General features: G+C 43.3%; 1 protein-coding gene across 4 annotated transcripts; it reads right to left on the reverse strand.

Moving 5' to 3' along the window:
• Nucleotides 1-360: 360 nt before the first annotated feature.
• On the reverse strand, nt 361-203,040 carry ORC5 (origin recognition complex subunit 5). 4 transcript variants are annotated; one of them, XM_054017942.1, is made up of 15 exons: nt 202,968-203,040; nt 151,958-152,150; nt 148,465-148,557; nt 136,969-137,166; nt 128,919-128,993; nt 126,084-126,195; nt 124,933-125,063; nt 115,457-115,505; nt 114,251-114,341; nt 107,986-108,038; nt 105,840-105,952; nt 101,553-101,600; nt 85,490-85,600; nt 16,633-16,745; nt 361-913 (listed from the first exon to the last, which is right to left on the reverse strand). In XM_054017942.1, exons 2-15 carry the CDS (start codon nt 152,066-152,068, stop codon nt 868-870), a joined length of 1,344 nt encoding a protein of 447 aa, XP_053873917.1. In that variant the 5' UTR covers nt 152,069-152,150; nt 202,968-203,040; the 3' UTR covers nt 361-867. The 4 variants fall into 4 exon arrangements, with proteins under 4 accessions (XP_053873917.1, XP_053873928.1, XP_053873900.1 ...); XM_054017953.1 differs by lacking the exon at nt 202,968-203,040 and adding an exon at nt 154,334-154,407 and having other exon boundaries at nt 124,933-124,964; XM_054017925.1 differs by lacking the exon at nt 202,968-203,040 and adding an exon at nt 154,334-154,407.
• Nucleotides 203,041-288,358: the final 85,318 nt, after the last annotated feature.

A 288,358-nucleotide genomic window follows, 5' to 3' on the forward strand; every position in this document is an offset into this window, starting at 1 on the left:
TAACATACTATGCTAAAATATTTCCACTGAGAACTGCACAAGAATTTGCACTCAAGAAACTCTGGCTGAGCTCAAAAGAACTATAGGAATATTTAAATAAAAAGCTCCTTGAAAGCTGGCAAGTGGAAAAGCCCTGCCAGTATTGGCATCTAGTATGTAAATGAGAGTTTTATCAGTCATACATTTTAAAATTTGATTTTTTTAAAAGCTTGATAAAGAGGAGGTTTTAAGGTTAACATTTACAAGTGGGTCTCAAGATTAATTCTGTGCTGATAAATTTGGGGTTTTCCTATCATAATCCCTATATATGTGAGTTGAACATCTAATCTATATATGATTCACAGATAAGCACACACCAGCTTGATTTTAAACATGCACTTATGTTTATTATATTTTGCTGCTCCACTCTCTTAAAATGGTGGCTTTAGGAAAAGCTGCTTTGGCAGGCAATTGCAAAGATTCCTGCGGAGAGGACGTGAAAAGACTGGGCATACAAACAAGGGCTGCTGCCATGTTCAAAGCACAGGGGATAGTTCATAGAGCAAAATGCAGTCCTAAGTAAATGGGTTTCAGGCAATTTCAGTGTTAAGATAACATCATTAAGAGTAGAACAGATTGTGCTCAAACCCTGCTGTTTATAATTAACACATTGCTTCCAAATACTCCAGGGTCCCTGGTAAATAGTCCTCTGCTCAGATCCACCCAGACCAATCAGAATATTTTCATCAGATTGCATGCTGGGCCAGCACCTGTTTGGACAAATCCAGTAGAGCCAAAACGCTCCTCTGCCTGGCCAGCTAAGTAGATAGAAGAACACAGCTTGCTTTAGTCATTGTCACAGTGTCCATATGGCTGTGAGGATTGTTTTCACAAGAAATCATACAAGTACTTTATTATGTCGAAGTTCACGGTCCTGTAAACAAAAACATACAGTATTTTAGAACAATAAACCCTAGAGTGCTCAGACGATAATCTGTTTGGTGACAATGCACACAAGACACTCTTTGCAACAGATAGCAACCAATTCCTCAGAGAGAGATAAAATAAGACATTCAATTACAGAATATAAATTATATAAAGACACCATTATTTATAGTATTAGTCTTTTGATTGTTTAAACTTTAGAAGAATTTAATACATCAATAAAGTAATCCCTTACCAAGGATTTAAAGATTGAAAGTAAGAATCTTTAGGCTGTAAAAACAAACTTAGATCTAAGTTGACAGCAATTTATTTCTTTAGCCTGGTAAACACGATACACTAGTTGGAGATGCAGAGCGGCAATCTTTTAAGCTATTAAACATTTTGTTCCTCTTCCAAACCACCTGTTTTAGCATTATGTACTGCATAACTCCTTCATCTGTACTCATTTGCAGTCTGCGTTCTTTCAGTCTTGACACTAGTTGACCCATGTTCATAGCTAAATTTGAAAAATCCAAGAATGCTACTCAATAGGATAGAAGATTTTAATGTATACTTTTGTACTTTGATGGCAGGCAGAATGAAATCGCAGTGGAATAAAACATGTAATTAATTTTTTTCTCCAAGCTCATTCTGCTGTACAATCTAACATTCAGATTTTGGGGGTTACTATTTGAATAAATGACCAAAATTACTGGATATAATGACAAGTATAAAATTAAAAAAGTATTCAGTGCTGCAAAAATAGCTGATCACAATGCAAAGTAAAGATTAGCTAATTGGATGTCTTATTTGTCAGGCCACTCATTTCATATTCTTGGCTCACACATCACTTTGCAATCCACATTTAAAAAAGTTTCTACAAAGTATTGTATTGGGCACAGAAAATCCAGAAATTCCTGAGATATATAATCATACATCTTCTGAAGTCTACTTATTAAAACCATTACAAAGCTAAATGAAGTGAACTATGGCAATATCATATTCTGTAATGTCACAGAGTTACAAGTAAGTACCTTACTTATAAGGCTTTCTACAGTAACACTCACTCACTCTGACAAATGTTAACCTTATCAGTTACTAAATGAAAAACTACTGTAATCATTGTGTCATCATGATTAGTACCAGTAGTGACCGTATGACAAGACCTGCCACATTCAACACACACAAACACACACAAAAGCTCCCTCTTACAGTTGCAAAGGAAGAGATGGATAAACCTACTTCTTAAATTTGGAGGTATCTGAACAATAGTTTAAAACTTCTAACAACATATGTGCCCCTTGCAGTCAAACTACAACAACTGAAAAAATGTAATAGAACGAGGCAAACAAAGGAGTTTGTCTGCAGAGGGTACGAAGACCCGCTGAAATATTTTAGAACAATGTGATAAATGGAACTCTGCGGTAGAGAAGAAAATGACTGCACACAAGTAGTGCTGACCAGGTAGGAATTCTACAGGGAGGAGAAGTGTGACTTTGTGCATCTCCCCAAAGGTAACTTTGCAAAGTTTAATTTTTGCTTCAAAAACAAAGGGAAATTAATTTGATTTTTCCTTGTAGAAGTCCAAACAGAAAAACTGAAGGGCTTGAATGAAAGAGAAGTTATTAGTCTCTATCCTTTCAATACATCAGGCTTGCATTAGAAAATATGCTGGGTAATGGAGATGAGAAACCAGATGACTCCCAAAACTGGGACTTTATTTACTAGCAATTTGTTTTAGCACTATCACATCAAGGCATGAGAAATCAGTAGCCTGCTTGCTTGAGACCCACGGTGGCTGAGATGGTGAATAAGCTCCTTTTCTTCTGCTGCTGATAGGATGACTTTTCCCACAAGAGGGAGAAGCAAGCAGCCAGAGGAGAAACTAAAGGCAGGTGCACCCTTTCACAGTAGCACGATCTGCTGCAGTTTGCAAATGAATCTTACTAGATCACAGAGATAAATTTCACCCTGCAGCTGGCACCATGGAGTATAGGTGGAAAAATCTCTTACGTGTAGGATTACAGCACCAACCAATTTCTTTTGTAACTACGGCCTGTCATTCTTAGAAAAACATGACGGACAGTGGGATGGAAAGGGGATAGAAATAATGGAAATGAGATAAAGAAGCAGACAAGGAAAGGAAATGAGAAACAGGTCAGAAGAAATAATAGAGATTTTCAGATTCCAAGGCCAGAAGGGGTCATTGTAATCATCTAAAACTTCATCAAAATAATTCCAAGAGCATATCATTAAGAAAAACATTCAAACTTGTTTTAAAAATTGTCAGTGATGGAGATTCCACCATGACTCTTGGTAAATTGTTCCAATGGTTAGTTACTCTCACTGTTAAAACTGTACACCTTATTTCCAGTCTGAATTTGTCTGGCTTCAACTTCCAGCCATTGGAATATGTTATATCTCGCTGCTAGATCGAAGATCCCATTAATAAATATTTGTTCTATATGTAGATACCTGTAGACGTTACTCAAGTCACCACTTAACATTCTCTTTTGGTAAGCTAACTAGACTGAATTCCTTTAGTCTATCACTATATTTTCTAATCCTTTAATAATTCTCATGGCTCTTCTTTGAACCCTCTCCAATTTATCAACATCTTTCTTGGACTGTGGGCACCAGAACTGGACACAGGATTCCAGCAGCGGTCACACTAGTGCCAAATATGGCACTAAATAAAATAACCTCTCCACTCCTACTTGAGATTCCTCTGTTTATGAATCCAAGGATCACATTAGCCCTTTTGGCCCCAGTGTTACACTGGGAGCTCCTGTTCAGCTGATTATCCACCCCCACCCCCAAATCTCTTTCAGAATCACTGCTTCCTAGGATAGAGTCTGCTATCCTGTAAGTAGGGCCTACATACTTTGTTCATAGATGTATATACTTAGTCATATTAAAATGCATATTGTTTGCTTGTGAGCAGCTTACCAAGTGATCCAGATCACCTGAATTGTGAACTGTCCTCTTCATTATTTACCACTCCCCCAATTTTTGTCATCTGCAAGCTATCATTGATGATTTTACATTTTCTTCCAGGTCATTAATAAAAATATTAATTAGTGTAGGGCCAAGAACCAATCCCTGCAGAGCCCCACTGGACACACCCACTCAACGATAATTCCCTGTTTAAAGTTACATTTTCAGACCTATCAATTATTATCTAGGTATGGCCCCATCACTGTAGTATCTCAGCATGTCTAACTATTTGGAAACAGACATAACAATCTCTCCTCTTCTTTCATCACAAAAATAGTTTGAATAGAGTTGTGTGTGCGTAGGTGCATGCAGGTCCTACTGAGAGACAGCTGAGCAAACAAGTTATATTTTGCGTTGAGTTCTGAAAGTGGTGAAGACTGTGACAACTGCTCTCTTCCAGGAGTGAGTTCCACAGTGTAGGTCCTGCTCCTGTGCTCTGAGCCTCCCTATGCTGCTGGGCAGTGTCATGGTTACAGTGGAACGTAGGTTTGGTGGGAGGTCATATTGCAAAGGGAGAGCTAATCTCTCAGGTGGCTTGGTTCAATCCAATGGAGCACTTCGAATATCAGGACAGAGTTCTTGAACTGGATTCTATTCATTGCAGATCCAGTACAAGCAGCAGAGCACCAGGGTGGATGTGTTCACAGCAAGCTGTGTTGCAGATGAGCTGCTGTATTTTTTTTTTTTTAAACTAGTGGGAGTTTTTTACAGACATCATTCATGTGGCTTAACTCCTGGGCACAGTGAGTTACAATAGTAAAGCCTGGAGGGCAGGACTGTGTGGATCACACTCTGGCCAGGCCCTGCATCAGATAGGAGGAGGCCCCGTTGCATATGGAACTAGGTGTTTTTTGCTGACAAGACTATTTGGGCATCCAATAACATGAAGGAGTCCAAATGAACCCAAGGCTATGGGTCACAATCTAAAGGCAGGTTCCCTCAACCACTGGATGTGTCAGAGGCGGACAGTTCTTTGAAGTGCTTCCTTTACTCCTGCCAGCATCCTATATCTTGCCTGGGTTCAGCTTTGGCTAGCTGCTCCTCATCCAAGAGCTGATTCTGTATTTCATTAGACATAGAGCAAAGGTGGAGGACAGAGGTATTTATATTTGATGCAAAGGAGATGTAGGGATGATCGTTATCTAAGTACTGCATAGACTTCTTCCTGGGCTGTTTCATCAACTCTAACTGCTTTGTATAGCTAGTGACTAGCATGGAGAGAGCTTGAAGCTTGTCAGAGACCACAAGTAAATGAGGGCTCCAGAGAAACATTTTTTTTTTCTGGCTTGATTTAGTTTATAAAAGCTGGAGATCACACAAGAGAGAATATATAAGAATTCTCATACTCTATGTTGGTTTTTATATATTGTTGGCAAAAAAATTTGTGTTAAGCTAGGGTTGGGCTACCATTGTGACGCTGCACCTCATATTCTTCATAAAATATTGTTATAATATGAATATGGCATAACTAAGATATATTTTATGCAAGATGGGTCATGTGAAGTATCACTGGAAAGGTTATGATTTGCTGAATGTTATTATCCAATTTGTACACATGTATCATTCCGGTATCTGAAGTTAGGAATATTGACTATGTAACAATTACAACTGTGTGTGTACTTGGGGAACGCCCACCAGACAGTAGGCAATGAGCCTGGATGGGACATTAGGAAAGACAATGAGTCTTTGAAGATGCTGATCTCTCATCTTCCTGAAGTTACTTCCTGTGACATTACAAATAAACCTTATCTCATGGTTGCTTTGACCCTGCAAGGTCATGTGATCATGTCACCTGGTACAGGACACCATCTTGAGCTGGTACTTTTCCACTGAAGGGCGTGGGGATCAAACAGGGAAACAAAAGGTTCCTGCCATATGTAAATCCTATTTAAGGCTGGGGAGTGAATTAATCAGATCTCTTCTCCACTGCCTCCCTGCCTACGAAGGAAGACTGCTGAATACACCTGAAGAAACAAAGGAACTAAGCTGGGGAAAGGCAAGGGCTGAGTCCAGGCTAAGACAGGGGTAGCCTGTGAAGAGAAGTAACTGGAACCCTGAGCTGCAGAAACTCTGCAACCTGCCTAAAACAACATTTAGGGTGAGAAATTACTATTTGTAACCTGTTTCTTTAGTGTATTAAGCTTAGTTTGTGAGTTTCGTTTTATTTGCTCAGTAATCTGCTTTGTTCTGTTTGCTATCCCTTATAATCACTTAAAATGTACCTTTGTAGTTAATAAGCTTATTTTTTGTTTATTTCAAAACCCAGTTTGTGCAATTCATAACTGGGAGGGCAAAGAGTGGTGCATATCTTCCTCCACACTGAGGGAGGGGGGGATTTTTAAGAGCTTACGATATGTAGATCTCTATACAGCGCAAGACAATATAATTTTGGGTTTACACTCCAGAGAGCGTGTGCACAGGAGTGCTGGGCACCCCCTAGCTGAGTCCTCCCACCCAGAGCTGATCACAGACTCTGATATTCTACAGCTGGGGGCGTCCCTGCCTGTGTGTGTGCTGGAAAGGGGCTTGAGAGCCTATCACAGCAGCACAGTGTAAGGGAAACCCAGGCTGGTAGGACAGGCAGGCTCAGTGGGACCCCAGCACATCCAATGGCACCCCAAAAGGGGGGGGGGTCCAACCCCTCACAACCATAATGTGCTTTTTGACAATGCTGTGGATCAACATTTTAGAGCAATATTTTCATGGAAAAAGCACTGATCTGGATTAGGGACAAAGAGTACATTACAGTATTCACAATTGGGGTTCTGACTCAAGTCTGATCTGAATGAGCTAAACTTATCCCTCTGTAATTCCACTAGCAATTAATACAATGCAGTTTCTATCCTGAAGGCTGGTATTTTGTTGAGGTTAAAATCCTCTTTGAAGCTAAAACCCAAGCAACAGGAAAATAACTGGACTTCTATGAAGCCAAAAGTTTGGACGATGGTGGCTTGCCCAATAATTTTTTTTTTTTTTGTTAATTTAAGTGATCAATATAACTTGATTATTCAGTATATATCATTGGATTTTTGTATCACTTTTTTCTTTGTATAATCTTTTTCTTTGCTTTCTTAACTTCTCATAAGACTTGTACTTTGTTGTATTCTGAATCTGATATAAGGTCTGTATTTGCATAGCTTTTTCTTTTGATGATCAATCATCTTGTGCTTCTGATTTGCTTGTTACAGTGAGTTCCTTCCCCATTGCAAAAACAGAAGAGAAAAAACCCAAAATGTATTTTAAGAACAATCCAAGGATATCTGTATTTAATAAGTAAGTCTTGATTTCAGAGAGATGCTATTTGGACACAATTACATGGTTAATTAGAATTTGTAACCAGAAATCTGTTAACAGATTGGTATTGAAAGCCTTTGCTGTTTTATTTTTCATTAGTTTTAAAACTAATAATTATAAAGTAAATTAAAAAGATAATATTCCAGTATTCTTATTAGATATTATGCAAATTTCTGCTCTATTATTTTTCTACAAAAGTCCAAGTCAATATTTAAAGATTCTCTTAAATTGCAAACTGAACCTCATATAATTCACAGGATATCTCCGCAGAATCCTAATCCGTTTTTAAGGTAATTTTGAAAAATGCTGGTAACTAAGCCCAGGAGGCTACAAATATCAAAAGGTCAGAGCAACTTGGCAAAGACAGCTCACTGGAAATTTCATAAGACCTCTCCATGTTGCAGGAGCAAAAACTAGAGCTACACACTTTGAGCCCCATCTGTCAAGCAAAAGCTTTCTGTCCCAACTGAAAGCAAGTATCAGGGGGTAGCCGTGTTAGTCTGTATCTACAAAAACAACAAGGAGTCTGGGCACCTTAAAGACTAACTGATTTATTTGGGCATAAGCTTTCGTGGGTAAAAACCTCACTTCTTCGGATGCATAGAGTGAAAGTTACAGATGCAGGCATTATATACTGACACATGGAGAGCAGGGAGTTACTTCGCAAGTGGAGAACCAGTGTTGACAGGGCCAATTCAATCAGGGTGGATGTAGTCCACTCCCAATAATGGATGAGGAGGTGTCAATTCCAGGAGAGGAAAAGCTGCTTCTGTAATGAGCCAGCCACTCCCAGTCCCTATTCAAACCCAGATTAATGGTGTTAAATTTGCAAATGAATTTTAGTTCTGCTGTTTCTCTTTGAAGTCTGTTTCTGAAGTTTTTTTGTTCAATGATAGTGACTTTTAAATCTGTAATAGAATGACCAGGGAGATTGAAGTGTTCACTTACTGGCTTATGTATGTTACCATTCCTGATGTCCGATTTGTGTCCATTTATTCTTTTGCGGAGGGACTGTCCGGTTTGGCCAATGTACATGGCAGAGGGGCATTGCTGGCACATGATGGCATATATAACATTAGTGGATGTGCAGGTGAATGAGCCCTTGATGGTGTGGCTGATGTGGTTGGGTCCTCTGATGGTGTCGCCACAGTAGATATGGGGACAGAGTAGGCAACGAGGTTTGCTACAGGGATTGGATCCTGGGTTAGTGTTTCTGTGGTATGGTGTGTAGTTGCTGGTGAGTATTGCTTCAGGTTGGAGGGTTGTCTGTAAGCGAGGACTGGCCTGCCTCCCAAGGTCTGTGAGAGTGAAGGATCGTTTTCCAGGATAGGTTGTAGATCGTGAATAATGCGCTGGAGAGGTTTTAGCTGGGGGCTGTATGTGATGGCCAGTGGTGTTCTGTTATTGTCCTTGTTGTGCCTGTCCTGTAGTAGGTGATTTCTGGGTACCCGTTTTGCTCTGTAATCTGTTTCCTCACTTCCCCAGGTGGGTATTGTAGTTTTACGAATGCTTGATAAAGATCTTGTAAGTGTTTGTCTCTGTCTGAGGGGTTGGAGCAAAGTCGGTTGTATCTTAGGGCTTGGCTGTAGACAATGGATCGTGTGATGTGTCTTGGATAGAAGCTGGAGGCATGTAGCGGTCAGTAGGTTTCCGGTATAGGGTGGTGTTTATGTGATCATCACTTATTTGCACTGTAGTGTCCAGGAAGTGGATCTCTTGTGTGGACTGGTCCAGGCTGAGGTTGATGGTGGGGTGGAAATTGTTGAAGTCCAAGTACTTTGTAAGTGAAAACAAAACCTCCAAAACAAAACAACATAATATAAGGAATATTTTTAAAGAAATTCAAGCCACTTCAATTAGGCTGATTTCCTTTATTGTATTTTGAACTAACATAGCACACTGTAATGGCCCAATGAATAGAAATGGCAGAATTATTTGATAACACTGACCATGTTTTGAAAATGAAACAGTAAAATATGAAAAAATTCTGTTTAGTCAAGATGCAGAGAGAATGTAAGGGAGGAAAACAAAGGGCTAATAGAAGAGCTCTTTTACCCATGTTTCAAATTCACAATCACCTTGGTATAGAGACAACTGTTATGGCACTACACGAATGTGCTTTATAGAAATTAGTGAAGCAATGCTGCTATGTTCTCATCATGCACCCTGTTTAAACCCTTTGGTTTAAATACCCTTGGTATTGATGTTATGGTAACTCCCCATACACCATTCAGTGTGTTGACATGTTTGGGGTTTTCTGTTGTGTTTTTACTAATTTCCACTATTATTAGCAAATGTGCCAGTAGCTTAATAAAGATGGGAAAAGGTTCAAAATATAAAGTAGGGAGATAAAACAGATGTATGAGTCAAATATATCAAAGGGCTTAAGTACACATCACACACATTTTAGCCATTCAGTAGCATCAGGAATAGACCAGCACGAGATGAGCAGCCTTTGGTAGGCGTGCAGCGTCCTCAACCGCACCGCAGCAATACACAGGGCTGTTCCTGAGTCACTAGGTGTGGTCATTTCCCACACATCTCACCACTCCACATCTGAAATGGTTGAATTTCTACGAGAGATTGCCTGGCTTCGAGCTGCCACACTGTCTCTCATAAGGCTGAGTGGTGATGAAGGAGTTTCTGACAGAGGGAGCAGCTCATTCCCATTCTGCTCACCATAATGTGACAGCATCCGCTGTAGAGATGGTCAGTAACATAGTCCAGATTGGTCATGTGCTGATGAGTCAGTGGCAATGCACCTCTCATGTATCTTTTAAAAAGTGGTAGTTGTGGCATCTCCTGTATTTTTGCTGCAATACAACACCTGATGTTAGGAGGCAGGATATTAAAAAGGATTGCTAGCCACTTGGTGTTTTTTGGTCTCATTGTTCCTGCTGTTCTCCAACTGAGTAGCAGAGTGTTTGCACTTTAACTCCCCAAGTTGAGCCTGCTAGCTTATTTAGAAGGCCATTTCAGTTCTTAATCTCCTCAACTACCTTGGTGAAGTGTCCTTTTAGGTACTTAAGTGTACAACCTAGAGTTCTTCTTTGAGTCATGTGGGAGCTCCACTTTCGGTGATTGTATGCTCTGAGCCTCTAGTCGGAGAACTTCGACAGCAGTATCTGGCCAGGCCACACATGTGCTCTCTCCAGCTCTCGCCTGTGGGGACAGTTGATTAGCACTGTGGGGCCACCCCCCTTCTCAATTCCTTCTCAACTGCCATGGTTCCTAGTCGGAGCTCTGGCAGTGCCTTCACTCACTTTACCTCAGAATTAGTTTAGTTAGATTAGTCAATTAGTATAGCGTAGTTAGGTTTTTTGGTTAAGATCCCTTTACTACTTTTCTCCCCATTAAAAAAAATTTTTTTTTTCATTTCATCCCCTTAAGGGTCGTTATTTTTCCTCAGAATGCCAGGGTCTCCTGGCTTTAAACGCCGCCTGTCGTGAGGCAATTCCAATCTCCAACGTACACTCGCGACGTGTCCGGTGCCTGGGGGAAACTCATGCACCTCAAAAGTGTATATAGTGCCACAATCTTAAGGCCCGGACAAGGAAAGCGAGGGACCTTAAACCGAAACTTATCCTGATGGAGAATTCCCTCCATCCCGCCTGAGACCTGGGATCATAAACTTCTCCTGTCGCCCCTATCACCACATGCGGTTTCCGACAGACCCCCCCCACTCTACCCCGCAAGGAAAGAAACTGTCTCCTAAAGGACGTGGACAGATGAGAGCTAACATTCCCCCTACCAAGACCGCGTCAAAGAAAAAGCGTTCCCCAATTCTATCCATCACATCGGTACCGACCACGCCGCAGCTTAGTACCTTTGAGTCGGCAGGGACCGCCGGTCCCGGTGCTTCCGTCAAAGCCATAGACCCTAAGTGGCAGGCTCTAAGAAGGAGGGCAGAGAAGACTGCCCCCTCTACCTCAGCACCAGTAGCACAGACAAAGCGCTCGGTACCGAGCAACTCTGCACGCTACAGACAACATCACCTCTTGGCTCTATGATGCACAGCACAGATACTACTGCACTACAGATTACCATGCCATCCTCTGCATGGTCTATGCCGGCTCTGTTCCCATTGGTACCGCATTGTCTCCCAGTACCACCACAATTCTCCGTACCGCATTCCACACAGATACCTTCATCGGTACTGCAACCTCAACAGTTTCTTGCACCGAAGGACCTGACGATTGCCCCAGTACCAGAATCATCTCTCCTCGGTACCAATACTTCTTTGGTACTTTCACTGCCACTCACTCCACCAACTAAATCTGCCCCTCCTTTCTCTAGTTAGGAGGACGAGGAAGGGGAAGCTTTCTCCTCCCAACACACTTCACCTATACAAGGCAGTGTTTGGTCTGCACATCAGCAGCGCCCTAAATATGTGCCGCAGCCTGATTTTCAGGGATGGTATGGTCACCTGGGGGCCTCCACCTAAGCCCTTCCCACCTCAGTGGGCATTCTGGGACCCGTGGGCAGCTCATAGACAGTATTGCCCCAAACCTGAATGGCACCATGTAGGTACACAGGCACTCTTCACCAAAATTCACAGTGCCAATAGATGCCCCTCCCGAACTAACCTTTGAGGAGACAGAATTAATCTTAGATCAGGAGGCAGCTCCTGCTACCACCACTTCATTCTCACCAGACGAGACTATCATGCCCCCTCTCTGCCTACTGCTGGAGACGATTTCAGAAATTTCCAAGAACTCTTCAAAAGAATAGCAGACACACACCAGATACCCCTAGAGGAGATCTTTGAGTCATGTCACGAGCTCTTGGACATACTCCACACGTCTGCCTCCTCCAAGATTGCCCTCCTGATTAACACAGCATTCATGGAACCCGCCACAAACATCTTGCAGACCCCCCGCTACCATCCCACCCACATGTAAGAGGGAGGACAAAAAACATTATATCCCTTCAAAAGGGTTTGAATTCCTATTCAGACACCCTCAGCCAAATTTATTGGTAATCGATGCCGTTAATGAACAGGGCAAACAGCATTACTCTAGAACCACTCCTTATGATAACCCAATTTGCTCATTCAATTATCAAGATTCCTCCAGGGAGTGTGCAGCCTCTACCCAGAACCCAGAGCCCCCAATGTCCCTGTGGGACCTGACCTTTGTGCTTCGATCTCTCACAACTGCCCCATTCGAACCTTTGGCCATATGTTCTCTTCTACATCTTTCCATGAAAGTAGCCTTCCTAGCTGCCATCATGTCCGCTAGGCATGTGGGAGAAATAGGGGGTCTTATGGCAGGTCACTCTCAGACCTCACCCTAAATATTTGCTTGAAGTTCCTTCTTCCTTCCACATTCATCAACCTATCCATCTTCCCACGTTCTTCCCTAAACCTCACAAGGATAGACAAGAGGCAATTTTCCACACCCTGGACATCAGAACAATGCTAGCCTTTTATCTTGAACAGACCAAGTCGTTCAGGAAGACTCCTAAATTGTTCCTCTCCATCACAGAATGTTCCAAAGGCAAACCCATTGCTAAGCAGAGACTTTCTAGAAGGATTTCAGATTGCATCTACCTCTATTACTGACAACATGACCTACACCCTCCCACTCCCACTCATGGGTCAGAACACACTTCACAAGATCTGTAGCCACATCCGCTGCCTTCCTGAACGAAATGCCTATTATCAACATATGCAAAACATCAACACTATATCTTTGATCAGGTCTAAGCACCTGACACACAGCTGGGACACATGATCCTCTCGTTTATTCAGAACTAACTCCGAATCCCTCCTCCCACCAAGGGGCACTGCTATACAGTCACTTAAAGTGGAGCACCACAGGGACATCACTTGAAGAAGAGAGGGTTACTCACCTTGTGCAGTAACTAAGGTTCTTCAAGATGTGTGTCCCTGTGGGTGCTCCACTACCCTCCCTCCTCCCCTCCACTTCGGAGTTCTCATCAATACTCTGCGGTAGAGAAGGAACTGAGAGGTGGGGCGGCCGCACAGTGCTAATCAACTGCCACCATAGGCGTGAGATGGGGCGAGCGAATGTGTGGCCTAGCTGGGTATTGCTGTTGAAATTCTCTGACTAGAGGCACAGGGTGCACAATGACCTAAAATGGAGCACTCACAGGGGGACATATCTCGAAGAACCTCAGTTACTGCACAAGGTGAGTAACTTTCTGTTACATCTAGATATATTGGCTTTGGGTCATGTGCTAGTCATTCTCCATTCAAGGTGCTGAGTCCTCATGAAACATTTCCATGATTGAGGTGAAAACATGAGGACACTGTCTTTGACACACTGGATTTAAGACTCCAATTACTGCAGTAGCCACTGATAGCTGCCATATTTTGGTTCAGATTGTCCTTGGTCTTTTTGAAGTCCCTGTCTCTTTAAGCTAGGAAGATGTTATCCATATACTTGAATGGCTTTGAGATTGTTGGAGGTAGATCTTTCTGTAAATATATTGAAAAAGGGTAGGGCAAAAACAGATCCCCGAGGGAATCTGTTCTTCTGAATCCTCCATGTGCTTAGTTTATTTTCTAGCACCACCTGGAATTGTCTGTTTCAAAAGACCATTTCCGTAACTATAACAACCCATTGAGGTAACATCTTTGACATCATGATCAACAGGCCAATGTGCCAGACAGTAGTCAAGAAACACAATCTCTTGTCTTTTTTCCTTCTGTTGAAAACCATTTTCTGTACAGGTGGTAAAAGCAAGAACTAGATCTGGAACCTTGCCCTGTTCATCACTTAGATCCTGTTCTACTGTGGGCATGATTCTTTGCGGAATTAGTTGCTCCAAAAGTTTGTAAGTACAGCTCAGAAGTGATTATCCTATGGTAGCTAGCTGGAACGGATTGGTGCTTTCCTGGTTTTGTATAGCTGTTGACAATCATTTTATGCTCTTCTTACAAAGATGGAACAGAATTTCTGGTGCAATCTTGTCAAGGCCACATGTTTTTCTTGCTTTCAGTAGTGCTCTCTTCACATCTTCAGTGGATAAAGGCTGAAAGATGTCGTATTCACATGAAGGTACAATCTTTATGGGTGCCATTCCCTCTTTACTGATTCCTCAAATGGCATGTCCCTGTTGGCTTTTGTCATATTGGTTAGGTGTGTGGTGATGCTGTTTGGGGACACTTTCCACTGGTGTGTGGTTAGTGGTTTCTGTGCTGCCGCCAAGCTTCCTTCTGAATGACTGTGCTTTCCTGCTAGATCTTGTCACATCCGTAGTTGATGTAACTTATTCCCAACATTCCCTGCAACAGGCATAGAGGTTGTCAGTAGTTTGCTGTCTCTAAGTTACCAGATTCTTCACACTGCTTCAGAAATGCTATGCATTCCACATCTAAGCAGGCTACGTAAGTCTTTTGTTGGCCACATGGGATGGATGTAGTGTCTGCTTCAAAGATTGCTTTTGAGAAGCAAGTGTAAGCATTTTCTTCAGAATATTATGGGGTATTCACACTATGTGCTCATTGATCAACTGACAATTTTTTCCAGTCTTCCCTTCTATAATTCCACCATAATCTAGGTATAGTGATTATTATGGAGATTGTCACTCCTATCAGAATAAGAATAGGGCAGAAGGGGACAGGTACTGGCTGTGTGGGAAGTTTCCAAGAACTCCAGAGGAGGCTGGTAACGGTTGGCCCCTGTAATGAGTCGGACCCCTCTTCTGGGATGCCACCTGATGTACTAGGATTTCACTGAGCCTCTCTTGCTTAACCAGCCTGGGTTCCCGCTCCCTGCTTTGCTGAATTAGGCTCTCTGGCCTCTTGCAGCACACACACACAGGTAGGCCACACCCCGCTGTAGTCACAGACTGAAGTCAGCTCTGTGTGAGAGGACTCCCCCAGCACTCACGTGCACACCTTTTGGGAGATAAACCCAAAATAAAGCTGTCTTGCACTGCATAGAAAAATCTGCACAGCACAAGCTCATAAAAATCCGCCCTTTTCCTCAATGTGAAAAGAGATGTGCAGGACTTCTTGCCCCCTCCTGTTAGAAATTGCATTAACTGGGTTTAATAATAAATAAAATACATTTTATTAACTATAAAAGAGAGATTTTAAGTGGTTCAAGGGATAGCAAACAGAACAAAGCAGATTACTAAGCAAATGAAACAAAACACGCAAACTGAGCTTAAGACACTAGATACGTAGGATACAAATTAGCAAATTCTCACTCTGAATGATAAACAGGCTGGCAGATTCTTAAGGCACAAGTTGCCTTGGCTTTCCCAGGTTTTCTTACACAGGCTAAAAATCCTTCCAGCCTGGGACCATCACTTCCCACAGTTCAGTCTTTGTTCCTCAGGTGTGTTGTAGGGTGAGTGAGGTCCTCTCCTGTTGTCATTGTCCCTCTTTTATATCTTCCCCCCACATGCTGGAAACCTTTTTTGCTGTGACCTGGGTCAAACAGTTCCCACTGTGTCAAGCTGTCTCTGAGAGGTGTCTACTGCACACAGTTCCTGCGGTAATCCTTGTGTGCTTATGTGCATTTCTTCAGTAAGCCACTAACATTGTCTGGCCTCATCCAACGTAGCACATTTGAAATACAGAGATATGGTCAATATTTCCAGCTTCAGATACAAAAATGATACATGCATACAAATTGGATAAGCACATTCAGTAAATCAAGACCTTTCTAATGATACCTCACATGGGCCATCTTGCATAAAGTATATCTTAGTTATACCATATCATATCATATCCATATTTCTATGAAGAATATGGAGTGTAATGTCACAGCCCCCTGTTGAGATGTCCCACTTGAGGTCAGTAGAACAGCAGTACTTCCATCATGCAGAGAAAAAGTGGCTGGCTGCTTAAGGAAATGAAAGAACTATAGATCATTTATAGAAGCCCAGTCTGTGAGATCTTGTCTATTCTTGTCAGACTCTCTTATAGCCCCAGGAGGTGTGGTGACTGTTGAAGCCCCTAACAGATAGATGGATGTTGAAGCGTTTGTCAAGATGGGGTGTTTCAGGCTACATCAGCAGGTTTATAAACATTTGCAACTTCAAACTGACTAACTCTTACAATATCACAGTGAGACAAAGTAGTTGGTAGGGCCTCCTCATAAATATCAGATTTCACATAAATGGCTCTGCCACATTTTCCATGAAGATTGTAGCTAACAATGTCATAGACTCTCACTGTCATCCCACTGGCAAGGAAGGAATCTGCGTGCTTTTCTAAGAGACCACTAACATTCACCCTGTGACAGGCCATGAGATTCTCTATTACTGAATGCTTTGCAGCTGACAGCCCCTCAGTATTGAGTTGAAGAATGGAGAGAAAAGGATCAACAAGTATTACTCCCGTATCACTGTGCACTGCAGGAAGCCAGTATAAATGGTTAAACAAAGAATTGGTTTTGAAATCTAAACCTTTTATACAGGTCTGTGCATGCAACATTAAATGCTATTTAACAATCTTACCTTGCAATAGCCCTGATGAAGTCCAGAGAGACAGTACATTTGTACTTCGGTCCATCAAGCTGGTCATCATGGCCAACCAAGGTTAAAAGCTGGAGTGTCACAAGAGAGGTGATCTAGAAACAAGAGACATCACTGAAACATTACTCACTTTTGCAAACAGGAATAACAATGACCAAATTTTCATTTGTCACCAACATAACTTTTGCAAGGTCACCAAATGTCTCTTATTTCATAAGGAAGTTTTACATTTGGCTATACTGTCCCACTGACTGTCACACTGTTCTGAAACCAGCTGACCCAGAAGGGTGTAAATTCACATGAGCAGGTCTGCAGCAGGAGCAGCCTTATGCATAGGTTGAAATCTAGGGCACTTCATATCAGAGGTTACCCTGAAATTCTTCTTAAATACCTCTACAGATCCGTTACCTCCATGAATTGGCACGTTCTAAGTCTTGACAGCCACCTAAGACATACATCAAGTTCACTTCCCTCACATGTGGAGACCACCTTTTCGAATTGTCATACTCAGAGTTTTATACCCCAGAGCCCCTTGTGCCAGATTAGACCACATTTCAAACAAACTCATTGAATCACCCTACCCTGCCATGAGACAGAAGCCCCAAGGTTGGAACGCAGGATGAAGGGTCCTGAAGATCATGCGCTAAGCCAAAACCCCATCCCTTGGGAAGTGGGCCTGGAAGGAAAGAGAGGTGTGTGTGTGTGCCCACTCATGTACAGACACACACACACTATATCTTGAGAGATCGATCACTCTTTTCCTTCTTCCAAAAGATGATCTCTTAGCAGAGTTGGATATGTATGTATCAATACATACATATATATGTACACACATGCACACTCAATGCCATTAAAGTCTTGATAGTTTCCACACTGTGGTATTGAAGGTATACACCATATTAAACATAAGGAATACATTTGCCACTTACTTTAAATGGTGCCCAAGCGCACACTAAAAATAAAGGAAAGGAAGAAGTATGGAGACTAGTGTGACCAGACAGAAAATGTGAAAAATCGGGACGGGATGGGGGGCAATAGGAGCCTATATAAGAAAAAGACCCAAAAATTGGGACTGTCTCTATAAAATCGGGACATTTAATCACCCTAATGGAGACCCTAGAAAAAGTGTGAATGGTGAGAGACAAATGAGAGAGAGAGAAAATGACAAATGCGGAAGTACAGATGTAAAGATATAGGAAAAGAATGAAGCTGGGAGATACAGAACTAGAAGGGAAAAAGACACAAAAAATACACTATGAATACACATTTAGTTTAATGGAGCTCCTGAAGGCTAATCTGTGTTAAGTGTGTGCCTCAAGGGTGATTTTTATTGTTATTATTATAATCATCATCATCAGCTGTAATAATAAATATTTATACTGTATTACACTAGCACACAAAGGCTGCAGTCAGGATTTAGGTCCAGTTGTGCTGGGCACTGTACAAATACAGAAAAGAGACAATCCCTCCCATAAAGGCTTCACAGGCTAAAGACAAACTTATGCACAGGGTTTATTTTTAAATTGTCCATATTGTTGGCTATTTTCTCCTTCTGACTCCAAGATTGAGGGTGGGATGCCAAAAAGTTCTTTGCCAAAGGCATCTGTGAACTTGGTGTGGTGTGCAGGTGAGTTCGCTGAGCAAGCTGGGTACTAGTCATAAGAGGAAAGCTTTTTGCTCAGAGCACAGTGGACTTTGTAGCAACTAGCCATCAGGACTCTGTTGGGGGAAGTGAGAGAAATGAAGGAACCATTATCCCCTACTCCATCATCTGGGATGACAAGAGGATGACAGACAAAGACAAAACGATGCCACCATCTTTAGCCTGCACCCGTACCCCCTTACTGGCTGCTCAAGCTTTGTCTTTCTTGTCTGGCTCCTTACTGTCACAGTGACTCCTGGGGGAATTCTGTGCCAAAAAATTAAAAATTCTGCATATTTTGTCAAAATAACACAATAGAATCACTCCAGTTTCAATTATTTTGGTAATTTATTTCAAAATACCTGCCAACAAGTATGTCAACAATACAGTCAACAGCAAAAAAGATTCCTCCAGGAATAGAGAGTTAAAGAAAGCCCTAACAAACCAGTTCCAGTTGGGAAGTGCTGGAGGGGGCTGTGTGGGGCCCCCCAGAGCCCAGATACCCACACTCCCATCCCCCCACAGCCCAGCTGCAGGGCACTCCCTGGCCCAGATACCTGTACCCCTTTTCCCCCAGAGCCAAGCCATGGGGAACCCCCTGGCCCAAACACCAGCCCTCCCTCCCAGGGGGCAGCTCCCAGCCCTCCTCCCCAGAGCCCAGCTACGGGGCAGCCACCAGCCCATACACCAGTCCTCCCCTCCCCACAGAGCCCAGACGTGGGGCAGACAAAGGTTGAAGGGAAAGGAGCACAGTGGTGAAAATACATACAGTAAGAGTATAGCAGTAGGAATATATTACTGATCACCTGACCAGGATGGTGATGGTGACTGTGAAATGCTCAGGGAGATTAAAGAGGCTACAATAACAGAAAACCGAATAATAATGGGGGATTTCAACTATCCCCATATTGACATATACCCATATGTCATCTCAGGAAGATGTCAAACTGTCTAGGTTGGTAAGAACCTGAGTACCAACTTCAGAGCAGACTATTAAGAAACAGGGCACAAACCTCTTACTGATTGTGAGTTCTATACTTAAATTTCACCAACCAAGTATCAGGTGTAAACTCCTCAGACACTATAACAGCTTAACAACAAAGTCACAGACAGTCCCCTTGGGTACTCCAGTCTATCTTGCCACCTACGCATGCTTGCCTCTGTGATAGATGGTCCCTTACACCAGAAACTCACAACAATATTCAGGTTACTTCCAATCCCAAAGGACCGGTCACTTACCACAAGTCAATTGCACTTTAGATTTTACACCAAAGACAATGCTTGTAGACAATCCTATAATATACACTAAAGATTTATTAACTAAGGAAAAGGTTATTTACAAGGTTAAAGCAGGTAAACATACATACATAAATGAGTTACAGTCTTAGGTTCCAAAAGGTGATAGAAGCTCCTGAAATATGCAAGATCTATATGTTCTTCAGAGCTAACCTAGGCTAAGCAGCTGGGGATCCTATCCTTATGCTTAGAAAACCTGTCAGGATTTTTATCTTCTTCCCCCCCAGAGTTCAAGCGGATGGGATGAGTTCACTCACATGTCTCCTCTTGAGGGAGTGCAGTGGAAGACAATTAAAGTCTTTGTTCTTTGATGTTTCACAATGTCTCATTTTGTTTCAATAGGCCTTCTTGGTGGGCAGGACCTAACACCCTCTGTAGGAAGCCAGCATTTTACAATAATTAATGCTCCTTTCCTGTTTGATGGCTTATAGGATCACAGAGGATTATAATGCAAACACTTAATATCACTTTATAATATGGGGTACAGATCTTATAAGTGAGATTAATTTTTGTAATCGTTTGACAGCCCTACTGCATATATTAATCATGATTAATTGCAGTTTTAATCACATTGTTAAATAATAATAGATACTATTTACTTAAATATTTTTGGATGTTTTCTACATTTTCAAATATATTGATTTCAATTACAACACAGTACAAAGTGTACAGTGCTCACTTTCTATTATTATTGATTACAAATATATGCACTGTAAAAAAGATAAACAAAATAAATTTTTCAATTCACCTCATAAGTACGGTAGTGCAATCTCTTTATCGTGAAAGTGCAACTTACAAATCTAAACATTTTTTTTAGGTAACTGCACTCAAAAATAAAATAATGTAAAACTTTAGAGCCTACAAGTCCACCAAGTCCTAACTTCTTGTTCAGCCAATCGCTAAGACAAACAAGTTTGTTTACATTTACAAGAGATAATGTTGCCCACTTCTTATTTACAATGTCACCTGAAAGTGAGAACAGGTGTTTGCATGGCACTGTTGTAGCTGGCGTTGCAAGGTATTTACATGCCAGATATGCTAAACATTTCAATGCCTCTTCATGCTTCAACCAGAATTCCAAAGAACATGCTTCCATGCTGATGATGGGTTCTGCTCGATAACAATCCAAAGCAGTGCGGACTGATGCACGTTCATTTTCATCATGTAAGTCAGATGCCACGAACAAAAGGTTGATTTTCTTTTTTGGTGGTTCATGTTTTGTAGTTTCTGCATCAGAATGTTGCTTTTTTAAGACTTCTGACTGCATGTTCCACATCTCGTCCCTCTCAGAATTTGGAAGGCACTTCAGATTCTTAAACCTTGGGTCGAGTGCTGTAGCTATTTTTGGAAATCTCACATTGGTATCTTCTCTGTGTTTTGTCAAATCTGCAAGGAAAGTGTTCTTAAATCAAACAACATGTGCTGGGTCGTCATCTGAGACTGCCATAACACAAAATATATGTCAGGATGCGGGTAAAACCACAGAGCAGGAGACATACAATTCTCCCCCAAGAAGTTCAGCGACAATTTTAAGTAATGCATTCATTTTTTAACAAGCGTCAGCAACGTGGAAGCATGTCCTCTGGAATGGTGGCCTAAGTGTGAGGAGGCATACGAATGTTTAGCACATCTGGCACGTAAATAAGTTGCAACGCCGGCTACAAAAAAAAATAAAAAAATAATGGAGATATCCCATCTCCTAGAACTGGAAGGGACCTTGAAAGGTCATCGAGTCCAGCCCCCTGCCTTCACTAGCAGGACCAAGTACTGATTTTGCCCCAGATCCCCAAGTGGCCCCCTCAAGGATTGAACTCACAACCCTGGGTTTAGCAGGCCAATGCTCAAACCACTGAGCTATCCCTCCCTCCATGTGCCATGACAACGCTGGTCTCACTTTCAGGTGACACTGTAAATAAGAATCGGGCAGCATTAATTCCGATAAATGTAAACAAACTTGTTTGTCTTAGTGATTGGCTGAACACGAAGTAGGACTGAATGGACTTGTAGGCTCCAAAGTTTTACATAGTTTTGTTTTTGAGTGCAGTTATGTAACAAAAAAAAAAATCTACATTTGGAAGTTGAACTCTCACAATAAAGAGATTTCACTACAGTACTTGTACGAGGTAAAATTAAAAATTCTATTTCTTTTGTACATCTTTTTACAGTGCAAATATTTGTAATAAAAAATAATATAAAGTGAGCACTGTACACTTTATATTCTGTGTTGTAACTGAAATCAATATATTTGAAAATATAGAAAAACATCCAAAATATTCATAATAAATTTCAATTGGTATTCTCTTATTGTTTAATGGCAATTATTTTTTTAATCTAGTTAATTTGTTTTGAGTTAATCGCTTGAGTTAACTATGATTAATTGACAGCCCTAATATGCAGCATCCTACAAGCATTTCATAAAGTCTAAACACATACTTATAAACTTAACATCTATTTTAACAATACTAACACACAGATGAGCCAGACTGGTTTCCAGCTATGTATTGGTTAGTGTTCAGCTGAGACCGAGGGCCCTTGGCATGAGGTGGCACCTGGTCTGCCAGGTGTCACTGAAGGGATGAAGGGAGAAAATTTCTAGACACCATTAATGATTGCTCCTTGGAGCACTAGTCCTGGAATCCACAAGGGGAGGGGCAATTCTTTATTTAGTCCTAAGTGCAGCACAGGATCTGGTCCAAGAGGTGAATATAGCTGAACCGTTCAGTAATAGTGACTGTACTGTAATTAAATTTAATAGCTTTGTAGGGAGAAACATACCCACCACAATAACATTTAACTTCAAAAATGAGAATTTTTTTTAACACAGAATCTAGTTAAATAGACATAAAAAAGTGAAATGCCTGCAAGCTGCATGGAAACTATTTTAAAAATATAACAGAGGCTCAAACTAAATGCATACCCCAAATAAAAACAAACAAACAATAAAAGGACCAAAAAACTCCACATCAGCACAACAGCACAGTAAAAGAGGCGGTTAGCAACAAAAAGGCATCCTTTAAAAACTGGAAGTCAAACTCTAGTGAGGAAGATAGAAAGGAGTGCTAACCCTGGCAAGTCAAGTATAAAAGTATAATTAGGCGGACTAAAAAAGAATTTAAAGAACAACTAGCAAAAATTAATAGCAAAAGTGTTTAAGTACATTAGACGCAGGAAGCCTGCCAAACAATCAGTGGGGTCACTGGACGATCAAGGTGCTAAAGGGGCACTCAAGGAACATAAAGCCATGAGGAAGATTTCCACACCCGAGCCATTCTTTTCAGATGACAAATCTGAGGAACTGCCCCAGATGGAGGAGTTGAGGAAGTTTTGGAACATACCAAAAAGTTAAACAGTAATAAGTCACTAGGACCAAATGGTCTTCACTCAAGAGTTCTGAAGGAACTCATATATGAAACTGCAGAACTACTAACTGTGCTATGTAACCTATTGTTGAAATCGGCCCCTGTAACAGGTGACTGGAGGATAGATAAGGTCATGCCGATTTTTAAAAAAGGTTCCAGAGGGAATCCTGGCAATTACGGGCCAGAAAGCCGAACTTCAGTACCAAGAAAATAGGTTGAAACTATAGTAAAGAACAAAATTATCGCACACAGATAAACACAATATGTTGGGGAAGAGTCAACAAGCCTATTGTAAAGGGCCCTCACTAATTTATTAGAATTCTTTGAGAAGTCAACAAGCATGTGGACAAAGGCGATCCAGTTGATATAGTGTACTTGGACTTTCAGAAAGCCTTTGACAAGGTCCCTCACCAAAGGCTCTTAAGCAAAGTAAACAGTCATGAGATAAGAGGGAAGGTCTTCTCATGGATCAGTAACTAGTTAAAAGATAGGAGGAAACAGTCAGTTTTCACAGGGGAGAGAGGTAAATAGCAGGGTCCCCCAAGGATTTATGCTGGGACCTGTGCTGTTCAATTTATTCAAAAATATTCTGGAAAAGGGGATAAACAGAGAAGTGGCAACGTTCGCAGACTGTACAAAATTACTCAAGATAGTTAAGTAGGAAGCAGACTGCAAAGAGTTACAAAGAATATCACAAAACTGGGTGAATGGGGAACAAAATGGCAGAGGAAATTCAATGTTGATAAATGCAAAGTAACACACACTGTTCTGTGATTCAGTCCATTAAACTGATAAGAACAGATACTACACTTGATAGTTGCCCTGTTCTGTTCATTCCCTGTGAAGCATCTGGCAGTGTTGGAAGACAGGATACTGGGCTAGATGGAGCACTGGTCTGACCCAGAATGGCCTTTTTTTATTCATGGGTGGTGTGGAAAATGAGAAAAGAGGATAACAAAATAAGTGAGGAGTTACACACCAGTAAGAAGCGGGGAGGAAGAAAGGAGAAAGTGTTTCAGATGAGCCATACACAGGAAATGCTGCCTCCAAAAAGCCACTTCTGGAAGAAGTGTTAGGATTGGCGAACCATTTGACAAGGCAGGAATGAAAAAACAAACAAAAACAAAACATGAGTACAGAAAGGAGAAATATATTGGTGCAATGCTGCCACAGCTCTCTAAAGGAGCAGGTGGGAGCTTCAGCCTGGGACACTATTTCTGCAAATGCACAGGGATGTTCTGAAAAATTCATCCTGAAGTGCAATAAACCAAAATGCAAATATTGAACTGTAGGACACAGATTTAAGAGAGTCTTTTATACCTGTGAATATAGTCCATTAGAATGCAGCCTCATTTGTCCTGCTTAGCTGACGTACATCACAGCAGAGTGAGGACATCAGAATATACTGATGTAACTACTTCGGCCTTATTTTTAAAAAATATCTTGATTGCTCATTTGCTCCCTCTCTCTGTGATGCTGTGTGTCAGGGAGAAGGAGAAAAGATGCTCCTAGTTACTTACCCTCAGCTGGTGACAATGCACCATAACACAGTGACATTTTGTCATTCAGGATCTGACCAGGCAGAGAAGATATAATGGAAATAGTCCCATATTTCAAAAGCAAAATATTAACAAGTCTGTAAGTGATTAAATATAATGTACTAAATATATTGTACTAAAGAGTTTCTTAAGTAAGAGTGAATGAATTAGGCAACTGAATGCAAATTCAAACCATCAAGAAAGCAAGTACTTAACCACAGTAAATGTATGTGTAAATAAGCAAAGGAAAGCTAAAGGAATAAGGAGCCTTCAAACTTTCCTTACTGGTTAAAGTTATGCCCCAAAATTGATTACTTTAAAATATTATTCTAATCTCCTTAGTATTTCTTCAGCCGCCAAGTCTGTGGTGAGCAAAAACTAGGTTTGCTAGGAATGAAACAATGTTTATAAATAAGTATAACTATTTAATTTTGGTTTATAGCATAGGACAATACAAGTCTGAAAACTATGATATGATTACTGCTTCATTTGTTCCCACAAACCTGAATATTGCAAAGATTACCTTAGGTCTATAAATTATGTTAAAGGCAGCTGATTCACAATTCCTTTTGTTAGTGTCTATAGCACTTTGGAAAAGTGAGACTAGGAAATTACTCAAATTCTAATCTGCAAATCTCTCTGGTTTCAATTTAATGGCACTCCTCTTACCCCTAAATTTGTTATTTTATCGAATCCTTTAAGTTTAAGTCAGAAGAGTACATTTTTCTACATTCTTCACTCAATCAGGTCTTTATTCAGTCAATGAAGAAGCCTAATGGAGTAATCTGTTATTACAACTGCTATTTTACACCCCAGTGCACCATTATTGGCTAATCATTTTTGCAGGATATGCTTGCAGCTGGGCTCTTACATTCAGAGACTACCAATGAAAGCAGGTCATATCCTACAGAAGGAATGGCATGAGGCTCATAAAAGCTTCCAATGAACACACCATAAGCCTTGATAGCTTGGAGCTGGACCCATCTAAATATTATGTAGGCTGCAGAAATCAAAAGTGACCTTGCTGCTGCATTACAAATGTTCCAGTGCTGCATTAATAACAAATTGTGACCAATTTCCCCTACTCTCATCAAATACTGTATATGGAACAGAAGGTCAGTACCGTATTGTAAAATTGCTTACTAAATCCTCTGCCTATAAATCAGAAATACTATCAGGCTGGATACCAAGTTTCTGATTAATGTTTTAAGCTTAACGTGCTACAAGACACAAAAGTTTTGATCATTATTTAGAGTAAAACAAGGTTATTTACCTGGTCAACTGCAGCCCTCCAACTATGCTTCTTCCATACATTTTCAGTAAGTTTAATGCAATGCACATGGGTCAAAAATCACTTTGTAGTGAATGTTTAAACAGAGAGTTATAAGCCTACAGGTTCAGGTACTGAGACTATGCTTAAAAAGCAAAGGTAGATAAGACTGCTATTTCCAGTTCATGCAGAGCAGCAAACACAGATTCCAAACTCTAAAGACATTGGAGAGAGAAAGAGTGTAGATCTAAGGGAGAAACAAGGTATGAGAATTGCAAATTACAGTTAAGCAACTTTTTTCCCTTCCCCAAATTGCTTCCACAGCTCTCAACCCTGAAGACTAGCAAGCAGCAACCATTAAGGAATTAAGAGGTGCAATAATTAAACAAACACTGCCCTACTAATCTGGGCATCTGACTGCCCTCCACCTCTAAACAATAAAGCTTCTAGAAAGTGTGCTTTGAGTTCCAAGTGGCAGCTTGGCCAATATCTGCACCAGACATAAGCAGACAGACCAGCCACTTTTACTACAGATGACTGAATTCTAATGCTCGCTCAGTGTGGGTCATATTCTAAACACTCAGCAATGCATGTGCGAGCCTGTTTGGATAAATGCTCCTTAAAGATTACTTGGGTGAAGAAAGCTGAGACTATTGAGGTAGTTGCTAGGTAGGAAAACACAGGAGAGAATACAGGAATACTGATGTCCTGACGTACTGTCATCCTGATTAATGTATAAACAGGTCTTTTATATCTATCTATCTACTGTATATATAAACCCACTTAGATAGATAGATGTGTACAGATGTCATTTCCCCTATAGTGATCCCCAAAAGACAATGTCTAAGTGATGTCCTACAATGTTTTAATCCTAAAAAAATAAAACCCTAAAGCTGTTTTGACATCTAAAAAGGTCTGGAGTCTAAATTTTCCTGGATCAAAATGAAGTGTGGTAAAAAATATTTGGACGATGATGGTCTGAACCAAGTGGAACTAAGACAACAATCTAGTTATAAATTTGCAAAGAGAACAAAGGACAACTTAGAGTGAATGGTGGATCAGTCATTAAAGACTGCATTTCACTCACTCTTCTCAAAGATTTGATTGGAATTAAAAATCAAAACAGTAAAAATAAATAATAATACTTAGCTCTTATCCAGTGCTTTTTATCCACAGATTTTACAATTTCTTTAGTGGCAGGCAAAATAAAAAGCACTCTGCTAAAGGCTCAGAAGGTGACTCCATGTGTTGTGAGCCCATAGAAATACATTCACCAGTTCTTAAAGGAATCTTATAAGATGACATGACTGAACACAGTGGAAGTGTCTGCTGCATGATGACATGGTCATGGGGCTAAAAGATGTGTGTTGTGGCTAGTCCAAGATAAATTATGTGGAAGCAGCCAGGCCTTGCATAAAACTTTCTGCCAGATTTGGGGAATGTCATAAGCACCAACTGTGTTTTGTCACCCAAGGCCATCACTTTCTCTCACTTTGTCTGCTGGCAGAAAACATTTTGTTGGGTTTTCTAGCAGCATGAGTTTCATTCATCATTATCCTCATCCCCCTCACCTTCCCCAGCCAAGCTCCATCTATCTACCAGTCCCCTCACTTGTGCAGACACAATCTAATTCACATTACTGCTGGACTGCAAAATATCAAATCTATTATGAGCATCTTCCCCAAATGAAGAAAGGTTTAACACCTCTGCTAGCTAGTAAAGGATTCCCTGAAATGCCGGGAGGTCATTAGGAGACAAGTTCTTCGCTGGATACAAGCCCTTCCTATAGGGACATATATGGAGGAATCTACACTAAGCCTGAGTTTGCTGTGGATTCAGATAGATTCAGAGGGCTCAGGAGGAGGAGAAGACTGATATACACCAAGCACAGAAGCCTCAAATGACAGAGATTAAAGAGGAACATAGGCAAAGGTTGAAAATAGGGCAAACTAGTCAGGATCAAGCTGGCTGATTTTTTGTGGCGGGATAATACCAAAAAGATATGGAAGACAGAGTCCAATTCCACAAATGTCTACGAAGTGAAGTCTAAGGTAGACCTTCTGCTACATAGGAGAAATAGGTGGTAGATGGTCTTGAAGCATCAAAACTACCACACTGGAATACCAAAGCATCAGAAATTGTATTGTAATGGGAAGCCAGATGTGTGACGGTAAACTGATGCAACAATATTTTGCTCCTGACACAGTCTTCTATTGTAGTTTTCTTGTGATTAAGGTATGAAAATTAAAAAAAAAAAGACTTTTCAAAATATCTGAAAAAAACTTGAGAGTAAAGAACAAGTTAAGGAAAGATGTCTAATGGACAGAAAGTAGGGAAACAAACCCTTGTCACTCCACAGCCCTTATAAAAGAGCTAACCAGTAAAAAGGTTTGACACAGTCTCTAGTGTGTTAGTTCCAAAGCAAGCAAGTCTAGCCACCAAAACTGTGACTCTCAAATAGTGTGTGGATACGTAAGTTAAGCAGGGGCTCAAGAAAAGTCCTTCATACGGGGGCCTAAATACACTTTCCAAAATCTTAGCAGACTGCTTACATTAGCTGATTCTTATGCCCTCCATTCACAAGCATTACTTTAGATTAATCTGATACAGAGACTGTACAGTTTCTGAGGTTCACTTGATGCACCAGGTGCACAGAAAAAAAAAGAACAGGGTGGCGAACCTTTAAGTGCTAGTAGCAACTGAAAGAGAACTGACATCAGTTTGTACATTTAGGGGTTCTGAAATCCATGAAGCAGTGGCAGAATGTACCATATGCTGAGAGGGGGGAAAAGAGATATATGTAACCCTTGAAACACCTTGGAAGTTCTGTCTGAGTCTTGTCCCCAAAGTTAAGACAAAAGAATGGGAATCCACTGCACCTCGTGTTTTCAAAAGAAACAATTTCAAATTACTGACATCTTTAAATATATTACTGCTCACACAATACAGAGCTATACTATTCTAGCACTTTGTGAAAAAGTACCAGGGCAGCAGGACTCTTCTGGTAACTCACCCTGTCAGCAAGTTTTAGAACCCTGCATAAAGCCACTGACATTCTGCTTTACTCACAGGGGCAAATGTGGCTCATGAACTTAAACTCTAGACATATGGGAGGTGGCAGTGACTTTCTAGACAGAGGGAATGGAGAGTTAGGACAGAGGTATTCCTGTGATACCTAGTCACAGAGGAAGCAGAGACTATGTTTTCTGTTGTATTATTGTTTTTGGGTTACTAATAAAGCCAACCCCAGGAAGGGAATGCGTTTGGATGTTAACTTGGGGTCTGTGCACTCCTTGGAGGATGGGGGACTTGATATATAATAAAAAGATTCCCATTAAAATTTCCATATTCTACTAAATCTTAATAAGGTGATAATGCTATTTTATAACTAGCTTTGAAAAATATCACTATTTCAAAAGTTCAGGCAGTGTAAACCCTGGAAAGTAATCTGTTTTCAAACAGAAACATATAAAAATTTATTCCACATTTGGAAAGATATAAATGAAAGTAATTGTGCCTCTTAGCAAAAAATTTCAGTTGTCAAAGCTTTTTCTTCATAGCACGTATTACAGTGGCTGTATTTCATTGTCACAAAAGCTTGGAAAAAACATCTGGTGAGAACAGACTTGAAAGTAGCCAGAAAAACTGTGTGGGTGATTTTAAAAAAGGACATTTATCAAGAATATTTTGAACAAAAGAAATTAGAAGAAATATTCTAAGACTGTTCTTTACAGAAAAGTAAAATTGGATGTAGTTATAATTTAGTCTGAGTAGAAAAGACCACAGTAAAAGTACAATGTTACATACCAGTGACTGAAATTTTCTGAAAGGGTAGTCAGGAAGTCCGGAGAAGAATTCTTGACCTTCAAGGCATGACGGAAAAGGTGTAATAGCTATGCTGAAATCCAACGACTAAATTTCCCCTGAAATGTAGTTGTGTGAGAATGATCCTTGAAAAGTGTGTGTTTGGGTAGGTGGATTATCAAGGGCTAGGGGTTAAGAATAGCAAGTGGCTGAGGGTGGTACCCTGAAGAGAACAGACCTTCTGAAGCTCTACTGATCAAACTTAGAGGCCTAACTCCCAGGTATAACAGAAGCCATACTTAAGGGCATTATCTTTTTCACCAACCAGCTAAAGTATTTGCATCATTCCTTAAAGGGTAACAAAGACCAGCTTTGTCAGGCCATTAGGGCTGTGTGGAGGAGAAAAGAATTCCAGAAGTGAAGGACATTCACTGAGAAGATCCTGCCTCTTACCGGGAAGATGATGACAAACTGGAGAATATTCACAGAAAAGAAATAATTGATTAGTGGCTGGATAGTCTGATTTACAAGGAAATATATGTATAGCCTGGCTAAGTGAAGATTGACTAATGGTAGGAAAAGTCCACCAATATAGATTATTACTGTATGACATAGAAGGGAGGGGAATTATTCAGCAGAGCTAAAGGGGGGGGGGCTATAAATAGAATCAATGGCATGAATCTAAAGGGGACAATTAGGCTGAGTATTAGGAAAACCTTCCTTATATAAGAGTTATTAGCCTATGAAACAGTTTCCCAGAGGGGTGATGGAAGCCCTACTGAGGGGTACTTGCAAAACCGGGCTACACAAACCACCAGTAAAAGCACAACAGAGAACAATTCTGCATTGGCAAAGAGATGTGCCACAAACAGAGGCAGATAAAAGGAGAGTTTTGGAGGGGTAGCTGCAGACTCAGTGATTGAAGATAGTGGGATTTGGTGAGTGGTACATATAGTCTGCCTATAGTTTGTTGGTTGACTGTTTGTTTGTTCATTCTCTGTGTACAGGCTGCATAGCTGGGCTGTGGGCCGTGAGTAAGAAGGGTGCCTTGCTAAAAGCCCTGAGGCTCTAACCCTTGGAGCTTGGACCAGCTGCCAGCTGTTTGAAGACAGAAGTTAATTGCTCCCAGGTGGTCAGGGGGGTGAGCTGAGCTCCTCTAAGCAGGAAAAAACTTGTTATAAAAAATTACTGGCAAGGAGATCTCATGAGCCAAGAACAGAAGCAGCTAACAGGAGAGTTTTGGAGGAAGTTGAGAGAAGGCATTTTAGAGACCTTCCCTCCAGATTCAGCAGTGTGTGTGATGTCAAGATTGCCAACGATAGAGACCTGAAATGGTTGTACCATTTTCTCTTTCCTGCCTGCAGCCAGAAGGGATGTCCTGTACACAAAGTGTAAGTTGGTGGCTGTCCTGGAGGATTCTTGGATTGCGGGGGCATCTTGAGAAGCTATTGAGAATCACAGTAGCTGAGGAGTACCTCGGCAGCTAGGTTTGGAAAACAGCAGGTCCCCAGGTTCAATGAAGAATGAAGGTGGCCACCAAGGAATCAGGAAGAAAGAAGAAGTTAGAAAGCAGGCCAGGAGATTTGTAAGCAACAGAGACAAGAATTCAAGGCAACATTCTACACAGCAGGAGACAGATGGGGATGGGCAGGCTGTGGTCACCAGAGAGAAGAAATGCAAGAGGAATTCCACACAGCTACAAATATAAATAGATAACAGGCCCTCAATGTGGAAATATCGAAGATACCTCTCAAGATCAGGCAAATCCAACAGATGAGAGAGCTGTACCGGGCACATGTGGATGGCAACTCGGCCCAACCCGTAAGAAAATTAAGCTTGCCCACAAAGAGTTGTCCAACCATCCAAAGAAGACAAATGATAGCTGTTGGAGATTCAGTTCTCTGAAGAACTGAAAGAACATTCTGCAAGGGACAAGTGGACAACAGGACAGTTTGTTGTCTTCCTGAGCCAAAAAATGAGACATCACTCTAAGACTGGATAGGCTTCTAATGTCAACGGGCAACATTCCGTTGGTGATGGTTCATATCGGCACTAATGACACTGTCTTGTGGGATAGTAGTAGTCCATCGCTGATGATAATGACAATATTGTTGCAATTCTCATCATGGCTATGCTATGCATATTTGAGGTTGATGCCAACCCACTGGAGACTGCTCTTCAAGTTATCTTTGAAGCACTTATATGGATGACCCTTTCTTTTTGTCCCACCTCAGCTCCCCATACAGGATCTGTTTTGGGAGGTAGTGGTCTTCCATTCTGATGATATGTTCAGTCCACCTACGTTGTGCTCTCAGTAGCATTTCCTCAAAGCTAGTTGTGTTTGCTCTCTCAAGTACCTTAATATTGGTCACTCTGTCCTACTGGCAAATGCTCATTATTGAGCAGAAGGAGTACATGTGAAATTGCCCAAACTGTTTAATGTGCTGTCTATAAAGAGTACATGTCTCAGAACCATCCAGAAGAGATGTTAGGACCACTGCACTATAGATCTTCAGTTTGGTGGAGAGATGAATGTTGTGTTGCTCAGGACTTTTGTTCGGAGTTAGCAAAAGGCCAGGCTGGCTTTACTGATTCTGGAAACTATTTCCTTATCAAGGCAACTGTCACTAGAGATGGTTATGCCCAAATACTTGAACTGATCCACATTTTTCAGCTGTGTGCTTTGGATGGAGATGGCTGGTGCTGGAGCACTGGAACAAGGTGGTGGTTGGAACAAGACCTCTGTCTTACCAAGACTGATAGTAAGGCCAAAGAGCTGGGATGCTCTTGCCTTGTGGGATATCTCACAGATAACAGATGACTTCAGGGAACTCAGAAGCGTGCTGAAGAATATCCAAGTCTTCTTCTTTGAGATCGTTCCTGTCTCGTGAGCAAAAGAAGACAGAAGATTCTAGAAGTGAACCGCTGGTAGGTAAGCGGTGTTGGGTTTTGATTTTGTGGAACATCCTTCTACGGTGAGATGGCTGTATAGTTTGGATGGCCTTCGCCTCAGTAGAAGGGGAACCAATCTTCTCGGGGGCAAACTGGCTAGAGTAGTCAGGAGAGCATTAAACTAATAGCAAAAGAGGAGGGTAAAAAGATGGAAGATAAGAACTCAGACCAAAATTGAAATTTTGAGAACAAAATTAATCAAGGAACCAGAAGACATGAAGAGAAAAAAATCTTGAATTGCCTGTACACTAATGCCAGGAGCCTGGGTAACAAAAAGGAGGAACTGGAATTGCTCGTTTATGAGCATAAGTTCGATCTAGTTGATATTATTGAAACCCGGTGGGATGATTGGCACTATTGATATATTAAAATCAATGCTTATAACCTACTTAGGAAGGACAATGTGGGAAAAAGGGGAGGGAAAGTGGCACTATGTCAAAAATGGTATTACCTGTTTCTAAGTTACTGATAACTTGGAAGAAAATGATCTTGGAAAAAAACTGTATGATCATTGTGAATTTTGATTTGAGTGACATATGCTGGACATCTGATGCTGCCAGCACTAAAACATCCTTGGAATTTCTAAACATTATAGATGACAATTTCCTAATGCAAGAAGTGTTGCAACCACATGGGGAAATTCGTCATTAGACCTTGTATTAACAGATAAAGAGGAACTGATTGCTTAGGAACAAGTGACCATGACCTGATCACATTTATAATGTTCAAGCAGAAAAAAGTCAGATCAGTATACACTTGGTGCTTTAATAGGGCCAATTTTAAAACCTGAAAACCATTAAGCCAAATCAGCTGGGAGGAAGAATTTAATCATAAAAATGTAAATGATAATTGGGAAACATTGAAGAGCATCTTAATAGATGCCCCAAAAGCCACAATACCATAAAAAATGATCTTATTTAGAGAAGTGAAGGCAACAATAAAAAAATTAAAAAATGATCTATAACAAATGGACAAAAGGGAAAGTTGATAGTAATTAATATAAATCAGAAGTTAGGAACTGCAGAAAATTGATAAGGGAAGCAAAGGGACACAAGAGAAACTCTAGGGCCAGCAGTGTTAGGAACAATAAAAAGGAGTTTTTTAAATACATAGGAAGAACATACACAAAGAATCCTGACAATAATACTGGACCATTACTAGATGGAAGTGGTAGAACTGTTAATAATAATGCAGAAAAGGCAGAAGTGTTCATTAAATATTTCTGTTCTGTATTTGGGGGGGAAATAGTTGATATAGTCCTATATTGTGATAACACTGTTTCCATTCCACTAGTATCTCTGGAGGACGTTAAACAGAAGTTACTAATGTTAGACATTTTTAAATCAGCAGGTCCGGATAATATTGTGCCAATTTTTAAAAAGGGTAAATGAGATGACCTGGGTAATTATAGGCCTGTCAGACAGACATTGATCCTGGACAAGATAATACAGATGCTGATATGGGACTCTATTAATACAGAACTAGAAGGTAATATAATTAATGCCAATTAATATGGGTTTATGGAAAAGAGATCTTGTCAAACTAACTTGATACATTTTTTGATGAGATTACAAGTTTGGTTGATAATAGTAATAGAATTGACGTAATATACTTAAACTTCTGTAAGGCGCTTGACTTGGTACCACACATTTTGGTTAAAAAACGACATAAAACAATATAAAATTAACATGGCACACATTAATGGATTAAAAATTGGTTTCAAAATGTAACTGTCAACAAGGAATTGTCATTGAGTGGGTATGTTTCCATTAGGGTCCCACAGAAACTAGTTCTTGGTCCTATGCTATTTAACATTTTTATTAATGACCAGGATGAAAACAAAATCATCAATGATAAAGTTTACATATGATACAAAAATTTGGAAAGGAGAGATCACTGATTCAGAGCGATCTGGATCGCTTGGTAAGCTGGTCTCAAGCAAACAATATCTGTTTTAATACAGCTAAATGTAAATGTACACATCTAGGAACTTAGAATGTAAGGCCATACTTACAAGATGGCAGACTATCCTGTGAAGCAGTGACTCTGAAAAAAATGTGGGGGTCATGGTGAATAATCAACTGAACACGAGCTCCCTGTGACACGCTGTGGCCAAAAAAGCTAATGCAATCCTGGGATGCATAAACAGGGAAATCTCAAGTAGAAGTAGAGGTTATTCTATTTCTATATTTGCAACTGGGGCAACTGCCACTGGAAAGCTGTGTCCAGTTCTGGTGCCCACAGTTCAAGAAGAATGTTGATAAATTGGAGGGTTCACAGAAGAGCCATGAGAATGATTAAAGAAGTAGAAAACATGCCTTATAGTGACAGATTCTAGGATTTCAATCTATTTAGCTTAACAGAGAGAAGGTTAAGGGGACACTTGATTACAGCCGATGGGTATCTACATGCAGAACAAATATTTAATTATGTGCTCTTCAATCTAGCAGAGAAAGATATAACATGATCCAATGGCTGGAAACTGAAGTTAGACAAATTCAGACAGGAAATGAGGACAATTGTTTATCATGAGAGTAATTAACTATTGTAATAATTTACGTGCAATCACGGTGGATTCTCCATCATGGACAATTTTAAAATCCAGATTGGATGTTTTTCCAACAGATATGTTCTAGAAATTGTGTGTTATACAGGAGATCAGATTAGACGATCACAAGGGTCCCTTCTGGCCTTGGAATCTATGCATCTAGATGATCTAATAGATATTTTCCATCTCTGGAACCTACAGTTCTCAATTACCCTGCCCAAAAAGAGAGTGCTAATAATAACTCTTTAGTTTGGCTTACTTTCAACCACAACTTTCATCTGTTTTATGGTTTTGAAACCAAAATCTATTGAAAAATGAAGGACTTTCATTCTCCAATTAGGGTATGACATACTTGGGTAAGTGCCTTCTTACTGTTCTCTTTCTGAATCATATTAAAATGTACATAAATCGTAACATTTTGCAGCCTAATGAAAATACATTGCTCTTTTAGAGCAAAAAAATTAACATTGTTGGCTGCACTTGCTGAAAACCCACTGCTGCTGGTAGTTAAATTCATACAGATGTTAAAGCCACTATTATGTAACGAAAGGCAGTTTGAAAACCAGATGTCATTTAGAAAACACATTTCAGGCAAAATGACTGTGCAGAACTAGTCTCATGGAGTTAAATTCAATGACCCCAGTACAAATTATGCTAGCATAAAAAGCTGTTCAAAATGATTCAGTCAGAAGCAGTCCCAGAGTATGTTCTAATGAATGTTCAGTATGTCAGCTTTTGTAAAACCAGAAGAAGCACTTCCTTCTAAAAATTATTTGAACAATGAGTAAGGTTAAGATTTTGTCAGGGTTATTTTTAGTAAAAGTCATGGAGAGGCCACAGGCAATAAACAAATATTCACGGAAGTCTGTGATCTGTCTGTGACTTTTACTAAAAATATTGGGGAGGGGGCTGACAGGGGATGACTGAAGTCCAAGGCGGAGGGGCTGAGAACCCTAGCCCTGCTGCAGAGAGAGGATGGGGCAGAACCAGCCGCCCATGGGGCTTGGGAGCTCTGGGGTCTCCCCACGGCCTGCAGTGGCTTGTCTGCACTGATTGTCAACCCGAGGTTAAAAATTTTCTAAGCCAGGCTTGAATCTGGAGGCTTTGGTGTCCATACTGCAGTACGCAGACCAGAGTCCAACTAACCATGTCCCAGACTTCCTAGTGCCCTCCTGAAATGTGGCCACTCTAGGCCTTTCATCACAGTGCAGCACAGTCTCCACCCTGCACATTACAGGAAGTTCTTCTGGGTTGTCGTTTTGGTCTGTGCACTCCCAGCACCCTGAGCCAGCAACATGGAGAAGGCATCATTTGAAGAACTTATCTCGCTTCTGCTTTTGCTCCGTTACAGGAAACCAGCTAAGCTTCCATGAGACGCTGGAGCACATTGTGGCAGTATTTTTTGAACCCACCAAAGGCAACTGACAGAGCTAATGCAGCAGGAGAAGGAGACAGACATGTCAGACTCAAACTGGCTGATACTCCTCACAACTCTCAGTATAGCTGCAGCTAGCAGTTCTGGAGCACAGCCACAAGCATAGACTGGTGGGACCACATCATCTTGCAAACCTGTGATGACCAGCAGTGAGTGCAGAACTTTTGCATGAAGAAAGCTACATTTCTGGAGCTTTGTGAGCAGCTTGCCCTGACTCTCCAGTGTAAAGACACACACGAGGCCAACCTTGCTGGTCAAAAAGTGGATTGCTACACTCTTTTGGAAGCTGGCTACCCCATACGACTACAGGTGCATTGCCAACCAGTTTGGTGCTGGAAATTGGACTGTAGGTAAAGTGGTGGTGGAGGTTTCTGGCTCAATCAGGCATGTGAGTTACCCAAGATGGCAGGCATAAAAGATATTCCTGAAGTAATTGCTGGATTTGAGAGAACAGGATTTACAAACTACACCGGGGCTGCTTATGGACTCGTACCATACTTTGCCCTCCTCACACAGCACATGAGAATATAAACCACAAAGAGTACTACTCCATTGTTATACAGGCCCTCGTGGACCAGAGGCCAATTTATGAATGTCAACGTGGGCTGCATTGGAAAAGTTCATAATGCTGATCAGGAGTCTATATTCATGGACAGGCTGGGACACTATTCCACCAAATGACATTGTCATGAAGGGAGTTTCTGTCCCCCACGGTTATTCTGGGGGACCCTGTGTACCCTCTTTTGCCTTGGCCTATGAAACTGTATCGATATCAGAGACCTGGAAAAAGAAGGTTTAATTATACTCAGCAAATTATACTCAGCAGGTTGTTGAAAGTGTGTTTGGCAGATTGAAATCTGGTTGGAGATATCTACAGACACATTTAGATTCCAGTGCCATCAATGTGGTGCACATTATTGTGGCTTGCTGTGTTCTTCACTATCTTTGTGAAGCCAAAGGTGAGCTATTAACCTTTGATTAGAACTATGACAGTAATGGATTGCTAAATCGGTACACTCAGCCAGAAAGTGCACCTATCACAGCTGGAACTGGATGCATCCAGGTAACAGAAATAAGGTGTGCTCCCACATTATGGACTTGCAAGGGCCAATGGAAAAGGGAAAATAGTACCTTTATGAATGTGCTGAGTGTGTGATTGTTTATGGGGATTGATTGCCATGCAACATACTTATGAATAACCTGACCGCTTACCATGTGCCATTACCACATCAAAACACCAGTAACAAGAAAACCTTTTAAAAAGTGCACAGTGAAACCATGTACAAGACAGAGGCCCCCCTCTTGTTGCTTGTTCTCTGGTCCCCCCCTTCTCCTTTCCTTCTTTCCATATTTGCTGTGCACTTGGTATCAGGGGAGGGGTGGAGGCATTCATGGGGGAGGGAATAAATATGGAGGACTGCATGGGGCACAGTTGCCCTGCACACTCACTCACATGGCCTGACTGCATGGATCATCCAGCCATGGAGTCGTTCAAGCTGTTCCTGGACTTCAACACAGATTACCACCGAGGGGAATCAAGCTGTGGTGTGGGTGGAACAGGAGCCAGTACTCTTGCAGCCATCAGTGACAGGAGCCACTCAAATAGTTCTTTGTGTGGAGCTCTGTCATCCTACCCTAGCTACCATGCCTATTCCAGGAACTGCAAAGCAAATACCTGCTCCCATGCTGCAGCCCTGTCCTCAAGCTGCATAGCCTTCCTACTGGCCTCTCAGTATGCCCTTCCGCTAGCTTTGTCTTTGGTACTAGGCCTGCTTGTTGGCCCTGTCCAAAACTTCAACCAGCAGTTCATCAGAGAAACAATTCCCCTTGGAAAGGTCCGCAAAGATGTGGTGACCTAGGCTTCTGCTGCATTGTGAGCGAGCCGTGAAGATATTGCAGCCAGTAAAGGTTGAGGGGCCTGGAACAGGACAAGACACAGAGGATTTATGACAGGTTGGATGCGTGGCCCCCCCTGGGATGCCACCTGATGTGCTGGGGTTTCACTGAGCCCACCTGCTCCACTAACCTGGGCTCCCTCTCCCTGTTTTGCTGAATCAGGTTCTCCGGCCTCTGGCAGCACACACACACAGGTATGGATACACCAGCTGTAGAATCACACAGAGTCTGCAAGCAGCTCTCTATTGGAAGATTCAGCTCGGAAATTGCCCAGCACTCAAGTGCACACCCCCTTTGGGGAGTAAACCAAAATAATATTGTCTTGCACTGCATAGAAAAGTCTGCACAGCGCAAGCTCATAAAAATTCACCCTCCCCCTCAATGTGGAGAGAGATATGCACAGCTTCTTGCCCCCTCCCCACCAATATAAATTGCATAAATTGGATTATATTATAACAAGAAATAAGTTTATTAACTATAAAAGGTAAATTTTAAGTGATTATAAGGGATAGCAAACACAACAAAACAGATTACTAAGCAAAAAACAAAACATGCATACTAAGCTTAAGATCTTAAAGAGACTGGTTTCAAGAAGTAATTTCTCACCCTAAATGTTGCTTTTGGGCCGGTTGCAGAAATTCTTGAAGGTTAGCTACCCTGCTTGCAGCTTAAATCATCAGACACCATATTCACAGACCAGATCCCTTTTCCAGCCTGGGTTCAGTACTCCTCCCCCTTTCCCTTTGTCCTTGTTCCTTAGGTGTTTCCAGCAGTCATCCTGGGTGGGGATTCAGTGAAGAGTGAACCAAGTTCAACTTACACCCCAGCCTTAAATAAGATTTACATAAGGTGGGAATCTTTTGTTTCCTAGTCGTGACCTCTCCGTCCTTTTAGTGGAAAACTACTAGAAGTCCAAGATGGTGTTTAGTACCAAGTGACATGACCACATGACCTAATAGTGTCATGACTTGTGACAATACTGGGTGGTTACAGAGCAACATACCTACAAGGAGGGTAATGTGAGGTTATTATTTCTAACAAACAGGAATGCCCTAGCAAAAATGTGCACTATGTACCTTTCCAGAGATTTGTATGTAGATGGCACAGGAGTTTGTTGCAGTATGTCTACACACAATGCCCCCATGTATGTTGCCATGTTGGCTATTTTGCTGCTGAACTGCATGGCCAATATCTAATCTGCTGACTATTGCTGCCCCTTTTGGGAACCTAACCTGCTTTGCAAGATTTTCTCTTCTCCTGAAGATTTGTATTTTTTAGTATTTCCCCCCATATGTATAATTTTGCATTTGTTCAGGTTAAACTTTTTTTTTTTTTTTTTTGCTATTTTAAGCTTGGTCCCTCTGTATCAATTCTTTATGCTAGTGATGGTTGCAATACCACACAATTTAAGGAGCATCTGTAAATATCAATATGTTATTAGCACCCTTTTCCAGATTATTCCTGTAAGTATTAAATAAGACTAGGCTTAGTGTCAATAACCGTCGTGCTGCACTGGCCAACACCAAATTCAATGAATAGCTTTTTGTTACTGCCTTTTTCAATCCTTGTAAGAATGCTCATATCCACGCCAATTTGAATTAACTTTTCAAGACAGACACACAAACAAATGCTTTCCCAAACTCCAGATATTTTGTACCATCCCCATCCCCACTAAGTGTTTATTTCTGCCATAAAAATCCACTGAGTATGTCTGACACCGTTGGTTCTTTATAAGCTGATGCTGTTTAGAATAATTTTCCTGTTATCCTCTAGACATTTATGGATTTTCAAATATATGTTCTATTATGTTGTTACTAGAGACTGAAGTTAAAATGTCTTTGAATAGTAATTGCCAGGATCTCACTCGGGAAAAAAAAAATCTGTACACTTTTGCTTTAACAATCCTCATGCAATGTCCCAGTTATTATAGCATGTCTTACTATATTAGTTAGCACATCTCTCTAAATCCACACTAAGCCACCCTACTTGTTTGAGTAATCAACCTGTTATGTCTTGTCTTTTAGCCTGTAAGCTATATGGGGCAGGGAATGTCATTTAATATCTTTGCACAGCATATTGTGACTCCACACTGGTTTAAGGCCTTTAGGCATTATGGCAATATAAATGCTAAATAAATATATAAATATTTGTATAACACCACAACTCTACATGATGCTTTACAGAGATTTTTTAAAGTGACACAGGCACTGCTGCAAAGAGCTTAAAATCTAAAGCTCTGATCCTGTAAACTCTGCCATATCTGCAAGCCCCTCTGCTTGTTTGGAGTCTCATTGGCTTCACTGGGGCTCCACAAAGGTGCAGGAGTCTGTGTGCGTGGGGCAGTCTGCAAGAGTGGATCCTAAATTAGAAGACCATCTTTATACTCTACAGAAGACATACTGGGGCTTTAAAAAATAAAAACCAGAGTCATTTTATAGGGAATGAATTATAAAATTTAATATTTTTAAGTAGAACTTAAGGCAGGGTAAGCGGGAGGAGCGGACAGCAATATAAGGGCAGAAGTCAGAAAAAAAGGGGGTTTGGAAGAAGGAGAGCAAGGATCTTTGGGATAGGTTTTCTGTGACTTACAAAAAAGTAACTGGTTCAGGAAGTTCATTAACTAATGAAACCCTAATACACTGGAATGTATGCCAATACTAACTGGGCTTACTGATTTATATACAACATATTTCTTTTTCCAGTATTCTCTTACTTACTTTTTATCTATAACTTTTCTGTCAAGCTCTTCATTACTTTCTAATTTTCCCTCCTACTTTTCCCTGTTTTTCTTATAAAATACCAGTATTAGGGAGGAAAATGCAGTTCAGTGGCTCAGTCATTTTAGAATTGTAATGAATTTAATCTCTCTCTTTTTTTTATTAATGGACCTACTTTCTCTTTAGCATTTCTTCTTCCTTTGATAAATTGGAAAAACCCTTTTAATTCCTTCAATAACTTTGGGAAACATTAACTGATTTGCTTTTCTGCTGCCTGTATCTTTACACTGCAAGACTTCGGTGATTGGATATAGGGTTTCACTCTACTTTGCTGTTTCCAGTGCAAGGTTTTCTACAGTCAAATCTCGGAGCAGGACCTCATGAAATCACATGGGTCACTTATTTTCCAGTGAAGCAGTAACCGGTTTCTTGGAATGGTTAGATATGGGTATTGGAGTCAAAGGAACTGAAATCTACCCCTGTTCTTCAATCAATCCTTTTGGCCTTGGGCAAATCACCACCTCTCTGTGCCTCCATTTATTCACCTGTAATATGGAAATAATACATAGCTACCTCACAGAGTGATGCAAGGATCAATTAATGCTTATAAGATACTTTGAGATCCACTAATGAAAGGCACTGTAGAGATACGAATTATTTGTTAAATCAAAGTGTCTTTTAGGAAGCAGCACTCTTTTCCACACTCAAGGATTTTAACTGCACCCTTCAAAGTAGGTTAAAGGTTGTAGATTTCTGAAACTGCTCTCGTGAGAGCCTTGGATGCAGAGGTGCAGCTTCCCATTGTGACCTTCTGAAATCTAGGAGAGTAGAGAACTGAGCCAGCTCACTCTGCTTCCCCGTGTTCGGGTACCCTCAACACCTGGAACTTGTTAGGTCTCAAAGGAGCTGGTCAAAAGTGTTTCACGATTGACTGTATGAGACATTTGCTGAGAGCACTAGGAGTATGGGATATGGAAGTATTTCCACTGTCCATGGCAAGGAGATCATTTACAACTACATCCCAATCATTACCCTCCCTGTGTCATAACTGGGTCTAAAACAAGACTGGGAATGGTCCAGGAAGGTGAAAATAACCAAAACTTTAGCCAGGAAGGGTAGACTGGTGATGGCTGGCTAGCTCAGCTATGTCAAATGAGGTTTTTCAAGGTATTAACTGCACTATTTTGTGTGGGAGAATGCTTTCTTCAAAGGATGCATTTATTATTTCTGTAGCCAAGGCCTCAAACATTCTTGGCTACCTGTCAGAAGCCTGTTAGCCAAGCCAGCCAGAAGATCAGAGTCATATGCGGATGCACAGATTTCCTTTAAGTATTTCAAGGATGTCTTAAGGCTTGTCTACATGGTGCATTACTCCACACTATAGGAGTATAAATTCTAGTGCACATTAGCAGTCATGCACTAACTGGCCTATGTGGATTCTGCTGGTGCACACTGAAAGTTTTCTAGTGCACATTAATATAGTACTTTTTGAAACAGGACCACATTAATGTGTACTAGGGAAATTTTAGTGCATGCCAGCAGGTCCAAATGGGCCATTTTGTGTGCAACACACTCATGTGCATTAGATTTTACATCCTTCTAGGGTGGACAAAGGCACTATATAGACAAACTCTTCACTTGCAAGTGGGCCAGAACCTGAGAAGGAATGTGTTGTGCCAGTGACCATGTGCACCACCCTCATATCCTAAGATTTGTAAAGGTCATTCTGGATTTGCATAATCTTTTCTTTGAAATATGTCTGCAATTCCTCCTGACAAGTGATGCTGGTGCCTAAGGGTGCATTGTGGGTCCTGAGTTGGTTGACACTACAAAATAGATCTCCAGGGTATGACTTAGAGACTGCTGTAATGGAGGAAATATGGATCTTCTGGCCTCCTCAGTGGCTAGGGATTACAATGGAAGGAAATCCTTGAGTTAGAATTGGTCCGACTTTGCCTATGTTTTTCTCCATCTGCTCTGAAGCGTCTTTCATTTGTACTTCCTCTGTATCAGGACAGTAAAAATTCTGTAACAAAACATCTTGATACTACCATTGGTGGATGCAATATAAAAATCTAGATAGATAAAAATGGTAACCTTAAATATAATGCTACTTCTAAGTATAAGAAGTATACAATCTACATTTGTGAAAGGTCTTAATACTCTCATTCCACTAAGTTACATTGAACACTATCTCAACAAAATTAAAAGTGCAATTAGAAATCTGCTCTACGTGGTGTTATTATCTTTTTACCCTTGCCCTGCTCTATAAGTACGTTTAAAAAAAAAATAGGTTACACCAAAGAGTAAGTCAAATGTGGGCCTTAGTTTTTAAAAGCTCCTCAACCTGGCCTCTGATGGTGTGAGTGTAATTTTGCATTCACAAAAAGTTGAATCCATTTAAACAGCTAATGACCTAATTTATGGACAAAACAATACATAGCTACATGCTCTGAATAACATCAAGAAAACCAGAGGCTGCTTCTCAAAATCAGGCCTTTGGGAACAAGATTTTAGACAAAATTACTCATGTGCAAGGTGTTATGAAAATCATATTCAACATACATTGCTCCCTTCAACAAAGAAGTTTTTAAAACTTGTGCTAATTGCAATCTATTTTTGGATGCTTATGATAATTAAATGTTGAAGGGTTATTGATTCAATCTGTCATAAGGAAACAAGATATTAAGATTTTTAAATTAAAATAAGCACCTCAGGAGTATTTGACCTAAATACTTTTGAAATATTGAAAAGACATTTTATCGACAAGGCTAGACAAACAATAAAGTATGTGGGAGTTTGACATGTGAGTCTTCTTTAAAAATGACTATTTAAAAACATTATAAGAGTTCCATATTTCTGATCTTTCAAGATTTCCAACTCAAATTATCAAATGTGCTCAATTTACAAGTAAAAATATGATTTTTCCCCCTCATTACCACTCCTGCAAAAGTCACCCTGAAATTCAAGTTGGATTCTTGCGAATCCAGAGCCCATCACCAGAAACAAAGAGTCACTGGCCACATTCTGACTTCAGTTCTACTGTACAACCTCAGTGTCTTCAAAGTTTGCCCTCAGTAACACCTGTGCAACCTCACTCTGCTGGAAAGGTGTAACAGAGGACAGAATTTGACCCTATATTTGTTTTGACTATACACAGGACAGCAAACACACACTGTTCTGATGGCTTGCAGTAATATTAAAATAAGTTAAAAAAATAGGAACTGGTGTCACTTAAGTAAGCAGGTATGACTTTGTATATATATATATGGATCAAACCTGTTAAAGAGGTGACATTTTTACATAGTGTTTATATAGCAGAATTAGACTTTAAAAGGTTATGTTAACTCATGGAAGGTGCCACATTATTCATCAATGAATGCAGATCATACTATGAATTACAAGAGAAACTTGTTATAAAGTTGAATATAAATACTAGAAAATTCAATAAAGCTTATTCCATAGCTCACAACTCACGACAAGATGTGCACACATGCTTTCATTTATATTATTTCAGCTTGTGTTTAACTTCAACAAACAAATGAGACTAATAAGAATTTCCCCAGATTTACCTATGCATTTCTACATAAAACACCAACTAGAATTAGTTTTGGTATGTGATGTTAGAGTAAGCAAATCCTGTTAGAAATTTTCATTTACAAAACCTGGACATTTAGGCCCACATTCCAATACCCTTATTCATACTGAGTAGTATTCTCAGACAGGGCTAGACTGTAGTCCCCTCTGCACAGTGACACACCATACCACCAATTCCTGGACATGGGGAGTAGCAGGTTCTGCAAAGCCACTACATCCCCACTTCACACAAGTGAGTAGAAAGGGGAAGAGCCTTGAACCACCCTCCCAACATGTCCAAGACCATATTGATGCTGGTGCATCACAGATAATAATCTGTGCCGGGTTTAAATGTCCATTTACTCCTTTCCTAGAGCAGTGGGAAGACAAGGAGGTGACTCTGGGAGTCACAATCTTCCTCCTGGACTGCTCCGAAGCTATGTCACAACATTGTCCCTTACTACAATCACATTGCAAACTCATTAGTCTATCCCTAAGTGATTAGTTTCATGATAATCAATAAGAACAGACGCTCTGGAATATGACTTTTATTAAAGGCATATATGTAAACTGCAAGTAGTTTAAATTTATAATATAATATAAATTAAGAATAAATAACCTTTATTCCATATGTACTAATAAGCCATGAAATAGTAACATTTTAACCTTCATCTTCCCTTAAATACATATGTTGCATGTAATTACAGAAATTATCCTTTAAAAATCCTTCTCAAATTAAAACATAGAAAAATAATCAAAGAACTATCAAACAGTTTTCCATCATTTTCTTTGTTTCCCCCCCCCCTTTAAAATGAGGCTTTATCATCAGATAAATAAGCATAAAACATCTGTCAGCACCTTATTTTAAAAAATTGTTCTTCAACACTTTCCTAATTCAGTTTCTGTGGTCATTTAATACAAAGATTAAATTTTGCTAGTCATATCACAGATAATTTTGGTTACTGAACTACTGTACTTTATCTAGGGAAAATGTGATTTCAAGCATTTAGTTCAAGTACTTTTGTTCCACAGAGAATTTAGCAGATGAACAAGATGAGTGATGACTTTGTGATGTTTAGTTACCCAATAAAGTTACCTGAATGTGCAATGCCCAGCGAATTTAGTTAGTTGCAGCATCCAGTTGCAGCCGGATCCACAAGATTTGAATGGGAAGAACGGAATTTTGTAATACATTTCACTGTCTGGCTAGGCTGAAAGGAGGACAGGAGACACTGGATGTGGTTTAATTAGGACACAATTTTATTCTTAAATATCTAGGAGTACCTAACAGATTCATAGATTCTAGGACTGGAAGGGACCTCGAGAGGTCATCGAGTCCAGTCCCCTGCCCGCAGGCAGGACCAAATACTGTCTAGACCATCCCTGATAGACATTTATCTAACCTACTCTTAAATATCTCCAGAGATGGAGATTCCACAACCTCCCTAGGCAATTTATTCCAGTGTTTAACCACCCTGACAGTTAGGAACTTTTTCCTAATGTCCAACCTAGACCTCCCTTGCTGCAGTTTAAACCCATTGCTTCTTGTTCTATCCTTAGAGGCTAAGGTGAACAAGTTTTCTCCCTCCTCCTTATGACACCCTTTTATATACCTGAAAACTGCTATCATGTCCCCTCTCAGTCTTCTCTTTTCCAAACTAAACAAACCCAATAAAAGTGTACAGTGCAGGTAATTCCATAATCATTTCAATATATAGATGGAGGGCTTCTGTCAGTCATCCCCCTTACCCATCCTGGTCCCCAGCCAACCTGCTGCTGGCACCTCACAATTCCCCCCTCAACTGAAGGTTAAGGGGAGCTATAAAGGAGGGGGCTGGCTCCCGGCATACCAGTTATAGGTGCCCCGAACCCACCCTGTTTCTCTTCCTTTAAAGAATAACTCCTCTAAGTCCTTTACCAATCCATTTGATCTTATCACTGTATCTCTTTTCTATAGAGTACCTGCACTAGACATCCACTCCATATTTACGTAACAAGTTGCAACATCATAGCCTAACTCCCCCTTCATGTTTGCACCAACTAAGCCCCCACCCCTGAACCCGTATGGGGAAGGCTGAAAAAAACCACTTTGCCTTGGTGGGGAAAAAACCCCAGCCCGCCAAGAAAGGCGTAACCAGCTCAATGACCACAGTGGATCCTGACAAAACCCAGTATTTCACAACTTCCATGGGTGGGAGGGTGAAAGCTGTTCCGCCTGGGCCAGGTAAAAGAGGGCTTTTCCTGCACCAGCATGGTCCTATGTATTCCCCCCTCTCTTCCGGTCACCTGAGGGTGGGGAATCGGTGAGCATCCCCATGTTGACGGGGTCTGCAGCTGCAGCTGAGTCACTCCCTGTCTCTCTAGCTCTTAAAGGGGCACAGGCCTTTTCCAAAAAACAAGACAATGCCCCCTACAGCTTAATTGGCAGGTCAATAGCAAGTCAAGAGGCACAGTATACAAAGGTCAAAAAAAAATTTTAAGTGGATACAAACAAAATAGTTGGGATACTCCAAATTAAAACCACTTTTGTAAAGTTATCTTGCTATACAAAAGCAATTTATAAAAACAGATTAGTTAATAATCATAGAATATACACATCTTCTGTATCATCACAAATGCTTCACAGCTGAACAGAGTCTAAAGTACAAGTAACATATGAAGATGCTACACTATGCAATATTCATAGATAATGTAGGATTGGGTTTAAATTGCATAGAAGGGCCAACACTCAGTGGTCCTGAGTGTTGGATAGATGTCCCTTTTTATTTCTATATGTAAAATCTATAAGTAAGTATTCCAGGCTCAAAAAAAAAAACCCACAACAACCCAAAAAACAAAAAGACCAGAGAAAGTGGATAGTTATAGGGAAAGATTTTAAAATGAGATGGGCGATTTTGGGTCTCAATTTTTGGATGCCCAACTTGAGACACCATAAAAAGACCTAATTTTCAGAAAGCACTGAGCTCCTGAAAATCTTAAAGATCTGAAGTTGGGGAGGTGAAGTGTGGGGACAGAGAGAATTACTGAAGGCTTCCACATACATAATTTTTTTTTTTTTACTTCCAGATATAACTAACGAGACAATGATTTGGTCAGATTTGAGTTTGTGGAATTTAGAAATTGTAAAGAAGGGTATTACTATAAATCAAAAGGAAATAAAAGCTTCAATTGGAGTTTGAGTAGTGGCGAGGTAAAGAATCAAATGCAACCAACTAAGAGTGATAATACAGTTTACATATTTGCCTGTTTGGGGCCAAGCAGAGGGATGGAGACAAGCCTGCATTCAGAATAAAGTCAAACATCAAAGTTGCTAACAGGGGAGGATGAAATAAATCCAGAGCACAGAGGAAAATAAAGTGAGTGAAGTTGTGTTCAAGAGTATTTGTTTTACCAATTAGCAGCACAACCTTTTTTGGAGTCGCTAGCATAAGAGAAAGTTCTGACAGAATCATGAGCTGATGGGTATGAAGCACACAGAGGGTGAGGTGTAAATAAAACTGTGATGGAAACATTGAAGATTTGGTTATTGTCTGCACTTAAGTGAAATCCGCATTCGGAAAACAAGTTGTTAAAAGTAATACAATAAAAGTGGTACAGGGCCCAAAGGATGGACTCCAGGATTGGGGCTGGGAGTAACCATGACGACACAACACAATGAAAAGACCTAGAGATAGAAAAGTGCCCTCTCTCAGTCATCTGAGCAATCTGAGTTGAAGATAGATCATAACAGAGTGACAATCTGAAGATTACAAAGGCATGGGTAACTGTGGCAAGGTCGACATTGGAGAGAAATGGTCACACAATCACCACACCAAACAAAGGTGAACATTTCAGGAGCAGCTGGGGTTTCACAGGAACAAAGAGAATTTCACTGAGAAAACACAGATAGACACCTTGATAACAGGGGAATACACTAACCCTTCCATGCTTTCTAGATTCTCTCTCAAAAATCTACATCACCTTTATGCTACCTGGATTAAGTCTCTAACAGTTTCTTTTCATCTAAGCCTCTCTCTCTGCCTGGCACTTGGCAAAAGACACTATCTTGGTCTGATGAAAAACTGCACATCACTGCAAGCTGATAACACCACATCCCAACACCTATTTCCTTTGTAGCCTTACATATGTGCTGAACGTAATGGATGAAGAATTCCACAACACTACCTTTTGAAATTTCTCTGATAGGAGGAAACAAAACCATTCAAGTGTTATTTCATCCATCCCTGCCAGGATCTGCATTACAGTTGTAAACTCTAGTCAGTGGTATTAATCAGCTGACTGATTCAAAAGAATCTGCCTGGATGCCTAACTTTTGTCCATTAGGAGGCGACCAATCACGAAACAGACAAAGCGCTCTCTGGATCACACACTAGGGGCTGGTCTACACTTAGTCCGGACTTCGGACTAAGGTACGCAAATTCAGCTACGTTAATAACGTAGCTGAATTCGAAGTACCTTACTCCGGACTTACTGTGGTCCAGACGCGGCCGGAAGTCTCCCCCCGTCGACGCCGCGTACTCCTCTCGGCGAGCTGGAGTACCGGCGTCGATTGTGAGCACTTCCGGGATCGATCCGGGATCGATTTATCGCGTCTTAACCAGACGCGATAAATCGATCCCAGAACATCGATGGCGTGCCTCCGGACCAGCCGGTAAGTGAAGACTAGGCCTAGTTGAAACCCAAAAACCAGAGGGAGTTTGATCTAGCAGTGCCTTACAATCACTTTCTCAACAGCACAACAGCGAGCTCATCAGTGTCAGGAGTTGGTTTCTTGAGTAAGGAGCTACACACTACTCCCTTTGGGGCATGCAGCAGCCTGCCATCTTTTAAAGAGGCATTAAAATATTTCTCCATTTGATTTTACTATTTAAGTGCAAAGCTACCTCAGCACAACTAGTGATCCAAATTAAACCGGGGTGGAGATGGTATTTGTCTTCATAGATCTGACCCCACAAAAGCAGCAAATATAGTCAGAATCTGATCAGTTTTATCTTTGGAGTAGATTGGCGCTAAAATTGACATATTTGCATCTCAAAAACAATTTTATAAAGAGACAAACCCTTGGTAATTGAAGCTATAAGACACTTTTCAGCATTAAAAAGATAAACAGCACAAACTTTGGCGCAGAGGAGACCTACCTCTCTTTCTAAGAAAATGTTCTGAACTTATTTTATAAACAGAGAAATTGTGTAATATGAGTGCTACCATGGTAACAATTCACTTATTGAACAACAAAGATAAAATAATTATACAAAACCTTCATAACAATCAAATACTTGTGGTAGATTCAGTGCTACCCTTCCTGTGTCCCCCTCAGTATTTTTTATTTTTCAGAAAAAAATCTGTCTACTCTTCACATTATAGCAGGTCAGGCATTTTACTTGTCTCCCTCCTTCCTCTTTGTGTATTGTACACCTTGTGGGTGCATGATATGGATGGACCCCTTATTTGCAAAGGAAAAAAAGGATTAGTGAATCAGAAAAGCTTTTCCCCCTCCTGAGTTAAGTACAGAAGACTCGTGTGTAAATGGTTCATGCATTTAAAAATCAATCAATCAATCAACCCTTAAGGCAAGAACAGCACATTTATTATTCATTCAGTATACTCAAAATACATATGGTAAGTCAAAAGTTGTTTATCTTCAAACAAATATAAACTAAAACTGATTTTTCTATTCTGATTTCCTTCTGTCTGCATATTATGCATATATTTATTTATATATAAAATATACATATACCTGGAACCATGATATTTTCAAAGAATTCCATAGGATTTAGCCATACAAATCCAATTAACAGAAATAGAAGTTGTGTGGCTAAATCTCTGCACCACTTTGAAATGTTAGGAACAGCAGAGAGGTAACAGAAAGAGTGTAAATGTTATACAAATCTCAGTTTTCCCATGGAGAGGTACAAATAGCATGAAGACATTAACAGGATGGCAATAAACAAGTCTATGTGCATCTCTTTCACGTACAGCAGCCCATTAGTTCAGCACACAAGAACTTCCACTGAGTTCTACTTCAACAAAAAGAACTCTGCTAAAGATTAGTTAGGAAAAACATTTCCATGTATCTATTGTGGAGACAAGCTAGTTAAAAATAAAACTGGGTTCCAACTGTAAGCCTAATTTTGACCCCCATTTAATTGCACTTGCACTAAATGTATCTGCCTGAAATTATACATACATTATACTTCCAGAAAAAAAAATATCCTAATGTTCAGTTTGAGGATAATTAGACAAGGCATTTGAGATAAGGGTTTAAAAAAAAAAAAAAAAAAAAAAAAAAAGAAAGAAAGGAGGTGATTTCACTTGGAAAAAAGATTTTCCCAACTTTTTTGGCTCACTTCAAAAAGGCTTGGCCTAAAAACAAACTTATTTTTATCCATTTTTGTCTTGGCAAAGAGGAGTTTGACTGGTTTGTGGAGGATTTCAGTGGAATTCTTTCATTATTAAGTACAGTTTATGCACATATTATGGGCTCTGTATGATTCTTAACTCTGCATGCAGTCTTTTATGGAGACTGAGTTCTCCAAACAGTGCATAAGTGTCCTGCTCTGACATACAGTTCTCTCTGAAGCACACTTTGCAATGGTATACATTAGGAACCCTGGAAGAGGAGGTTAGCTACTTGTAACTGGAGATTCTTCAAGATGTGTGATCCCTATCTGAGCGTTATGCGCATGCGCCAAAGCTTTTTAAAATAGTATTGCTCGGCAGTCTGCACATGTGCCCGTGGTTTTGCCTGAGGCAATAAAGGGCGTGTGCGCAGACCTCCGAGCCATACTACTTTGAAAACCTCTGGCTCTAGGTGCATGCACATAACCCTCAGTGGAATAAAGATAGGGACCACACATCTTGAAGAACCTCCAGTTACAGGTAAGTAACCCCATCTCCTCCTCCTCAAGTGATGGCCCATATTGTATTCTACTGAGGGTGATTGACAAACATTTCCTAGATAGCAGAAGGGTGGGAGGAAGATGGCAGAACTGTAGAACGGAGGACTGCTGTGCCAAATGAGGTATCTGTCGCAGAATCAATGTATTAGAGCACAGTGAGAGGAAAAGGTGTGTACCGAACTCAACGTGGCCGCCTCACATATGTCTGCAAGGCGCTCATTGTGGAGCGTGGCTGGGTTAATGCTTGCATTCTCGTGGAATAGGCTCATATCCCACCTGGTGGGGAGCGCCCTGACAATTGATAGCAGCGTGTAATGCACTCTGAGACTCACTGAGAGACTCTCTGGGTGGAAATAGCCTGTCCCTTAATTCTCTCCGCTATGGCGACAAATAGCCTGGGAGACTTCCGGAATGGCTTCACCTTGTGTAGGTAAAAGGCTAGGGCCCTACACACATTGAGAGAATGAAGCCGCTGTTCCTCATTAGAGGCATGTGATTTTGGTAAGGAGGTAGACAGATGTATGGGTTGGTGGAGGTGGACTTGGAAACCATCTTTAGCAGAAACCTGGGTTGCAGTTGCAGTGAGACCTTGTCTTTATGGAATGTGGTGAAAGGGCGTTTGCTATCATGGCTCCCAGCTCACCAACCCTCCTCGCTGAGATAATGGTAACAAGGTAAGCGACTTATACAGAGAGAGGACGGGTCATGAGGCCAGCGGTTCAAAGGAAGAGGTCATTAAAGAGGTATGGACTAGGTTGAAGTCCCATTGGGGAGCAACAGGCTGAATGGGTGGATATTTATGTAAAAGGCACTTCAATAATCCGGTGGTCAAGGGGTGGGTAAAATCAAATGCCCTTCCATTGGAGGGTGGAAAGCACTAATGGCAGGTGCATGAATTCTGTTACAGCTGAGAGAGAGAGTCTCGAGGTTTTCAGGTAGAGGAAATAGTCTACGAGCATGGGGATGCCCACAGCTTCGGGGGAAAGACCTTACTGTTGGGCCCAGGAGGTGAAGCATGTCCATTTGGCTTGACAGGATCGCCTCGTGGAATCCTTTCAGCTACTGGAGAGGACATCTTGTGCTGCCACTGAGCATTATCATGCTAATGGAGGTGTCCATCCAAAAACAAAGCTATCAGGTGTAGTGTCCATGGATCTGGATGCCTAAGTCTGCTGTTGTGTTATGTCAGCAGTTTCAGAAATGTCTGGAGTGGGAGTGGAGGTTGTTTCAACATGCAGAGAAGAGGGAACCAGAATTGGCGAGGCCAGAATGGAGCGATCAGAATTACTGTAGCTTTCTCCTGCCAGAGTTTGTGGAGGACGTGGGGCAGGAGTGGTACAGGGGGAAGGTATAGTTCGTCCGGTCTGACCAATTGATGACCGCGGGTTTGCCCAGTGACTGGGCACCGAGTTCTCCTCTGAAGCAATACTGACTTGGTGCTGATGTGTGATGCAGAGAGGTATCTGATTGGTGTACCCCAGCGACCAATTGCAGAGATCTTTATCATGTTGTACGACTTCCATTCATGGTCAGTTGAAAAGTTCCTAGAGAATCTGCAATGATATTCTGGATGCCAGGCAGATAGGCTCCTGACTAAAGGATATGATGTGCAATGTACCATTCCCAGAGGTGAACCACCTCCAAACACACCACTGGGGACCTCGTGCCCCCTTGTCTGTTTATGTACTATACTGTGCTGATGTTGTCTGACATGACAAGGACGTGGCGATAGCACATAGCTGGTAAGAACACCTGGCATGCTTTGCATACTGCCAGAAGTTCTAGTATGTTTATGTGCATCCTGGCTTCTTGCATGGTCCAGGTGCCGTGTGTCATGTGATCTCCAATTTGAGCACCCCATTTTGTGAGTGACACATCTGTTGAAACTGTCCTGGTCAGTGAGGATGGGAGGAAGGGCATTGCCTGGAGCAGACTTGTAGTGGGTCTGTCCACCACCAAAGAGAAGAGATGACCTCCAGTGGAATGTTGAGTATGGCGTCCATGGATTGGTGCCTGGAGAATAGATTCTTTGCAGCCTTAACTATATAGCGAAGGTGCAGGTGGGCAAAGGGCATGACATATGTGCACACCACCACATGCCCTAGAATGGAAAGGCAGGTCCTGTCCATGACTGAAGGGTTGGAGATTGCCAGGGCTATTTGGTCCAGTAGGTTCTGGAATCTGTTCTGTGGCAGATAAGCTCAGGTGGAGGTCACGTGAATGCAAGCTTCTACGAATTCCAGGGACCAAATAGGGTCCAGAGTTGACACGTTGATGCCCACTCCTAGGGTCACAACTGATGCCTGTGGAAGGGCAGGAATTTAACATGGATCTCCCAATGGTCCGGGCTAGCACCCTGACCACTGGACCTCCTTCCCTCTGAGGGGAGCAGTGAGACTTAGTTCAGTTCTTTGGAAAATGTAAAAATGCCCTTCTGTTGCTTCGGTGAGCAGAGAGTAGCCCTAAACAGGGGAGATCAAACATTCCTCTCTATAAACTCAGTTTAGCTGCCTTCACTAGAGCCCTTTGGCAGACAGGACATTGTCAGTGTACACAGGTTCAGAAGATATGGCATGATTTGGAGGGGAAGAATGTACTTGATTTGGCATGATTTGGAGTACTGTGTGCAGTTCTGGTCTCCAATGTTTAAAAAAGATGAACTCAAACTGGAACGGATGCAGAGAAGGGCAACTAAGATGATCAGAGGAATGGAAAACCTGTCGTATGAAAAGAGATTAGAGGAGCTTGGGTTGTTTAGTCTGACAAAGCGAAGGCTGAGGGGGGATATGATTGCTATCTTTAAATATATCAGAGGGGTTAATACAAGGGAGGGAGAGGAATTATTCCAGTTTAGTACTAATGTGGACACGAGAACGAATGGATACAAACTGGCCGGGGGGAAGTTTAGGCTTGAAATTAGACGAAGGTTTCTGACCATCAGAGGGGTGAAATATTGGAACGGCCTTCCGAGGGAAACGGTGGGGGCGACGGACCTGTCTGGTTTTAAGATTAAGTTGGATAAGTTTATGGAGGGAATGGTTTAATGATAAAACATAGTAGCCAAGGAAAACCAAGCAATGGTACATGAACAGCATAATGGCCAACAAGGGTCAGGCTAGAGACTCTTGCCTATATGCTCGGGGTATTACTGATCGCCATATTTGGGGTCGGGAAGGAATTTTCCTCCAGGGTAGATTGGCTGAGCCTCTGGAGGTTTTTCGCCTTCCTCCGCAGCATGGGGCAGGGATCACTAGCAGGAGGGTCCCAGCCGATTGAAGTCACTAAAACACAGGATTGGGGACTTCAACGGTAGAGTCCAGGGAAGGGTCTTGCGGCCTGCAGCATGCAGGGGGTCAGACCAGATGATCATAATGGTCCCTTCTGACCTTAATGTCTATGAGTCTATGAGTCTGTGTCAGAAGTATTTTACAAAGAAAAATAGATAAGGTTCATGGATTAGCACTGGAAATTTTACACTCCGTTGGGCAGGCATGGGCAAACTTTTTGGCCCGAGGGCCACATCTGGATATGGAAATTGTATGGCTGGCCATGAATGCTCATGAAATTGGGGTTGGGGTGCGGGAAGGGGCGAGGGCTCTACCTGGGGGTGCAGGCTCCAGGGTGGGGCGAGAAATGAGAAGTTCAGGGTGCGGGCTGGGGCAGGTGCGCAGGGGGATGATGGCTTCGGCTGGGGAGGAGGGATTTGGGGTGTAGGGACTCTAAGCTGGGAGGAGGATCAGGGCTGGGACAGGGGGTTGGGGAGCGGTGGCTCAGGGGTGCAGGCTCCAGGCAGTGCTTTCCTCAAGTGGCTCCCAGAAGCAGTGGCATGTTCCTGCTCGGGCTCCTACGCAGAGGCGCGGCCAGGCAGCTCTGCTGCATGCTGCCCCGTCCGCAGGCGCCGCCCTTGCAGCTTCCATTGGTCGCGGTTCCTGGCCAATGGGAGCTGCAGGGGCGGTGCTTGAGGTGGGGGCAGCGTGCGGAGCTGAGCTCCCTGGCTGCCCCTACATGTAGGAGCCAGAAGGAGAACATGCCGCTGCTTCTGGGGGCTGCGTGGAGCGGCCCCTGACCTTGCTCCCCAGCTGGAGCGCCAGAGCAAGGCAAGCCCCACATCCCACTCCCCAGCGGGAGCTCGAGGGCCGGATTAAAACGGCTGGTGGGCTGGATGCAGTTTGCCCACCCTGCATTAGGGTATAATCCCTCATGCAACTCTATAGGCTGGCTGACGTTACAAGGGGGATAAATTTGGTCTTAAATAGTTATCATCTTTAGAGCCACTGTTTTAAATCTAAGCAGAACTGGCTCAGCCTCTGTGTGGATTTTTTCAAAAACCTTAACACAAGAAGTCCTGGACAAATACATATATACACATAATTTATGCTTCTTTTGTACTTTTATATTTATACATATACACATATGTATATAGAAACCCTCTCTGTGCAGCACTGAGGGGAACAAAAGAAGCATACACTCCAGGAACTTATAGTCCATAACGAAGAGTTATGTAGACACCACAGTGATAGGTACATTAAAAATACATAACTAGATTGTCAGAGCTGGGTCACGGGCAGCCTGTGGGTACAAAGCGAGCTGTTCACCATGTAGGCTGAAGGTCAGAAAACATTCCAGGGTGAGGCCAGGTCAATACCACAAAGTCAGAGTTCGTTACCAAATTGAAAGCATGAGGTGAGAATCTGGGTTGGGCCAGACCAGGGTCTTTCACTAAGATTACCATTGGTCTTAAGCCAAAGAAAGTTAACCAGAAGTACAGTCAGAAGCCCAGCTTACACGGAGAGCTGGGAGTCTAGGGTCAAGGCAAGTTGCAGCGAGGAGCACTGAGGCAGGTCTAAGGCAGAAGCACACCATTGATCTGTGTTGCTCAGGCAACTCCCAAAAGATGGGAGATATGGCATGATTTGGAGAGGACTTCCTGGCTCCTATGTAACCTTTTGTAATCTTATGTTTTAATGTTCCCAATTAATATTAAGTTGTTAAAGATCAGGTTGCAATAAAACTAAACAATTTTCAGGTCTGAGCCTCTAGGTTGGGTACAGAAAATGTATTTAATAGAGGACCACAAAATGACACTTTGAATGATAAAACCAACCTTTCTTAAAAAGGAAAATGATTAGTTAAGCAAACAGACATGCAACTACCACTTACACAATATTACAATTATACTTAGACACAAAGATGAAATAGTGTATCAACGGGTGATCAGTCCACCGACAACAGGGTGAAGTACAACCTTATAATCCTGGAATTTGATGCTACCCTTTCGATGTTATTTGGAGATCTCTTGCAATTTATCAAGGCTACTCCTTTTATAATCTATAACAATACTAATTCACATTAAACTATCTTTCCCCATAATTATATTTCTGCTACCTCCATATTGGCTTTTTACATTACACATTTAAATTAACATCTGCACCAATGTCCTTCCCATACTATCAATATAGATAGCATTTTAATTAGGGCTGTTTATAGCAGTTAACTCACGTGACTAACAAAAAAATTAATTGCGATTCAAAAAATCGCGATTAATCACAGTTTTAATGTTAAGCAATAGAATGCCAGGTGAAATGTATTAGATATTTTTGGATGTTTTTCTACATTTTCAAATATATTGATTTCAATTACAACACAGAATACAAAGTGTATAGTGCTCACATATTTTTGATTACTAATATTTGCACTCTAAAATGATAAAATAAATAGTATTTTTCAATTCACCTCATATAAGTACTGTAGTGCAATCTCTTTATGGTGAAAAATAATCTACATGTGTAAACTGCACTGTTACATAACTGCACTCAAAACCAAAACAATGTAAAGCTTTAGTGCCTACAAGTCCACTCAGTCCTACTTCTTGTTCAGCCAATCGCTAAGACAAACAAGTTTGTTTACATTTACGGGACATGATGCCTGCTTATTTACAATGGCACCTGAAAGTGAGAACAGATATTCGCCTAGCACTTTTGTAGCCAGCATTACAAGGTATTTACGTGCTAGATATGAATATTTAGCATATGTCCCTTCATGCTTAGGCCATCATTCCAGAGGACATGCTTCCATGCTGATGACACTCATTAAAAAAATAATGCGTTAATTAAATTTGTGACTGAACTCTTTGGGGGAGAACTGTACATCTCCTGCTCTATTTTACCCACATTCTGCCATATATTTCGTGTTACAGCAGTCTCGGATTATGACCCAGCACGTTTGTTTTAAGAACACTTTCACAGCAGATCTGACAAAATGCAAAGAAGGTACCAACGTGAGATTTCTAAAAATAGCTACAGCACTCGACCCAAGGTTGAAGAATCTGAAGTGCCTTCCAAAATCTGATGGGGACTAGGTGTTGAACATGCTTTCAGAAGTCTTCAAAAAGCAATACAGAACCTGAACCACCAAAAAGAAAATCAACCTTCTGCTGGTGGCATCTGACTCAGATTATGAAAATGAATATGCGTTGGTCCGCACGGCTTTGGACTGTTATTGAACAGAACCTGTCATCAGCATGGACGCATGTCCTCTGGAATGGTGGTTGAAGCATAAAGTGAAGCTGGCTACAACAGTACCATGGGAATGCATGTTCTCACATTCAGGTGACTTTGTAAATAATAAGCAGGCAGCATTATCTCCTGCAAATGTAAACACACTTGTTTGTCTGAGTGATTCGCTGAATAAGAAGTAGGACTGAGTGGACTTGTAGGCTCTAAAGTTTTACATTGATTTATTTTTGAATACGGGGTGGGTTTTTTTTACATAATTCTACATTTTAAAATTCAACTTTCAATAAAGAGATTGCAGTATAGTACTTGAAATGGGGGGGATTAAAAAACACTTTTTTTTACAATGCAAATAATTTTAATAAAAAATAAATATAAACTGAGCACTGTACACTTTGTATTGTGTTGTAAGTGAAATCAATATATTTGAAAATGTAGAAAACATCCAAAAATATTTAAATACATGGTATTCTATTATTAACAGTGCAATTAATCGCTTGACAGCCCTAATTTTAATAAAACATTCACAATTCTTAAAACACACTCATTAAAAACCTTGTTCAAACCAGTTATATCCAAAACGTAATGGTAACATAACCCTGGGTCATATCCTGGCTAACTCTAACTTTCCCACAACACTGTATCTCCAACTTTCCCACACTACCAACTTCAATTTGTCATACTCTTCTACCCTTAAGCTAATTTTGGCTCAAAACCTAGCTTCTACTTATTTCTTAACCTAAATCATCCTACGGGCTACAGGAGTGCCAGCCAATCAGGGAATGATTGAGGACTATCGCTCATGTCCCCTTAGGGAAGGGCTTCCTGCAACACATAGCCTCTTGGGGGCAACCCTACCTAGGCCCCTGGTGGTGACGAGGAAGCAGTGCCTGTCTCGAACCCCGCAGACTCCAGCTGTAGACCCGTGGGTTCTTCCAGAGATAGCCATTCTCTCCCCTTTCAATACCTTCTAGTATTAGTAGCATATCCTAAAACTTTTTCTTTTTAAGTACAAACTCAAGACCTATCTAATGCTCACCTCCCTTTTCTAACATACTTCCCCCATACTTGGCCTTGGAAGTTCTAGATGTGCTAATGCTCGTGCTTTCTTGTGAACAGGTTATATGTATACTGTTGTGTAAACCAAAACGGATGTGGCTCATGAGGCCTGGAGCTAGAGGCAAAATGACAGAATAGCCATACTGATTCCTGGCTGGACTGGCAAGGTATTCAGAGTTTAAATGTGGCAACTAACTGTGATTCTGTGATGTATATACAATGTTTAATAAAGGACTCGAAAGAAATGTGTCCACATGTGCTGCATATTCCACATATTGCTCATCTTTTGAATGTAGCTATTAATCATTGCAACCAAATCAAATGAGTTCCATGATGTGACCAAATTGGTGGTATATTTTCCAGAAATATTTAAACTTGCCAAGGACAAGGTGAGTGTTTTTTAAAGACTGTGTGATCAACAATGTGAGCCCATCAGGTTTGTGTGCACGCTCTTACGCTGTATTTCCTGTTTTGAGGCAGCAAAATTCATTCATGCATATTGGGACAGTGTGACAGACTCTCCAACTGAAGAAGAGGATGCAGTCACCTCAAAGAAGGCAACGAAACTTTGCCAGATGGTTGAGAACGATGGAAACCAGAGAGAACTGTATTGCAAGCTATATTTTCTTCATGTATTTTTGGGACAAAATCTACAGGGTTTCATTTGCAAATGGACACAAATGCACCCCGATACACCGCATTGATACACTGTTTAATTGTGATGTTTACAAGTTATTGCTGATGCAGAAGAAGTCTAAAAAAGAAGTGGAACTCAAGTCAATGGGCTTCAAAAGGCAATTTCTTTAATCTGCAATGAATGCTTTTGCATCTGAATTTCAAAGTTAACTAAGTATCAGAGGGGTAGCCGTGTTAGTCTGGATCTGTAAAAGCAGCAAGGAGTCCTGTGGCACTTTATAGACTAACAGACGTAGTGGAGCATGACCTTTCGTAGGTGAATATCCACTTCAAACTAAAGGTACCCATATCTTGCAATGTACCCGAGAGACTCTATGGATCAGGATCACTTTTTGCCAACTGTAAAGCGTTTGATCCATTTGTCCAGGCTCAGATGTCACACAATTTTAGTGACTAGGAATATATTCTGTGCATTTTCCCTGGCACGGGGCATAAGAATTCAAGCCCAATTTTGACTTGTACATGGCATATGAAGTGCCCTGTCATGACACTGTAACAGCACTTGAATACTGCAGAAGTAAAATCCAGTCATTACCTGTCATGTTCACTATGGCATTACATATACTCAAAGAGCTAGTAACTAATGTTTGTGGAAAGATCATTCAGTCTGTTTAAAAAAGTTCAAGACAAACACTGCATGTGCCTCTCCGAGGACCGACTTGCGCAGCTCAACGTTCTGTACTATTATAAGGACATAAGTTCAAAATTTGGAGAGCTTTTGAAAACTGGAATAATCCGCTGGCTCTAGCAAAAGATTACACATTCCAGTACTTCTAAAAAAAGGCCGATATATTATATATTTTTATTTCTCAAACCTCCTAGCTGTGGGAACGGAAGACTTTATAGGCAAATTCTAGTGATATAGGCGGCTTTTGAATTCGGCTTGTTTTAAATTGACTAGTGAATGAATAGTAGAAACAGGTATGATTTGTTGATGTACGGATATTTAGGCATACAGTATGATGTTGACAATTTGTGCTTTAATGATTTATGAATCTTTAACTTTTTGAATCTCTAAGTGTAGGATCAGTATCTAGCCCCCAAAAAACTTCCCACAACAGTGAAAATTTAAATTGATAAAAATAAACACTGATATTTGAAGTTAAAAAAAAAGTCAAATGCTGCCAATCCTAAATATAGTTAACTGTACAAATAATGGTAATAGTAAATTATGTGTTTTTAAGGGTGACCGCTATAAGCAATCACAGCTGTAGCTCAATATTTAAATCTGACCAATGGATAAATGAGGTCAGGAGGTATTAACCACTCAGGTCCTGAAAGTGATCAGAAAAAATTCTTAAATAAATAAGAAATCTAGCTGCTAGTTGGAGGGAAGGCTAAAATCATTGATATTGGTTAGTCCAAACTCCTCAAATATCCAAAGGCTCCAGGGCTTTTACATGGAGTTCAAAAGGTCATCTATCAAATCAGTTACTTAATAAAGAGGCAAAATAAATCTCGTCCCAATCAAGGCATTAGATTTTATGACAACTTTATTTCTATAGAAACTGTTAATACTATCAACAGCTCTAGCGTGGAACTGAATCCTTTGAAATACCAGGCATACTTCCAATAGTTTGATTGTTTCCGTGACCTCTGTCAGGGTTACAACTAAGTTGTATAATCAAAAGTTCTTGTGTTTTTAAGTCCATATAGTCACTTCTAAATAGCAGATCCTTTCCCCTAAACCTTTCTTAGTGCACATATCTGCAGTGATCAATACTAAATATTTTTGTCACCCAGTTTGTTCACTCTCTCATTTGTATATCAATACAATACTTATTTAGATGTTGTTACGTATTAACTTTCCGTACCACATAATTGGAAAAATAAGATTTAAAAAGGTTTACAAATGATTCTGCCACATAATTTTGTATACTTAATTTCTGTATTACTTGTGAATTGCTTTTAGAAGCTTGAACAAAAAGTCTCTTCCCCAGTTGTCTTTGCCCCACTTGCCACGCGTTGAATTTCTGGGTTTTGAAATAATACAGATGTATTAGAGAGGAAGGGATAGCTCAGTGGTTTGAGCTTTGGCCTGCTAAACCCAGAGTTGAGAGTTCAATCCTTGAGGGGGCCACTTAGGGATCTGGGGCAAAATCAGTACTTGGTCCTGCTAGTGAAGACAGGGAGCTGGACTCGATGACCTTTCAGAGTCCCTTCCAGTTCTATGAGATAATATATATATGGAGATATATCTGTTTGTTTAGTAGTGACTTCAATTGCACAGTTCCTTATGTCAAGAAGATATCTTTATCTGTGCACAATTTTCACAACCAGTATCAATACTACTCAGAATAGTGCTAATTTATTAAAGACTAATGCTGGAGTTTTGAAACAAAAATAAAACCAAGGGAGGAAAAGACAGGAGCAAAGTGTAAACTCTTTGGCACTCATTTTCCTTCTTTCCAAATCCCTGACCTGCCATTCCATAAACTCCTTAAAAAAAGATAAAATTAAACTGAAAAAAGACCTTCCTCTCTCACTCTCAAGTGCATGCAATGGAAAGTAATACTAAATGGCACTTACTGTTTAAAAAACAACAACACATGATCATATGCTTGTGTCAACACTAGCAAAAAAAACCTTCCTGATCAATGTGGTACTTTCCACTGAAAGTACAAGGGCTACTAGTAGAACAAACATTTTCTCTCTGATTCAGTGAATACAAGAGGTCAAATTAAGGAAAAATATTTTTAATTTTAAACCTAAATCTTAAAAATTAAATTTTAAAGACAAGAGTTAGTTTTTCAGTTAAAAAAACCCGTTTTGATATTTTATTAATATACATCACCTTATGCAAACCTATAATTTGAAATTTGCAATACATATTTTCTATCGATGGCATTTTTATTTGTAATATAGAAGAGAGAGTATTGTTCCTGTGGTGAGAGGATGGAGTTAAATCATGAAATATTCACTTTTAATTAAGATTACTGTATCAAAGGCAAGACTTAATACAGAATTGAAGTAAGGATCAAGGTTAATGCCTATTCTGAAGAGAATTTACATAAATTATGCCTTCCTACTAAACTATGAGGCTTACTTTGTCAATTTATACCGTATCATCATAAAAATTAGAGATGGAAAGTATCTAACGTTTTAGTAAATTATATTTTTGTGTGCTTTGTCCAGTGTCATTTTAAACGATTCAAGAAGTGGAGTCTTCCACTAAACCTCATGGGAGACTACTAAATAGTTTAAGATACCACTGACTGAAGCTTGTTCATGGTATTAAAAGCTTTTTCCTCTAATTTTTCATTGAATTACTTCTAAATTATTCCTTTTCTGGTATTGACAGACTTCAAATACTTGCAGACAGTTATATTGCAGCTCTGAAGCTATTTTAGCAAAATTTGGAGGATGGGGAATCACCTCTCTTGGGCTGTACATCACCAAGCACCCAGTAATAAGTATACATATACATTTCCTTTCCTCTTTCTTCTGACCTGAGTCAGTCCCCTCTAGTCCCCAATTTTTGCTGCTTTTCATCCCTAGGTTTTTTTCATTATAACCACTTTCCGGTTATTTCTCACTAGTAGTTCTATTTCAGGTTATTTTCCTCTACAAAAAGTTGCTTGAATTTACCAGCTTTGGCCTTCACTAGTTTCACACTGATATGTGAGTTTGATAAGAAAACAGAAGCAAAACTATCCCTTTCCATTCACGCCAAAAAACACACGCACACACAAGGAAGGAACAGAATAATTTGTATTAAATAGTGTTTTATTATAATTTATGAAAAATCATACTAGTGTGAGTTCTCTATAAATCCATGCTGTTTATATATCTGATTGCTATTATTCTGTATGGCCACAAATTTCCAAAGTGACTAGTCATTTTGGATGCCTTGATTTTTGTTTGCTCAATTTGACACACATTAAAGGAATTTGGTTTCCAGAAGATGGGTGCTTAGCACTTGGTTTATATTTTTTAAAATGTTTCACCGTTTTACTAGGGAATGAAGACAAATTAATTGGCTATTAATTGCAATGATCACTTCTCATTTTGAAGCTCACATTTGGCTATTTTATTTTTTTAAATATTTTTTGCTGAAGTCCCAGTCATCCATGAATGTTTCAAAGTGACTGCTCATGTTCAGTACATTCTTAAGAGATCAGCTAAACTATCTTTGATACTATGGTGCTGAATACTATACAAAATCCTAATAGCTTCCTGTAAGCCATACTGATAGCTTTACTCATACTGGCTGAAATCCTAGCCCCAATGAAGTTAATATCAGCCACTAAGTAGTGCCCTACTCCAGAAGAGGTCCAACGGATTTAAAATGAGATACTTCTGGTGTAAAGCACTAGTTGACGTGAATAAGATCATAATCTGGCTCCAGGTATTAGCATGAATATTGTCCAGACCTTTTGGTTTGTATATGCTAACTTTTCCCAAGTATTTCCTGGTTTTCTATCAACCACTATATTATGGTATGACCATAGTCTCATAGCTAATGTACAACACAGTTCATTGCCAAATTGTAACTAACTGTTATGCTTTTGACATGTGGACCAAATAGCTCAGGGAACTGGTAGTGGTATACAGAACCTTACATTTATGTGTCACATTTATTTAGACAGATGAGTCTGGTATGACCAAAAGTTCCTATTTCTGATGGCAGCTTAATGTGTTTTATGAAATTACTTTGGTAGTTTCAAAAAGTAGTTTGTAGCATGTAAGTATCCAGATCACATTCAACAAATCCTCATTTGTCACTAACTGACAACCACATTATCGGTCTCAGGAGAAACCAAAAACTGAACGGGCATTCACCTGATGATTCTTCTAGATACTGGAAAAATGCAATGTAGAGGAGATTACTCTGTGATGCTGTATGCATTCCATAAATAAAAAGATTATGTCAATCTCCTGAGTTGTCAGTCTAGCATCTTTCACGAGCATTACATTCACACAAATTATTAAAAAGCTTCTCCCTTTACCGTCAGCATTATCCATCCGTTAGAAACCATGTCAGGCTAGAAAATAGCTGCTGCAAACAGTTTTCCAGAGCCAAGTGCTTGTGAATAAAGGAAAAAGGCTGAAAAAGATCATTTTGTAACCACAGTCTTTAGTTTTCTGCCCATGTCCTTTCAGGAATCCTTCAGACAATCTTTTTGTTTTCAATATCAGTTATAACTAGTAAAGTGTCACCATTATTCTTCAATTTATCCTTGGCCATTCTTTTTCATGCTTCTTGCTCTGATACCTAGGTAGCAGTATACCAACTTGTCCATTTTATCTAGGTCACAGGTACCCTGAGTTATACTCACCACTATCCAGTCACTAAACAAGATCAACTTGGCTTTTACATCTCTAGTGTATCAATTATAATCAATGCCCCTGCTACCATCACTCCATTAGAGCCAAATTCATCAGAATTTGAATTCACTGCCGCTTGAAGAAGCTGCCATTTTGTTTCACTGGCTACTCAGTCTGGTCATTAGATTATTAGAAAGAAATTTTTTAAGAATATGTATACTACCTAATCATGAATTTTATATATACATTCTATTTGCATTAATTGATTACAATAACTAAAATTACTTCTCTCTTCAGATATACAAATATCTTTTAATATTCAATTTACACTGTTGCAATACTCTACCACCACAACTTGCTAGAAATGTCTGCATATACAATAACATTCATACATACCATTTGTATTTAGAATTATATTGCAAGAACAAATACTAATATAGAAAACAAAAGTGGAATATCTAAAAATTAAATACTGAATTATTGCTATTAATCTATTTTATTTATTAATTGTTGCTATTAATTGCTATTATCTAAACTATTAGTGTTCTATATGTGGATAGCAGCAGGGCAACTGAGATTATCTTCATTCAAATATTCAAGGATGCCGCATCAGATACTAATGACAAACATCTCTAAATCAGACAGATTGCATTTGCATTCTGTCCTTATGATCAAAAGTTGTATTAAAACATTTCAGTTCTTATTTAAGCTAACTGTGCCTGAAAATCATTAGTTATGAATAAAGTGGTATCAAGGCTATATATTTTTTACTTTCTAAACTTTAAGCAATTGAGAAATACTTGGCCTTTTATTTATCTATGCACTTCTAGTGCACCGGTTATATGTATGTCCCATTTCCACAGGTAACATTTCAGACTAACTAAGGGACCCATCTCTCCACCTTTTCCTCATACTATGTTTTCCTGTAGTGGGATCACTCTCAGTATTGTCTTTCAAGAGTCACTACCAGGCTTTTCTGCTGCTACCATTATTGAGAGAAGGCCTACGCAAAGACATAAGGCTTGTCTTTGACCTAAAAGCAGCAAAACTATGGCTCATCTTTCTCCTAGGGATTCCCACAGAAGTATGGTCTTTGCAATCAACACATTCTTCTCATATGAACAGCCATACTGAGTCAGATCAAAGGTCCATCTAGCCCAGTATCCTGTCTACTGACAGTGGCCAATGCCAGGTACCCCAGAGGGAGTGAACTTAAAAGGTAATGATCAAGTGATCTCTCTCCTGCCATCCATCTCCACACTCTGGCAAACAGAGTCTAGGGACACCATTCCTTATCCATCGTGGCTAATAGCCATTAATGGACTTAACCTCCATGAATTTATCCAGTTCTCTTTTAAACGCTATTATAGTCCTAGCCTTTACAAGCTTCTCAGGTAAGGAGTTCCACAAGTTGACTGTGCGCCGTGTGAAGAACTACTTCCTTTTATTTGTTTTAAACCTGCTGCCTATTAATTTCATTTTGTAACCCCTAGTTCTTGTATTATGGGAATAAGTAAATAACTTTTCCTTATCTACTTTCTCCACATCACTGATGATTTTATATACCTCTATCATATCCCCCCTTAGTCTCCTCTTTTCCAAGCTGAAAAGTCCGAGCCTCTTTAATCTCTCCTCAAATGGAACCCGCTCCAAACCCCTAATCATATTAGTTGCCCTTCTCTAAACCTTTTCTAGTGCCAGTAGATCTTTTTTGAGATGAGGAGACCACATCTGTACGCAGTATTCAAGATGTGGGCGTACCATCGATTTATATAAGGGCAATAATATATTCGGTCTTATTCGCTATCCCCTTTTTAATGATTCCTAACATCCTGTTTTCTTTTTTGACCGCCTCTGCACACTGCATGGACATCATCAGAGAACTATCCACAATGACTCCTGATTAGTTGTAGCTAAATTAGCCCCCATCATACTGTATGTATAGTTTGGGTTATTTTTCCCCAATGTGCATTACTTGAAATTTAATGGTTTCAGAGTAGCAGCCGTGTTAGTCTGTATCCGCAAAAAGAACAGGAGTACTTGTGGCACCTTAGAGACTAACAAATTTATTAGAGCATAAGCTTTCGTGGACTACAGCCCATCCGAAGAAGTGGGCTGTAGTCCACGAAAGCTTATGCTCTAATAAATTTGTTAGTCTCTAAGGTGCCACAAGTACTCCTGTTCTTTTTGAAATTTAATGTGGATAAATGTAATTTGCCATTTTGTTGCCCAAACACTTAGTTTTGTGAGTTCTTTTTGAAGTTCTTCACAGTCTGCTTTGGTCTTAACTATCTTGAGAAGTTTAGTATCATCTGCAAGCTTTGACACCTCACTTTTTATCCCCCTTCTCCAGATCATTTATGAGTGAGTTGAATAGGATTGGTCCTACGACTGATCCTTGGGGAACACCACTAGTTACCCCTCTCCATTCTGAGAATTTACCATTTATTCCTACCCTTTGTTCCCTGTCTTTTAACCAGTTCTCAATCCACGAAAGGACCTTGCTTTTTATCCCATGACAAGTTAATTTACGTAAGAGCCTTTGGTGAGGGACCTTGTCAAAGGCTTTCTGGAAATCTAAGTATACTATGTCCACTAGATCCCCCTTGTCCACATGTTTGTTGACCCCTTCAAAGAACTCTAATAGATTAGTAAGACACGATTTCCCTTTACAGAAACCATGTTGACTTTTGCCCAACAATTTATGTTCTTCTATGTGTCTAACAATTCTATTCTTTACTATTGTTTCGACTAATTTGCCCGGTACCGACGTTAGACTTACTGGTCTGTAATTGCCGGGATCACCTCTAGAGCCCTTTTTAAATATTGGCGTTACATTAGCTATCTTCCAGTCGTTGGGTACAGAAGCCGATTTAAAGGACAGGTTACAAACCCTAGTTAATAGTTCCGCAATTTCACATTTGAGTTCTTTCAGAACTCTTGGGTGAATGTCATCTGTTCCTGGTGACTTGTTAATGTTAAGTTTATCAATTAATTCCAAAACCTCCTCTAGTGACACTTCAATCTGTGACAGTTCCTCAGATTTGTCACTTACAAAAGCCGGCTCAGGTTTGGGAATCTCCCTAACATCCTCAGCTGTGAAGACTGAAGCAAAGAAAGTCATTGCGGAGAAACTAAACGAATTATCATCTTTAAGCTCTCCTTTTGTATCTCGATCATTGAGGGGCCCCACTGGTCATTTAGCAGGCTTCCTGCTTCTGATGTACTTAAACATTTTGTTATTACCTTGTGAGTTTTTGGCTAGCCGTTCTTCAAACTCCTCTTTGGCTTTTCTTATTACATTTTTACACTTAATTTGGCAGTGTTTATGCTCCTTTCTATTTACCTCACTAGGATTTGACTTCCACTTTTCAAAGGAAGTCTTTTTATCTCTCACTGCTTCTTTTACAAGGTTGTTAAGCCACGGTGGCTCTTTTTTAGTTCTTTTACTGTGTTTCTTAATTTGGGGTATACATTTAAGTTGGGCCTCTATTATGGTGTCTTTAAAAAGCGCCCATGCAGCCTGCAGGGATTTCATTTTAGTCACTGTACCTTTTAATTTCTAACTAACCCCCTCATTTTTGCATCGTTCCCGTTTTTGAAATTAAATGCCACAGTGTTGGGCTGTTGAGGTGTTCTTCCCACCACAGGGATGTTAAATGTTATTATATTATGGTCACTATTTCCAAGTGGTCCTGTTATAGTTACCTCTTGGACCAGCTTCTGCGCTCCACTCAGGACTAAATCTAGAGTTGCCTCTCCCCTTGTGGGTTCCCGTACCAGCTGCTCCAAGAAGCAGTCATTTAAAGTATCAAGAAATTTCATCTCTGCATTTCGTCCTGAGGTGACATGTTCCCAGTCAATATGGGGATAATTGAAATCCCCCACTATTACGGACTTCTTAATTTTGATAGCTTCTCTAATTTCCCTTAGCATTTCATCATCACTATCACTGTCCTGGTCAGGTGGTCGATAATAGATCCCTAATGTTATATTCTTATTAGAGCATGAAATTACTATCCATAGAGATTCTATGGAACATGTGGATTCACTTAAGATTTTTACTTCATTTGATTCTACATTTTCTTTCACGTATAGTGCCACTCCCTCCCGCACGACCTGTTCTGTCCTTCCGATATATTTTGTACCCCGGAATGATTGTGTCCCATTGATTGTCCTCAGTCCACCAGGTTTCTGTGATACCTATTGTATCAATATCCTCTTTTATCACGAGGCACTCTAGTTCACCCATCTTATTATTTAGACTTCTAGCATTTGTGTACAAGCACTTTAAAAACTTGTCACTGTTTATTTGTCTGCCCTTTTCTGATGTGTCTGATTCTTTATGTGAATGTTTCTCGTCTGATCTGGCCCTTACATTATCCTCTTCCATCCTCTGCTCCTGACTAGAACCTAGAGAATCTCTATCAATAGACTCTCCTCTAAGAGAAATCTCTGTCTGATCCACATGCTCCTCTGCAGCAGTAGGCTTTCCACCATCTCCTAGTTTAAAAACTGCTCTGCAACCTTTTTAATGTTAAGTGCCAGCAGTCTGGTTCCACTTTGGTTTAGGTGGAGCCCATCCTTCCTGTATAGGCTCCCCATATCCCAAAAGTTTCCCCAATTCTTAATGAATCTAAACCCCTCCTCTCTACACCATTGTCTCATCCACACATTGTGAGACTGAAGCTCTGCCTGCCTACCTGGCCCAGCGCGTGGAACTGGAAGCATTTCTGAGAATGCCACCATAGAGGTCCTGGATTTCAGTCTCTTTCCTAGCAGCCTAAATTTGGCCTCCAGGACATCTCTACCCCCGGAGAGGTAACCTCAGTGCGAGAGGATACCCCAACACCATCTGGAAGGAGGGTCCCAACTATGGGAAGGTTTCCCTCTGCTCCCATTGACTGCTCTGCTTCCCTGGGCTTTCATCCTCCTCAACAGCACAGGGGCTGTCTGGCTGGAGGTGGGACAATTCTACAATGACCCGGAAAGCCTCGTCAACATACCTCTCTGCCTCCCTTAGGTCCTCCAATTCCGCCACCCTGGCCTCCAATGCCCATACGCGGTCTCTGAGGGCCAGAAGCTCCTTGCACCGAATGCACACATATGCCACCCGCCCACAGGGCAGGTAATCATACATGCTGCACTCGGCGCAATAAACTGGATAGCCCCCACTCTGCTGCTGGGCTTCTGCCTGCATGGTCTCCTAGTTAATGAAAGGGTTTGTTTAAATCAAGAAGTTTTGAATGTAGTTTAGTTTATAGTTTTAAAGAAAACAGCAAGGGGCCCTTACTCCCTTCCCACTCCCCTTCCAAACTCCCTCGCAAAACTCCCTGTTAGCAGCCCCTGTTCTCAACTGCCAGAGTTCCAGTGCTTGTTGCTGAGTTAACCAACAGCAGCCCTCCTAAACAGGAGGGCTGACACTGGCCAGCCAGCAGTACAACACCACCATTAGTGTCCCCCTTCCCAAAATACACTGTGCAGCACAACTGGCTAAGTCAGTCCACAGGATGAATTCACAAGTGGGGGATGGTCATTGATTTCTCTGGTCCTTCAATGGCTTTCACAGGAAACCTGAGGTTTGCGGAGGGAGGTTTTTAGATTACTGAGCTAAGCTATTCACATCCTTTTAAGTCACCATATAACCGTATTGCAGTGTCCTCTACATTTCTCCTCTCCATCTCTAGCCCAATGTTTTGTTGCCCCTTTGTTACATTATAAGTGAAATTAGACTACAAGATCTTAGATGAGCATCCTTGTACAGCATCTATGTACCGTGAGACATTCTGCACAATTTTCAACCCTGAAAATAATAATAATCAATCATCCTCTGGTCAGACATGCTGCCCAGCTAATGCAGGACTTTTAATGGAACATCAGCACCTTGTTGCGTTCAGGACAAGACAATTAAGCTTCACTTTTTTGGATCAAGTTTTAGGTTGTCATGGGAAATCAGAAAGTTGTTTTTTTTTCTTAGCCTCATATTCTGTCACAATGTTATATTTTTAAACAAGCTACAATAATTGTAATCTTTGACTTCTGTTTACCAAGTATATAAACTTTTCAGAGTGAAAATTTACTCTAATTTCCAGCTTCACATCTTCCTAAGTCCACTCCCCAAAATAATATATTTGTTAATTTCCCTAGAAGGACAGCTACATTATTCCAATTCTTACTATTCACCATCTATGGAGGGGCATTCTTTTGTCAATAGGCTTCATATTTTAAAATCCTGCCTTCCAAATTAACTGTACTGCAGCTGCTTCTTTTGTCCATAATGCTGTGTCAAGGCCCGCTGTTCCCAATTAAATGAATAGAAAGCAGCAGAGGGTATTTGGAGGAAGAAAGGGGGGTCAAGTAAAAAGTCAGTGACTAGAACTGTACTTGACATAAAGCAGAAATACAACCACTCTACAAATATTTAGTCAAAGTGATAAAATACATTCTTTAACGTTCCATTTTGTTACCTGTTTGTGCTAAAATAAGTTGTCCATATACGCATTGGTACTTCATTTTTGACAGCACCCAAAATTGTTATAGGGGCTTCCTAATACAGATAAACTACAAACTAATTTCAAATATGATGCAACAAAGGCACTCAAGTATCTCAGTGGTATATATGTACAGAATAGGAGTGGGAAGGAGTAACAAGACAGTAGGAAGGGGCACAGACAGGACAGGAAAAGAATCTATAACTATAGCTGAATCTTCCACCAGGCATACTGGATCATATTTTGTGTCTTTGCATCATGGCAGAGAGCAATAGTTACAAATCTATACAGCCTTATGGGGAATATAACATAACATAACAGAGAGGAATACAGATTTATAGCTACTAAACCCTTTGATTCTACCTAATCAAAGCACAAAAATGTCCACTACCTATCGTAACACTGCCCCCAAATTTATTTTTATGAAAAGAAGAGCATTTTGGAATAGAATTATGCACACAGATGCTAAATAGTTAAAATATATGTTAAATCTGTCACACATACAAGCTGGATTTAGATACAGAAGTTAAGAGGTTGTGCAGTATTTGCTTAATTAATCTTTGCTCTATTAACAGATAAACCAGATGTACTATTATGTTCTTTGTTCTCATCTGCAGCGGGGATGAGCAGATTATTTATCTCCAAACAATAGGAGTTCGTGTACTACAGTGTGGAGATTTTTTTTTTTTTAAATCTGGAAGGCAATCACTAACAAGCTTCAGCTGGAACTGCTTGATGTAAAAACAGTATGAACTTGTTCCTCAACTAATAAATGATGTTCCTTTCATTAAGAAAAATAAAGTAATTTCCAAATGGAGGGTTTTAGTTTTTTTAAAACACAATTCTATATTTAACACTGTTAGATACTATGTATTGTATATTGAACAGTATATTGAAATAAAAATAATTATATCTATGAAAAAATAGTTAAGCTTTTGCAAAATTAAGACTAAGTAATACCAGGAGAAAATAAAAAATAAGATAATCAGCAGTTAATCAGTATACGAAACCTCCTCCATGCTACACCTGATGCAGTCTCAGGTGATGCCACAGTATGAAAGAGTACTTAGTGTTATATTCAGAGGGCCACGATATGTGCTACATTTATGAATGCATATAATGAACATATTGCATGAAGCAGTTAAGTGCTATTGTCAAGATTGCTAGCCTAAACATTCATTTGCTTTGAAAGCTTTTTTTTTTTTTTTTTTTTAAATCTGACTGACGTATCTTTGAAAAGATCAATCATATACCATATTCTGGCATTACTATACCATAATACTTAATTAAAAATCCAATATATTGTGCGCCCCTCACAAAACTGTTACAAAAAACCAATCCTCTATCATAATGTTCATACATAGGCACAACATAAGTAAGCCAATGCAAAATTTGTTTAAAAAAAAATATTACTGGAGCCAAGAAACTAAAACTAAACAAGGGAAGACTTTCAAGGTAGGTCAACTTTTAGGATTAATAACCTTGACAGAATGTTTACCATTGAAACTGACTAATTCTCCGTGCTTCCATACAGACTGTACCAGTGTTAAAGTTCTGCCCCTTAGCATCCTTTCTTCCATTATATCATAAGCTTTTGTTCTGAAAATCTGTTTATATTAATTTACAATAATTTCAGTCTTTAGGAGAGGGCTGAAAAAAAATAGATCACATCCTTTTTCTAAACCACTGAATGTTTAGAAAAGTGCAACTGTACAATTGGACTCTTGTCAATGGAGATTCCTTGGGATAGGGATTGTCTTCATTTAAAGTGTACTGTACAGTACGCAGTGTATCATCAGTGTTTAACGTGTGATAATACAGATGTTTATTATCTCACTATTGCAAAGTCACATACAAGTCTTAGTGTAATGTAAAGTTAGAATGAATTCAGCTTTCCAGTTAACAAATGATATCATAAGCAGCAAATAAGAAAGGCTACTGAAGACTCCTTCAGTATATAATCACAAGCATCAAAATAATAAAAAGAAACAAGATATTATGGTTTACAACTACCTGGTAAGTCATACAGTATCTTTGTTCCAGGAATGGTTGGAGATCCCTAGCAATTTTCTACCTACTCACCAAACCAGGGGTTCAGAAATTTGCTGCTCTAAATTAGAAAGGAATTTTTCTTTTTAATTTAGCTTCTGAGTAAGACAATGCCTTTATATTTTAAGAAACTGACAGCAAAATATTATATCTAAAATTAATCATAATACTTTAAAATCTAATTTAGATCATTCAACAAAATACGACTCAGACCAATTTTTCCCCCAAGAAAAACTTTGTTTTTTAAACCTATTAATATTACAGAGCTTATAGTAGCTGCTTCTCCATAGCTTTAATTATAAAACATTATTTTGACTGAGATATGAGTCTAGGGTTTTATTTTATTCACAGCCATGCTGAGGCTTGAAGTTGTTTAATCAGTTATTTGGTTAAAAAGAAGTATTGCCTGCTCATTTTCTTTGGTTTAACAGCAGGCTCTCAAGCTGCCATACTCTGTTGAAGTGCTAACCCATGATACCACGCTGTGTTCCATACACAGTTCCCCATTTTTGCTTACACATTTCTGCTAGATTTGTCTAATAATCAAGAAAAGGCATAAGAAATTATGAGAAAATAAGAAGCAGGGAAGAGGGGACAGTTGATTTACTGCCTTCCTTTCTTTCTTATTTCCTAAAAGCCCTTACACTTATTAGGGATTTTCTTGATCTTTAGACAAATATGGCACAAACATGCACACATGTGCATACACACGTACAAGGAACGTAGATAGTGGTGACCAATTGCAATAGTACAGATATACATATTTAGTGGGGTATTGTTTCTTGTATACACCTGCCAACAGTAAAAAGAACTGTCCTCCTAATAACTCAACTCTGATGAGCATGGAGCAACCATGCAGCTTGTTCTCAACCACCAGGTTGCAGTCATAACCAGGGACTCTTAGTGACGTACATATGACAGATTCCCTGATTGTGTATGGCAGCCCATTAGCATGACATAGCCCTGTGAAGAAAAGCTACTGCCCTGGGATTAAAGTAGGATTGGGTGTGTTTGAATCTTGCTCTGGACTCCATGATAGTCACCTTGTTGGTGCTACAAAGGAATTTTTCCCTCACTATCAGATTGGTCTTGGTATTGTGGGTTTATTTGGTTTTTTTTTTTTTTTGCTTTCCTCACAGCAGTCCAGGGATCTGAACCGTAAAATTCATTTTGTCACAACTTGGCAGATATCTAGTGGGATCTCATTCCCTGAAACTGGAATTGGAAGCAAATTAGCAGAAGATCTCCTAAAAGGTGGGGAATATGGTTGGGACTCCTAATATCTGGTACAGCAAGGAAACATCACTCTCTTCACCCACCCCTTAACCCTTGGACCAAGGGAGGACAATGGGATCCAGCACCAGTGCTGGGACCAGTTTAACACAGTGTGGGGGAGTTAATGGCAGCCCTCTACCAGGTGGTACCAATTACAAAGAAGGTATGATCCTACACTGGATGAGTTATTGCAGGATGATTCACAGATGCATTACTTAATAAAGTTGTGGCCTACTTAAACCACATTCCTGGTATCTTGTGATTCTTCTTGCAGCTACCGAGACAAATATATTTTTGTCTAAACACATTAACCCTAAATACTGCACACAGATATAAATTCTGTTTTAGCACAGTTTAACTTTTACTTGGAAGACCTATGATCTGACCATGCTCAGAGTGAGTGTCATCTTTGTATTTAAATCTAGGGCTGGGAATTGAAAGATCACCTATTTATCTGTATCCCAGCATCTATAGCATGGTGGAAACCCTCAAGGCAAAATAAATTGTTATGAATTAAAACTGAGGGAGAGCATCCTTAACTATTATAATCACCTCACTTTTGAAAGCTTAATATTTCATCCTCAGTGTTGAATTAACACTTTTCTATATATTGGGGGAGGGGAATCCCCATGTGTCAAGTCCCTCCGACACACACGCCAACTAGAAATAGTGTATAATTTTGAGGGCAACCGCGGTAAAATATTTCCTGACTGGAAAAAAGTTAGTGATATTGTTATATAATGTCCAAATTTGGAGACATGAACTACATAATTCTTTCTGGGGTGGGTTTTAAATTTCTATGAGCTTACAAACTATTTCTGACATTCAGCAAGAAAACAAGAAACCTCATTTCTATACAAAGTAATCTCTATTGAAAACCAGAATCATCTCCAGGTTCTGAACACGCAAGTCAGTTGAGATCAAGATGCAGCAGGATAAAAATGTATTTCACCCCCACATCAACACATTTCCCAAGTTTACAATAAATATTTAAATAATCTCTGGTGAAGTTTTAGCACTGGCTCTGCCTTAAACTGCAGGAGGGAGGGGGATGAACAAGATCTTACTGTTCACTCATGGAAAAGAGCACTTCCAAACCAGTAACAAGAAAAAAAAAAAAAAGGAACATATTTAAAAAAATAAAATCAAGTTGGCACTGTCTTTTTAAACTAAATTTAAAAAAAACAGAAACTAATGGGGACTCTGTCTATAAACAAAAGGGTATATTTTGATTTTTGCTTTTAAACTCGTTTTCAAAAAAATTTTTTTTTCTGTTTTCTGGTAAGACCCTTTGAGGAAAAGCCACCACCACCACCACCACGTATGATTTAGCCAAATCCTCCTTGTCTGCGAGAATGTCTGCATGCTCCCTTTTCATTTTCAACTGCTCTTTTGCTGCTTCTGTTACACTCAAAGAAGGCCTGGAGTAAAACATGCACAGGAGCAATCCCCAGAGCAGTGCATGAAAGTGACGGCATCATGCTAGAACATGAGAAAGGAAGTGCAACTGATCAAACAGAAAAGATTGAAGCTGACTGTACACTAAGTGCTGTCAGTTGAATAAGAGAAAAACAAAGAAAAAAAGGAAATATTTGTTCTTTTTTTATTTACAAAATCAATAATTTGAGCTGTTAGAAACGTGATTTTTAAAAGCTGACTGTGTCCCTTTAAGATTGTATTGCATGACTGGCCTAGTAGTACAACACCACCACACCAAAATCAGGCGTAGGAAAAGATTTGGAAATCTAATTTACTATACCAGTGAGACTGAGCACTATATAGTGTTGCTACCTTTGGTCTCCTGGGGGAGCATATGCCACGGTAAAAAGAGCACTCCAGCTGACCTATTCATCAGAGGAATGGGTAACAAGCATGGTTCCTTCCAATCTGTATAGCAGGTGCCACACTTTGTCATCAAGAAAAAAAATGAAGGGATAACAGATAAACAAAAAACATCAGATATCCTTCAGAGAATAAAAAGATTTATTTAAATTACCCTTTTAAGCTGCTGGGGTCAGGGAATGAGTCTTTTAGTAAACTCTGCAAATTGCCACATAAACCTACAGTGCTATGTAAATAATTAATATATAAAAATGAGTTATTCCCAAATCCAATCCACTTGAGAAAATGGAGAAAATAGAACATATTTTTGATGCTTCTGTAGAGGACAGTTTGATTTTTAAGCTATGTCCCTTTGGCTCCGTCTTGCTGAAAGCATGTTAAATATGCTATTTTTTTTTTTGATGGAGTCACATTAAATTAGCATTTAGCATAACCGTCTTTAAGAGGGATAACTGTAAATATGAAATATATCCTTTTTCAAAGGCTCAAACTCCAGTGCCAGTTTCATTTGGAATTACATCCATTGCTTTGCCATATTAGAAAGTTCCTCCTCTACACTTGAATCCCGGACAGTGCCATATATATATTCATATCCATATATAGTTATATCTCTATCTATCTATATACATAATATATAAATATTACAGTTTGCGCTGATTTTATGAGTAATACCCATGACAGGCCTGTAGAAATTCGGTTGCTTTTGCTGGTGTTAAACACACCAGAAACATGGAACAAATGAACCACAAAACTTTTTATATTGCACGCTCACGACTTATGAAATGATTGACAACACAGAAACAAAAACAGAAAACATCTGGAAATGGCGGGAGGATACAGGGTTTTTGCAGAGCTCTAGTTTTCTAATACTACTCCACTCAGAAATAAATGCATATAATTCCTATTTTGAATTTAACCCAAGCGGGGGGGGACAGTAGACATCTTCATTTTTGGATCTAAATAAACATCAAACTCCTTTCAAATTACCCAGCATAGTTTGTTCTACTATAATACTATGAGATAGTATAAAGTGAAAACACAAATAAAACCCAATTCTATTCCAATCATTTTTCAACTATAAACACACTTTATAATTATTGTGCATAGAAGGGTATAAGATTCTCCATTTCTACACATTTCTTTATTCTAACTAATATTTGTTACAATTATTATTTATACAAGGTAGCGCTCACAGACCCAATTGTACTCTTTTACCATGATATACCCCATTTTGCTGATTGCCATAATTTACACAGTGAAAGTCAGCCCTCACACCAAAGCCTTTAGTCTAAGGACAGTGACTTCAATGGGCTTATTGATATGATTAAGTTATATGTGTGCATAAGTACTTGTAGAATCAGGACCTAAATTAAGGCGACACACTAAGTGGGTTCAACATACAATCAGAGGGGAGGGGAGAACAAGATTAGAAAGATGCCAAGAGTGATAGGACTGTGTAAACTAGCTACATGCAGATTTTGCAGGAAGTTTTCATTTAGTCAAAGAACAAAAATATGTTTTTATAATAATAGTATTCCCTGCTGGCCTTGTCAATTTTGTGACAATTTATTTTAGTGATCATGGTAGAAGCAAGTTTTAAGGAGGGATTTGGAGGACTACAGTATAATGGTTTAATAGATTAGTTCAGGGAAGGTGTTCCATATATAAAAGGTGGCATAGAAGAAACCATCTAGAAACTTGCGGGAGAAGAGAACTAACAAGAGATGGAAATTAGCATCATTTGCCATCTTTTAGAACTTAAATAGAATAGCAAATTGACTGTCCAGGTAATAATATTATCAGCACTATTTTGAATGGACCTAAGGGTGTGTGAGTCATGTGTATGCAGTAGGTGTCCAAGATTTGGGCAGTGGAGACTACAGTAGTCAACCCAGGAGATAAAGCCTGGATGAGAGTATTTAAATTTGTTTTGGTTTTGTATGGTGAGAGAGAACACTGAAAGAGAAATCATACATAAATTCACAATATGGTTTTTATTAATACCTATTGGGCTTTAAACAGGGAACAAGAAAAATATGATAATCTTCAATAGTTCTCTCCCTTAAATGCTGTACAACTAAAGCCAAATTCTCATCCCTCATGCAAAGGCAAAATTAAATGGACTCAAAGAATCTTCCTCCTAATGCACATAAAGCAACTAGGTAGCTTCTCCCATCAACCAAACTGTAGTAATAGTATCTGCCCTACATTGAGGTTTTAGCTAGTGGATCCACATATACACTTGGATCCAGGTATACACACTCACTACACCCCAGTTGTCCCATAGGGCTGTCACAGATGTGCTATAAAGCAGGGCTAAGTGGTGTGTAGAAGATGGAATCTTCTATGGCCTTTATTCAATTTGCACCAGCAAATCATGGTGGCTCCACTAGTTTTAGGGCCTTGTGTAATTGTAGGTTTTATTCCCATTTTTCATTATTAAAATAACATTTGTTCCCAAGGTTGATTGGCAAATGCCCAATCCAACAGGATCAACTGTATTTATATATGTTCACCCAGGTACAGAAAGTTGTATTAAGTGGTTATGAAAGGCAAATATAAAATCTTCAGCTTAGTAAATGATTAGACAAAAGTGTGTCTAAAGAAGTGTGTCTAAAATAGTATGTTTCCTCATTCTAGAGTTTCACAGTGGTTTAGGAGCCTACTTTCTATCTACCCTTTTTTCCTCTGAAGTTAAAGAAATGTTGATGCCTTGTCAAAAAATGAATTCAATGACACAAAAGCAACCTATTGGAAACATTTTAAAACTATATTTAATATATTAATCTTTCCATTTCCAGTAATGTCTTACCTCTGACCAATTAGAACAATCCAGGTGAAAAAATAAACATTTCAGATAAAAAAAAAGATCATTCAAAACTTTTCAAGTAAATAGAACGCCTACTCAGGCGTACACACACATTAATAATAGAAAGAGGAAAAATCACTAAAGTTTCCCTCAAATACATTAGATATTCTCCGCAGATGTGTGAAACTGTGTTTAAAAACACAGTACTAAGGCCAAAATGAGTTTCAACTTTTAAAGTGGCAATTAAGACAAATTTCTTTTGAGAGAAGTTTGATTTGCTGAAAGTCTATGCTAACAAGTGAGGAAATGAAAAGAAAATGAATGGGCCAAATTCATGCCCAGTATAACCTTCCTGATTCTAGTGGAGTTAAACCAGGAAAAATTTGGTCCCATACATTTCATCAACCAGAAAGTTCAGTCTTATACAAACAAGAACACATTAACTTTTTATGTGAGTAAAAGAAAGGCCCATTTACTAAGGCCTATGACTAATAACAAAAGGCAAAACCTAGCTGAATCTTCAAACACCTTGAAGGTCTATATGGTAAACAAACAAAATTAGATTTATTAAATCTTAGCATTAACAGAAAATTAAAAATCTATATGTCTATTCATTATTTATAGATGGAAAGACTTATTTTGAAAAGTTAATGAGTAGATTTTCTGCATGATAGAAATTTGGCACAGAAATGAGAGAAGCAAGACATTATCAACGACATTCTAGATCTTACAGCAGCCTTTATTAGTGATTAACATTTTCTGCTGAAAGTTACTAAAATTTAGAGAGGAGATGGGCTTGTGTTTTTGAAAATTCATGGTGACACTGTACCTAACTATAACAAGTGGCTCTAATATAGAGCTTTTCCTCTGTGGATCACAAAGTAGATAAAATAAAATACTGTTGAACAAACTAAAAGCCAACTATTACTTTGAAAAACATTTTTAAAACAGTGTACAGTACTGATTTTCATATAGCTTCTTGTCTGTGGATTCCACAAAGTTTCATATATACAGACTAGCAAAATAGCCAGATTTTGAAAGAATTATACAGTTCAAGACTTTATTTTAATTTGAATAAAACCTTTAATGAGAAAAGGCTTACAATGTGATTAGTGAAATATCAAAATAGTCTTATAAATGCTTAAAAACAATAAAAACTTGTTCAACCTATCTTAAATTCTGGTTTTAAAATTTAAATTTTATTCTGTTAAAACATATTTGATATTATTCCAGTTAGAAACTTGAAGAAAAATCTTCTTATTTAATTGAAAATCTAATGTAATAGAAGATATCACAATCAGTGAAAATCCATAAAATTCAAGCTCAAGATTGATTGACAATCCTCATCTTTAGGCTTCTCTTGGTTGTTGGATGTTTATTACAACCTTGTTATTTATTGCAGTTTTTTAAAGTTTAATCTACATATATTTAAGAGGAAAATGTTAACTATTAAATATATAATTTGACAACAGTGCCATCTAGTGTACATTTTAAATTAGCATGATGTGTTTGTTTTTTAAATGTTTATCCTGTAACATACCATAGATAGCTAGGGAGGGAAATACGCTATGTACAAATTGTATGTCTAATATTGAAGAAGGGTTACATGACAGCAGGGATAGCTTAAGTGTTCATTTTGGTGGGTTTTTTTTAAGAAGGATGTAAAAATCTAAATATAATTAAGCATATTAGAACTTTATTCCCCAAAAGATGCAGCCATGGCTCAATCAAACAAAAAAGGCACAGGGAAAACCAGTTTTTGAAAGCAAATGATAAGAGGCAACTTAGAGGAATAAAAGAGGAAAGCAGGAAAGTATTAGAGGTTTATAGATATCCTCAAAGGTTAAGGTCAGACTGTTGAGAATCAGGTTTATAATACAAATCTAGTTTCATATTTAACAATGAAGCAGCTATTGCTGCTTGATAAATCCAAATTGCTAATGAAAACTGTAGGTTTGTTTCTGTTCACCATATCCTGTAGTTATACTGCCATCTACTGAAATGTTATTTCATTAAGTATTTAGGATAGTTAAAAACAGGTATTTGAAGATAGTATTTGAAAAAGATAATCAATAAGGTTCCATCGAAAAGAAGCCTAGATAAAAAGAAGTGCATATCACAACAAACATCTTGTGTGATCTTTCACTGCTGGAACCCATACATTTCTCCATATCTTTTGTGGACCATTACCCATTGCTGGAATACAGTAAAGGATGCCTTAATTTAAGAACATAAGAACAGCCATACTGGGTCAGACCAAAGGTCCATCTAGCCCAGTATCCTGTCTTCCGACAGTGGCCAATGCCAGGTGCCCCAGAGGGAATTAACAGAACAGGTAATCATCAAGTGATCCATCCCCTGTCGCCCATTCCCAGCTTCTGGGAAACAAAGGCGAGTGACATCATCCCTGCTCATCCTGGCTAATTGCCATTGATGGACCTATCCTCCAGGAATTTACCTAGTTCTTTTTTGAACTCTGTTATAGTCTTGGCCTTCACAACATCCTCTGGCAAGGAGTTCCACAGGTTGACAGTGCATTGTGGAAATGCTTCCTTTTGTTGTTTTAAACCTGCTGCCTATTAATTTCATTTGGTGGCCCCTAGTTCTTGTGTTATGAGAAGGAGTAAATAACACGTCCTTATTTACTTTCTCCACACCCGTCATGATTTTATAGATCTCTATTATATCCCCCCTTAGTCGTCTCTTTTCCAAGCTGAAAAGTCACAGTCTTATCACTCTCTCCTCATACAGCAGCCGTTCCATACCCCTAATTATTTTTTTTCCTCTTTTCTGAACCTTTTCCAATTCCAATATATCTTTTTTTGAGATGGGGCCACCACATCTGCACACAGTATTCAAGATGTAGGTGTACCATGGATTTATACAGGGGCAATATGATATTTTCTGTGTTATTATTTATCCCTTTCTTAATGATTCTCAAGATTCTGTTTGCTTTTTTGACTGCTGCTGCACCTTGATTGGATGTTTTCAGAGAACTATCCACAATGACTCCAAGATCTCTTTCTTGAGTGGTAACAGCTAATTTAGACCCCATAATTTTATATGTATAATTGGCATTATGTTTTCCAATGTGCATTATTGTGCATTTATCAACACTGAATTTTATCTGCCATTTTGTTGCCCAGTCACCCATTTTTGAGAGATCCTTTTGTAGCTCTTCACAGTCTGCCTGGGACTTAACTATCTTGAGTAGTTTTGTATCATCTTCAGATTTTGCCACCTCACTGTTTACCCCTTTTTCCAGATCATTTATGAATATGTTGAATAGGACTTGGCCCACTACAGACCCCTAGGGGACACCACTATTTATCTCTCTCCATACAGAAAACTGACCATTTATTCCTTCCCTTTATTTCCTATCTTTTAACCAGTTACCAATCCATGAGAGAACCTTCCCTCTTATCCATTGACTGCTTACTTTACTTAATAGCCTTTGGTGAGGGACCTTGTCAAAGGCTTTCTGAAAATATAAATACACTACATCCACTGGATCCCCCTTGTCCACATGCTTGTTGACCCCCTCAAAGAATTCTAGTAGATTGGTGAGGCATGATTTCCCTTTACAAAAACCATGTTGACTATTCCCCAACAAATTATGTTCATTTATGTGTTTGACAATTTTGTTCTTTACTATAGTTTGCCAGGTACTGAAGTCAGGCTTACCGGCCTGTAATTGCCCGGGTCACCTCTGGAGCCCATTTTAAAAATCGGGGTCACATTAGCTATCCTCCAGTCATTTGGTACAGAAGCCGATTTAAATGATAGGTTACAGACGACAGTTAGTAGTCCTGCAATTTCACATTTGAGTTCCTTCAGAATTCTTGCGTGAATACCATCTGGTCCTTGTGACTTATTACTGTTTAGTTTATCAGTTTGTTCCAAAACCTCCTCTAATGACACCTCAATCTAGGACAATTCCTCAGATTTGTCACCTAAATAAAATGGCTCAGGTTTGGGAATCTCCCTCACATCCTAAACAGTGAAGACCGATGCAAAGAATTCATTGAGGCTAGGTCTACACTACCCGCCTGAATCGGGGACCTCTCGGGGATCGATTTATCGCGTCCCGTCGGGACGTGACAATCGATCCCCGAATCGACGCTATTACTCCACCAGCGGAGGTGGGAGTAAGCGCCGCTGACAGGAAGCCGCAGAGGTCGATTTTGCCGCCGTCCTCACAGCGGGGTAAGTCGGCTGCGATACGTCGAATTCAGCTACGCTATTCACGTAGCTGAATTTGCGTATCTTAAATCGACTCCCCCCTGTAGTGTAGATGTAGCCTTAGTTTCTCCGCAATGGCCTTATCCTTGAGTGCTCCTTTAGCCTCTCAATCGTCCAGTGGCCCCACTGGTTGTTTAGCAGGCTTCCTGCTTCTGATATACTTAAAAGTAATATCAAAAAATGTTTTTAGTCTTTAGCTAGCTGTTCTTCAAATTCTTTTTTGGCCTTCCTAATTATATTTTTACACTTCATTTGCCAGATTTTATGCTCCTTTCTATTTTCCTCATTAGGATTTAACTTCCCCTTTTTAAAGGATACCTTTTTGCCTCTTACAGCTTCTTTTACTTTGTTGTTTAGCCACGGTGGCTTTTTTGGTTCTCTTACTATGTTTTTTAATTTGGAATATATATTTAAGTTGAGCCTCTATTATGGTGTCTTTAAAAAGTTTCCATGCAGCTTGGAGGGATTTTACTTTTGGTGCTATACCTTTTAATTTCTGTTTAACTAACCTCCTCATTTCTGTGTAATTCCCCTTTCTAAAATTAAATGCCACAGTGTTGGGCCGCTGTGGTGTTTTCCCTGCCACAGGGACGTTAAATTTAATTATATTATGGTCACTATTACCAAGTGGTCCAGCTATATTCACCTCTTGGACCTGATACTGTGATCCAATTAGAATTGCCTCTCCGCTTGCGGGTTCCAGGACTAGCTGCTCCAAGAAGCAGTCATTTAAGGTGTCAAGAAACTATCTCTGCATCGCTTCCTGAGGTGACATGTACCCAGTCAATATGGGGATAGTTGAAATCCCCAATTATTATTGAGTTTTTTATTTTAATAACGTCTCGTCTCCCTGAGCATTTCACAGTTACTATCACCATCCTGGTCAGATGATCTGTAATATATCCCTACTGCTATATTCTTATTATTCAAGCATGGAATTACTATCCATAGAGATTCTATGGTACAGTTTGGTTCATTTTTACTTCATTTGATTCTAAGCTTTCTTTCACATATAGTGCCACTCCCCCACCAGCATGACCTGTTCTGTCCTTCCAATATATTTTGTACTCTGGTATTACTGTGTCCCATTGATTATCCTCATTCCACCAAGTTTCTGTGATGCCTATTCTATGGCACTCTAGTTTGCCCATCTTATTATTTAGACTTCTAGCATTGGTATATAAGCACTTTAAAAACTTGTCACTTTTTAGCTGTCTGCCATTACATGATGTAATTGAATGGGACTCTTTTTCTTTTGGACTGTCATGATCCTCCAAACACTTACATCTGTACTTAACTTTAAGCATGCGAGTAATCTAATTGACTTCAACTGGCTCTGTGCTGGCACAGAGACCCACCAGTGCAGATCACATTCCAGAATCCAGGAAGTTAGCAATTAAAATGTTTCAGAGCATTATAGAGATACAATTTTTAATTCATAATTGATAAAGAATTTTTTTCCCAGAATCTTAGGTTTAAACTGCTGACATATAGCTCAATTCTCATTAGATGACAGAAAGCACTTTTTACCAGAGGATTAACTATACTACAAAGTCAAAACATCCCAAGCTTATGATTACTTCTGAAAAGATTTACTGTGTTCTCTCAGAAGTTCCAGGCAATTTAAAAATACAAAAAAAACCCACAAATAAATCTGTACTCACCTGGGAAAATATATTTGCAGTTGGAGCAACTTTGTTGTCCACAATACTGTATAATATTGCTAACAATCTGTCCAGGGGGAATGGCTTTGGTCCAAGGAGGTGATTGCTGGTCTGTAAGAGAGAAGGCATCCAATTAAATGGATTTTTCTGGAGCACAGCACCATGGGATCTTATTTATTGTACCTGTTAGTCTTTAGGTGGCAATTTATTTACAGTATCCCTTCTTAAAGGCCCACAGCCACCTTATGGAAAACATTCAATAGATACACCGCTCTGAATTTACACAAGCAGAGCCCCATTTAACCTGGAAGGTGTCCAAAATGCTTTATTCATAATTAAGAACACCTTTAGGACATAAAACATTTTGTCAAATCTATATAGAATTAAAGATAAAGAATTATTTAGTCCAACCTAAGGACAGAAGTTGGCAGACTACATTTTATGTTGTAAACAGCTTTATTTTATTATTTATTAGTGTTAGTGTGCTAAGATCCTTAACAGTGAATGTTCTACAGTCCCTAGTTGTAGCTAATGTTGCAAAAGGGGGGAAAAAATCTATTTTCCCACAGGTCTTCAGTTTCCCATCAGTCATAAAGAGCCCAGCTCACTTAAGACTCAACTGTGCCATGCTTATTCAGATTCAACAGCATCATGGGACTACTCAGGGAGCAAGGTACAACCTCACTAAGGGTAACAGAATTGAGTGCTAAACAAGGTAAGCCAGTTTAATCCCAATTAAGAACTGTTTTAACAAGAGCTTCTGTACCTGATGCTTACTCTTCACTTATCATAAAAATCAGAATACCACTGTCACACAGAACACTGACTTCATGAGAGGAATATGACATCTAAAATAAAAAAAAAAAAACTGGTTTCCTGCACGATGTTTAAAAATAAACAAAAAAGGGGGAGGGGAAAAGAAAGATACAGAAAATAAGAGTTGTCTCCAGCAAAAATATTTTTTCCCTACATTTCCCATGTTAATGGGTCCTTCAGGAATTATAGAGTTTTTTTTTTTTTTTTTTTTTTTAAACGCACTAAACTGCTATATAGAATTGTCTAGGTACTTAGAGCACCTCACAAAAAATTATCTTCACAACACCTCTATAAGCACCTCTCTATTTTACAGATGGAGAGCGGATGCAGAGAGATCAATAGACTTCCTCTGTAATCTTGGTGAAGTCATGGCAAAGCTGGTCACTGAAAGTAGATTTTCAATCCCAGTTCAGTGCCTTAGCCACAAGACCATCTTTGCCTCTCCTGACACTATTAAATACAAAAGTGGGCAGTGTGATTAACTCTATGATTTAAAAAACAAAAACAAAAAACCCAGTAAACAAGTCACCCAGAGCACAAATACTGGATTTGATTTATTGTTGTTATTGTCATCACATAACCTATTATACAGCCCCACAGGTAGAAGCTATATTTGCCAAGCAAGTGGCTCTTAGAAGTCTACTAGCCTCAAATATGTTGTTACTTTAAACATATAAATACATAAAGGGAACATTTTGTATATTTTGCTTATTGAACACAAGTGCTTTATTGGCATTTTTATTTCCAAGAGGTCCATCCATTAGGGAGATTCTACTAGGAATTTTACTTTAGTCACTTTCTCAGAGTCAGTATCTTAACCTAAGCCCCTTTACTTAGAGCAGGGGTCCCCAACATGGTGCCCGCGAGCGCCATGGCACCCACCGGGGCATCCATGTGCGCCCGCCTACTGGCCGCAGGAAAAGCAGCCGCTGAAATGCTGCCGAGAAGCGGCAATGTCAAGAAGCGCTACCGCCGAATTTCGGTGGCATTTCGGCAGCGGCGCCTCTGGATGACGCCGCTTCACGGTGGCATTTCGGCGGCTGTTGTCTGGCAGCCACAGTCCTCGGCGGCTAGTCGTCTGGCGCCCGCCCCACGGAAAAGGTTGGGGACCACTGACTTAGACCAACCACATTAGTTTCTATACATTCTAATGGTAGTTGTGTTAAAACTAATTTCAATTTTCAACAATTTAAAAGTCTCAAAGTCATGTTATAAACTCAAATAATGCTGCAATGTATTAATTTGATGTCTATATCATAATAGCACACAGGTAGCACTTTGAGCAATCTTCCCAATACTTCCCCCAGGGCTGGCCTTAGCATGAGGCGAACTGAGGCAGCCATCTCAGGTGCCAGACTGGGGGGGGGGGGGGGGGGGGGCGCCACTAGGACCCAGAGTGTAGAAAATTATGTCTGCTGCTGGTGCATATGTATTCTTTCTGCTCTAGATGCACAGAGATGGTGGCGTGCTGTGCTGGAGGAAGGCAGGCACAAGAGACATAACAGGCAGGCAGGAGAAAAGGTGAGAGGGGATAACAGAAAGCAGCAGGAACTGCAGGGAGAGAGAGAAGGAGGAGCCTCTTATGTACCTCTCTAGCACTCCCAGGAGCCTGGATTGATTAACACCAGCTTCTCAGGGAGCTTCCTGTTTCCTGCTGCTTCCCTGAGCCCACTTGAGGAGAACAGGCAGTCAACTGAAGTAGCAGGAGCCAGTTAGGCCCTTAAGGCGCTGTTATCTTCCCTCACTCAGGCCCTGCTACCAGCCTGCTTATTTGTCCCCTTCAATTGAGTGTTGAGAGCCACTATAGCTGGCACAGAACAGCAGTCATGAGTGAAAGAAGAAAACGCCCCTCTGGGGCAGCATTCAGAAAAAGAAAAAGCAAAGGAAGCTTTTCTATCTAAGCAGGAAGGAGCTCTCCTGAGATACATAGACACAAATGTTCACGGTGAGCCTTCCGGGCCCAGTGAGGATGTGAGTGGTGAGGAGATGCCTGATCTTCCAGTCAGTCAGAGTGCAGGTGACCTGGCAGCTACTGCAGCATCCATATCTCCATCTCAAATGGATGTAACCATGCACATTCCTGAAGAAAAGTGTAAATCAGAGCAGAGTGTGTAGAGGCGCAAGAAATAGCTGCTGCTGAGTTTAGTTCCTTAAGTCTAGATGATCCAGGATTGTGGACCCACTTGAGCAGTAGCCTGAGGGACTTTCTTGTACTGCATGGGCCACAGCAAGTGAAAAACTTCATGTTCCCCAAAGACAATGAAAATAGAAGTTTCCATCCAACACATTACAGGCGTGAAATCCCCAATGGTGACAAAGTGGAGAGGCCATGGCTTATGTACTCAAAAACCCAGAATGCTGCATACTGTTTTGTTGCAAACTCTTCCAGTCTAATGTTCCAGCCACATTGGGGTTCTACAAGAACAAAGGACTAGAAAAAATCTGGCTAGAAATCTGGCATGCCATGAGAAGGCAGCAAATCACCAGAGAGCATTCCATAGTTGAAAAGAGCTTGAGATGAAACTAAGGTTAAAGGCCACCATAGATGATCAGCATCAAGAGAAGATTGCATCAGAGTCTCTTTACTGGCAAAATGTTCTGAAAAGGCTCATTCCCATTGTAAGAATGCTTGCTACCCAAAACCTAGCACTGCGTGGCACTTCAGATCAGCTGTATGTGCCAAACAATGGAAACTTCCTTAAAATTGTGAAGCTGATGGCTGAGTTTGATGCTGTACTCCAGGAGCATCTAAGAAGAGTCACCACACAAGGAATGTACACACACCACTACCTTGGAAAAACAATTCAAAAGGAGATCAGACAGTTACTGGCAACAAAAGTCAAACAGAAGATTGTGGCAGATCTGAAGTCAGCAAGATATTACTCTGTTATTCTGGACTGCACACCTAACATCAGCCATACGGAACAAATGACTTTAATGGTGCGTTTTGTAACAACAACAGAACCTAGTGAAAATGTCCCTGCAATGGTGACTGTCAGAGAGCATTTTCTAGAATTTATTGATATTGATGATACCAGCTCCTGTAGTATGACAAATGTGCTTCTTAAAAAGCTGGAAGAGACAGGAATTGCGATAGCTGACATGAGAGGTCAGGGCTACGATAATGGTGGCGACATGAAGAAAGAACAGAGAAGTGCAGACAGGATCCGAGAGTTAAACCCTCGAGCTGTTTTTTGTCCCATGCAGTTCTCATTCATTGAATTTAGTGGTCAGTGATGCAGCATCAGCTTCTAGTGAAGCTGCTGAATTTTTTAATGTAATTCAAAGCATCTATGTATTTTTCTCTGCATCAACTCATCAATGGCAAATTTTGAGGCAACATCTGGGAACATCCGCTCTGGCACTGAAACCACTGAGTGCCACGATGGGAAAGTCGAGTGGAGGTGATAAAGCCTATCAAAAACCAAATTGGGAAGATAGATGATGCCATAGTTGCCATTATGGAGGATAATGCTATGACAGGAACTTTTTGTGGGAGAACAGTGGCAGAAGGAAACGGAATCACCAGAAACATACATAACTTCACGTTTCTGTGTGGCTTAGTGTTGTGGCATGACATACTGTTTGAAATAAATGTTGTAAGCAAGAGACTCCAAGATGTTGACCTTGATATATCTGGAACAATGGAGCAACTGGACAAAGCAAAAAGTCATACCTACAGTCTAACTGGTCAGATGAGGGATTTCAAAACGTTCTGAAGAGTGCACAGAAGTTGGCAGAGGAACTTCATACTGAAGCTATTTTCCCACCCATTCAAGAATACAAGAGTCACCAAAGAAGACGACATTTTGATTCCGAGGCACGGGATAATCCCATAAGAGACCCCAAACAACAATTCAAAGTTGAATTCTTTAACCAGGTGCTAGATTGTGTAATACAGTCAGCTGAAGAACATTTCATGCAGCTCAAGGAATATACAGCAATATATTTAGGATGTTGTACGATATTCCAAAACTCCTCACTATACCTGAAGACCACCTACACCAGCAATACAGGGCACTAGAGACAGTGTTGACACATGATGACATGCGTGATATTAATGAGAGTGATTTAGGTGATGAACTGAAAGCCCTTTCAAGATACATTTCAGCAGGATCAACTCCAAAGGCTGTTCTGGAATATATGTGCACAAATAAGATGACCATCCTCTTTCCAAATGCTTTTGTTGCTCTGCGCATACTTCTAACACTTCTTGTAACAGTTGCCAGTGGAGAATGCAACTTCTCCAAGCTGAAGTTAATAAAAACACATCTACGCTCCACAATGACATAGGAGAGGCTGGTTGGTCTTGCAACCATCTCAACAGAGCATGAGCTGGCCCAGACTGTGGACCTTCAGGAAGCAGTTCAAATCTTTGCAACCAAGAACGCACGGAAAGCCCCATTTTGATTATTCAAACAGATAAAAATGCCAGTGTTTACTATGCAGACAAGAAAGGTTAAATTTGCTGTTCAGGTGTTTGAAAGTTAAGTGTTACTTAAAATGCCTTGTTCAAAAATTTTAAGTGGTTAGTTCTCCTTTATTGGGGTAGGTAGCAGAGCAGTACCAGGAGAGGAGAAGAACAGGAAGAAGGCAGAATTGAGACCTTTCAAAGTTTTGGCCCAAGTGAGGGAGAATGGGGGCGTCATTTGAGCTTCCTGCCTCAGGTGCCAAAATGTTGTGGGCAGGCCCTGACTCCCCCCAAAAGAGAACATTTTAAAGATGAGGAAAAATGGGGTAGATGGGATACGTGATTTGGCCCCAGAGCGAATCCGTGTCAAAGCCAGAATTAGAACTCAGGAGTTCCTGGCTACAACTCTCAAACTACTGTCATGACATCCTTTTAGTTTAGGATGTCATTAGAATAACTTGATGAAATCGTTTCTTTTTAATGTATTGCAGGTCACCTATCTCTCCTCTTCTAGGATTTGAATAGTCAGTAACATTACTTTAACGCCTTTCAATAAAGAAAATCATCATCTGTAGTCATAGGAGCTTTGTAATTGCTTGCCCTATGTTGCATCTAAAGCTTTCAAGTTCTCCTGGGGAGTAGGATTAACTGTGGAATCTGGAAACAAAGCAGCTTTCCTGAGTACAATACTGAAATTAGCTATAAAGTTCTGCTCGGAGACGAACGCCAAGAGACCATAATTATACAGGATTTTCTAAAATTAGGAATATACAGATTCTTGGGTAATACCCACTAGATTTCTGAATGAATGGAATAAGAATTAGGGTCAGGTCCAGTGGTGAGATTGGCAGCAACTATGTGCAGGCAGGTGGGAGAGAGGAAAAGTGAATGCTTGTTCCTACATTCTGGACAGGAATGACTGAGGTACATGCCATACAAAAACAAAATTAGCAAAAGAAGCCTTTGTTTGTTAAGATAGTCTGTATCAGGAATACAGGCAGATGGGGATGCACCAATGTCACAGAGTAGAATTTGGCTCAAAGAGCAACTTTCAATTTATTTTTTTAAGTGCTAAAAAACTAATAGTGATTGAGTAAATGTATATGGGGACAACTGCAGGGATAACGAAGAGTCCTAGCATCAATCACCATCTCACTGAATTCTGAAGAGACTCATTCTAAGCACTCAAGGTCTGTAAGTTTGCCTTGCCAAGACAGACAGAGAGACCAACCAATTTACCTCCCCCCAACCCAACAACCAACCACACACACTCACAACATGAAAAAGGGATTTTTATAAACTCTCTCTTTGACACTAGTCTTGCAAGACAGAATTGCATGTGTTACTCTAGCCCAATGCACATGTTCCACTGGCACTGTCCAGAGAAGAGCATAAAGCAATCCTTTGTCAATTCCCTCTGCTTTTCCTATTGGAACAATGGAGACACACACAATTCAGAGAAGTATGCAGATGAACTCCTAGTGTGATTGGGATGTGGAAGAAACAGCTAACATGTTAAGCCATAGGTGCGCAGTGGTAACAACATTTTCAGAAAAGATTATGGTAGCCCAGGCGCATACACAAAAAGGGAACATGTATGTGTGTTCACATGTGAGCACACAGTAACCACAACTGTGTGAAAATGGCCATTTAGACATCTAGCTTTTTGCATACCTAATTCAATTGTATTCATTCAGAGTATGTGTGAACCTAAATTTGCACACAATTACTAAACACTAATTACCCATTTACAGTATTGAGGAGTAGCTTTCATATATACAGTAAGAATGAGAAACTAGTGGATTTAAAATAAGATGTTAACCAGGTTTGTTTTGGGTATCTCTTTGGGTTTTGTTTTGTTTTTAAGAAAACTATGTTTATCAGATTCTTTGCCCACCTCCTATAAGTTTCCTAGAGTCTAACCAAAGTCCTAGTAGTCCACAGCTCCACCTACTCGCCTCTTCAATTTCTAATGACAAAGGATTCCATTCAGTAACCAACACCTCTCTGATCAACAGTTGTTCCACCCATTCCCTTTCTTCTGTCAGCTTCTAGACAATTCTAGATTTTCTTGTTTCCTTTTAGGCACAGCAAAAACCTTGAAATTTTTCACAAGCCTGTCAAAATGTCCCTCCAAAACGAGAATGTCTGAACCCCCAGATCTCTCATAAAAACCATAGAGGATTTGTGACTACTACTTCGGGTGATTTAAGCCTTGAATAGTCTTAATCTCTTACACTTCCTTCATGCTGGATAAATCACATTAAGAAGTATTACCACTCTGCTCTCAAACCTCCAAGGAACCACACCATTTTGTTAAGAAAGCTAGAAATGGGAACAGATCAGTTTATTATTTCACACAGGAAATATCTGAGACTATTTTCGCTTTCACATAGCAGATCAGTTTCCCAGGACCCTTTATGAGGAGTTAAAAGTAACTTCACAAACACTGTAAATTTACTCAATCTCATGTTTAGAAAGCATTCTTGTTGCTCATATCACAAGGCATTTTAATATCAAATTACAGGAAGTAAATACTTAAGTTGCACCAGACAAGTATGGCTTTACATTTTGATTGGCTTCAGTGTGGATGTTTCAGACATTACATACTATTTTAATAAGTCATACTGAATTCAACGTGAAGAGCTAACAAAAATATAAGTTTCTGATCAACATAAATAAAATAAAATGTCTAAAATAACCAACTTTACAAAAAAGAGAACACTTGTTCATAAGGCAAAACCAGCAACTAATTACAATAGTTAATGCTGTCAGTATTCCGATTAATAATTGCATAAACTATCAAAGTCTGTATTTCACTCTAAGCCAGAGATCCCCAAACTTTTCAGGGTTGCTCCCCCACTTACCCCTGCTGGGAATGGAGCTGCAGCCTGAGGCCGAGAGAGCGGAGCTGCAGCTGGGCTGTGGTGGGGGCCGGCAGCCAAGTGAGGCTCCACTCCTGGCCCCAACCCCCTGGGCCGGCAGCCAGGCCTGCAGCCAGATGCAGAGCCACGTCAAGGCTGGGGATGGGGACAGGGCCAGGCTTGGGGACGGGAGCCAGGGCCATGGCTGGAGGCGGGGTTGGAGCAGAGCTGGGAGTGGAGCGGGGAGGGGCTGGGTTGGGTGGCGCTCCCTCACCGCCCACCATGGTAGCTGGCCCAGGCCCAGAGCACTCACCTGAACATTCCTCTGCGCCCTACTAGGGGGCACACCCCACAGTTTGGGGACATCTGCTTTAAGTGTTGACATTCAACTTCACTTTTTGTAAAAAGAACAGGAGTACTTGTGGCACCTTAGGGCTTGTCTATACTTACCGCGCTGGTTCGGCGGCAATCGAACTTCTGGGTTCGATTTATCGCGTCTAGTCTGGACGCGATAAATCGAACTCAGAAGTGCTCCCCGTCGACTCCGGTAATCCTGCTCGCCGCGAGGAGTATGCGGAGTCGACGGGGGAGCCTGCCTGCCGGGTCTGGACGGCGGTAAGTTCGAACTAAGGTATGTCGACTTCAGCTACGTTATTCACGTAGCTGAAGTTGCGTACCTTAGTTCGATTTGGGGGTTTAGTGTAGACCAAGCCTTTGAGACTAACAAATTTATTTGAGCATAAGTTTTCGTGGGCTACAGCCCACTTCATCGGATGTATAGAATGGAACATATAGTAAGGAGATTGTATGTATATATATATATATATATATATATACATACACACACACAGAACATGAAAAGGTGGGAGTTGCCCTACCAACACTAAGAGGCTAATTAATTAAGAGAAAAAACTTTTGTAGTGATAATCAAGATAGCCCATTTCAGACAGTTTGACAAGAAGGTGTGAGGATACGAAGGTCTTATCGAAATTAGACTTGAAAATTTCCAAACTATGTGTATGGGAATTTTAATAGTTTCTGCTAAAGAATTCTATAAACTGCTTTTGAAATGTTACCTCTCTCAGCTGAACAATAATGTGAAAAATATATGGAAATAGACTACCAAAAGTATTAAAATCATATATATACAGTTTCTGACATACAGCCGTCTAGTCCCTCTTATCCTCCCAGTTAAAAAATTATGTTTGTTTTTCTGATTGCTTTTTCTGAGTGTCTTATATGTATAATCAGTATAATTTTTCAGTAAATATATGGTATGTCTGGATAGAGAGATAGAGATACTTTAATTAGCTAACAGCAATAATTAGAGTACAAAGATTTGCGTAACCACTGTACAGATACTTCTCAACTGTACTGGGAATTCACAAGTCTCTCTACAGTGACTGACTCCCATACTTAGAAGTTTCAGACTATTTACTAGACACAGTACCTTGTGGAAAAGCCCCATAATTTAATAGGGATGGAATTAAAGAAGATCCTTTCAAAAGAATTTCAAAAGCAGTTTACAGAATTCTTTAGCAGAAACTATTAAAATTCCCATACACACAGTTTAGAAATGTTCAAGTCTCATTTCTATAAGACTTTTGTATAAGGAGCTAAGCAGAAAAACTCCAATATATTATATATAAAATGTATAGAAGACACTTTCCCTTTCAGAATTTTTCATTCTTTCTTTGTGTTTTTTTAAAGCTCTTCTGATTCATTTTACTCTGTCCCAACTTTCTTCATTACAAATACTGTGTACTTTCTGCAAAGCTCCCTATACTTCAACTAAGGCTTTTCTCCCAGTTGCCATTACTTGTGTTTACATGCTTCTTTTAGCGTGGAAGATTCCCAGCCTCTCGGTTATTTATTTGACTTAACTCTCTGATCACACCGCAAGTTTACACCGCTTCACAAAACCCAATCAAGGTACCCAAGCTTTAAGATTTCTTAAAGGGGAGTTTCAGAGTAGCAGCCGTGTTAGTCTGTATCCGCAAAAAGAACAGGAGTACTTGTGGCACCTTAGAGACTAACAAATTTATTAGAGCATAAGCTTTCGTGGACTACAGCCCACTTCTTAAATTTGTTAGTCTCTAAGGTGCCACAAGTACTCCTGTTTTTTTAAAGGGGAGTGACAGCCTGAAGTATTCAAAAAGAGAACAGAATCTCAACCAGGACCCATCAGGTTTAGCTCTACCTCATTTCTGTATGGGGAAAAGGGAATGGGTTCTTAACCTCACCTGGCTGGGGATTTCATGCTCTCAGCATGCTACTATAGTTCTCTCTTTTCTGAGCCAGCCAACATGTTTGAACTCCCTCAGCTGAAAGAGGGAGCATTTTCAATTGGAAGATTGACACAACAGGAGTCTATCACACTGGAACTGGATGAGAGGTACAGCACCGAAAGTCAATAGAAAACTCAAGGTACGTCTACACTACCCACTATTCTTGTAGCTGAAGTTGCGTATCTTAGATTGATCCCCCTCCCCCAGTGTAGACCAGGCCTCAGTGTCAAAGACAATACCTGACATGCTTGAACATACGAAGTATGCTTAGGGAGATGCTGCAGTTGGAGCTCTATCTCACAGAACTCTCAGTAGGGCTTGCAGTGAACTGGGGCGGTATCACTCCATCAGTTATCTAGAAAGGGGTACGTCTTATATAAGCAGAAGTGGGAGGTTTGCTTGTTGTAGAAAAAAAAAATTATGGCCTAACAGACTGAATAATGAATTAGGAATCAAGATCTCCTAACTTTTTAGCCTGGTTCTGCCCCTGACTCCTAGTGCCCTTAGATAAGCCACTTACGGCAAAATTCTTTGCTGGTGTAAACTAGCAAAACAACTATCGTTAGTGAACCTCCATGAGTTTACATCAGAGATTTGGCCTTCGATCTTTGTGTCTCACTGTCAAGGTTCCTTCCCCACTCTGAACTTTAGGGTATAGATGTGGGGACCTGCATGAGAAGCTCTAAGCTCAATTAACAGCTTAGATCTGGTCTGGCTGCCACCATTCCCAAGCACTAATTCCCTTCCCTGGGTAGCCTTGAGAGCCTCTTCACCAATTCCCTGGTGAACACAGATCCAACCCCTTGGATCTTAAAACAAGGAGAAATTAACCATCCTCCTTCCTTTCTCCCACCAACTCCTGGTGGACCCAGATCCAACCCCCTTGGATCTTAAAACAAGGAAAAAATCAAGTATTAAGAAAAAGGCTTTTAATTAAAGAAAAGAAAGGTAAAAGAAAACCCTCTGGGAGAGATTAGCATACCTGCTACTCTCACAGACAACAGATTCCAAACACAGAGGATGCTCCCCTGGGCAAACCCTTAGTTACACACACAAAAAATACCCAAATATCCAATTTGACTATTCCTCTAATTGCACAAGACAGGTTACAAAGAAATAAACATAAACCTATTTATTTCCTTCACTAATACTCACTACTTAATAAGAGGCTGAATTCTGGAGCTTTCCCACTCTGGTCCAAAGTGAAACTCACAGACAAAGGGAACTTCCCTCCTTCCCTTTGAACCATCTTGTCCTCCCATTGGCTCCTCTGGTCAGGTGTCAGCTAGGCTAGGTGAACTTCTTAACCCTTTATAGGTAAAAGAGGCATTAACCCTTAACTATCTGTTTATGACACTCACTTTCCTCACCTGTAAAATGGAATACCTACCAGCCAATGTTTACACCTATGTAAGTGACTAGGTCACGGAACAGTAATAGTGAAATGTAATGTGAGAAACAGGATACCGCAATTGCTCCGGAGAGCCACTTAAAGTATTGCATAGATCAAATTAAATACAGATTAAACCCTAGGATGCACTTCTCAGTTTCTTATAAATGGAATTATGCAGAATACTTTTAGGGGCTCCAATCAGGGATTCTAATTAGAATCAATCTTACTTTGAAGCTGAATATTACAGGGAAGTAACTTGAATCCCAGGAATTAGATCATTCAAGTCTTAGGAGCAACTTCCTATACCAACAAAGCAAGGCTTGCAGTCTGACTCAAGGGTGGCTAGCCCCCCCCCCAAAAAAAACACTTTAAAAAATTGTTTTAGGTACACGTGACAATGTTCAATGTAAATAGTTATTCAAAAGGTTCATTTTAATTCGAGAGAAAGAATTCTTACTTTAAAAAAATATGTTTTGTGGTCATGACAAGTGCTAAATTAACCACACAAACTTCTAAGAGTCCTCTATTTATCTGAAAGTCATTTATCATGTTGTGGGCCGCAACGAAAGCTTCTTCAATCCACACTACTCATGTGCCTCAACCCTGCTGTAAGGTAACAAACACTTACGCTATGTCTACACTACGTGCTAGGGGTGTGATTCCCAGCTTGCATGGACAATCACTGAGCTAACAAGAACATTAACGACGGTGAAATCGCAATAGCATAGGCAGCAACAGCACATCTTAGCCATGCTGTGACCCAGGGACGTCTTGGTGTCAACTGGCAGAGGGGTGAATAAGGTTTAGAAGGTTCCACTGCATCGGACATCTCCAAAAGAGTGGCAAAGGGTGGCATGTGAGGTCTCAACACACTGGTCATTTTAGTCATTGTGAAATATATGAATGAGCAAAAATTCCATTCAGGCTGGGGATTGGAGACTCATCTCTTTTTGTTTGGTCAAGCGTGAATTGTCTCTCTCACAAGGTAAACCTATCAGCATGCGGAGCCAGATGCTAATTAAAAGATTGCAAGGTCAACAACAGGGAGACCACAGGGAAGAACAATCAGCAGGGGATGCCCTGATTATGAATAATGATCAAAAAGCTATTTTGATATATCTGGGATTGCAAAGAGGACAGTGTGACTCATCTCATGAATGGAAGATCACAGCCAAGCCTGGCCGTAATAGGTCAGAAGGATTTTGGATGAATTTTTATTCTATGTCTTGTTAGTTAAATATAGGCTCTAGAAAGTGTGTTATGATTTTATATGTAACCATTTGTTTCCATTAATTCTACTTGCTTCTTCATGAGTCTGTATTCCTTTGTTAATGTCTTGTTTTTCCTACAAACATATATAAGTACCGTGTGTTGAGCAGAGCAGTGATCCTGAGATATAACTGGTAAACTGGTCTGCACTATTCCTTTGGGAGCAGTGGATCTGTGAATTCAAAGAGTGTCCAGTGGAACAGGTGCAGATGCTCCAGGAGGACACTTGTAGTGCTCAGGGGTTGTAATATACCTTATCGTTAACCTGTAAAGAGAGAGCAGGGCTTGCAGAGGCCTGGAAGGCAGTGCTTGTATTGCCAGAGGCTGATGGTGTTGGGGAACTGACCTCCAGTAGGCACAGATAAGGCTTCCTCGTGATAAGGGAAGGTGCCTCACAACTCTGGGTGTCACATGCCAAGTACGTCCTGACCAGTTTCAGGCTTGTTTGTACTCAATGAGAGGTAGTGCAGGTATGTGTATGAGAGCTGGGAACCACACCTCTAGCTTGTGGTACAGATGCAGTCATAGAGAAGTTTAAATCTGCATGCTAATACTGCTAATAAGTGTGTGCCAGTTAGTGACAACTGAACAGACGGAGGCTAAAAAACCCAGGAAGTAAGCAGAGGTTTAAATAACTGAAAACAGAAACAGGCAGGGGCTTTATTTAAAAAAATTGGAAATAGGAAAAGAATTTGTAAAAAAAAACAAACAGAAAAAGGTAATTGACTCAGAATCAGCAATTTGTGCACTAACTAGTTTATGTCTCTGCATGATCTTATCACTGTTGCATTGATCTCCTTCCTCTTCTTATTCCATGTTAACTCACTTTTTGCATCTGGTTTTACATTAGATAGTAAGATGTGGTCCGTGCCCCCCCCCCCCCAAATTTACAATGTGTTTGCACAGCACTTGTGGGTGCTTAAATAAATAAATAAAAATAAAATAATATAATATAATAAATAAAAACAATCTTTTTTTAAATGTAAGTACATCTGTCTACGCGGGATTGGACAGAGACATCAATCTATCTCCAATAAACTACCAGGCTAATGGTGCTAACCCTTGGTCACAGTCAGTCAGTCTGAATCCAATTCAAAATAGAGACCATGAGCTGGAGGGCTCTATGTCCCAACATCAAATCTCTGGTTATCCAGTTGCTTTGTGTTCCTGTCTTCCCCATCTTGCCACCTTAAGTGAGATATTATTGCCTATAGGAAAGGGAGCAAGGCACCTCTTGCAGCTGGAGGGAAAGGAGGAAGATTTGGGCTGTGATGCAGTATTTATTCATTCCTGTTCCCCTTTCCCTCCCACAAGACCTATGATCACAACTTGAGATGTGGATGTTTTTCAGGGTAGAGAACAGTCCTGAAAATAATTAGAATCTTTGAAAATCCTCTGGAGTTCACATGCCAGAGGCAAGACACACAAGAGTTCTATAACTAAAGGATACTTGCTTTCTAAGAGTTAAGGATTTACAACACAAATGTTAATATAAATAAGTTTCTTAACATTTCACATCATTCTAGAGACCGGTGAAATTATGTGGCTTAAGAATTTCTTTTTTTAAATATACCAATTTACACATATGCTACTCAATCAAAGGATCAAAGTCTCTTCTGGCATACACTGGTGCAACTCCACTGAAATCCATACAGTTATAACTTATTTGGGTAAAGGGTTTGGCCACTATTCTTTAAATCCTTTGTCCTGATGGAATTATTACAAATTTCCTTAAGGAACATACATTTTCCTTATACACAACAGACAAGCAGTCAAACTTTAACCCTGGGTGACTAAAGTTAGGCTCCTAAATCCACATTTAGGCACCTAAAAGTGGTCTGATTTTCAAAGCTACTGTACATCTAACTGACCTTGGTGGGGTTTATGGGTACTATGACTAAGGCTAAGATTTTGTCCTGGTTATTTTTACTAAATGTCATGGGCAGGTCACGGGCAATAAACAAAAATTCACGGAAGCCGTGACCTGTCTGTGACTTTTGCTGCTGCAGCTCCATGGTTTCTACCACCACAGTAGTGGCTGAGAGCTGTGGGGTTCCCCCTCTGCCCATGGCAGCTGAGGCTTTGGGAAATATGGTCACCCTGGAGAGAAAACAGGGCACCCCAGCCACTCACCCGAGGCGTGCCCCTCCCTCCATGTGAGGCTGTCACCTGTCGCTGGAACCCTGGGGAGGCCCCTTCAGGAGTCTGTCACCTGTGGCTGGAACTTTGCAGGGGGCCCCCTGTCGCTTGTTGCTTCTGTTGCCGGAACCCTGCCAGGGCCCCACTGTGGGCTGTCAGCTCCAGAGTCCTGCAGCCCCTGGGGCTGAAGCAGAGAATGTCATGGAGGTCTCTAGAAGTCACAGATTCCATGACTTCCATGACCTCCATGACATAAACATAACCTTAACTATGACCTTCTAAATACCAAGTCCCATATTTGCTAACACATTAGTGCCTATTCAGTTAACTTTATACCTAAATATGGATTTGGGAGCAAAACTTGAGGCACTAGATTTGAAGATTTTGGCCTATTGTTCCTCTCACATTGTATGTGCACAGAATTTTGCCTATAAAGTTTAAACTTAGTTTCAGACATAAAAGAGGATGAAGCAAAAGGTCTCTGCTTTTCTAACATAATGAGCCACATCAGTATTTTTTTTTTTATAAGCAAAACCACTGCACATCTGAAGAAAATGCGGTATTGGTTTAAAAAAGTAGAAACATGAGAAACGTACAAATTGATGTTGTTATCTAATAAGACCAGAAGTGATCTGCACTACATGACTGTAATTAAATGTAGTGTGTGGCATCTTAAAATAAAAATATGTCCATTAATAATGACAACAATGCCTTGTATGAAAAGTAAATATCAAATAAACCAATGCACTAGAGATTATTGCATGCAATGCTCTTGTATGCTTTTTAAATCATACATTCAGGTGGGGAAGGAAAAATATATAGCCACTACTACATGAGAAAACAACATTTAGTTGTGAACAAGGATTGAAAGCTAAATAAATACCTTTTCATGTTTTTTCAGAAAGTTTGTCTTCTTGATTTTCCCATGATGCTGTAAACACAGAAGCAAAATATGAGCAAATATGACATAGCAAGAAGTTAAAATAATGTTATACAACTTGAATAGGGTGAAAAAAAAATCAACTAACATACAACTATTCATTACACATTTATAGTAATGTACTACTACCATGGTTCTGCCTACTTATCACATGCCAATTAGTTATCTTTGTCCTTAACAGCAATACTGCTTATTCAGTACCTAAATATCCTAACATACTCTAGGCATTACTTCTTGGCGCTCTCATATCTGAACTGTGTGAACACTGGGTGAAAACTTTCACCCTGCAGTGTTGCTGTTTGTAAAGTGGTTTGTTGAGGGAAATGTATAAATTTAAAAATCAGAAAATTAAATACTTAGCCATCAGAAAATAATTAACATGACACTAATCAGAAGAGGCAGAGAGCCATTTCTATGAGTCTTCTTCCACCACACCCCCTCCTCAAAAATCAGCTTTAGAAAACGCCGAAGTGTGTTTCATTGTTAGTTCCTTTGTCTTTCTAGAAATGGGAAAGCGGCTGCCACTTATTTTTAAATGCAACCAGTTTTCCTTGTATAGACTTCAAAAATGATGTAGGTGCACTCAGTTTTCTTTGTTTTATATCTAAGATGACAACAGGATACCCACAAAATAAAGCAATAAAGTGTAAAAAAGAAGCCAAGATACAGGATATGAAGGTCATGTCAGGGGTAGACAGGTAACAATGTAATTGGAATAAAGAAAGTAACTGATGCCCTGTGAGCAGATAAGATTCATCTAGAACAGGGGTCTCAAACAAACGGCCCGTGGGGCTATTTCCTGCGGTCTGTGTGCCCCCCAGCCTACATCCAGGCCAGGGGTGGGCAAACTACAGCCGGAGGATTGCCCCTCTCGAGCCCTGCGCCACCCCCTGAAGCAGCTGGCATCACGTCCCTGCGGCGGGGTGGGGGGGTGGGGGTGGGGGGAAGAGCAGAGGGCTCCGTGTGTTGCCCTGGTTTCCAGGCACGCCCCCCCACACACACACACAGCTCCCATTGGCCAGGAACTGGGAACCGCGACCAATGGGAGCTTCGGGGGAGATACCTGGAGGAACGGCAAGCAGCGCACCAAGCCCTGCGTGGTTCCTCCCCTGCCCCCGGGGCCGCAGGGATGTGGTTCCAGCTGCTGAGCAGAGCGGTACGGGGCCGGGGCCAGCAGGCACCTCCAACCCCCTGCCACACCCCACACTCCCTCCTGCACCCCGCACGCCAACTCCCTGCCCTGAGCCCCCACCACATCCCTTCTGCGCCCTCTGGGGGCAGGGAGGGGGCGGTGTTGGGGTGGGGACTTCGGGGAAGGGGTTGGAATGGGGGCAGGGAAGAGGTGGGAAGAGGTAGGGCAGGGCCTCATGGAAGGGGTGGAGTGGGGGCAGGGCCGGGGGCAGCGAGGGGGGGGATGTCAGTGATGCGGCCCTCGGACCAATGAACTAGTCCTCATGTGGCCGTCCTGGTCATTTGAGTTTGAGACCCCTGATCTAGAAGGATTGTGTTGTGGGAGAAAGGATTGGATCAAGGAAGGGCAAAGCACAGGGGCTGAGGAAGAAATAAGGAATTGTTGGAGGGGTAAGGGAAAGATAATTGGAGTTTTTAAATTACCTGGATTGTGGGTGATGGGTTACATGAATTATACTGCTGCAGTTTAATAGTTACATTAAAATCTTATTTGTAATGTATTTTTAAAATATGTCAAGGCTGCTCACAGTACATAGATAGGCATCCTTTTTAGCATTAGTATAAAGTATAAAATACACATGTACACACTTCTTAAAATAAATTCTAAGCAGATTTTCAATATGGTATGCAATAGAACAAGACTATTTTTTCTTTCAGTCCCACTTTGCACAAAACGGTGACTTCCCGTCAACTGTTATCCTTTTTCAAAAGGGCACTTAAAATGTTTTGCAATTTTTCACTTAGAATCTCTTATATTACATTGTACTGGAATTTCTTTCAACTCATGACATCACTGTAGATTTATTATTTTGTTGTTGTGATTGTTTGTCAACATTCTGCTCCTTTTAATTTGCAACATTACCTCAATTTGTCTACAGTGGTAACTATTTTAATAATAGTAGTATCACCTTTAGGTTAATGGTTCAACAAGATTCCTTTGGTTCACACCTATTTCACCGATTATGAGACTTTGGTTAATGACGCCAATATAAAGTTTTTTGCCCAAATCCCACCAGATCTCATTAGAACTCCAACAACAAGTTCTCCTTCTACAGCTCCCAGGAGACACAGACACAAGATTAGAAAGCTTCTCCCAAAGTGCTATTTGTTCTGGCTTTTGAGACATTGGTAATTTGTGAACTTGGCCTTAACACCTGATTAAGTGCTCTCAGCCAATACTTGTGGTAGAAATGGAGATTATTCATACTGTAGCGGGGTGGTTACTCCGCTCCTGCCCGGAAGGGCTTAAAACAGCCCTGGCAGAGGGCTGCAGTTCTAAAAGCTGGGCCGATTGGGGAAGTAGCCACAGCTGGGCCATGCCCCAATCAGGCCACAGCTGGCCTGTATAAAAAGGCTGGGAGCCAGGAGCTCAGCAGTTTCTCTCTGCACTCAGAGAGAGAAGGGCCTGGCTGCAGGGAGCTAAGACAGAGTACCTGGGTGGAGCAGGGCTGGGGAAAGGCTAAGGAGCTCCAGCCTGGATAGCCCCAGGCTGCAGCCTAGTAGGAGGCCAAGAGGTACTGGGGGTTGCAGAGGGCAGCCCATGGGTAGGCTAAGGCAGCAGGTCCAACCTTGCCGGTGATGAGTGGCCTATACTGCAGCCTGCCCCAGAGAGCGGGGGCTAGTTGGTGACTGGCAGTGGCTTTATTCTGAGGTGAGGTAGGGATAGTGGGTGGGGGTTCCCTGGGGAGGGGAGACCCTAGTACTGAGGGGTGTACTGCCACCCCAGATAAAAGGGCACTGGGGTCCAGGAGGGACATGGGAGCCAGAGTACAGGCGGATCACCGGCCTGCAGGGGGCGCTCCAGGACGCTGGAAGAGCTAATTCCCAGAAAAGACCAGCAGGAAGCGCTGCAGGGGTGAGTCCGCCCCTCTACACATACTTTATCAATGCTTAACAAGATATTTAACTTGCCTAATTAAAAAGCCATGAAATTTATTACATGGCCTCACACTTGAGGTGCATGTCCCACCTATGCATTTCACTGCACTGAAGAGGAACAGTAGTATGCCCATGCACAGGGACTGAAGGACTGGAGCCTGATTTCAGACATGCTACAATGAAGGGGATAAACAAAGCTATATCTTTTCACCATTCAATTTCCTTGCTTTTTTATGTATATATAAATAAAATAAATGCTTTTGTTGACTCATTTCCCACAGTTAAATTTAGATCCTGAGAGAGAGGTCAGCATGAAACCAGAAGTTAAAACACTGGAGTCATTATTCAGCAAATAAGTTCTTCCAGTGATATTTCTCTTGCCAAATGTTAGAAATGAAATATTTGGCTATATACACATATCTAAGTTATCATTACAAATAATTCTCTCCTCTTCTGAAGTACATACAAAACGATACAGACCAATGTGAAACATCTACAGTTTTCATTATAGGGACATATAACCACCATAAAAATGAACACCATGTCCAAGTTAATTACTTAATTAGGATATTATCATTAAGGACTCCAGTACATGTCCATATTTTAAGCTACAGTATATTTATAGGTTTTGAGACTGAGAATAAAAAAGAGATTTCTTAAAAAATTAGCAAGCTTCTATCCCTAAATGTCCTCAGTCTCTCCCATTTCTTATCCTTGCCTACAACACCTACACATTTTACAATATAAAAACCCTCACTGCTACTAATATAAATGGTAAGCATAACTGCTCACTTTGCTTTTTGTTGCAACCTTTTCCTCTCCTCCGCTGCCTTATTTTATCAAATTAAGGCCTCTATTCTCCAGACAGATATACTAGTGCAAACCCTTTAGACCCACATGGAATTCTGCTCTCTTCCATGGGATTCAAACTGTGAATAATAGTACACACCAGCTCATTGATTTGCAGGATCATATTAAACATCAGTAATGAGGTGACAATTGTCAACATACCACAATATGTGATCCAAAGTCACAGTTTTGTTCAAATCAAACAAATAAGATACAAAAGAGAGCTGAAAGTGAATGACCTAAAGGAGTTCTGACCTGAGTGAAGAAGTATGCATGACTCCAGCATACAGCAGTAAGCAAAAATATAGTTACCTTAAGGAAGAACCTCTTATCTGTCCTGGCAGGATTGTAGGAGGCAAGGTAAGCAGCTATTAGAAGGAATTTGGAGTAATAAGGAAGTTCTACGTGAGCATGTGCAGAAAGTCCTATAAAACAAACACAGTTTATGAGTCGCTGAGGGAGCATTCTAACCGCGAGAGGTTTAAAATTAGACTAGTAAGTTTTGTTCTGGTTCTCAAGGGCAAACACATTGCAGCATTCCTCTTCTCTGCCTGCTCCATTCCTGCAAGTAAGCAGAGATGGATATTTGCTACAATCCAGATATTCCAACAGTAAAGCAGGCAGTGTGTGGGACAATGTGGCATGCATGGGTCACCCCTGAAACAAAACAAAACCAGCACTGTTTGCTAGTGGACTGCCCTAGAGCTCCCAGGCATTATGGTAATACAAAGATTAAATATATACAGCAACAGATGACAATTTCCTGCAATATCCAGGGGAAACTTTATTGAATGTATGTATCATTGTAGGACAGGGTTTGTACGTAATTCCATGGAGGACAGGGACAACAGCCCTCCAGGGACAGTGGGTGATGATTAGGCAAATTTACTCAGGTTGTAACACTTCCAGAGAGTTACCACCACCTGGAGAAAGACTCACATATACTGGTTCAAACTGGATTCTCCAGGAACCAGCAGGCACAGAAAGGTTTTTTGGATAAACAGCCTGAGTTTAAACTGACTTAGAGCCGTCTTTCTGATTCAGCAAGAGGACAGGATCTCTGGTCCATGGTTGCGGGGATCCTTAGGGAAGGACTGGAAGGACTTTGGCCTACTGAGGCCCCATAAGAGTAAGTGTTCTTGTTCTGTGCAAAAGAAATAATGACCTGTAACAAGAGGAAAACCCCTGGGTCAGGTTTAAAGGACTGTTCACCAGCCAGAGCCCTTGTTGGAGTCAGGGGATGATCTCTGGTAAGCTTATTAGCATGCGTGTAGGTTTTTTTTAAATTGTTTTTAATGTTTTCTCTGTAATGCTTTCACCTTAAGAATAAATGTGCTTACTTAGAAAGAGCTGTGTGGTAGTTTAACAGTGGGCAATTACATTCTTTACTGTCTCTGAACAGAACAGCAAAGCAAAGCAGATTGACTTAGGCAGCCTGAATTTGTTGGGGAGGTGACAGTATAGGCAAGGAGCTGTGCAGTCTGGAAGTACCCTGGTCATGAGGAAGACAGTCACAGGTCTACACCCAAGACAGGTGATGGCTTAAGAGCCGGAAGTGTAGAGGAGGTGCCCTTGCTGGATCATGGTGGGGGAATACAGGTCCAGTTACCCTGAACTGTGACAAATACCACTACTAAGAAGAAGATCGTGGTTCCCAGATCATTGATGAAATCTGAACTGGGATCTTCATTTGCTGAACTGGTTTTAAAAAAACAACCCTCACATTTTTAAACATTTTCAGGCCAATCTGGTTTAAGACAGTTTGATAATTTTGCCATATCCACACTAGCTAACCAAACTGTCCGCTTACCAATTGAGATTTGACCTAAAGGCTGCTATAAACTGTTCAAGGGACCAGCTCCACAATGAGCCAGACTCCAACTAGGGAGTCGGATTGCATCTTTGAACACACATCAACGCCCAGGCTGTGGCTGGTTTCTCAGCTGCAGCTCAGCTTCTGGACATTTTGGTTTTTTAATTTTATTTATGATTGAAGGGTAAAGGTTTCCAAATCACTCAGCCCGATTCGTTTGGTCTAGTCTACTATACATGCATTTTGCAATTTTACATAACCAAGGGTATTTCATGATGTATCTTTCCTCCTTCCTTTCACCCTTCCATTTCTACACTTTTCTCTTTCTCCACTTTCCTCCAGTCACTGTAATTTTTTTTATTTAAAATGTGTATGACCAGCAGCTCAAGCTACCTTATCTTCTCTGTTGGCTGGAGAGGTCAGTTTCTTAGAGGGTCTATTTTGTGACTGCTCAGTTTTGTCTTTTCATCTAGACTGTTCCCTGCCCTATGTAGCTTGTCTTCTGTGCTTTGTACAACACTAAGCATATACCTGTCAATGCTCAAATAAACAAAAGTTGCAGGTTTAATCTTCATACTTCTAACAAATAAGGTTTGATCACATAGGAGTAGTGGTTTATTTAGAATTATTGCATCTATTTGATACCTTTCAAGTGCCCAGGTTCTCCATCATCCTGCTGTATTCTCTCCCACTGTGAGCTAAAAAAGAAAGACAGGTGTTTAAAGAAAGAATACCTGTCATATCCAAATGAAAAGAGAAGTTACTTACCTTGTAGAGTAACTGGCGTTCAAGATGTTTTGTCCCTATGGGTCCTCCACATCAGGATCCATGGACTCATGAACCAAAATTTTGTGAGCGGGTCCAGACCTGTGCCCTATGCATCCTTGTGCTCTGGTACAAGATGTATAGGGTGGGAGAGGGTTACCATCACTTTGGTTCCTTCTCAAACAAGTCTATACAGAATGGGAAAGGAGGAGTCTATACAGGAAGGATTGGCTCCACCTAAACCAAAATGGAACCAGATTGCTGACATGTAAAGTTAAGAAGGTTATAGAAGAGTTTTTAAAGTAAGGGCTGAGGGAAAGCCAACAGGTGCAAAGGAACACATAGTTCAGATGGAAACATCTCTTAGGGAAATATCTATTAATGGCAATTCTCTATATCCTAGTAAACAAGATAGGAATGAAGTTGATAGAGTACAGGTAGGAACTGAAGAGAAACAGTCAAATGAAAAAAAAAAAAAAAAAAAGAGTCCCATTCAATTACATCACATAATGGCAGACAGCTAAAAAGTGAAACATTTTATAAGTGTTTGTATATAAATGCTAGAAGTCTAAATACTAAGATGGGTAAACTTGAATGCCTGGTATTAAATGGACACCCACACCTTGAATACTGCGTGCAGTACTGATCACCCATCTCAAAAAAAGATACATTAGAATTGGAAAAGGTACAAAGAGGGGCAACAAAAATGATTAGGGGGATGGAACAACTTCCACATGAGTAGAGAGTAAAAAGACTAGGACTTTACAGCTTGGAAAAGAGACAACTAAGAGGGGATATGAGAGAGGTCTATAAAATCATGAATGGTGTGGAGAAAGTGAATAAGGAAGTGTATTTAATGCTTCACATAACTCAAGAACTAGGGGGGGGGGGGTCGTCACACAATGAAATTAACAGGCAGCAGGTTTGTTTTAAACAAAAGGAAATACTACTTCACATGCCACACAGTCAATCTGTGGATCTTGTTGCCAGGGGATGTTGTGAGGGCCAAAAGTATAACTGGGTTCAAAAAAGAATTAGATAAGTCCCTGGAAGATAGATCCACTAGTGGCTATTAGCCAAGATGGTCACAAATGCAACCCTATGCTCTGGGTTTCCTAAGCCTCTAACCGCCGGAGGCTGGGACAAAAATGGATGGATCACTTGATAATTGCCCTGTTCTGTTCATTCCCTCTGAAGCATCTGGCATTGTCCACTGTCAGAAAACAGGATACTGGGCTAGATGGACCATTTGTCTGATCCAATATGGCCCTTCTTGTGCTCTTAACGACTCTGAAGCTGAGGGGAAGGAGGGTGGATAGTAGAGCACCCATACGGACAAAACATCTCGAAGAACTCCAGTTACTGTACAAGGTAAGTAACCTCTCCTCCTTCAAGTTATTGCTCCTATGGGTGCTCCATGTCAGCAGATTCCCAAGGAGTACCCCAACTGAGGGGGAAGGGTGCTGAGGAGGTGGATTCAGTATGAGCCAAAGAAGAGCTTCGCCAAAGACCACTTCTAGAGCTGATGTACAGACAAGAGAACAGTGTTGAGAAAATGTACTGAAGACCAGGTGACAGCTTTGCAAATGTCCAAGATGAGTACGTTCTTCAGTAAGACCAGATAGGGAGACTGAGCCCTGGTGGAACAGGCAATCTTCCTAGGTGGAGGACGCACCTTTGAGGCTTTGTTACAGGTGAGGATGCATCCTGAAATCTGTTTTCAATCTTTGCCCTTTCATTCTTTCTGCTATGGAAATAAAAAAAAAATAATCTAGAGAAAGCCCAGGGGCTTAATCCTGCCAAGGTACATTTTTGTGTATCCAGCATATGGATACTCCCTTGTTCTCTCAAAGATCAAGGCTTGGGGTAATACACTGGTAGATGAATGCCCTGATTAATGTGGAATTCTGATGAAGCTTTAGGCAGAAGACAGTAATGGGGACAGAACATCACCTTACTGCCATAGAACAGTGTAAGGTGGGTCAGTCTTAAGTGCTCTGAGTTCCCCTACCTTTCTGATTGAGGTGATGGCTGTGAGGAATGAGGTCTTAAAAGGACAAATGAAGAAGGGTACAATTCCCTGTAGGTTCAAATGGGGGCGTTTCTCAGAGCGTTCAGGACTAAGCTGAAGTCCGTGTTCAGCAGGTTCTTCATAAATAGGTCAAAGTTAAACAGAGCCTTAATGAATCTTGCAATGGTTGGGTGAGAAAAGCTTGAAAACCTCTTGAGGGAGGAGTGAAAAGCTGTAATGGCAGACAGGTGAACCTGAACTGAGCTCAGTGATAAGCCTGGGGTTTTAAATTTAGGGGGAGGGATAGCTCAGTGGTTTGACCATTGGCCTGATAAACCCAGAGTTGAGAGTTCCATCCTTGAGGGGGGCCACTTAGGGATCTGGGGCAAAATCAGTACTTGGTCCTGCTAGTGAAGGCAGGGGACTAGACTCGATGACCTTTCGGGGTCCCTTCCAATTCTAGGAGATAGGATATCTCCATATATTATTATTATTTTATTATATTATAGGTAATTGAGAACATGCATGAGGAGAGACTCAAGAGGAAGTACAGATTGATGGGTACACCAGGCTTGAAAACATCTTCATATCTGCACATAGGGTTTCCACTATTGAGCCGTATCATTTGATCTTCTGAAGAACAGTCCTGTTGTATGCTAGAGAGCCATCTAGGAGCCAGGCACGGAGGTGGGTCACAGTGCCTGACTGCTGGGTGAGGAGATCTGCTGCCAGAGGAAGATGAAGAGGTGGTCACAGGGACAGGCCTTGGCCATGATGGCACTATGATGATGGCCACCACTTTCTCTTGTGTGGACTTATTTAGGACCTTGAGAAACAACGGTGCTGAGGGATAAACGTAGAGTGACATGTGAGGCCAAGGGGGTGAGGGCATCTCCCAACAAGTTGTGACTGTGCCTTCCCCTTGAACAGAAGTGTCGGTACTCTACATTGATGGTGTCACAAAGATCTCTCTCTGGGGAACCCCAGGTGGGACAGATCTTCTGAAATACTATGTCACTCAGTTCCCACTGCCTGCTCAGGAAGTCTACTACAGTGTTCTACGGTCCCAGCAGATAAATCACTAAAATCTCTATGGGGTGGGATATGTACCTCAATTCCATAGTTTTATTAATTCTGTGCCTAAGGACTGGGATATTGCTCTTCCTTGGTGATTTTTGAAATACATTGCAGACCTGCTGCCCAGCATTACTCTGAGTGGCCCTGATGTTGGATAGGAAGTGATGGCAAGTGTAATGGACTGCACTGAATTCTAAAATGTTGATCTGGAGAGAGGTCTCCATTGAGCTGTGAAGTCCTGGAAATGGGTGCTCCAGCCTATTAGGGAGGCATCTATAGAGATGACCTTTGTGGGGGGGAGGACATGAAAATGGAACTCCCAAAGCAGATCTTTTGAGGCTCCTTCCACCTATTGAAGAAGCTGATGACCCTCTGAGGTATGACACCCACTTGGACAATTTGTGCATCGCCAAACCTGAAGACAATAGGAGTGTAGTCTTGTAAGGGATGTTATGGATATACAGGCTGCTATATGGCCAGGAGTTGAAGGCAAACCCTCACTGTGGTTTGCGGGTCTGATGTATTGTGGAAATGAGGCTGGACATTATAGCAAATCTCTCCATGGGCAAATATGGTTTGGCTGTAATGGTGTCCAGAATGGCAGAGGCCCAAGGAGTGGGAAAGAGACAGGGTCCTGTTGGTTACTGACTGCACCTCGAGAAAGGAGTGCATCGTCCAAGTAGGGAGAGACTATTATTCCCATCTGACAAAGATGAGTTGCTACCGCCAAGGGCACTTTTAAAGACCCTTGGAGCAGTTGAAAGACCTAGGGTAGGATGCAGTATTGGTGGTAGGATGCAGTATTGGTAGTAGTCTTTGCCGAGAATGAACTGCAGGAAACATGTGAGAGAAGGGTGCACAGCTATACGAAAGTATTTATCTTGAAGGTTGAGAGAGAGAGAAAGACAGACCAACCCCCAGAGATCCAAAGAGAGAATGATCAATTCCAGGGTTACTAACCTGAATCACAAAGAGGATGAAGCTGTTCAAAGTCCTGAGATCTAAAATCAGTCTCCATCCTCCTCGTCTTGGGAACCCAAGTAGTACAGTACCTGGAGTAGAACCCTCCCCTGATAAAATCCAGTGGAACTGATTCAATCACCACAAAGACTGCAAGAGATTGTACTTCCTGTCTTAAGAGACCCTTGTGAGAATGGTCCCTGAAAAGGATTTAGCTTCCAGTTTTTAAAGGATTCCTTTTTGCCTCTAACCACTTCTTTTACTTTGTTGTTTAGCTATGGTGGCAATTTTTGGTCCTCTTACTATGTTTTTTAAATGTGGGGGTATACATTTAATTTGAGCCTCTATTATGATGCTTTTAAAAAGTTTCCATGAAGCCTGCAGGCATTTCACTCTTGTGACTGTACATAATAATTTCCATTTAACTACCTTCCTCATTTGTGTGTAGTTCCCCTTTCTAAAGTTTAATGCTACTGTGGTGCTATTCCTTGGTATTTTCCCTCCCACAAGGATGTTAAATTTAATTATATTCTGGTCGCTATTACCAAGTGGTTCAGCTATATTCACCTCTTGGACCAGATCCTGTGCTCCACTTAGGACTAAATCAAGAATTACCTCTCCCCTTGTGGGTTCCAGAAATAGCTGCTTCAAGAAGCAGTCATTAATGGGGTCTAAAAAACTTCATCTCAGAATCCTATACTGAGGGACTGCAGATATCCCCCATTATGATTGAGTTTTCTACCTCTATAGCCTCTCTAATCTCCTGGAGCATTTCACAATCACTATCACCATCCTGGTCAGTTGGTCGGTAATATTTTCCTATTGGTATACTCTTATCATTCAAGCATGGAATTTCTATCCATAGACATTCTAAGGTACAGTTTGATTCATTTAAGAGTTTCTCTATTTGACTCTATGCTTTCTTTCATATATAGTTCCACTCCCGCACCAGCACCACCTAACGTGTCATTCTCATGTATGTTGTACCCTGGTATTACCATGTCCCAAATAAAAAGTTGATCAAGAATTTAATTCACCACCACCCACCCACCTATACATTCTTAATGCTATTTAAAAATAAAATAATCCCATGAAGAAAAGAAGGTTTTTGTTCCATAAAAGCAGGAGGTGAAGGAAAGAAAGGAACTATGGGTCAATGATGGTGCAGTGGATTTATAAACCTTGCCCCAATAAGATGGTTTTGAGGAGCTTGTATGTTGTCTCTCATATTTATAGTACCTTAAAGAATTCTGAGGTTTGCATAGTAAGAGATGAATGATACAGTGTGGAACTTGAGGCAATTTTTAAAAGAGAAGACAATTTCAATTTCAGTTATCCTCATATATTATGGTGATGAATTTCCATGTTTAAGAGGTTATGAATTATTGAAAAGCACCCTATAATTTTTTCTCTATCTCCTATCAAATCAAATTATGGGATTTATTGGATTATAAGCATGTTTAAGAGAGGTTTTCATTTTTGTAAATTAAAATGTAAATCAATAATAAAACCCCAACACTGAAAAAACCTACCCATTAAGTATACCAAAAATTAAAGACTATAGAACAAGAGAGGACACTTGAGTCATACCTAACACATCCAATGATAGCAGAAACACCTGACCTTTGCTATAAAAGGGAGGAGCTGCTGACAGAACATTATCCATAAGGGGCCCTCTCCTTTAGGCTGCCCTCCCCCTACAGTCTGAATTGTTGTTGACTTTCCAGGCATGATGCAATGTCCACCTGTTTGCCTGGTCATTGGAGAAGGACCAATCACATCTCCATTGGTGGAGGACTGCTTCAGTGTCTAGTTAATAAATAATTGTATATGCTTTTTGCCTTAAAATCTACTTCACACATTAACTTAATAGTTTCATAAGGTCTCGTAAAAACACACTGTGAACACTTGTTTGTATTTTCCTATCTGAGACACACTAGTAAAAATAGTTGTAGTATTTTATGGCTGCAAAGAAACTGATGTTAAAAGAAAAAGGAAGAGTCAATCTGGCAGGAAGAAATACTACTCACCACATATATGACATTTTAAGTAAGGCTTTTGAGAGGCACATGGCTAAAAATAAAAAGGAACACTTACCTGGATATTTCCCGGAGATAAACAGTCTGCATTGCTTTCTTCAAATGAGATTCAATATTTTTCCAGAGTCGACGTGTGTCACGTTCATTTGCTGCATAGAGCCAAAATCAGTTTTGTTAGTGTAAATTCTGAAAAAGTGTTTAAACTATAGAAGAGTGGAATTCAGCTGAATAGAGTCAGGCATACAAAATAATCAGTGTGACATCCTGACATTCTGAAATATTTGCATTACCAGGATACAGAATTATCTTCTACTGATGTAAACACCACACTGCAAGGCAAGGATGTTGCACATTGGTTAGATAGTCATGGAGTATCACAAAGTAACAGAAGAGCTGTTTTCACTCTCCACTCCTAGGCCTCAGAGGGAAGGTAGTTTCTCCCTTCCCTTCTCAGCTGCTGAGGTATGGGGAGAAGTTGTATAGGAGGGAGCAGCTGTTAGAGGAGGGGAAAGTGCTTGGCAGCAGATTCCGTCTCATCTCCAATAAAACACTGACTAAAAGCTTGTTAGTCCGCTTCTGCTACAGTCCAAATATGTGCATTATAACATAGGAACAGTCATATTGGGTCAGACCAAAGGTCCATCTAGCACAGTATCCTGTCTTCTGACACAGGTGCCCCAGAGGGAACAAACGGAACAGGTATTCACCTAGTGATCCATCCTCTGTCGCCCATTCCCAGCTTCTGACAAACAGAGGCGAGCACACCATCCCTGCCCATCCTGGCTAACAGCCATTGATGGACCTATCCTACATGAATTTATCTAGCTCTTTTTTTAACCCTGTCCCAGTCTTCTTACTCTCTCCTCATATGGAAGCCCTATTAGACGGTAAAAGCAACACTGCTGTGATTGGCACAGTGAATGGAAAGTGGATCAAAACCAGGCACTCCAGAAGAAGCACAGGATGAGTCCCACTGTTTCAAATGCAGACTGCTACTCAGGCCGGTCTACACCTAGCTACATCACTCACTGGTGTAAAAAATGTACACCACGAGAGACATAGTTAAGCTGGCCTAAGCCCAACGGACACACTGCTACGCTGATGAAAGAATTCTTCTGTCTAGCTACAACCTCTCGAGGGAGTGGATTTACTACAAAGATGGGAAAAAACCTCTTCCATTGCTGTAGCAAGTGTCTACACTACAGCAGTGTTGCTGCCATGCTTGTAACATAGAGACAGCCTAATAGAAAAGAAAAGCACTTACCTTCTCCTCTGACCACTGGTTCACAATATTTAGTAAAATTTAGTGCAGCCTGCAGAAAAGGACAGAAAAATTGACAATGTATTAGACATGGTCAGTCTATACTGTACAGCATCTAACACACATCTGGGTGATGTAAAGTGAATAAAAATATGTTTCAACTACTAATTATGGCATTTTACTTCCAAGGTTTTCACTCTGACTTATGTCATAATGTTTCACAGTGTAATATCCACGTATACAAACATAAAGATGACATTCACAACAAAAGCAAAGACAAACTTCCACAAAATCTTTTCACTATAGTATATTGATGAAAGTTTTTTTTTTTTTTAATACAGCAACTATCTTTTTAAACCAGTAGTGCAGAAAGTAACTTACTGAGGACAACTTTATTTCCTTCACCCTTTTTTGTTAAAACTCACTGTTTCATCAGTGCTGCAAATATGTTCAATAATACCTTATATTTACATGCAAATACAGAGAAGAAATGATAAAAATCAATTTTCAGAAACCCTTCTTCCACTTTCAAATAAACTATTTTTGCTTAAGATGAAAATTATTTGTTCTACTCTCCATAGGCATCTAATAAATACTTTTTTGAATTTGGATAACCCTATGAAGTTGGATATTTACTAATTGTGATGGGATGGACTCCCCACACTAGCCCTGCAAGAGCTGAATTAAGCCAGGTAGGCCCAATCAGCTATTTAGGCTGGAGGCAGCTAATTAAGGGCAGGCTCACCTGCATAAAACCTGGTAGCTGGCTGCAGAAAGGGGAGCTGCTGCTGGGAAAGGCTGCAGTCACTCCCCAGGAGGGGGCAAGTGCCAGCCAGCCAGCCAGCTAGATATGCAGGAAGAAGCCTAGAAAAACAGCAAGAGGTAGGACTGTTGCTGATTGTTAAAGGGCTCTGGGGCTGGAACCCAGTGTAAAGTGTGGGCCTGGCTTCTCCTACCAGCCACCGGGGAGTGGCTAGGACAGAGGTGGGCAAACAATGGCCTGTGGGCCACATCCTGGCTAGCCCCCGGCCCCTCCCCTGCTGTTCCCCCTGCCCCGCAGCCTCAGCGCACCACGCCACCAGCGCAATGCTCTGGCCAGCTGGGCAGCACAGCTGCAGAACTGCTGCCTGACACGGTGCTCTGTGCTGCGCATTGGCGTAGCTGACTTCAGCTGGGCGGCGGGGCTGTAGTGCTGCCAGCCACCGGCGCTCTAGGCAGCGCAATAAGGGAATAGGGAGCAGGGGGGGTTGGATAGAAGGCAGGGGAGTTTGGGGTGGTGGTCAGGGTGTGCGGGTGTGGATAGAGGGCGGGGCAGTCAGAGGGCAAGGAACAGGGGGGTTTGAATGGGTGCAGGGGTCCCGGGGGCCAGTCAGGAAGGAGGGGGGGTTGGATGGGGCGGCAGGGGGCAATCAGGGGACAGGGAGCAGGGATATGTGGAGGGGCAGGGGTCTGGGGGGCTCATCAGGGAACAGGAAGGGTTGGATGGGGCGGGGGCCCCCGGGGGGGAGTTGTCAGGGGGCAAGAAGCAGGGGGGGGATAGCGGGTAGGCCATACCTGGCTGTTGGGGAGGCACAGCCTCCCCTAACCGGTCCTCTATACAATTTCCGAAACCCGATGTGGCCCTCAGGCCAAAAAGTTTGCCCCCCGGGGCTAGAGCATTGGAGACACCAGTCAGACAGCAGGTCTGGAAAGACTGTGAATTCCCCAGAAGGGGAGGACTTTAGTGGCCTGGCCAGAGGGCCAAGCCACACGGAGGAAGCTGCAGACCCAGGAGTGAGTAGGGCAGCAGAGCGAGACAAGGTGGGAGAAAACCATTCTGGAGGGAGAGTGCAAGCTGGCAGAGCTAATCCCCAGGATGGCCAGCAGGAGGCGCCATTTGTGGCGAGTGGACCCTGTGATGCTTACTTAGAATTTTGTAATACAGCAACCTTCCCAACTAATGACTTTGCCCCCATATCTTTAGAAAGCTCTGTGCAGCTATGCAGCATTTACAGTCATACCTAGACTGCCACATATTGATTTCATTACAGCTTCAAAACCATATTTAGTGATACATAAAATCATATACACATTTACAGCAGTAAAAAGTAGCATGCATTAATCTAAATTCTATTATATGTAGAGTAGTTCAAAAACTTATAAAATATTTATACTAGTCTACATCAACACATGCCATACAAAAGACCTTTCACATACAAAAGGCTGTAGGATTGGGTCCTGAAACCCTTACAGACAGCATCTTTATTCACATTGAGTAGACCAGTTGATGACTTTGGAACTACTCCCATTAGCAAAGTTACTCAAGACTCAACTTTTCTTGTCATGCACCCGGCTTACCAGTAATGGAATCAGCGCCGTATTATTGCCTAGGCCGACAAGGCTTAGGCCGGCAAATTTTCAGGGGCAGAAGCTCCCCTCCGCGCCCCGCCTCCCTGCTCCAGCTCACCACCTCCTCCTCTTCAAGCACACCACGGCGTCCTGTTTCTCTCCCTGCTCAGCGCTTGCGCAGGGAGGGAGGGGGGAATGCCACACGCTGGGGGAAGAGGCGGGGCCGGGATCCAATAGGGTGAGGGGGGAAGTTGGGGCGGGGACTTTGGGGAGGGGGTTGGAATGGGGGCGGAAAAGGGCGGGGCAATTATTTCCCAGCCTAGGGGCAGCAAAATTATTAATCTGCCACTGAATGGACTCTGTCTGTGCTCCCCCCCCATCCATTACTGCACAGCCAAGGCTTCCTCAGTACTGGAGCTTGGGCTGTTGGTGGAGCAGGGGGTGGAACTGAGGATGGGGGAGGAACTGGGGCTAGAGGCAGAGCTGGCCTGGGAGCAGAGAGGGAATGAGGGTTGAGCTGCAGCAGGGGGCCAAATGGGGCTGGGTGGTACTCCCTCCCCACCATCTGTGGGGGCTGGCCTGGGCCCTGCCATGCCATGCCCCCCTGAATGTTCCTCTGTGCCCCTCTGGGGGGGTGCCCCACAGTTTGGGGACCATTGCTCAAGAACATATGTCTGCAGGACTGGGCCCCTCAAACTTGAATGACCCAACTACTATAGCAAATCCTTTCAAGCATACTGCATCTACTTTTACACTTTTTACCTATAAAGTTTAGCTCTGATGCTGTTGCTGGGGATCCTGGCAGAGCAGGAAGTCTGCCCTATTGCCATGGGGCTATTTGAGTGCCACACAAGTGGAATGTTTCCCGGTCTCTCCATTTCCTCTCTTCTCCCTATCAACTATCCCTCTTTTTCCTATGGAGAAAAGGAGGTTGACTCAAGCCATACACTCCTTCTCTCAAGCCCTGGAGAGATATATCACACACGGAACTTAAGGTTTCAGAGAGCCAGCCAGCCTCAGGCTGTAATCTAAACAACACAAATCTAGGTGGATTTTATGGGGAAAAAAGGCTGCTACAAAAAGAATCCTGTATCCTGCAGTTTGTTGCACTAACAGGTAGAGAATTAGGAATAAAAACCTTCAGTAACAGCACAAGATCACAGGTCTAGCCTGTCTCCAAGTTCATAGGGAAGAAGAGGAAAAACACTGTACAGACTGCTGGACATACCTAGTCCTAGGGAAACTAGGTGGGTAGTATGTGAGGCAGTTCTACTTCTATTTTCATATGACTCTTCTTAGCCAGCCTTGTTTGTGCACTATTGGTCACTTTTACTTCCAAGTTATGGTAATTTTTACAGAATAATTAAACGACTGTACCTCAAGTGTTGCACTGCTTAATATTTATTTTCAGTATGCTGCACCTTTTAATAGGATGCAAGAGAACAAACATTAAAGATACCCTGGATTATTTTTCTCTGGTGCATTCAAAATTGCAGTGTACAGTTATCAAAACTAACAGAAAAATTATATTTTCAGCAAGATCCTGTGTATGCTGGTGTTGTATCTTGACTAATTTTGTTGCTCCCCCTGATTTCCTACTCCCACTCACCAAGAGTTACATACCTAGCTTGATGACCAGGAAAATAACTTATTAGGTGCCATCCATAAAGTGTCTAGGTGTCAATAAAAACCCACCAGTTAACATATTAAGTAATGTTTAAATACATGTGTGTTTAAATAAGAATATGAAACTTAATACATCAGAAAGTAAACAAATAAACACATTAAGTGGCTTCATACTCTAATATTACAGTGAAAAGCCACTCTTTGAACAGCCCATTTAACAGTCTTGTGAACAGAGTAGTAGGTTTTTGTTTTTTAAAGGGAACATACACATTTAATTTATCATCATTATATGTAACATGATGAGAACTGAAAAGAGCATAATGACAAATCCTTTATGCTAATTTTTACTTATGTATTCTTAAGAAAAAGACAGCTTCTAACTTGACTTTACGCTCTAGCATGAATCTTCTGCATTTTGTCTTGCTGAGTCTTCAATTTTTATCAGTGAAACATACATAGTACACAATAGTTTACTAAGACAGCTATATGTACAGATATGGGGGAAAAAAAGACAGGGTTATGATCTTGATCCTTTTAGCTACTATTGTCTATACTACTTTAGCTCATTTGAGTTTTGAGATCATTGCATGGTTAAAGATCAAGAGACCTGTATACAACAGAGCCCCATCATCTCTTATTTATTAATTCAAGTTATGCAATCAGAACCACTGAAATTGTATAAAGAGAAGTCATGCTCCTTGGCAGTAACCAAGAAGTAGTTTATTACTGAACAAGTACCCACTGATTTGATATTTCATAGGTTAGATTAAAGTCAAAATGTAGAGATTCAAAAATTAAATGATTAAGTGCATTTTGAAATAAACCCCTCATTTTATACTTTGTCTGAATTGGGCAGATCATGGACTTGAACCTGTCTCTCCCACATCCTAGGTGAGTGCCTACACCTTCCCTCTCTAAACTTGAAAGGTCTTGGTTTTGTCCTGATAGAGAACTGAAAACATATTTTTGTGGATAGGAAAAAAGGTTTCCCACCCAGCTCTACTTTAGTCAGCCAAAATCTCCGCTCTGCCTAGCTTAGCTATTAGCCAGTTCAGTTTTATGCAGAATAAAGATGGCCTCTCCTGCCTTTACTCAGTGATTTTTACAGTGAAACTGGTGTCGTGGGGAGGGGAAGGAAGAAGGCAATATAGGGGGGGGAGAGAAAAAACAAAAGCACTATCTCTTCCCCCTCCCACAACCCCGGTCAGAATTTGGGGGTGGGGAGAGGGGGAAAATTAACTGAAAGACCTGCATGGAAGACCTCTTGCTACTTTTACCAATTCAGAAATTAAGCTTGATTGTCAAGCATTAAAGATACAGCATACATCATTTATATTTAGATTTTTAATCTATAAAAATCTGAAAGCCAAGTAGAAGTGTAAAAATTCCGTATCCAAAGCAAATGAGCATGTGGGTATCTTGGGAACACTGAAGTAGACAGACAATTGAATGAAGCATACATTTCCTAAAAACCCAAGTCTGCCATGCAGATCATGATCTGATCTCACTCCTTGAACAATTAAATCCATTTTAATAGCGATACAGACAGAATTAAAGCTTTCTATATTTTAACATAGATTCATTATTCCATTAACTAGCTTAGAACACTATACTGTAAGCCATCGTTTACATCAGCTTTTGTGAAATTCAGTGGTTTTCCCATATTCTGTTCAAAATAAGTGTGTATGCACATATATGTAAGCTTATCTGAATATGAACTAATTCAATCAAATAATCCGTTTTGCTGAAGTCAAGAATTTCAACTTTTATTACCGAAGTCACTGTCAGATAAAATATTTCTTTACCTGTTTGCTTTTCACTTTCTCAGCTTGGACAATGGTAATAAAATCAGTTTTGTTTTTAAATTGTAGTAAATTTCACTTTCAGCTCCTCTGTGCACTGCTGCAATGTTTGGGTTCTCTCTTTCTATTAGAATTTTTAGTAGGAGTGTGGAAACGTTTACAGAACTGAGGACCAGTAGAAAAGCTTTTGGATCAAATTTAGAAACCATGTTTCTATAAAACTACGCACCAGATGTAGGCTGAAGTGTGTTAATTGCCTCCTATGTACTGCTTTTTCCCCCCCCCCCCCAAGTGAAAATTTACATTTTCATGTCTGTACAATACAGAAGTTTCACATTTAATTTCCAGTAGAAACAAAGGCAGTTTTCTTCATTGTAAGACTGCCTTTATGAAGTCAAGCTGCTTTCTCTCATCCACTGTTTTAATCAATGTTCATTTAAAACAAACATACAGTTATCAGAGTAGCAGCCATGTTAGTCTGTATCCGCAAAAAGAACAGGAGTACTTGTGGCACCTTAGAGACTAACAAATTTATTAGAGCATAAGCTTTCGTGGACTACAGCCCACTTCTTCGGATGCATACAGAGTGGAATAAATATTGAGGAGAGATATATATATATATATATACACATACAGAGAGCAAAAACAGGTGGGAGTTGTCTTTACTTAATTGGCCTCTCAGAGTTGGTAAGACAACTCCCACCTGTTTTTGCTCTGTGTGTGTGTGTGTGTGTGTGTGTATATCTCTCTCTCTCTCTCTCTCCTCAATATTTATTCCACTCTGTATTCATCCGAAGAAGTGGGCTGTACTCCACGAAAGCTTATGCTCTAATAAATTTGTTAGTCTCTAAGGTGCCACAAGTACTCCTGTTCTTTTTGAACATACAGTTAGCCTCTAACAATTGTAGTTTATCAGGCAGACTATCTGCCTGATATGCTTCCAAACTATGCAGTGTGTCTAGAAGTAAGAGGATAAGGCTGGACGTCAGGACTCATGGGGTCTGCTGCCTGCTCTCCTAATGACTCACATTGCCTGAGCAAGTCATTTGGGCCCAATTTTTCAAATTGGGATGCCTTCAGACATAGCTGCTTGACTTGAAAGTTACATTCAGAGGCATCGAGCACTCATGACTCTTAAAAATGTTTGGCTTTTACTTGCTATACTAGCTACGGTACTTAACCTGGATGTTATGAGATTTAATGTTTTAAGGTTCAGGTGCACCAGTTTATTGCAAGTGCAAGCAAGAAGTCTGGAACTTCCCTCAGTGACCCTCGGCTAAGGAAGCCCTCAAGACAGTTAAGTCAAAAGCAGACTGCAAAGAGTTACAAAGGGCTCTCTCAAAAATGGGTGACTGGGCAACAAAATGGCAGGTGAAATTCAAATCTGATAAATGCAAACTAGAAAACAATCTCAACTCTACATATACAGTAACTCCTCACTTTAAGTCGTCCCAGTTAAGGTTGTTTCGTTGTTACGTTGCTGATCAGGGAACATGCTCGTTTAAAGTTGTGCAATGCTCCACTCGTGTGTTGTTCGGCTGCCTGCTTTCTCCACAGCTGGCAGCCTCCCCACAGTGACACCTGCCCGATCAGTGCCTTCCCCTTTCTCCTCCCCGCCCCCCGCCTGAGGCAATCAGCTGGCAGCTGGCTTGCAGCATTTCGGGGGCAGGAGGGAGGGGGGGAAAGGAGTGAGAACTCAGAGTGCAGGCTCCCCCTCCCTCCCCAGTGCCACAAGCCAGCTGATTGCCCTGGGCAGGGGGGGAGGGAAGGGGAGCCTGTGTGCCAAGTCCTCGCTCCTCCCCCCTCCCTCCTGCCCCCTAAACATCACAAGCCAGCTGACTGCCCCAGGCAGGAGGGAGGAGCGAGGACTCAGCATGCAGGCTCCCTCTCCCTCCTGCCAGCAGCAATCAGCTGGCTTGCGATGTTTAAGGGGCAGGTCAAGGATGGGGGCTTGGGGGAAGGCGGGGAGTGGGCGGGCTGGGGGTTGAGCCTTCCCCCCCCCCCCCCAACCCCTGGTGCTTGCAGAGTAGGGGAAGCTGCCGTTGCTGCGCAATATGCTTCTCCTAGCCTACAGCACCTTTTGCCTCATTGCCTGCCTCATCTCCAGTGCCAGTGGGCTGTGCCTGTGTAGGATAAGGCAGGGGCACCTCCCAACTATAGTACTGTATGTACAGTATGTCTGTAAACACACAGCACGTACACACCACTCCCCCCCCCCCCCCCCCCGTAGTATTAAATTGCTTGTTTAAAATTTATATAATGCCTTTTGTCTGGCAAAAAAATTCCCTGGAACCTAACACACACAAACACACCCATTTACATTAATTCTTGTGGGGGAAATTGGATTCGCTTAACCTAGTTTCACTTAAAGTTACATTTTTCAGGAACATAACTACAGCATTAAGCGAGGAGTTACTGTAAAATGACAGGGTCTAAATTAGCTGTTACCACTCAAGAAAGAGATCTTGGTTGGAGTCATTGTAGATAGTTCTCTGAAAACATCCACTCAATCTGCAGCAGCAGTCAAAAAAGCTAACAATGTTGCGAATCCTTAGGAAAGGGATAGAGAAGACAGAAAATATATTGCTTTATATAAATTCATGGTACGCCCATATCTTGAATACTGAGTGCAGATGCAGTGACACCATCTCAAAAAAGGTATTAGAATTGGAAAAGGTACAGAAAAGGGCAACAAAAATTATTAGGAGTATGGAACCGCTTCCATATGAGGACAGATTAATGAAACTGGGACTTTTCAGCTTGGAAAGACGACGACTAAGGGGAGGGACATGATTGAGGTCTATAAAATCATGACTGGTGTGGAAAAAGTAAATAAGGACGTGTTATTTACTCCTTCTCATAACACAAGAACTAGGGGTCACAAAATGAAATTAATAGGCAGCAGGTTTAAAACAACAAAAGGAAGTATTTCTTCACACAACACTGTCAACCTGTGGAACTCCTTGCCAGAGGATGTTGTGAAGGCCAAGACTATAACAGGGTTAAAAAAAGAACTAGATTAAATTCATTAATAGATGAAATTCATTACTGATTATTCTGTTAAATAGTCATGGAGTATCACAAAGTAACCACCGTGCAATATCCTTGCTTTGCAGTGTGTGGTTTACATCACTAGAAGATAATTCTGTATCATGGTAATGCAAATATTTCACAATATCAGGATGTCACATTGATTATTTGGTGTGTGACTCTATTCAACTATTCAAAGTTGAATTCCACTCTTCTATAGGTTAAACCCTTTTTTAGAGTTTACACTAACAAAGCTATTTTTGCTGTATACAGCGAATGAACATGACACACATCGACTGGAAAAATAGTGAATCTCATTTGAAGAAAGCAATGCAGACTGTTTATCTCCAGGAAATATCCAGGTAATCATCCCTTTTCCATTTTAGTCATCTGCCTCTCAAAAGCCTTACTTAAAATGTCAAATAGGTGGTGAGTAATATTTCTTCCTGCCAGACTGACTTTTCTTTTTTCTTTTAACATCAGTTTCTTTACAGCTTTGGTGAGGTCTCCCTTGGAAACAAGGCTGGTGCAGGCCCCCAGGGATATGAGGACACCCATACCTCATTAACTGATTTAAACTAGCCCAGGACCTTTTGATGCAATATGCTTATGACATGCTCTCTATCCAAACTGAACAATAAATCTAGCCTTTGAGATTTTGGACAAGAAAAATAAATCTAGAGGATCCCTCACCAGATGTCGAAGCTCTTTCAAGTCCCTGCAGACTGTGTAGAAGACACCAAGAAGAATATTAATGTACGCAGCATAGAAATCAGCAGAATATTCTGGAGGATGATAATGGGACAGAATCTTTTGTAGGTTTCCTGTTCGGATATAAACAAGTTTGATTTTTTTTTTCCCCAAAAAGCTGGCGATTGCCTTATTGTACTAATCATATTTTAAAAATTAAGTGCAGCACAAGCCAAACAATGATATCAGCTGTACCACAGAACCCAAAACAACAGCAAAAAGAAAACCCTATCAGTAGGGGCACAGAACCAAAAATGGTCTGGTTGCCTCAACATAAAAAAAAATTAAAAAATAAAATAAAAAAAAAGCCAGCCCACACACCTAAACTTAAATACCATCACAACGCTAAATCACACTAACTTTACTGACAAGAAAAGCTTTAAACAATATGCTGCCAAAATGGCAAAGGATATAGAAATAGCCTCCACATCTACAGCTAACCACAGCTGAGGGGGAGAAATTCAGATCTCCAAAGAGACTCTTGTACTTCCATCAGCTGGCTGAGCTCTTCCTCTGAGGGCCATGTGCATCTCACTAATGGGGATCCCCAGAAACAATTCTTAAAGAAGTAAAATGGGATTTCTGGTCATAATGGATGAGGAAGATTGGGCTTTGCAGACTAAAGTGGCATAATAGTTAAGGGGTGGTATGTTCTCAGACTGCATGCAAAAGCAAAATGTGTGATGGGTGTTCCCTAGAGGAAAATGGAAGACAGGAGAAGGCTGGAGTCTCTGACCCTGCTGTGTAGTTCACTAGTTAGCATGCAGGGTGTGGCTTGAGACAGGGGATCTATATTGGAAATCTAGATGAATAAGAGGGAGGAAGTCTCTGAATCCTAAGTAGAGGGTGATTGGGAATATAGAGCTTGTAATTTTACCAAAGCCATGTATAGTTATTAAAAAAACAAACCACTGCCTTCTGGATTCTAGTAACCAGCATACACAACTGTCACATTTTCTAACTGGTTTAAAGCTGAAGCTTCAACCTACTCTCACTGCTTAACAAAAAACTAAGTGTTTGAAATGCTTAGTCCTTTATGCAAAGTACTAATATTATTCATTCAACAACAACAAAAGTAGAAACAATTAAATTACCTATGCTGTAGTCAGGAAAATACAAGGTGAATGGCTCCAAGCATCCAGTGTTTGGACGAAACAGTTCCCAAACAATTTCACTAAGGAAAATAACAGTGACATTTCTGTCTGTCTGTAAGAGAGAAAGAGGGAAAAGGTCACCTTGCATGTTAAAGTATTAATCAGAAGAATGACTGTTAGGATTTTTCATTTGAAGAATTTCATCAAATTTAGTGTTTAACAAATTATTAGCATATTAATAAGTCTTTTGGTGGCCTAATCAAGGAGCTCATACATTTGCAGATTTTCATAATTATCTGGGATTCCTGTATATCTCTTGCCATTTAATTGACATTTAAGCTACTAGAGACCTGGGATACCAGGCAATATGAAGTGGCTTCCCTTCCCAAAATTAAGCCAACATTTCACTTCAATAATTAAATCCAGAATTTCATTAGGAGATTGTACAGTAAGAGTTGAGGAGGTAAAGGAGGACCAATATTTTGTGAAGGGAACACACTTCAGGCTTAATTTATAAAGGTCATCTGACTCATGCCACTACAAAGTTAGCTCTGTACTTAATTGATTGCTTTGCAATCTTAAACGTGGTTATGACTGGTAAGTAACTATACCATCACTTCAGCAAAGACTGTGGCAATATGCAAGGTCCAACTTAATATTAAGTTGGGTCTATAGGTAACAAATTACTTATTTTTCATATGAAAAATATTCTTATTTTACACAGTTCCCACAATTTATTTAAGAATGAGAAAAATATTTCTGATGTCCCATTTATTTATTTTTTTAAATATCTGAGAGCTTACTTTAAAGAGAAAAACAGGCTAGCGTATTCACATTTTATAATATACAATTTTAATAGAATGTGCAATTCCATTATTCCACACGTCCTTGTGGGGGTCATCTTCATCTATCATTACTGTTAGGAAAGATTTTGCTCAATGAACAAAGACTACATGCGTCTGACGAAGTGGGTATTCACCCACAAAAGCTTATGCTCCAATACATTTGTTAGTCTTTAAAAAGCAACAGAGTCCTGTGGCATTTTTAAGACTACATGTTTAAGGTAAACCGATCAATCCTCAAAATATTCTGAGTTTATACCATACAAATATAATCCTACATTCTTTAATCTCTGCAGGTCTTTTTGCAACTGTACTATAAACTCAGCAGTAAAGAGCGATGCCTTCAAGTATGGTTCTTCCATGAAGAGATTTCAGAGTTTTGAAGCAGCCCATAAGTTTAAAAGTAAAAAAGCTTGTTTCCTTAGGTTACTTTCACAATATAAAAATCACCAGAAATTAAGAACCACTGATGTGAGTAAACAGAAAAGTAGTGTGGCACATGGATTCCAGAAAGTGCAACAGAATACTGGCACATAGATTATCAGGAAAAGCATAGAGCACACAGTTCTTCCTTACATACATTGCTGTTTCTTGGTAGCTTCAACAATAATAAAACAGATTTACAATAGGCTGATATGTAATGATTCAGGATACAGTTGCACAAAGATATATTCTTTAAGGAAAAGGTGGAACAACCTATTTATTTTCCACTGCTTATGAATCACCTAAATATTGCCCCACCACAGGCAAGAGGATTGATATGCTTCTCTAATCAACCTCTACTGCTGCAAATTAATCAGCAATTAAAAAAATATTAAAATGTAAATCACCACATTTTTCATTTATTTTACACAAGGTCTTTGAACAAGTTATTTGCTAAGAAAACATGAGGCAGAAAGTGAGTGACACTGACACGCACCCACAGAAGTGTCTTGCCACCAAGATCAACATATAGCTACAAACTGCCCCATCCACTAACTCAAGCACATCAAGATGCTACAGCTTTCCATCGCCAGTGGAAAAGTCACTTTCACAAAACAACACAGCCCAACAGACAACGGAAAGGCTCCCACTAACTTCAATGGGCTTTAACTCAAGTCCAGTCCTTTCCTAAATCAGAAGAGCAGCAGAAAAATATATTCTGTTCCGATCCCGAACAAAATCCCAAAAGAGTAACGCTTTTGCCATATTGCAACAGGGTAGACTCTTAAGAGGCTATCACACACACACCAAAAGTCAGAGAGGCCCTGCTGGTGACGAAACCAGGGCTAGCCATAATTGCATAACCAATGTTCCAAGAGTCCCTGCACCAGTCTCCAGGAGGCCCATCACAAAGGGTTCTCAGACACTGTTGGAGACACTGCAAGGAAACAAACACCTGGGAATGTGGTTCATCTGTCCAACCCCACACTCGCTACACTTCAGTTTAGCTCCCACTAAAGCAGCTGTTTCAGGAGGGTTTGCACCCCCCACACAGCCAGTTGCCAAGCTTTAAGAGTGTGCTACCGTTTAATCAAAGACAGTAGGAACTGAGCTATGCTAAGTTTTTTTTCAGTTAGAAGTTGCTCCTTATAGAGCTTACAGTCCTTCCAAGATTTTATACTTGCTTTGGCAATTATTAAAAAACCTTGATGAAGAGTGGTAGAATTTTGTAATAATCTCAAAAAGCAATACATATTTTAGAAGATGCAGTGTACAGTGGAAGCAGCTTCAAAAGATGCATAAAAGAGCTGATTTACAGGACAACATATTATTAAATGGAATAAAACAGAGCACAAGAAGAAATACCGTGATGTTTACATTCTGATTTGAGTTCTGCCGCTGACCAAAATTCTGCAAAAAAATTACAACTTTCAGAAGAAAAAAAAAAAGTTATACCCAAACTTCTCTAGGGAGTTCACTGGTAGTGAGACATGGTATTAGATCATCTAGACAGTATTTATCTTTAACTTCTATGAAATATACATTAAAAATACTTTACTCAGTTACTTACCATTTCTTGTAGTCTAAGAAACCCTGGCAACATATTTGCCTCCATTTCCCTCAGCTGCTCTGCTTTATCCAGCACCTTTTAACAAACAAGGATTTTATTATATAGTCAACTTTATTCTGCCCTTTTATGTAGAATTAAAAAAAAAAAAAAAAACTTTCTAGTCCAGCTGATGGAGCCACATTTCACCCATACCTCTGGACGTCAAAGAAAGCTACTTAAGCAATAAGACACAAACAGAGCAAGTCTGGGGGATTACTGTTTCAAGGGTGATGGGAGCAGCCTTAGCAGTTCAGCCACCCAAGAAAAGTGATAACCCCCTAGAAACCAACTTTGTCATGACTTACGGCATGAGTGACTTAGCTGAGTATTATTCATAAAGCCATGACATCGGTAACGGCCAATTAAAAGCTCCATTTTTATCCAGCATTATGTTACTTCAAAAGATTTAAATATCCCATACATTATTAGGATATTACATGAATATGTTTATTATAAAAGAATAATTTTTTCCAACCAAGATTACCTTTTACTAATAAATGTGTTTGAAAAAAATTAAGCAGTACCTCAATTTAGCTATCCTTCTGAGGTTCATAAAGAGATATTCCTGGGGAGATTCTGCATATCTGCGGATGCACAGAATTCCTCTGTCTCCCATAATTTTGTATTTTCCCACATAAAATCTGTTGCCTAAGATGTGCTGCAGTTCTGCCTTTTGCCCACCAGAGGCCACTGGGGCACCAGACCAGCCAGCTGCCTTCATGATGGCTGTTCTAGCGCCACAGCAGCCTCTGGTGGGCAAAAGGCAGAACTGAAGCACCTTGGCAAAATGAATTTTATGAGGGAAAATACAAAAATTCTATGCTCAGTGCTGCAGAATTCCCGCAGCAGGAGAAGTTCATCACAGCACCTGCCCACTGAGTGAGGTTAGGACAATGTGGGGCACACAGGGCTGCTGGGGGGGAGGGGTGGCAGACCGGGGTTCAGAAGGGCTAGTTGGGGGGGACAGTCTGGAGAATGGGCTCAGCAGCTAGTGGGGTGACAGCGTTGAGCCTGGGGATGGGGAAGGGAGGCTACAGAGACCCAGAGGGATGGGGAAGGGAGGCTATAGAGACCCAGAGGGATGAGGAATGCGGGGACGGGGCAGATGTGCCTAACAATGGAAGAGGCTTGGGGTCAGCCAGAGTCTGCCTGGGGGAGGCATCCCAACACCCTAACAATAATCCCTCCTCACCCCAAAGAAAAATCTCCTACTGACACCCAACACCCTCCAGGTTCACTCCAGGCTCCCCCAAGCCTTTGCACTGCTTCTGACAGAGGCAGGAAATGCAGTTCTGTATTGTAATTCAATTAATTACACAAAGTTCTGTATTAATATGCCTAGTAAGAAATCTATTTGTCAAGTTACCAAAATAATTGAAACACCGAGGAGTCCTTATGGTACCTTAGAGACTAACAAATCGAAAGCTTATGCCCAAATAAATTTGTTAGTTTCAAAGTGCCACAAGGACTCCACGTTGTTTTTGCCGATACAGACTAACAGGCTTCCACTCTGAAACCTGTTAAAAAAACTGGCACGATTATATTGTGTTATTTTGACAAATAAAAATGCAGAATTTTCAAATTTTTGGCGCAGAATTCCCTCAGGAGTAAAGAGTCTAATTTTCTTCTGTGAATGTATTTGGTCCTCAAAAATTATGTCCAGAGATTTACAAGATTCTTTGTATTATTATGTGGAAGCCCAATACTGCTCCAAGAAATAACTAAAAAAAAAATGTGGTAACTATTAGTAAATATCAACTTTTTAAATGGGGACAACTGCAGATAAACAATTACTATATTTTATATCCTCAAGAGAGAAATGGAGGCCTTACCCAGAGTGAAAATACTGCTGGTTATAATTCATTAAAGAATTCTTAAGCTTAACACAGTTACTACCTTGATTGAAGAATAAAAGAGGGAAAACATAGGTTTATTTTATGTTCCACTTACTATGCTGAATTTAACTATCAATATCCAAGTTGATTATTTGTTTTGGATTATTGTTGCTGTAATGATATTACAGATCTGTAGAGGATTGTATGAGTCTGTTCTCATTAATGGGTTTATTTTGTTCAAAAAGTTTTGTTTTTGATTTTTTTTCCAAACCATTGAAAGACATGAATCTTCAGGGTCACACAATAGTGGGATGGACATGATACAGCAGTACCCCAGTTACAAAGGCTCCTGTTATTGGAATCTGTTTTATTCAGGTAGTAAAGATTACATTATCCCAAGATTCCAGGCTGAAGTCTGTGATTGGACCAGAACTCCAGGTTTCCCAGAACAGATACCTTAACTGCTCGAGTTTAATCAGAATTCCTTACAAAGGGAGCGCATGCATTTTTAATCTCACCAGATATTCACTAGTGGTCCTTTAACAAATTCCCATGTAACTGTTAAAAGTTTAGCATCAAACTTCTAAAAACTTGAATTAAGCATGTATTAAGCAACTGTTTTCCATAGGCTGCTAGTGTAAAGAGACTATGGCATATCATGTTAACCAATACTGTCTCATTGTTTATTTGACAAGTTTCAGAGTAACAGCCGTGTTAGTCTGTATCCGCAAAAAGAAGAACAGGAGTACTTGTGGCACCTTAGAGACTAACAAATTTATTAGAGCATAAGCTTTCGTGGACTACAGCCCACTTCTTCGGATGCATATAGAATGGAACATATAATGAGGAGATATATATACACACATACAGAGAGCATAAACAGGTGGGAGTTGTCTTACCAACTCTGAGAGGCCAATTAATTAAGAAGAAAAAAAAAAAAAAACTTTTGAAGTGATAATCAAGCTAGCCGAGTACAGACAGTGTGATAAGAAGTGTGAGAGTACTTACAAGGGGAGATAGTCAACGTTTGTAATGGCTCAGCCATTCCCAGTCCTTATTCAAACCGGAGTTGATTGTGTCTAGTTTGCATATCAATTCTAGCTCTGTAGTCTCTCTTTGGAGTCTGTTTTTGAAGTTTTTCTGTTGTAATATAGCCACCCGCAGGTCTGTCACTGAATGACCAGACAGGTTAAAGTGTTCTCCCACTGGTTTTTGAGTATTTTGATTCCTGATGTCAGATTTGTGTCCATTAATTCTTTTGCGTAGAGACTGTCCGGTTTGGCCAATGTACATGGCAGAGGGGCATTGCTGGCACATGATGGCATAGATCACATTGGTAGATGTGCAGGTGAACGAGCCCCTGATGGTATGGCTGATGTGATTAGGTCCTATGATGATGTCACTTGAATAGATATGTGGACAGAGTTGGCATCGGGGTTTGTTACAAGGATAGGTTCCTGGGTTAGTGGTTTTGTTCAGTGATGTGTGGTTGCTGGTGAGTATTTGCTTTAGGTTGGGGGGTTGTCTGTAAGCGAGGACAGGTCTGTCTCCCAAGATCTGTGAGAGTAAAGGATCATCTTTCAGGATAGGTTGTAGATCTCTGATGATGCGCTGGAGAGGTTTTAGTTGGGGGCTGAAGGTGACAGCTAGTGGTGTTCTGTTATTTTCTTTGTTGGGCCTGTCTTGTAGGAGGTGACTTCTGGGTACTCGTCTGGCTCTGTCAATCTGTTTTTTCACTTCAGCAGGTGGGTATTGTAGTTTTAAGAATGCTTGATAGAGATCTTGTAGGTGCTTGTCTCTATCCGAGGGATTGGAGCAAATGCGGTTATATCTTAGAGCTTGGCTGTAGACAATGGATCGTGTGGTGTGTCCTGGATGGAAGCTGGAGGCATGTAGGTAAGTGTAGCGGTCAGTAGGTTTCCGGTATAGGGTGGTATTGATGTGACCATCGCTTATTAGCACAGTAGTGTCCAGGAAATGGACCGCTTGTGTGGATTGATCTAGGCTGAGGTTGATGGTGGGATGGAAATTATTGAAATCATGGTGAAATTCCTCAAGGGCTTCTTTTCCATGGGTCCAGATGATGAAGATGTCATCAATGTAGCGCAAGTAGAGTAGGGGCGTTAGGGGACGAGAGCTAAGGAAGCGTTGTTCTAAGTCAGCCATAAAAATGTTGGCATATTGTGGGGCCATGCGGGTACCCATAGCAGTGCCGCTGACTTGAAGGTATATATTGTCCCCAAATGTGAAATAGTTGTGGGTGAGGACAAAATCACAAAGTTCAGCCACCAGGTTAGCTGTGACATTATCAGGGATACTGTTCCTGATAGCTTGTAGTCCATCTTTGTGTGGAATATTGGTGTAGAGGGCTTCTACGTCCATAGTGGCCAGGATGGTGTTTTCTGGAAGATCACCGATGGATTGTAGTTTCCTCAGGAAGTCAGTGGTGTCTCGAAGATAGCTGGGAGTGCTGGTAGCGTAGGGTCTTAGGACAGAGTCTACATAACCAGACAAGCCTGATGTTAGGGTGCCAATGCCTGAGATGATGGGGCGTCCAGGATATCCAGGTTTATGGATCTTGGGTAGCAAATAGAATACCCCTGGTCGGGGTTCTAGGCATGTGTCTGTACGGATTTGTTCCTGTGCTTTGTCAGGGAGTTTTTTTAGCAGATGGTGTAGTTTCTTTAGGTAATCCTCAGTGGGATCAGAGGATAATGGCCTGTAGAATGTGGTGTTAGAGAGCTGTCTAGCAGCCTCCTGGTCATATTCCAATTTATTCATGATGACGACAGCACCTCCTTTGTCAGCCTTTTTGATTATGATGTCAGGGTTGTTTCTGAGGCTGTAGATGGCGTTGTGTTCAGCATGGCTGAGGTTATGTGGCAAGTGATGTTGCTTTTCCACAATTTCAGCCTTTGCACGTTGACGGAAGCAATCTATGTAGAAATCCAGTCTGTTGTTTCGACCGTCCGGAGGAGTCCATGCAGAATCCTTTTTTTTGTAGTGCTGGTAGGGAGGATTCTGTGGGTTAGTATGCTGTTCAGAGGTATGTTGGAAATATTCTTTGAGTCGGAGACGTCGAAAGTAGGATTCTAGGTCACCGCAGAACTGTATCATATTCATGGGTCTGGAGGGACAAAAGGAGAGGCCCCGAGATAGGACAGACTCTTCTGCTGGGCTAAGAGTATAGCTGGAAAGATTAACAATATTGCTGGGTGGGTTAAGGGAACTACTGTTGTGGCTGTAAGTACTCTCACACTTCTTATCACACTGTCTGTACTCGGCTAGCTTGATTATCACTTCAAAAGTTTTTTTTTTTTTTTTCCTCTTAATTAATTGGCCTCTCAGAGTTGGTAAGACAACTCCCACCTGTTTATGCTCTCTGTATGTGTGTATATATATCTCCTCATTATATGTTCCATTCTATATGCATCCGAAGAAGTGGGCTGTAGTCCACGAAAGCTTATGCTCTAATAAATTTGTTAGTCTCTAAGGTGCCACAAGTACTCCTGTTCTTCTTTTTATTGTTTATTTGTACTCCCCCAGCTGTCTATATCCATGTGTCTCTTGTCCTATACTTAGATTGTAAGCTCTTTTGAGCAGGGACCAGCTTTTTGTTCCATGTTTGTACAGTGCCTAGTGCAATAGGTTCCTGGTCTATGACCAGGGCTCCTAGGTCCCACTGTAATACAAAATAATAAAGTGGGAAGCAAACAAATTGGAATGCCTTTGTCCAAATCCACGTCCAAATTGGTTGGTTTGGCTTTTTCAGTTATGACTAAGCGATGTATAGCTTCTAACAACGCACAGCTAGGGTCCAGTCACTGAAAAGATATATAAATGAATCTCCAAGTCACTTTCTATATGGCCCCTTTGCACCATAATACATACCCAAAGGCTAACATCCCAAACTGACTTACTAAACTATTAAGCATTGTCTATTATACTGAAGAGATTCCCTCTTCGAACTTATTTTTTTCTGGCACAGCAGTACACAAAAAAAAAAAAAAAAAAAAAAAACAGAACACCACATCAGACTAGGTTTTTTTGTAGCAGATAATATATAGTGATGACATAGCCAGTTGTATGCTAGTACACCTCTACCCCAATATAAGGCAAACCGATAGAACATGAATTCTGATATAACGCAGTAAAGCAGTGCTCCAGGAGGGCGGGGCTGCGCACTCTGGCAGATCAAAGCAAGTTCGATATAATGCAGTTTCACCTATAACGCGGTAAGATTTTTTGGCTCCGTTATATCGAGGTAGAGGTGTAGTTGTTGGTGCACCTCTAGTGGCTCATCACCCACACACTCAAGTACCAATAGCCAGCCTATAAATACAGATGTTATGAAGCCAGCCAGTAAGCAATATAGAATAAACTTTTGCTAGATGTTTTAGCTTTTTTTTTTTAAATGTTTCTACAATTTCATTGTTAAAACACATTATAAAGAACAACACTAATTCTAAGTGTAAGAATAAATACAAGTCATATCAGCACCATCTTTCAAATAGGTAGAACAAATCATTTTGTCTTCATGCTCAGTACCTGTTCTTGGATTAAAAAACATTTAGAAGTCTTTGCCTGAGAGCAACCATTTATCTTAATTTTCTCTGACTTAATGAGGGCTGAAATATTTTAAATTATTTATCCCAGAAATGAAATAGAATAAAATTAGTTTTGCCAGTTTATGCTACCAGTATACAGTTCTTTCATCAATCTCAATTTAAACCATCCTTTAATAAATCCAGAGGAGACAGGTTAATTCCCATAAATTGATTTCTGCCCCAATTCCTGTCTGTTTCCATGAACAACAGAGTTGAAAAACGCTAATTTAACACTTAATTCTTCTCATCTAGCAACATTTTACCCAATACAATTGATCATTTCACAGTATTTAATACCCTGTCTTCCAACATCAATTTTCAAGTAACTTCTAATATTCTGAGGGACAGTAATGCTAAATAAAATGTAAAATGTTCCTACGGATATTTAAATCAAGCATTTTCCCCTCTCTAAGTCATATACCAATATGAAAGCAATGGTGTTTTGTAAAATTCCCTGGAACATTATTTCAATCTTACAAATCATATTTAAGAATATTTGTTTTACTTTTGTAACTACCTATTAAAAAAGTTCTAACCTTCCATGTTCTTTAAATATTCAAACTTTATTCAAAACACTCCTGTATAAAGTTACAAGATATTAATGCAGTCACTAAACAGAATATGAACTTCATCAACTCAATACTGTATGTATTTTGAAAAAAATATAAAACATTTAGCTGTGCCTGCAAAATTACCTGAAGATGTTTAAACATGCTTGTTTACTTCTTCCTTACTTGACTTCAAGTAAGGCAAAACACCACACTCAACTGGTTAGAGGGAATATTTAAAAAAAAGTCTTCCGGTGGCATCAAACTTGCCATCTGAACACCTTCAATTTTAGTCACATGGTCAATTCGGCCTCCTTCAACAAATCTTTAGTTCCTTTTCCCCCCAAAGAAAATACATTCTGGAGAGTGTGTCCACTATTTATATTATTTCAAGTTCTCTGCTACCACAACTATGCTTTATGCATTATTTTTCACTTGGAATATAACTATAGTATTTCTGCTGGACTTCTTCCTCCACCCACTGTTCACATGATCGACAAAATTTTGTCAAGTTAACTTTTCATTGCTCTACTTTTCTCCACACTGGCTGCCTTTACAGGTAAGAATTGAGTTTTAAATCTTGCTACTGGAGATTGAAGAGAGTTCAACAGCCCTTTTATAAGCGAACCAATCAGCATGACCTCTAGATTAAACCTGTGCTAGCCTAGCTACCCTCTCCACTTGGGTACTCCACATATAGCTTATCATATCAACTCAGTTTTCTCGACTGGCAACCTTTGTTAAAATGTTGCTTAGTTAACTATTTAGCACGATCTACTATTAGTATTTGCATGTGAATGGTTTTATAAAAATAGGCATATAGAGCCTGAGCAAACCCCAATGAAATCAACTGAAAGAATTTCATTAATTTCAATGATCTTTGAATCAGGCACATACAGTACAAGACAGAAATCCTATGTAAATTGATGAGCAACACCTATATTTTCATACATAAAGGAACTCTGATAAATACATTTAAACAAAATAAAAATAGGAGAAACATGCAAGTTAAATTACTTACAATATATACTGTTTGATTCTGTAGATCTTGAGTAATAATTTCTTGCTTAAACAGACGTACAAAGTCATTAAATGTGTCACAGGGCACATGAGAATCGTGTTTATTTTCAGATGAAAGGCTCTGCAACTGGGTCAAAATTTCCTCTAAAAGCAGCCTTGAAGTAAAGCATTCAACACAGTTCACAAACACATGAGGAAGCTAAAAAATGAGAAAAGACAGACAGACAATGTAATTTAGTTATATTGAAAGAAATACAAATGATAAAAAAATAATCCAAATGGTTAAAAATCAGAGCTCAATATTCTAATTTCTTTGCTCCCAAAAACAGACATAGGAATAAACTGCATCGCCATCAGCAGGATCCAGTATTTACAGAAATATGATCAATAATGGATCATCATATTTGTAGCAATTCAAAATTTTACATACCACAAAGGGCAAGTAAACAGATTTTTAACCATATTATCTTGTGACAGAGTTACTAATATGAAATATTCAGTGTAAATTATGTTTATGTTTAAAAACCCCTCTTCAGAATAACTCACAAAAAGAAAATCAAAGATATATTTTTGATCAAAAACTTTTTTTAAATCTATTACACATTACTGGGTCAAAAGCATCTGACTCAGGCTGGGCCTCAGACTTCCATTTGACAGTAAAGTTTCATGTAAAAAAAATAATAATTTAGGAATTAGTTTAAATAGGAAAAAAATATGCAACTTCCACATACACTCTTGAGACAAGATGTTGATATTTACTTCCAATGCACTGTCAGGAGCATGCACGGATAATTTATCTGTGAGAACGAGCTGATGATTGGAAGCGTTACATATAGCATGATGTGTATTCAAATACATTCCTGCCATGAGCTTTTACTGTGGCAAAAAACTGTGCTTCACTATTTCAGGTTCCCATCTCCTCACTTCATTTCTCAAATCAATTTCTGCAACACTTTTCATTAACAGAAGCCCTGAGATCACCTTACAGCATTATTTATATTGACATTTCAAGGCTGTTATGCTACAATTTAGATTTATCAGTTTGTTTTGGGTTGCAGGTCTGTGTGAACACAGTACACAACTCTTACTACTTCTGTGTGCTAATTCCTGTGTAGTCAAAGCATTGAAATACATAAGATTCTTATTTCCGTAAGGTTGTTTGCATATTTAACGCCTTTCAGAGTGGATTATAAAAAATGATAATTTAAACAACACAATAAAAAAACATAAGAAGTTCTTTTAAAAAATAAGCCTGTTTAAAATGAAATGTGAATTTAAAACAAAATATGTAAAGGCCTAGACTTATTATTTCTTAAAACATTTACATTAAAAAAAAAAATTAAAAAATAAAATATTCTGAATCCACGAGCCTTTATGAAAAACTGAGTTGAAGACTGCTTTTCTATATAAAGAAAGAATCAGGGGGAAAACATCTAACTTTTATAGCACAATACGTCAGCCTATTAGGTATATTATTTTTCTAGGCTGACCTGAAATAATCAGTTTAATTCACTGACTACCATTAATCCCTCTGTTTAATAAATCATTTAGTTGTAAATGTGAAATATATTTTGACTAGAGAAGTTTATGTATCCAAAACTTTTAAGGTTTTGTTTAATAAAAAATAAGTTTTATATGCTGTTGTGTGTTTAATTAAACTCCATTTACCATCCTAATGCAGCTTGACACAAATCATGAGCAAAAAGTTAATTATCTAGTAAATAAGCAATAAATCATTCACCATTTTCTAACATACTAAAATGTGCAATTAATAAGACTCTGAAAATATTAAGATATATAACTTGTTAAATAAATGTACAAAGTTACAGCATACCCTCCTAGGTAGCAAAAAGAAGTACCAAATGTAGTGTTAAGGTTCTATTTGGTTGTAAAACAACATGGTTATGTCAACCAATGAGAATGCACCTCTCTTTAGAAAATAACTGAAGTACAAATGGAAAAACTGATTAAAACAAATTTAAATTGAGGCTTTGCACTTGACAATTTAAATCAATCCACCTGGACTCCATGACTGGTCAGAGGAACGAAATTGACCAATTAGAGAGAGAGCACAATCTATGTACAAACTTCACTGGAACACATGCCCTATATTATATGAAAACCCAGAGCTCTCCTTATTTTGTTTACAGCAGAAGAGTTCAAGTTTTGTGACTTCTTCCACTGCTTCAGTCATTACTTGGGGGGGGGGGGGGGGGGAGGGGAGATCTCAGCACTAAAAACAGCTTTAAAAATAAGAAAAAAGAAAGGGGTGATTTTACTGCTACTTCTAAGTAAAATTTCAGGCCTGTCAATTTTGGCAGTATCTTTTTAATGTTCAAAAGCCAAGGTTATCTGCCTTAATGGAACAACAACATTGGTTCCATTTTTGTTATTCTGTCACTCACATGTATGGAAGGAAAGAAAGGTTACTTATGTAGCAATTGTAGCTCTTAAAATAGGTTCAAGAAACATATGTTGTTCTTCACTGAATATCAAAACCTTCTGGAAAGCAGTAGTCACTAGGACACACACATTCCTTGCAGAACCAAACCTCTCATGCAAGGTTATACATAGAAGCCCCCGTACTGAGCTCATTACAGTCATTCCACTTCATTAGAACCCACATCAAAGGCTCGGTGGATGTGGGAAAGTGTGGATACATGCTGACAATCTATTCAAACAATGTTTAGTAGGAAGCATCCTTATTTCCTTTTTAAAGTATTGTAAAGAAGAGCCTCACTCATGGGAGATTAAGTAGCGCCTCACTCATGGGAGATTAAGTAGCAGTAACCACTACTCAAAGGAGAATTTGTTTAAGACAATTTAAAGAACTGTTCTCGCAAGCTGCACAAAGATCTAGTTGTCACGTCAAGTGACTGATATATCTAAGTGTATGGTTTCAATTCAGCGTGGCCATCCTGAGTAACTTGGCAACACAGGCCTTGTCTACACTACGAGAGTAGTTCGATTTTACTTAAATCGAATTTTTGGAATCGATATTGCAAAGTCGAACGTGTGTGTCCACACTAAGGACAGTAATTCGACTTCGTGAGTCCACACTAACGGGGAAAGCGTCGACATTGGAAGTGGTGCACTGTGGTCAGCTATCCCACAGTTCCCGGAGTCCCCGCTGCCCACTGGAATTCTGGGTGGAGCCGCAAATGCCTTCTGGGTAAAAAAAATGTGTCCAGGGTGCTTTTGGGTAACTGTCGTCATCCGTCCATCACTCCCGCCCTCCCTCCCTGAAAGCGCCGGCGGGAAATCAGTTCGCGCACTTTTCTAGTCAGTGACAGCGCGGACGCCACAGCACTGCGAGCATGGAGCCTGCTGCAACCATCACTGCAGTTGTGGCCGCTCTCAACGCCTCGCAACTTATCATACACCTTTCCCTGAGGCAGATGCAGAAAAGTCAGGCGAGGAGGCTACGTCAACGCGGTGATGGCCTGAAGTCTGAGAGTAGCACAGACCTCTCAGAAAGCAGGGGACCCAGCGCCGAGAACATCACGGTGGCAATGGGTCATGTTGATGCCGTGGAAAGGAGATTCTGGGCACTGGAAACAAGCACTGAGTGGTGGGACCGCATAGTGCTGCAGGTCTGGGATGAATCCCAGTGGCTGCGAAACTTTCGCATGCGGAAGGGAACTTTCCTGGAACTTTGTGAGTTGCTGTCCCCTGCCCTGAAGCGCAAGGACACCCGGATGCGAGCAGCCCTGACTGTCCAGAAGCGAGTGGCCATAGCCCTGTGGAAGCTTGCAACGCCAGACAGCTACCGGTCAGTCGCGAACCAGTTTGGGGTGGGCAAATCTACCGTGGGGGTTGTTGTGATGCAAGTAGCCAAGGCAATCGTTGATGTACTGCTGCCAAAGGTAGTCACCCTGGGAAACGTGGAGGCGATCATAGATGGCTTCGCAGCGATGGGATTCCCAAACTGCGGTGGGGCCATAGATGGAACTCACATCCCTATCCTGGCACCGGAACACCAGGCCAGCCAGTACATTAACAGAAAGGGCTACTTTTCCATGGTGCTGCAAGCACTGGTGGACCACAGGGGACGTTTTACCAACATCTACGTGGGATGGCCGGGCAAGGTTCATGACGCTCGTGTTTTCAGGAACTCTGGTCTGTTTAGACGGCTGCAGCAAGGTATTTACTTCCCGGACCACAAAATAACTCTTGGGGATGTGGAGATGCCTATAGTCATCCTCGGGGACCCAGCCTACCCGCTAATGCCCTGGCTCATGAAGCCCTATACTGGCACCCTGGACACTGAAAAAGAACTCTTCAACTACCGGCTGAGCAAGTGCAGAATGGTGGTGGAGTGTGCTTTTGGCCGTCTCAAGGGGAGATGGAGAAGCTTACTGACTCGCTGTGATCTCAGCGAAACCAATATCCCCATTGTTATTGCAGCTTGCTGTGTGCTCCACAATCTCTGTGAGAGCAAGGGGGAGACCTTTATGGCGGGGTGGGAGGTTGAGGAAAATAGCCTGGCTGCTGATTACTCACAGCCAGACAGCCGGGCGATTAGAAGAGACCAGCGGGAAGCGCTGTGCATCCGGAAGGCTTTGAAAGCAAAGTTCCTGAGTGAGCAGGGTAACCTGTGACTTTAAAGTTTGTGTATTGAGAAGCTAAACCTGCCCCCGTTTCTTTACCCAGTTAATGTTGACTATCCTATCCAGTTACATACCCCCTTCACCCCACTTCCAACACACGTTTCAAAATAAAAATAGTTCTACTTTGTTAAAGCACACCGTTTTCTTTAATACTGTATTCGCGGAAATTTTTTAAAACTGGGACGTAGACTGTGGTGCGGAGCGGGTGTACTGTAGTGGCGCGAATGCAGCTTCTAAACTCAAGGATTGACAGGCTCCGCTGCGGTGGGATGGTTGTTTCAACGGAGCCTGTCACCCCTCCTGATAGGGACTGTGTGTATGGGGGGGGTCTATGTGACTTTGTGGCAGGGGGAGGACGGTTACAGATCCCCTGCTGTGTGGCTCTGTGATCCTGCCTAAGGACCGCCGCTTAAGATCTGTAACTGCCCTCCCCTGCCACAAAGTCACGGAGCAACCCACCCCCCACCACATAACATGAAAACAACCTCCCAGACTAACCAGGGTAACTAGTCACTGCATCACTGCACTATGTATGTGCCCTGCTGCTGTGCCTGCCCCCGACTATATACCCTGCCAAAGGTGACTGTCCTGTCGAATTACCAACCCCCTATCCCCCCCTCCTCCAAAAGAACATGATGGAAACAGTAGTTAACAGAAACGTATTTTTTATTATCAACCAAACATGGAACTGGGAAAGTGAAACTTGGACGGGGGCTTGTGTCAGGCGGGAAGGAAAGAACTTGTCAAATTTTGGGGAATGAGAGCCTTCTGCTGCTCGAGCTCTCTGCAGGGGTGGAGTGAGAGTTAGCAGGGACTCTGCCGCCTCTCCTTCTGTGCACTTTGGGTGAGGGGAGTATGGGACTTGGTGGCGGGGGAGGGCGGTTAGAGATGGACTGCAGCGGGGCTCTGTCCTCCTGCCTCCGTTCCTGCAGAACATCCACAAGGCGCCGGAGCATGTCCGTTTGCTCCCTCATTAGTCCAAGCAGGGTTTGAGTCGCCTGCTGGTCTTCCTGACGCCACCTCTCCTCCCGATCCATGTTGGCTTGGTGCATTCGGGTCAAGTTCTCCCGCCACTGGGTCTGCTGTGCTGCCTGGGCTCTGGAGCAGGCTATAAGCTCCGAGAACATGTCCTCCCGTGTCCTCTTCTTCTTCTGCCTAATCCGCGCTAGCCTCTGGGAGTGTGATGACAGGCTAGGTTGTGAGACAGTCGCAGATGGGGCTGTGGGAATGGGAAAAAGGGAGTGAATTCCTCAGAAAGATAAATGTAGTTGTGAACAAAGAACATAGTCTTTCTCTGTTAACAAGACCATGCACAGCACCTATCACATGCGCACTCAGCACAAGGTCGAATTCTCGGCCTTCGCATTCAGTGCCTGGGGTCTTCTACAGCACATTTGAGAAGCCTCTCAGGAGAACGGAATTTCTGTTGCAGGCAGACATGGTAAGCCGTAGACTTGTGGCAGCTTAAAACTGTAATATTAGCAATGGCCTCATTTCACATTGAAATCAATGTCGGTCCCTGCTGCCAGCAATTCGGCAAGCAGGAAGTCTGCTCCTGTCCCACACCCTCGCGGCTGTCCCCGGGAACGATCCCTTTTGGCTGCCCCTCTCCCGCCTCCACCGCGTGGCTGCAAACCAGCGGTTACAGTTCTGTAAAGGAACGGCAAAGCAGTCCCAACACTAACATTCCCCTACCTCATTCAAAGCAGGTCATCATGAGCGACATCACCCTCATGAGGATCTCTGACAGCGAGAAAGAGAGAATGCTCCGGGAAAGCCTGCAAAGACCAGGGCCGTATGCCGCCATGCTGTGCAGAGCAATGATTCCAGAGTACTTGATAGTCTCGTGGCGTGGCAACGTGTCCTACTACGGAGGACCCAATAAGGCCGCTCTCCCCAAGAACCTAATGCAGCGGATTTCCAATTACCTCCAGGAGAGCTTCCTCGAGATGTCACAGGAGGATTTCTGCTCCATCCCCGGACATATAGACCGCATTTTACTGTAGCTGCTGTAGCAGTGACTAACCAGTAGAGCGGCTTGGGCAGGACAATCATGCAAAACCGGACATTGCTAGATTTTTTTTCAATAGTTGCACTGCCCATGACTGAACCGTTAAGCTAATCAAACTAATCATGAGAAACCCATTTTTTAAATTGTTAATATTCCTGTTCTGTTACAAATAAATGTTTAGATTTTTACAACACTTACTGGCTGATCCTTCCCCAGATTCTGTGTCCGGGGTAACGGCTGGGGAGGGTTGGTAGGGGATCTCTGTAAGGGTGATGAAGAGATCCTGGCTGTCGGGGAAATCAGCGTTGTGAGCGCTGTCGACTGCCTCGTCCTCCTCATCTCCTTCCTCATCTTCCCCGTCCGCTAACATGTCCGAGGATCCAGCCGTGGACACTATCCCATCCTCAGAGTCCACGGTCACTGGTGGGGTAGTGGTGGCGGCCGCACCGAGGATGGAATGCAGTGCCTCGTAGAAACGGGATGTCTGGGGATGGGATCCGGAGCGTCCGTTTGCCTCTTTGGTCTTCTGGTAGCCTTGTCTCAGCTCCTTGATTTTCACGCGGCACTGCGTTACATCCCGGCTGTATCCTCTCTCTGCCATGTCTTTAGAGATCTTCTCGTAGATCTTTGCATTCCGTCTTTTGGATCGCAGCTCGGAAAGCACGGACTCATCGCCCCACACAGCGATGAGATCCAAGACTTCCTGATCAGTCCATGCTGGGGCCCTCTTTCTATTCTGAGATTGCACGGCCATCACTGCTGGAGAGCTCTGCATCGTTGCCAGTGCTGCTGAGCTCGCCACGATGTCCAGACAGGAAATGAGATTCAAACTGGCCAGACAGGAAAAGGAATTCAAATTCAAATTTTCCCGGGGCTTTTCCTGTGTGGCAGTTCAGAGCATCCGAGCTCGTACTGCTGTCCAGAGCGTCAACAGAGTGGTGCACTGTGGGATAGCTCCCGGAGCTATTAGCGTCGATTTCCATCCACACCTAGCCTAATTCGACATGGCCATGTCGAATTTAGCGCTACTCCCCTCGTCGGGGAGGAGTACAGAAGTCGAATTAAAGAGACCTCTATGTCGAACTAAATACCTTCGCGGTGTGGACGGGTGCAGGGTTAATTCGATGTAACGGCGCTAACTTCGACATAAACGCCTAGTGTAGACCAGGCCACAGATATTCTTCAGACAAGCTGTAGAGGCTACTTTGGACCTAATGGAACATGTTCTGAGTCCCTCACGTATGGAGGCACCCAAAAGGATGTAATGGTTACGTATATGAAAAACTTTGTCCACTTCAGCAATACCTAGACAGAGGCCTTCTCTTGGACTTATCCTAACTAGGGATGTAAATATAGTTTTAAAAAGATAGCTGTTTAAACTATTAAAATTATATCATTTAACCAGTTAACCAATTAAAGGGAGAGGGCTGCAGCTGCTCAGGCACCACCAACAATGCAACAAAAATTCACATGGTTAAGTGCGCAAACAGGATGCAATTTTTAGCCAAACAACAACAACAACAACAAAAACAAGTCATGTAAAGGAAGAGGGGAATCAATAAAAGAAGCCAACAGGGTGGACAAAGTTAGGCTGGCCTAGCTCCAAGATTCTCAAAGCTCATATTTTATATGACATCTTATTTACCTTATCACATTGTTCAAATCAAACCTTAAAACATGCTTATTAACTCACGACAGCAGGTTTGCAAACTGAGCTTTCAATTATGGCAGTCTATTGGGAAGTTAAATAAATACATCAAGGTCCAATATTTAAGCTTTATACATCTGCTATCTTGCAAGAGGTCTACATCTACCTTAAATTTTAACACCCAACTAATACTGAATTTCATATTCAAACAGGAAATAACATTTGAAACCCAAAAGTGAAGGTTTATAATGATACAATTAATCATAATTTAGATTACATTATTGAAGTCAATATTCTCCATATTTTGTATTGTCCCATAAATCCGTGAACAACATGGCCAATAGGGCTTCAAGACATTTAGTTAATTAAAAAAAAAAAATCATCTTGACTCACTCTGCTAGCTGTGCACATAGCTAACCAGTGTAACTGCACATCAGGGCACACTGATTTAAAATCTAAGGGATTAAAACCATCAATTTTAATTAGGACTGTCCATTAATCACAGTTAACTCACGCGATTAACTCAAAAAAAATTAATTGTGATTAATCCCAGTTTTATTAGCACTGTTAAACAGAATACCAATTGAAATTAAATATTTTGGATGTTTTTCTACATTTTCAAATATATTAATTTCAATTACCACACATAATACAAAGTATACAGTGATCTATTATTTTTATTACAAATATTTGCACTGTAAAAAGGATGAACAAGTAGTATTTTTCAGTTGACCTCATAATAAGTACTGTAGTGCAATCTCTATCGTGAATGCGCAACTTACAAATATAGATTTATTTGTTACATAACTGAACTTAAAAACAAAACAATGTAAAACTTTAGAGCCTACAAGTCCACTCAGTCCAACTTCTCGTTCAGCCATTCGCTAAGACAAACAAGTTTGTTTACATTGAAGAGAGATAATGCTGCCCGCTTCTTATTTAAAATGTCGCCTGAAAGGGAGAACAGACATTAACATGGCACTTTTGTAGTTATCACTGCAAGGTATTTACGTGCCAGATATGCTAACCATTTGTATGCCACTTCATACTTTGGCCACCATTCCAGAGGACATGCTTCCATGAATTGTATGTCTCCTGATCTGTGTTTTACTCACATTCTGCCATATATTTCATGTTATAGCAGTCTCAGATGATGACCCAGCATGTTGTTCATTGTATGAACACTTTCACTGCAGATGTGACAAAATGCAAAGACGGTACCAATGTGAGATTTCTAAAGATAGCAACAGCACTTGACCCAAGGTTTAAGAATCGGAAGTGCCTTCCAAAATCTTAGAGGGATGGGGTGTGTGGAGCATGCTTTCAGAAGTCTGAAAAGAGCAACACTCCGATGAGGAAACTTTAGAACCTGAACCACCAAAAAAGAAAATCAACCTTCTGCTGGTGGCATCTGACTCAGATGATGAACATGAACATGCATCAGTCTGCACTGCTTTGGATCGTTATCGAGCAGAACCTGTCATCAGCATGTCCTCTGGAATGATGGTTGAAGCATGAAGGAACATATGAATCTTTAGTGCATCTGGCACGTAAATATCTTGCAATGCCAGTTATAGCAGTGCCATGCAAACGCCTGTTCTCACTTTCAGGTGACATTGTAAACAAGAAGCGGGCAGCATTATCTCCTGCAAATGTAAACAAACTTGTTTGTCTTAGCAATTGGCTGAACAAGAAGTAGGGCTGAGTGGACTTGTAGGCTCTAAAGTTTAACATTGTTTTATTTTTGAATGCAGTTATTTTTTATACATAATTCTACAACTGTAAGTTCAACTTTCATGATATAGAGATTGCACTACAGTACTTGTACTAAGTGAATTGAAAAATACTATTTCTTTTGTTTTTACAGTTCAAATATATATAATAAAAAATATAAAGTGAGCACTGCACACTTTGTAGTCTGTGTTGTAATTGAAGTTAATATATTTGAAAATGAGGAAAACATCCAAAAATATTTATATAAATGGTATTCTATTGTTTAATTGTGTGATTAATTGTGATTAATTTTTTAATTTTTTTTAATTGCTTGACAGCCCTAATTTTAATAATGAATTAAATCAGTGAACAGGAAAACTTGATTTAAATTATTTATTTTAATCTTGTTTTGCATTTGTACTTTAGAAATTTTCCTAGAGAGAGAATCATTCACTTTAGTTGGTATATTTTGGTACTTCATTTTGCTAACCAGGAGGATATTACCCCCCCCCCATATTTATTTAAGCAATTATATGGCTTCACACGAGTTATTCAGATTCTTAATTTTTACTTTTGTAAATTATGTTAGAAAATGGTGAATGATGATGCATTTCTGATTACAAGATGATTAATTTGTTACTCAAATACTGTACAAGACCTAATGAAATGGTGCTTTGAACACGATCAGGACTTCTAGGCATCATTGTAATACAAATAGCCAACAACCAATAGCATTTTGGGATTAGTATTTGTAGAATGCATACAAATACAATTTTATATGCAAATAAAATGGATTGAAAGGTGAATTTCTCAGCTCAAAAAAAGTGAGCTGTAAATGATTGTCTCAGTTCAGTGAGTGATGTCTTTGTTGCAATTAGTCCAGACAGCCATCTTAGTTTACCACTCCCCACTTAAAAAAAAAAAAAAAAAAACACAAATCCAAGTACACCTCTACCCAGATATAACGCGACCCAATATAACACTAATTCAGATATAACACAGTAAAGCAGTGCTCTGGGGGGGCGGGGCTGCGCACTCCAGCAGATCAAAGCAAGTTCGATATAACGCGGTTTCACCTATAACGTAAGATTTTTTGGCTCCTGAGGACAGCATTATATCGGGGTAGAGGTGTATTTTTGTTTGCTTGTTTTTTTTAATTTCAAGTCAGGCTTATTATGTTCAACACTGGCCCTTTATTAATGACCATTCACCCATCTTTCTGTAGTGGACCCACCAACTCCAGAACATTTCCTTTTATCAATTTTGAATTTTATGAGTTTATTCTATTTTAATTTGCATTATGTTGTGCAGCATCCTTGATGAGAAAGAAGCTGTTTTATGTGGCAATCAAGCAATAAGTAGAAGAGATACTGTAAGAATAACAGGCAAGAAATAGGTGCAAAATAAATTGTTCTTGCAATTCTCCATCAAATTTAAAGTAGCTAGTTTGGGAACTTTTTTTAATTCCTCATTGGCTCAAAGTGTTTTATGAATTTCGTAAGAATTTATTCTTACCTCTAATGTTTCTAGAAGAGTTTGCATCACATAGGTCTTGCCACTAGAGGTATGTCCATAGATAAAGATGGATGGGAAGCTAAAATGTTGACGCTAGAAAAAAAAGTTTAAAAATTTTAATACCTAACATTCTCTTTTTTTCTGAGATTTAGAGAACTTTGGCTCATCTCGTTTGCTGCCAGAAGAAAAGCTTTGTTTTAAATTAAGAGACTCAAATACAGAACACTCCAATTAAGATGCAACATGGTATTTTCTCACTTTGATTCTATGATCCTCCAAACCTGAGAGCAGGGTTCAAAAAACGCCCTAATGCCACCACTGAAACTCCCAGATCATTAAGGCTGTCTCTTCATTAGGCAAAGGGTGTGTTCTTAACTCAAGTTAGCTAAACTGAGGTAAAATTCTAGTGAAGACAAGGTAGTTTGTTGGCTTTACTTCAATCTGTTAACTCATAAGAAAATGACAACTGGGATTTTAACTCAAGTTAGCTAACCTGAGTTAGATCAAATCTTCTCTAGGGACAAAAAAGTGTTCTGGATTCTGCCACCCTTACTCATGTTGAGTAGTAGCTTACTGGTCAAGATGTCCCACTGATAATGATGGCACTAATTGCAGAGTACTATTCAACATGTGTAAAGATGTCAGACTCTAGTCCTTTAAGGGTACATCTACAATGCAAAAAACAAGATCTACAGCCTCAGGCTCATACTACAGCACTAAAAAAAAATCATAGAATCATAGATGTGTACAACAGGAAGGGACCTCAGTAAGTCATCTAGTCCAGTCCCCTGCACTCAAGGCAGGACTAATTATTATCTAGACAAGGGGTCTCAAACACGCGGCCCGTGGACCACATGCGGCCCACGAGGTAATTTTCTGCGGCCCGCAAGCTCCTCGCGTCTCCTACTCCCCCTGCCCTCCCCCAGCGTTTACCTAGAGTGGCTCCGGCCCGACGCGCACCGGGGGCAGGGCAGGCTCCCTGCCTGCTTGCCCTGCCCCTGCGCCAAGAAGCAGCCGGAACGTGGGGAATGGGGGGCACATTGGTGTGTATGTTGATGTTGCTTCAGGCACTGCCCCCAGCAGCTCCCATTGGCTGTGGCTCCCCGTTCCCAGTCAATGGGAGATGCTGGGGGCAGTGCCTGAAGCAACAGCAATACACACATCCCTGAGCAGTGCGGGGGCAGGACAGACAGGCAGGCAGGGAGCCTGCCCTGCCCCCGGTGCGTGCCGGACCAGAGCCCGCCCCCCCTGAAACCCTTCTGCAGCCGAATCCCCTGCCCTGAGCGCCTTGCCACACCCTGCACCCCGACCCCCTGCCACACACCGACCCACTGCCCTGAACCCCCTGCCGAACTCCTCACCCCTCCTGCATCCCACACCTCAACCCACTGCCCTGAGCCCCCTCCTGCACCCCACACCCCAACTCCCTGCCCTGAGCCCCTGCCACACCCCTCCTGCACCCCCTGGGGGCTGGAATAGGGGCAGGGAAGGAGTGGGAAGAGGTGGGGCCCCATGGAAGGGTTGGAGTGGGGGCGGGGCCGAGGGTGGCGGGGGGGGGGAGGGGGAGGTGTCAGTAATGCGGCCCTCGGGCCAATGTACTAGTCCTCATGTGGTCCTCGTGATCATTTGAGTTTGAGACCCCTGATCTAGACCATCCCTGACAGGTGTTTGTCTAACCTGCTCTTAAAAATCTCCAATGATGGGGAATAGCAGTTTAGATGTTCCCGGTTGTGCCGGAGCTCAGGTCCTGAGACCTACCCCTTTCCCAGGTTGCAGAGCCCAAGCAGGAAAGTCTGCACCTTTATTTTTAGCACTGTAGCACGAGTCCAAGTCTGTAGACCCAGGCTCTGAGTATTACTATGCATTTTTGGTTTTTTTTGGCAGTGTAGATATACTCTCTTTTAGACTCAAAAAGCTAAATATCAACTTCCACCCTCCTGATATTTTCTATAATGGAAAGCAGTTAATTTAGGCTTAAAACTAAAAAAGTGTAATTTCTCAAATTCTGAAGTGATAAATACAAGTTACAGAAGGGCTAAGACAGAAGATATTGGAACATGGAAGGAGAGGAAGACAGAGAGGGGGCAAGCCTCCTCACCCATAATACCTAAAACCATAGTTGTTACCCAGTATTCATGCTATATTTCTCAAGGTAAACTTTATCAAATTATAAATCATTTTAAGGGCTAATAAAAATATCTGAAGCTCTTCTATTGTTTCCCAAAGCCTGAGTAGCCATTTTCGCAGCTGCTGATATTTAAAATTTTACCCAAACCATAAGTATCTTAGGAGCCTAAGTCACTTACGTGCTTTGAAAATTTTACCTTCCTGTTAAAACCTATGTCCCTATGATTAAAAAGGATAACCCAAAGCAGTTTAATTGAATGAAAAGGAGGAAGTGTGGAGAAACTAAAAAAATAAAATAAAAATGAGAGAATTGAGATTAGAGGGGAAAGATTGGAAGCAAATATATCTTCAGAATGAATTGTATTTGTTTTTTTGTCAAAATGTGCCCATTGTAGCTTTAAGGCAGCTGTACATATTTTTTTAAAATTAACTAAGACACCCAAACTGACAAAGTTAACAGAGAAAACATCTTCTGAATAACAAAAACTAAATGCACTCAGGTCATGACTTAAAAACAAGTGCCTGAGTAAAGGTAAGTCTTCAATATGTTCTGAAGGCAATGCTTGAAAAATTCACTCTCCAGTGGCAAGCAGGAAGTTTACCCTGGAAAGTATGGGGACAGCCTAAGCCATAAAGATTCTGCAGAATTTAAGCTTTTGTTTAAAAACCAAATTAAGCTTCCAGCCTTTATAGCTACAATAAATACATCAAAATCCAGTATTTAAGCTTTATAAATATACTACACCTTGTAAAAATCAAATGCAGTACCAGACAAACTATCAACATCAATTTACGTATTGTTAACTGAATGTAAATTGATACCATGCTGCCTTCCCAGAGTCTGCAGATAAACAGCTCCATTGCCTTTGCCACTGCAATAGCTTTGCCAAGCACCAGTAGAGTAAAAATTAACACGTCTCTGGTCAGTTTTATAGCAGCTATTCCAGAGCCTTATGGACAGCAATGAAATTATCAAGAATCATGTTTCATGTTGTTTCTGTTGGGAAAGCTACCGGCACAACAGCAGAGACAGGTACCAGAGTTACCCATATGGGAGGACCACCCAAGAAAAGATGAGTTGTGAGAGAGGCAAGGATCTTTCCCATCACACCTCACAGCAGCTAAGAATGACTGGTACTGGAAAGCCACTAACAGCAGCCAGGAGTGGAAAAATAGCTATAAAGCTCCCCCTTGCTTACAGCAGCTAGAGGATCTTGTGTTTTCAAGTTTATCAAACAAGATCTCAAATTACAATGTAAACAGCTAGCCTAGCTCAGAGTAATAATACATTTAAGTTTGTTTTCAGCCTGTCCGTAAAAACAAGCATCTATAAATCTACCCAAATACACAATATTGAAAGAGCTACCTCTCCAAATATTGACAACAGTGATGACACTTGGGATTCTCGACAGGGCACCATACTTTCCAGGTGAAGCAAGGTAGCTTCGGGATACTCTGGATGTTCGAAATTAGGCATTTTGATTCAAGTTTCTGTCATCAGTCATCCAACTGCATTTGCATGGCACCTTCCAAGAGGCAAGAAGGATCAAAGCGATGACCTGGAAAATAAAATATTATTTTTTCATATGTGGAGAAATAAAAGTAAACTAAATAAGAGGTGACAATCTCTTCTTACAATCAGACTTTGTAACCAATGGCAATGATGATTAGTTACTTATATGACAGTAGAACCCAAAGACCCCATTCAGGACTGAGGCCCAATAGTGCTGGGCATTATACAGAAATAGAAACAAAAAAGAGAATACCTGCCCTCGAAGGTTTACAACTTAAAGACACAAACAAAAGGGCAGGGGTGGATACAACAAATGAGCAATGAATATGCTGTCACAACTTTGCTAGTTACATGGATTGCAGTTGGTTTTTACTTTATTTTTTGAGGGTAAAGATAGGAAGTAAAGGAGTAGAGAAAGGAAAGAAAAGAAATTAGTCTCAGCTGGTCATCTGCTTAGCCATGATTAGCAAGATGAGATTAGTAAGCATCACAGCAGAGACCAGCCTTAAAGAAGGATATGAAGGATAAAATAGTGGCTCTTCAGATATTCATCAGGGAGTTTTCCTTAAGCATAAGGGGCAGCATGGCAGCAAGCATAGAGGTGTTTAAGCAAGCAGCTGATGGGTGGGTGATAAGGGATGGGAACACTTGCAGAGTAAAAGCAGGGGCTGACATCATAATAGGTTACTAAATCAGTTAGGAGATGGGGCTAAGTTATGAAGAGACTTAAAAGGTAACAATAAGAAACGTATATATTTGATGTGGAAGTCAATGGGGAGCAGGTGGACACCTCAAAGAGGGATTCAATGTGATCAGAACGATGAACCAGAAAAATGATCTTTAATCTGAATAGACTGGAGGAAAGCAAAAGTTACAGCAGTCAAGTCAGGATGAGGGTTTCATGAGTCTTCACTTACTAGGGGGTAGGGGGGCTAGATTTTAAAGATTTTTTTTTTTTGAAAGCAAGATAAAAAAAACACAATGGCCCAGTCAAAGAGGACACCTAAAAGCTACACTACCTGAGTGACAGGGAGAATAGCGGTGTTGTCTACTCTGATAAAGAAAATGGCCAGATGGGAGAACCTGAGAAAAAAGACAAAATGTAAAATGATGACTGGACATCAAGGAAGAGATGTCAGAAAAACAAGCTGAGATAGGACTAGATGAAGCAAGATACCGCATTAGCTGAGAGGTAGACCTGTGAGTTATCAGTGTAAAGATGGTACACCAAGTGCTTTACAAACATTAAAATACCCATGGGAGGGCAAACCTTTTTAGGCATATTGTACAATGAAAGAAAAAAGAACAGCATCCCTGTTCTTGGACTGGAAGGGGAGAACCAAATAGTCCTGATTCTCAAGGTTTGCTACCCATTTCTTCAGCATGAAAAAAACAATATCATTGTGTGAAAGTGCATCTTGACATCACACTATTTGTGCTGCCAGGTCATGACATCGCATTAGTGCATGAGGACAATACAATCACCTTATTTTGCCACCTCCCGAAGGCACTACGGTATACTCCACACAGGATTCAGAATAAGCCCAGGACTCACCAAACAACCGACCCTGCATAGCAAGACTTTGCTGCAAGCTTTGAGGTAGGCGGCTACTTTACCAATGCCACAGATACACTATCCCCCTCAATTTCAGGGGAAGGAATTCAACCGTGTACCTCTGCTCCAGCCAGCACCTTGTCATTGTCAGGGCAGGTGGAAATCGCAGGGGCACCTGGCTGTAGCCATTATCCCCCACACCTTTGCAGCAGGTAGCAACCCCGCCCGGACCCACACCCCCAGCACTAAGGGAGGGGGCGGAGTTTGCATGTAAACATCCCTCAGCTCTGCCAACACTTCAGCCCAACAGCCAGCGGAAAGCGCCTGGAACGGGCAATCCCGCCCGGGGCAACCCCACGCTCCGTGCCCCTGCGCGCCAGGACTTCGCCCCACAGCTCCCCCCTCACTCCGAGCCTGGCCGCAGCTGCGCCAGGACGTGGGGGCCCCTGGCCCCTCCGCCCCCAGGACACGGCTGCGTTCGGGAGGATCCTGCCCCTCCCCTTCTGGCTCCTTCGGTGTCGGGGCAGCCCTGACGCTCCCCTCCCGACCCAGGCCCGGCCCCCCTGATGCAGGCTCCCGGTCACCGCCCCGCTCGCTGAGCCGGGGCCCAGGCAGGATGCACGCGCACTCCCGGCCCCCGAACCGTCCACCAGCAGCCAGCGCCGGACACTCACCCCAACCCGACACGCTGCCTTGCCGGGCGCTGACTCCCAACCGAGCGCCTGCCGTTGCGCAGGCGCACCTTGCGCCTATGGTTCCCCTGAATGCGCACGTGCCTACTGTGTGCACATGCGCGTTGGGAAATTGAAGTCTCCCAGCATCGGCGCCCATATTGTGCCCATACCCGAGGTTAAGGGCGGGAGGGGGATTGTGCCTCCGAGGCCTTGGCGGCGCTGAAGGGGAGGAGGCGGAGCAGCCCGCGGGCTGGCAGATGCGGGGATGGGACGGGGAAGACGGGGCGGTGGAGGGAGAGAGTCGGGGGGCAGGTGGCAGCAGAGGGGGCTGGGCTGGGGGAAGATGCGGAGCAGCCGCAGGAGGCGCAGCCGGGGCGATGCGATGCGGATGCGGTGCGGGAAGTGGGGGAGCAGCTGGGGGTGGATGGGTTGGGGATGGGATGGGGGAAGATGGGGAGCAGCTGAGCGGGAGCAGCCGGGGGGGGTGGCAGAGGGGATGGGGGAAGATCATAGAATATCAGGGCTGGAAGGGACCTCAGGAGGTCATCTAGTCCAACCCCCTGCTCAAAGCAGGACCAATTCCCAACTAAATCATCCCAGATGGGGAGTAGAGGGGGAGCAACCCGGGAGTGGTGGATGAGGAAAGTCGGAGCAGCCGGATGATGGAGGGGAGCAGCCGGGGGATGAAAGCTCAGGATGGGATGGGGGATAGAGGGGAGCATCTGTCGGGGGGGTGACGGATGGGGGAAGACAGGGAGCAGCTGGGGGGTGATGGATGGGGAAAGACAGGGAGCAGCCGGAGAGTGGATGGGGAGCAGCCGGGGGATGGGACGAAATGGGGGAAGACAGGGAGCAGCCGGGGGATGGGACGAAATGGGGGAAGACAGGGAGCAGCCGGGGGATGGGGGGGTGGATGGGGAAAGATGGGGAGCAGCTAGGGAGTGGAGGGGGAGCAGCTGAGTGATGGCTGATGGGGATGAGATGTGGGAAGATGGGGAGCAGCCCAAAGGATGGTGCATGGGATGGGGAAAGATGGGGAGCAGCCTCTGGTTGGCAGATGGGGAAGACAGGGAGCAGCCTGGGAGCTAGCTGGGAGGCTTCTGAGCATTTTCACACAACCTCTCTGAGTGATTGATTAAATTTTCCTTATATCATCACCAGTCTGGAGGAGAGAGATTGAGATTTGAAGCCACCATTTGTAAAGGCTGGTGCTGGGCCCAGGGGATCAGACAGAGTCCGGGGCTTTGTCAGGACTCGGTCCCTTGCATGTGCTGGGCCCAGGGCAGCAGAAGTGGAGGCTGTCTTTCTCCAGCTTGTTTCAGAGATCAGCCTCGGCTGCATTTTAGACTTAAATCTGCATTTGAAACCCATGGTAATTTATAGATTACAAGGGCTACATTACTCTCACCACTGGAAGTCAAGAGTGTTTGGATGTCTGTGCTGAAAGCCACTTTACAATAATTCCTCCGTGAAGAGGAAGAAGCTATAGTTTATTTAAGAAGCCTTCCATCACCAAGATAGATATTTATGTTGCTGTGCCACACTCAGACCTGAATCTGAAGTTGTTTGATTGTGATTGCCAGCAACTGTGGAGCCTAAAAGGACTGAGATTAAAGATGGAAAAAATCATGGGTACAAATATTATAAATATTTAACTAATTCCTTGAGTTTTCAGTTTAACTCCTGTTAACTCCCTATCGAGTTTAAAGAGAAATATATGTTAAGTCTCCATTTATTAGTTCATTGTGTATAATTGGGAGTAACCTTTAAGTTGTTCCCTGTGGGAGGTGGGGAGGGATAGGGAGGGAGGAAGGACTATAACAGATTGAAAGAACTGTTGCACTAGCTAGTATACACTACTATATCAATGTCTCAGGGAGGCTCTAGAGACATTTGCATCTGTCTTGTTGCTAACACATTTTCTAAATGTTACTAACAGAATAAAATTAAAGAAAATTAGTATGCAGTATGCCCTAAACTATTATGTATACCAATGTGGAATATGATTTATCTGAAAAGAATGTTCATGCATTAATACAAATTAAGTTTTGTAAAGCTACCTTTTACAAAACACTTACAAAAATAGCATTTTTAAATTTCAATGAAAAATTTTATTACGTTTAAATATTCCACTACTGTGTTTAAAAACTCAAACACAATAGTGCAGTGCTAGTTCATGAGAACCAAGATGTAATACCCACTCTCCAGTTTAGTTTCACTGCCTAAAATGAGTGAAATGCAAAACAAGTGTTTACAAATTGTGATTTGTTATACTTAAGGTTCACACACAAAAACATATACAATCCTAGTAAACCAGCCAAAGGGGAGGGGGGACATAATACAGAGCTATAGGCATATATGGGTTAAAAAAAAAAATCCAGAATGAAGTTAGAAAGAGTGGAAAGGAAAAAAAAAAAAGGAGTGGGGCAATACTATCACTATCTGGAGTTCCTCTCCTTTAATTCCATTTTAGACCCTCTCTAGTCTGGCTTCTGTCCCTTGCATTCCACTGAAAAACACTCTTGCCAAAAGCTCTAATGACTTCTAACTAAAGCTAAGAACCTGTACTCCATCCTTGATTCTCTTGACCTGTCAGCTGCCTTTCACGCAATCAATCTTCTTGCAATCTTGTCCTCCCTTGGCTTCTCTGAGTCTATCTCACCTCTAATTGCTCCTTCAGTGTGTCTTTAAGACTACCCTTCTCATCTGCCCTCCAATTTTCTGTGGGGGTTCCACAGGACTCTGTTCTTGGTCCCCTTCTCGTCTCCCTTTACACCTTTGTTACGGAGTCCCCGGGCAACGCTTTGGAACTGCTCCCCACAAAGCCAGTCAGGACTTTGGGGAGCCTCCTCTCCCTTGGAGCAGACTGTCTTTAGGGCAAGAAGCTCACACGACTTCACCTTCCTGGAGCATTCAGCATATGCCCCTCCGTGCGTTTCCCCACAGCGTGTTCGCCCATGCGGGGTCCTGGGGAAGCCAGAGGGTCCTGCATGCACCCTAACTTCGTAGTCAGATATGACTTTTAGCCAGCCAGTAAAACAGAGATTTATTAGATGACAGGAACACGGTTTAAAACAGAGCTTGTAGGTACAGAGAACAGGCCCACTTAGTTGGGTCCATTCTGGGGCCCAGCGAGCCAGACAACCCCATCTGCCCTCACTTCCCGTCCCCAGCCAGCTCCAAACTGAAACCCCCACCAGCCCCTCCTTTTTGGCCTTTGTCTTTTTTCCAGGCCAGGAGGTCACTGATCTCTTTCAGAGTAACAGCCGTGTTAGTCTGTATCCGCAAAAAGAAGAACAGGAGTACTTGTGGCACCTTAGAGACTAACAAATTTATTAGAGCATAAGCTTTCGTGGACTACAGCCCACTTCTTCGGATGCATATAGAATGGAACATATAATGAGGAGATATATATACACACATACAGAGAGCATAAACAGGTGGGAGTTGTCTTACCAACTCTGAGAGGCCAATTAATTAAGAAGAAAAAAAAAAAAAAACTTTTGAAGTGATAATCAAGCTAGCCGAGTACAGACAGTGTGATAAGAAGTGTGAGAGTACTTACAAGGGGAGATAGTCAACGTTTGTAATGGCTCAGCAAAAGAATTAATGGACACAAATCTGACATCAGGAATCAAAATACTCAAAAACCAGTGGGAGAACACTTTAACCTGTCTGGTCATTCAGTGACAGACCTGCGGGTGGCTATATTACAACAGAAAAACTTCAAAAACAGACTCCAAAGAGAGACTGCAGAGCTAGAATTGATATGCAAACTAGACACAATCAACTCCGGTTTGAATAAGGACTGGGAATGGCTGAGCCATTACAAACGTTGACTATCTCCCCTTGTAAGTACTCTCACACTTCTTATCACACTGTCTGTACTCGGCTAGCTTGATTATCACTTCAAAAGTTTTTTTTTTTTTTTTTTTTTTTTTTAATTAATTGGCCTCTCAGAGTTGGTAAGACAACTCCCACCTGTTTATGCTCTCTGTATGTGTGTATATATATCTCCTCATTATATGTTCCATTCTATATGCATCCGAAGAAGTGGGCTGTAGTCCACGAAAGCTTATGCTCTAATAAATTTGTTAGTCTCTAAGGTGCCACAAGTACTCCTGTTCTTCTTTTTACTGATCTCTTTGTTTACCTTTAGCTATTCCCTTGCAGGGGGGAAGGGCCCCAGCCATTTGTTGCCAGGACACAGAGCGTTGGCCATTTATGCACACTGAAGACTTAAGAAATGCATAGGGGAAACTCAGGCACCCACACAGTATTTAGAGGAAACATTAAGAACAGTCCCACTTCGTCACAACCTTATCTCCAGGTGATCTCATCCACAAACACAAATTCAGCTACCATCTCTCTGTATGTAGACTATTCACAGATCTACCGCTCTGCTCCAACCCTCTCTTTGAATCCCTTCATGGACTCCTTGTCTATATTGCATCAAACATAAGCCACATGTCTTCACTTTCAAGGCCCTTCACAGTCAATCCCCACTCTACCTATCATCTCATTCACTACTGTGCTGCCAGTGTTCGCCCAGTCCAATTGGACCATGATGCCACTTCCATTGCCCACTTGTTAAATTTTCAAACATCTTCATGATTTCTCCCATGCTGTCCATATCCTTGGGAGTTGCTCCCCATGAACATTGCAAAGCTATCTCATCATCCACCTTCAAATCCCTCTTCAAAACTCTCCTTTGCCATGATGCCTGCAAAAACCTTGACAATAGCTGCTGGTGTGCCTAAACCATGGCCTGCAATGCTGACCAATATATTGCCTCATTGTTTCTTTCCAGCATACTTCCTCACTGTACTCACTCCATCTGTTATCTCTTGTCTTAGGGCTTGTTTACACTTAAAATGGTGCATCGGTGCCGCTGTGCCACTGTAGTGCTTCAGTGAAGACGTTTCTTATGCCGATGGGAGGGGTTCTCTCGTCAGTGTAGGTACTCCACCTCCCTGAGAGGTGGTAGCTATGTCGACGGGAGAATTCTCCCGTCGACATAGCGCTGTCTACGCGGGGGACTCGCTAGGTTTAACTGCATTGCTCAGGGATGTGGAAAAATCCACACCCCTGGGTGACATAGTTATAACAACCTAAAATTCCTAGTATAGACATAGGTGCCGACTCCATGGGTGCTCCAGGGCTGGAGCACCCATGGGGAAAAATTGGTGGGTGCTCTGCACCCACCAGCAGCCAAGGTCCTCTCTCCACCCCCCGCCTCATCTCCACCTCCTCCCCTGAGCATGCCGCATCCCCGCTTCTCCCCCTAGCTCCTAGCACTTCCCACTGTGAAACGGCTGTTTCGCGGCGTAACAAGCTCCGGGAGGGAGAGGGGAGGAGGCAAAGCTGGGGAGGGGATTTGGGGAAGAAGTCCAATAGGCGCAGGAAGGGGGCGGAGTTGGGGCAGGGACTTTGAGGAAGGGGTTGGAATGGGGGCAGGGCAGAGCCGTGAGGGGGCGGGGCAGGGTAGAGTCGGGGGCGGGGCCAGGGGCAGAGGCGGGCTGAGCACCCACCGGTGCCAGCAGAAGTTGGTGCCTATGAGTATAGACCAGGCCTTATACTTAGATTGTAAGCCCCTTGAGGCAAGGGCTGTCTTTTTCTATCTGTACAGCACCTAGCACAATGGGTTCTTGGTCCATTATTAGGGCTCCTAGGCACTGTAATACAAATAATAAATAAAAGGAGCCAGTAGTGGACAGCATAGAGCTGATTACAAGTCACCCAGGGATTCTCCTATAGGACTGCATTCTGGTTGCTTTGTACTGGAACAGGGTCTGAGGATCTGAGTCACGCTTTCTCATTACATTTGCTAAAGACAGTTATAAATTCCTCTTTTGTCTATCTACGTCTTAGTGTTTATAATCAAAAATGGCTGTCAAGCGATTAAAAAATTAATCACGATTAATCATGCGATTAATCGCACTGTTAATAAAAGAATAGCATTTATTTAAATATTTTTGGATGTTTTATACATTTTCAAATATATTGATTTCAATTACAACACAGAATACAAAGTGTACAATGCTCACTTTATTTTTGATTACAAGTATTTGCACTGTAAAAAAACAACAGAAATAGTATTTTTGAATTTACCTAATACAAATAATGTAGTGCAATCTCTTTTTCAAGAGAGTTGAACTTACAAATGTAGAATTATGTACAAAAGAAAACTGCATTGAAAAATAAAACAATGTAAAATTTTAGCGCCTGCAAGTCCACTCAGCCCTACTTCTTGTTAAGCCATTCACTCAGACAAACAAGTTTGTTTACATTTGCAGGAGATAATACTGCCTGGTTCTTGTTTACAATGTCACCTGACAGTAAGAACAGGCGTTCTCATCTTAGGGATTTGTAGTCAGAATCGCAAGATTTTTATGTGCCAGATGCACTAAAGATTCAAATATCCCTTCATGCTTCAACCACCATTCCAGGGGACATGCGTCCATGCTGATGACGGGTTTTGCTCAATAAGAATCCAAAGCAGTGCGGACCAACGCATGTTCATTTTCATTATTTGAGTCAGATGCCACCAGCACAGAGTTGATTTTCTTTTTTGGTGGTTCAGGTTCTGTAGTTTCTGCATTGGAGTGTTGCTCTTTTAAGGCTTCTGAAAGCATGCTCCTCACCTCGTACCTCTCAGATTTTGAAAGGCACTTCAGATTCTTAAACCTTGGGTTAAGAGCTGTAGCTATCTTTAGAAATCTCACATTGGTACCTTCTTTGCGTTTTGTCAAATCTGCAGTGAAAGTGTTCTTAAAACAAACAACATGCTGGGTCATCATCCGAGACTGCTATAACAGGAAATATATGGCAGAATGCGGGTAAAACAATGAGTTCAGTCACAAATTTCATTAACGCATAATATTTTTAATGAGCGTCATCAGCATGGAAGCATGTCCTCTGGAATGGTGGCTAAAGCATGAAGGGGCATACGAATGTTTAGCATATCTGGCACGTAAATACCTTGCAGTGATGACTACAAAAGTCCCATGCAAACATCTGTTCTTACTTTCAGGTGACACTGTAAATAAGAAGTGGGCAGCATTATCTCCCATAAATGTAAACAAACTTGTTTGTCTTAGCGATTGGTTGCACAAGAAGTAGGACTGAGTGGACTTGTAGGCTCTACAGTTTTATATTGTTTTGGTTTTGAGTGCAGTTATGTAACAAAAAAATCTACACTTGTAAGTTGCGCTTTCACGGTAAAGAGATTGCATTACAGTACTTGTATGAGGTGAATTGAAAAATACTATTTCTTTTATCATTTTTACAGTGCAAATATTTGTAATAAAAATAATATAAAGTGAGCACTGTACACTTTGTATTCTGTGTTGTAATTGAAATCAATATATTTGAAAATGTAGAAAAACATCTAAAATATTTAATAAATTTCAATTGGTATTCTATTGTTTAACAGTGCAATTAAAACTGCAATTAATCATGATTAATTTTTTTAATCATGATTATTATTTTTTAATTAATCACATGAGTTAACTGCGATTAATCGACACCTCTAGTCACTATGAATTACTTGAAAGAGAAAGGTTGGATCTTTAGTAATTGTTCGCAAGAGAACTTGGTTTTAATTTGCATGTTGAATGGGATAACTGCAATCTTTGCACCAAACTGACCTTACACTGTCCCATCCTCCAGGCAGAGCGAATCTTTATTTCTTCATGTCTTTGTTTATGATGGAATAGCCCCTAAAAGGGACTTGATTGGACTGACAGGGTGGACAATACCAACACTAGCTATATTTTTCCATCAGTAAAAGGTGGATTTAGAGGGAAAGTATTGAGCAAATGTTAGTCAATCTTAGCTGAGATGACTTTTCCTCTTTTTCTTGCAGTTAAGCTGTTGTTTGGCTCCATGGACTTCTCTCACCCATATCTGTACCAAAACTGCTGATCGAAATGAAATATCTAGAATTCAAGAGCATTGTATGAATTTTGAAGGATTTGAGTCATAAATCAGTGACTAGATTACAATGAGACAAAGATAGCATTTTCATCAGTAAAGGATCTTCATTGCTTCTGTTTCATTTTGTCTTGTATCAGACTTTCAAGAGAAAGAGTACCTCTAAGCATGAATAAGACACAAACTAGATGAGCATTTAATTTGGCATCATCATTTGAAAAATCTTGCTTTTGTAATTGCTTTACCAAACCACCATGTGTGAGTCTCTAACTCCACATTCTACAGGCCATTATCCTCTGATCCCACTGAGGATTACCAAAAGAAACTACACCATCTGCTCAAGAAACTCCCTGAAAAGCATAGGAACAGATCTGTACAGACACATGCCTAGAACCCCGACCAGGGGTATTCTATTTGCTACCCAAGATCCATAAACCTGGAAATCCTGGACGCCCCATCAGGACCGGCTCCAGAGTTTTGGCCGCCCCAAGCAGCCAAAACCAAAAAAAAAAAAAAGCCGCGATCGCAATCGGCGGCGGCAATTCAGCGGGAAGTCCTTCACTCCAAGATGGTGTGAGGGACCGTCCGCCAAATGCCGACGAATACCTGGACCTGCTGCCCCTCTCCCGAGCGGCTGCCCCAAGCACCTGCTTGAGAAGCTGGTGCCTGGAGCCGGCCCTGCGCCCCATCATCTCAAGCACTGGCACCCTAACAGCAGGATTGTCTGGCTATGTGGACTCTCTCCTCAGGCCCTACGCTACCAGCCATCTTCGAGACACCACTGACTTCCTGAGGAAACTACAATCCATCGATGATCTTTCAGAAAACACCATCCTGGCCACTATGGATGTAGAAGCCCTCTACACCAACATTCCACACAAAGATGGACTACAAGCTATCAGGAACAGTATCCCCAATAATGTCACGGCAAACCTGGTGGCTGAACTTTGTGACTTTGTCCTCACCCACACCTATTTCACATTTGGGGACAATATATACCTTCAAGTCAGCGGCACTGCTATGGGGAACCCGCATGTCCCCACAGTATGCCAACATCTTTATGGCTGACTTAGAACAACGCTTCCATAGCTCTCATCCCCCAATGCCCCTACTCTACTTGTGCTACATTGATGACATCTTCATCATCTGGACCCATGGAAAAGAAGCCCTTGAGGAATTCCACCATGATTTCAACAATTTCCATCCACCATCAACCTCAGCCTGGACCAATCCACACAAGCGGTCCATTTCCTGCACACTACTGTGCTAATAAGCGATGTTCACATAAACACCACCCCATACTGGAAACCTACTGACCACTATACTTACCTACATGCCTCCAGCTTCCATCCAGGACACACCACACGATCCATTGTCTACAGCCAAGCTCTAATATACAACCGCATTTGCTCCAATCCCTCAGACAGAGACAAACACCTACAAGATCTCTATCAAGCATTCTTAAAGCTGAAGTGAAAAAACAGATTGACAGAGCCAGAAGAGTACCCAGAAATCACCTACTACAGGACAGGCCCAACAAAGAAAATAACAGAACGCCACTAGCCGTCACCTTCAGCCCCCAACTAAAACCTCTCCAGCACATCATCAAAGGTCTACAACCTATCCTGAAAGATGATCCCTCACTCTCACAGATCTTGGGAGACAGACCCGTCCTTTAATTGCTTACAGACAGCCCCCCAACCTGAAGCAAATACTCACCAGCAACCACACACCACACAACAAAAACACTAACCCAGGAACCTATCCTTGCAACAAAGCCCAATGCCAACTCTGTCCACATATCTAGTCAAGTGACCATCATAGGACCTAATCACATCAGCCATGCCATCATGGGCTCATTCACCTGCACATCTACCAATTTGATATATGCCATCATGTGCCAGCAATGCCCCTCTGCCATGTACATTGGCCAAACTGGACAGTCTCTACGCAAAAGAATAAATGGATACAAATCTGACATCAGGAATCATAACATTCAAAAACCAGCAGGAGAACACTTCAACCTCTTTGGTCATGCAGTAACAGACTTAAAGGTGGCAACTTTGCAACAGAAAAACTTCAAAAACAGACTCCAATGAGAAACTGCTGAACTATAATTAAGTTGCAAACTAGATACCATTAACTTGGGCTTGAATAGAGACTGGGAGTGGCTGGGTCATTACACAAATTGAATCTATTTCCGCATGTTAAGTATCCTCACACCTTCTTGTCAACTGTCTGGAATGGGCCATCTTGATTATCACTACAAAAGTTATTTTTCTTTTGCTGATAATAGCTCATCTTAATTAATTAGCCTCTTAGAGTTGGTATGGCAACTTCCACCTTTTCATGTTCTCTGTATGTATATATATTTTCTTACTATATGTTCCATTCTATGCATCCGATGAAGTGGGCTGTAGCCCACAAAAGCTTATGCTCAAATAAATTAGTTAGTCTGTAAGGTGCCACAAGTACTTCTGTTCTTTTTACTGAAAGGAAATCACTTATCCAAAACCTGGTTTACAGTACCTGATGGCATGCATGTCAGTGAAATAGAAGGCATATCACACACATGCTTTAGCTGTAGTGTGTAGTGTAGTGTGTAGCTGTGCCTTACCACAGGCTTGTATTGTTTTTGTGGCACAGTTTAGGTGACTATAGCCAAAAAGCATGATTGGTGAATACTGTTCATTTCACTGGCACAAATTCCTCAATCTCTACTGCAGAATGCTGCAATGCATAACAAATTGAATTGCTGGTTTACAGGTACAACCTGTATAATTCAGTGTTTGGCAGCCTCTAAGTATCTGATGTTGGAAATATTGAAAGGGCAATAGACTACACTGAGGACAAAATATGTGCAATCTTCTTTTAGCCCTAGAGAACAGAGAACAATGGGCTTCCCCTAGTGGCAGACTGGCATAGGCAACCTACCTCCACTTGTCAAATATTTGTGATAACATTTCTCCCTAGGATAACCCAGATTATCAGAGCGGACACTGGTGTTTCTTCGTAAACAGGTGCCTTTCAAAAATGTTCTTCTCAGTTAGAAAAGGCAATCAGTGTGTTCTTAGTTTAAACTATTACTTAGGAAGCTTATTATATAAAACAAGGTACCTTGAATTAACAAAAACAAAAAAAAAACCAAAACACCAAATGTAGGCCAAGACTGGGAGTTAGCTATTGACTGACCTCGGACCATGTGAGTATTTGAAATGCTGATCTGCAGCCACTTGTCATAGGTAACTTATAGCCAGAAGCACAGAGCTTGGTTCTCAGTTACTTTGATCCTGTGCTTGAGTCAGGAAGTGGGGGACAGGGGCAAAGGTAGCTTTTAGCTACCATTGTGTTCCCTATATTCAGGGGCTGTGCAGGGGCCTGCAGAGTCCTTAGTGTAAATTAGAGCAGCCTTATGACTACTCTAATTTATGTACTACTTTCCATGGTTCAAGAGAATGTCCTGCCATGTCCAGCCATATCCTGAGCTGCCCCATCCCAGATGCTGGCAGCAAGGCTGGCATATACCACCCTTATACCAGTTGTACACTAGAAAAGGAGGTTGTCTGCCCAGGAGATATTCCCCAGAGGCCATCTCTGCCCACTTTAAGGTCCCTTTACATAGCCAGAGCAGCATAAAATGGCCTTAGTGTATTATAATAAGGCCCACAGAGTGGGATCAGCATTTGTGAAGTGCATAATCCAGTGGAAAAATTCTCCTGCCTTTATATTATGCACAGAACTGCTGAAATATTCATCTTAAGCAAATTTTCTTTCATGTGGCAGCATCTGACCTGAGAATTTGGGCTAAAACCTCTTGTGATTCCGTTGCTGTTACATAGTCACACTAATACTGTGTTTAACATCATTCCTATTTTTGTGAGTTTCCAAAAGAATATAAAAGACAAGTCCCAATGTGTTTTTGTCAATATACAGTTGACAAAGTTTTTAATCTGTAAGTAGAAAAGCAGCAAAGCATCTAAACTGCAATATGAAGCAAAACACAAGTCATCACATTTGAGGACAAACCCTTACTATCAGTTAGACTTCTCAATCTATAAAAAAGCAGATACATTTTCCCTTGGGTTGATAAACTGCTTACTGAGATTAATAGGAAATCCTATCTGCTATTCAGCTTGATCTGTTCCCTCAGCCTATTTTCTACAGACATGCAGCTGTCTCGGTCTTAAACCTATATCTCCGTAAAATAATCTTGCATTTAAGGGGGGTGGTTGCGGACAGAGAAAGATTCCATGCTAACATGATTTTTTGTAAATCTTGATTTTTGATAACAATAAGCAAAGAATTAACCTCCTGTTTGAGGTATAACTGAATTAATTTACTGGCAAAACCAGAGCAATTTACCAATGAGACTAATATTAATGCAGTAACCTCACATTTCTAATTTACTATAGCAATAAAAAGAGTCTATAGGGTGTGATGTTATTCATATAATCTGGGACCATATAGATCATTGTTGCAACCAAGGTCCGGTAGTGGCACCCAAATCTTGTATAAAGGGGGTCAAATAGGGTGTCTAAGACAAGGTTATGGTTTACTGGTTATGATTATGCTGTCTATATGTGTGTATCAATTTTGTAGTTGAAGTTATGAATATTGGCTCTATACTGTCTGTATTTCAAACTTATGCTATGCTTCTGGGTGACACCCCAGACAAGCTGGTGTTAGCTCTGCCTAGCCTGCTTGATGGCCCATTAAGGACCATCAGCTATACAATGGACCCATTGAGAGAAGGCAAATATGCCTTGAGACTCAGCAAAGTATGCAGGAACTGGACCATGTGACTCCAGACTCCATTTTGCTGTAATTTTCCACAGTAAGAACAAAGAGGTGTTCTTACACCTGGAAAAGACTATATAAGGCTGATGCCTCATCTCCATTTTGTCTTCAATCCTGCTTCTTACCTCTGGAGGGACTTTGCTACAAACAGAAGCTCTGCACAAAGGACTGATGACCCATCCCAGCTGGAGATGTATTCCAGAGACTTGATTTGAACCTGCAGTTTATTCTATCTCTGCTGCAAGCCTGAACCAAGAACTTTGCCATTACTGTATGTAATTGATTCCATTTAACCAATTCTAACTCTCATCTATATCTTTTTCCTTTTATGAATAAACCTTTAGTTTTTAGATTCTAAAGAATTGGCAACAGCGTGATTTGAGGGTAAGATCTGATTTGTATATTGACCTGGATCTGGGGCTTGGTCCTATGGGATCAGGAGAACCTTTCTTCTTTTATTGGGGTATTGGTTTTCATAACCATTTGTCCCCATAACGAGTGGCACTGGTGGTGATACTGGGAAACTGGAGTGTCTAAGGGAATTGCTTGTGTGACTTGTGGTTAGCCAGTGGGGTGAGACCGAAGTCCTCTTAGTCTGGCTGGTTTGGTTTGCCTTAGAGGCAGAAAAACCCCAGCCTTGGGCTGTGACTGCCCTGTTTTTAGCAATTTGTCCTGAATTGGCACTCTCAGTTGGGTCCCGCCAAAACCGCATCGTCACATAGGGTAAATGAAAATCAAATAGGGAAGTGTAGGATAAATTTAGGTAGCAGGCAGCTCACTGCATTAATTGTTAATGTAACCTAGATGGAGCTACTATAAGGTGGGTGCATAACTGGTTGGAAAACCGTTCCCAGAGAGTGGTTATCAGCTTAGTTCCCTGTAAGCTGCGCGGCCGCAAAGCAGCCTATTAAGTGCCACACAGGGGAGCCCAGTCCCCAGCCCCAACCCAGACCTGGATCTGCCATGGCCAGGGGAGGGGCACCTCTCCCCCCCAGCCCAGGGTCTGCAGCAGGGCGAGAGAGCTGGGGGGAGTCCTCTCTCTCTACCTTAACCCTGGGGCAACCTGCACCCCAAACCCCTCATCCCCAGCCCCACCCGACAGCCCGCACCCCCAGCCAGAGCCCTCACACCCCTGCACCCCAACCCTCTGCCCCAGCCCTGAGTGCCCTCCCACACGCCGAACCCCTCAGCCCCACCCCCACCAAATGAATTTTGTTATGTGCACCAATATGAAGGTGATGTGTCACAGTTATGAGAAAAGTTCTGTATGTGTTTAACTGTTTGCAGGTGTAGGGCCTAAAAGGGAAGTTATAAGGGGAAATATTTGGGGCTTTTGTTTTTAATTGTTAGCACACACCAACTAATGAACAACCTTTTCCCCTTACAACCTGCATTTCCTACATCTGGCTCCTTTGAGCAAAATTGTGTGTGTGTGTGTGTGTGCATATGATATACAATTATTAGACAACACCATTTGCTTAAAATATTGGACTGAGGGAGATTGAAAATATGTCACATCAGCTTTCTCTGAAACGACTGCAAGCAAGCAGTATTGAAGCTAATAGATGTGGAAAAGATTATGTAATATCACTTTGAATAGAACAGTGTCTTTGAAAGAGAAATGATTCAAATACCTTGATTTCGGAAAGAAACAATGAGGCAGGTGCTTTTTAAATGAAAAGTATATACTAGAAAGGAAAGAAAAACAATCAAGAAATCTCAGGAAGTGACTGTTCTAGTAAAACAGAAACATTTAATTCCATCAATGCAAGACTGAAAAACAGTTTGGTAAACCTTTACACAGCAGCAATGACCCAAGGATTATTTTCACTTTGCTGCCTTGAGTTGATGCTTTTATAAAGTTTTCAAATTGTAATTCTGGAGGAAAATCAAATGCAAGTATTTTCAAATATATTTTAAGGCACTACAGACTTTGCAGCAACAATGAAAAAGCCAGACCTTTTGCCTCCTGCGAAAGGGACTAGATTTCTTACGTACTCTGAAGAATTTCACTCTTGATTTGACCCCAGAAGATCCTGCTGTTACATCAGTGGTAAACTCCACTTTGTTCTGAAATATGCCCAGACTTCTAGGGTTGCCAGGTGTCCGGTTTTCGACCAGAATACCGGTTAAAAATGGGACCCTGGTGGGCGGCTCCAGTCAGTACTGCTGACTGAGCCCTTAAAAATCCAGTTGCCGTGCAGCAGGGCTGGCAGGCTCCCCTGCCTGGGTCTGCACAGCTCCCGGAAAGGTGACATGTCCAGCTCCTAGGGGAAGGGAGGCCATGGGGGCTCCATGCTCTGCCTCTGAGCACAAGCTCTGCAGCTCCCATTGGCCAGGAACTGTGGCCAATGGGAGCTGTGGGGGCAGCACCTGTGGGTCGGGGCAGCAAGCAGAGCCTCCCTGGCTGTGCCTCCACCTAGAAGCCGGACATGTCGCCACTTCCAGGAGTCGCCTGAGGTAAATGCTGCCCAGAGCCTGCACCCCTCATCCCCTCCCACACCCAAATTCCCTCCTGGAGCCTGCACCCCCTCCCCCCTGCACCCCAACCCCCTACCCCATCCCAGAGTCCCATCCTGCACCCTGAACCCCTCATTTCTGGCCCCACCCTAGAGCCCATATCCCCCAGGCCAGAGCCCATACCCCCTCCTGCACCCTAACCCCTTGCCCCAGCCTGGAGCCCCCTCCCACACCCTGAACCCTTCATTACTGGCCCCACCCTGAAGCCCACGCCTCCAACCCAGAACCCGTACCCCCTTCTACACCCCAACCCCTTGCCCCAGCCCAGAGCCCCCTCCCACATTCCAACCCCCTCAGCCCCAGCCTAGAGCCTCCTCCTGCACCACAAACCCCTCATTCCCGGCCCCACCCCAGAGCCTGCACCCCCAGCCGGAGCCCTCACCCCTTCCTGCACCCCAACCCCTCCACCCCAGCCTGGTGAAAATGAGCGAGTGAGTGAGGATGGGGGACAGCGCGTGATGGAGGGAGGGGGGATGGAGTTAGCAGGGGGCAGAGCCTTGGAGAAGGGCTGGAGCGAGGCCCCAGGGAAGGGGGGGGCAAGGGTGTTCGGTTTTCTGCAATTAGAAAGTTGGCAGCCCTACAGCCTGCATGAACACACTGGACATGAGGTTCATGTGAAATCCTTGGTGCTCAAATCTATATGTACATCCAGTTAATCTAGAGACTCCCCAAAATGGGAATGTTTTCTAGAGGAACTGAGTTAGATGCTGTCTGAGAAGGTGATGAAGTTCAAGACTTTTACTGCTGCAAGAGATTTTAGCATCTGTGTTGGCTGCATCTCTCAAGTAATGGCTCAAAACAATCTAACCACACTTTCCATTCTCAGTTTCTCACCACAGGTACCTGGGTCAAGAATTAGAGAGCTGTCTCTAGCCCAAACAAGAGCACTTTGTACTAAAAGTGGTTATTGGCAAATTGGATTCTGAGTGACTTTCTGTTTGATTGCTTTGAAATATGAAATCTAAGATGTTGAAATCTAAGAGCTTGAGGATACTGAAGGAGGAAGGGAAATACTGTGCTCTGTTTCTGTGGATCATTTTGAACCAGACATTTTATTAAAGTTATCTACAATAAGATAAAGACCTGCTTTTTTCTATAGAGTAAAAAATGGAGGCACAGAGTTCTCCGGTGCTGTTAAGCAACAGAAACAACAAGGAAGGCGTCTACACAACCCTTTGCAAGACTCTGGGACTTGTTCTATTGTTCCCAACAGCAACAGGAAGAAAACATCTTCCCTCAACAAATTCACTGCTTACCGTGTCCCTCCTCCTGGTAAGCAGCAGGCGGGAATTAGGGGTACCTGAAGGCAGCAAATGCTCCCCCACAAGTTTTTATACTTGTTGAAGTCAGGCGGGGAGAGTGTTCAGCTCAGGGGAGGGGCAGAGAGTGCAAACGGCAAGGGCCTTGGGGAAAGGGGTGTGTGGAGGAGAGGTGCGACTCGACCAGCAGCAGGGGTCTCGCAGGGGAGGAGGTGGAGGAGAGGAGGGACTCAACCAGCCGTGGGCAGAGAGTCTAGAGGAGGGAGTGGAGCAGGGTTGGAGCATGGGGGGGGGGGGGCCTCGGGCGAGGAGGCTGAGGGGAGGTGGGGCAGGGCCGCCGAGAGCGGGTTCGGGCCCCAGTGAAAAAAAATTTCCGGGCCCCCCAGCAAGGGGCTCCGGTAATTTGTACTGGCTTCCCCCCCATCTTGTCGGCCCTGGGGTGGGGCCTCAGGGCGGCGCCAGGGTCCGGGTGATGGGGGAGCTTCCGGTGCTTGGGCCAGCCTCCTCAAATATGGGAGTCACATGCTGCTAATGCTCACATAGCTTTACCGGAAAGGAATAGGGCGCTGCCACAGGAAGGAAGTGAAGAGCATAGCCTTTTAAAATAATTTATAGAACTCAGTGGTCCAAAGTAATGACACATTCTGCTGGACAGAAAAATATTCATTGATTTTTAAGACTGGAAGGGACCATTCTGATCATCCAGTCTGACCTCCTGTATAACATAAGCCACAGAACCTCACCCAGGAATTTCTGCATCAAGCCCATAACATCTGTTTAAGCTGCAGCATACCATTTGGAAAGCTCTCCAGTCTTGATTTAAAGATTGCAAATGCTGGCAAACCCACCACATTCCTAGGACTCTTGCACCAAAGTTTAATTACCATCACTGTTAAATTTGCACTTTGTCTGAATATGTCTAGCTGTAATTTCCAGCCACTGGATCTCATCAAGTCTTCTTCTTTGAGTCTAAAAAGTCATCTATTACAAAAAAATCTCTTTCCCATTGTGGCGGGTTGCACTTGCCACTTGAGCACCCCCTTGCCATTCAGGCATGGTGTTGCCATTGTTTTCAGCTCCCAGTGCCCACTACAGGCTGTCAGCCTATCTCTGCAGGTCTTCTGTGGCTCAGTCCTCCAGTCAGGTCACAAAGTTGAATTTGGGCCAATTAGCTGCAAGTTGCTTAACCCTTTCTGGCCACGTGTCACACTTTGTATAAGTTTCGTTGCAATTATATAACGTGGTAGCAACAATGATTTGCATGGTCATATTTTAATCAGATAACATCACAGGGGTGCAGGTGCAGCAAAGCTGTGGGGCCTCCAGCAGGGGGTCATAAAGACCTGGTACACCCCATCACACCCATCTTGGTACTTTAGACCATGATCAAGTCACCTAAAACTTTCTCTTGGATAAACTAGATAGACTGAGTTTCTTAAGTCCCTCAATATAAGGCATTTTTCCAACACCTTGAATCATTTTTGTAGCTCTTTGCTAAACTCTTTCCAATTTGTCAACATCCTATTGGAATAATGTGTCCAGACACCAGTACTGGACACATTATTCCAATAGTGGCCTCATAATGCCATATACATAGGTAATACCATCTCCCCTGTCCTATTTAATGTTCCTCTACTTATACAGCCTAGGATTGCATCTGCCCTCTTACCTACAGCATGACACTATAAGCTCATGGTCAATCAGGTATCTACCATGATGCACAAGCGCTTTTTACTGTCACTTCATTCAGGATACAGTCTCCCATCTTATGTGACCTACATATTTTATTCTTAGATAGATGTATGTATGTCCTTGCATTTGGCTGTATTAAAATGCAGTTTTCAAGTGTGCCTATCTTACCCATCTCCATCATCATTTACCAGTTCACCAATTTTTGTGTCATCTGAAAACTGTACATATATTTTTCCAGATCATTGATAAAAATATTGAATAGCATTGGACTAAGAACAAATCTCTATAGGACCCCACTGGAAACACTCCCATTGGATGATGATTCCCATTTACAATTACTTTTTGCAATGTATAAAAAGATGTTTTTCAGGATTCTACTGTTCCTGGGACCACATCAGAACTGCTGTTTAACTTCAGAGGCTGATGACAAAATAGGATTCAAAGATACTAGGCACTGAGAGCTTTTGTAATAGTGAGCTCTGACTGAATTGCTTTCTGCTGAGAATGAACCGCAGACTGATAGCTAGACTAAGATTGTTGATAACTGTCTGGGTGCTTATGTGGTCCCCTCCCATCACCAGAGTCTTTGAGGATTATAAATTTGATTCCCCATGAATCACCATATTATTATATGAGGGAAGAATTATCACAATTTTACAGATGGAGAATGGAGGCACAAAGTAGTCTTCAGCTGTCAAGAGACAAACAAAAAAAGAAGTCTTCCATTAAAACTGGGGATTATAGTGGGCTGCCTCTTGCCCCCTTAACTAACACAATTAGACTTGCTCCAGCCCTAAGGGGCTCAGCAGAAACCATTCAAATTATGTCTTTTACCACACAAGTGTCCACACGTCATTTTCTTCTGATATTTTGTCGCTACTTGGGGGTTTAAAGAAATGTGCTTGTTGCTATTTATCAAGAAGGTTTCACTCAGCTGTAAATACAAAAAAATCAGTTTTCAATATAGGGCATTTGTTCAGGGATGATTTTCTATTTTAAGAATACCGTACTTGATTTTTCTGTGAAACTATGAACTCTACCAAAATCTGAGTACATGCATTATCCTTATACCTCTGTTTTATTTATTTATTTGGCGCAGACTGCATGCCTTGAATCACTCTGAAAAGATCAAAGACAAAATTGTGTAACATCCATGTAACTTATTTATTAATCAAGTCATGATATTGAATAAAGCTTGATCAAAATATTATCATTCAAAAGGGAACTACTGACTGGAAAGCTGCTGTACACCAGTATAATTCAGATGCCAATATGCCAAAGCTGTTCATATTTTTTAAGCTGTCAGCTTTTACCAAGATTTTTATAACAAACAAACCCACAGCTTCCATGAGCTGGGATTTTTGAGATTCAAACAAGGAATAAATGCCAAACATTACAGACTCCATGTGTGTGCACGATCGTATGTACGTCACATGGTCATGTAGGAGTACAAAAGACCCATTGTGACAATCAGGTTCCAGACACTCCACGAGGAGAACTGAGAAGGAAAATGCCCTTTTAAAAAGCAAGTTTGAAACTGAGGTCACCATCCAGAATTTGAGGGCATGTCTACACTACAAACGTAAGTCCACCTATGTTAGGTCAACTTACAGCCTCCACAGTAATTACTGCAGGTTTTCATGTCCACACTACCCTCCTTCTGTTGGTGGTGTATCCCTGTCTGTACCCCTCTCACCAGGAGTGCTTCCACCAACTTAAGAGGGGCAGTGTGGGGGACTGAGAGCCAGGGCTCTCAGCTCTCCACAGCTCTGCACCGGGAGCATGGCTGCCACTCTTGCTCTCGGCTCCCCACTGGGAGTATGGCAGCTGCCCAGGCTCTCAGCTCCACACTCCCTGACAGGGACATGGCTTCCCCATGGACTCTTGGCTCTCCGCTGGGAGTACAGCAGCCGCCCAGGCTCTCAGCTCCACACTCCCTGACAGGAAAATGGCTGCCCCCAGCGCTGCCAGCTCCCTACTCCTTGCTGGGAATACGCCAGCTGCCTTGGCTCTCTGCTCCGCTCTCCCCATTGGTAGCACGGCTTACCCTCCAGGCTCTCGGTTTCCCACCAGCAGCATGGCAGCCCCCCGGGCTCTCGGCTCCACACTCCCCAGCGGGAAAACGACAAGAATGACAGCCAACAGCCAATGTAAGTAATGTTCAGGGTCTACATGGACGTTGCATCACCCTAACTACACCGACATCAGCCCTACACTTCTCGTGGAGCTGGAGTTATTATGTTGGTGTAGTAGGGAACTCAGGCCTGGTCTACACTATGATGTTAGGTTGAATTTAGCAGCGTTACCTCGATTTAAGCCTGGACCCGTCCACACGACGAAGCCCTTTTTTTCGACTTAAAGGGCTCTTTAAATCTATTTCTTTAATCCACCTCCGACGAGGGGATTAGCGCTAAAACCGGCCTTTCCGGGTCAGATTTGGAGTAGTGGGGATGCAATTCAACAGTATTGGCCTCCGGGAGCTATCCCCGAGTGCTCCATTGTGACCGCTCTGGACAGCACTCTCAACTCAGATGCACTGGCCAGGTAGACAGGAAAAGGCCCGCGAAATTTTGAATTTCCTGTTTGCCCAGCGTGGTGGAGAGCCCAGGTGAACATGCAGAGTTCATCAGTACAGGTAACCATGATGGAGTCCCAGGATCGCAAAAGAGCTCCAGCATGGACCAAACAGGAGGTACGTGATCTGCTCGCCATATGGGGAGACGAATCGGTGCTAGCTGAACTTCGTAGCAGTAAACGAAATGCCAAAACGTTAGAAAAAGTCTCAAAGGGCGTGAAGGACAGAGGCCATAACAGGGACGCACAGCAGTGCCGCGTGAAAATTAAGGAGCTAAGGCAAGCCTACCACAAAACCAGAGAGGCAAACGGAAGGTCCGGGGCAGAGCCACAGACATGCCGCTTCTACACTGAACTGCATGCCATGCTAGGGGGTGCAGCCACCACTACCCCAATCCTGTGCTTTCACTCCGTCAATGGAGAATCACGAAACTCGGAAGCAGGTTTTGGGGACAAGGAAGATGATGATGAAGACACTGAAGATAGCTCACAGCAAGGAAGCGGAGAAACCTGTTTCCTGGCCAGGATATGTTTTTCACCCTGGACCTGAAACCAGTAACCCCCGAACCCACCCAAGGCGTGCTCCCAGACCCTGAGGGCACACAAGGCACCTCTGGTGAGTGTACCTTTGTAAATATTACACATGGTTTAAAAGCAAGCGTGTTTAATGATTAATTTGCCCTGGCATTCGCGGCCAGTACAGCTACTGGAAAAGTCTGTTAATGTGTATGGGGATGGAGCGGAAATCCTCCAGGGAGATCTCCAGGAAGCTCTCCTTGATGTACTTCCAAAGCCTTTGCAAAAGGTTTCTGGGGAGGGCTGCCTTATTCCGTCCTCCATGGTAGGACACTTTACCATGCCAGGTCAGTAGCACGTAGTCTGGAATAATTGCATAACAAAGCATGGCAGCGTATGGTCCCGGTGTTTGCTGGCATGCAGACAACATCCATTCCTTATCTCTCTTTGTTATCCTTAGGAGAGTGATATCATTCACAGTCACCTGGTTGAAATAGGGTGATTTTATTAAGGGGACGTTCAGAGGTGCCTGTTCCTGCTCTGCTGAACAGAAATGTTCCCCGCTGTGGGTGTGGGGGGGACAGGAGGGGAGGGGGGGTTAGTTGGGTTTGTGCTGCACGTTAACCCAGAAACTGCAGCCCCTCCTTTTAAATTGCAAACCCATTTTAAATGACCAACCCAATGGGTGCTTGGTATGGGAAATGAAGGCGCTGCTGTTTGAAACCATTCCCACATGTTATGAAGGTTAAAAAAGCCAAACGACTGTGGCTTACCATGGCTGCCTGCAAGCCAAATTCAGTTGCCTGGCACTGTGTGAGTGATTTCTCACACCAAACCGGCAGGCCCTCAATATAAGAGGAAAAATGCGACCTTGTAACGAAAGTACATGTGCTGTGTAATGTAAACAGCAAGATTTAACGTGAAAGAGTGTACCCATTGTTCTCTAAAATGTGTCTTTTTAACTACCATCTCTTCCTTCTCCTCCACCAGCTGCAAATGTTTCTCCTTCGCAGAAGCTAGTGAAGATTAGAAGGCGTAAAAGGCGCACTCTGGATGACATGTTCTCGGAGCGCCAGATGTCCTCCCACGCTGACAGAGCACAGCAGAATGCGTGGAGGCAGACAATGTCAGAGTGCAGGAAAGCACAATATGAATGCGAGGAGAGGTGGCGGGCTGAATCGGGGGCTGAAGAGGATAGGTGGCGTCAGCTTGCTGACAGAAGGCAAGAGTCGATGCTCCAGCTGCTGGAGCATCAAACTGATATGCTCCGGTGTATGGTTGAGGTTCAGGAAAGGCAGCAGGAGCACAGACCGCCACTACAGCCCCTGTGTAACCAACAGCCCTCCTCCCCAAGTCCCATTGCCTCCTCACCCAGACGCCCAAGAACGCGGTGGGGGGGCCTCTGGCCACCCAGCCACTCCACCCCAAAGGATTATCTAAACAACATAAGGCTGGCCTTCAATAAGTTTTAAAGTGTAGTGTGTCCTTGTCCTTATCTCCTCCCCCACCCCACCCAGCGCTTCCCTCCTCCTCCACCCCTCCCAGGCTAGCTTGGCAGTTATCCCCCCTATTTGTGTGATGAATTAATTAAAAAATGCATGAATGTGAAGTAACAATGACTTTATTGCCTCTGCAAGCGGTGATCAAAGGGGGGAGGGGAGGGTGATAAGCTTACAGGGAAGTAGAGTGAACCGGCGGGGTGGGGGTCATCAAGGAGAAACAAACAGAACTTTCACACCATAGCCTGGCCAGTCACAAAACTGGTTTTCAAAGCTTCTCTGATGCGCACCGCGCCCTGCTGTGCTCTTCTAACCGCCCTGGTGTCTGGCTGCACGTAATCAGTGGCCAGACGATTTGCCTCAACCTTTCACCCCACCATAAATGTCTTCCCCTTACTCTCACACATATTGTGGAGCACGCAGCAAGCAGTAATAACAATGGGAATATTGGTTTCGCTGAGGTCTATCCGAGTCAGTAAATTGCGCCAGTGCGCTTTTAAACGTCCAAATGCACATTCTACTACCATTCTGCACTTGCTCAGCCTATAGTTGAACAGCTCCTGACTACTGTCCAGGCTGCCTGTGTATGGCTTCATGAGCCATGGCATTAAGGGGTAGGCTGGGTCCCCAAGGATAACTATAGGCATTTCAACATTCCCAACAGTTATTTTCTGGTCTGGGAAGAAAGTTCCTTCCTGCAGCTTTTGAAACAGACCAGAGTTCCTGAAGACGCGAGCATCATGTACCTTTCCCGGCCATCCCACATTGATGTTAGTGAAACATCCCTTGTGATCCACCAGTGCTTGCAGCAGCATTGAAAAGTACTCCTTGCGGTTTATGTACTCGCTGGCTTGGTGCTCTGGTGCCAAGAAAGGGATATGGGTTCCGTCTATCGCCCCACCACAGTTAGGGAATCCCATTGCAGCAAAGCCATCCACTATGACCTGCACGTTTCCCAGAGTCACTACCCTTGATACCAGCAGCTCTTTGATTGCGTTGGCTACTTGGATCACAGCAGCCCCCACTGTAGATTTACCCACTCCAAATTGATGCCCGACTGACCGGTAGCTGTCTGGTGTTGCAAGCTTCCACAGGGCTATCGCCACTCGCTTCTCAACTGTGAGGGTTGCTCTCATCTTGGTATTCTGGCACTTCAGGACAGGGGAAAGCAACTCACAAAGTTCCATGAAAGTGCCCTTACGCATGCGAAAGTTTCGCAGCCACTGGGAATCATCCCACACCTGCAACACTATGCGGTCCCACCAGTCTGTGCTTGTTTCCCTGGCCCAGAATTGGCATTCCACGGCATGAACCTGCCCCATTAACACCATGATTTGCACATTGCTGGGGCCCGTACTTTGTGAGAGGTCTATGTCCATGTCTATTTCCTCATCACTCTCGTGGCCGCACTGCCGTCACCTCCTTGCCTGCTTTTGCCTTGGCAGGTTCTGGTCCTGCATATACTCCAGGATAATGCGCGTGGTGTTTAAAGTGCTCATAATTGCCACGGTGATCTGAGCGGGCTCCATGATCCCAGTGCTATGGCATCTGGACTGAAAAAAGGCGCAAAACGATTGTCTGCGGTTGCTTTCACGGCAGGGAGGGAGGATCCTGACGACATGTACCCAGAATCACCCGTGACACTGTTTTTGCCCCATCAGGCATTGGGATCTCAACCCAGAATTCCAATGGGCGGCAGAGACTGTGGGAACTGTGGGATAGCTACCCACAGTGCAACGCTCTGGAAGTCGACACTAGCCTCGGTACTGTGGACGCAGTCCGCTGACTTAATGCACTTAGAGCATTTTGTGTGGGGACACACACGATCGACCTTATAAAAACGATTTCTAAACAACCAACTTCTATAAATTCGACCTAATTTCGTAGTGTAGACATTCCCTTACGTGAGCAGGAGCAATGGGCAGCTAGGCTCCGGGTGGGGAGCTGCATGCTGAGCTGATAGCCTGGGCTCTCAACCCTCCACACTGCCCCTCTTAAGTCAGTGGAAGCGCTCTTGTGGTGAGGACATGCACAACCAACAGAAGGACAGTAGTGTGGACACAAACCACTGCAGTAAAGTCAACCTAACATAAGTTGACTTAAGTTTGTCATGTAGACATTCCCTATATGGCCAAGAGGAGCTAATGAACAGGGGGCTGCAAACAGAGGTGTTTGCAGGAGGGAGAAAGAATAAAATCAGCATGGTTCAGAAAGGCCTTGTTGCCATTGGCAATACCAATATTACTCCTGTCTCCTCCACCTACACCTGTGTCCAGACAGAAAACTCGACCATGGCTGCCCAGGTCCTAGTGTGGATTTGCAGACAGTGGCCTGCACTTCCCTGTCATACAAAGCAAGCCTGGAGGGACCATCTAGTGTGAGAGGTGCCTACTGGTAGAATATCTCAGGGGGCAAGTGGGAGACTGTAGCGGGGTGGTCACCCGCTCCTGCCTAGGAAGGGTTAAAGCCAGCCCTGCAGAGGGCTGGGGCTATGGAAAAAGCTACCTAGGCTGATTGGGGAAGTAGCCACAGCTGGGCCACGCCCCAATAAGGCCCCAGCTGGCCCTATAAAGGCCTGAGCCAGGAGCAAGACGCAGTCTCTCTCTCTGCACTCAGAGAGAGAAGGCCCTGGGTGCAGGGAGCTTGAGACAGGGTATCTGAGTGGAGCAGGGCTGGGGAAAGGCTGAGGAGCTGGGGAGCTCCAGCCTGGCAAGTCCCAGGCTGCGGCCTAGCATTGGGCCAAAGGTACTGGGGGTTGCATAGGGCAGCCCAGAGGTAGGCCAAGGCAGCAGGTCCAAACCCTCCTTGCCAGTGATGAATAGACTGATACAGCAGTCTGCCCCAGGCGTGGGGCTAGACGATGACTGGCAGTCGCCTGATACTGAGGCGAGGTGGGGTTAGTGGGTGGGGGTTCCCCTGGGAGGGGAGACCCAGCGTGTGTGGGTACTGCCAGGGGGCAGCACCCAGAGCAAGGGGTACCGGGGTCCTGGGAGGGACACAGGGACCAGTGCGAACGACAAGGCGGATCACCAGCCTGCAGAGGGTGCTCCAGCCTGGATTGAGCTGATTCCCCAGATGACCAGCAGGAGGCGCCGCAGGGGTGAGTCCGACCCCTTACAGAGACTTACAGGAGGAGCTGGCAAGACTGGGGATTCGGGGAGCATCTGTACACAGGAGAAATTCATTGAAAACATTTATCTGGAGACCTCCAAGGGTTGAGGAAGCAATCCAGCTGGGAGGACTGCAGTAGCACCAGGGAAACAGGAAACTTCTCCTTTACAGGAAGGAACCTGGCTGCTGGTTACTTCTGGCAGCACGCAGTGTTCCATTCTTGTTCACAACCCACCATCCATAGACATAAAAAAAAAAAATGTATGCTGCATGGGCAATTAGGGATGAGGAATCTCCCTCAAAGGTGAAGGAGGAGAAGCCATGTATCCGCAAGGCTGGGTGGATAGTAGCCACCACTCCCAAAAGGAAATGAAGGGTGGTACTAGTTAGTGACTCCCTTCTAAGGGAGATGGAAGCATCAATCAGCAAGCCTGACCTGACATCCTAGGAGGTGGGCTGACTGCCAGGGGCCTGTATCGGAGACATTTCGGAAGGACTGCTGAAGATTATCCTGCCCTCTAACTACTATCCCATGCTGCTCATCCATGTGGACCCTGAATAGCTCAGAAGTGATTACAGGGCTCTGAGAGTGAGGATGAAGGAGTTTGAGGCACAGATGATGTTCTCATTGATCCTTCCAGTCAAGGATAGGGGTCTGGGGAGAGATAGACATAACCTGGAGGTAAATACCTGGCTGTGCAGATGGTGTTGCTCGGAGGACTTTGGCTTCCTCAACCAGGGGATCCTTTTCCAAGAAGGACTGCTGAGCAAAGGTGGGGTCTCCTTATCAAGGAAGAGGAAGAATACAGACTGGTTAGCCTAGTGAGGCAGGCTTTAAACTAGGTTCAATGGGGGCAGGAGTCAAAAGCCCACAGGTAAGTCCAAAACATGGAGACCTGGGAGAAGGACTGGAATCTGGGGAAAACATGGGAAATTGCAGATTGGGCAAAGGAGAGACGAGAGGGAATGTAGAGGGGAAAACTACTGACCATCTTAGATATCTGTATACTAATGCAAGAAGTGTGGGGAATAAATCGGAAGAACTAGAAATACTAGTGAATGATCATAAATAAGACATAACTGGTGTCACAGAAACTTGAGATAATTCACGTGACTAGAATATTGGTTATAAAAGGGTGCAGTTTGTTCAGGAAGGTCAGCAGGGAAAAAAGAGAGGAGGTGTTGCCTTGTTTATCAACAATGTATACACTTGCATGAAAGTTGAGATAGAAGTGGGAGGCAGACCTGTTTGAAAGTCTCTGGGTAAGGGTAAAAGGGATAAAAACAAGGGTGATGTCATGTAGGGGTCTACTATGCACCACATAACCGGGAAGAAGAGCTGGATGAGACTTTTTTAAACAACTAACAAAATAATCCAACACAGGACTTGGCAGAGATAGGGACTTCAACTACTCAGACATCTGTTGGAAAAATAATACAGCAGAGCACAGCAAGTTCTTGGAATGCACTGCAGACAATTTTTATTACACAAGGTGGAGAAAGTGACTAGGGGAGAGATTATTCTGGATTTGATTCTGACAAATAGTGAGGAATTAATTGAGAATCTGAAGGTGGAGGGCAGCTTGGTGAAAGTGATCATGAAATGATCGAGTTCATGATTCTAAGGAATGGTAGGAGAATAAACAGAATAAAAGCAATGGATTTGAAGAAGACAGACTTCAGCAAACTCAGAAAATTGGTAGGTAAGATCCCATGGGAAGCAAATCTAAGGGAAAGAAGAGTTCAGGAGAGTTGGCAGGTTTTTTATGAGACCTTATTAAGAGCAAACTATACCAATGTGTAGGAAAGATGGAAAGTATGGTAAGAGACTATGCTGGCTTAACCAAGAGATCTTCATTTATCTGAAACTCAAAAAAAGAGTTGTATGAGAAGTAGAAACTAGGTCAAATTACAAAGGATTAATGTTAAAAAAAACACAACACAACCATGTAGGGACAAAATTAGAAAGGCCAAGACACAGGTTGAGATCAAACTTGCTAAGGATATAAAGAGTAACAAGAAAGCATTTTACAAATACATGGGAAGCAAGAGTAAGACCAGGGACAGGATAGGTCCATTACTCAATGAGAAGAGAAAAACAATAACAGAAAATGCAGCAATGCGAGAAATGTTAAATGCCTTTTTTGTTTCAGTTTTAACCAAAAAAGTTAACAGTGATCAGACAACTATCATAAAGAACATCAGTGTAAATGGGGTAGGATCTGAGGATAAAATAGGAAAAGAACAAGTTAGATGTCTTTTAATTAGCAGAGCCTGATGAAATACACCCTAGCCTAGAATACTCAAGGAACTGGCTTGAAAGACCTGAGCCATTAGTGTTTATCTTTGAGAACTAGTGGAGGATGGAAGAGACCCCCAGGGGACTAGAAAAGGGCAAATATAGTACATATCTATATAACGAGGGATCAGGACAACCTCGGGAATTATAGACCAGTCAGCTTTACTTCAGTAGCCGGAAAGATAATGGAGCAAATAATCAATCAATCTGTAAGCACCTAGAAGAAAATAAAGTAATAAGTAACAGTCAACATACATTTGTGAAGAACAAATCATGTCAAACCAACCTAATATCCTTCTTTGACAGGATAGCAAGCCTTGTGGATAGAGGGGAAGCAGTAAATGTCATATATCTCAACTTTAGTAAGGCTTTTGAGACTGTTTCACGTGACCTAATAAAAAACTAGAGAAATATAGCCTGCCCTAGACTAACATACTGTAAGGGAGGTGCTCAACTACCTGGAAAACCATACCCAGAGAGTAGCCCACAATTGAGCTGGAAGGCTTTATCAAGTGGGGTCCCACAGGGATCTGTCCTGTGTCCAGTTCTATTCAATATCTTCGTAAATTATTTGGATAATGGCATAGAAAGTACACTTATAAAGTTTGTGGATGATACCAAGCACTTTGGAGGGCAGGATTAAAATGAAAAATGTCGACAAACTGGAGAAATGGTCTGAATTAAATAGGATGAAATGCAAAATGCTACACGTAGGAAGGAAATATCAATTGCACAAATACAAAACAGGAAATAACTGCCTAGGAAGGAGTACGGCAGAAAAGGATCTGGGGTTATAGTGGATCGCAAATTAAATATGGGTCCACAATGTAATACTATTGCAAAAATAGCAAACATTCTGGGATATATTAGTGGGAATGTTGTAAGCAAGACACAAGAAATAATTCTTCCACTCTGTTCAACAATGATAAGGCCTCAACTGGAGTATTGTGTCCCGTTCTAGGCACCACACTTCAGGAAAAATATGGACAAATTGGAGAAAGTCCAAAGAAAAGCAACAAAAATGGTTAAAGGTCTAGAAAACATGACTCTTGAAGAAAGATTGAAAAAAATGGGTTTGTTTAGTCTGGAGAAGAGAACACTGATGGAGGACAAGGTAACAGTCTTCAAGTACATAAAAGGTTGTTATAAAGAGGAAGGTGATAGATTGTTTTCCTTTGCCACTGAGGACAGGACAAGTAGTAATGGGCGTAAATTGCAGCAAGAGGGGGGGGGGGGGGTTTACGTTGAACATTAGGTAAAACTTCCTAACTGTCAGGGTAGTTAAGCACTGGAAAAAATTACGGTTGTGGAATCTTCACCATTGGAGGTTTTTAAGAACATTGAGTCAGAAACAGTCCCCTTGGGGCTCCGGTCTATCTTGCCACTTAGTCAAGCTTGCCTTTGTGATAGATGGTTCCTTACACCAAAAATCACAACAATATTCAGGTTATTCGCAGTTCCAAAGGACTGGTCACTAACTACAGGTCAATTGTACCTTAGATCTCTCACCAAAGACAATGCTTGTAGCCAATCCAGTAATAAACTAACAAAAGATTTATTAACTAGGAAAAAGAAATGAGAGCTATTTACAAGGTTAAAGCAGGTAAACAAATGAGACAGTCTTAAGTTTCAAAAAATAATAGAAGCTGCTGTAATGTGCAAACTCTATATGTCCTTTAGGCCAAACCAAGCTAAGCAGCTTGGGGATCCCTTGCTTATGCTTAGAAATATTGCCCTCTACAAATTCCAACCAGCACAGTGATCCAGTTCCTTCTGGTCAAGCATTTTTATTTCCTTCCCCCAGAGTTCAAACTGATGGAGCAAGTGTTGGCACCTGTCTCCTCTTCACAGGTGTGGAGTAGAGGGCATTCAACAAAGTCTTTGTCTTTTGATATTTCACTATAACTTATTTGGTTTCAGTGTGCCTTCTGGTGTACTGGACCAGCACTTTACACTAATTACTGCTTCTTTCCTGTTTGGTGAATTACACAATTATCGGTGTTTACAATGCAAACATTCAATAAAACTTTATACCATGGGCTACAGATGGTATGAAATCAAAACATACAGCATCCTACAAGCATTTAATTAAGTTTAAACACTAAACACATTCTTATTAACCTAACATCTATTTTAACAAGGCTAACAGATAGGTGAGCCAGACTGATTTCCAGCTATGCATTTATCAGTAGTCAATGAGGTTAGGGGCCTACGCATGAGCTGGCACCTGGTCTGCCAGCGTCACAGCCAAGACATTGCAGAAGAGAAGGAAGACGTATGTGAAAGTGCTGCTTGCGGAGGAACAGGCCAGGATGAAGTACAATGGATCAGTTATTTGTGATATCTGTCTTATCAGAGAAGTACAAAGAACATAACGAAACCTGTTACAACAACTGTATAGATTTCAAACAGGCTTTTGATAGCTTGTGGCACAAAAAGTTACGGAAAGTTATCAGAATGAATGGCATCCCTGAAAAATTGATCAAGCTGATAGAAAACATCTACAGCAAGTTGATGAGTATGGCGAGAATGAACAAGAAGCTGATAGAGTGATTCAGGAGGACCATAGGAGTAAGACAAAGATTCATGCTATCACCAGACTTTTTCAGGTTGGTACTGAAAGCAGTAATGGTGATAGCATGAGAGATGAAATTAGAGGAGTCATGGTATGTGATGGGACAATCCATAACCTTAGATTTCCAGATGATACTGACCTCACAGCATTGACCAAGGAGGATTTACAGAGAATAAATGACAAGGTAGACTGGGAAAGCAGAAACTCAGGTTGAAGATCAGTATGGAGAACACAAAAATTATGGCACTTAGAAGACAAGAGAAAGACATAAAGATCAAACTTGAAGACAAAGAATAAGACAACTAGAACAAGTGGGGAAATTTGTGTACCTTGGAAGCCTACCATTGAAAAATTGGAATTTTGAAGATGACATAAAAAGAAGAATCAGACCAGTTGCTACTGTATTTGGAAAACTCTACAAGCTCTGGAAGGCTAAAGAAATTTCAATGAAACTAAAAATTGTCATATATAACACAACTGACATGCCAATACTACTATACAGATTGAAATGTTGGAGTATGAAGAAAGCCTTTGAACAAAAGATGTTGACTGCAGAAATGTACTGGCTAAAAGGAGTACTGAGAGTTTCAAGACAGCAGAAAATAAAAAATTAAGAAATAAGAAAATGGCTAGGGAAAAAAAATACTATTACAGAAGATTCAAGAAAGATGACTGTAATCGTTAGGATATGTGTCACAAATGGACCCAAAAAGGACACCATATATGGTAATACATACCAGAGTGTAAGGAACTAGGAATAGAGGATGACCGAGAATGTGTTGGATAGACATGGTGAATGATGCCATAGAACAATAAGGTTTAAAGATGAACAAAGTAATGAAGCTGGTACAAGATAGGAAGTGGTAGAAACATTTCATTTGGTTCCACCACTGCTGTTGTGTTCCTAGTCTTGTAGGCTAGGAGTTCCAACTCTCTCTAGTGAAACATAAGATACAGTCTGAGCTGAAGGGTGGTATGAAATGCAAATATGTGTTCTGTCATGTTTTGGCACCATATAATGTGTTTGCTTGTGCGAGCATAACTTTAGGCTGCTGCTACATCTAGCTGCTACATCAGCCAGCGAGACTCTTAGGCAGAACAGACTTTACTGGCAATGTGCTCACCATGTAAGATAAGTGCATCACAGCTGCCTATAAGCATTTACTTCCAGAGCTTACTGCTTCTACTTCCAGAACTTGTATTATTCTTTGTAATAGTACCATCTGGTAACACCCATTAATGTTGGGACCCTTCAACTGGGCTTGGTAGTGGTGGGTCACCCAGGAAAGAATCAGCCATCTCATATGAAGCCTGAGTTATGAAGGATAGATTTTAGGGGCAAATTAAGAACGTGTTAGGGTAGATTAAATCTTGACAGTGTCTCAATGAGTTCTGGGTGTATGACGAAAAGGTAAGATATTCAACATGATTCTGTAACTGAAAAATAAACGAGAAAATATCTCATCTGCATGACAGCTCAAATGCTAACACTGCAGCAGCCATCACCTGGAAAAGGTTAATAAAGTCAGAACTGTCAAATAAAAGTACCGAAGCTGTAGCATTTATTCCAATAGACTTGAGGAGACCAAGCTCTGTCAGCCTCACAGAAGCAAACTTTGATATGCTTCAGTCTGGAAGATGATCTAGGTGATACAGTACTAGACATTACTGAGAGATGCTGAGTACCTGTAACTCCTGCTGAAGTCCATGAAAGTTGTAAGGGCTCAATGCATCAAAAGATCAACCCTTCAGTAGGAAGTATTAAAATGCAAAATGAGCTGAGTCTTTGTACATCAGATAGTTATGCAAAACTAATGACTATTTCAGTTTGCTAAAACAGATACTTCGCTTTATCAAGCCTTGAGGCCAAAAGGGCATGGAACATATTAGGACCATTTTTGCAGAATCTTTAGTTTTTCAGATTCAGATTAGAGTAAAAATCCATTTTCTGCTTATGAATAAAGCTAGCTTATCTATCTAAGCAACAAGTTAAGAATCTATAGCTTAATAAACACACAGTCACAATGTTTTATTACCTCAGAATTTGTAAACTCAAAAGGCATCCTCCTATAAAATGTTACTTTAAATCCATAAAGAAACTTGACCACATTGTCAATCATTGGATTTTTTTAACCTTAAAAATTTCCTTTTCATGCATCTCATTACATTTTATTTATACAACACCTTTTATCTCCACCATTCTCTCATATTCTCACAACAGCAACAAATGAAAATATGAAAAAATCCCATGCAGTAGAATGTTTATCCTTTGGGTGTCAAGATCATTAGTAACAAATAACAATGAATATATGTTTTCCAATCCAATTTTATGATTATTATTAGCAACATGCCCCAATAACTAGGATAAGAAATGTCTTTGGTATATAACTGATGTGAAATTTTACTTTCCCCCACTCTGTTCCAGGGCCCTCAATGCAAGATCTCAGTCCTTTGATGTTACAGCCATTATGAAACGCTACTGGAGAATGTGGCCCACCAATACATGGTCAGCTAAGTCTTGGTTTTGTACTATAGGGTGTGGTTTTACTACGTATTTTCATAACAAAAATATGTAACACAATAAAATGAAATGTTGCTCTAGTTTGCTAAGTAATCTGGCTGCATGCTCCAGCAGTATTACACAGTTTAAGGGAGAAAAGAAATAAATTAAATTATACGGAATTACTGTCTTATCCTGTACAGTTTGAGATTGTTGGAGGACAAGTACAACAGCCAAGATTTTTCCAAAAAATGATTGATTTGCAGTGCCCAATTGGAGATGCCTTACAGGAGCCTGATTTTCAGAAGATACTGAGCATCAAAGACCATAAGCCAACAACTCTTTAATATTTGAAAGTACCTTGTAAAATATTTTACATATAAATTAAAGGAGTTCTATCTCCTAGAACTGGAAAGGACCTTGAAAGGTCATTGAGTCCAGCTCCCTGCCTCCACTAGCAGGACCAAGTTGAGAAGCAAGGAGAGGCAGATGCCTGTTTATTAATATACTGCCAGTAATTGGTTTTTCTATTGATCCTGATTCACTTGTTTTTATCTAACCTTCAAATAAAGTACAAGCAAAAAAAAAAAAAAGACACATTTTGTTAAGAAATCAGTACATTAAATGTCATGTTTTCAGATTTGATGTAGCCATGTGGGTCCCAGGATATGAGAGAGACGAGGTGGGTGAGGAAATATCTTTTATTTGAGCAACTTCTGTTGATAAAAGAGACAAGCTTTCAAGCTCCACTGAGCTCTTCTTCAGATATTACCTCACCCACCTTGTCTCTATTATTAAACACCATGATCATATAGGTATTTTATTTTAATGTCAACATATTTGAAACCCAGCATAAAGAGTTAGACTGATTGTAGCTACACAGCAGTGGATAGGTAAATCCTCTTCTTCCTCCTACCCCCCCAGTTACGTGGCACAAGGGTGACACAAAAGAGCAGCCTCTAAGCACAGGGACTGCTCATTCCTATCCTATCTGCCTAGTAGCAGCATGACAAAAAGGGGGTGGGAAAAGGCAAAGCGAAGGCCCCACTTCTCTCCTCACCACCAGCTCATGGATCTAGGGTGACCAGATAGTAAGCGTTAAAAATCGGAACAGGGGGTAATAGGCACCTATATAAGACAAAGCCCCAAATATCAGGACTGTCCCTATAAAATGGGGATATCTGGTCACCCTACATGGAAGTGGGCTGGTAAATCAATGTGGGCTTGTGCAGAGGGCATCACACACATGCCATGCTCAAGGAGCAGTACTGGAGAGAGTGTGCCTCCTGAGGTGGTGCTTTTCACCACCACTGCATGGCAGGCAGGGGCTTGAAAGCCACAGTCTAGCCCATGGCACAGACAAGATAACTAGTCTAATCAAAATAAAGCTTGGATGTTTTCCCTTAGTACAGACTGCAGGACTGATCCCACATTCTGTATTCAAACTTACTGATTACAAGTAAACACATGGTGCAACAAAGCCTCATAAGGATTAAAAAATAGCTGCAACATGCTCACAGTGCAGAAGAAGGTAGAAAAAGCCTGTATTCCACATGCTGTGGCTACTCAGGGTATGTCTACATTGCAATTAGACACCTGCATCTGGCCCAGGCCAGCTGACTTGGGCTCACAGGGTTCGGGCTAAGGAGCTGTTTAATTGTGGTGTAGACATTCAGGCTTGGGCTGAAGCCTGGGCTCTGTGGGGGGGGGGGAGGGGGGGGGGGGAATCCCAGAGCTCAGACCTCAGACTACAACCTGAGCCAGAATGTCTATACTGCAATTAAACAGACCCTTAGCCCAAACCATGCAAGCCCGAGTCAGCTGGCCTGGGCCAGCCACCAGTCTAATTGCAATGTAGACATACCCTCAGAGTACACAATGGTATAGCTCAAGCACTGGCAGTAAGAAGTATAAGCCAGAGGCTGGCCCAAAAGAAGTCAGTTTCTGAGATACTTTACATTCAAAAGTGGATACATTTCAAAAACACCTGGACTGAGGAAATAGTTGAGACTGGTCAAAAATAACTAGGAATTCTGGCTATTCAACTGGTGTAAGGGAAAATTTCTGTACTAGTGGCTAATCACCCCCTACGTAGAGCTATGACCCATATATTCTGGGGTTTGGAACATGTGTTAATAACATCATACCAGAGAATCCTATAACTTCTCATACAATGTTGCCACACATATTTTATCAGGACAATACTGACCAGCACATAGTGAGTTTTCAAATGATAACCTTACAAGGCATACCTTGTACACAGATGATTACAATAGTGTAGGGTGTGAATACAGGGGTGTATTCTGTCACAACCACTGAGCGACATTTTCATCATAATAAAATCAAATTGTACTAGTAAATATATTTGCAAATCAATTTTTAATAAAATAATATTATCCTTGACTTATATATATGTAGGGAGAACATCAAATAATCTCTCCATTTTTGTGTGGTATTTTCTCATTATACCATTTTCACTCAGATTGTTGACAGCCCAGTTTACAAGCCTTGGAGTACGAAAAAATTGCTATGTAGTTCCTGTTAACATAGAGGTGAGCAAACTACAGCCTGCAGGCCGGATCCGGCTCAGGGCTTTGGATCCAGCCCGTGGGATTGCCATCCTCGTGGCACCGCAGGCCCTGCGCTGCTCCCACGTCCCTGCGGCTCCTGGGGGAGAGGAGGGCAGAGGGCTCCGCACATTGCCCTTGCCTGTGGGTACCTCCCCCAAAGCTCCCATTGGCCGGGACCGGGGAACTGCGGCCAATGGGAGCTTCGGGTGTGGAACCCACAGGCAAGTGTAGCGCGCAGAGGTCTCTGCCCCACCCCTCCCCCAGGGGCCGCAGGGATGTGGTGCTGGCCACTTCCCGGAGCAGAGTAACACGGGGCTGAGGCCAGGGCAGGCAGGGCCCCGATGCGCGCCGCTGCCATCCCAGAGCCGCTCCAGGTAAGCAGCACCGGGCAGGAGCCCAAACCCCACCTGCACCCCGCACTCCAACCCCCTGCCACACCCTGCACCCCTCCTGCACCCCAACTCCCTGCCCTGAGCCCCCTGCTTGCACCGGAGCCCCCTGCCTGCACCCCAACCCCCTCCTGCACCCCAACCCCCTGCCCTGAGCCCCCTCCTGCACTCCGTACCCCTCCCTGCACCACTGCCCTAAGCCCCCTCCTGCACTGTGCACTCCCTCCTGCACCCCAACCCCCTCCCTGAGCCCCTTGGACACCCCACCCCTTGCCCTGAGCCCCTTCCTGCACACCGCACCCACTCCCACATCCCACACTCCCTCCCACACCCCAACCCCCTTCCCCAGCCCTACATTCATGGCCTTGCAAGCAATTTCCCCACGCAGATGTGGCCCTCGGGCCAAAATGTTTGCCCACCCCTGTGTTAACAGGTCTAGGTGTGACTGCAGATAACATGACACAGAATTTAGTGGTGGCCAAAGCATTAACCATACTCAGCTCTAGATCAACTGTCTCGTTGAAAAATAATTCACAACAACTGAGCTAAATACAATACAAAGAACATATGATTCAGCCAGAATTCCTCCAGAGACTCTGAGGCAGTTTATAGGAGTTTTCCTTTCCTTCCCTTGCACGGGATGCAACATGAATTCCCTCTTGCACTGGGCCAGCTCTGCTGGTTGGTTTCACAAGGCAGTGTCCTCACCACCACCTTTGGGAAGTCTAATGCTTGCAGTGGTGCTAGACTGATATGGATAAGGATACCCACCCCAAATGGGGCTACTGCTCATTTCTGCCCAAGGGAAGGGAAAGCACCCACTCCCCAGGATCCTACACTCTGGCCCTGATCCAGCAAAGCACTTAAAGCAAACCCACATTGAAATGAGTGGGAATACTCACATTCTTTTATTAAGTACATGAATAAGTGCATAACTGGATCAGGAATTGAATGCTCTGCACTTTGCAGGACTGAGCGTCTATACAGAAACAGCCACAACCTGACTCCTTATTATCATCCTGCTTGGAATATTTGTCATCCTGTGCTGGATCCACAGCCTCTTACATAGGGTTACCATATTTAGTGCCTCCGAAAGGAGGACACTCCACGGGGCCCTGGCCCCGCCCCCAGCCCCGCCCACGCCCCCCACCCCAACTCCGCCCCCTCCCCAAAGTCTCCGCCCCCTCCCCTGCTTTCCGCGAACATTTGATTCGCAGGAAGCCTGAAGCAGGTAAAGGGGGTGTGGGGGGAGGAGGCGCGGCCCAGGCTGGCTCCCCCGGCGTTTCCAGCCTGGGTCGGCTCGGGCCCCGGGCCTGGCCGAGCACCCTCGGCCCGCCCAGCACTGCCGGTCCCCGGCCCGGCCCCCGGCACCGCACTGCCGGTCCCCACCCCGGCCCTCGGCACCGCACCGGTGTCCCGGCCCCCGGCACCGCCGGCCCGTCCCCCGAGCCCCCGGCCCGGCCTGGCACCGCCGGCCCGTCCCCCGAGCCCCCGGCCCGGCCTGGCACCGCCGGCCCGTCCCCCGAGCCCCCGGCCCGGCCTGGCACCGCCGGCCCGGCCCCTGAGCCCCCGGCCCGGCACCGCCGACCCGGCCCCCGAGCCCCCGGCCCGGCACCGCCGACCCGGCCCCGGAACCCCCGTCCCGTCCCGGCACCGCTCCGCCGTCCCGTCCCGGCCCCCGAGTCCCCGGCCTGGCCCGGCCCTGCTCCGCCGGCCCGGCCCCCGACCCGGCCCGGCACCACTCCGCCGGCCCGGCACCGCTCCACCGGCCTGGCCCCCGAGCCCCCGGCCGGCACCGCTCCACCAGCCCGGCCCCCGGCCCAGCACCGCACCGCCGGCCCGGCCCCCCGAGCACCTGCACGGCCGGCCCCGCATGTCCCAATTTTCCCGGACATGCCCGTCCCCCGAGCCCCCGGCCCGGCCCGGCCTGGCACCGCCAGCCCATTCCCCGAGCCCCCGGCCCGGCACTGCCGGTCCGGTCCCGGAGCCCCCGGCCCGGCCCGGCACCACTCCGCCGGCCCATCCCGGCCCCCGAGTCCCTGGCCCGGCCCGGCTCCGCTCCGCCGGCCCGGCCCCCGACCTGGCCCGGCACCACTCCGCCGGCCCGGCACCGCTCCACCGGCCCGGCCCCCGAGCCCCCGGCCGGCACCGCTCCGCCGGCCCGGCCCCCGGCCCCCGAGCCCCCGGCCCGGCACCGCACCGCCGGCCTGGCCCTCGAGCACCCGCACGGCCGGCCCCGCATGTCCCGATTTTCCCGGACATGTCCGGCTTTTGGGGATTTCCCTCCGGACGGGGATTTGGAGCCCAAAAAGCCGGACATGTCCGGGAAAATCCGGACGTACGGTAACCCTATCTTACAGAGCATTGCCAAACAACTGTGCAATTCCAAATGTGTGACAGGGCGGATTGGCCCTGCACTGGTACGGAGGGGGTTAATCCTTCCCTCCTAGCAGAGAAAGCTCAACCTCTGAGGCTCTACTGGGCATGCACCACCTGGAAGTCAGGTATAAAAACCTGCAGAGCTGCTCAGTCAGGGCAGACTGCTGAGGAGGAAGGACACTTGGCAGAGGTGCCAGCCCAGGAGCTGTTACAGCCCTTACCTACAAGAGCTGAAGGGCTAGAAACCTGGACTAGAGACCTGCTGCAGCTGCTATTGGAACCCCAGGGAGTGTCTGGTGTTGAGGAACCTGGAGACCCCGATACCATATGGCCCACAGCTGCAGGAGAACTGATAGGAAGTGACCCAGGGAGGGTGAGGGAGTGGTACCTCCCACCCTTATGAGATCAGTGTGTTTTGGTTGGATTCCCTGCTGACCCTGTGGTGGACTGCTCTGCTGCTGGCAGGGCCCTGGGTTGGGGCCAGATGGAGTTGGGTGGGCCTTGGCCACCAGCCACTAGGCCACCTGTTTTGACTCTGGCTGCTAGGCTGTGCCACCCCACTAGCGGAGGAGAATTAAGTGGGCTCTGACCATTGGGCTGCACTGCCTGGGGACACATTGAATGGACTCTGGCCAGTAGGCTGCATTACCCCACTTGGGAAGAGGCAGTAGATGGACCCTGGCCATTGGTCCACATTGTGCTGACTATGGGTGGAGGGGGGGGGGAATTAGAAAATGGATGTAGGCATAGAGAGGTGGGGTTGCCTCCTGCCCCCCGATTTAAGAAGCTGATGAGGCACAAAGCCTGCCACACAATGCCATTACATGTGTTTGATCTAATTAAACTAGGTGAAATCCTTAGAAAACCATCTTTTTTTATGGAATGTACTCTATTAGCTGCTAAATCCCATGTACAGAAAACAAGCCTAAAGCACATGTGGCATGAGAAACCATCCATGCCTTCTGTCACATCAATTAGACTGCAGCTGGTGTCAAACACTCTTAGAGCATAATGATTCCTTCTGACAGAAGTTGATAAAAGCTTCAATATTCTCTTGCCAACGGGTGAGTTAACACCAAAGGTAGCCTTAAATCTGGGAAATGACCAGCTTTCTTTACATATGTGGGTTTGTACAAGAATGTAAATATTATATTATTGTAGGATTTGTACTTGCCTTTTGATACGTAGAGGCAATGATTTACTTGGGACACTTAGCAGAATGCTTGTATTAGCCTTTAATGCTCAATGAAGGGAATGTATTTTTTAAAAAAATACATTTTCTGGTATGTTTTATAGGGAAAATACACTATAGCAAATAACTTAGAACATTTTAGAATGTTATTAGCATCTCCTCTTGCTCCATTTACTCAGTACCTTGCAATGCATTCCCCATCTGCTTGTTTGTTTAGGTTGTAAGCTCCTCAGGGCAGAAGTCTTGGGCCTGATTCTGCTTTCATGTATAATGCTATAAAACAGAAATAACTGCACTGACAAAGGTGGTGTTCACTAGTGCAAAATCAGAGTAAATAAAATCAGAATCAAAACCCTTAGGTTTTCTTTTGTCTGTAAAAATACTTGCACATTCTGGGTGTTGGACAAATCATTAAGAAAAGTAATGTATACACAAATATGTATCTGTATTTAGCCATATCCACATTAAGCATGCACAGTCTAAGGCGCATGTCCAAGAAACTAGTGATTAATGATGCAAAGCATCATTGTTTGTTCACTAGCACTATGACAGAATTCTTGTAATTTCTCCAGTACCTTTAGAATTTCTCTGCAACATACACATTCCATCAATTTCCATGGCCACACAATTTTGCAAATACATTTTAAATTTTCATTGTGTATTTACTTTGTTAGTTCTACAGTTCATTAAAGTATGCCCATTCCTATCTCTTGGTGAATATGCAAAATACACAGTTGCAAACAAAACTAAAATGAACTGACTAGAACCATGCAACCATTAGCCAAAACTGGTCATTCCCACTTACAGACTAATGTTTATTACATTGCGAGTCTCTCTCAGCAGCATGTAAGTATGTTTTCCACATGCATAGTGAAACTGATCTGTATCTCCTTTTTATACTGTCCTTTAAGATGACTCAATATAAATTTAAAACCAATGAAAGGATATACTTGTTCAAACAGCACACAGTCAGCTGGTCAAAATTCACTGGCATAGAAGATCATAGGATTAAATACATTTTCTGCATCATCTTATGACACTTAGCAGCACTTATTAGTTCCACTATGCCTGATAATATGCCTGGTAATCAAATCTCATTCTTCAGGGTGGATTATTTTAGAGATCAGGAATCCACTTGCTGCCCATACAGCATTTGGCTGGGTGCATCATGGGACACAGAGGAGAGTCACTTTCTTCTGGAGTGTCTGGTATAGATTACTGCAAGAGGCAGGATACATGATTTGATGAACCACTGGTCAGATCTAGTATAGGAAATTGTTATTTCTATGTGAAGGTGAGCAATCAGCTGTTGTAACTTGCACAGCTGGTGCCATGTTTGTCTTTCTTCCACAGGACAGAAGCGACTTCGTCTGTACAAAGTGCAAGCTGGTCTCCATATTAGAAGAGAAGGTTCGAGGTCTGGAGAAACAAGTATCGACTCTGCGCTGCATAAGGGAAAATGAAGATTTCCTGGACAGACGTCAGAAGATGCTTCTATGGCCACAACTTTCTGAAGATTCAGAGCTGGCGCAGCAGGGACAGAAGGATGGTGAAGAAGTTTGGCAGCATGTGACCTCCAGAAGGAGAAAGAGGAGTGTCCATGTACCAGCAATGGAGATACAGGTGAGCAATCGTTTCCATGTTCTCTCTACAGGTACTAATGCGGAGAGTGGACTAGATGACACATCTGAGGGAAGGGAGAAGAAGGAGGCAAAAGATGCACTGTCCTAGGGATGAGGGTTCCACAACCACCACTCCCAAGAGGAGGAGGAGGGTGGTGGTGGTCGGGGACTCCTTCCTCAGGGGGACTGAGTCATCTATCTGCCGCCCTGATCGGGAAAACAGAGAGGTCTGCTGCTTGCCAGGAGCTAGGATACACGATGTGACGGAGAGACTGACGAGACTCAACAAGCCCTCGGATTGCTACCCCTTCCTGCTTCTCCAGGTGGGAACCAATAATACTGCCAAGAATGACCTTGAGTGGATCACTGCAGACTACGTGGCTCTGGGAGGAAGAATAAAGAAGTTTGAGGCGCAAGTGGTGTTCTCATCCATCCTCCCTGTGGAAGGAAAAGGCCTGGGTAGAGACTGTCAAATCGTGGAAGTCAACGAATGGCTACGCAGGTGGTGTCGGAGAGAAGGCTTTGGATTCTTCGACCAGGGGATGGTGTTCCAAGAAGGAGGAGTGCTAGGCAGAGACGGGCTCCACCTAACAAAGAGAGGGAAGAGCATCTTCGCAAGCAGGCTGGCTAACCTAGTGAGGAGGGCTTTAAACTAGGTTCACCGGGGGAAGGAGACCAAAGCCCTGAGGTAAGTGGGGAAATGGGATCCTGGGAGGAAGGACAGCAGGAGAGCATAAGAGGGGAGGACTCCTGTCTCATACTGAGAAAGAGGGACGGTCAATGAGTTATCTTAAGTGCCTATACACAAATGCAAGAAGCCTGGGAAACAAGCAGGGAGAACTGGAAGTCCTGGCACAGTCAGGAAACTATGATGCGATTGGAATAACAGAGACTTGGTGGGATAACTCAAATGACTGGAGTACTGTCATGGATGGATATAAACTGTTCAGGAAGGACAGGCAGGGCAGAAAAGGTGGGGGGAGTTGCGTTGTATGTAAGAGAGGAATATGACTGCTCAGAGCTCTGGTATGAAACTGCAGAAAAACCTGAGAGTCTCTGGATAAAGTTGAGAAGTGTGAGCAACAAGGGCGATGTCGTGGTCGGAGTCTGCTATAGACCACCAGTCCAGGGGGATGAGGTGGACTTGGCTTTCTTCCGGCAACTAACAGAAGTTGCTAGATCGCAGGCCCTGGTTCTCATGGGAGACTTTAATCACCCTGATATCTGCTGGGAGAGCAATATAGCAGTGCACAGACAATCCAGGAAGTTTTTGGAAAGTGTAGGGGACAATTTCCTGGTGCAAGTACTGGAGGAACCAACTAGGGGCAGAGCTTTTCTTGACCTGCTGCTCACAAACAGGGAAGAATTAGTAGGGGAAGCAAAAGTGGATGGGAACCTGTGAGGCAGTGACCATGAGATGGTAGAGTTCAGGATCCTGACACAAGGAAGAAAGGAGAGCAGCAGAATACAGACCCTGGACTTCAGAAAAGCAGACTTTGACTCCCTCAGGGAAAAGATGGGCAAGATCCCCTGGGAGAATAACATGAAGGGCAAAGGGGTCCAGGAGAGCTGGCTGTATTTCAAAGAATCCTTATTGCGGTTGCAGGAACAAACCATCCCCATGTGTAGAAAGAATAGTAAATATGGCAGGCAAGCAGCTTGGCTTAACAGTGAAATCCTTCCTGACCTTAAACGCAAAAAAGAAGCTTACAAGAGGTGGAAGATTGGACAAATGACCAGGGAGGAGTATAAAAATATCGCTCAGGCATGCAAGAGTGAAATCAGGAAGGCCATATCGCACTTGGAGTTGCAGCTAGCAAGAGATGTTAAGAGTAACAAGAAGGGTTTCTTCAAGTATGTTAGCAACAAGAAGAAAGTCAAGGAAAGTGTGGGCCCCTTACTGAATGAGGGAGGTAACCTAGTGACAGAGGATGTGGAAAAAGCTAATGTACTCAATGCTTTTTTTGCCTCTGTCTTCATGAACAAGGTCAGCTTCCAGACTGCTGGACTGGGCAGTACAGTATGGGGAGGAGGTGACCAGCCCTCCGTGGAGAAAGAAGTGGTTTGGGACTATTTAGAAACACTGGATGAGCACAAATTCATGGGGCCGGATGCGCTGCATCCAAGGGTGCTAAAGGAGTTGGCGGATGTGATTGCAGAGCCATTGGCCATCATCTTTGAAAACTCATGGCGATCGGGGGAGGTCCCGGATGACTGGAAAAAGGCTAATGTAGTGCCCATCTTTAAAAAAGGGAAGAAGGAGGATCCGGGGAACTACAGGCCAGTCAGCCTCACCTCAGTCCCTGGAAAAATCATGGAGCAGGACCTCAAGGAATCAATTATGAAATACTTAGAGGAGAGGAAAGTGATCAGGAACAGTCAGCATGGATTCACCAAGGGAAAGTCGTGCCTGACTAATCTAATTACCTTCTATAATGAGATAACTGGCTCTGTAGATGAGGGGAAAGCAGTGGATGTGTTATTCCTTGACTTTAGCAAAGCTTTTGATACAGTCTCCCACAGTATTCTTGCCGCCAAGTTAAAGAACTATGGGCTGGATGAATGGACTGTAAGGTGGATAGAAAGCTGGCTAGATCGTCGGGCTCAACGGGTAGTGATCAATGGCTCCATGTCTAGTTGGCAGCCGGTTTCAAGCGGAGTGCCCCAAGGGTCGGTCCTGGGGCCGGTTTTGTTTAATATCTTTATTAATGATCTGGAGGATGGTGTGGACTGCACTCTCAGCAAGTTTGCAGATGACACTAAACTGGGAGGTGTGGTAGATATGCTGGAGGGTAGGGATCAGATACAGAGGGACCTAGACAAATTAGAGGATTGAGCCAAAAAAAACCTGATGAGGTTCAACAAGGACAAGTGCAGAGTCCTGCACTTAGGACGGAAGAATCCTATGCACTGCTACAGACTAGGGACTGAATGGCTAGGTAGCAGTTCTGCAGAAAAGGACCTAGGGGTCACAGTGGACAAGAAGCTGGATATGAGTCAGCAGTGTGCTCTTGTTGCCAAGAAGGCTAACGGCATTTTGGGCTGTATAAATAGGGGCATTGCCAGCAGATCGAGGAACGTGATCGTTCCCCTTTATTCGACATTGGTGAGGCCTCAACTGGAGTACTGTGTCCAGTTTTGGGCCCCACACTACAAGAAGGATGTGGAAAAATTGGAAAGAGTCCAGCGGAGGGCAACAAAAATAATTAGGGGGCTGGAGCACATGACTTATGAGGAGAGGCTGAGGGAACTGGGATTGTTTAGTCTCCAGAAGAGAAGAATGAGGGGGGGGATTTGATAGCTGCTTTCAACTACCTGAAGGGGGGTTCCAAAGAGGATGGAGCTCGGCTGTTCTCAGTGGTGGCAGATGACAGAACAAGGAGCAATGGTCTCAAGTTGCAGTGCGGGAGGTCTAGGTTGGATATTAGGAAACACTATTTCACTAGGAGGGTGGTGAAGCACTGGAATGCGTTTCCTAGGGAGGTGGTGGAATCTCCTTCCTTGGAGGTTTTTAAGGCCCGGCTTGACAAAGCCCTGGCTGGGATGATTTAGTTGGGAATTGGTCCTGCTTTGAGCAGGGGGTTGGACTAGATGACCTCCTGAGGTCCCTTCCAACCCTGCTATTCTATGATTCTATGATCAGTTTACAGCATTAGGAAGTAAACAATTATAGCATACAAAACAGTCATAGCAATTAATAGCCAAGTCATGGTCTTTCATAAAACTATGCTGAATTTTCAAGATACCTAAATGAACAGCCTAGGACAATAATTCGGACACATCTGAAGGATACAAAAATGGTAATATTTTACCTGTCTATAGCATCTTCTTTCCAAGGAACTCAAAGTACAGTGAATTAATCCTCCCCACACTCCTGTGGCATAGTTAGTGATCTTTATTTTACAGATCTAGATATTGAGGCACAAAGACATTATGTGACTTGCACAAGTCACAAAGTTGGTCTCCAATAAAGTCAGGAATAGAGCCCAGATTTCCTAGCTGTCAGCCTCTGCCTTACCCAGAAGTCCATCTTTTCCTTCTTTATCAATAAAGGGGTTAACTGTGAAATATTCAAAATGCACACTGGGCTGGAAGGCCAAAACTAAAATAATGGCAAGACACAACCTGCTTTCACCCCACCCCAGCTGTAGAATCCCTATGGCAACCCACCCAAAGTGAAACCATCCGCACCCACACATCCCATTGTAACTCAGCGGGTGCCCAAAAAAAACAATTGAACATGCCAACAGGTGTTCTTTTACCTGTCACCACTCGGATCAGGTACATCTCTGTAGTCATTTTTCAGAGACCATATTTTCTGGATCATCACTATAATAAACACTGACTACTTTCATGTTCATTCTCGCATGAAGAATCTTTGCAAAAAATAATGATCAGCAGTATCTAATTCACCAGCCTCTGCAACAGCCACCAAACAGCAATAAATGGATGCACTTAATAGGTCTTCTGCATTGCAGGGGGGGAGCAAAAAGCATAAGCATAGTGCAGAACAAGAACAAAACAAAAAATAGTAATGGAGGTATTTCATTGCTCATTTTGCTAGACTTTTAGTTCCCCTAATCCTCAACTCTGTGTTTTAGTTTGGAAATGCCCTCCTGCTGTAGGTTTTCCCCTCTAACATCCTGTTAAGACAGGTCTCTTCCCTTTATCCCCAGACTCAGCATCAAACACATCCCCTGCATCAAACCCATTTGAATAGCTGGCGATCTCTGAATACTTTTATATATATATATTTTTAAAAGCCTTCACAAAAAGTGGAAAGAAAGCTGCAGAAATTTCAAATGCTGCTTAAGTAATTCAAACGCCCCTCTAATAGTACAGAGTGTCTTGAAATCTATGGGAGGATTTATTAACCTTAGCTTACCACCCTTAATCAGACTTTTAGGTGTTCTAACTTTCTGTTTAGTTGTAAAACATCTGTAAATGAAGTTTCAGTTCGAACCTAGAAAATTAGTCTTGGAATCTGCCTGTATCTTTTTCTAACTCCTGATACTATTTCTTTTTCTGTAACAGATTGTGAACAACATTTCACGTTTGCTCCATTCTGTTGAGAAATAAACATAGCAACTCTAATAAGGAGTCTCTAGATTTAATTTTAGAATCAAGAGAATCTCCAAATTTTCCCATATCCGCATTAACTCCAGCCATACATCTTTCAGCTTTCTTCCTGCACTGCAAGTAATTATCAATCAGAATTGAGGGAGGGTCAACTACTTTTCATGTGCTTCTGCCAAGAGCCCTACAGGTATCAATACTTTCCTCAGTGGGGATTTGCAGACAGTTAATAATCCTGACTGAGTCATAAGACTCTAAAAGAAAATGTTTGTGTTGCCTTTCTGCATCAGAGTGTCAGTCAGGAATGCAGCATGATCTGGCAGATGGGGTATTGGCTAAGCAGTCAAGAGGAGACCTTAGTTCTCCTCTTAGCTCTGCTGTGTTTCTTTGGGAAAAAAACTGTGCCTCAGTTTTCCCCATCTGTATAATGGGGATAATGATACCTACTTCATGAGGTGCTGTGAGGCTTAGTGTTGGGAAAGGGCTACAGAGGTTATATAAGCACTAAATAGTAGTAGTGTATCATGGTATTTTGTCCATTCTCCAGATGTTTTCGAACATGCATATTGTTAGGATATGTTTTGTCTGCATCTGTTACATATGATACCATTATTCCAACTACAACACATACCTCCAACACATCTGCAGTTTTCTGTTAATGCCTTTGCCAGAAAGTGAGACAATGGATGAAATGATCAATTTTGCACACTGGAACTTCAAACCATATAGTTGGTTGGAAAATGTCTCCAGCTGATTATTTCCACAACTGTCAAACTTGTTCTTTTGGGCAAGAACAGTCTTTTTGTTCTGTGTTCATACAACATCTAGGACAATGGGGCCTTGATCTATGACTGGGGTTTCTGAAAACTGCTTCTATGCATACAACAGATAAACAAGAAATTATAATTAATACTAAATTGAATGATAAATACATAAAAACGGTAGGTTTTTTGTTCAATACAGTTTAAGAACTATAAATATATGTATGTCCCTCAATTCTCCCAATGGGATATCATCCTCAATAAAAATACACATAAGAACAGCTGTGTCCATAAGTGAAATATTTTTGAAAATGAGCAAGAAACTCATTTTCAACACATTGAGGATGAAGATCATTTTCTGCCAAAAGAGGTGTCCACAGAAGCCTGAACATTTACTATTAAGTATGAACATGCGTGTTATGTCCTGGAATGTTGTGAGATTGAGATGCCTATTGGTTGAGAGTTAGCCAATCCTTTCTCAAGTTGGAGACTGCAATGTAGAACATTCAAAATAAAAGAAGAACAGGAGTACTTGTGGCACCTTAGAGACTAACAAATTTATTAGAGCATAAGCTTTCGTGGACTACAGCCCACTTCTTCGGAAGTGGGCTGTAGTCCATGAAAGCTTATGCTCTAATAAATTTGTTAGTCTCTAAGGTGCCACAAGTACTCCTGTTCTTCTTTTTGCGGATACAGACTAACACGGCTGTTACTCTGAAACTATTCAAAATAAAAAGTTTTTGTCTAGTTGGGAAAGAACATCCTTCCCTCCCTGCTTAGGTATGCCAGTGCTATGATGTTGCAAATATGTGTTTTCTCCCAAGAATCTCTTCCCACTGTTTCAGGGCCAGTCTGATTGCTAACTAAATTATCCTCTGAACCAATAGGAGACTATAGTAGGCATCCCGAGTGTGGAGGCTTGTATCATGTACTATAGCTCTCCAAGATGCTGAGATCTGATGTCCAAGAGACAATTGTACCTTACCTTCCAACAGTTCAACAATAAGAGTATTTTGGGGTAGCTGAATTGGGTTGTTCAGAGTGGAAAGAATAAAAAGCTAGTTTGAGAGGCAGTGTGTCTTAATAGATAAGGGCCTGGTCTAGGCAGTAGGACCACAGGGTTCTATTCCTGGCGCCACTACTGAGTTGGTCTGTTTCCTTTCTCGCCTTTTGTCAGTCTTGTCAATTTCAAATGTAAACTTTTCAGTACAAGAATTGCCTCTTAGTATATTTTTCCACAGCACATCCCACAATGGGACCCTGATCTTGGTTGGGGCCTCTAATGCTACTGTAACACAAATTAATTAATACAACTGTTCTTGTTATGTTTTTATCTCTTTCATAGTCAAACCTGTGTTAAGATCTTACAGCAGGATATGAGCATGTCCAGGAGGTTCATCAGCATTCTCTGTCAGATAAATTTGGATACATCACAACTTGCTGAATGGTGAAGAGATTTTCAGGTGCCTTGCTATGATTACTCCGAGATTCTGCATAATCTGGGATGGTGATGATGGTCTCTTCTCCTGAATGATTAGAAATCTTTGCTGTCAGAAAATATTTACAGGGGAGTTGGCTCTCTTTTCAAAGCACTCATCTCAGTAAGTCATTAAGAAATAGGTACTGTGACAAAGTTCCTCCTCTATCTTGGTGGGTCCTGCGCTTATTGGCAGATTTTCTTGCCTCAGAGATTCACCATGTGGGTTGGGGAACAGCCCAGAAACCTTCCCCTCTGGAAGAACCCGCAGTCCAGGTCAATTGGGAGGTTTGGGGGGAACCTGGGCACGCCCTCTACTCCAGGTTCCAGCCCAGGGCCCTGTGGACTGCAGCTGTCTATAGTGCCTCCTGTAACGGCTGCATGACAGCTACAACTCCCTGGGCTACTTCCCCATGGCCTCCTCCAAACACCTTCCTTAGTCTCACCACAGGACCTTCCTCCTGGTGTCTGATAACGCTTGTGCTCCTCAGTCCTCCAGCAGCACACCCTCTCACTCTCCGCTCCTTGCGCCTCTTGCTCCCAGCTCCTCATACTCGCACCACAAACTGAAGTGAGCCCCTTTTTAAAACCCAGGTGCTCTGATTAGCCCTGCCTTAATTGATTCTAGCAGCTTCTTCTTAATTGACTCCAGGTGTCCTAATTAGCCTGCTTGCCTTAACTGGTTCTAGCAGATTCCTGATTACTCTAGTGCAGCCCCTGCTCTGGTCACTCAGGGAACAGAAAACTACTCATCCAGTGACCAGTATATTTGCCATCTACCAGACTCCTGTACCCCACTGGTCTGGGTCTGTCACAGTACATATGAGGAATTGCTGTCTGTCAGCACTGCAATCAACACTAAAATATGAAACCTTTGGTACTGATCCTTGTGAACACAGTTAGGCTAGGTCTACACTAAGGAGGGGGTCGATTTAAGATACGCAAATTCAGCTACGTGAATAGCGTAGCTGAATTCGGCGTATCCTATTGGACTTACCCCGCTGTGAGGACGGCGGCAAATCGACCGCCGCGGCTCCCCTGTTGACGGCGCTTACTCCTCCTGACGAGGTGGGAGTAAGCGTGTTGATTCGGGGATCGATTTATCTGTCTAGATGAGATGCGATAAATCGATCCCTGAGAGATCGATTTCTACCCGCCGATCCAGGCGGGTAGTGTAGACTAGCCCTTAGACTAAAGGAAGTAATTTATATTGAAAGTCATTATTGGCATATACAGATTTGAGGAATCTGCTGTGGCATTTTCTCATGGGAGTATCTAAATATGCCTTTTTGAAGATGACCTATGTCATCAGAGGTGACAGTTTATCGTTCCATCTGGAACTCTGACACATTTGTTCAGACATTTGAGATCTAGGATGGCACAGACCCACTATCATTCCAACAATTCCTCAACTATGCATCATATTGAATATACACCCAGAATTTCTCTTAGGGACTGACTCTTTAGCTTCCCACCCCCATTGGGGTGCAACTGTAAAAGATATGTCATTGGTAATGATACATGCTATGGTTTCTGGGGCTACCCTGATTTCTGAGATTTGACCAAGTCTATGGAGTAACCATGTTTTTAAAATAGTCAGAGAAAGGTACCCAGAGTTCAGAGATATTAACAACTCTTCCCACATAATGTATACGAGAGTTACAGAAGTTTAAGTTTGCTATACACATTCCAGGAAAGGGGAAGGACCAATCTTTTTTTCCACTTTGTGCAGATGATTGTTCTTGCTGCTGCTACTAATGGTAGTGTCATGGTCTCTTACACAGGTGACCTAATAATAATGCCTATTTCTCATGGAGTGCTTTTCATCAGTAGATCTCAGAGCACTTCATAATCTTCAAGCTGCTTATCCTTACAACACCCCTGGGAGGTAAGGAAGAATTATCCCCTGGAGCGAGGCAGAATGGCCTCATTCTGAGCCTGAGGGGGAGGAACCACTCTCAAACCCTGAGGGTTGGAGCCAGGCTGGGCCTGCCCCTCCTGCTGGAAGCAGAGAGGCAGAACAGGAAATATAGGAGGTGGGCCTCCAGATCAGTTGTGGGAGAGCCAGGGATGGAGTTAGATGCTTCTGGCCCCTGGACCCAGGGCCGGATTAATGCAGGGGCTTTAGGGGCTGCAGCCCAGGGCCTCATACTCTCCACCAAAAATGACATTTTTTGTTACCAATCTGCCTGAGGAGTCAGGTAATCAGGCTGAGGCCGCAGGATCATTAGGGGAGGAGATGGAGGAGCACACCAAGTGACTAGATTTTAAAGCTTTATTAATAAAATAACAGCGGTGAGTGCTGGGTGCTCCCTATGTCACTCAGGGAAAGAAAGAAAACGTTAGTGCCCGCGTTCTAACCCACTTTCATACTCACACACGCACAACCTGAGGCTGGCCAAGCCTGGGTGTAACGTCAGAAGAGGGAGAAGGGTGGACAAGGGTTCTGTCCTGTGCACAGGACATCCAGGGTCCGCTGTTGATCTCTGACTTGCTTTAACTCTCAGGAGGGCTTTAAGCCCTGTGTTCTTCTGGAGCGTTTCATCCAAGGACCTCTGTCTCCCATGCTCTTTGTACCAGTCCAAACCGGCTTTCTGTGGCTTCCTTAGCTTTTCCAAAACACACGGGCTTCAGGGGCGCGAAACTGTTGTTTTTCCGCCCCCTTCATTGTCTCCCTAGTTTTTGCAATCCCCTGCAGTCTTGTTCAGCTTACTTCTCTTTTCTCACGGTTGGCTGGGGGTTGGGTAAGATACAAATATGGCTGCAGGCTTCTTGGCTGCATAGTCTGTTCGAGCGCCGTGACCTTGAACTGGAGCCTGCGTCTTATTTTCAGACTGAGCTGAGGTGTTGAGTTAACCTGTTCTTTTCTCTCTTCCTCCCCCTTTGGCCTCTCACAACCTGCAAAGGAATTTTTCACTCCACACTCACACCTTCAACACCCCCCAAAATCCTTTCCAGTGCATCATAAAGCATTAGCAATATACAATGCTGGTTCTTACCCAGGGGACCCCCAGGGGGGGAGCAATTTTATTGTGACAGGGGGCCCCCGCAGACCAGATACAGTCTGCTGCTTCTTTTCATCCAGCCTGCAGCAAGTCTGTGCCACGGGCCGGACACTGGCTCCCAAGCCTTGGCGCTACTGCCCCCTCCCTGGGCTGGAGCCGTAAGCGCCAGCTCGCCAATATGCCCCGGCAGCCCTTAGGCAAGGGGCGTTCAGGGAATCTCTGCGCACTGACCCCAGCGCCAGCTCCACAGCTCCCAATGGGAGCTGCAGGGGTGGCGCCTGCAGGCATGGGCAGCATGCACCACACAGAGCGGCCTGCCCTTCTGCCTAGGGGATGGACATACCGGCCTCCTCAGGAAGCAGAGCAGCATGGAGCCAGGGCAGGCAGGGATCCTGCCTTAGCCCTGCTGCACCACTGACCAGGAGCTGCCCGAGGTAAGTGCCTCTCACCCAGAGCCTGCACCCCCAACCCCCTGTCCCATTCCTGGCCCCACCCCAGAGCCCACCCTCCCAGCTGGAGGTGCACCCCCTCCCACACTCCAATCCTCTGCTCCAGCCCTGAGCCCACTCCCCCACTCCAAACCTCCAGGGCCCCCACAAAATCTAATAGCCCTGGACCCACAGGAGAGTTTATCCAGCCATGCCTGGACCAGGAGCTGAGCTGCACCAACTCCTGCCCCCAGAGGAGGACCCTGAGGAGCTGCCAGGACTGCCATCTGACAAGTACCCCGAGGAGCTGCTGGGACTGCTGTCTGAGTACCCTGAGGAGATGGAGGACCCCTGCACTATGGAGCCCGATTCCCAAACTGTGGTAGGAAGTAGCTCAGAGAAACCAGAGTTTAGTCTGGTTTTGCTGCCATAGTGCGAATCAGTGTGTTTTGGTGGGATTCCCTCTGTCAACAGTGACAGATACTTCCTCCACTGTTAGGGCCCTGGGCTGGGACCCGGTGGAGTAGAGTGGGCTTGAGTCCCTCTACCCCCTGCTGCCAACCCCCTACCCACCTTAGTATGAACTACCTGTGTTTGTCTGCTGACTGCCCAGCCAGGGAAGTGGGCTATCGACTGTTGCTGCTCTGCCCCATCCAAAGGACTGAGCCGGACTGCATTTGCTGTCTGCCCCAGCAAGAGAGTGTTGTGTATTTGGTTGTTGTGGTAATAGAATCTTGTGTTGCTATGGCAACTGAGTTAGATTATTAGGGGATAGCCCAGCCAGTTTTGGCTGGCTGTTGGTTAGTTCTGTGTGTGGCAATAAATGGCTGCTTCAAGGTTTACAGCTCTCTGTGTCTCCAGTGATTTCTTCCTAAAACTGTTGCCCCCAAGGATATAACAGAGAGCTGGGCTAAAGATAGCCTATTGCTCTGGCCCGCCCATAGGGCTGAGCCTGACTATGTTTGCTGTCTGCGCTAGCCACAAGGCTGGGTTAAAAACTGCTCCTTGCTCTGTCCTGCCCAGAGCACCAGACTGTGTGGGCTGTCTGTCCTGGCCAGGAGGCTAAGCTAAAGAAAGATTTGTTGCTAAGCTTCACCCAAGGGGCTATAGAGAGGTAACTTGCTAATTGACTTTTAAGCCATAGTGGCCTCTCTCTGAGCCTGAGGGATGACCGCTAATCCACTACATTTCCATTTTACAGATGCAAAACTGACACACAGACAGTTTAAGCAGCTTGTCCAAGGTCACACAGGAAGTCCATGGCAGAACAGAGAATTCAACCACGTTCTGCCATCGCCTAAGCCAGTACCCTAACCACTGGACCATCCTTCCCCTGCAATAGGTTACTAGAAAAATCTAGAATGTTTCCACTGTAGCTAGAATATGGAGTTGAATGACCTTTTTAATATAATAAATAATCAATAGCCAGTAGTGAATCAGCTTGGGCAACTTCAGAGAATTGGAATCGGTGAATAACTGCACAAGAGCAGGAGATTTTTGCTAATTTCATAGTAGTTGAGAAGCACTATGTAACAATTTTGAGGCATATTCAAAAATACAGAACAGTTAAGCTAATACATGATATTCAGCTATTTATCTCTCCCACATAAATTACTGATATCTTTTTTCCTCAATTAGGTACAAAGTCTTTTATTCTGTGACAATTTGTTAGAGCTCCCTGTATAATCAGCCTGAGAAGGAACCAAATTCCCCTTGAGTAAAAGAGAATATCTTCAAAGGGAAGTGACTTTCTAATAAGTATTTCTAATAGCTGGCTGGGCAGCAAAACTATGTACCTGTATTTGTAGATACAAGCTCTGTGTATGCTGAGTGGTTCAATTTCCTTTTGTTGAACCACTACTCAGCCAACTCCAGATCATCAGTTCCTGACACTTTTGGAGTGAGGATGATTGGCTGCAAACAAAGTTACTTTCTAATATTTTGTTTTTTTTAAAAATGGAAAAAATTATTAATAGAAATGGTACAGTTTCTGCTCGGTCACTGAGTTATGTTATATTGAAGGTAGGAGAACAATTTCTGTGAAACTAGTATGTAATTTTCTATTAGCTTTAGTATATTTAATATTTTCTGGGTTTGGGGAAGAGAGAGGGAAGGAATTATCTATTTTGCTGCCATGCACAAAAATATCTGTTTTAAGATGGAGCAAAATTCTGCCTTTGCACTAAACAAGTTATTCAGTGCCTTTAGTAGCATTTTGGCCTTTCCCTTTTGTATAAGTTCTTTTGAAATGCCTTTTGGTTATTCTCAGTAGCAAATCTTGGACACGTGAGAATATATTCCAGAATTTTTATAATGACAAAAAAGTGACTGAGGAAAAGCAAAGGGAGAATGGGGAAAGGTGTAGAGAGCTGGAGCTGTGTGGAAAAACCCATGGTATTTTGAAACCACAATGGATAAACCAAATATAATGGTCATGGGCTCCCCTGACAGAGTGAACTCACATTAGTTACAGAAAATAAATTAACACTTTACTCAGAATGGCCACCTGGGCATTAAAGGCTGTACTCTGTAATATAAAACAATAGCCCTTCACTGATCCAAGTAAAATATTGTCAGTCAGGCCCCTGGCCTGGCCAGGTTTCTTGACAGAACAGCCTGTCTCCCTTCCCTCTCTCAACTTCACCCAGAACTGGCCCATGAAAAAAGCAGCTAGCTTTTTTTATGTTGCCTGATGGGCCCTGATTGGCCTCTGCGTGCTCCTGGCCCTTCTAGCCACTGGAGTTTCCCAACTTTATAACAGGGACAAACTAAATTTCCTGCCCATTGCAACCTTGTTGAGCAACAAGAGAGAAACTGCAAGATGGCAAAACAGTCGAATATACCAGTAAGTGTGTCATAAGTGAGTAGCAGGACTATAAAGTTGACATGGAATTTTACAGAGATTTTAAAATGGGAATATTATGTTGAAATAACCAACTGCCTGAAAGAATACGAGCTGCTGCATTCTGTATAAGCTGCATTCTGCAGATAACACGGTCGGTAACTCCTGCAAACAAAGAATTGCAATAATCCAGCCTTTAAAAGGCAAAGCATTTATCATCAATTCTAAATCCCTCTTCACCAGCAAGCGTCTCAGCCTGGTGATATTTCAGAGATGGTACAAAGATAGTGTCTCAAGTCTGTCACCAAGCTATCTATTGATCAGTCCCATGACAATATAACAGCCAAGCTCTTAAGCCTCGAAGATGGATGTCAGAGCGCAATTTCAGGTGTGATCACCAGGATAGAAGCCTCACTCAGCAAATGCTTCCCAACCTCTCTCTGCTAGAGCCCTTCTCCCCTACTTGTGATTTATATTTTGGAGGATGGGCTCTCTGTCCATGTCTCTTTTCACTATGTTCCAGCACAGCTGCTACAGTCTCCCTCTCCCTGCCTTCTCTTTCCTATTCTTTTCTGCCTCTGTTCTTGTTTCCTTTTCTGTTGGAGTGGGGTGGGGTGGGGTGTGGGGGTTGCTTGTTATTTGGCTCCTCCCTCATCAGCAGGGTGCATGCTGCTTTGGGCTGATGGCATCCATTGATGGCTTCATGAATGTCGCTAAGGCAGAGAAGTTAAATAGATATGAGCAATATCAGCACAGCAATGAAAACCAATTACAATTCCTTTTGATGGCCCCTAATTGCAGCTTATAAATGCAAAGAAGGAGTAGTCCAAGCAAAGAATTCTTATACATGCCACATTGGAAAAAACCCTGGATATGACGGCAATTGTCCCACAGGAACCATCACCAGCCTTGGTGATGAATATAATTCGAAACAGATAATTCAGCTACTGACTGCAATCATGCTAAAAAGACAAGCCTAAACAGTAGCATCAAATGCTGCCACCTGTCTAAAAAAACTTAAGAATCTGCATCACCACTGCCTTACTCCAGTTTTACATCAGTGAAATTACAACAGGGCACAATGGGAGTAAGGCAGCAGGGACTCGGGCCCAGGAACTCGAGGAAAGCTTGAATCAGCTGCAATCTTGGAAAAGGTTTAGAAAAGGGCAACATGTGAGGAGAGCTTAATAAGAGTGGGGCTTTTCAGCTGGAAAAGAGACAACTCAGGGGGATATGATAGAGATCTATAAAATCTATAGGGGTCCCAAAGGAAATTAATAGGAAACAGGATTAAAACAAACAAAAGGAAGTATTTCTTCACACAACACACAGTCAACCTGTGGAACTCTTTGCCAGAGGATGTTGTGAAGGCCAATACTATAACAGGTTTAAAAAAGAACTAGATAAATTCATGGAGGATAGGTCTATCAATGGCTATTAGCCAGGGTGGGCAGGGATGGTGTCCCTCGCCTCTGTTTGCCAGAAGTTGAGAATGGGTGACAGGAGCTGGATCACTTGGTGATTATCTGTTCTGTTCATGCCCTCTGAAGCACCTGGCTTTGGCCACTGTCAGAAGACAGGATACTGGGCTAGATGGACCTTTGGTCTGACCCAGTATGGCCATTCTTATGTTCTAACCTGCAAGCCATCATACATCTTAAGAAAGGAGCTGTCTGTGCCACCTTGTGCTCTGATCAATGTTTTCAAATACACCACATGTTTTTGGGGGCCCAGAGCAAAATCTGAAACTGAGCTCTTCTCCCCTCCCCCTCCCCCCCCCCCCCCCGCTTCCAAAAAACCCAGGATGAAAAAACACTGAAGGGAAGCCCTGGGGGAATGAGGGAGGTGGTGTTCAAAGAGTGAGCCTGCCCAGCACTCACCCCACAGCAGTGGCTCCCCTCCTACAGAGCTGCTTCTGTCTCCCCACTCTCCACTCTGAGCATTGTGACCTGGCACACAGGATCACAGCAGCAAACCTGAATGGTGCCATGACCCCATGCACCAGGTGTCAATGCTAATCAATCAAATTTGGCCTGGTTGCGCCTCCATCATGTTGGAGGAGTGGCCAGGCCCAACCTGACTGGCCCTACAACCCTGTGTACCACGTTGCAATGGCACTCTGTTTCAGGGCCCTTTCAAATGGGGTCTTACCCCTGCTCCTGGGAGACCCTGTGACCAAGATGAGTTTGCAACTGAATATATCTTTTTTCAAGCACTTTTGATACAAAAACATAAATGGAAATTAGACACATCTTTGGCTGATGAGAAAATTTTCTAGACCCAAAGAGTTATTATTGCCAGTTTAAAATTTGATGTAATAAATTAATTTCACTAAACTCTTAATTGTTGTTGTCAAAATTGATAAATATTTTCTCCACAATTGTCAAGTACTGCCGGGATCACAATCATATGTTGTGAATCCTAAATACTGTCACATCAGCAAAATCAGACTCCGACACCTGAGTAAAGATGCTCAATATCCCTAAGCCATTGATGAAGGGAGCAGTCATAGAATCATGGTAATTTGCAATCAGCCTTCAAAAGTTTGTGTTTATGTACAAACAGCTAAGCACTAAGAAATGATGAATGCCTACAATTCTCAGTGAAGTAAAGTGCTCAGTTCAGGTGCTTAGTGTTACAACCTGGCCCAGTAACCTTAGGACACACTCCCAGGCTCAGATCTCTTGGCTGATGCCCCACCTTGGCACGTGGGGTGCTGTGCTAATCCCCCAAATCAGTGTCTGAAACCTCTTAAGTCCCCCCACTCACTTACATACACTTCCTTAGAACTCCAGCTAGGCTTTCGGCTCTCTCTCTTAGCCTGGGGGGAAAATATGGCAGAAGCAAGGAACACAGTCTCAGCAAAGGAATTTCTTAACCATAGTCAGTTTTCTCTTCAGAGCACTAAAGAATTACAGATCTTTGAAAAACAACAATAGTCCTGAGATGCCCCTTTCACGCCTGAGATGCCCCCGTGATGTCTAATGGGGATGGGTCAATAGTTGAGAGACAGTCAATATCCCTCGATTGCCTTCTTGATGGTTTCTCAGTGATAGTCCTTCAACGATGTGTCAAACACCTTTCCTGGGCGGGGCCACTGTCTGGAATGCAATGCAATAAGCTGCCTTGGGCAACTTTAGACATGTGGTTAGCACATAACACAAAATGGAGTTCACCATTTGCAGACATATCCCAATCTGCCATCCTCAACACCACATAGGTTGTATTCTGAAGTAATTACAAAACTGGTATAGACACTGTCCAGAGGCCAATAAATTAATGAGGGATTTGAGGGGAGGGAGGTTAGGAACCTGACTATGAAATTATAAAGGGTTGTTGGTAGTTAGGTATATCTCCATATATTTATCTCATAGAGCTAGAAGGGACCCTGAAAGGTCATTGAGTCCAGCCCCCTGCCTTCACTAGCAGGACCAAGTCCTGATTTTTGCCCCGGATCCCTAAGTGGCCCCCCTCAAGGATTGAACTCTGGGTTTATAAGGGGAATGCTCAAACCACCGAGCTATCCCTTCCCCTAGGTATAATATTCTGAAAATAGATTGCCTTAGCACTAACATGAGTATACTAGTGCTCAATCATATGCAATTTCCATTCAAAAAAGACATGCACTCTCATTAAGCCCCATTAACTTTGAGGTATCTTCCTTTCACATTCAATATTCTTAATATCAGAGTGTACCAATGGGGAGAGCAAGGAATATAGTCCACTATAGGCAACAGTGGAGCTGTTTCCTCTAAAACGATACAGCTATATCTGTCAAGTATTCTTGAAACAACTTCAACAGATCTTGAATTTTTAATCAGGTTCCTAAGTTCAGAGACAGAAATCAATGTGCTCAAACAGTTGGTATCCCAACATATCTAGGATGTCAGGTTACAGAGACTGCTGTAAAATGAAACAAAAAAGGCAACTACATTTTAAAAAGAGTGATCAAAAAATGGTACGAAAACGAACAACAGCTGCTGAAAAGTAGATAAAGGCAGGTCAGCAGAAATAGCCAGAAAGAGCAAGAAGTAACCAGTGCTAGAGCCTGCTTCTTCATTCCACCCCATGTTCTGCCAGCATAAAGGGGGCAGAAATGCCCACAGAGATACCCCTGCTGTAAAGTAGCTTCCCAGCTGGAGCTAATGAATGTCACTACAACAACCCTCTTGGCCCCAGCACAGAGGGCATACCTGCAGCAGTGGGGAACATAGCTGAGTGCACAGCACTTTGGCTATTCTCAGCTGCTACTGAACCTGAGTGGCTATTGGAGCTGACTAAAAGTTACAGCATACAGCTTCAAAACCACTGTCAGGTGATGAGTTACATGCAGGAAAACATGGACCTAGCCCACGTTAAAGAAAACACATGCTATATAGATTCTGTACTATATGCTACACACATAGAGACTTGTCAAGAGGAGGCCATCTACACTGTGTGCAAATACACTGACAATCCAGGACTTCCTGCACATCTCACTTGTCTGCACACAAATCAGTCCTCACACTTTTCCTACAAACAGTTCACATCCACCACAGTAATGACACAGTACCCGTGGCATCAGCAGCACATAGGAAACAGAGGCACCCGGAGTATCCCATTCAGCTGGACAAAGGAAAAATTAGGTGACGTGGTATATGGAATCCATTAGCAGTGCTAAGACATATGACAGTTACAATTTTGTTTCGTTTTTGGAGGTAACGGAGGTAGCTGTTTATGCAAATAGAACATTAATATACAAAACATGCAGTACTAAGCAAATGGTACATCGCTCCCACATGCCCACAAAAATCAAGGGATTCTATTAAAATAACAAGCTCTCAATAGGGAGCAGAGGATTCTAAACTTAGGGCTGGCATTGTTAAGGCTGACAGCCACCTGTGACTACTCTGACCATTGAGGCTACTAAATTGCAAACAGCTTTACCTTGGCCCCCACTAAATCCATGTGTATCTGTTGCATCTTGTCCTAATGCTAAGTTGTGTGCTACTGGAGCAGGGACTGTCTTTGTTGTATTGGTTTCTACAGTGCCTATCACAGTGGTGTGCTGTTCCCTGACTGGGGCCTCTTGGCAATACACCTCTACCCCGATATAACGCTGTCCTCGGGAGCCAAAAAACTTACCGCGTTATATATGAAACTGCGTTATATCGAACTTGCTTTGATCTGCCAGAGTGCGCAGCCCCCACCCCACCCCTGGAGCGCTGCTTTACCGCGTTATATCCGAATTTGTGTTATATCGGGTCACATTATATCGGGGTAGAGGTGTACTGCAACAAATAAGCATAGGTGACTTGTAACAGCAACAGCCCACTAAGCATAAACGTACCCTGCATATATCTCCCAAACCAGCATATTATTTTGCCTTCATGTATATGAGCTTAAGGTGAAGTATGTATAATAACCCTGGCCTCAGCACTAGCACCTGCTGTAGTTTTGAATTATTGAGATGCTGTTAGGGCCTGCAGTTTTGATGGAGCAGCATGGAATGCTGTCCTGGGAAGGGAATAGTCAGTGGGAAGTTGCTCGAGCCAAGGGAGGGGGTCGAGTGACATTGGAAGCAGGGCCGGCTCCAGGCACCAGCGTAGCAAGCAGGTGCCTGGGGCGGCCAATGAAGAGGAAGGTGGCACATCCGGCCATTTGGCAGCAATTCGGCGGCGGGGCCATCACTCCCTCTGGGAGCGAAGGACCTGCCGCCGAATTGCCGCCGATCGCAATCGCTGCTTCTTTTTTTTTGTGCTTGGGGCAGCAAAAGCGCTAGAGCCGGCCCTGATCGGAAGAAGCAGCAATTCGGAAAAAAAACTGTTGGAGAAGATAGAGGGAAAGAGAAGGATCTAGATGCTGAGTTCGTGACTCAACTGGAGCTGGGGTATGCGGTGGGCAGATAAAATGAAAGAAGAATGGGGAAATTTAAGTAGGGGACTGGGAAGTGAAAGGGAGGAAAAAGAAGGAAAATAGGACATGTTTCCAGTCAGAAGCAGAATAACATAGAACTGGGAATGCGAGAAGACACTGTTAGAGAAGGGAAGTAGAGGGAAATAAAATGTACACATGTACTAGAGAGTATTAAGGGGAAAAACCTGAAAGGAAATATAATTGGTGAAAAGGAAATTGACTGAAAAGCTACTTTGGAGGAAAACAGATCCTGATACAATAAATGAGAAGCCCAACCACAAAGGACCTAAAGTATATGAACAGAGAAAATGACTGTTTGAATATCTATTGCAGGAATACAGTTCAAAGGCATCTAATGGACAAGTCAGGGCCACTAAGTGAAGAAACCCTGCTTGAAAAGAGATACAACCATAGGGTTACCATACGTCCGTTTTTTCCCGGACATGTCCTGCTTTTCGGCAATCAAACCCCCGTCCGGGGGGAATTGCCGAAAAGCCAAACATGTCCGGGAAAATGCTGGCCGGGCACTTCCCCTCCCGCGGCTGCTCTGCTCCGCTCCTCCCCTCTCAGACTTTAAGAGCCGAGCTGCCCAAGCCAGCACTACCGGCTTCGGGCAGCCCCCCCTGCCTCCGGACCCCGAGCCGCCGGCCAGGCACTTCTCCTCCCCAGCTCCAGCTGCTCTGCTCCGGCAGCTCAGGGTCCGGAGGCAAGGGGGGCTGCCCGAAGCCGGTAGCGCTGGCTCGGGCAGCTCGGCTTTTAAAGTCTGAGAGGGGAGGAGCGGAGCAGCTCAGCTGGAGCCCGGGAAGGGAAGTGCCTGGCCGGCGGCTCGGGGTCCGGAAGCAGGGGGGGCTGCCCGAAGCCGGTAGCGCTAGGGCAGCTTGGCTCTGTTTAAGAGCCGGGCTGCCCGAGCGCTACCGGCTTCGGGCAGCCCACGTGCCTCTGGACCCTGCGCCGCCGGAGCCCGGGAGGGGAAGTGCCCGGCTGGGGGCGCAGGGTCCGGAGGCATAGGGGCTGCCCGAAGCCCAAGCGCTACCGGCTTCACGGTTTGCCGGGCAGCCTCCAGACCCTGCGCCCCCGGCTGGGCGCTTCCCCTCCCGGGCTCCAGCTGCGCTGGGGAAGTGCCGGCCGGGGGCACAGGGTCTGGGGGCTGCCCGGCAAACCGTGAAGCCAGTAGCGCTGGGTCAGCCCTTTCCCCGTGGCTGGGAGTGGGAGGGAGGAGGGGGCGGAGTTAGGGTGGGGGAAGGGGCGGAGTTGGGGCGGGGCTAGGGGTGGGGAAATGGGCGGGGCCAGGGCCCGTGGAGGGTCCTCTTTTTTTATTTATTAGATATGGTAACCCTGTACAACCATCAAATCTAAGGAGCATGACATGCCAAAAAGCAGCAAAGGATGTCAGCAAGAGTGGAACTGGACTTACAAGCAAGGAGAGGAAATGTTGATTCTTCTCTGAAGTAGCACAGTATATAGTTGAGGAATTTTTTTGTTTGTTTGTTAATAGTGATGCATTTGATATTAACGGCACAAAGTAAGAAAGAGCAGAGTGTACAAGCTTGCAAAGGTCAATGTGCTGGTAACTTACAGTTTACTATTATAAGGAGTAAATACTTGGTAATAGTCTATATTATTTTTATGCTTCTGCTACAACTTTGGGTTTTCCCTTATTAAACTGTAAAAATTCAAAATTATGCCTTTTGTCTTGGTTTGCTGCTGCCTCTCCTCACAGTTAGCCTAGCTTAGCCTAGTCTGGGTCAGCACACATGCAAATAGTGATAACTTTCAAACCCACTCATTTGCAAGTCATGTAGCAAGCCCATGGGTCATCATGACCCACCACACTCTGTTAATGCCACCAGCTTTTGAACACCATGAAGCATTTGCAATATCCTGCCAACAATTACACAGCACCTGTTTTTAGACTAAAGCACTAAAAGTGAAAGAATTATAAAAATTCAGAGTAATAGATGAACATGTTTTTTGCATTGGAAACTGTCTGCACCCTTCCAGCTATGAAAATGCTTTCAGTTCATAAACATCTACTGACATCCACTGGGGGACTAGAGGCCACATTAGTATAATCTACAATGGTCTCTGTTTAGATATTGTGCTATTCTGTAAAAATCCTTCTTCACTTTCTGTTCTTGACATGCAGTGATTGGGAATTTAATCAGTTTTTCCCTGTACAGGAGCAGTTCTTTCATAATATTAGTTGGACCTGGGAAGATAATTAAGGATTGTGCAATTAATCAGCTAAGCAGGCAACTACCACTCCCAGGAACCTCCTCCTCACCGATCTGTGACCCTTCGAGTTGGCCAAGTATGCACATCCTCTTCCCCTGGCTAGTAGCAAGCCAGGAGCAACAGGGAAGGTGGGTGCAGTGGAAACTGCCAGTGAACTGTATGCAGAGCATGCTTCAGTGGGAATTGGGGAAATGCATATGGAACAGGGCATGACTGTCAGACATTGTGTTGTATCCACCAAGCAAAGTATTAACAACTTCAACAGAACTTTATTTACAGTGGAAGTCTCTTTTCCAAGCTGTAGCTGGACACTCTGTAACTCTCCCAGCCTCCTGAACTCCTCCCCACTCCTTCTTGTTTCCTGTCCTTTCAGACTCACAACAGCCAGTGCTCCCAGTTCTAATAATCACATGCAGCATCTAAACACATTCCCTCCTCTCTTAAGAAACTTTCCAAATTAAAATAAACATTGTTGTTCTAACCACAGGAACAAATATGAAACAAGACACTATACTGTTGGCAGGAATATTACACTGAAAACACTGTAGATACTACGTAACATAGTCTTTAGTCCAGGCAGGTGGTCGTCTGACAGGCTGTCTCTCAAGCCCAGGTTCCAGTGCAATGTCTTGTTGTGTTGGTTCTACAGTGAAGTCATCCAATGCAGACTGGGTGTTGGCATAATCTCCTCTTGGTGCATAGGCAGGTGCAAGATAAGAAGCATTCCATACCCACCCATCAGAGAGTCGACAGGTGTAAGGTCCCTTCTTCTCTATGATTTTAAGAGGAGCTGTGAATTTATGGTCCCCTTTGCGTAAGAGTCCAGGTTTTCGTATTCTAACAAAGGACCCACGCTCAAACTTTGGTTCTGTAGCACCCCACCGTTTGTCTGTGAAAGCCTTAGACTTTGCTTGGTTCTGTTCAACTGTCTTTCTCTCAGCATTACTTAGAGTCCTTGAAGCAAATGCAACAGTCCTCTCAGTGTTGTCCTCATGAAGTTGTGTGAGGACAGCCCCAAGTCCATAATCAGAAGCATCAGTAGTTACAATTGTGGGCAATGCGGGACTGAATAATGCAAGTACTGGACTATGTACAATCAAGTCTTTCACCCTTTCGAAACTAACTTGTGCATCCGTTGTCCACACTAAGGTTGAACTTCTCTGTAGTAATTCTCGTAATGGTTCAATGACAGAAGCATAATTGGGAATGAATTTTGCATACCAGGAGGTAAGACCCAAGAAGGAACGTAAGGTTTGCAAATCTGTTGGAGGAGGAGCATTTGAAATTGCAAGGATATGATCTGGATCAGGTTTTAGTCCAGCCTGTGAAATTATATGCCCCAGAAAGGAGAGTTCAGTTTGTCTAAATTTGCACTTGGACCTATTGAGCTTGAGGCCTGCTTTGCTGATGCAGTTTAGTACAGATTGCAGGTTATTGTCATGCTCCTCAGTAGTATTTCCAAACACAATAATATCATCCAAATAGCACTGAACTCCAGGTTGATTCTTCAGAATCAATTACATCATTTTTTGAAAGGCACTTGGGGTTGATGCGAGACCGTATGGAACACGTTTAAAATGAAATAGTCCCTCATGTGTAATAAATGCTGTGAGGTCTCTGCTATCTTCATGCAACATAACCTGGTGGTATGCGCTCTGCAAATCAAGAGTAGAAAACATATTTGCTCCACAGAGTTCTGCAAATACTTCCTCTATGTGAGGAAGAGGATGGCTGTCAATCCCAATAGGTTTATTTGGCTCCCTTAAGTCCACACAAAGGCAAATGTCTCCACCCTTCTTCTGTGTCACTAGTATAGGTGAAACCCATTCCGAGGAGTTAATCTCTTCAATAATGTCCTTTTGAACAAGTTTTCTAAGTTCCTCTGAAACAGCTTCCCTGACTGAAAATGGTAAGCGCCATAATTTCTGTCGTACAGGCACATTATTCCGCATTTTAACTTTATGCAGAAAGTTTGGTTCTTTAAGCACGGCTGAGTTTCTCCTCAACCTGGAGTTGGGTCCCAGCTGAAACTGGTGTGTGTACTGCCAGAGTGCTTTGCAGAGGAAGATCAATTCGTCTATTAACTACCCTGAGATTTAAAGCAGCTAATAAATCTCTGCCAAGGATAGGAGTGCCTTTGTGAACAATGTAGAATTCCGCAATTACACAGCGATCACCAAAAGTAACTATTGCTGGCAAGCAGCCATGTAGTGGAATATGGTTTTTCAAATAGCATACCAAATGAAGTTTGGGTTCAGTAAGAGGCACATCTTTAAAGTAATGCAAATAGATGGAATCAGGTAGTATAGATACTGCTGAGCCAGTGTCCAACATTAGCTGAATAGAGTGTGATTTGCCTGAGGGTATGGCAGAAACATTTACAGTGCACTTTATCTGTTCTGGAATATGTGCAGTAGTGATTTTGTCTACACTCAGCACAGTAACATCTGGTATTGTAACTGCATGCACCTGTTGATTGAACTGGCTACTGCGACATACCTTAGCAAAATGCCCAATCTTTTTGCAATGATTGCACTGAGCTACTTTTGCTGGACATCCTGTGTAGCTTGCAAGATGTTGGGAGATCCACAGCGAAAGCATGCTTTTACTGTATTTTGCATTCGCTGATTCAGTGGCTTTTCATTAGTTTTCCTTTTGCAAATGTTTGTCTGCAGTGATAGTGAACTTTTCTGCAAAGGAGTCACAGCCTGGACTGGGCCTCCTGTACCCTGGCTCATTATTTTGGCTTCAGCTGTAGCTGACTCAATCTGAGTAGCAATGGTTATTGCTTTTTCTAGTGTAAGTTGTGGTTCTAGAAGTAAGCGTTCTCTTACATGAAGCATTGTTGTTTTCTCAATGAGCTGGTCTCTAATCATCTCATCTGCCATATTCCCAAAGTCACAAGTTACAATCAGACTCCTCAGGGAAGCCATATACTGCATTATAGTCTCCCCTGGTTTCTGCTCACGCTGGCGAAATCTGTAGCGATTAGCTACTACATTCACTTTTGCCACAAAAAAGTTCTTTAATGCAATGAGTGCAGTCTCATATTTATCATCTGCAAGGGGAAAAATGTAAAATATACACTGCCCTTCTGCTCCAAGGCAGTGGATTAGCAGAGCACGCTTTCTTACTTCAGAAATCTCCGTAGCACTGATTGCGAGCAGATAAGTCTCAAACATACGGATCCAGGCAGTAAAAGCAATTGGAGGCTCACCTGGGCTTTGCAGAAAGGGTGCAGGTGGGTTCAGAGGCAGAAGATCCATCCTCGTTGCCAAAATGTTGTATCCACCAAGCAAAATATTAACAACTTCAACAGAACTTTATTTACAGTGGAAGTCTCTTTTCCAAGCTGTAGCTGCACACACTGTAACTCTCCCAGCCTCCTCAACTTCTCCCCCCTCCTTCCTATTTCCTGTCCTTTCAGACTCCCAACAGCCAGTGTTCCCAGTTCTAATAATCACATGCAGCATCTAAACACCACACATTGCAGCCAGGTTCAGGTCTGTGTGGAACTTGTGTGGAAGCTGCAGAGGGACCTACCATAAGAGACACCACTAGCTGATCCTAGTCTGGAAACCTGCAAATTCCTATTTGCTGTTAATAGTCTGGAGTTAGCACCCCAGTCTAAGGGTACGTCTATACTTACCTCCGGGTTCGGCGGTAAGCAATCGATCCCGGAAGTGTTCGCCATCGACGCCGGTACTCCTGCTCCGCGAGCAGGGCCGGCTCTAACTTTTTTGGCCGCCCCAAGCAGCAAAAAAAAGCGCCGCCCCTCCATAACATCCTCTCCCACCGAGTGCCATGCCGCCGAAACTCCCGCTGCTGAGCGCCGCCGAACAACTGCCGCCCCCCCGCCGCGCTGCCGAACACCCCCACACCCCCCGCCACGCTGCCAAACAACCGCCGCCGAACACCACGCCGCCGAACAGCCCCCGCCCCCCTGCCGAACACCCCCCGCGCCGCGCTGCTGAACGCCCCCCGGCGTGGAGCACCGCTGAACAGCCCCCACCCCCCGCCGCACTGCCGAACACCCCTCGCCCCCCGCCGAGCGCCGCGCTGCCGAACACCCCCGCCCCCCGCGGAGTGCCACGCCGCCGAAACCCCTGCCGAGCGCTGCTGAACAGCCCCCACCTCCCCGCCGCACTGCCAAACACCCCCCGCCCTGCTGCCGAACACTCCCGCCCCCCGTGGAGCGCCGCGCCACCGAACACCTCCACCCCCCGCGCAGTGCTGCACTCCTGAAGCCCTCCCAGCGCAGAGCATCACCAAACACCCCCCGCTGAACGCCGCCGAACACGCCACGCCCCCCGCAGAGTGCCGCGCCGCCAAACACCCCCCGCCGAGTGCTGCGCTGCCGGAACCCCCCCCGCCGCCGCCGAGCCGCGTTGCCCCCCGCCACCCCAAGATTGGCCGCCCCTTACCAGGTGCTGCCCCAAGCACGTGCTTGGTTGCCTGGTGCCTGGAACCGGCCCTGTCCGCGAGAGGAGTACGCGGAGTCAACGGGGGAGCCTGCCTGCCGCGTGTGGACCCGTGGTAAGTACCTTGTAGTTCGAACTAAGGTACTTCGATTTCAGCAAGTTGCGTATCTTAGTTCGAATTGGGGGGTTAGTGTGGACCAGCCCTAAGAGGCTAACCCTTGGTTGGACTGCCCCAAGGGGCCTAAACAAGAGCTCCTACTGTTTCACTTTGAAGTTGCAGTTCAACCTGACCAGGCTGGAGCCTCAGAGGGTCGAGTCATTTTCTGACTTGACCCCAACCCTTTCCCCCCCAAATATGAGTCAGTACCACTGCCACCACCTACCGGAAATAGGCTTGGCTCTCCTCCTGCTGCCTGTGAGGTTGGTGTGGTGGAGGCTGCATGCAGCAGCAACTATGTGCCCTGCTCCTGCCCTCTGCTGCCCTGTGCGTGTGTGCTGCAGAGCGAGAGGCACTGTGACTCAGTGGCACACACACTCCACACCACACACAGCACAGCAAGGTGGCAGTGTGCAGCAGGAGTGGGGAGCACACCTGCCACCATGCTGACCCCAAGGGCAGGAGGAGCAGAGCCAACCTGACCCTGCCTGAACCCAAAAGGGTCTGGTTGTTTCCTCACCCAGACCCAACACTTGTAGTTGGGTCCCATCGGGTTTGGGTCAGGCTGCAGGACTCTAAGCCACACTTCCTTTCACCCACTAAAATGATGTTGTGCCAATATTTGATAAAGCAGCTACTACTTTTTGATTGCACAATAACCCCAAGGGCCCGATCATCCTGCCAGAACTTCTATGCTTGAAAATAAATGTTCCTTGGTACTGATTTGTTGAGTGCCAACAGTGTGCTCAGCACTGAACAAATGAAAGCTGCACAAGAGTTTTCATTTGCTTATTGTCCTTCGTTCATCTGACAAAGAGTGACTGTACTCTTTTTCTGATGGAACAGAAATTAATTCAGATACCTTTTGTCTGAATGGCTGTCCATTGTCATCAGCAGGAACATTAGGGTTACCATATTTCCTCATTAAAAAAAGAGGACACTCCACGGGGCCCTGGCCCCGCCCCCTTCCCCGCCCCAACTCTGTTGACCGAAACAGGAGACTTAAAGTAAAAGTGGCCCAGATATTTCGGTCCTAGGTTCGTCCCCTACCCGTATCTATCACCGGAGGTTTGTGTAAAAGACTTCACAAATCAAGGTACAACGAGGTTTTATTTAAGGGAAGAATATGGCAAGGACCCCAAAGGTAAAATAAACAGGGCAAAATAACCAACAAGACAGGCTGTAACAATAGGGAACAGTACAAGTAGACTCACAAGATCACATTACCATTTCTAGCAGCCTTTTCCCTCTTAGTCTGGCGCAGCACAGCAGGTCACTGGATCCCCTGGATGGAAGTAGAGACCCGAAGCAGGGATGATCGAGCTTCTTCAGGTGAACTGATGAGTCCTACCCTCCCTCTACCCTTTTCCTGCTTCGTCGTGGGTGTAGTATGCGGATCTCCTAGATGATGTAGTGAGTGTGTGCAAGTGAGAAATTCCCTAATCAGAATAACCCATGTGGGGTGAATGGCCTACCCTTGATTGTCTGCTCTGCACTCTGCCACTCAGACGGGCAACCCCGATCTGATCAGAACACCACCTTATATAGACTTCCAGTCACTGGGCAGATTATATGATTGACAGCTCTCTTATTCCCGCTGAAACCAGGAAAAGGGCACCAAACTAGGATGGGGAAGGAGCAAGAAGGCTCACAAAGATGGACGCCTAGTTGTCCTTAAGAAGATCCAAGATGGCCACCAGATTATTTTGCCTCTACAATTCTGCCCCTTCCCCAAAGTCCCCGCCCCAACTCCGCTCCCTCCCCTGAGCGCCCTGCATTCCCCCTCCTCCCTCCCAGCCGCGAAACAGCTGCCCGAGCGCCACCGGCTTCACGGTTTGCCAGGCAGCCTCCAGACCCTGCCTCCAGCCGGGCGCTTCCCCCACGCAGTCGGAGCCCGAGAGGGGAAGCGCCTGGCCAGGGGCGCAGGGTCTGGGGGCCTGGGGGCTGCCTGGCAAACCGTGAAGCCGGTAGCGCTCGGGCAGCTCGGCTCTTCAGCTACACAGAGCAGGGGACTGAGGCAGGGATGCCGGCAAAACTATTTTCCCAGACATGTTCGGCTTTTTGGCAATTCCCCCCAGATGGGGATTTGAGGACCAAAAAGCTGGACATGTCCGGGGAAAAGCCAGGACGTATGGTAACCCTACCTAACTGCCCCCCAGGACTCCACCCCCTACCTAAGCCTCCCTGCTCCTTGTCCCCTGACTGCCCCCTCCTGAGACCTTCCCCCCATCCTAACTGGCCCCCTAGGACCCTATCCCCTACCTGTCCCCTGACTGCCCCCTCCTGAGACCCTCCCCCCATCCTAACTGGCCCCCTAGGACCCTACCCCCTACCTGTCCCCTGACTGCCCCAACCCTTATCCACACCCCCACACCCCGACAGACACCAGGGACTCCCACGCCCCATCCAACCACTCCCCACCCCCTGACAGCCCCCCCCCAGAACTCCTGACCCATCTATACCCCTCTGCTCCCTGTCCTCTGACTGCACCCTCCTAGGACCCCTGCTCCTAACTGCCCTCCAGAACCCCACCCCCAACCTAAGCCTCCCTGTTCCTTGTCCCCTAACTGCCCCCTCCTGAGACCCCCCCCACCCTAACTGACCCCCTAGGACCCTACCCCCTACCTGTACCCTGACTGCCCAAAACCTTACACCCCCAACCCCCAGACAGCCCCACCCCGAACTCCCGACCCATCCAACCCTCCCCCTGCTCCCTGTCTCTTGACTGCCCCCTCCAGAACCTCCCTGCCCCTTCTCCGACCCCGTGGCCCCCTTACCGTGCCGCTCAGAACAGCGTGTCGGGCTCCACGCGCAGCCTGACACGCTGCCGCGCTCCCCCACAGAGCGCATAGCCCGGTTCCCGCCCTCGCAGAGTGCTGCGGAGTGGCGCGCTGGGCAGGGGGAGGAGCTCCAGACTGCCGGAGGCCCGTTGCGAACGGCCGGCCGGCTGCGAATGCAGGGAGGGGGAGGGAGGAAGAGAGAGGAGGGGAGTGATCTCAGCTGCAGGGGAGAGGAGGGGGAAGTGGAGGAGGGACTCTCTCTGGCTGCCGGAGCCCCATGCAAGTGGCACCATCCAGCTGGCTGCCCTGTCAGCCACGCGCACTCTGCATGGGGGGGAAGTCCGGACATTTACAAATTCCCCCCAAACGCTATTTTTAACTGAGAAAAGCCGGACATGTCCGGGGGAATCCGGACGAATGGTAACCCTAAGGAACATGCACATCGCTGGAAACACTGTTAGCATGACAGTCTTTGTTTTTTTTGGTAGGCCTCATAAAAACTATGCTGCCTTTAAGAATTTTCTGGTAGATTTTCCTTTTTAAATACGTAGAGGTTTTATATCTACAACTATTCCTAATTAGAAAACTTTCAGGTAAAATATTAGGCCTTTGTAGACTTATCTCGACAGTGACCTGGTAAAGGGTGCCAAAAAACTAGAATTGTCATTACTGATAGCAACAACAAACAACCAAATTGGAAAACTGACATATTTTTCCTTTTAAGACCATTTGTATCAGGCAGCTAAACTGACTTGTTTTTCTCTCAGTGAAAACACTAAGCATTTCTCCTACAGACATGAAAGGAAGAAAGAAAAGGATTGTTATATTTTTTTCTATTTTTTTATACTTGAGGGGATGGGGTGGTGCTCAGATACTATGGTGACATGGGTCCTATAAACAGACAGACAGATTACTCCATTGGCAGTTGCATGCAGTGCGTGCAACTCCAAAAAATGAAACACTTACATGACTGTCCAAAATTAGTTCCCCCCAACTATCAGACATCCTTTATTTACACTGCTGTACCCTGTGAGTAATGTCATTGGACTATGTGGGTCACTACTCGCTCTCCTAACCTACTGCCAGTGTTCTTTTAATACTAAAATGGCTTCCATGGCCACATTTGGTTTCAAAAGCTTCCCTATTTACTATATAATTTGCCAGATTTCACACTTAAACTTATGGTCCTGAGTTATCTCATGTAATGAAGAAGTATGTGGCTTTCAGTTGTTCCTCCAGATAGACACAGAAATGCACAGATTCTTGTGCTAGGTTTATGAAATTGTCTTTTCTTCTCAATATCAAGCATAACATCTGTTTGTTCACAGATTCCTCTTCCTGACATCGTTCATTATCCTATCTTCTCTTTGCCAGAGTGCATAGGCACAGAACCTCTGTGTGTGACTGTACACGTTAATGGTTCTAGTTTAATCATTTCAGTAACATCACCCTGTAGGAAAACCTTTCCCAAATCCATATGGGCCTCTTCCCACTCAGCTGGGTAGCTTTGACAAGATGGCAACATTTCTGTTATATTGGCCTTCTTTATGTCTGATCTAAACATTTCAACTAAACAAGGTCATCACCCAACATCCTTATATCTCTTGCAGATTTATATCTAAATGTAAACTGGTTACAATCAGTATATCCTTTGACTGTACTTGAAAATAATCTTGAAATTTCTCTGTTATGTCTCATTTAAGTATTAAGAGTTCTAATATTAAAGCATTATAAATACTGTGAATGCCTTTTTACTATCTTAATAGCTTATTTTATTATCATATCACTCCTGGTACAATAGTTATTATTGTATGCAGTACTAAGGCTTGTCATGGTATATAGGTACTATTTCATACATTTAAAAAATACAGCTGCCTCCTTCCCCATACTTTGAAGCCACTATATGAGTAGTTGGAGGAGGGTGGAATGGAAGGAAGAGGGGGAAACTATTAGGAGAAATAGATGGGAGAAGGAAAACTATGGAGGAAAAGACATGAAAGGGCAAGTTGCCAGTTTTGGAGAGGAACAAATACAGGAGGAAGGAAGCATTAAGGAAAAAACAGAAGTCCTTGAAGCGAAAAGACAGGGAATATCCATGGCGGCAGTACCACTGGAATACTTTTTAGAGTGGGGTGCTGCACCCCCCTTGCTGCTGTCTGCATCCCTCAGTGCCCCCTAGAGCTGAGGCCAGGAGCAGGGCTATGGGGCCAGGAGGGGGGATGTGGCCAGAGGTAAGGGGGCCAAGGCTGGGGCCACATCTGGGGGTGGGGGTGTGCAGCCCCAGGGCCAGGAGCAGAGCCCCAGGCGCGGGGCAAGCAGCCGGGAGCCCTGCGTAAAACCTGGGGGTGCTGCCTCACGCCCCCGCACTCCTAGTTCCCACACCTATGCATGGCAGCAGTTGGAGGGAAAGAGTCTGGGGAGAATAAGAGAGAATTTAGGGACCCCTGACACATTTTCCTTTGTGTGACAGTGACAGAAATGTCCCAAAAAGGAGACAGGTCAATCACAGATTTACAGGAGGTGCTGTATGAGATGAAATCTGGAGAAAAGTGTTCAGGACAAGAAATACAAAATAAAAGAGAGAGGGATACAGATACAAAATTCAAGGGAGATCACTGAGACTCACAGGGACAATCTATAATAGAAATGAGATGAGAATGGTGAAATAATGGAAAAATCAAGAGCAATTTAAAAGTTTTTAGAAACAGTACAGAGAAAAAAGGGAGACAAAAATAGGAGACACAGGCCTGTTTATGTTACTGTAAGTAATAAATCATTAGATTAAGTATGGTTGTAAAAAGAGTGTTCCTGCACCTTGAAAAAAGCAGTATCAGATATTCTGGACATCAGGCTCTTACTAGAGTTTCTGCACATTGCTCCTGAACAACATCGTCTATGCTATGGTTTGTGCACAGTCCCAGCCCTCAGTCCCATCTGGTTCTTGGTGCTCCATATCTTCTCTGTGCCCCTCTATAGTTCCCACTCACCCACAGTAGTCTGGCAGATTGACAGTATCTCACTGCTTAGCTCTGGATGTCTATAGAAAGGTAAATTGGCAGCCTGGTATGAAGGTGAGGGAAGCATTTTAGGACATGTATTTGGGTCATCTAATAGCATGTGTTGGTTATTGAAATAAGCAGATCTGCAGACAGTTCATCTAATCCAATTGTATTACTGACGTCAGCAATGTAATCCAGCTGGAGTTTGGAGTCACACTCATCTGAATATCAATTGTAGCAGTCTGGACTACAGGGAATCCTCAGGGAGGAATAAGTGTGCCTTTTAAATTCTATACTAGCGTCACTCAATTGGGTTAGAGCTTGTGTGCCTCCTAATTCAAACTAAACACATGAATTTTAAATGATCATGTCTCACTAAATTAATAATCCAAACCCCTTAACAAAAATACACTCATTGTGTAGTGCACACTCAAAATAAAAATCAAGGTCAGCAGCAGTGCAAGTGGTTTCCTAAACTGAGCTAAAATGACCAACCAAACCTCTCTTATTCTACATTGGGTACTAATACTACAGCATTGCTGCTAGTTAACAAAAATATTGGTGACTTGGAGTTAGGAAAAATGAGTCTCCACACCACAACCACAGCTGCAGCCTGTGGTCAGTGAGCCTGACCGGCTCTTCTGTGAGGCCTGTGGATCCAGCAAAGACATGGTTTGTGGTCATTTCCCTGAGACAAGTGGAGAGGTTTTCCAGTTTGTTGGTCACGGCATTCTCCTAAGTGCTGAGCTGCACCTCTGCTTCCCTGATGTGAATGATGGGATGAAATCACCAAAGACACGTGGCAAGACATTTAGAATAACTGGGGATATAAATGCCAGAGCTCACCTGAACAGCTCAGCCAGATGAGTAAGTTACTATAATTTTTTTGGCTCCATGGGGTCCTCTGCCAGAGGAGCAGCTGCTATCTGCTGATGGGAGAATCACAAACCAGAGCAAGCACTTCGTTTGCATAAACACATCCACATTTATTCAAATGCGCTCCTTATTTACACACCTGCATTTTCTCCACTTTCTCCAGAGTAGCAAGGGAATAATGGCTAATGTGCCCGTCTCTACGTGGTCACAGTCAGCTGCATCACAGAAACAGAGAGGAGCATGCCTTACTACTGACTTGTGAGCAAAATACTCTGGCAAGACAAGCAAACGGGCACATTATCTAACTCTTAGCAACTGCTTCGTCATACCTAACTCACCTTTGCACAGCAAAGTAACGGAGAAAGTCCTCCTCTCGCATCACTCATGACACTTACCACAATCCCTAATCCATTCCAGTCTGGGTACAAGCTCCTCCACAGTATTCAGACTCCTTTCCTGAGGGTGGCCAGTAGTCTCCTCCACTCCATTAACAGGCTTTCCTCATACTGTGTATTTTTCTTGGCCTAAGACAGGTGGGCAAACTACGGCTTGCGAGCCACATACAGCCCATGGGACTTTCCTGCCTGGCTCCTGAGCTCCTGGCCCGGGAAGCAATCCCCAGCCCCTCCCCTACAGTCCCCCCTCTCCCACAGCCTCAGCTCGCTCCGCCACCAGTGCAATGCTCTGGGCGGCCGGGCTGCGAGCTCCTGGGGCAGCGCAGCTGCAGACATGCGGCCTGACCCAGTGCTCTGTGCTGCATGATGGCGTGGCTGGCTCCAGCCGGGCGGCACGGCTGTATAGCCGCCAGCCACTGGTGCTCCAGCCAGCGTGGTAAGGGGGCAGGGAGCAAGGGGGGTTGGATAGAGGGCAGGGGAGTTCAGGGGGATGGTCAGGGGGCGGGGGTGTGGATGGGGACAGGGTGGTCAGAAGGCGGGGAACATGGGGGCAGAGGTTCGGGGGGCAGTCAGGAAGGAGGGGGGGGTTGGATGGGGCGGCAGGGGGCAGTCGGGGGCAGAGGTTCCGGGTAGGGTGACCAGATGTCCCGATTTTATAGGGACAGTCCCGATTTTGGAGTCTTTTTCTTATATAGGCTCCTATTACCCCCCACCTCCGGTCCCGATTTTTCACATTTGCTGTCTGGTCATCCTATGGGGCGGTCAGGGAGAAGGGGTGGTTGGATGGGGCAGAGGTCCCGGGGGGAAGTCAGGAATGAAAGAAAAGGTTGGACGGGGCGGCGGGGGGCGGTCAAGGGCGGACGGGGGCGGTCAGGGGACAGGGAGGGTTGGATGGGGCAGGAGTCCCGGGGGGCCCATCAGGGGGTGAGAAGCAGGGGTGGGGGGTCAGATAGGGGCATTGGCCGGGCCACGCTGGGCTGTTTGGGGAGGCATAGCCTCCCCTAACCAGCCCTCCATACAATTTTGGAAACCTGATGTGGCCCTCCGGCCAAAAAAGTTTGCCCGCCCCTGGCCTAAGAGAAGCATCATACACTGTTTACCACAGCACACAGCTATTACTCTGAACACTACCTTCCTGTCTCTAGTTCCCGCCTCACCTGCTTTTGCTTCTGTCTCCATATTTTCTTAATCTCTAAGGGTGATTGTTTTCCGTTTATTAGAGGTTTGATTCTCTACTCCACTGAGCTCACAAAGTGCAAAGTGGCCTAGCAGACCAGAGAATCCAGCCATAAACCTATGGGGTGACTAAAATGCTCTGTTTCCAGACCCCCTTTTTTCTCTCTTCCTCCTCCCACTTGAGCAAATCATATAACAACTCCACTACTCTTTCCATGCTGATACTAACCGGCTCTAGCTTTTGGTATCTAAACAACACCAAGGCTTGTCTATACTTCCAGCACTGCAGTGGCACAGCTGCATCGGAGAAGCTGTTTGGCTGTTGCACTTAATGAAGACGCTACCTATGCTCATGGGAAAGATTCTCCCATCGGCATAGATACTCCTCTTCTCTGGTACTTAGGTTGATGGCAGAAGCCCTCCCATTGACATAGTGCTGTCTACACTGGGGTTTAGGTCGGAATAACTGAGTCGCTCAGAGGTGTGGATTTTCCACACCTGTGAGCAAAAGTAGTTATACTGCTGTAAGTTGGTAGTGTAGGCCAAGCCCAAGAAGAACCCCCTTATACTTAGCAGGAGAAATCCTCTCAATCACACCATTAGCTCATCCCTCTAATTTCTAACCTATGACTTCCCATTCCCTCTATCAGGTCTGTAATTTTGGAGCCACTCTCATCCTGAGGCTCACTTTTGCACTTTGTACTACATTCTGCATGGCTCCCTAAAACTTCCCTTAATATAAACAACCGTAAACAACCGCTACCACTTCCTACCAACTCTACTGAACTCATTCATGCATGATTTCACTTCATACTCGGATTATTGAACTCCCTCTTGAACGGTCTCATACCTACATTTCTCAATTGCCTCTCCCTAGACAGACGTGCTCTGGCTTTCCATCAGCTCCAAAAATCACTCTGCTCATCCTGAAGTCCCTTAATGGGTATGGCTCTTATCTCTTCATATAACTACATTTACTCACTCTGCCCTAGAGATTCTGGCCTCCTCTTAGTCCCTCACTACTTCCATTCCCATTTTAGGGGTCAATGCTGCAATCACATCAGCTGTGAGGAATATTCTATATTCTTATATTCTTATTGACTCACCATCCCTTTAGAAAATGCAACTCAAATTGCACCTCTTCTATACTGGCTACAACCACGCGGGCTGTGCTCCACATTATTGCTTATTGTTACCAAATCTTCACACTGCTTTCTAGTTTATAGTCCTTCATCTCATCTAATTCTTAAGATAATTGTAGGAGGAAGAGGGCCTGAAACATAAGCCCTTGTATCAGAGGCCTGATATGAGGCTTGGGCTAAAGTAACGGTCAAAACTTTGCTGATACAAAGCAAAATCAGGCTGTAAGCTAGAGGCACGTCCTGCTCACAGAATCTGGCAAGAACAGGGCTGATATTGCAAAAACACACATTCCTAAGTAGTGTTAGGTACAAGAATATACACGCAAACACATTCTAAAAGGATGGTACCAGAACACTCTGATACCAGCACATTCCCCAAAGATAATGGGAACATACTGACCCATTTTAAAGACAAGATCAGGATGACAGCATGATGGATAGAGATATTTTGATCAAACCAACTGGTACAAGGTAATGGGTGGTGATTAGCTATGTCAGAGGGAACAGTAACTAACCACATCAGAGGGTGGCACCTAACTTTGTCAGAGGGGTAGTATGTAACTTGTTTGTATTGGGGCATAAAGATGTATCTCAGAGGAAATATCTTTGGTCAGCCTACGGGGCAGTGGAAAGTCCCACCACTGACTGAGCTGTGTACATTGTCACAGACATACATGTGCTAGTGTAACTGTAGACATTGATCCAGGAAGCTAGGACCATGCTTCGTCGGCAATAAACTTGTCTGGGTGCTTTCGTACCTTAACTAATCTTGTGGTCATTGGGCAGTTCGCTCAAGATCTGCTGTGCCAGCTGTCTGCGCAAAGCTAGAACAGAACATAGGAAAAACACACACACTCAGCCAAACATCAATCAACACTGGTGACCCCGACTACTGATATGGTAAGTAAGCGAGCTGTCCTTTGTAGTAATTGTGATCTAACATGACAAAAAACCACAAGCCATCTCAGTTATAAATATTTGTAGTCAAGAATGGGGACACAAATAAAAAAAGTGGCCTTAGCAAAATTAAAAGATGAAACTGGATCCACTGCATTGCAACCCCACCATATAATAAAAGCCAGGTTCAGGTAACACCTAAACCAGGACCTAGACTGGTGCCTGTCAGAATGGGACAAGTGCACACAAGGAAAAAGTAGCAAACAATACTTTCACTAAATTGGTACATCAGATGAAGGAAAAAATGGAACAGTTCACAAAGCACATTAGAAGACAGGAGCTGCGACTCAATAGCAGGAAAGTAAGTAAATAAAACTTCAAAGTAAAAAGCTAAAATTAAGCATGTTAACACTTAAAATTCATGCATTAACATATGGAGTTGCCCAAAACAGTTAGCTGCACATGTAAGGGCACTCCTGAAATCCATCTGGTATGCACACAAAAGCAACATACATTGGGGAAACAAATTCAGGTTTTACAAAAGCAGGTAACTACCCCCAGTCTCCTCTCAGAGCCAGGATAAAAAACAGGGTGTGGGTCCCAACTGCTTTAACCCACAGACCCACACTCCGCGCTCATAGCTAAAAATATAACCTTTTTTCTCAAATATTTTTACATGCCAGTTAAGTTTTCTTTTATATCCTTTCTCAGTTTAAAATACATCGATAAAGTTAATCTCTCTTGACTCAGGTCTCCCTACCTTTCTAGATTGTTCTTCCCTCATCTACCTCTTACCCCCGCCCCCACTTCTGCTCTCTCTCTGTTTTAAAAGTTAAAAGTTATTGTTTTTACAAAAACTTCCAAAAGATAAAGCAATTACAAACAGAACAAAACAAACAAAAAACAGGGTTAAAAACTTTACTTTAAATAAATTCAGTAAATTAATTATTTTAAACAAAACATGCAGCCAAACATCTATCAACAGTAACATTTGACATTATCCATTGCTGCAATTGTTGGACATTGTGAGGTTTTCTATGATTGATGCTTTATAAAAATAAATTGAACCTGTATTGTATTTACTGCTTTCTAACCACAGGGAAGAATCATAATTCATTTGTTCAAGGAACTGGGTGTGGAGAAGAGCGCCAACATCAGGCCAGGACAATTCAAGCACAAATTGTACCTTGCCAGAAGGCAGACAGATCAAAATGAATTAGCTTTTCCAAACACTTTTTTAGACATATAAAGATTTACGTTAGAAAGAAAATTATTTTTATATATTTTTTCCTTTAACCAGTCATGTTATCAAAAGCAGTCACCTCACAAAAATGTCATTGCCTAATAAATAAAAAATAAAAATTTGGAAAGAGCCAATAAATCTGCACTTATTTTTCCAGAGATAGTCTTACCTAATAATGTAGCATGGATATGCATGAACTTTTTTGATATGATATTTATTATTGTTTCACCTGCCTTGAAATGGGAATTAAAAGTGCTTTGATAAATTGATTGAAATGTCAGCAACTTTCACTACAACTCCACTAATAAGTGATTTTTCAGTCTCCACTTAAAAGATAGTTTTGAAACTTCCCAGAGCAATTACTCCTGAGTGAATCACCACAAAGAGCTTGGAGTTCTTACAGAAAAAGTGCTTGAAGGGCACTATTTTCCCTCTGTCTCTTGAAGCAGATCACCTGTAGCACACAAGTCTGTGCTGTGTCAGAACTCCAGTACCCTGCATTGTGCATACTGGTATGAAGAAACGCTGCATTTAAAGTGCAGACCTCAAAACCTGATAAAGAAACATTTCTAGGGACATTTCTGTGCAAGTGCATGTAAAGTTTGTTAACAATGAAAACTGCATAAAATTTTAGTCTGAATTTTAAAGCGTTATACTCCTTGAAGAATACATTATTTAAAGTGGATTTTTTTCCACTCCTTTTCCTCATAATCTAATCTAATGCTTTAGGTAGGCATGGCTTTATTATTGATCTCCATCCTCACATTGGGACTAACAAGAGCATTGCTTGCAGTTTATATCTAATACAGCAGATGGCAGCAGTAAAAGTAATTATAAAGTATGGATTACCTGCCATTTACTTCCAATATAATCAAGGTCTCGTGTACTCTGTGGCACACTGAAGCTAAATCATGCACCAAGGTCTTAACTTTTCTATGGCAGAGAGATACTAACTTCCATGGCATATTGGGGTTTCTATGGCAGTTTCAGGTGAATTCCAAAAATAGAGGTTTTGACTGAATTAACCATGGAAAGGAAGAATCCCGTAATCATATAATTTCTCATATTATTTATGCGGCTATTAAATTCAATAGAAATTTCAGTTCTCGAATATTTTCAGTTTACTCCAGTCCCAAATTTTCAGCATGCTGCAGGATTTTGTATTTACTATACATTATTTTGGAAGTTGATTAGGGGGCAGCTGGGGCTCTTGACAACCTGAAAGGAGTGGAGGACAGTCAAGGTTTCTGGATCCACTTTCATTTGAGGATTTTGATCCTGGAGAGGTAATATACCTCCTCTTTCCCTCACTTTTCTGGGCAGGGGTAGAGAGAACATGAAATTTGGAAGCAGGCTTGGATGCCTTCTACCCAGCACCAGCATCCTTTAATAACTATCTGCTTCACTGTGCCTCCAATATCTGCCTCCATATCCAACAATGATGGACAGGCAGTTGAACTGTAAAATGGTTATGTATCAACTTTTAAATGGTCATCGTTCTGATTCAAAGTAAGCATTCCACATGGGAGGAATGGCATTCATCACTAGTTCATGCCCCTTGTGGTGGGGCGATTGCCCACACTCAGAGAGGGTGGGCTGCAGCAGGTCTAGGCGCCTGCGCAGCCGCCCAACCAATCAGGGAAAGGCTTACAGAGGGCCAATCAGAAGACAGATTGGGGCCAGCCAATCAGGGCCCACCTCAGCCATATAAGAGACTGCCCAGAGCAGGAGCAGTCAGTCTGTCCCAGGCCTTCAGAGGGGAAGGTCTGTCTCCAGAGCTGGGAGGCCAGCACCTCGGACAGCGCAGTGCAGGCCAGCCTGAGAGTGGGAGAAGGCCCTACTCCATAGCCTGCTAGGCGGCAGGCCTGGAAGGAGGAGGCCTAGCGTAGCGAAGGGCCGTTGGGGAAGCGGTCCAGAGGGATAGTCAGAGGAGTAAGGAGAAGGAAGACAGTGAGACTGTCACTCGAGGGCCTCTGGACCGGGACTCAGAGTAGTGGGCGGGCCTGAGTCCCCCCCCCCTTTTTCCCCCTTTGTTTGCTGTGCTACCCTGCGCACAGCCACAGACCGCAGGGAGCGGCCGGTCAGAACCACACCAGGTCCTGGATTGTGAGGATCGGACTTGAGGGTGTGGGACTGTTGTTTAACACACCTCCCCCGGAAGGGGGTGTGAGTGGACAAGGGGCACTGTCGGAGGACAGTGCTCCGAAAGAGGACTCCGTACCTGGAGGGCGACGCAAGTCCGCGGCCCCAACGCAGGTGGAACGACAGGCTAGATGCCACCCGAAGGGGCGCCCTACTGGTTCGAGCCAATTCCCCAAGACGACCAGGAGGAGGCGCCACAGCGGTGAGCTACAACCCTGTCACACGTGGTGGAGAATGCGGGCATAGCGGTCCGCCCCTGATACGAGGGGCCAGCGCCAAGACTGCGGACTATTGCCCAGAGCAGTGCCGTGCGCTGACAGACGGTCGACCTGGATTGTGGGTGCAGACCAGGACCCACCAAAGGGGTCCAGAGTGTGGGGGTTGAATCGGGAATAACCCGCTGAACCCCAACATGGAGGCGGAGAAGCTATTAAAATGGCTGCTAGAGAAGCAGCAGGAGCAGTCGGCCCAGCAGCACCAGCAGCAGGTACAAATGCTGCAGCAAATGACCACTCAGCAGCAGCTGCTGATGACTCAGCACCAAGAGAATCAGCAGCAGCTCCTCCGAGAGTTGGCCACCCAGCAGCGGGTGCAACAGGAACATTTGGTGCAACAGATGGCCGCACTATTACGGCCGGCAGGAGGCACCCCTGCCGCCCCCATGGGAACCGGTCTGGGGGATACCCCAGGAGCACTACCGATACGTCTCACCAAGATGGGGCCCGAGGATGACCCAGAGGCCTATCTGGTGACATTTGAACGGGTGGCGACTGCTGCCCGGTGGCCCTCAGAACATTAGGCCACATTACTAGCCCCTTATTTGACGGGGCAGGCTCAGGCCGCATATCGGAGCCTCGACCCCCGGGAAGCGCTCGAGTACGCCCGAGTCAAGGCGGCCATCCTAGACCACACCGGCATTAGCCCAGAGACCTACCGACAACGTCTCCGTAAGGAACAATATCCTCCGGGGGCCCGACCCCGCGCCGTAGCCCAACGCATCCGGGACCACTGCTGGAGGTGGTTGAACCCAGAGGGCCTGACGGGACCCCAGGTGGCGGAGCTCGTGGCCTTAGAGCAGTTCACCCAGATCCTACCTCCGGGAGGGAGGGCCTGGGTGCGACGGCACCGACCGGCCACCCTCTCCGCAGCAGTGGCCTTAATGGAGGACTACTTATCAGCCGAGGGGGCAGGGGCGCCACCCCGAGCAGCCGGGAGCCTTGGTCGCAAGGGCGGCGCAGAGAAGGGGAACTCCCGTGGGGCGGGAGCCTCTGGACCACTGGCAGGCAACAGCCATCGGCACCAGATACCCCCCAACCCTGAACCCCGACCCAAGTTATTACCGATGGCGACTCGGAGGGAGCGACAGCCCCCGGAGCGAACAGGCCCCCCCGGAGGAGGCCCAAGCCCGGCCGAAACCCGAGAGAGGTGCTGGGGCTGCGGTCAAGAGGGACATTTCCGGCGAGATTGCCCTTTTATGGGCTGCAGCTACGGGCAGGCTTGGATGGCCGGACAACGGGCATGGAAGAACGGGGTAAGAAAGTTGATAGTCCCCGTCCAGGTTGAAGGGAACCCCACCAATGCCCTCGTAGATTCGGGGTGTAGTCAGACCCTCTTACGAGAGGGGCTGGTCCCGAATCTCACTCTTTCGGGGCCCCCGATCTACCTGCAGTGTGTGCACGGAGACATCCGCCAGTATCCCACAGCCTGGGTCAAGATGGGAGTAGGCGGCCGAGAGGAGGGTCTCCGGGTAGGAGTGGCCCCTAGGCTGGCCTACCCGGTGGTGTTGGGACGAGATTGGCCCGGCTTCGGAGAAGTCCTCCTGAGATACCAGCCACCCAAGCCCCGACCAGACAGGACTATAGCACCGGGGACGGGGCTGCTTGGGAGCAGGCTAAGGGATGACCCCGGCGAGGGGCCCTCCTCGGCGGCGGAGACCCCTGCGAATTGTCCAGGAGACAGACCCCGTTCGGTGGAGGACGCCCAGGCAGAGTTAGAGCGTGACGGGGACTTCTTACGGGAGCAACGGGAAGACCCAACCCTAAGCCGAGCCTGGGAACAAGCTACCAACCCTGTCATTGAGGGGGACGGGACGCAACGGAGTCCGCAGGGCCCCCGCTTTGAGGTATGGCAGGATCGCCTGTACCGAATAGCGCAGGAACCCCAGACCCGGGAGACGTTCCGTCAGCTGTTGGTCCCCCGGAGACTGCGAGCCGGCCTCCTCCACTTAGCCCATGTGAACCCTTGGGCTGGACACCTGGGACGCGAGAAGACCCTACAGAGGGTGGCCCGCCGGTTTTTCTGGCCAGGCATCCACCGGGAAGTGGCAGACTTTTGCGCCTCATGCCCAGAATTCCAGCGAGCCGGACCGAAAGGGGTAGCTCCTGCACCCCTGGTACCCATGCCAGTCGTGGGGGTACCCTTTGAACGGATCGGGATGGACCTCGTCGGCCCCCTTGAGCGAAGCAAGACAGGGAACCGCTTTATATTAGTAGTCGTGGACTACGCCACACGCTATCCCGAAGCCGTTCCCCTAAAAACAGCGACGGCACCGACCATTGCGGGTGAACTGGTAAAGATTTTCGCCCGGGTGGGGATACCCGGTGAAATATTGACGGACCAGGGCACCAATGTGTCCTCTAAGTTAATAGCCGAGCTATGTCGCCTCCTCCATATCCGGACCCTCCGGACATCGGTGTACCACCCGCAGACCGATGGCTTGGTAGAGCGGTTCAATGGTACACTAAAAGCCATGTTGCGGAAGTTTGTGGAGGAGGACCCCTCACATTGGGACACCTTGTTGCCGGCCCTCTTGTTTGCAATAAGAGAGGTACCACAGGCCTCGACGGGGTTCTCACCCTTCGAGCTCCTATACGGCAGGCAGCCCAGAGGAATACTGGACCTCCTGAAAGAGGAGTGGGAAGCACAGGAAACACGGGTCCTTGGGACCACACAATACGTGCTACAGCTCCGGGAGCGACTCCAAACGTTAGGGGCCTTCGCCCGGGAAAACCTGGAATGGGCCCAGGCAGGTCAGGAGCGCCTCTATAATCGAAGGGCTAGAGGGAGGAAGTTCGCCCCAGGCGATAGGGTGTTGCTGTTGCTGCCCTCTTCCGAGTCGAAGCTCCTGGCCAAATGGCAGGGTCCCTACGAAGTGATCCGACGAGTGGGACCAGTCGATTATGAGGTCAGACTACCTGGTCGACGCAAAGAGACCCGTATTTACCATATTAATCTCCTAAAGGCCTGGAAGACCCGGGAAGCCATGTTCATCGGCCCGTCCACCCCAGAGTCGGAACTTGGACCCCTTGGAGGAGATCTTCCCGACCCCGGACCGGCTGTGGTGGGGTCAGGCCTCGACCCCAGACAGAGAGGACAACTGCAACAGATGGTGGAGAAGTTCTCAGATGTATTATCGGCCCGCCCAGGCCGGACGACCCTAATGAGTCATCATATTGCCACAGACCCCGGGAAGAGAGTGACGGACAATCATCGACCGTTACCCAAGAAAATGTGGGACACCGTCCGGCGGGAGGTGGAGACGATGTTGGAGATGGGAGTGGTAGAGGAATCGACGAGCGAGTGGCGAAGCCCTATCGTCTTAGTACCGAAACCAGATGGGACGACCCGGTTTTGCATCGACTTCAGAAAGGTCAACGCTATCTCTCGTTTCGATGCCTATCCGATGCCAAGAGTGGATGAACTGTTAGAGCGCCTCGGGGGAGCCCAGTACCTGTCAACCTTAGACTTGACTAAAGGATATTGGCAGATCCCACTGACGCCAAACTCCCGGGCGAAGACTGCCTTCCCTACGCCTTTCGGCCTCTTCCAGTTCGTAACCATGCCGTTCGGGTTACACGGAGCCGCAGCCACCTTTCAACGCCTGATGAACAAGGTCCTCCAACCCCACGACCAATACGCGGCGGCGTACATAGATGATATCGTGGTTTACAGCCTCGACTGGGAGAGCCATTTACACCACCTGGCAGCAGTGTTACAAGCCCTCAGAGCGGCCGGCCTGACAGCTAACCCAGCGAAATGTCACTTAGGCCAAGAAGAAGTGACCTACCTGGGATACACGGTAGGAGGGGGGGAAACTAACACCCCTGATTAGCAAGGTACAAGCCCTCAGAGATGTACCCACCCCCACGACGAAGAAACAAGTACGCCAGTTTTTAGGACTAGCTGGGTACTATCGTCGTTTTGTGCCAGACTTCGCATCTATAGCCGCCCCCTTGTCAGACCTAACAAAGAACTCCCAACCTTGACGGGTACAGTGGACTACGCAATGCGAGCGAGCCTTTAACACACTCCAGGAACGGCTCACTCAAGAACCAGTACTACAACACCCCGACTTCGCAAAAGAGTTTATACTCCAAACAGACGCTTCGGAAGTCGGCCTGGGCGCAGTACTCTCCCAGGAAGTAGACGGGGAGGAACATCCCGTACTGTATTCAAGTCGGAAGCTGTTCCCCCGGGAAAGACATTTTTCGACGATAGAGAAAGAGGCCCTGGCGGTACGGTGGGCTATCGACGCCCTACGTTACTACCTGCTAGGGAATAGTTTTAAATTAATCACAGATCACGCCCCATTGCGATGGATCCACAGCATGAAAGACACGAATGCTAGAATTATGCGGTGGTACCTAGCCCTCCAGCCTTACGACTTCCAGGTGCTCCACCGACCGGGTAAGGCCCATACTAATGCCGATTTCTTCTCCAGGCTAGGGGAGGAGGGCGAAGAATCGGATCAGGGAGGGGGATCCGTAGCGCAGGGGGTGGTCTGCGAGGGGGCAGCCAAGCCCCCATCCAACTGCCAAGGTCCTAGACAGTTAGCCCTGATGGAAGAGGATCCGTCACGGTCGTACGGGGTGTGTCCCAAATGCACGGAGAGCGTGAGAGGAGGGAGCATACCCCAGCCTAAGCAGACGGTCGTGGGAGAAGAACCCTTGCGGGAAGCCCCGGTGGAGGACCAGCCCACACTCCTGGAACCGCCGGGGACTGTGACTTCTCCAGGTCGAGAGGGAGCCTCACTGTGGGAGGGACCAGCCGAGGCGGTGGACCACGAGACCCGTGGAGAATCAGGGGACCCGTGGGACACTCCGGCAGCTGAACGGATAGGAGGCAGCTTCAGGGAATCGACAGACTGGTACGTCGGACCTGGTAAGCCTCAGCGTGTTTCGGTGGGATCCCCCCGCTGAGGCGGTGGATAAGCCGGGTTGCCTGGTAGCAAAGACTAATTTCCGTGACTTTGGGGCCAGTAGGCCATGGGGCCCCGTGACAAGGGCTAAGTTTCTGGACTGTGAGCCGGTAAGCCGAGCCACTGTGGGATAAAGGCTAAGTTCCGAGCTCCTGAACATTAGGCCGATTAGGATACCCCCCCCCCCCCGGGAAGGTTCTTAAGGGGGAGGGTGTGTGGTGGGGCGATTGCCCACACTCAGAGAGGGTGGGCTGCAGCAGGTCTAGGCGCCTGCGCAGCCGCCCAACCAATCAGGGAAGGGCTTACAGAGGGCCAATCAGAAGACAGATTGGGGCCAGCCAATCAGGGCCCGCCTCAGCCATATAAGAGACTGCCCAGAGCAGGAGCAGTCAGTCTGTCCCAGGCCTTCAGAGGGGAAGGTCTGTCTCCAGAGCTGGGAGGCCAGCACCTCGGACAGCGCAGCGCAGTGCAGGCCAGCCTGAGAGTGGGAGAAGGCCCTACTCCATAGCCTGCTAGGCGGCAGGCCTGGGAGGAGGAGGCCTAGTGTAGCGAAGGGCCGTTGGGGAAGCGGTCCAGAAGGATAGTCAGAGGAGTAAGGAGAAGGAAGACAGTGAGACTGTCACTCGAGGGCCTCTGGACCGGGACTCAGAGTAGTGGGCGGGCCTGAGTCCCCCCCCCCCTTTTTCCCCCTTTGTTTGCTGTGCTACCCTGCGCACAGCCACAGACCGCAGGGAGCGGCCGGTCAGAACCACACCAGGTCCTGGATTGTGAGGATCGGACTTGAGGGTGTGGGACTGTTTAACACACCTCCCCCGGAAGGGGGTGTGAGTGGACAAGGGGCACTGTCGGAGGACAGTGCTCCGAAAGAGGACTCCGTACCTGGAGGGCGACGCAAGTCCGCGGCCCCAACGCAGGTGGAACGACAGGCTAGACGCCACCCGAAGGGGCGCCCTACTGGTTCGAGCCAATTCCCCAAGACGACCAGGAGGAGGCGCCACAGCGGTGAGCTACAACCCTGTCACACCCCTCTTACAGTGATTATTTCAGTTGCTGTCTGTCTGCAGACTTAGGAAGAGAACACTATATCCATTTATGTTTAGTTCACACACTGGAGATTTTTCTTCATAACCATGAGCGCTAGAATTTTTATAAAAATGATTGTTTCTATTTTGGAGCGTAATTCTGCTCCAGGGAGGGAATCCTGCAGCCACATCTGTGAGTGGAAACAATAAGACTTTGGATATAGTAGATGCCACTATATAAAATTATTCATAGGTTTGCTCTTGTAATTAATAGTTTTCCTAATACTAAATTCAGGTAAATAGTAAGAGAACCTTCATTACAGGAAGAGACTTTGGTTAATATATTCTCTGAATAAAAAGGTAACCCTTGAGATTTCTAATTACTTTAAAATTTATTTGTGGGCAACTGCATCATAATCTCAAAAAGTCAAGTTACTATACATATTTTTATTTCAAACTTTTAAAGCACAAAACTCTTATTAAAATTAATATGAATTGTGCAAAACTATGGAGAGAATAGAACCATCATAATCAGAGGTTAGAACTTAACTATTTAAATTATCCATTATTAAATGACCAGGCAGTAGAACAAAGAAGATTTGAATCTGTGTGTATTATTTCATCATTATTTTTCTTCTGTAGTGTGGAGATCACATTCTGAGAGAGAAAGGAAAAATTTAGTCCTATAAAAACCCAGACATAAGTGGGTGCTATTCCCACTAACTTCTAAAGGAACTGGGTTTGCTTTCATTTAGTCTATATAATATAAAATGAAATATGCTTAGGCAAAACAAAATATATAAGAGTCTCAAAGGATTAAATCACACAGTTATGAAATCTACAGAGGGAAAACCTGAACATGAAATCTGAGAAATTCAGAACTCTGCCATCACAAGATTTCACTGATTATTTTAAGTGTGTTGAAAACAATTTGTTCCTGTATGCAAGTTGTTTCTGTACCTAAGCATTCCTAGTCTCCAGAGATAAGACTGCTGCAAATAGCACAAGTGAGGATGTGCAGATAATGTTAAAAGATGCTGCATAAATGGAAAGGATTTGCTTTTTAACAGCCTCCAAGTTTTCCATTTTCTATTTACATTTGAGGGTAATATTCTATTTATTAAATATATCTTCAGTTAAAACCAAAAAGAAAATGAAGAGAGCAAACAGCTTTAAAAAATAATTAAATGAGAAAACATACTTTGCATTACAGTGTGAATTGGAAAAGGCAAATGATAAAAAGAAGAAACCCTGGAACCTCATTTACATATATGTATTACACATATGCTGATCTTTAGGAAAATTAGTACTTATGTATCCATTTACCTTTGACTCTATTTAGAAAGTGATCCTATTTAGAAAGTACCAGAGTCCAAAAATGAATGTTATAAGAAACGTCAGGGGTGGGCACCAGCAGTTTTGCCCAATGGTTAGATCCAGTCAGAAGGGACCAGGAACCAGAGCTGGGGGCCAGGGGTTGGAGCTGAAGTTGGAAACAAGAGCCAAGGGTTGCAGCCAGAGTCAGGAGCCAGGAACAAGAGCCAGGGAAGGAACACAGGGCTGCAGCAGAACAGAAACAAAGCAGGGGCAGGACATGAGAAGGCAGAGGCAAGAGTGACTGCAACTGTGGGCAGAAGCACTGAGCAGCTGGTGACCAGTTGCTGCTGCTGAGCTTAAAAGAAGGCCTTCTGGCTCCTTTCAGCCAATCAGGTATGCCAGCCATTAGGCAATCCTACCACAAACCCGCTGAATTCATTCAGTCTGGAGGCCGGCCTATCTAGTCCTCAGGTTCCGCCCAAATGTGCTCAATCCTGACAGTACCCCCACTCCACCCGCCCTCAGGGTAGCCTTCTAGGAGTTCTCAGCCCAAGCTTCTCAGGATGAGCTTGGTGGAAGTCCCAGGGTGGATCTGGTGCATGCCCATTCTCTGCTGGATCCCATGACCAGTCATGAGAACCATGGCCTTCCCAACCTACTAGATAGTAACGCTTACCTCACACTTGCTTGGAGTCCAGAATCTGCCAGACTAGGTATTCCTCTTGTCCCTGGACCTTTATGGGTAACAGAGGTGGGTTGGACTGACTGGGGATTGGGTTTTCTACACTAGGAAGAAAACATGGAATACTGGGTCTTCATTGACTCTGACAGCTGCAGTTTGAATGTCACCAGGTTGATTTGCTCAAGGATCTTGAATAGACCTAATGTACTGGTGGTCTGACTTGGCTGACAGTCAGGTTAACTTGGGGTTTCTGGTTGACAACTAGACCTTGTCCCCCACAGTAAGTTTGGGTACCGCCTGGCAGCCCTGACTGACATAGTGCTTGTAGGCCTCTTTAGGGCTTCTAGGTGTTCCATGAACTCCCACTGAAGGTGGTGCAGGTGGGTTACTAGATATGCTGCTGCAGGGACCTGGGAAACTGTGGATAACACTGGTTGGAAATGTGGATGGAAACCATAGTTGACATAGAACTGGCTTTGTTGGGTGGAGGCATGGATCAAATTATTATAGGTGAATTCTGTGTAAGGCAGTAGAGAGACCCAGTCATCCTACTGATAATTCAGAAAGCAATGGAAGTTCTGCTCTAGAATCGGATTTGCCCATTTCATCTGGCTATTAGTCTGTGATTGGTATGCTAATGAGGTGATGAGTTCTGTGCCTAGTAGCTTAAAAACCTGCACCAGAAGCAGGCAACAAATTGTAGGCCTCGATCTCACACAATGCCAGTTGGCAGTACATAGAGCCTGGACACATGAGATGAGCTGTCTCCAAGGTGGCAGAGGCAGGCAAAAATAGACCACTACTAGCACTACCGCGCAATCATTGGAACAAGTCCAGAAACTTGATGGACCAACGCTGGGACAAGGTCGGCAGAGACTGAAGGAGGCTAAGTGGCTTTATGTACAGATTCTTGGTTCAGGAGCAAAGGTCAAAAAAGCTAACATGTTTCTTGATGAAAGAGTGCATACCCAGCCACCAACAATTTCATGAAACCAAGTTTCCTGCTGTTTTTGTTTGGACAAAAGTGACAGCAAAATTTCAGAAATTTGAGTCGAGGTGGGTCACTGGGGACATAAATGCATTCCCCGTGGTGGAAGATCCCAGTATTCAATTAGAAATCTGAACTGGACTGGGTATCTGCATTGTCCAAGGGCTGGCTGATCTGGGTAGTGAATCGGTCATGAGGCAGCAGGTACCAAGAGATGGACATTAGGCTCTTGTCCACTGTTCCATTGAGAAAATTGGCTAGTTTAAGGACTGTTGAACGAGTTCCTGTGTGGGATAGCATTTTTAACCTGAAGCATTAGATTAGATTATGAGGAAAAGGAGTGGGAAAAAATCCACTTTAAATAATGTATTCTTCAAGGAGTATAACGCTTTAAAATTCAGACTAAAATTTTATGTAGTTTTCATTGTTAACAATCTTTACATGCACTTGCACAGAAATGTCCCTAGAAATGTTTCTTTATCAGGTTTTGAGGTCTGCACTTTAAATGCAGCATTTCTTCATACCAGTATGCACAATACAGGGTACTAGAGTTCTGACAAAGCACAGACTTGTGTCCTACAGGTAATCTGCTTCAAGAGACAGAGGGAAAATAGTACCCAAGCAGTAAACCATGACAAACTCAGATTGGGCAAATAGTGACCACCAGATCTGATGCTGATTTAAGTTTCGGACTGTGCAGATATTTCCCCTTGTGGTCAGTAAGGAGCTGAATTGGGAACCGGGCTCTTTCCAGGAGGTGGCACCACTCTTCAAAGGCTTCTTTGATCACCAGTAGCTCTTTATCCAAATGTTCTTTTTTCAGGGGTTAACTTTAGAGAATAAGACACACATTGGTGTAGTTGATTATGTGGAGTTGTTTATTGCGACAGTATGGCTCTGTTTTCAAAATCTGATGCATTGTCCTCTACGATGTATGGCTTGGTGAGGTCTGGATGGATGAGAATGGGAGCCACTGTGAACACTCTCTTTAATTAGTCAATGGTAGATTGAGCCTCAGGAGACTAGACTAATTGGATTTCCATTTGGAGAAATGCTGTCACTGGAATTGCCAGGTGGGAAAACCCCTTGATCAAACACTGACAAAAGTTGACAAAACCTGAAATTCCCATATCAGGTCGGGAAGGCAGTCTTCCACTCATCCGCTTTCCAAATATGGACCAGATTGTGAGTTCTATGGAGGTCCAGTTTGGTAAAGATCTTAACAGAGCAAAATCTCTGTAAGAGCTCACTGATAAGCGGTGAAGAATCAGTACTTGGTCCTGCTAGTGAAGGCAGGGGGCTGGACTCGATGACCTTTTGGGGTCCCTTCCAGTTCCATGAGATAGGTATATCTCCATATATCATGGTTTCCTTATGCAAGGCTTGATAGTCTACATACAGAGCCATCTTTTTTTTGCCAAAAGGAAATGGGGGGTTCTGATGGGGATGGGGATGGGCAGATGAACTCCTTTTCCAGATTTGTCTGAGATGTTCTCAGAGCACCTGCAGCTCAGGATCTGAGAGGGAAGAGATACGTCCAAAAGGAACCATGGCTCATGGCTGGAGGTTGATGGGGGAATCATAGTGATGGTATGGTGGCAGGATATTGGTCTTCTTCTTATCAGACATATGTGCCAAATCCCTGTACTTTGCTGGTACAGCCAGGGCTACTGCAGGAGTTGTACGCACTGGGCTAATCCCTCTATACCAGGATCCCTGGGTTTACTCAGGTTTAAATGATGGATGGCCTCTGGCATGGAACTGAGTTTGGGGAGACAAGACTATTGGCAAAACATTGAGCAAAAACTGACCGTGCTCACTTCCCCAATGAATATACAGATTGTGTGCTGTGAGCCAGGAGATGACAAAAATGACTGGGAAATGGGGGGAGTGAACCAGATGAACTTAGCCTGAGTCTCACCAGCCTGAGGCAGCTGGTATGGGCGAGCCACGGGTGTCTAATTGTAATGTAGACATACCCTCTCTCTCTATATTGTGGACAACCTAGGCATTTTGCTTTGTCTTGCCCATGGAATACCGATCCTTGAGGAACTCCACTAATAACCTTCCTCTAGTCTGACAAGTATCAGAGGGGTAGCCGTGTTAGTCTGAATCTGTAAAAAGCAACAGAGGGTATTGGGAGCATAAGCTTTCGTGGGTAAGAACCTCACACTTGCATCTGAAGAAGTGAGGTTCTTACCCACGAAAGCTTAGCTCCCAATACTTCTGTTAGTCTTAAAGGTGCCACAGGACCCTCTGTTGCTTTTTTTCTAGTCTGACAGTTCACCTTTCAGCAAGACATATTGTAATCTCCCCTTTAACCAGTTCCTTACCCACCTTTCAATTCTCATGTTAATCCATCATATTAATTCTCCAATTTAACTAATTATTTTCCATGTGGAACTGTATCAAATATTCTACTGAAATCAAAGTAGATTAGATTTACTGCATTTCCTTTGTCTAGAAAATTGGTTATCTTCTCAAAGAAAGAGATCAGGCTGGTCTGGCAGAATCTACCTTGTATTTTGTCCCAATTACCATTTACCTCTATGTCCTTAACTACTCTCTCTTTCAAGATCTGTCCTAAAACCTTGCATACAATTGAGGTCAACCTAACAGGCCTGTTTCCCTGATCACATTTTCCCCTTTCTTCAATATAGGTATTATTTTTGCAATTCTGCAGTCCTAGAGTATGACCCCCAAGTTTATGGATTCATTAAAAATTCTGACTATTGGACTTGTAATTTCACGTGCCAGTTCCTTTAACATTCTTGGGTAGAGATTATCTGCCCCCTCCCCCCCAATTTGGTCTCATTAAGCTTGGAGTTTGGCTTTCACTTCACATGTGGGAATTTCTACTTCCATATCCTTGTTCCCATTAGCCACCCTGCCACTTCCCCCAAGCTCCTCATTACCCTTATCAAACTGAGTCAAAGTATTCATTTAAGCATTGGGCCATACCCAGATTATCTTTAATTTCCGCCTATCCTCAGTGTTAGCCATTCCATTTATTTTTTCCTTGTTTTCTTTTTATTTATATGATTAAAAAATCTTATACTATAAATTTTGATTTCTTTTGCAAGGTCCAATTTTCCTTGGCTTTTGGCAGTTCTCACTTTTCCCCTACACTTTCTGACCAATGAGAGGTAGCTTTCCTTGCTGATCCATCCCTTCTTCCATTCCTTGTAGGCTCTCCACTTTCTCTTAATAACCTGTTTTGAGATGCTTGTTCATCTAGTTTGGTCACCAACCCTATCCTATGAATTTTTCCCCTTTTCTTGGGATGCAGACTTCAGCTAGTTTATGGAACTTTGACTTAAAGTAATTCCAAGCCTCCTCCACATTCAGATCCTTGAGTTCTTCAGTCCAATCCACTTCCCTAACTAATTCCCTTAATTTTTTCAAGTTTGCCCTTTTGAAATCAAAGACCCTATTTGTAGACCTATTTTTGTTTATCCTTCCATTTAATTTATACTGAATTAATTCATGATGACTCGAACCAAGGTTGTCCTCTACAACCAGTTCTTCTATGATGACCTCACTACTGACCAATAGTAAATCTAAAATGGCATCACCTCTTGTGGTTCAATGACTATTTGTTGAAGAAATCTGTCAGTTGTCACATATATCAGGCAGGAATATCATCTATTTATCTATTTCCAAAGGCAGGTAAATAAATGGAGAAGTTGAGCTGCTGAGAGTTTAATTTCCTAAAGTCATTCAATTAGTAAATGGCAAATCAGAAATAGGCCTTCAGGTCTTCTGATTCCTAGTCCTCTGCTCTAAATCTATGATCCTTTAGGATTAACGGTGTCACATCAGTTAGTAGTAGGTGTAGTTATTATAGGGGCTTTTGGGTGTGTGGACATTCAGTGGTATTTTGGGCAGAAAAAGAGATCAGTGCTATATTCTTAATAAACAACTGAGTATTCATCAAAAAGGTCAAGAAAAGAGACATACAGTATGATGAACACCATCTAGTTTGGCTTATCTGGGATAGATTTCTCTAACAGCACAGACTGCTAATTACACATTAATTAGATTTGGTGGTGTTATAATTCATGTCCAAACCGTGGATAATCTGGTCACATACTTTGTGTGACCCTTTTGGAGGAGACCATACATAAAATGAACACAGCTGTCAAGTTTATGTTTTTTGCCCAGTTGATTGGTGGATATCATAGTCATGCCAGGGTAAATGTGATTGTGTATCTGGGCACTGAAATATGAGGCCAGGTGTTTCTGACTTACATACAGACACATGAAATTTGAAATTTAACTTCACCTGACATGCCAGTCATTTAAAAATGGATCTTAATTCTATCTACTTACATTTAAACACTATCCGTCAATAGTCTTTCCTTTGAAATAAGTTTAAGAATATCCTTTGAACCCATTTGTACTCTTTGTTTCAATCACCGACTCTAATAATTTATTCCATATATTATCCTTTGTGACAATGAATTTCCTATTTCACTCCTAATTTTTTTCATTTTTAGACTATTTTAGCACCTTACTAGTGTAGAAAGATTATATTGACTGTACTGATCTATTTCAGAACTTTGAAAACTTCTATTATGTCTCCTTGAAATCTCCTCTTTCCCAATAAAAATAAATCCAACTCCCTTGCCTTTACTTTATAACTTGTATCTAGCAGACTTGGTGGAATAGTTGTTGACTGAGACTGTACCTTCTTCAAAGTAATAACAACATTTCTGTGAACGGTGATTAATACTGCACACAGTATTTGAAATAGTGTGTGACACATGCCTTACAGAGGAACAACATCTTTTTTTTTTTTTTTTTTGGTAGTCTATCCTTCTGGTAATACAGTCATGTATCTTGTTTACTTTTTCTGCTGCAGCTGTAGAGCTGGTTGATAGTTTCAATTATTTGTTTCATAAGAGCTCCCATATCCTTTACCTGATTATAGTGCTGTCTGATTGTTCCATTTAGCATCTATTTTTTGGGCTGTTTCCTTGATCCTGGACTAATTATTTTACATAATTCTACACTGAATTGCCTTTGCCATCTGCTGGTCTAATCAACTTAATGATCCATGTCCTTTGGAATAGGATTGTATTATTCCTCATTCCTCTGCCTCCAACTTTAGCATCCTTTGCTAACATGGAGAATCTGGCCCCAATTCTTGGCTGCAGCCAAGGAGCGTACAGCACAACTCAGGCAGAAGGTGTTGAGAGCCACCTACGCCTACTTCCATCTTAGGCCTAGTGTGTACCAATCTGATCCCCTTTAGGCTGCTTTAAAGTACATCAGCTGTCATTGGTCCCAAGGGGCCATTATAGTAGCCAGAATCACTGTGGCTCAGTGAAGTCCTGAGACTCTCCCCTTTCCCTGGCTATGCCCCTTGTGCAAACTGATAGAAGGGGATAAGACAGGAGCCTCTATGCTGGCTATACCATACTGAAGCTTTCTTCCAGTCATCTGGAACTTCATCAGCATTCCAAGACTTATTAAAAATCAACATTCATAGACATTCATATATTAATGGTGCAGAGATCTCCCACGCCCACTCTTTTAAGACTCTTGGATGCAAATTATCCAAACCCTCTGATTTAAAATGTCTAAGTTTAGTAGCTGCTGTTTAACTTCTCCCTTATTTACTATTGAAATGGAAAAAATATATCATCATCGGAATACATCATGTGGCTCTTTCCCAAACATAGAACAGAAATATTTACTAAACACTTCTGCCTTTTATGTATAATTATTGACACTTAGCTGTTTAATGTTATAACAAGGATTTTAGAATTCCTTAACCCTTTTGGGCCTGAGGTCTATCCTACCTCCATTTATCAGTAGAACAGGTGATTGGAGAGAGTACAGCTGTGGTGGTCCTAACATCTAGCAGGCCCTCTGCTCCCAGCTTTCCCCCTGTGACAGCTTATTCCCTGGCAGAAGGGATGCAGGGCAACTGTATACACTGAGCCCATAGTGTCCAGTGAGAGTGTTACACACAATTTTATTGTTTCTCCTTACTTCTGAGTTTTACTGTTAAAGTGTCATTATTGTAATCCCATTTGAGAATAAAACTCTTGTTTTCTTTACAGAAGGGAATTATATTTACTGCTTTTCAGACCTCTTCAGTCTCACAAATCTGATGAGCTTTTTCAAATGGCCATTAAAAGCTAACTCATTTCCCTGGACCCGGTGCTTTGTCTACTTTAAGTGCATCTAACCATTTTCTAACCATTCCTGTTGTTAGATGTATAATACCTACAGCAGCTCTTTGTCTGTTGTCCCTGCAAAATTGATCCCTGGAAGCGATTCCTAAAACACTGATTTACAGTACTATTTCGTTTATTGCAGAAATGCAATTGGTATTATTAGCCCTACAAATCATCACATACTTACTAATGTGGTGATGTTCCATTCCATCCTTTTCCACCTCTACCAATGAATGCTGTGCACATTTTTTAAATGAAGGGCTTTTATTTAATTTTATCCTAATATATAGGATTATACTTTGTGCTAGTAATAAATTGGACTCCAGTAGGCGGTACCATTTTTCCACCTTCCAAGACATTCTTGGTATCTTTGTTGGCTTTGTGGGAGGGAGACATCTGCTAGTATTTAATTTGTTTGTCTTTTATATTACTGTGTTGTGACTACAATAGATACAGAGCCAGATCCTCAGCTGGTATGGAACCATGTTGACACCAGCTGAGAATCTGGCCAATACTGTCTGATTTTCATATTTCTTTGTCACATTCACAATGCAAAATTAAAAAACCACTTAGGTGTTTGTAGAGATGGAGAGACCACCTCTTGAGAGCAAAGGTGAGACACTGCACCCCATATTCTTCATAATGATATTATTATGACATAGTTATGATGTATTCTATGCAAGATAAGTCATGTGGGATGTCATTGGAAAGGTTATGATTTGCTTAATATGATTATCCCATTTGTATGCATGTATCACTTTTGTATCTGAAGTTATGAATATTGACTGTGTAGCTGTATTTCACATGTAGTTATGTCTGGGTAACACCCACTAGACAAGATGCTTTCATTCTAGACAGCTGGGTGAGGAAGGGCCTATTCAGGGCAATGAGCCATTAGGAAAACAATAGGCCTTAGGAGAAGCTTATCTCCCACCTGGAGAGCCTTCCTGTGAACGCTCCAAACAGCCAGTGAGTGATGGCTGCTATGACTCTACAAGGACATGTGATGAGACCACATGTCTCTAGACTACATATTGGGATGTCAGTGATTTTCCAGATCGATCTGGGAACTAAGCTTTGAAACAAAGGTTCCTGCCATATGCAAAAGCTATATAAGGCAGGGAGTGACATCATTTGGGGTTCTTCATTGACCCCTCACCCAAGAAGACTCCTGGAAACACCTGAGGAACAAAGACTGAACTGGGGGAAATGCTGGACCCAGGCTAAAGGGATTTTTAGCCTGTGAATGGAATACCTGGGGATACGAAGTGCAGCTTGCCCCTTTAAGAATCTGCAGCCGCTTGTATCATCACTTAGGGTGAGAATCTGCTATTCATATCCATTCTATTTGGTATATTAAGCTTAGTTTTCATTTTTTGTTTATTTGCTAGGTAATCTGCTTTGACATGTTTGCTATCCCTTATAATCACTTAAAATCTATCTTTTGTAGTTAATAAATTTGTTTTTGCTTTATCTAAACCAGTGTGCAGGAATCATAACTCAGGGGCAAAAGATTATTGTATATTCCTCTCCACATAGAGGCAGGGGGAGAATTTTATGAGCACAGTTCCCTGTGCAGTGCAAGATGGTATAATTTTGGGTTTACACTCCAGAGGGGGTGCATGCCTGAGGAGCTGGGAGGTGCCCTAGCTGAAGGCTTCTGAGGGAAGGATTGGTCAGAGAGCCTACCTGCATGTAACTGCAGCTGGGTGTGTCCCTACCTGTATGTATGCTGGTGAAAGTGCAGGCTAAAGAGAGGGCTTTGCAGCTTGTCACAGCAGTATAGTGTAAAAGGGAGCCCAGGCTGGTGGATAGGGAGTCTCAGTGGTACCCCAGTTCTAGGTAGCACCCCGGAGGGAACCTGTCACATAAGGATAGTTTAATCTCCATGCCAATTCAATCCTTGTCCTCTCTGCTGAGGCTGGCCAGATGATACCAATTAGTGCCTCCTTTCAAGTTTTTTTTCTTTTTCCCTTTACACATTTGGAACAGAGCTCTGACCAGTGAAAAGATATCAAATGATAACTTTTTGAATCTAGAGACATGGGGAAGATATTCAGAACAGAAACAGAAACCTAGGAGTTAAAAATAACTATATCCCATTACTAATCACACTGGTCTACAATTTTTGAGAAGTCGTCTGCTTCAGAGATAAAATGTGCTATTTATTATGTATTTTGATGTGCTGAAGTCAAATATGACATTTAAAACAACTGATAGGCTACTGTTTCTAAGATATTTAAGTTTTTACATTTTATGTCTATGTATATTGTGTAGATAGTAGAGTTTTAATCATAAATTGTAAACTAGGGTGACCAGACAGCAAGTGTGAAAAATCGGGATGGGGGTGGGGGGGTAATAGGCGCCTATATAAGAGAGAGACCCAAAAATCAGGACTGTCCCTCTAAAATTGGGACATCTGGTCACCCTATTGTAAACCTAGGTCTTTTCATGTGTTTATGGTTGCTTTACATGATAATATTTCACCTGTCCTGTTTATGTAACACTTTAAAAATCAGCAAAAGGGTTATATAAATAAAATTTATTATGAAACAAAAGGCAAAAAACTATTATGTACATAGTTTAGTCCTATTCAGTGTCTACTCGGCGCTTCTTGGCTTGTCTCTTGTATTCATTAAATGGAGCATCCTTGTCACTGTCCAGCAATAGTCTGCAAGCATTGATGGGCTCCATTTGCCCTGATAGTGTTTCTTCATTGTTGCAATGTCCTGGTGAAATCGCTCGCCGTGCTCGTCGCTCACCACTCCGCAGTTCGGTGGAAAAAAATCTAGATGAGAGTGCAAAAAATGTATCTTTAGTGACATGTTGCAACCAAGGCTTTTGTATGCCTTGAGGAGGTTTTCCACCAACAACCTGTAGTTGTCTGCCTTGTTGTTTCCGAGAAAATTTATTGCCACTAACTGGAAGGCTTTCCATGCCGTCTTTTCCTTGCCACGCAGTGCATGGTCAATGCATCATCTCGAAGAAGTTCACGAATCTGAGGACCAACAAAGACACCTTCCTTTATCTTAGCTTCACTTAACCTTGGAAATTTTCCACGGAGGTACTTGAAAGCTGCTTGTGTTTTGTCAATGGCCTTGACAAAGTTCTTCATCAGACCCAGCTTGATGTGTAAGGGTGGTAACAAAATCTTCCTTGATTCAACAAGTGGTGGATGCTGAACACTTTTCCTCCCAGGCTTCAATGACTGTCGGAGTGGCCAATCTTTCTTGATGTAGTGGGAACCTCTTGCACGACTATCCCATTCACAGAGAAAACAGCAGTACTTTATGTATCCAGTCTGCAGACCAAGCAAGAGAGCAACAACCTTCAAATCGCCACAAAGCTGCCACTGATGTTGGTCATAGTTTATGCACCTCAAAAGTTGTTTCATGTTGTCATAGGTTTCCTTCATATGGACTGCATGACCAACTGGAATTGATGGCAAAACATTGCCATTATGCAGTAAAACAGCTTTAAGACTCGCCTTCGATGAATCAATGAACAGTCTCCACTCATCTGGATCGTGAACGATGTTGAGTGCTGCCATCACACCATTGATGTTGTTGCAGGCTACAAGATCACCTTCCATGAAGAAGAATGGGACAATATCCTTTTGACGGTCACGGAATATGGAAACCCGAACATCACCTGCCAGGAGATTCCACTGCTGTAGTCTGGAGCCCAACAGCTCTGCCTTACTCTTGGGTAGTTCCAAATCCCTGACAAGGTCATTCAGTTCACCTTGTGTTATGAGGTGTGGTTCAGAGGAGGAGGATGGGAGAAAATGTGGGTCCTGTGACATTGATGGTTCAGGACTAGAAGTTTCATCCTCTTCCTCGTCTGACTCAAGTGAGAATGATTCTGGTGCATCGGGAACTGGCAGTCCTTCTCCGTGGGGTACTGGGCGTATAGCTGATGGAATGTTTGGATAATGCACAGTCCACTTTTTCTTCTTTGACACACCTTTCCCAACTGGAGGCTGGTATGATCTGTTGGCTCTCTCCAAATCATTGGCACAGCAAAAGGCATAGATTTCCTTTTCCTGTTCAACCACTGGTGAAGATTTGTTGCACAAGTGTTGCAGCATATGTGTGGGACCCACCTCTTGTCCTGATCTCCACTTTTGCAGCCAAAATAAAGGTGATAGGCTTTCTTAACCATAGTGGTTATACTGCGCTTTTGTGATGCAAAAGTCACTTCACCACAAAGATAGCAGAAGTTATCTGCACTGTTCACATAAGTACGAGGCATCTCTGCTCACTTTGGCTAAACAGAAATGTGTCCCTTTGCAAAATCAAACACTGATAAAAAAGAGAGCACGACACTGTGTGATTTCTAGAGCTGATATAGGGCAATTTGTTCAGGAGAGTGATGTAAGCTTCGTTATGATTGCATCATCCATGACTTCTAGGAATAACATGATGCAATTCATATCATGTATGATGCAATACCAGCTTCAGATTGCATCATTCATTGTTTTGCCTAAAAAGCAAGTACTGTCCAAACCCAGTCATAGATTTATTCATAGATCCAGTCAAAGATGTATTTTAGTGATTTCTGGTTTAAATTGAGATTCCTTTCCCTTTATAACTCACTTATCCTCCGCCATTCCCAAGTCAAGGGTCGTATATACTGACCCAATAGCATATCTTGAAAACTAGAGCCAATCAACAATTTTAAGCATCATTTGCGTTCTCAGTGACCCAGAATTAGTAAAGTTTGACTACATTTATTTCAGAAGCATTTTGGCTGTAGAGCAGTGTCATCGGAACAACCCATTCTCAGCTAATCTTTAGATATTTTAAAACCACACTAAAGCACTCCAGAGCAAACATTATCCTTATGATCCTGAAAATACCCAAAATTTAATCTGATCTAGCAAATTAATTAAATGTATAACATTATCACACTATGACTCTTCCTTACATGTCTTAGTAATTAAGATCTTTTGCTAGAATGGTTACCCTAAGTAAATATTTATACAGTACATAAAATGCTATTAGGTTACACAGACAGACAGCAAAAAAAAAAAAAAAAAATCATGACATAGTCTTCAAAAGATGCTGAAAGTTGGAAAAAGAAAGAACTATATCTAGATTGTGATGACATTGCTCAGGATATGCTCAGCATTACTCAAGGCCATTGATATAACATAGTTCATTTGACTGGCAGAAGTCCAAGTAGCAAAACCAGAATTTGCAGACGTCTTGATTCTCAACATATTGTGGAACCTGCACCACATTTTAAAGTTCATTTTGTCAGCGAATGTGGCTGAACTAACGACTGGTATTATTCGTCTGAGTTTAGGAGAAATGATTAATCAATGAATTTGGTACACTTAGTAGAAAAATATAAATCAGATTATAATTACCAACTTGGAAAAAAATTCTTTCCTTTTGTTTTAGGAAATTGGAATTTATGAAATAAATGAATGCATGTGAATTCCTTTTAGTCCCAAATACACAGAGCCAACAAGCCTTCTATTTATACACAAAAAGAGCAATTCCATATTTCTGATAAAAATGGTAAATATCTTGGTTTCTAAAATCTGTGTTTTCGCTAATGTTGAAAGGTGTAGGCAAGCACAAGTCTGAATTCTACACCCTTCTCTGCATTAGCTGCAGGAATTGTGTCCTGATCTCTTTCTCAATGCAAAATATTAACCTTTGCCAAGCACATTATACAGTAATTAAAAAGAGGTCTAGATCCTTTATCAATCAAGATTTCAAAGACATTATAACAGAGAGATGCTACTTCAAGCTCAGATGAAAGCTTCACATTATCATGATCTCAATTTATGCACTATATGGTTCTATAACCACAGCTAAACTCAGTGAAGATTTAAAAATTGTGGCTTTGTTTGAAAAGGGAGAACTAGTTCCCTGCTTGCAATTAGTAGGTGAAAAGCAAGCAGAAGAATTTTACTGATACATGTCTCTTTGAAAAGGAATCCTACATGTGTACTTGATAGGCTGAAAGTGAACCAAGGAGTCTCCAGAGAAAATGAATGAAATTGTAGCTGAAAAATGATCATTATATCTCTAGGGAATGAATCATCCCAAAATACAATTTCAGAGTAGGATGACCAATAGGTTACAGCAGCCAGGACTACAGATTTTTTAAACTTGGGCTCTCTGACCTTTTAATTTAAACCACAAATAAGGAAAAGATGGAGAGTACCCTTCAACTCCGGAAAGCAACATAAACAAACTACAGTGAACGCAGCTCAGTAGGTTTATATTAAGTCCTTTTAAGTGAATAAATTTCTGATGACTGTGATAATAAATGATGCCTCTAAATGCTAGCATTACAGCCAAAGCTAATTCACTCGTGATACATTCATTTAATTATCAGATCTTCTTATGATTTGACTTACTGGTGAGAACCCTCCGCTTCCTGCCCCTCAGAGTCTCAATGCTGATTGGCTGAGCTGGGGGCAAAAGCTGGCCCCTTTCTGCTCCATCATTTTACCTGACAACTTAGAGAGTTTAACAGGCTGCAGCTCTCCTTCTCCTACAGCAACAGAAAGCTCCTGTCCCCAAGAGCACCTCCTTGTAACTGAGTATTGATGGCCTTTGATCAGGGCCACATGCTTGATAGCTAATCAACTGCCCACATTTGGTCTCTTTCCTTTTAAATTAGCTTCCCATATGTAACCTTCTGCCATTTGTAGTGGGCAGCAAGAAGGGCCGGGTTCAATATCTAGGAGTTCCTTTTTAACAATATAACACAGAACCAGCTCAAGCCTCCACCCAGTAACCTGGTAAAATTATATGCAACCCTCTGGGCACCTCTAAGTGGTAATACTTCCACTCTCACAAGCACAGAGTCTGAGTGTAGTAAATTACTTTTTAAATAAAAGTAACTTAGCAATAATTTGGGAAAACAGCATAAGCAGGATTCATAAACACAAAAGCATGATCAAAACACCCACCCCAGAGTATGGTGAGCAGGGTCTTTTGCTTCAGGTTCTTGAATCCAACACCAAAGTTGCTGTAGTACACACACACACACACACACACACACACACACACACACACACACACACACACACACACACACACACACACACACACACACACACACACACACACACACACACACACACACACACACACCAACCACTCACAGTTGTTGTACCTGGTCAGTCTGCCTGCTTGCCTCTTCTGCTGGCTGCTCCCACCAGTCAGCTTCTTCTGCCACCTGTCTCTCTGCTGTGACCTCTGCAGGTCAGTCTCTTGAGGTTCCACCCAACTCTTAGTGATTGTCAACTCTTAGCAGGCTGGGCAGAAATGCTGTCCCATCACAAGTGATTTCAGCTCTTAGTGAGCACTTAACAAAAGACTCCTAATGGGGTCTATTTAGCTCTATCTTTGAACAGTGGGGAGTAACAGGTTAAACCAGACTGGAGGGTAGAATCCATACTTCCTGGCAAGGACACCTGTCCCTACCCCCTCTTATTTTCACAGAGGTGTGGCATTCAAGCCCCTGGCTTAGCGAGTTCCTTTCACCTCAAGGTGACCCCCTCAACTGAGACAGGTTAAGCACAGTTCTGCTCCCTTTTACTCATATAATAAAGATAACAATATTGATAACATTTCACTACCCCTGCATTCAGTACTAAAGTGATTTGTAACCCAACACCAGCCAAAGTTGATCACTTTGAGCAACACAGCTTCTGTCTGCTGGATACCAACGCAGAATAAGTGTGTTCATGTAGATACAGTTTGCTCCTGAAGTCTCTCCCCATCGCAAACTAGCTGTCAGGGGAGAGCTCATTCAGACGCTGCTTACACATACGTAGCCTGGGCCCAGACCCCCCTAAAGGGACCAGCAACCACATGACACCTCTGCACTGACATTCATTAGTCTGCATGGAATAAGGGAGCTATTTATCTAGGTTTTTCAGTTGGTGCCTATCACCATAGTATCTGAGGGCCAACTATCAGAGTGTCATTTTTCCTGTGGGGAGGCAATCTCCCTTCCCTCTTAACAAGAGCCTGACTTTTTTTTTTTAAATTGAATATCAGGGTTGGAAGGGACCTCAAGAGGTCATCTAGTCCAACCCCCTGCTCAAAGCAGGACTAATCCCCAGACAGATTTTTGCCCCCAGATGAATCCCTAAATGGCCCCCTCAAGAACTGAACTCACAACCCTGGATTTAGCAGGCCAATGCTCAAACCACTGAGCTATGAGTATTGGGGAGCATAAGGCTTGTTTAGACTAGAAGGTTGTACTGCTTGAGCTCTACTATTCTAGTTAAACCAGTACAATCCCCCTAGTATGGACACAGTCATGTCAGTATAAAGCTGTTTAAAGCTGCTTTATACCAGTATAACTATTCCAGTACAGGAAGGGGAATAAGCCATATCGGTGTAGGGCACTTTTATAAAGATATAACTGTGTCTGCACTAGAAGATGTGGGACAACTATTTAGGTGAAAATAAATAAATAAATGCATCCCTAACCAAAATAGTTATATCAGTACAAAACATTGTGTTTGGACTAGGCCTTTAAACACTAGCAAACAGCAGAATGAAGGTTGCTTGCACAACCTTAGTGCATTCCATTGTGCATATGTATTATGATACAGACTCACAAGTGTGGCCTTGGGGTCAATTCCCCTCCCCTCCCTGCATCAATTTCCTAAAAACTACCAAGGAAAGTGGTGGTTTCTCCATCTCTTGATGTCTTCTAATGAAGACTAGATGCCTTTCTGGAGTGTGCTTTGGTCCAAAACTAGCTACTGTGCTCTACAGGAGGCCTGTGATATGCGGGGAGGAGGGGGGCGGGGGAGGGGAGAGCATTGTCAGATTAGATGATCTAATGGTCTTTTCTGGCCCTAGAGTCTAGAAATCTCTGAAAAACGGAGTGTGACACATCAAGCAGCCTCTGATGTTTTCATATATAGACTGCTTGATGCCCAAAACTAACAATGAATGAGTGGCATTATACGGGGGAGCAGCTCAAATATCAAAAGGGGATGGCCAGGGGCAGGACATTAGCCCTGCAGGGCAGGGGTGTGTGTGGAAGTGACATCACAAGAGCCTGTTGCAGGACCTCAGCTTATTGGTCAAAGGAGGTTGGGAAGCGGTGACCTCACAGAGGGACCCTGACAACGGCCAGGCAGGAAAAGGCTGCAGGGCAGGGGCACTATCAGAGACCCCCAGGGCTTTGCTGCAGTGAGTCTCTTCTCGAGGTCTCTTCTTGAGGACTGAAAGACAATTCAGGTTCCTGTATGTGAGGGTGAGGAGGAGCCTCTTTGGATTTTTCCCATTTCCCAGTACTAATTTTGCTGGAAAACCGATGTCTCTATTGGGAAGGTAAGAGCCTCAGAGAGGTTTGGTACCTATTCAGCCTGATCCATCTGGTGCCAGCCAAATTCTAGGCACAGAAGCACTAGGTTAAAGTGGCAGAATTTTTTTCCCTACATAGGCCTTTGTCCCTTAGAATCACTGGGGACATTGGGCTCTATCTTTTACGGTTTCCCTTTTCCCTGCTTCCCTCCCTCCTCTGGTGAGGAGGGGGTTACTCTCCAGCCCTCACTGTGGGAGGCCCTCCGGCAGAGGTGGGAATGGAAGAGTTCTCTGACAGTGATCCCCACTGGTGTCCTGAGCCATTCTTTGGTCCATCTGGAGGGAACCCTCAGCTTCCTGCCCCTCAGAGTCTCAATGCTGATTGGCTGAGCTGGGGATCTAGTGACAGGAAGGAGACTCAGGACTTTGTTGTTCTCTTTTAAGACCAGGTAAATAAGCCATAACCAATCATATACTTGATGAATTTTGCTGCTTCTCTCCATTAATTTTCTCTGAGCAGTTCATGATTCTCTCTAATGTTCTAGTTTTTCTGAAATACTTGCTGAATAATTACTATGAACAGTTGTTGGTCTGTAGCTCTTTTGAGATCACTTTATTCTGATCATTCACTGTATGAAATTCAAGACTGATGGTTAGTTTGAAAGTCAGGACTCCTGGGTCCTATTCCCAACTCTGCCACTGACTGGCTGTGTGATGTAAGACAAGTCCTTTCACTTTTCTCAGCCTTTGTTTCTCCTTCCGTCAATTAGGGATAACAATCCTCTCATACCTACCTCATGGTGGACAGAGATTGGGGAGCCATGAAGATCCGTTTGAGAGTGTCACTAGTAGCTCTGTATAATATGAGGTGTCCTATCATGTTGAATCATGGCAGATTATGATGCAATGCAGTAGAACCCCATTTATCCAACCCTCTATTGTCTGGCTCTCAACGTTAACCGAATAATCAGCGCACACAGGTCCAGAGGCAGGAGATTTCTCCTGTGGCCGCTAGGTGGTGCTGTAGCCTCGCACCTTCCTAGTCTCCGGTTTTGATTATCTGATTTGGCCCCAGTCCCAATTAAATTTGATAAACGGGGTTCTGTGTATAATAGTTGGAATATTCTATTTTATTTGTATTTTATTAATTTTAAATCATTAAGAGGAGCAACTACTTAGCCCAGACTGAAGCAACTTATCTAGTTTTCCAGATCAAAGTATCTCCTCTTTGTGTGTAATGAGATAATTTAACAGTATATGTAGGGCCCTACCAAATTCACTGTCAATTTTGGTCAATTTCATGGTCATAGGATTTTAAAAATCGTAAATTTTATGATTTCAGCTATTTGTAATTATTACATGGGGTTGTAATTGTAGGGGTCCTGACCCAAAAAGGAGTTGTGGGGGGGTCGCAAGGTTATTTTGGGTGGGTTTGTGATACTGCTACCCTTACTGCTCATGGGTGCCGCCTTCAGAGCTGGGTGCCTGGCCAACAGCAGCCGCTCTCTGGTTGCCCAGCTCTGAAGGCAGCACAGAAATAAGGGTGGCAATACCGTGACCCCACCTAAAATAACTTTGCTATCCCCCTGCAACTCCCTTTTGGGTCAGGACCCCCAATTTGAGAAACACTGGTATCTCCTGTGAAATCTGTATAGTAGAGGGAAAAGCACACAAAAGACCAGAATTCATGAGGGGAGACCAGATTTCATGGTCCATGATGCGTTTTTGATGGCCGTGAATTTGGTAGGGCCCTAAGTATATGACAAACAGGAGGAGATGCGTTTGTTTTGCCAAAAAATATTTTTGCAAAAAATTTTCATCCAAATCGATTTATGATTTCAAAAAACAAACTTGTTTAATCTTAATGGGATTTTCCAACAGATTCATTGTTTCAATGAAAATTTTCCCACCATCTCAATTCCTGGGCTCTATCCCTGCCTCTGCCTTGTTGTCTGTTGGTTAGCGCAAGAGTGAGACCTGTTAGCTTTTCTCTCTGGCTCTACCATTGCATTGCTGTGTGACCTGGAGTAGATCATTTCCCTTCTCTGTATCTCAGGGTCCCAATCAGTTCAATGGGAAGAGGGGCACTTCTCTAACTCCTGGCAGTAGTGAGTCTGGATGAGATAATGGGCATTAAAACACTTTGCGGAGGAGAAAGGGTTGTTTCAAGGTGTTGATCACCAAGGCATTCTAAAATTTTCTAAAATGTCTAGTCTAGAGAAACAAGAAATGGTTGGAGACAAATTTTAACCATTAGTTCCTGACTCAACTTTCTGGCCTTAACAAACCATGTGCTGTACATCAGTTCTCTTCTGAGATCCTAGAAAAAGAGTATCTTCACATCCATTAACAAGATAGTACCTATGTTTAAAAAGGGGAACAAAGAGGACCTGGGGACTTACATACTAGTCAGTCTCACTTTGATACCTGGAAAGATACTGGAACAAATTATTAAACAATCAGCTTGTAAGCACCTAGGGTTATAAGGACCAATGATATTTTCATTAATGATTTGGATAATGGAGTGGAGAGTATGCTTAAAAAATTTGCAGATGACACCAAGCACTTTGGAGCATAGGATTAGAATTCAAAACACCCTTGCCAAATTGGAGAATTGCTCTGAAATCAATAAAATGAAATTCAATAAAGACAAGTGCAAAGTACTTCACCTAGGAAGGAAAAGGCAAATACATGACTACAAAATGAAGAGCCTGCTGTCATCCTGCCACGAATCCTTGCCAGTTGCCTGCATTGGAATGTGAATGAGAGAGGCAAGGATATATGTTTGCGGTTTCACCAGTGCTTCACAAAGAACCATCCTGTGGCAGGTATAGCCCTGTAGTAGTTTCTCTACTCTGACTCATGGCTCTCCCTTCCGTTGTAGGCTCTGCACAAGGTCTTGGCAGACCTCCTGTATGCCATGCTGGGGAATCGGCTGACAGAATCCCCAGATAGAGACAGGCTCCAATACATCTTGGAGGTGAGCCCAATGAGGAGGATGGAGGACGCACATGGCCAGTTCCAGCCCAGGAGCTGGAAGCCCCAGATACTGGAAGCCAGGCCTACTGAGGCCTGGGCAGATACCAGCTACCTGAAGACACCCAAGGGAGGACAGAGATGCTGAGAGCTGCACAGACTGAGAAACCGGAGACTCCGGAAACACCCACACCTCCACATCAGGAGACAGGGTAGGAGGCAGCCCAGCACCCCAAGCACACCTCCAAGACACTCACTCCATCACACCCTGCCCCCTTCCCTGGCCGCACTCACCAGACCTGCTGGGAGATCTCTGGCTCCTAGGGTGAGAGTGGCGAGGGGAATCTCTAGACTCTTCACGTGCTGCGCCTGCCACAAGCGCGAGCGCCGTGGCTCCCATTGGCTGGGAAAAGTGCCAATGGGAGCTGCCGGAGCCACGGAGTGGGGCTTGCAGGTGCCGGCAGCACGCAGAGCCCTCCCACCCTAAGAGCCAGAGGGACCTGCCAGGGGGCGAGGTGGGGAGTCCCGGTGGTGCTCACCTGGGGCGGCTCCCATCCCAGGAAGCATCCAGCAGGCCGGTCCCTCTGGCTCCTAGGGTCGCGGATTGGGTCAGGTCAGGTGGGGGGGGGGCAGAGGGCTCTCTGCTCGTTCCCAGTGCCTGCAAGCCCTGCCCCTGCAGCACACGGTGCTCCTGCCGGCGGGCGGGCGCTGGGAGCTGCCCCAGGAAGCGCTGAGCGGTGGTGAGCAGCGGCGCCGCAGCTGCAGTCTGGATGGTCCTGATATCAGGACAAAGGGCGTCCCGACCGATGTAAGGTCGGGACGCAGGACAAGTCCCCTAAAATCGGGACTGTCCCGATAATATCGGGACGTCTGGTTACCCTAGAGAGGGCAGCCATATTGACTCTGGACATCGAACCACACAGCTCTGAGGGAGAGGGCAGTCATATTGACTCTGGCCATTAGGTAACATAGCCCTGAGGGAAAGTGCCCTTATATTGACTCTGGCCAGTGTGCCAGGTGGCCCTGAGGTTAAGGGTGTTCAGCTGGACTTAGCTGCCGGACTGCAATGCCCTTGCTCTGCCCAAGAGGGGGATGGGGCGTAGTAGCACAGCAACTTCCTCTTAAAACTTCAGGGGTTAAACGTAAATCCCGCAGCAAGGCTCTGACTCCAACCTCAAAGGTGATCTGGGTAGATAAACCCCTTTTCCCTCCCTTGGAGAGGAGGAGAAGATAGAGATGTTTTAAACCCTGAGTCAACGGAGTGCTACTCACAGGCAACATGTGGGTTGAGGACCCTTTCTTTTGTGGGGATGTTGGACTGTATGCATTGTATTGGACTCTGTTAATTCAGAAGGGGATGAACTTCAATTGGTGAAATGGCCCCATGGGTCAAGTCACTACCTACCAAAAGGTGGACTTCCACAGCCCTGGAGTGATTGCTAGCAAAGAAGGGCAGCGACAGGGGAGAGTTGATACCCAGTGACGTAACTATTAGGTGGCACCACAACCAGCTGTTCCAACAAATGGCCAGCCAGGACCAACAACAGGAGACACAACAGCAGCAGCAGCTAAACAGGAGTTGGCAGTGCAGCAATAAGAACAGCAACAACACATCATCCAGCAAATAGTGACCCTCTTACAACTTCAGGTGTCAAATGTAAATCCTTCAGCAAGACCTTCAAACACCACTCCAGCTCTGAACATTCTGATAAAACTCACAAAGAAGAGGACTGAAGATGACCCAGAACCCAACCTCATCACCTTTGATCAGGTTGCCACGTCAGCACAATGGTCACTTGAGCACTAGGCTATTTTGTTGGATGGGCCCTAACCAGGGTGGGGCAAGTGGGGCAGCAGCTCCTGGCACAGATCCAGGGGAGGGGGCAGAAAAATGATGAAAAAAATGAAAGAGGCTTGAGCCCTGCAGCGGGACAAGGATCCCGATGGTCCAGCAGCACCCACTGCCATAATAGCAGGAGTAGGATAAAAATTCCCCAAACAATGTGGGAGCGGGTGGGACTGGGTATTGTGGGGCAGGATGGGAACAGGATTAAAAAAAAATCCGAGCCAGCAGCTGCCGTTCTCTGGCCACCCAGCTCTAAAGATAGTGCCACCGCCAGCAGCAGCACAAAAGTAAGGGTGGCAATACCATACCACGCCAACTTTCTGTGCTGGTACTTGGGGTGGCATTGCCTTCAGAGCTGGACACCTGGCCGGCGACCTCCACTCTCCGGCCACCCAGTTCTGAAGCAGGGCCGCCACCAACAGCAGCGCAGAAGTAAGGGCAGCAATACCATACCATGCCACCCTTACTTCCTTGCTGCTGCTGCTGGTGGCAGTTCTGCCTTCCCAACTGATCAGCAATCCATTGGTCACCACTCTCCAGCCATCCAGCTCTGAAGGCAGCGCACTAGTAAGGGTTGCATGGCCCAACCTTACTTCTGCGCTGCTGGTGGCGGTGGTGCTTTCTTCAGAGCTAGATGGCCAGAGAGCCATCTTGTTGTTTGAGGTGCGGGAGGACTATTCTTTTAATCCCATTCCCAGCCCATGGGGCAGGATGGTGGGATTAAAAAAATAGCCCCATGCAAGGCTCTAGTAGAGGACGCCAATATGCTTTCTCGTGCCGGGTGCTAAAATGCCTAGTTATGGCACTGTTTGTTGGCACCCTGTCTGAAGGAGCTGGCAAAAGCCCCATATTGTGGCCTTGATGCCATGGTCATGACTATGCATGGGTCAAGGTGGCCATCTTAGACAACTTGAACATCATAGCGAAAACCCAAGAGTGCTTTTGCTTGGAGAAAGACCCACTGAAGGCCTGATCTTGCGCAGTGGCCCAGACCAGTGGCGTAGCCAGCTTTTAAGAGGAGGGTGAGCAAACCTAAAAAAGGCGTCCCCCCCCCTTGGCTCCTCCGGCTGCACCGCTGACCGTCCCTTCCCCCCGCTCCTCCGGCCACCATGCTGCGCCCCCACGCTCCTCCAGCCGTGCGCGCCCGCCGCCCCCCCATGGCTGCCGGCCGCGCTGTGGGCGGCCAGCCTGCGCCCCCCCTCGCTCCTGCGGCTGTGGGGCTGGGCCGCATGCTGCGCCCCCCCGCTCCTCCGGCTGTGCGCCCGCCACCCCCCATGGCTGCCGGCCGTGCTGTGGGTGGCCAGCCTGTGCCCCCCCTCGCTCCTCCGTCCGGCGGCCGCCTTTGGAAAGGCGCTGCTTTTGGGAAAAGGGGTGAGGGGAAGCGGCTGTTTCCCCTGCACCCCGCTAGCTACGCTACTGGCCCAGACCCGTTAGCAATCTTGATGGCTCTGACTCCAACCTGAAAGGTGATTTGGGTAGCAGATGCCTGAAAAGATTGTACTAGTGCAGTTCACACAGATCCTTCTGATTGCAGGACAGGAGTGGTTGTTGCGACCTAGACCCAAGATATTGGCTGATGTGTTGAACCTGGTGGAGAAATATAAGGCAGCTGCTGAATCTCTGAGACCTGAAGCCTCCCAACTCAGGGGACTGCTTCCTGCAGATCTATGGGCCAGATGAGGAGGGCAGCCTCTGAAAAACCATGTAACTTGCCCAAATCCACAGACAACCAGCAGCTGCAGCAAGATCCTGGAAATCCTGGACTACTGTGCGTCCTGCCCAGAATGCCAGCTGGCGGGACCGAAAGGTGTATCCCGGGCAAACCTGATTCCTATGCCAGTTGTTGGCGTACCCTTTGAACAAATTGGAATGGATCTAGTCGGCTCCCTTGAAAGAAACAAGACGGGGAACTGCTTCATCCTAGTGGGCGTGGATTACGCAACGCGTTACCCTGAAGCCGTGTCCCTGCGGGCAGCTACTGCGCAAGTGATCGCTACCGAACTAGTGAAGATTTTCGCCAGGGTCGGGATACCTGCGGAAATCCTGATGGACCAGGGCACAACGTGTCCTGTAAACTGATAGCTGAACTGTGTCGCCTCCTCCACATACGAACGCTCCGGACGTCAGTTTACCATCCCCAGACAGACGGCCTAGTGGAATGTTTCAATGGCACCCTAAAGTCCATGCTACAGAAGTTCGTGGAGGAGAACCCTACGCATTGGATACTCTGTTGCCAGCCCTGTTGTTCGCCATAAGGGAGGTACCCCAGGCCTCGACGGGGTTCGCACCCTTTGAACTCTTGTACAGCAGGCAGCCCAGGGGAATCTTGGACCTCCTGAAGGAGGAGTGGGAAGCCCAGGAGACACGAGTTCTCAGGACCACCCAGTACATGTTACAACTCTGAGAACGGGTCTGAACACTAGGGGCCTTCGCCCAGGAAAACCTGATGCAGGCCCAAGCAAACCAAGAACGCCTCTATAACCGATGAACTAGGGGGTGGAGTTTTGCCCCAGGGGATCAGGTGTTGCTTTTGTTGCCCTCGGCCGAATCGCAACTTCTGGCCAAATGGCAGGGACCCTACAAGGTTGTCCAGTGAGTTGGACCAGTAGACTACGAAGTCCGACTACCGGGGCGATGGAGGGAGACACGCGTCTACCACGTGAATCTTCTGAAGGCCTGGAAGACCAGGGAAGCCCTGCTCATCGGCCCGTCCATCCCGGAATCGGAACTCGGGCCCCTAGTAGGGGATTCCCTGGACCCAAGGCCGGTGACATTAGGGGCGGGCCTCACCCCAGTACAGCGAGAGCAACTACAACAACTGCAAGAGGAGTTCCCCGACGTATTATTCGCCCGCCCAGGACGAACCGCCCTGATGAGTCATCATATCGCAACCACCCCTAGTCAGAAGGTAAGAGACCACCACCGACCGTTGCCCCGGAAAAAGTGGGACATGGTCCAACGGGAGCTGGAGACAATGCTGGAGATGGGGGTCGTGTAGGAATCGACATGTGAGTGGCGCAGCCCCATCATCCTAGTCCCAAAGCCCGATGGGACTACCCGTTTTTGTATCTACTTCCGAAAGGTGAATGCCATCTCCTGTTTCGACGCATACCCGATGCCATGGGTGGACGAACTGCTGGAATGGCTCAACGAGCGAAGTACTTGTCAATCATAGACCTAACAAAGGGATATTGGCAGATCCCCCTCACACCAAACTCCCAGGAGAAGACAGCCTTCCCAATGCCTTTCGGCCTCTTCCAATTTATAACCATGCCATTCGGGCTACACGGAGCCGCTGCTATGTTCCAATGGCTGATGAATAAGGTCTTACAATCCCACAACCAGTATGCAGCGGCGTATATAGATGACATCGTAGTCTATAGCAACAACTGGGAGGACCACCTACGCCATCTGGCTGGGGTGCTGCAGGCCCTCAGAACAGCCGGCCTCACAGCTAACCTGGCAAAGTGCCACCTCGGGCAAGAAGAGGTAACCTATCTTGGATATATGCGGGGGAGGAACTGACGTCCCTAATCAGAAAGTTGCAAGCCCTCATAGACTTACCCATCCCCAAGATGAAGAAGCAGGTGCACCAGTTTTGGGGCCTAGTCGGATATTATCGCCACTTTGTGCCAGATTTTGCATCCATAGCCGACCCCCTATCAGACCTGATAAAGAACTCGCAGCCTCGACAAGTGCAGTGGTTGGAACAGTGCAAGGAAGCCTTCGAAACCCTGAAAGAATGACTCATGGAAGAACCAGTCCTGCAACACCCAGACTTCTCAAGGAATTTATACTTCAAACAGATGCCTCGGAGGTAGGCTTGGGGGGCCATACCCTCCCAGGAATTATATGGGGAAGAACACCTGATACTGTATCTAAGTCGTAAACTGTTCCCCTGGAAACAACATTATTCCACAATAGAGAAAGAGGCCCTGGCGGTGAGGTGGGCCATCGATGCCCTAGTTATTACCTGCTGGGGAATAAGGTTGATCACAGACCATGCCCCCCTATGGTGGATGCATAGTATGAAGGACACAAGCCCCCAGATTATGCGATGGTACCTCTCCCTCCAACCCTATGATTTCCACGTGTTTCATCGTTTCTCTAGACAGAGTGAGGGGGAGGAGGAGGCGGACCAACCCGGAGAATCCTTCTTAAGGGGGAGGGTGTGTGACGGGGCAGCACCGCCCCGCACCAGCCCCAGCAGTGTCAGGCTGGAAGCACTGATGGCAGAAGTCCCACCCCATCCATACTGGGCATGCTCCAAGTGCTCTGGGAGTATAAAAGGAGGGAGCCCCGCTCAGTCTGGGCTGGCGGCCGCAGGGGAAGGACCTGACCAGGAAGCTCTTGCGGAGGACCAGCCGCCGCCTGCGGAAGCACTGGGGACTGAAGCCTCTTCAGGCTGGCCCGAAGCCCTACTGCAGGAGGAACCCAGGAAGGGGACTGACATGGAGGCCCACAGGGAACCTAGGGACCGGTGGGAGACCTCCATGCTCAAGCCGGTAGGAAGTGACCCGGGGGGGGGCCGGGGGACAGACTGGTACCTCGCCCCCGGCAAGCTTCAGCGTGTTTCGGTAGGACCCCCCCCCACTGAGCCAGGGGCAAGGTCCTACGCTGCGGTTGGGGCTGGAGGCTGGGACCCGGTGGAGTGGGAGAGTCTCTGGTCGCCAGGCCACATTGCCCCACAACCCGGGGCGACCCTAAAGACTCTGGCCACTAGGCCGCATTGCCCTGCAATCAGGGGCAGTTATATGGACTCTGGCCACTAGGCCGCATTGCCCTGTGACCAGGGGCGAGTCTATGGACTCTGGTTACTAGGCCACCTTGCCCTACACCCAGGTGCGGTTCTATGGACTCTAGCTACTAGGCCATATTGCCCGGTAACCAGGGGTGCAAACCCTCACAGCCTGTATCCCAGTGTGTGAAGGATTCCCATTGTACTTGTGCCAAAGCTTAATAGATCAACTCATTTTTCCATCAATTTCCAGAAAATAAATGCGCTATTGGAATTAAACATATATGCTATGTCTAAACTGGATGAGTTGCTGGACAGATTAGGGTCCACCACTTTGTCAGGTCAAGAGTGGTATTGGCAGATTCCTTTGACACCCCCACTCACAAGAAAAGACCTTTTTCTCCACCTCATTCAGCCAATATCAATTCAAGACCATACTATTTTGGCATTCATGTATCCGCGGCCACCTTACAATACCTGATGGGTTAGATACTCCAGTCTCATGGGCAATATGCCACAGTCTAAATCAGTGGTATTGTCATTTACAGCTACAGTTGAAATGACCACTGAGGTCATCCAATTAATCCCCTTTCAAGGGCAGTAACTAGTCTGGAAGAGAAAACTGGTTGTTATGGACATGATATGAAAATATAGGACTGTGGGCCAATCTCATCCATATTCATTGGTTTCCTAAAGACCTCTTGGACCAGGAGTGCATGTGGAGAAATAAACAGTAGAAATAAATGCTTAAAACCTATCTTAATACACTGTTTTTATTAAATGTCTGAAATAATGAAACAAAGGGGCAATGGAAATGCATAGTATATTGCTATATTTTTAACCAGAACTAGTTATTGAAAACTTTGGAAACTATTATATTAATGTGTTGTCAGCCAGTCTCTTATGAATGATAGCTACTGTTAGAGCATGAAATGATATGTTTTCAATAAACTACACCTCTACCTCGATATAACGCTGTTCTCGGAAGTCAAAAAATCTTACCACGTTATAGGTGAAACCGCGTTATATCGAACTTGCTTTGATCCACCAGAGTGCGCAGCCCCGCCCCCCGGAGCACTGCTTTACCGCGTTATATCCGAATTCGTGTTATATCAGGGTAGAGGTGTATTCTAGGGATGGTTTTTGTGCATTTTGGACGCACAAGGAAAAATAAGCTCAAAAGCCAAATGACAACAGACACCCAAATGTATGAAATAGTCCCCTCTGGAACTATGGACCTAAATTTTCAAAATGAACTTTGACTATATCAGATTTTGGCTGCCCAATATATGACACCAGAAGATGGTCTGACTTTCAGTTTGCTTGCTTCCCATGCTCAGCCCTTTCTGAAAATCAGGTCCCATTAAAGGTGTCTAAAGAAATGGGATAAGTATGTTTGTTGAAATTGGTACCTCTGAGAGTTTTTGTAAGGTTCACAAGTAGTTGACATCTTTACTCAACAATTCTAACCAAACAGGTTGGACAATCACAAACATTCCTCAAAGTACTGCCTGTAAAAATGGCATCTTTCATGACAATTCTAATTGAAGGCATGGTGCACCTCAATAAATAGGACATTTAATACCTTCTTCCCCACCCCTGCCCAATTAATCCATGTGTTTACATAAAATATATGATAATATCAACTAGACCACAGTGATCCATATGCCTCAACCCCAACCAAGATTGGTACAGTAGCAACAGTCAGAGACAAGAGATGCCTAGAGGCTGTTTTAAAATGCTTTGGACCTCCTAAAGTGCTTCTGCTAGACATAGTATCAATTGTATTTAAAAGAAGCTTGCAAGAATCATTGATCCTGCTCAGTGATATATTATCATGACAGTATAAGAGTGTAGAAAAATTCTCAGCTCTTTTATGAGCAGCGGAAGATTGTGAAAAATAGATGGAGGGGTGGTATCAAACTTTTAGGAAGAGCTTTTAGTCTTCCGCACACTTCAGCTATGTCTGTACCTTATTTCTCTGTGAAGAGACCATTTTTACTATGGTGCAAGCACAGAGGTATAGAAAGAAATGGTAAAATCATAACCTTCTACTATCTTTAATAGTGGGCTTGTAGTAGCAAGTTGATTTTTGCTATTTATAATAATAGATCTGTAGTTAAATTCTGCATTCTTCCCATCTGGATAGTTGATCATACTAGGCCTACAGCTTGTGCAGATCCTCAGAACCATGCATTTGCATAGCATCCCTCTGGAGAGCTGCACCTGAGCTCAGATCCTACCCCTGGCAGCAGACCCATGTAACTGGGCTTGATGATGGACTATTCCATGAAGGCTGAAAGGAATCTTCTCCCACAGGCGCTGGAGTGGTAGTAATACAGTGCTTATCTCTCCTGCACCAGGGCAAAGTGACCAGTATATCTGCATAGTGGTGGATTCATCATTCCTACTAACACACCTCTCACTACCCATCTGTGCCCTGACAACCAAACTGTGCTGTACAGGTATGCAGAGGGTGCTCTTGCTTAAACACCCTGCTCTCTGAGCAGCAGAACCACACCAAGTTCTTCCTTATCTCTCACTGTGGAGGAGGGGATAAGATCTAAACATTGGTACATGTTAAAGAACAGTAACAAAATGGAAATATTGTGATGCCTGGGTACTACATTCTTTTACTATCCCTTTTGTTTTTAATTTTCAAACCAAATTCAATCAAACCTGTCTAAAGCCTGTAATCTAGTTGAAGATGAAGGGCCAGAGTGTGGTTTCTTTACACTGGTGTAAGTCTATGGAGGCTCCACTGACTTCAGTTAAATGTTTCTGGATTCGTATTGGTATGAGAGAGATCTGAATGTTTAGTATAATGTTTAAAATGTAACCTTTTTTTTTCCAAATCAGAAACAAACTCTTAATTTAATACACACATACACGAGAGAGAGAGAATGAGATACATGAGAAATTATAACTTCAAAAGGTCATTTTAAAAGACAACTATGAAGGAGTGAAAACAGGGAATTGGAATATAATGGTACTTTCAACCTATGTTTGTTGGCTTTCCCTCTCACTCTGACTCATAATAGGATATTCCAATTCTTTAGGATCTGAGGGAATTAAGGACAGTCTCACATATTTTAAAGAGGGAATTAAGGACAGTCTCAGATATTTTAAAAATGCAGTGCTTTTTTCCTGTTTACCCAGCTACGGCAGATACTTTTCCCTCCTATGCAATCTTGCAAATAAGCTTTTATTTGGGGGTGGACAAGGGTGTTATAAAAAGACTTACAGCAATTTAATAGATGGAGGTTCAATAACCTACAAGATGAAAAATTTAAGTATGTCATTCAGGAAACAAAGACATACATTGAACTCCACAAAGGAGAAGATATATCCCCTTCATTCCTCTGGAAGGCATTTAAACCTGTGCTAGAGGGCCAAATAATATCACACTCTGCCCATAAAAGAACAAGGAACAGGCAGTTAACAAAAGATTTAGAGTTAAAGGTAATATCGCTCTAGAGACCTTTTCACATGAACCCAACAAAGAACTTTCGCTCAGCTAAATTCTTCTTGGGATGCACCGAATTGCCTACTACAAACCAGCTCAGCAGAGCTATGCACTCTTAAAGCACAAATTCGGTGTGGGTGCCAATAAGCCTAGTAAACAACTTATCCTTTGTCTGACCCTTCCTTTTTCTGTCTTGTCTATTTAAGCCCCAGTCCTGCAACTGACATCACCAGGGCAGATTGCTGCTCCATAGAAGTCAATATTATTGAGCTTTGCCTGAGTGCAGCAGTCTGTCTGCAGGCTATTAATGGCAGAACAGGGCCTAGAATGTAAGTTCTTCTGGGTAGTGACACTCTCTTACTATGTGTATGTGCAGCACACAGAACTCATAGACTCATAGACTTTAAGGTCAGAAGGGACCATTATGATCATCTGGTCTGACCCCCTGCATGCTGCAGGCCACAAGACCCTTCCCTGGACTCTGCCGTTGAAGTCCCCAATCCTGTGTTTTAGTGACTTCAATCGGCAGAGACCCTCCTGCTAGTGATCCCTGCCCCATGCTGCGGAGGAAGGCGAAAAACCTCCAGAGGCTCAGCCAATCTACCCTGGAGGAAAATTCCTTCCCGACCCCAAATATGGCGATCAGTAATACCCCGAGCATGTAGGCAAGAGTCTCTAGCCTGACCCTTGTTGGCCATTATGCTATTTACATACCATTGCTTGGTTTTCCTTGGCTACTATGTTTTACCATTAAACCATTCCCTCCATAAACTTATCTAACTTAATCTTAAAACCAGACAGGTCCGTCGCCCCCACCGTTTCCCTCGGAAGGCCGTTCCAATATTTCACCCCTCTGACGGTCAAAAACCTTCGTCTAATTTCAAGCCTGAACTTCCCCACGTCCAGTTTATATCCATTCGTTCTCGTGTCCACATTAGTACTAAGATGGAATAATTCCTCTCCCTCCCTTGTATTTATCCCTCTGATATATTTAACGATAGCAATCATATCCCCCCTCAGCCTTCGCTTTGTCAGACTAAATAACCCAAGCTCCTCTAATCTCTTTTCATACGACAGGTTTTCCATTCCTCTGATCATCCTAGTCGCCCTTCTCTGCACCCGTTCTAGTTTGAGTTCATCTTTTTTAAACATGGGAGACCAGAACTGCACACAGTACTCCAAATGAGGTCTCACCAGCGCCTTATACAACGGAAGCAGGACCTCCTTATCCCTACTAGATATACCTCGCCTAATACACCCCAAGACCGCATTGGCTTTTTTCACCGCCACGTCACATTGTCGACTCATAGTCATCCTGCGGTCTACAAGGACCCCTAGGTCCTTCTCCTCTTCCGTTACTTATAACCAATGCGTCCCCATCTTGTAACTAAAATTGTTATTAGTCATCCCCAAGTGCATCACCTTACACTTTTCACTATTAAATTTCATCCTATTTCTGATACTCCAATTCACAAGCTCATTCAAGTCTCCCTGCAGAATATCCCTATCCTCCTCCGAATTTGCAACTCCTCCCACCTTCGTATCATCCGCAAACTTTATCAGCCCACTCTTGCAATCGGTTCCGAGGTCAGTTATAAATAGATTAAATAAAATGGGTCCCAAAACCGAACCTTGAGGCACTCCACTAGTAACCTCCCTCCAACCCGACAGTTCACCCTTTAATACGACCCGCTGCATTCTCCCCATTAACCAATTCCTTATCCACCTCTGGATTTTCATATCGATCCCCATGTTTTTCAGTTTAACCAATAATTCCTCATGGGGTACAGTATCAAATGCTTTACTGAAATCCAGGTATATTAGGTCCACCGCATTTCCCTTATCTAATAAGTCAGTTACTTTCTCAAAGAAGGAGATCAGATTCGTTTGGCACGATCTGCCCTTCGTAAAACCATGTTGTAATTTATCGCAATTGCCATTAACCTTAAGGTCCTCAACTAGTTTCTCTTTCAAAATCTTCTCCAGCACCTGGCACACTACAGATGTTAAACTAACAGGCCTGTAGTTACCCGGATCACTTTTTTTCCCTTTCTTGAAAATAGGAACCACGTTGGCTATTCTCCAGTCTAACGGGACCACCCCCGAGTTTACAGATTCATTAAATATTATCGCTAATGGGCCTGCTATTTCCCGTGCCAATTCCTTCAATATTCTCGGATGAAGATCGTCCGGTCCTCCCAACTTAGCCCCATTAAGGCGTTCAAGTTTTGTTTCTACCTCGGATGCGGTAATCCCCCATCCTGTATGCCCCTCTGTAATGGTGCTAGTATCCCTAATACCTTCATTGGCCCCATTAAACACCGATGCAAAATATTCATTGAGATATTGCACCATGCCTAGATTATCTTTAATCTCCTCTCCAGCTATAGTCTTCAGCGGTCCCACTTCTTCTTTCTTTGCTTTCTTCCTATTTATATGGCTGTAAAACCTTTTACTATTGCTTTTAATTCCCCTCGCTAGGTCCAATTCTACACGGCCTTTGGCCTTTGTCACTCTATCTCTACATTCTCTGACTTCACTAAGGTAAGTTTCCTTACTGATCCCTCCCTTCTTCCACTCTTTGTATGCTTTCTGTTTTTTCCTAATCGCCCCTTTGAGTCGGTCGCTCATCCAGCTTGGTCTAAATCTCTTGCTTAGTAATCTTTTTCCCTTTTTGGGGATACAGGCCTCTGACAGCTCATGCATCTTTAACTTAAAGTAATCCCAGGCTTCTTCTGCCTTTAGATCCCTTAATACGTTTGCCCAATCCACTTACCTTACCAGTCCCCTTAATTTGTTAAAATTGGCCTTTTTAAAATTATAAACCCTAGTCTTTGACTTAATTCTGTTACTCCTTCCATTTAGTTTAAACCGAATTAGCTCATGATCACTGGAGCCCAAGTTGTCCCCCACTACCACTTCCTCAACGAGGTCCTCACTACTTACCAGAATCAAATCTAAAATGGCCTCCCCCCTAGTCGGTTCAGCTACCACTTGATGAAGGAATTGATCAGCAAGCACATCTAGGAACATCTGAGCCCTATTATTGCTACTAGCGTTTGTTCCCCAATCTATATCCGGGAAGTTAAAGTCCCCCATAATTACACAGAACTGTGGGGCCCTGATCTTGGCCGGGGCCTCTAGGTGCTATTGCAATACAAACAGTAGATAAATAATTAAGAAATGACTAGAGCTGTCAAGCGATTAAAAAAATTAATTATGATTAATCGCGCAATTAAAAATATTAATCGTGATTAATCGCACTGTTAAACCATAATAGAATACCATATATTTAAATAATTTTGGATATTTTCTACATTTTCAAATATATTAATTTTAATTATAAGGGAGAATACAAAGTGTACAGTGCTCAATTTATATTTATTTTTATTACAAATATCTGCACTATAAAAAGTAATAGTATTTTTCTATTCACCTAATACAAGTACTGTAGTGCAATCGCTATCATGAAAGTTGAACTTACAAATGCAGAATTATGTCCAAAAAAATAACTGCATTCAAAAATAAAATAATGTAAAACTTTAGAGCCTACAAGTCCACTCGGTCTTACTTCTTGTTCAGCCAATCGATCAGACGAACAAGTTTGTTTACATTTGCAGGAGATAATGCTGCTCGCTTCTTGTTTATAATATTACCTGAAAGTGAGAACAGGGGTATGCATGGCATTTTTGTAGTTGGCATTGCAAGATATTTATGTGCCAGATGCACTAAAGATTCATATGTCCCTTCATGCTTCAACCATCATTCCAGAGGACATGTGTCCATGCTGATAACAGGTTCTGCTCAATAACCATCCAAAGCAGTGTGGACTGATGCATGTTCATTTTCAACATCTGAGTCAGATGCCACCAGTAGAAGGTTGATTTTCTTTTTTGGTGGTTTGAGTTCTGTAGTTTCCGCATCAGAGTGTTGCTCTTTTAAAACTTCTGAAAGCATGCTCTACACCTCATCCCTCTCAGATTTTGGAAGGCATTTCAGATTCTTAAACCTTAGGACAAGTGCTGTAGCTATCTTTAGAAATCTCACATTGGTACCTTCTTTGAGTTTTGTCAAATCTGCAGTGAAAGTGTTCTTAAAACAAACAATGTGCTTGGTCATCATCCAAGACTGCTATAACATGAAATATATGGCAGAACGTGGGTAAAACAGAGAAGGAGACATACAATTCTCTCCCAAGGAGTTCTGTCACAAATGTAATTAATGCATTCTTTTTTTTTACAAGCATTAGCAGCATGGAAGCATGTCCTGTGGAATGGTGGCTGAAGTATGAAGGGACATACTAAGGTTTAGCATATCTGGTATGTAAATACCTTGCAATGCCTGCTACAAAAATGCCATGTGAATGCCTGTTCTCACTTTCAGGTGACATTGTAAATAAGAAGCGGGTAGCATTATCTCCTGTAAATGTAAACAAACTTGTTTGTCTTAGTGACTGGCTGAAAAGACGTAGGACTGAGTGGACTTGTAGGCTCTAAAGTTTTACATTGTTTTGTTTTAGAGTGCAGTTATGTAACCAAAAAATATATCCATTTGTAAATTGCACTTTCACCATAAATAGATTGCACTACAGTACTTGTATGAGGTGAATTGAAAAATGCTATTTCCTGTTTGCCATTTTTACAGTGCAAATATTTGTAATAAAAAATAGTATAAAGTGAGCACTCTCTACTTTGTATACTATGTTGTAATTAAAATTAATATATTTGAAAATGTAGAAAAACATCCAAAAATATTTAATACATTTCAATTGGTATTCTATTGTTTAACTGTGTGATTAAAACTGCAATTAATCGAGATTAATTTTTTTAACTGAGATTTTTTTTTTTTTAGTTAATTGCATGAGTTAACTGTGATTAATTGACAGCCCTACAAATGAATAATTATTATGAGGCAAGAGGCCACCAACACAAATCCCTAAGGTAAAACAATTTGCAGAGAAACAAATCACAGATCAAGTGAAACCCTTGAGGAAGTAGAATCACTAGCTGTCCGTGTCATTACAGGAATGGATGCACATGGTTAGATAAAGCTAATAGGGTGTGGTAACTTCTGGAAGATAAAAGAGGCCTGGTTCTGATCTCACACTAGTTTTGCATTAGCATGGTTTAACCTGAGTTACCACTATTTCCCACCTATATAAGTGAGATCCGAATCAGACCCAAGAAGCAAGCTATTTCTTTTTTATGGTACCTAGTCTCAACTTAATCTCGACCGCTTTCCTAGTCTAAACAAGTCCTTTGAGGCCCTGTATGTGGTTCCAGTTTTATTAAAGTGCCCCTCACTCTGCCTGTTCTCCAGCAGAACTAGTGTCAGGATCCTCACAAAAGCACTCCCCACACTAACTGACGCATGAGATAGCGCAGGTAGCAATAAGTAAATGAGTAGGTTCCTATGGGATAGTTCAAGCTGCTGCTTAACACTAGATCCTACAACAGTCTGGTCTCCCCACCTTTTCTGGATGCTCCTTTAGTTATTGGTTACCATAGAGACAGAACAGCATGCACTTCAGGGAGTTTTGTGCAGCAGAGCTAGGGAGATGGGAGCAGGGACGTCATCAAGGGTAGAGCTGGGCACCTGGTGAGAGGCAGTCTGGGCAGTGGTGAGGAGACTGTCTATTTGGGGAAATCATTTTGGTGAGCAGGGAGAGGAGTAGGAGGGTGCTTTGAAACAGGAAAAGATTTGGGGCAGGAAGGGGAGAGTATGGAGCTTTCAGAGACAGGAAGGACTGGAAAATATTACAAGATATTAGTAGGGAAGAGGAAGAGTACACTGGCTGTAGTTAGAAATGTAATGAAAGCACCTGTTCCCTAGCTTACCTTTATTACTTTCCTTATGTATACCAGAACAGACTCGGGCTAAACCTATGATGAGCAATACAGAAATAGGGAAGAGAGGACAGAAGTGCAGGATGAAGTGAAAGGTGTCCGCCAGGTCAACATTGCCAAACAGACAGAACCAGCAGTTGCCTAGAGCAACAAGTCATTCAGTAACTGTTTGTGGATGACTGCACATTGATAGGTGCAGACATTTGACAGTTTTCCTAAGGCAGTAGCCAATTCAGGTTATCAATTCTGGAGGGCAATCTGCTATTGCCAGTGAAACTCATTAGTCCAATATATAAGGAAAGGCCTAGAACACTGCAGAGACATTGTAAGAGAATCAGCATTTCTACCACTCAAGACAATCCAGAGGCACCAATGTATATTACAGAAACATCTTTAATACAATCAAACAAAATTTCTTTACAACATTTCATAAGGGAAGAAGGTGCATAACCTGTTTATTCATTAGAATATATCTCTGATAGCTACATGCAGTACAACTTGCATAGGATTTGTATGTGTTTGTGATGAGACTCTAAAACGGGTCGCAACCTATGGCACACGTGCCAAAGACGGCACGCAAGCCGATTTTTAATGGCACGCTGCTGCCTGCCAGGGTCCCGCTCAGCCCGCTGCCATTAAAAATCCTGCCCGACTCAGCCCGCTCTTCTCCGCCCTCTGCCTACTGCTCTCTCTGGCGGGGGAAGGGGGCAGAAGCAAGCTTGGTCCTGCCGGCCGCTGCTGCAGGGCAGCCAAGCTTCCCCCTCCCCCGCCTCTTCCCCCCAGCGTGCTGAGTCGAGCCCTGCCTCCTCTCCCTCCCTGCCGCCGATGGCCCTTGCAAGGGAGGGGAGAAGAGCAGCCCTCGCTGCTCAGACCGGTAAGGAGGTGGAGAAGAGGCAGGGGGAAGTGGGGTAGGAGAGGGACGTATCCCTCCAGCCCCCTGCCATGAACCGCTCAGGTTCACCGAGCATCCCCCTGATCCCAGCCCACCCCCCAGTCCTCTGCCCTGACCCCTGCACCCCCCTTGCACCTCAGCCCCCTGCATCCCCCGCACTACCCCATCCCTGATTCCTGCCCCCTCCACACATACCCAGCCCCCTCACACCTCATGCCCTGACTCCTGCACCCCCTCACATGCCCCCTGCCCTGACTCCTGCACCCTCCACACATACCCAGCCTCCCCACACCCCATGCCCTGACTCCTGCACCCCCTCACACGCCCTCAGCCCTCTGCCCTGACCCCTACACCCCCTTGCACCCCAGCTCCCTGCATCCCCCCCACGACCCCATCCCTGACTCCTGCACTCCCCACACATACCCAGCCCCCCCCACACCCCATGCCCTGACTCTTGCATCCCCTCCATCCCCACCCCCCCACCCTGAGCACCAGGTTGGCAGCAGGTCGAGCGGGGCCAGCGGCTAGGACCCCAGATGGCAAGGGGCCAGCAGCCAGAACCCCAGACCAGCAGTGGGCTGTGCGGGGCTGGCAGCAGGGACCCTGGCTGGCAGGAGCCAGTGGATGGAACCCCAGACCGGCAGCGGGCTGAGCCGCTCGGCCCGCTGCTGGTCTGGGGTGCCAGCCCTGCTCAGCCTGCCGCCGGTCTGGGGTTCTGGCTGCCGGCCTGGGGTTCTGGCTGCTGGCCCCTTGCCAGCTGTGGTCCCAGCTGCCGGCCCCGCTCAGCCCCTGCCAACCTGGGGTTCTGGCCGCAGGCCCTGCTCAGCCCACTGCCGGCCTAGGTGAACAGAACCCCAGGCTGACAGAGGGCTGAGCAGGCCAGCGGCTTAAGATCAGCATTTTAATTTAATTTTAAATGAAGCTTCTTAAACATTTTGAAAACCTTGTTTACTTTACATAAAACAGTAGTTTAGTTATATTATATATAGACTTATAGAGAGAGACCTTCTAAAAAACGTTAAAATGTATTACTGGCACGCGAAACCTTAAATTACAGTGAATAAATGAAGACTCGGCACACCACTTCTGAAAGGTTGCCGACCCCTGCCCTAAAACAACTAAACAATCTTTCATAGCCATACAGAAGAGCAGCAAAATGAGTTAGGTCTAGATCAGTGATACTCAGACTGAGGCTCTCGAGCCACAAGTGGCTCTTTAACCTGTCTCCTGCGGCTCTTTACAGCACATATTAAAAATCTGTGTGACTGAATATATGGTACTATAGTAAATGAAATAATGAATTCACACTACTGTGGCTCTTTTCAGAAATGCTGCTCATTAATTTGGCTCCTTAACCACTGAGGTCTGAGTATCACTGATCTAGACCCATGGAAAGAAGATAGAGATAGGTATACTGCCATGGCTATTTATTTGCTGTTAATGGTAACATAACATTTATAATTATACAGAATTTATAGCAAAAGGGTCAACAAAATTTCAGTGAAACAGTTTTCCATCAGCAAATGCAGTTGCACTGAAATCAAAATGTTCTGTGGGAATGAGTTGATCTCAAAAAAATTTCAGAGAAAACTTTCAAAACTGAAATGGAGTATTTAGTTCTGAGTTTCACATTTTGTTATTTCAACTTTTATATAAATATAATTTATATTTATTTGTTTTACATTTAATATTTTATAATATTTCAACTTTATCAAAACTGTTTCATAAAGTCATTTAGAGGTTTCCAAATCAAAATATTTTGGAATTTCCATTCGCAAATATTTCAATACTTCAACTTTTCATTCCAGTTTAAGACAAAAAACAAATTTTGAAGAGTAAGAATTTCCTGAGGGATAGGAATTCTGTTTTCTCAGCCAGCTCCTAGGTATAAGCCAAATCCGACATCCCAAAGAATGGTGGCAGAAACGGTGCGCTTCCATTATACAGGTGATCCAGTCACACAAGGGCCATACAGTAGGATTTCACAACCCTGCTTGTCATGCAGCTATACTCTGCAATGGCTCCATGCCAAAAATCCTTGGAATTTTGGGTGCTACGCTGGTGGGGAGCACAATGTTACTGCAGCACCTCTGCAAGTGATCAATGGGCTGGGAAGGAGGGAAAAATTCTCTCCCTTAACTCCAGGTTTACACAGGCTATGCAGAAGGAACTGGATTTGATTATAACTTTTTCCCAAACTTGTACAAACACTATTCAGAATACTGAGACATATTCAAAGTACTGAGTTCTTCAAATCACTAATTTCAATTTTTAGTAAATCTTGGAAAATTGGAGATCTTCCAGAAAACTGGAAGAAAACTGTCACTACTTGAAGAGAGTAAATGGGTAATTATAGCCAAATAGCCTAACATTGATCGCAGATAAAATAACAGAATGGCTAATACAGGACTTAGTCAATAAAAGAATAAAGTATGTAAATATAATTAATGGCAATCAGCATAGTTTTATGGACACAAGTCTCAAACAAATTCAGTGTTGTTCTCTGAGATCACAAGTTTGACAAAGGGAATTGTGATATAATACTTAGATTTCTGTGAAGCATTTGACTTATTGCATGATATTCTGATTAAAAAGTTAGCACTGTGCAAATCAATATTGAAATAGTATATGAATTAAAATCTTTCTATACTTCATATGTAGTTCTCAGAGACTGATCAATGAGTAGGGGTGTTTCTAGTCAGATCTTGCAACCCTCAATTCATGGCCCAATTCTATTCAAAATTTTTAACAATGATCTGAAAGAAAATACAAAATCATTACTGATAAAGTTTGCAGATAATCTAAAGATTGCTGGAACGGTGAATAGTGAGGAAAGGCTCTATATACAGAGTAATCTGGACTTGTTCGTAATCTGAGCACAAACTCCATAGGTGAAATCCTAGCTCCATTGAAGTCAATGGCAAAACTCCCATAGACTTCAATGGAGCCAGGATTTCACTTGATTTATTTTAAAATAGGCAGATGCAACATAACATACGGGGCAGCGGGGGGTGGGGCGGCAGGAAGCATGTATGTATTACTGAGGCATTGCATCATGAAGAGTCTTCCCTGGTCTAACCTGAACTGAGCTGCAGGACCCAGCCCTTATACTTCCTGCCCCAACCCCGCACTTCTTGTGAGAGGGAAGGGGTGGGGCTAATTGCGTCCAACAAGGTGAATTAATCCCTGTACATCGGAATGAGGCGACTCTGCTTCATTACACCCCCTGGGTTGTCTCTTTTCCAACTCTCCTCCCATGGAAGCTGTTCCAGACCCTTAATTATTTTTGTTGCCCCCTCTGTACCTTTTCCATTTCTTATGTCTCTCTTTTGAGATGGGGCAGCCAGAACTGCATATAGTGTTTAAGGTGCGGGCGTACCATGGATTTATACAGTGGTATTATAATATTTTCTGTCATATTATCTATCCCTTTCCTAATGGTTCCTAACATTCTGTTCGCTTTTTTGACTACTGTTGCACATTGAGCAGATGTTTTCAGGGAACTATCCACAATGGCTCCAAGATCTCTTTCTTGAGTGGTAACAGCAAATTTAGACCCCATTATTTTGCATGTATAGTTGGGATTATGTTTTCCAATATGCATTACTTTGCATTTATCAACATTGAATTTCATCTGCCATTTTTTTTAAATGTCACCCAGTCACCCAGTTTTGTGAGATCTCTTTGTAACAGTCTGCTATGGACTTAACTATCTTGAGTAATTTTGTATCATCTGCAAACTTTGTCAGTTCACTGTTTACCCCTTTTTGCAGATCATTTTTTACTGATTGGAGGTCTGCAAAACAAACCATATAATGAGAGACTTAGGGAGTGCAATCTATTTAGCTTATTGAAGAAAATGTGAAGAGGTGACTTGATCACAGTCTATAAATACCTATGTGGGAAGATATTTGATACTTCACAGTTCTTTAATTGAGCAGAAAACAGCATGACAAGATCCAATATCTGGAAGCTGAAACTAGACAAATTCAAACTGAGAATAAGGCAAAAAATTAACAGTGAGGGTAATTAATCATTGGAATTGTCTTCATCACCAGAAGTCTTTAAATCAAGATTAGATGATGTCACAACCTTTGCCCTGACCCCCATTCTGGACAGGCACCAGGCTGCTGTAAACAGATCCATTTCCCGGGTCCATGTGTTTCTAAGTTTGCCTGGGCCTGGGCAGGGACTGGCCACTGTTCCAAACTTCGGGTTTCTCATGCACTCTCACAGGTACAGACTCCTATCTGATACCCTTCTTCTACACTGGGACGCACCGTTTGGCCACCTTGATCCCAGAACCAGTGCCACAGTCCTGCCGAGCCCCCAGTGCTTAGAGATATTTCCCTCCAAAGTCCAACTGGCTGTGGGAGCTCTGGTTTCCTTATTGTGTCCTTCATGGAAAACATGGCAGCAAAGCAAGGAACATAGACTTAGCCCTAGTCTACACTTAAAGTTTAGGTTGACATAGTTTGGCACTCAGGGGTGTGAAAAAGCCACATCTTTGGCACAGCTATGCCAACATAACCGCCAGTGTAGATGAAGCTAGGCCAATAGAAGAATGATTCCATTGATTTAGCTACCATTGCTCAGGGAAGTGGTGTTCCTACATTGATGGAAAAAAACACTTCTGTTGATGCAGGCTGTCTACACTATTGGGTTATGCTGGCTTAGGGCCACTATAAGTCCCATAGTGTAGACATGGCCTTAACACAGGATTTTCTTCACCACAAATACTTTTATTCTTTACCAGCAGTAGGGTTACAGGAAAACAACAAACTCCTGAACACTATTCCCCCCTCAGTTTGATCACACCCCATCTGTGAATCCTGGTTCTGGTCCAAGTCCTTAAGTCAAGTAGCCCCTCTAGCCTTCTTGGCCTGGCCATCTTGCTTCTGGCAGTGGAATGGCTTCCCTTGATTGGAGAAGCACTCCATGAAAACTGATTCTGTCCCCTGTCTTCCTGTGTGCTGCAAGCTGGGGGGAGGTCCATACTCCCACTCTCCAATCCGCTGGCTTTTGTGTAGAGAGGCATTAAAAGTTAATGGCTCTGATGGCAGACAGTCTCTCTCAGTAGCTCTCTCCCAAGGGTCCATAACTTTCTGACCCCACAGTCAAAGAGAATGAGGGGGAGCTTCCTCCCACCTTCTGTCCAAATCTCCAGCCCTGGGCCCCAAGAAAAGAAAGTGCCTGGTCCCATTCTCCAAGACCCCTTTCTACCTCCTTGCTCAAGGCCTCTTCCTCCAAGGTAAACTTTCATGTACTGGTGCAGGTGTGACATCACCTTGGGTGGATCATCAGCTGTGGGACTTGAACCTGGCACCTCTGGATCTTAAAATATGAGCCTCTATTGTATGGGCTGAAAGACCCCAAGCTCAGTTAGCCATGGTTGTGGCAGGCTCATCAACATCTATATATGGCCCAGACACCATCAGAGGGTAACAGAATGCCACACTGAGTTGGTGTGGGTTACACAGGGGCTCACAAGCAGTCCTTTTCCAAACAACATACCCCTCCCTCAGGATCCTTACTCTCCTGCCTAACTCTTAGACCTCCACCCAGGTTCTTTCTACAGCACCCTTGCAGCTGGATGCCCCAGCACAGGTCTTACCCAGACCCAGTTACTGGAGAAGTAAAGCTGCTGCTGCTGGAAGAGAGATTATTTAGAACTCTAACCTCTTTTCCAGCACACCTTGCTATAGCCTATAATTCCCAGTGTTCCTCTGAGAAATACAAGACCCAGAATGCCTTGCAACTTGAACAGGGTTGTGCCAAGGTGTAAGCAGTCCTTAAAGAACGCAGTACACTCTGTCCTAAGACCAAAATTGCAACGTCTTTTTGCCACCATATTGCATTGCAAACTCATGTCTAATTTACCATTCAGGATCAGTGACTAGCGCACTTCTAACATTACTCCTTCCCAAGTTTTTCTCTCCTTAGCATTTTGAGCTCCCACCCCCAAATTAATTAATTTATTTAAAGTGTGATTAATGTTGCCAATTTCCCACAATGACATTTTTGTTACTTTTTTGCTCAGAGCTATTAGAATGTTGGTTCTACTCGGACCTCAGCAGCACCATTAAATTAAAAATATAGTTTAGACTCACCCTTGAGTTGAGGATTATTTGAGCAGCACACTAAAGGTATACATTTATTCTAGTGGCATCCTAAAGCTAAAACTGATCTTAGTGACAGCTTTAAACTACAAGTATAGCAGAGTTCTTAAGATAAAAGCTTAGGCCCCAGTTCAGCAAGTTACTTAAGGACATCCCTAACTTTAAGCACACAAGAAGCTTCATTGACTTCAATAGGACTATTGGCCTGCTTAAAGTTAGGCATATGCCTATGTTGAGTCAGGGCTTGACTTTGGCAGCACCATTAAAATTGAAGCTATTTTAATAGTTCAGGAACAATCTTAACTTTTAAAATGTTCTGACTTCAGACTAATTCCGTTTATCATCCTTAATCTTTCATTAACACTAGTTTTTAAATTTTATATATTATATATATTACACACAAATAATTACATTAAAAGACCATTAAGATTGCAAAGTCAAGCACTCAAGAGTTAAGAAATTCTTGTTTGTATACTTTTATGATAAAGTCTTCAGTTACATAATCACTTACAATTTTTTTTCCACATGGCCACTACCTCATTCAGTGCATAGGATGGAAGGTGCTGAGTTAATGAGCAACTGTTCAATATTCTGTTTTCATGTCATTGATAAAGTGGTCCTATACTTATGTACTACATATCATTCAAACTCTGCTCTGCATGCAGAGTTATTAATTTCCTCATGAGCTTTTCTATGGGCTCATCATTATAATTAGGCTTGGAAAGATTAGATTTTTATTGGCAAGTGTTGGTAAATGTCAATTTCACCATACATACATAAAATGATGAAAAAATATTTCCATTGATAATAATCAAAATGTACTGATAGGCAGAGTAAGAAAAGTGCTATTTGAGAACTTATTAAAGTTAGATTTAAGGATATTTACTTCGTATATTTTGACATATGACATTGGCAATTTGTGTTTTAATGGTTATAAAGCTTTAACTTTTTGAATCACAAATCTACTGTCATTAAATAATTATTGTCTAACCCCCTGATTGTCTAAGTCCCCCAGATAATTTCCCATAACTGTGAAAATTTAAATGGCTAAAATTTAGAAAATGCTTAAAAACAAACATTGATTGATATTATCTGTCAAATTATAAAAAAATAAAAATTGAATTCTTCCAAGCTCAATTATAGCAGCTGAGTGCTTCACAAACATTAATTTATTTGCACAACCCTCCCCTGAGGTGTGTGGGTGGTAGTATTATCCCCATTTTACAGATGGAGAACTAAAGCCTGGAAAGATTAGGGTCAAAAGTGCCCACTAATCTTGGGTGCCTGATATGAGACACCTAGCACTTGATTTTTCAGAGTACTTAACATTATAGCACTATATATATTCAAGTAAAGTTCCTGTTGGCTTTCAGTTGCAGTGGTGAGAGCTCAGCACTTCTGCAAATCAGATCCCAGGGTCTCAAGTTGGGCAGTCAGAAAATGAGAAAATGCTTTATATGACAGCCGACAATTTGGCTGACACCAAGGATTGAACCAGGGACCTCCAGAGTTAAAAGTATGGGTCTCGCTACAACTTGAGCCAAGCTCTCAAAATGAAAGCTGTAATAGACTCATATTCTCTATGGCACAAGCACAGAGAGGGGGGCACAACCTACATTGACCAACAGATTACAGTAGCACAGAGAGAAACTGAGTCCTTATATATACTGCAAGAGAAGTTTCTCCTCAACTCAAGAACTATAGGTCTGTGTTTTGGGGGCTAATGGACAGGGTTTTTGCTGTACCTTGGCAGGTCTGTCTGACTTATCTAGTAATTCTAGTATTTGTTTGTAGCAACAGGGTCCTTAAAGAATTCCAGCCAACTCATTTATTTCTGCAAAGCACGAAGAAAATTTGTCAAGCTGTTTTTGAGTCACAGGTCATTAAATATCATCCTGAATACAGAACCAATCAATTTCAGCTACAGTTAAAGTTAATGGCCACACATCAGGCCAGATCTGCACACCGAGGGAACCCTCCACATGTGGTTTCTCCTCCTTTTGCATGGAAAGAGGGATCAGTCACGACTGAGACACAGTTCCCCTCCTCCCACAGGATCCTGAAGAGGACTCT

This window comes from Malaclemys terrapin, chromosome 1, assembly GCF_027887155.1.
Source record: "Malaclemys terrapin pileata isolate rMalTer1 chromosome 1, rMalTer1.hap1, whole genome shotgun sequence".
NCBI classification, from domain to species: Eukaryota; Metazoa; Chordata; order Testudines; family Emydidae; genus Malaclemys; species Malaclemys terrapin.

Bases quoted from the DNA above. Each gene is read 5' to 3' on its own strand.
- ORC5 (XM_054017942.1), bottom strand. From the start codon at position 152,068: ATGCCTAATTTCGAACATCCAGAGTATCCCGAAGCTACCTTGCTTCAC. The intron at 114,342-115,456 runs GTAAGTGCTTTT...GGCTCTATGCAG, and splicing joins ACCAGTGGTCAGAGGAGAAG to CAAATGAACGTGACACACGT. The intron at 85,601-101,552 runs GTATTTATTTAG...TCTCTCTTACAG, and splicing joins TTCTGAAAAAACATGAAAAG to ACCAGCAATCACCTCCTTGG.